This window comes from Equus przewalskii, chromosome 6, assembly GCF_037783145.1.
Source record: "Equus przewalskii isolate Varuska chromosome 6, EquPr2, whole genome shotgun sequence".
In the NCBI taxonomy this organism is placed as follows: Eukaryota; Metazoa; Chordata; class Mammalia; order Perissodactyla; family Equidae; genus Equus; species Equus przewalskii.
In genome coordinates this window covers 82,511,511-82,785,045 of record NC_091836.1, presented here as the reverse complement: position 1 = coordinate 82,785,045, position 273,535 = coordinate 82,511,511, and the positions used below count along the sequence as shown (strand labels likewise).

Sequence of the window (273,535 nt, the reverse complement as noted above, 5' to 3'; positions counted from 1 at the left end):
AGTGAGTAACACACATAAATACACACACACATACACACACACATGTGCACATGGGACTTGGAAGTGAGTGAGTCTTTGGAGGTTAAAATACAGATTCCCGTATGGTTGGTCATAACCATCATCAGCTCACAGAGCCAGAATGACTCCCAGATCTGGACAAGAGTGGAAAAAATTATAGTCACACCTAAATTATGTATACATGAGCCAAAGGATTGGCCAGCTGTTGAAGCACAGAGAGAAGCACCATCCAAACAGTGCCCAGAGCAGAGTGCCTGGCCAGGCCGGGGACGTGCCCGAGACCAGACAGGCCTGTGCTGACAGAGGGAATGGGAGCACCAGCTTTTCAGGACCCAATGACATTCAATTTTCAACGTCCATAACTTGCTTGTTCCACTCCCCTACTCACTAAGCCCCTGTCTGCTAGTCTGGCTCTGGCAGAGCTGGCTGATCAGGCCCGCACAACGACAGATTTGCCTGTCAAGTGTATTGCTCATTCTAGATGAATAAATAAATTAATTATAAATTAATTTAATTAATTTAAATTAATAATAAATGAATTGCTCGTTACAAATTAAAGATAAATGAGACAGTGTTCTGCTTTTATTCACACTTCTTAGAGATCTCCTTAGCGTGAGTGGGCATTCCTGCATGATCCGCTCTAGAAAGCTGATGGTGGAGGTTTCCAGCTCTGCAGGGTAGAGGTTCCCATGCCAGGCTGCATGGACTCACAGGACGATATCCAGCAGAGAACTCCCCCAAACCCAGCCGTGAAAAGCTTTCTTCTTTTGTGAAACTGGAATAATGACATTCTCAAAAGTCTGCCATTTATCAAGGGAAAGAGGGAGGCATATTGAGTTGTGTGCAACCAGAAATGGTTTTGATTTTTCATTTTTCCTTTGATTTCTCCAGACCAAAATCATCTTTTGAGCCAGGATACACAGCAGCAGAGAAATTCATGATAACCGGTTTTTGACCTTGTCTCCTGGGAGGCTGCGGTGATGGTGCCTGAGGGAGGCAGCACGCGTGCTGGAATAGAGGGGGGAGCTGAGAGGGGCATTCCCCGGGGCCCTTGAGGCCATACAGTGCATACGGAGAATAAAGTCATTATTGATAGGAGTTCCAAGGTCACAGTGTGCGTCAAATCTGAGGGGCAAGGAGAAAACTCAGGAGGAATTAAAAGTCAGAGGCCAGGGAAGTTGGGAGTGAGACAGGTGGGGGTGTGAGGAGTGACATCTGAGCAGCTCGAATGGACACTTCAGCGCTATCGTCTCCCACTGCAATTCCATCTTCATAAAAACATAAAGGCTAAACGCAATGTGGTATCCTGGATTGGATCCTGGAATAGTCAAAAACATTAGTGAAAAAGCTGGTGGAATCTGCATAAAGTCTGTAGTTTGGTTGATTGTCATGCACCAAGGCTGATTACTTAGCTTTGACAAATGCGCCATGGTTACGGAAGAGGCTAACATTAGAGGAAACTGGGTAAGGGGCCTACAGAAAATCTGTGTTTGCAACTTTTCCATAAATGTAAAATTATTCAAAATCAAAAGTTTATTTAAAAAATATAAAGTTCTCAGGAAAGTTTTCTTCAAGGTGTCTTTGACTATTGTCTCCATTCTAAGTTTGTTTTTGTGGGTTTTTTTTTTTTTGAGGAAGATTATCCCTGAGCTAACATCTGCTGCCAATCTTCCTCCTTTTGCTGAGGAAGATTGGCCCTGAGCTAACATCTGTGCCTATCTTCCTCTACTTCGTGTGTAGGATGCCTGCCACGGCATGGCTTGCCTAGCTGTGCCATGTCGCCAGGATCCGAACCAGCGAACCCGAGGTCACTGAAGCAGAGCGCACAAACTCAACCACTACACCACCAGGCTGGCCCCTCTAAATTGTTTTTAACCAAAACTGTAATTCTTAGATTGGATCTTTTTTCTCTACTTTTGTTTGTATCTCTTTGGGTTTTTTTCTGAATTCTGGGCGACCTCCTGCTATTCATTCTCCACTTCACTGATCTGATTTTCTGCAATGCTGCTTCGACTTGTAAGCCCTCCCGGTGTAGATGTGAATTCTGCCACTGAATTTTTAGTTTCTTTGTAATTTATTTTGGTCTCGGTCCTCTTTATTTACACCTGCTCCAGCTGTATTTCAATCACAGACTATCTTCTGCTGCCATTTTATGCTATTGTTTCACAGAAGCCATGGCTACCTGTGTTCTAGCGTGACATTGCCAGACGTAAGCAGATACTCTCTCCTATTACCCTTAATGACAGCCCCTTTGCTATCTGAGCTTATGGAGCACGTGAAAACACATTCCTGGTACGAACAAATAACTCCTCTTGCCTCCAGAGCTGCCTGTGATGTTTGCCTGTGGAGATGGCACTACTGAGAGTGTGGAATTCTTGATCAAAATCCCAGAGAACTTATCTTCTGAGGAATGTATAAATCACAAATAAAGAACCACCCCCTCTCGCCCGCCTAGCTAATGGCTGACACTCTATAATGTAACGGGGCCCATTGGCAATGGGACCTTATTATTATCAGGTACTTTATAAGGAATGAGAGTGTGATTATACACCACCAGGAACTGAATCAGCAAAAAAGAGAATCTTTGCCATGCTCATGATACCTCTATCAAAAAAAATGATATTTCTGTAACTCTGTGTCTAGTAGAGTGGTTATTGTTTAGTGTTTGAGATCTTCCATTAGGATCTAAATGGAAAAAGCTTACCTTTGTGATTAGAAACAAGATTCTCATCTGAGGAGTAAGTTTCTCCTGTGTGTGTGTCAACCATCAGAGGCCTCTCATTAGCAGGAAGGCCATGCCCTCAGACCAGAGACTAGATTAAAGGGAGTGCTGGAGAGGAAGTAGGTCATCTTCCCTGAAGTGTCAAGGATGTCTAGGAGACAGGTTTGGGTATGGCATATGCAAAGGAACGAAGACATGCAGGACATGTGACATGAAGCAACCCTTTGGAACCAGAAGACACTTACAATGGAACAAAAGGAACAAATATAAAACATCATTTTGAAGATGTATCTTCATGTCGCTTGCACTTTCTATAATTTTTCCCTTTCTGTTCTCGTTATTTAGTAAAGTTTCTTTGGGAAGTCAGACTGTCTTAAAAGAAATTTCCATTTCTGCAAGGCCCGTCTTCAAAGACCGTGAGAAGCGTCCCCAGGAGGTTCGTGGTGACAGTTGGAGCCAAATGGGAGCCCGTCTAAAGGAAAGAGAATTCAGGAGTGATGGGAGAGACCCTCGCTGCCCCCCACCCCCCCAGGAGGGTCGGTGCTTTGCTGTAACATGGTGCCAAGCCTGAGATGGTTCTTACATAGACTTCTCACTTCCTGCCACATTTCAGACTCGCTCTCACCTGCTCTTTCTGCCCTTTGTGGAGCCTCAGAGGAGCCCACATGCCTGCCTCTCGCTTCCTGAGCCACCAAGAGCGGAAATCACTCAGATCATCTGAAACTCGTGAACATTCACGTCCTTTGCTGGATAAAGGATTTTCTTAATTAAGAAAAGAGTTCAATAAGTTCTGGAACCCACTTTGCATTTTTAAAGCACTTAACCCATCATATACATTCTGTTTTAGCAAAGCTGAATCTCAATCTTTTGTTTTCTATAAATGGACTTAACAGAATGTTACATCCTCAGAATAAGGATTTCAGCCATAGACTGGGGAATTTTCTTCACCCAGTCACAACTTCTAAGCTTCTATATTTTTCTCCAACAAAAAGTTGAGTTACTGCAATTCAGGATTTGGCGCCCAAGTAGTAAAACCTGGGAGGAATTGCTAATATTTACAGAGCATTTGCTCTTTGCCAGGTATTATTATAAGTGTTTTAAGTGCAACAGTGAACGAGAGAGGGGGGTGTTACAATGAAGAGAAAGACAAGAGAGAAACTTTGGAGCTGGATAAACCTTGCCCAAATCCCCACTCGGCCGCTATACTATCTATGTAATTTTGGTCAAATTTCTTAACCATTTTACATCTCAGTTTCCTTCTCTGTAAAAAGGAGCTATTAGTGATACCTATTCTGCAGAGTGTTTTGTGAAAATTAAGAGAACATATGGAAAGAATGCCTGGCACCTACCGGGGTCCTTTCGCTCGCTCCTCCCAGACGGAAGCCTAAGTGTAGCAGAATGTGTCGTTGGACGCACAACACTACAAAACATCTTCATTCGCTTTCTACTTTCCAATAAATGGTCTCATTAGTTTTCTGACAAAGAGGGAAGAGAAGGGCTGGCATCTTGCCAGGGCTAATGGAGTCATTCGTAGGACTCTGTGGCCTGCTGTTGATGAATGAGACTCTTACCCACCATTATTCTGCAGGGTGGCACAATCCTCATTCGATGCAATCATGAGAGTCCAACACCCAAGGGTGTGGGGAAGTGTTGATCCTAGAGCAGTCGTCCTCAAACCAGGCTGAGTCTTAGAATCCCCTGGGAAGATTTGAAACGAACAGGTGCACGGGCTGCACCCCTAGACATTCTGATTGAACTGGTTTGGAGTGAGACCCGGGCATTGGTGTTTTTCATACTGGTGCTGGCAATCGGACACTAGCCCTGTGAGGTCAGAGGTCTGGTTCTGCAAACACTGCCTCCAGATGTGGATGTCAGCTGCTGTAGGAGCAGCCTTTCTGCTCTGTTACTGCTGTTACCACTAACTATGTAATGTTTCTGCTCCATCCCACCTGCCTCCGCATGGCCAGAGATGGGTCACAGCTGCCACCAAAATTTCTACAGCCCTCCCTCAGTGTCTGGGCTCAGCTGCACCTCACTGGTACAGTGTGAGAGGGAAGGGAGATGTTCCTCCCGCCACTACTCCAGAGACCCACCTCATGGACATTTCCCAAGGATGCTTGGCTATTGGGATATTGACCCTCTCCAGAGAAAAATCCCATTCCATCCACCAGACTGTAGTCTGTTTTTACGGTCCCCGCAAGACAATCACAGGAAAGCCCTAAGTTGCGCATTTTTCGGAACCGTGTTCGATCTCTTCCAGGATCACCTTGAGCCCACACCCTGAAATGAGAGCCTCGTGCACCTCACTCAGATTACACGCACCCGTCTCTGAGGACTCACAGCCTCCAGTTCACGTTCCCCGCTGAGCTAGCATTTAGGATTCGGAATAGTGGGAATAGTGCCTAAGGGAATAATTCTGGTCTACCTGGGGTCCCCCTCTGTGGGTTCCGTGCTCTTGTGCTATGTTCTTCTGCCAAGCTGGGACGTTACAGTCTCCCTTATTTAATCTTAGTCTCTGTTTATGCACTTGCTTAAAACTAAGTGTTTAGTGCTGCTTTTTACAGAAGGCTTGTCTTTTCCTTAGGGCATTGTCATTTTACCATTTCATGCCTCATGCAGTCTATCTTAAAAAATGATTTAAAAACATTTTTACAATAAGTTCAGATATTCAAGTAAGACAAAGCAAATACAGTTCTTTCTCTCCCCTCCCTTCATAAATACCACCCCCTACGATTAACTAACTTAAATTTGGTGTATACACTTCTAGACATTTCCTAAAGGCTGTATTTTAATACTCATAACTCAAAAGTACACACACTTCATTGCATAAAATATTCCATAATAATTTCCGGTCTCCTCCATTGTTTTAAACATTTGTATAATATTCTAAGATGTGAAAGTACCATAATTGGCCATTTACCAAGTGTCAGTGAATTGGTTTTTTCCAGTTTTTCATGATTATAAACAATTCTGTGATCAACATCTTGACGCATATTTTTTTCATTTAAGATAATTTACTTTGAATCAATTCCCATAAATGGCATTATTTAGTGAAAGAGCATGAACAAGCTAAAAAAGCAATTTACAGTTTAATGATAGGAAAATAAGAAAGACATACAGCCAAGCAATGTATTTGGTTAAATAAATGATAGTTTGTCTATATAATTGAATACAATGAAGTCATTAAAAATAATGCTATAGAAGAATGTTTAATATCATGGAAAGATTTCCACTATATATTAAGTAATTATAAAACAAGTTACAAAACCTTCTGTGTAATTTGTGTAAAAATATTTTTATAATCAAAGTATGTCTGGGGTTGGCCTGGTGGCATTGTGGTTGTTTGCGTGCTCTGCTTTGGCAGCCCGGGGTTCATGGGTTTGGATCCTGGGCCAGACCTGCACACCGCTCATCAAGCCATGCTGTGGCGGCATCCCACATACAAAACAGAGGAAGACCTGCACAGATGTTACCTCAGCAAAACAAAAAGAGATAGAGTAAGGCTTTGGAAGGCTTACTCTATCAAAAATCAAGATTGATTGTAAAGGGACAGTAATTAAGACAGTACAGTATTTGTGCAAGAATAAGAAAAAAAAAGGAACAGAATGCAGGGGTCATATACACTTTTTTCTGAAAAGGGCAGATACTGAATACTTCAGGCTTTGCAAGTCACATGGTGGTCACAACAACTCAACTCTGCTGTTGTAGCAGGAAAGCAGCCACGACAATGCACAAATGAATGAGCACGGTTGTGTTACAACACAAGTTCACTTACAAAAACAGGCAACTGGCTTTAGTTTGCCTATCCCTGGGACAGAGAATTCAGAAACAGAGCAGTATTTGTACACATATATATGAGTATGTGTGAGAAACTTGTGAGAAAGGTGGTACTGAAATGCAATGGGGAAAGGATGGTTTTTTTAAATAAATGAGATGGGTCCAATTGGCTAGTTATATTAAAAATAATGAAATTGATTTCTACCTCACATCACACATAAAAATAAATTGCAGCTCAGTTAGAGACATAAAAGTAAAGAAGCAAATGCCCAAGCTTCTAGAAAATAACACATGAGAATGTGTGTAATCATGACCTTATGGTAGAGAAAGACTTCTTAGATAAGACACGAAAAGCACTAACCTAATAGGAGAAGACTGGTGTGTTGGGCTATATTAAAATTATGAACTTTTTCTTCCTCAAAAGGTATTGGCAAGCTACGGTCTGAGAGAAGATACAGTCAACCCATATAAGTGAAAGGGGGCTCACATCTATAAAATATTAAAAATGACTACAAGTCAATTTTTTAAAAGAAGACAGAAAATACAGTGGTAAAATAGGCAAAGACTCAGACACTTAACAAGAAGAGAATATCCAAACAGTCAGTAGATATCAAAAAGATGTTAAACTTCATTAGTTATCCGAGAAATGCAAATTTAAAACATAACGATATAATTGTTACAGTATTCAGAGTTAGTGTGGATGTGGAGCAACGGTGGACGCTCTCAAACACTGCTGGGGGTACACGGGGACAGCCCCTTTAGGAAGAGCTACCAAAGCTGATGACCTATGACCCAGCAATTCCATCCTCCGTTTATACCCAACAGAAAGGCGTACGCACACATGTCCAAAGATACGTCCAAGAATGTTCACATCTGCATCATTCATAACAGCCTCTAACTGGAAACAGTTCAAATGTCTCTAATAGTAGAACAGATCATTCTACTATTCATATTATATTTGTATGATGCAAACTATGCAGGGAAACTGTTCCAGTGAATGAATTCTCCTTCACACAATATGGGTGAATCCCACATTCATAGTTTGCATGAAAGAAGCCATATACTAACGATTGCAAACAGGCAAAACCAACTTTTGGCGGTAGAAGTTGAGATATTGAGACAGGAGTTAGTAACCAGGGGCAAGCAGAAGACGGAGTTTGGGTTCCTCATACGATTCTATTTATCGCTCTGGGGGGCAGTAACATGAATTACTTTGTGATAAGTCATTAAGATTTAGGTTTCTGACAGATATGCTTTTCTGTATGTGTTTTAATTTGTCTAAAAGTGTATAAAATAAATCTGAATAGAATCAGAATTAAGGCCGTTGATACTATCTAAAATTGATAAACCAAGAGATAAAGGTAAAATCATATTTTTATCTGGAATGCACTGTTCAATAAAAGTTTCTGGGATGATGGAAATGATCTCTATCTGCTCTGTCCATTACAGCAGCTTCTAAACACGTGTGCCATTGAGCACTTGAGTGTAGTTAGTGAGACCGAGAACTGAATTTTTATTTTTATTTCATTTTAATTGATTTTAATTTAAAGAGCTGCATATGGCCAGTGGCCAGCATATTGGACAGCACAGATCATGAGTTATGGAGGCAACCACCACAGGAAGCAGAATCCACTAAAATGTGTTCTCTCTGGGAAGTGGGACAGTATGAGGATGTTGAGATGGAGCCAAGTTGCTTTTTATCATAAACTTTTCTGTAAATGTGTGGATGTGTAAATTTCTGTGTGTATTACTTAGAAATTAAAATTTAATTTTAAAAAAGAAAGAATGCTTGAAGGATGTACTCTTTGGATGGTAAGATTTATGGTGATTTTTCTTCTCCTCTTTTTCAAAAAAATTATCGATATTTTCTATAATGTTTACCATAAGCACACATGAAAAAAGAAAAAGTTAATAAATCAAAAGATAAAACTAAATACTGACGACAAATCAGAAAATTCTTTATGGGCCTATCTGTACTTGTATTATTAAGGCAATAGCGTGTATAACGAGAATTTATGGCAGGTCATATTTTTCTTTCAACATTTAATATCTAAACGTGCTGTCTAAGCAGAGATTTCACATACAGCGTGCCAGATTTCTGCTGCTCTCTACTTCCTCATAAGGTATACAGATGGTTGAATTTGGGCTGAATCAACAATGGAGAATTTGGTGTGGCGCCCCCTGTAGGATGGTTTGAGCAGGTATTTTTGGAGCAATGGCTTCACTTTCCTGCTGCCACTGTCTTACAGCTCAGCATCAAGGTCTTCCAAGGGCTAGATTTTGGGTGAGCTTTATAACAAGTATGTCGTGACGATTATTATAGGTTCCTAACGGCGTATCCAACCAACTGCGGGACTTTCCCCCCTCGATGTTCTACAGGCCCCTCATGCTCAGCCTGCCCACACCAGCCCCGTCCGTTTTCCCTCCCAAGCTTACGCTTCTCGTAGAAGCGAGATCTCAATGTACTTCCGATGTGCACCCACCCAAGCAGGTGGATAAGCAAGATTGTGATGCCCATTTTTTTATGAGGAGACAAGGCCCAGAGCTGGGACCAAGCCCAGGTCTCTTGTCACTAAAGCCTATGTACTCCTAAATGCATGCGTGTGACTCTCCAGCTTGCATTGTTTTGGGAACGTGCCCCCTGGACTAGGAGAAAAGATCACTGCCTGGTGAAAATGGAAAGGATGCTGATGAGGTCACTTAAAAACGCTCCTTGAAGATACCTCTAGGCCCGGAAAGACTCCTGGGAGGGGTACATATGTAGACGCATGCTTACCTCTTCGAGAAGGATTTCTCCCTCAGTCTAAGACCACCACAGATTGTCCACTTGTTCACTTGGTTTTTTTCCAGCTTTGTAAATATTCAGAACAGGTGGACCTAAATAAGGACAAATGCCATTTAATTTGAACCTGAACTCCTGCCTCATAGACCAAGGCTTCAGTCAGTCCATGAGGAAAAACAATTATTACACTCCAGCTAGCACAGGCACTGGCTTATGAAGAGCATCAGTGGCACAATAGTTTATTGGCAAAGAGGATGGGAGGTTTGAAAAAAATCAATTTTGTTAAAAATAAACAAACTATAATTCTACCTTCTTGACAAGAGAACATTTCCAAGGCAAATGAATAATGACATGGCATTTTAGCTCCCAGAGACGATTCCAGAATCATCTTCACAACATTACCTAATACCAAATGTCTTGGCATGGCATTCAAGGCCTCCTGTAATGTGCCCTGCCAACCTTTCCTCCCTTGCTCCAGCAGAGTTGAACCATCTCCAGTTCTCTGAACACGCTGTACGCTTTCCTGATGAGTCTTCAAGACTCGGTCCAGCCACAACCACCTCCACGAGCTCATCCAGACACTCCTTCCACGCCCTCACAGAATCTGGTACATCATTCCATCAATCCTGCGTGTACCACATTGATCAAATGGCTTTACCTTTCTCTACTGTCTTAGTCCATTCAGGCTGCTATAACAAAACTACCATAAACAGGGCAGCTTATCACAACAAACACTTATTTCTCACCGTTCTGGAGGCTGAGACGTCCAAGACCGTGGCCCTGGCAGATTTGACGTCTGATGAAGGTCTCCTCCCTCGTAGTCGGCTGCTTTTTGTTAGAACCTTACACAGCAGAAGGAGTAGGGAGCTTCCCTGGGCCTCTTTTATAAGGACACTCATTCCATTCATGATGGCTCTGCCCTCACCACCCAAACACCTCCCAAACGCCCCACCTCCTAATCTCATCGCTGGGGCATTAGGTTTTCAACAGAGGAATTTTGAGGAGACACAAACCTTCAGACCATAGAATATACTGACATTTGTGGAGCATTTACAGCGTTCCAGGAACGATTCGAAGAGCTTTTACATGAATCATAACGGTCTTTACAATAGTCTCATGAAGTAGATACAACTTTTATATTCCCATTTTACAGTCAAGGCAGAAAGAAAGGAGACAAAATTTTCAAGGTCAACAGCTTGTAAGTGGTGAAGCCTGGACTTAAACCCCAGCAACCTGACTCCTGCGTCTACACATCTAACACTATCCTATATTTTTCCGTTTCTTTTAGAAACAATGGGACCCAAGGCCAAGGGCATAGAAAGTGCTTAATGAAGGCAAACTGGGCTGAAGGAATGAGTGAAAGGCTGCTGTTGTGGAACATCTGCTGTTTTCACACTGCCACCACCCTCCCAAGCCCTGGGGCTGGAAGCAGAGAGGGGAGTCAGCCGGCTTCCATGCTCCGTCCATACCGTGAATGTGCCTGGACACGTGGGCAGTTCCCTGCCCGGCCCAGACGGCCCCTGATCTTTAAAGGAGCGTCCGCTTCCACTGAAACAGGTAAATTGCTTCAGGGAATGACAGGTTACTCCTCTCGCTCTGAAGATAGAAACTGTTCCTTCAGCCCAGAGTGAGTTAGTTGGAAAAAACTGATTTCACGCTTTGCTGAGTCTGATTGTCCTTGAACACCGGTGCGCATTATCTGCCTGCCTGCGCTGGCTAAGTGCAGGCTGCTGTGACTGCAGTTCAGGGGGTGCAGCGGGCCCTCTTGGGGGGAGATCTTAGATCTGAGCCTTCGCTGGTCCCCCAGGAGCTCAGGAAGAGCCAAGCCATCAGGCTTTTCTGGCGATAACACTGCTTTCTTGCCCTCTCCTCCCCCTCCCCCGTTTTTCCGTTTTCTCCAGGGGCTGCAGACCTGCTCTCCCAGCTGCCTCCCCTAAGGCCTCTTGCCCTCGGCTGTTCCACAGGCTCCTCAGCCTTACCATGCCTAAAATGGACCCTTCCTCCCCAAATCTGCTCGGCTTGTGTTCCCATGAGTGTCACCTTCAGGCAGCCAGTCTCTAGGCCAAGAGTCACCTAGATTCCACCCTCCTGTTATTGATTTCCTGGTCCTCCCTGTGTCCCTTTGATGGTGATGTTCCCCTTATATGATGGCCCCACGTTCTCTGCATCCAGCCCCCAAGCATGGGATGACGTGGGACTCCTCACTGAACAAATGGCCTTGCTGCCTGGAGCCTTCCAAAGAAGAGTCCGTGCCCCCTCCAGAGAGTGCGGATGTGACACAGGGCCAGCTGGAGTGTGGTGCCCGGCCTGCACTGCGATGTGTGCGGTCAACGGCAGTGAGGCAAGAAAATGGAATCGAATCCAGACAGCCTAATGGTCAACCCGGGGTGAAATGCAGTGGAGGTCTCCAGCGAAGGTGGAGAGGAGGAAGCTGGGACAGCAGGTGGAGAAGGAAAAACACACAAATTAAAACTCCAACACCCCTTGGGGGGCTGTCCTCTGACAAGGAGGCAGCTCTTTCTGATGAATTTGACATGTTAAGAGGGAAAACCGTTACTTCAGACCTTCTTTGGGTGCCTTTGGGTGAAGTTCGGGAAAAGATGGCACAGGTCAGCAGAGCCCCTTAGTGAGTTTTGGAAATGCAAAGGGATCCAGGGTTTGTGGGCAGAGGGTGGCCGGCTGAAGTGTTCTGAGTATGAAGTTAATATGAATTTGGTGGTTTGGGTGGGGAGCCGGCAGCACGGGAGGGGAACAGAAGGTTCTCAAGGCTGGGAGCAGAGAAGATGACAGCAAGGCCTAGAGAGAGACTGGCCAGCGAGTGATTTCCCGGGGCAGGAAACACCCATTAGTGATCCAGACGAGAGGTAAGACATGATTGTAGGTGTGATCTCTACTGTGGTGGGCTGAAATCCACCTGTTACCCCAAAACCTCCAGGAAAGTCTACTCTGTAAGGGGCCTCTGCCAATAGGAACCTAGGGAGAAGTGGAGAAAATTGGGGTGATGCCTGAAATGGAGCAAGGAGGTGTTCGAGGAAGTAAGTTACAGAGTAGGATCAAGAAGTCAGGCTCAGTGGCTGACAGTAAGAAAGCTTTATTTCAAGTTTAAGGTGTAGGCGGTCAGGGGACTCTGCTTCCTGCTTCTTCACCCAGATTCAGGTTGATGGAACAGCCCCTGTCTAAAAAATGGCCAGTCTCACAGCAAAGAGGAAAGAGAGCATGGCAAACCATTATTCAGCTCTGAAAGCCTCTGCTTGGAAATGGCACTTATCATGAAAAAAATAAAATCCAGGAAAGGTAGGAAACTGGAGCTACCAGGAGGATGCTGTGCTCCGTCCGCCCCACATTTGGGATGGGGTTGGAGTCGGTTGTCTCTATGCATTAAAGGATGGAAATGGCCCAGCAGGTTGGAGGACTGGGGACACCAAGGTGACAGACATCTGTATTAGATTACTGCCCAGAACGGGAAGGTTCGAAGCAGAGAGTACTAGAGGGAAGTTAAGCTTGGAGGAAACTTCTTTTGTTAGGTGTCTGTGGCTACAGGCAGGCTGGGAAGGAGCTGTTACTTGCACTGGCCGGAAGGGACCTTAGGCAAAATAGAGAAGAAAAGAGGTTCCCACAGCGACCCAGCCAGAGAAGGGAGCCAACCCAGTGAGGTCACAAATGTGGATCTGATAAGTGAAGGAGGACAGCTCTGTGTCTAGGTTAAGAAAGTGGGACAAAGAGGGTCCATCTGGGATGAATGTGCCCGAGGTGCTGCAGGAGGAGGGGTGGAGAGCGACGTGCGGGGAATGTACGACCAGTTTCTCAGCTCATGTTCTTGGGGCTGAGCCAGCTTGCATTTCACCTTGTTCTCATCCAGCTGATGGAGCAAACCCCCGGTGAACTCTCCCTGGCTGTGGTCCACATCGCTGAAACCCCCAGGCCCTTCAGCAGAGCCCAGTTCCTGGCAGAACTGCTGCCGGCGGACGCCCAGGCAACGATGCCCCTCACGGCCTACACCCTATTAGCTGCTGAGTTCTGCAATTTGTACTACCCAGAATAGCTCATTTTCTCCTTTTCCTCCAAATACTCTCTGCTTTGCCTGCTCCTCGTGTGCCTGTTGTCACGCTGTCCTTTCCATGGGTTAGGGCTCAGACTTCTCTTTGAGGTTGGGCACGTGCCAGCAGGAGCTCCATAGATGCTTATTAAGTTAAGAGCTTCCGGTGAAAAGCCAAACCCTCGTACTCCATGCCCCCTGCTACACACACACACACAGTCTCTCATTCCTGGGGTAGTTCCTTTTCCTTAAAAGAGCATGTCCCCTGCAGTTTCACACTTACATTTAAATGTAAGTGTACCTCCCATCCCCCCGCACCTGGAGAACTGAGAGATCTTACAATGTGTTGCTGAGACCTCACAAGGGCATGGATTTGGGGACCAGAAAGCCGTCCTGCTCCACCGCAGTGGAGAACACAGCTGTCTTTAAGCCGTAAGCTGTCCCTTCCAGGGGGCTGCTAACAAGCAATCTGCCTTTTCACCTCTTCTCCATCCTCCTCCTCTCTTCCTACCCCTCTTCCTCCTCCATCAATTCATCATTTATTCACGTTTGCCTCAACGTCAGGCTGTAGTCAGCTCTGTAAAACCTTATCTCGATTAATCCTCACCATCACCCTCTGACGTGGGTACCAGGAGCCCCACTTTACACAAGTTAAGAGACTTGTTCAAGGCCCCAGAGCTAGGGAGCAGCAGTCTCTTTGATTCCAAAGCCCCTGCTCTTTCTGCTCTCCTGCACTGCCTCTCCCTTGAGCCAGGCTCACATGGTCAGTCTCATCTTTATTGCCGACAGTCTCTCCATAAAGCCCCACTAGCCAGCTGCCTCTATTGGTCCCCCACACATACACCCCTTAATTCAGAATCTGTTCCATCAAGTTTCTTTCATATTCCTCGTGTTGCTTATGGAAAACCCTGATCACTTTCTACCAGAAGATGTATTTTGGTCCTTAACAAATTTATTATTTAAATTTAAAGTAATTTAAATGTATTATGGTCCTTAACAAATTGCACTTTGGTTCTCCATGGGCCTCCGCTGCTGCACTGTTACTAGGAGAACAGGGACCAAGTCTGATTCATCTCTGTGAGCTTTGGAATGCTCCATCCAGACACTAGGGCCCTAGGGACATTCCACTGATGTTTCTGTGTAGAGGGCGACAGCAGAGTATAGAGGATGGGCTCCACAGTCAAACAGACCCAGATCTGATTCCACTCCGTCACATCCAGCCCCGTGACCTTGAAAAAGAAGCTCACCTTTCTGAACCTTAGCTTTCAAAATGAGAAGCATAAGAGTAGCCCCTCAGTATTACATGAAAATGCACATAAAGGGATTAGCATACTGCCATAACAGAGTGAATGCTAAATAGATGTCGGCCATTATTATTGTCGGTGTTGGTGGTGTCCCTGACCGGTTAAGACCACCCAGACCTCCCAGGCCTGTCAGTGCCGGTTCCTCTGGACCCTTCTGATTGCTCTCACCCTGACCCCGTTCGCCACCTGTAATCTCTGCTTTCTGTGTCCAGCCTTCTGATTCCTGCCTTGCCCTTGGCACATGGATTTTGTGCTTGCCTTCCGGGGTTTCACTTGTGGATGCTCCTTCACTGTCTTGGGCTTGGATGGGTCCTTTCAGTTCTTCCCAAAGCCTGGGGTCTGACCCTGCTCCAGCTCTGGCCAAAGGCCACCCAACCTGCCTTAACTCTTCCCACTTCCTATTCACCTTTCTCCTACCAAGAAAGGGAAAGAAGGGAGGAATAAGGGCAGGTGGGAGTGGAGGAGGAAGCAGGGAGAAAGCAAGGAAGAAGGGAGAGCTCCAGTTAGGCTCTCCTAACTCTTCTCCTGGCTTTTTCACTGATGCCTGAATTGGTGTTGATGCTTCTAAACTTATTTTCACCCAATTCACCACCCATGTGGTCACTGGAAGAATAATAACAACAACGATAGCATGCATTAATCATTCATTACATACGTGACAAATACAATTCAAAGCACTTGCATACATTAACTCACTTAACCCTCGCTACCAACATATAAACTAAGCAATAATAGTAACTTCCTTTTAAAGATGAAGAAGCCGACACGCACTTGCTCACTTGCTTGAGGGGCTTGCCTGGTCGCACAGCTAGTAAAGTAGCAGAGCTGAGATTCCCATCAGGATCGTCACTCCAGATGAACCTGGCTGCTGTCTTCGCAGGAGAGTGTCAGCACACCCTTCAAGAGAGGTGTAGGCAGCTTTGGGGGCGACCTCTGCACATTTGGCTGCTGCCTGGGACGGGGTTTTGGGATAGGGTCAATGTTTGTATAAAGGTGTCCCCTACTCGCCTGCACAAATTTTCCGCTAAATGGCAGCCAAAATTTGAGAGGCTCTTGAGCAGGAGAGACTCAAAAGGCCCTGCTGTCTTCCATCCACATCCTGAGACACACACAGAACAGTGGGCTCCTGCGGGTGAGGGACTCCCGTCCATCTTTATGGCTTCCTAACGCTCTTGCCAGCACAGAGCCCGGCCCAATACACACTTTGCTCGCGTGGTGTTACTCACACTGATCTCTCCAGGTTGCACTGAGAATTTCATGAAATAATATTTGCAAAGTGTCTCGTAAGATGTTAGGTGCTTTTCAAATAAAGTTCATCATCATTATTATTGTTGTTGTCTCAAAAAATATTCCAACTATTTCAGAGGCTACTGAAGAATTTTCGCGCCATTGGAAAAGGTCAGCAGGCATAGCCACGCAGAGTGTTTTTTGAAGGCGTCGAATTGTGGTTTGAAGCCCTCTGTATAGTCTAAATTCTGCTTTTCTTGCTCAGACTATGTAGAGAAAGCGCAGCCTGGGGTGGGGGAGTCCCACCTTTGCCCCTCCCCCACCTGTTTGAGGCAGAGCTGTCAGGAGCCCACTACCCTCTGGAGGGGCGATTGTTCCTTGACTTTGGTTGATAAACAAACCCGGGAGACTGAGTAGCCAGTATGGGTGTTTGTATAGAGCAGTTGAGGAAACATTCCCAGCCCAGAGGACACAGCTGGGGAGGCTGTCAGAACAATCCAGGTCTCTGGGAAAAGGCAAAGCTTAGCCCGGCAAACACGGCCCCAGCCTGGGCTTGACCTCTAGATGCCACGTGTCACCTTCGGTGGGAAAATAAATAGTCCCCTTGTCTGGAATGTGTACCCCTTCTCTTGTGGAACATGGGAAACAGCTAGCAATTGTGTGAGAGGAAAAGCCTGTCTGCAAGCTGTCCTCGGAGCATGGGGACAGGCCTGGCTCTGCCGGCAGGTCAATACTGCTATTGTCTCCCTTTGCGGGCGACGCTCCTCACTCAGCCTCCCAAGATTCAGACTCGGACGGGCCAGGGCCGCTGTCCAGGCAGTTTTGTAAAGGTGGTGCGGGGGTGGGGCAAAGGGACACACTTCACTTTGGTTAGGGGAAGCTTGGTGCTGCCTGGCCTGTTTGAAGACTGTGGACAGGGAAGGAGCCCAGGCCAGGGTGGTGCAATGCTCACCTCTGGATCGTGGCTGCTGAGCCCTGTTGCCCAGAGCCCTCACAGGTGCAGAGAAAAGGCAGGGTTTTGAAGTGAGAGTGAAGAAGCTGGCCTGGGTGGCAGTGAGTTTGCTAGGCAGGCACTGAGCAAGGGCCACAGCTTTCTCACCCATAAGCTGCGCTCCTAAACCTCTAGGACTAAAGAGGAAGCAAACAGCTTTCATCCGCAGAACTAAATTTAATTAACTGATAATGACTTCCAGGAGCCGTTATATTGCACAGTGTTCTGACACTGGGTTCAAGCTCCGTGAGGAAGATTGGCACACTTGATTAGCAGTATCTGCCATTAGGTCCAATTGGGAAGGGTTGGGGCTGGGAGAATGTATGCCCCTCTCTGCCATCCCTGCCTGAGCTCCTCTTCCACATACATCCCAATGGCTGTCAGGTTCTTTCCCCCCCGGATCCCCCCCAGGGCTGACTGCCCATCTTCATCCACCTCTATCCGCAACAGTGAAAATGCATTCCATGGCTCAAGCCAGAAACCTAGATCTTCTCCCTTTTGATTTCCCTCCAGATACGTGTAATTTACAAATCCTTCCAGCTCTACTTTCTCAAGATCTTTTTAATCCTCCTCTCTTCCCCATCCACATAGCCTTCATCTTAGTTCCACTCTCACCTTGACGAGTATCTTGCCCTTCCAACAGCTCATCTGACTCTGACCTCTTCCCATCTAATTCATCATCCACCATCACACCCATCACAAGAGGGGTCCCAGGAAAGCTTCTGTCAAGAATTAGAGGCTACAAGATTTAAACACAGAGAAGAGGGACTCTTCAAATGGTGAAAGAGCTATCTGAGATTGTTCCAGCAGATCATAACGCCTTAGACTCCCAGTGACTAAAATTCAAGATAGTTCTCTAGTTTCCTTGGTCCCTGTATTGTTTTCTCCATTCTCTCTCTCTCTCTGTTTACCTTGTTAACTGCTCTCCTAAATGCCTTCCAACGCATCCCTATTCAAGCATGTGGAGTAACCAGATCAAAGATCTTTACTCTTCAAGCTCTGAAGTCTAGGAAAGCTAATCATTTTCTCTTGTTCTTCCAATAGCCTCATTATCTGTTCTGATCATTTTGCTTCTGTCTCCAGAGGAGTGAAGAGCCCAGAGGAAAGCTTGAGGCAAAATATGGATGACTACTGGTCAATGAGTGGGAAGCAAGACATGGCAGCTCAGGAAATTCTTTTCTTGGAGAACCAGCCCTCAGCAGACGGTCTGTCCTGACTAGGAGAGAATGGTTGTAATTTGTTTCAGTCGGCTACAAGGGGCTGATTTATTCCCTGGAGCAGTAGGATGGGCTTTATAGGCATGGAAGAGGAACACAGCATTTTGTAATAAACCCAGCAGATGCCCTTGCCCAGGAGGAAGGAAAGCTCAGTGACTCAGACATTAAGTTGTCAGAATATGGCTGAACAGGTCCAAGGAAGCCAGGTTCCCAGATGCTGGGGAAGGCTTGAGCCACCTTCTGGCGAAGAATAAATAAGACAGCTTCCAGAGAGCTTTGTGGAGAGACAACCAGTGAGCCAGCCAATACACTGCTTTTAATAGCAAAATCCAAGGTGTTGCTTTTTATTTTAATTAGCAAACATGGGACATTGTGCCTGTGTGTTGTACATGGGAGAAAAGATAATTATTTTCAGGGTTTCCAAAAGACTTATTACCTATTTAGAACATTTTACTAGTATCTCCAGAAGCATCCTAAGGCAGAAGAGAGAGAAATTACAGACAACAGGGGATGCCTAGGAAGGGTCGTATACCCCGGAGGGTGTGAGAAAAGAGTGGAAATATTGAGATCCATTAGAAGGCAATTGTCAGTACTTTTTCCAGGTAAAAGTTGAGTGGATTTTTGAGATAATTAAAAAATTAACATTTAAACTGCAGAAATATTTTCCTATTCTTTAAAAAGGACTGTCTTTTAATATTCTTTAGGGAAGCCTTCCCTGTCCCCAGAGACTGGACTAGGTGATCCTATTATGCAAACTCATTGCCTCCTGTACTTTCCCTTCCAAGCACTTCTCATAATTTTAAATCATACATCTGTATGTTTCCTTGCATGTTTAACGTCTGTTCTCCTGCTAGACTATAAGTTCCAGGAGTGCAAGACTGTTCTGTCGCCAGCACTAGCATTTGCCTGGGACGTAATCTGAACTCAAGGGTTCTGATGATAATGATGGACTGTACGGTGGATAGGGAGGAAGCTGAGGACATGTGGGAGTAGTAAAGAGTGAAAAATAGTAAAGTCTATAGATGGAAAGTCCAAATGAGGATGAGGAATTATTGCACTATGGGTTCTGGAAGAATGGCAGGAGGTTATGGGAGGCATAGAATTGATATTTTTAAGAGCAGGTGTAGCTACTGGTGTTGACAAGACCTAGACTAGGGTATCACATAAGAGTTGGCAGCTGAAGTGGGTGAAGAAATTCATCATGAAAGCTGAGGAGCTGAATGTCTGAGGCCAGCTGTTGGCTGTGTCTTCTCCATAGATGTTGACATTAACAAAATGGTTGTTAATGTCAGGAATCATCTGAAGAGCTGAAGCCTACAGGGAACTATGGGGAGGCAAGGAAATTGGTGGATGACAACAACAAGGAGAGGTAGCAGGTAGCATAGTCTGAGGGCATATATTTCCTCCATCCATTTATTTACTAAGTTCATACAATCTATGAAGCCCAATTTATGCAATGAGTGATACAAATAAGAGTAAAATATTGTCCCTCCTTCAAGGAGCTTATAACTTACTGCCTATAGATGTAAGTAACATTGAAAAGCACTTATTGACTCAAGCATGACTGATGATGTTAGTCTGTGCCAAGCATGATACTAGACCTTTAAGGATACAAAGACTCATGGATCTTGCCTTCAAGGTGTTTATTGTATGGGAGAGAGAAAAACAGAAACATAGATAGTTATAACCCAAATGGATAAATGTTAATATTGAGGTTTACACATAATATCAAGAGGGCATGAGGAGGTTTCCTAATCTAAACTAAGGAAAGGGAATCAGAGAAAATTTCCTGAAAGAGAAGATCTCTGATTTCAATTTTGAAGAAACGATAAGAGGAAGTGATGAGAGGTAGACTAGAGATTGTTCTAGAGAGAGGAAATTGTGTGTGCAATGCATGATGATGAATGGAAGGATAACAAATTCTGAAACCTACAAGAAGTTCCAAGTGATGGGAGCCTAAGGGGAGATGTGGGGAGTGGCAGAAGATGAAGCTGGAAAGGTAAGAAGCTACTAGATCACACAGATTTTCATGACAGGCCAGGGGCTTTGAACTTCATCCTGAAGAATATTGGGAAACCAGGAAGTAGAGGAATGGCATGAGTGTGAATTATTAGTAGCAAATGATGAAAATAAATAAACAAAAATCTCAACTCAAAGGAGCTTAAGCAAAAACATGAATTTATTGGTTACATAACTAAAAAGTGCAAGGGTAAAGGTGGCTTCAGTCAAATGTTGATATAGGACTAATTTATGTTACCAGGATGGCCCTTCTCCATCTTTTGGTCCTGTTCTCTTAAATACTGGTTTCATTCCCTAGCTGGTTGAGGTGGTAGGTCTGGGTCTACGTCTGTCCGGAGTTCAATCTGGTAGAAAGAGAACTTTTCTGTCTGGCAGTCCTCACTCAAGTCCCAGGACTCATTCTGATTAGACCAATTTGGTCACATGCCCTCTCTGAACCAATCACTGTGGCAGGGGCTCAGTGTGCTGAATGGCCAGGCTGCTCTCATGCTCCACCCCTTGAACCAGAATCAGTACCTCCATTCAGACTCCCTAGAGGGAATAGGGGGAAGGTGGTTTCTCCACACAAGGATACTGTTACCAGAATAAGGATGAATAGATATTGAGCAGGTAAGAACAAGAAGTGTGTGCTCCAGTTTTAAGGAAGATCACTCTTGGTAACTGTGTAGAAAAAGGATGTGATAGGGAAGCGTAAAGGCAAGGATACTTGTTACTCAGTTAGTACTAGTCATTTAAGAGGAGATGAGGACCTGAAGTAAGGCAATGGAAATAGGAGAAATTTTTAGGTAAAAGCAATAGGACTTGGAGGATGGCTGGGCGTCAAGGGGAAGTGGGGAGTTGAGGTGACTCACAGGTTTCTAGCTTAGACAATACTGCCTGCCGTTCAACAGAGATGGAAACTATTGGAAGAGGAGCAGTTTGGGTGGTGATTGAGATTAATTAGTTTAGTTTTGACATTTTAAGTTTAGAGTGCCTGTGGAACTCTCAAGCGGAGGGTCCCAGGAGGCAGCCAGATTTAAGAAGCTGGAACTCAAGAAAGAAGTCTGAACTGGAAATGTGGATTCGACAATCTTCAGGTTATAGATAAAGATTGAGTCTATGGGGGAGAAATGAGATAACCTAGGAGAAGTATGTTAGAAGGAAAGGGAGTCCAGGAAAGAGTTCCAAGCACCCCAAAACTTAAGGAGTAGGCAGAGAAAGTGGACCAACAGATGACTCGGAAGAAACTACCAGAGAGATACGTTGTGAACCAGAATAGGGCATCATCAAGGAAGATGAGCGAGATAGCAGTGCGTGGAAGCAGCTGTGTAGAGGAAAGAGGATGCCCACCTTCCACCTCATGCCCTTAGGAGAACAAGCTGGTAACACCCAGGGGGGATGCAGTGAAACAGCACCTTTTCAAGGACTGGCTTGTCTTTCGGTTAAGACAAGAAGGTGGTGGGACCAGCCTGGTGGTGCAGCGGTTAAGTGCGCACATTCCACTTCAGCGGCCCGGGGTTTGCCGGTTCAGATACGAGGTGTGGACATGGCACTGCTTGGCAAGCCATGCTGTGGCAGGCGTCCCACTTATAAAGTAGAGGAAGATGGGTATGGATATTAGCTCAGGGCCAGTCTTCCTCAGCAAAAAGAGGAGGATTGCCACAGATGTTAGCTCAGGACTAATCTTCCTGAAAAAAAAAAAGACAAGAAGGTGAAAGAAGTAAATAGGATGTTGAGAAGAAAGGAGGATTTTTTTCTTCTGGAGTGGGATTTCTAGGGACAGAAGAGAAACATTTTGTGGGAAAAGAGTGGGATATGGGGAGATAAAGCCCCAGAGGAGGATTGGTGACTGCAGGGCCTTGAACTCGGGGGCTCAACCAAGGTTGGTAGGGATGGGGGTGTGGTGGGGATAGGTGATCTCAAGGGTCTAAAGAAAATGCTGCCAAAAGTTGTTTCAGGGCTGGCGTAGACTGGTCATCTATAAATCAGGTAATATCACTCCCCGGATGCAACCTTCCAATGGCCTCCCATTGTCCCTCTCATAAAACACAGTACCTTACCGGAGCCTTCAAGACCGCACCTGGTCTGGTCCCTGACCACCTCTCCAACTTCATACCCAGGCGCTCCCTCCCTTGTTCCAAGCACGAGCACACAAGCTTGCTTTCTGCACCTGGAAACCCCCAAGCTTGCTCCCATCTCTGGGCTTTTGCACCTGTCTGTCTGCAACCTTCTTCCCTTACTCAAGTCTGGCTCCTTCAATTCATTCAGGTTTCAGTTCAAGCATCACCTCCTCAGAGGGGCCTCCCTTCTCCTGCCTCACAAGTCACTTTGTTTTTCTTTACCTTACTTCCTTCAGGACACTTATTACTCTCTGAGATGCTTGCATTGATTTATTTCCTGTTCCTTTCTACCAGGGTGTAGAATCCAAGAGCTCATGGGCCTTTTCCATCCTTATTTCCTGGTTATCTCCAGCATCAGGCACGAGGAGATGCTCCATAAATATTGACTAGCTAACTGACTGAATAAATGCACATTTAAAGTTGCAGCCTCCTCTGCAGGCTCTGGAGAGAGCCACGCTCAGATTCCGCTGAACTTGTAGGAATAGACAGGCTGGCATATTTTGAAATGAGAAGTCACTCAAGGTCCTTCAAACGAGACATTTTTCTCTGAAGTAAATTTTTCTGAATATCTATAGCAAAGTTTGAATATCAAGACCAAAGTTTGCAGACGAAAGAAAGTATATTAAGAGGTAGCTTCCCAAACAACAATTGCGTTTACATAAGATGTGGCGAACAATGGTCCGCCTAGAAAGAGCTTTCCATGAGGAACTATTGCACAAAACAAAAAGCCCTCTACTCTTACCTAAAATGTTTTTGGAGTTTTCACTTTAAGTGGGAGTTTTAGAGTGCCACCTTCTCAGGCACTATCGAGGCGTAAGGAGATGCCTCAACCTCGCAGAGACTGTCGGAGTCCATATCCTGACTGTATTTTTGTTGTAAAGCTGTATTTCTTAAAATAGAACTTCTTTAGGAGAGGAGAGTGGGGTGAGATCTCCCAAGTCTTCGCAGAAAATTTAGAAGGTGAGAAGGGCCAGAGACGTGAACCAGAAGGGACATCAACATTTTCCAAACTGTGTTCCCAAGAAGGCCAATTCCTTTAGCCAGAACAAGAGCAAAAAAAGCTGGGTGGGTGTGGCGGAGGGTGGTATTCTATCAAAATAAGTCTGGTCATGTAGGCATTAGTATAGGTTTCCCTGCTACAGGACTCCCATGCATTTGGAAATGTCCCTAAGCTTTGAGGTGACCTATTATATCCATTTTTTTTTTTTTCTTTTGATGAGGAAGACTGGCCCTAAGCTGACATCTGTTACCAATCTTCCTCTTTTTGGTTGAGGAAGATTGTCTCTGAACTAACATCTGTGCCAGTCTTTCTCTATTTTGTATGTGGGATGCTGCCTCAGCATGGCTTGATGAGCAATATGTAGGTCCACACCCAGGAACTAAACCCACGAACCCTGGGCAGCTGAAGCGGAGTGCCACTACACCACCAGGCCAGCCCCCTCATATCCACTATTTTGACCTCAACACTTTCTAAGAAACAGCGACTAACGTGGGTCATGGTATCAAGGGTGGTTGTATGCTTCTTTTATAATAAAACTTGGCTTTGACATATTGGAGCATCAGGACTCAGTAGTGGGTGGTGGAAGTGACAAAAGGTGGGTCAGTATGCGCAGTTGAGGGAGGTGAACAGCAAGGACATGGCTTTGATGATCTGTTGCCTTGAAGGGCACAGGCTGCCGTGCTGGAGGTGGAAATGTGAGAAGGGTCGGGATTTTAAGCAGATTTCATGACAGGTAAGCCACCCTACCTGACAGAGGCTTTAAAGCTTTCCTCTGCTCCCTTTAATTCGTTTGGCTAGAGGCCATCTCTGACACAGAATTTCCTTCTCTAAGGTCTGGAGTCATTTTTTTGCATTCTATTTTGGTTTGAGGCTTATTACTGTTTCTCTTTTGATTAGCATAAATTTAGGTAGAAAAGATCCTTTCCCTTTCCCTTCATGTAATTCTAGAACAAAGATGTTCAGAGAGGCAGGGTGAAGCACCATCTTGGTGTTACAAAATGTAAGTTACAAGTATAAGTTATGTATATATAAGTTACAATGCATATATGGAATATACCTGGTATTGTTTTTCTTACATTGAAGGATTTCCTAAAATTCTTTTGAATGGCACATAGTTCTTCTGGGCATTGACTGGCAGTGGTGGGCTGGAAGTACACAGACTAATAAGCCATAGCATCTTGGGAAGGAGGTGTTGTGGGTGGACTAGGTAGCCAGTCGCTCATGTAACTTGAACGTTGCTGTGTCTGGGAAGACAGACCAGTCATGCTGCTGGTACTTCTGAGGCCCTCTTTGACAGACCATGGGCTCTGGCCTGTTGGAATGCTGGTCTCATGACCTCCCAATAACTATGGGGAGAAAAATGAGACAATTATATAATGCAAAATAGAATACAGGTGCATAAGAGAGGATCAAAAATGTTTGTGGTTATAAACAAGAAACAAATAAGAAATGATTGGGGGAAGGGTGCAATCAGGAAAGACTTCAAGGGCCTTAAAGGATGGAAAATCCACCTCTGAGGTCAAAGAAAGGTATAGGGACAAGGCATTGGGTCAGACGATTCCTGTGTCAGGGCACCAGGTGGGGTGAACCGATCAAGACAGATGGGGCCCCAGAGCACAGCACGACTGTCAATGGCATGGTTCTAATTGGGAGAGTTTCCGGTTCCCATTCTTCACATGATTGCAGAGGAAGATACCCACAACTGAAGATGTCTTCTTTGACTTCACGAACTTCAGAATCAGTCAAATCCATGTTTGAACTCTGTGTGACTTCAAACAGATTATATAACTTCTTGACTCTCCATTTTCCCAAATATAGAAAAGGTGTAGTAATACCTTTCAGGAACATTGTAAAGAATAAATGAAATTGATGGTCAAAAGGTGTCAGCCCAATGCCTGGCACACAGTAGGCGCACAATAGTTCCCTTCTGCTCTAGAAGGAAGGGCACAGTAGAGTGGCTCATAGAAATTAGAGATCAAGATCCTGCTTTGTCTTGAATAAAGAAAAATGCATATTTAAGCTTCTCTTGGTGTTATACCACATGCACGCCCAGAAAATGATTTTTCAGTCACTGCTCAGCCACGAGGCTGCTTATTTAATCTGTGCATCTTGGGTACCAGGAAAAAAGCCCTTTGGTGCGCTTGGTTTAAGTCTCTCTACTCAAAAATACCGATTTAATTTCTAGTAATTCAGTGTGCAGTGGAGGAGATTACAGTAGCCAAATAGGAAATGCTGACAAGGTTTTCTTTCATATGACTCAAAATTATATTGCCAATCCTAAAGCTAATAAAGATGCCAAAGAAGTCAAAAGCCCTATATAAAAAGTCAATATGTCATGTGATGGTAAGCATAGCTGCTCTGGGCCAAAAATAATTCAGAAAAAAACCTGAATTCATTGTTTGAAAAAAGCTAAGACTCAAGACTTGATTATATTACTGAAAGAAGGAAGGTATAGATAAAGATAAGTAGAAATAAAAAAAATTGTGTACTTTAACATAATGTTTGTTTTCCCTGAGCTGTTTGTAAATTAATGGTATTTTATAATTGAAGATTTCTTACAATCCAGGAAATCTGATATTTTCTGGTGAGGGTCCGGATCCCCTTTCTTTGTCATTCCTGCCTCTGCCATGTTCACCCATGCCATGCTGATCCACACCCTCGTCCCAGAGTCAGTCTACTCTCTCTCTCTGCAATTGCTCAAAGCTCAGCCTTCAAAGAAACAAAGTTGCCATCAACTGCAGCTTAATTCTCACTTTTGAGGTATGTCTTCATTATTTTACTCACCTGCGTGTGCTATGTGAATAGCCTGTATAAAAATTCTTACTATAAAATGCCTTTTCCCCCTGTAGCACTGTGGCTATTGGCTTCACTATTGGATTGAGAGGCAAAAATAATAATTTCTGTGTTAATTATAACTAGGATGAGTTTCTCCCCATTATTAGAAGAACTTTGTTGTTTATATTTACTTTCTATGTCCAGCTTTCAAAGGTCTCTCTGTAGAACACAGGGTTAAAAATTCTTCATATTTACTCCACAAAGAAACAAAAAATGATTTGCTTCATACGTTTTCTCGGAAGTTCTCTGTACATAGGAGTTTCCTGTTTTCATTAGAAAAAAATAAAAGAGTTTGTTTTTAAGGCTTGTACCTTCATCTATGGCCATGTGATTTTCTTGGTATTTATATGCAACTGTTTTTGATTTGATATAAATACTGTGTATATAGAAATATACATTGTATGTGAATCTGTAGCTGCCTGACTTACAAACTCAACACCTTTTTAAAAAAGAGCTATGTCTTATTCATTCTGCATCTCCAGCACCTGGGAGAATATCTATGCAATGAGGCACTCAGTAAGTATTTGCTTATTATGCCTGGAAAAAATCTAATTGATTTCCAAATCTGTATTTCAGGTTTTTGGGTTAAAGGATTATACTCAGCCTAAGTCTGAATTTGTAACAGGAAGCTTTCTTCAAGATGCCAGTTTAGGAGCTCCAGTCGTTCCTGAGAAGTCCTATTCTTACATCGGTTCAAGTCACACGAGAACATTGGAAACACATCTTACGAGGGAGCACGCTCTGCTCTGCTTCAGGAGTCAGGGGAGAATCACTTCCTTTTACACAGGGCAACTGAGAGATTGAAAAGTCAGAGTTCCTCCTACTTCCGGAAGCATCTCAATTCAACATCACAGTTTCCATTTTCGTTCTTGCCATGTAGGGAAAACAACCAGGAAAGTGTAGAAAGGAAAATTCACACGTTCCATTGACTAGGTCTGAGACTGCCTGTTGACTAATTCAATCAATTTCAGGAAAAAAAAAAGACAAAGACCCTCAGGGTTTTGGTGCAGCGATGTCAGATGCCAGACAATGTGGCGAAAGAAGGTGCTTAGAGAGTATCTAAGAGTTTATTTTGTTTTAAAAGCTGACGCAATACAAGTAACATATAGAGATAGTGCTTGTTTCTATAAAATAGCTGGAAAATTATGTTGGCAATCAAAATATGAGCTAAAGCACATGGCTTGCAGTTCAAGTCTAAGAAACCTGTTACCAGCCAGGGGTCAGAGGTCCAAATTGCAGGAAAAGTTCTCAAAGCAAAAGAGGAGGAGGAAGAGCAAAGGACAGTCTTTATAATATTTAATTTGCAAAGTCACTGAAAGCACCAAAATGTCAATTGACATTTTTCCACGAGGCATAAGCCAAGGTCCTAGGAGTAACTTCATTTTAAATGCCCCACAAAATTAAGTCCACAGCATCGTTCCTGCTGATTTACTTTCACCCCCTCCCCACCGCCATCCCCTGGAGGTCCACGATGTCCTTTTCTGCAGGTAAACCGCACATCTTTTCCGGCCCGGCAGGAGCGGCTCTCCTGTTTTCTCATAGCACTTTATGTACACCCCTGTAATGATAGCTAACACGCGGGGATGTGTCTGCCTCTCCTCAGATCACAAACTCCTCCAGGGCCGGCACTGTTTCTCCTCCGTCCCTGGCACAGCACAGCTGCTCAATTAACACTTGCTGACTTGGAGCGCATTCTGGCAAAGACTGAGCAAGAATGAAACACCAAAGAAAAAGAAAAACTCCTCAAAACCACATCTCCGGAGCTACATGACAGTAGGAAGAAAGACCAATACATCCTTTCTTTAATAAGTATTTATGGAGTGCCCCCCAGGTGAAAAACTTTGTTCCAGCAAGACATCAATGAGCAAAACCAACAAAAATCTTCACCTTCGAGGAGCTTATAAACGAGACAGACAATAAACAATAAATAAGTAAATTGTGTAATATTTTGAAGGTGATAAGTGATTTGGAAAAAAAAAGATAGGAACTGGGAAAGCCAACCAGGTACAGTTTGAAGGCTGAAATTTTAAATAGAGAGGCCAGAAGATGACATTGAGAAACGACTGGAAGGAGGTGGGAAATCAGCCACAAGGACATCTGAGGGAAGAGTGTTCTGAGCAGAAGGAACAGCCGATGCACAGGCCCTAAAGGAGAAATGTGCCTGGTGTGTTCAGGGAACCACCAAGAGGCTCACGTGGCTGGAGCAGGGGGAAGGAGGGGAGAGTGGGAGGAGACGATGCTGGAGAGCCGGGGGTCTGATCCCGCAGGGGTTTTAGGCTGTTGTGATGGCCTTGCCTTCACACTGGTGCCTGGGGAGCTCCTGTGTCCTTCAGAAGCAGCGAGGGGGCTAGCGGCGGAAATGCCCCATGGCAGCGCAGAAAGGTTGTGTTGAAAGCCGTGGTGTGGCCATGCTCTGTCTGCCTCCTATAAAGCAGGCTCTTTCTGCCTCCAACCCCTGCTCTTCCCGGGTCCCTAACTATTCCCATCTGTGCCACCCTCAGCTTTGTGCCCGCTTCTCTCATTTCTTCATTTAAATTTTGACTTGACATTTAATTGTTATACAAGTCCCAGACTTGTGTCATGTGACCCGACCCTGTATTTTGTTGACCTGCCCTGTGTTTTAAAACTGAGCTCTTTCAAATAAAAATCAAGATTTCATGCTTTTCTCTAAAAATGGGAAGACCTGGTAATACTGGGCCTACATTCCTTCATGCCTACAATCCACTGGATCTGAGGAGAGTTAAGTCCTTCAGACAAAGGCACTTGGCTTCCAGTTTGGCACAGTCCCCACCACTCCCTACTGTATTACACCCTACTGTCAGCCCTCATTTCGGCTACCAGCTGGACCTTTATAGGCATTGAACTGTATGATCTTGCACTATAGGCCTACCAGTGCCCAACCCCACCTTTCCGACACCTTCCTGACTTCCATTCTTTCCTTGGATAGTGTATTTCTGCCATTAGCCGGGGTATGCCTTAGCCCTGCCTACCTTAATCTGGGACAGCTCTTGGCTTCCAACCATCCTAGGCTTTGCCTAGGACTCAATCTTGCTGGCTCAGGCCTGTGGAGACTCTGTATTCAAGTACCTGGGCTGGAAGGTCTCTGGGAAGTCTGCCAGCTTAGGGAACTCCAGATCTCCTGTTTGAGCACAAAACACAAAAGTGGAGAAGACAGGTGTTCAGCTTCCTTCCATCAGATGCACTTTTCGTTCCCTTGCCTTTTAAACCCGCATCAGGATGAAAGGCTGCCACGTTCTGTTCTTGTTTAAACCTCCCAGAGTTCCACATGGGGCTTCTTTCGTTCCAAAAGGAAACGTTGCAGAAAAGACAGGTTTTCTGTTTCTTTTCTTCATAATTAAAGTGTCCTTTTGTGGATAGTGAATCCACGGGAACTGAACAACTGTGATCAAAACGAGGTTGTTTCTGAAGTCATGTGGAGGACCCAGCTGGCTCCTTCATTTTACTCTCACCTAATTAGACTTTTAAAAGTAAGTGGAAGGAAGGAAGGGAGGTAGGAAGGAAGAAAGGAAGGAGGCAAGGAGGAAGGGCGGGTGGGAGGGAGGGAGGGAGAGAGGGAGCAGATGGTTGGCCCTCCTCTGCCCTCTGCACACCCCCTGTGCTAGACTCATCCTCTGTGACCCCCCAGGTCCGTCATAGACAAGCCCCAGGGCAGGCGTGAGGACCTGGTAGTGGTCTCCCCGACCCCCTTGCCACCTGCCCTCCTCCTCAGCCTTTATGGTGCATTGTCATACTTGGGGGGCCTCATGCCTGGGAGGTCCCTTTGGCTCCGGAGAGATGACGGAGCTCCAGCAGGGCCCAAGGAGGAGGGGCAGGAGCTGGTGCCTTGGATTTAAAGCTGCCCTCAGCCTCGGTGGAGGTTGGGGGTACGAGGGGGACTCGCAGCACAGCCCGTTACAAGGGCGGAAAGCAGGGCAGCAGTTGGCGTGGGGGCACATTTGAGGCTGACCCCAAGTCAGGAATAAAGAGTGAGAATTTGGTTCTGTGCCGCCTCTACTGGACTTAGGTACCTAAGAGGGTGAAGAGGTGGCTGGAGGGGAGGACGTCCTAACGTTAGGATATCCTAATGATTTCCAGTTCCTGGCTGGGTGTTGAGCAAATAATGGACTAATCCTCTAGTGGCCTATCCAGTAGCTAAAAGACAACCCAGGAGGCTGCATCTGTGATGCTCTTTTAAAAATCGCTTTAATCGCAAGCCATCCTAAGGCCCACAATGCTCGTTGGGTACCCCCAATTGGAGAGAATCGGCCTTTAAAAAAGCAAAGACAAAGGCAAAACGCTTTCTCTTTTGATTTGTGAGCCCCTGGGTTGCTCCAATGCTTCTCTTCAAAGATTATTTTTCTCATTTCATGCCTGTCGTTTTATTTTCTGATACCTGCTTAGAAATAACCTTGTCTTTCTGGTGCTTAGTTATACCACATAAATCCTTTTGCCATTTCTAAGAAACCACAGAACTCTGCTCTGACAGCCTTCCTCGAGAGCTGAGCCGCGCGGCCCAGCCCAGCACTGCCACCTAGTCTGCCTTAGTGTGAAAACATTTAATGAGCTTTCTCCTGTTGAGGAGTCGGATGGAATTTGTAAATTGGGATTTAATTGGGGCTGAATAAACGCCACTTTAAAATTCCTCACACATCAGCCTCTGCTCATGGGTGACAACAGTCTGCATTTGCTCTGATTTGTAACAGAGTCCTAGTCCGGCAGCCCCGTGCCCCAGAAAGAGACAGCGATGGGAGGAACCCTGCGACGCCTTCCGGAGCTGTCAGTCATGGGCTGCTCGGCTTCGTGCCCCCAGGAGGAGCTCCAAGTGGTGAGCCCTCGCTGCTCTCTGCTGACAAAGGAAACCGGAACTACCGGGGAGCCCAGATGAAACTTCTGGGCAGAATTATAAGCTTTCATTGAGTGAAGAGCTGTTCTGGTTAACGGCTGCATAATGCCCGTTGACTTCCTGCTGCCTTTATGAAACTTTAGAAAACGGGGCACCACCATTTGCTATTGATGGGAGAAGCAAAATTAGACCCCTGATTGAAAGTGAAAGCCTGAGAGAGCTGAGCAGGAAAGCCTGTCTCCAACCCAGAGGTTTGCCATTGCACAGGGCCCCTGAGGAAGGCTCAGATGCTGTTGTTCTTAGAGTGGGTGACGGTTTGTCCTTTGGGTAAGACTAGGGGATGGGAGGGGGTGAGATGCATGACTAACCCCGGAGGGTTGTTATATATAGATCCCTGGAGCAAGGAAGGAAAGAGAGGAGAAGGATTGATTGGGGTCACCTGAATGACAAGATCCTTCTCTCTCCACTTATGGAAGTGGCGGGCATGCCTGGTATCAGGATGGCAAATAGATTTCATCTCATGTGCCAAGCCCGTCCATTGGCAGTGGCTGTCTGGGAGACTGTCTTGAGAATTTCAGCTCTCCGTCTAGGCCCTGGGCAGGAAAAGGTACTGCGATTCATTAGTAGTCACGTAGGATGATTCAGATTGGAGAAGCTTTGCCCTCATCTCATAGTTGGTGAGTTAGGAAATTTGGGGGTGATACCCTATGAGTTAGCTGCCTTCAGAGACAGTAGACTAACATAACACGATACATACAATTCCTCATGATATGGTCCTAGGAGCTTCCCCAGCACTGTGTTCCACGCCCACCGCCCCCCCCCCCCGACCCCCCGTCTCCCACATTACGAACCATCGTGCTTCCCTGAACACAGTCCTGGAAAGACAGCAAATCCATGGCAGAGACCCTCGGAGCTCCACCCCTTCAGAGACCAGGGCAGAGGCGCCAGCGCACACTGCAGATGCTGGAGGCCCCTGCGATTGGAGCTGCAGATCCCACAGCGGGAAGCAGCGGTGGTGGGGAGACCGCCAGTGATAGTAGCTGGTGGCACTGTGAGCCATGTTCAGTCAGGGCCCAGCAAAGCCTTCAGACCAGAAAGAACATCAGTAGAGAAAGGCTACTGGGCAATGAGGAGGCCCAGCTCTAACTGTCATTTGAGAAAAGCCACTGGCCAGGAAGGGATGGGGCTAAATTGAGTTCACCTGGTGAAGGAATCGAAGAAAACAGCCATTTCCCTGAGCAAGGCCACCTGATAGAGGGGAATGGGATCTGGATGGTACAGAAGAGGGCGTGGAGGCTGGGCCCTCAGCCCGCCCATCGTGATATTCAGCCAAAGATGAAGGTGGGCAAGCCTCTGCAGTCCACATCTTAGCTGTGCGATCCACAGGCCCATCGTTTAAACTCTGAGTTTGTTTTCACGTTTATAAAATGGGAACAGTAAGACCAGTGCCACAGGGTTACTGCCCACTTGCTTCCTCACTCATTGCACAGTTATTACGTGCCTGCCAAGCACCAAGCACTGAGAGAGTTGCCGGATGAACGAGACACAGTACTGCCCTCTAGCCAGCGATTTAGGTACAAAAGCAGAAAGTCATCAAGCAAAGAGGAGCTGCATGGCTGCTTTTGCCGTTTTACAGTGTGTTTTCTAACAGCCGGTTGCACGTGGATAACGACTATAAAGGAGCCTGTGTCAGAGTAGGCATTCGAGAAATAGCGGGTGAATCTGAATCTGACAAGGGCAGCCTGAGGGAGGCAGGGAAGTCAGTGGGGAGAGGGGAGAATGGGAAGGAAGACTTGCCCAGGCTGCCTCAGGGGAAAGGCTTTTGGAGCGCAGGCTTGTCCATGAGCCCGGACCACAGTGACATTAGCTTGGCAGCAGTCTCCCCCATCTCTGACTGTCTCTTCGAGACCCTGGAAGCTCAGAACTCGGGGCCACCCTTCTGGCTCACCCACAAAAGGACCAGCTCAGGTCTTGCCCGCAACCCCCAAATTTGCCAATCTGCACCCGTTTTGCTCTTCCCTCTCCTTTGACAATATTCACCAGCTGGATTACTACAAGGTGTTAGCTCAGGTGTCCTGGGTCTGAGGCTGAGCCAAACCTACAAATGGTTGACTCCTCTTCCAACCACCACTCTGCTACTGTCACTATTGACCCAAGACGCAAAATAACCGAAGGACCTGGAAACAGCAGGGAAAGCACTGAGATTAACAAGCCAGATGGGATTGATAATTCAACTCTTTCACCAGCAGAAAGAACAATAGTTAGTGTCTCTAACGCCTACTAAATGCATATGAAACAGCTTTGCCAATAGGTGAATAATCAAATTGTTCTGAATAATCCACTCCAGTGTTTTCCTGCCTCTTCTTCATGCTAATTTATTCTGACATGGCTTTTCAATAATGAAAATCTGTTCTTGCAGAATCCATTTCATCGAGATTTTCCATATTAAAATGGAGATGGAAGTGTCGTGGAGAATTAGATTACCTGTCCTCATTCCTGTGCTTGGTGCTCCTCGGGAGGGGCCTCTGTCTCACAGCGGCTAACCAGATGGCGCTGATTTGAGAGGAGCAAGTGTCCCTTCCTCGGCAGATCGGGCGATTGTTTTTAAAATGCTGTTTCCATCTACTCGAAGCCTCTTGCCTGCACAGACTTAATTTGTTCCTTTCCTCATGAAATTTATTAATTTTCAAAGGGTTTTCAGCCCTAATCATTACCACTAGGGTGGAAAACTAGTTTAAACAAACACCTCAGTGACTAGAATGTGTGTTGGTGTCTTATTCTGGAAAACTACTTTCTGGGCAAACCAAATTCTTAGCATCAGAAATGAAAGGATGGACTGAAAAATACACGTTTGGGGAACCCCTTCTGGACGCAGGTCCTGTGCTGGGCTGCGGTGGGGGTACAGGAGAGCACAAGGAACAGCTCCATCTGCCGGGAACCAAGGTCTAAAGCGGGCTTCTCAGACTTCAGTTCACGGAATAATCACTTGGGGAATGTGTTAAAAGTGCGGGTTTCTGGGATCCACTCTCAGAGATTCTGAATCAGTTGGGACTTAATAGACGTTAGCTACCAAAGGTAAAATGTATATGGCTCCTTATTCATAAATTTCCTTGGGTGGTTTGCTTTGTGTAATAGGGTTGGGCTGGCAACAGCCCCTTTTCTATAGTGCCCTTGGGAAGACCTTAAATATGGGACAGGCACTCTTTCCAAAAGTTATGTGAACCATGTTTAATTCACATGAAATAATATTTGCTTGGTTATTACTATAGAGAGTAGGGATCTCCGTGGCCCCCACATTCTGAGCTTGCTCATTTTATCTAGAGTAACATTAGTTTTCACTGATTCTTCAGCACCATTTTCTAAACTCTCCTAAGGATTATATGAACTTGCCTCTTCGAGGATATGTTTCTAAATAATTTATTAATAATAACAATAACAACAATGGCGATAATAAATATTTACTGACAGCTTACTACATGGCAGGAAGCACTTTGCATGTTCTGTCTCACTGAATTCTCACAACCACCCTATGTGACACACACTGTGGTTACCCCTCGTCTTCCAGAGGAGATGCTGGATCATTGCGGGCTTCCCCAGCTTCGGGCGTGTGAGGGTGGTGTTTCAGCCTGGCCATCTGAGTCTTCTGGTGATCACTCCTACCTGGGTAACCAACCATCCTGGTTTGTCCAGGACTGAAGGGTTTTCTGGGAATCAGGAGTTTCCGTTTTCAAACTGGGCCAACTAGGATATTGGTAACCCTCTTCCTATGTGAGGTTTTGGGGGCACACCAAAATCCAAGGAAAAACTGAGTTCAAATTCTGAGTGGAAAGCTGAGTCCTATCAGCCAAAGAGGGAGTCCAAGTGGTTTATCTAAAGAGACAAGAAGCAGCCAAAAGCTCTGGCACACAGGTCAGGAAAATGACTGTGAGAACGCCGGGTTTGAAACTTGGCTGTGGTCTGGGACGGTTACAAGTGAACTTGACTTGGCAGCCACAGTGTGGTACGTGATGCATCAGCCATATTTAGGGGCCAGATATGAGACAGACATCTCCGTTCTCCTCCTGTCCTCTTCCCTTAGGTCGGAGGTCATGAGACTTCTCCAGAAATGCCTGTGGTACATTGTGTTCCAGAGCATTCTGGTGCCATCCCCAGGCCCACTTCTTAATCTCAGCTCTCGGAATCTCTTAGGAAAAGCAGTGGTAGAGTGGCAGTTTAATTCATGTTGCCTAGGAGCACGTGGAAAACAGCTTCCTTAACATCTTTCCAATGGAATTGGAGAAAGTTGTCACAGAGCCTTTTGGTTTGTACCACTGCAGTGCACTCACCAAGTGTCAGGTGTAGAGTCCCTACCCCCACCACCACCCAGGGTGACAGGAGGCCTCGGGTATCACGGGTTCCAAAAAAAAATGTCTGACGTATCTACTTTCAGAGGATTTCCTCTAGAGACTGACTAAAGCTGCTGCGAATGCAGAACCAAGGAGCAAGCAGAGTTTAGAATAGACTGCTGAGTCTAAAAAGCTAAGGAAGAGACTCCAAGAAGTTTCCAGAACCAAAGGGACCAGTGGCAGCAAAAAGCAAAGTATAACTATGAAATCTGAGGGCCAAGCAATCATAAGCTAGAGTTTGAGGTCAAAGCAGCCAGCAGTCTAGGACAGTTGTCTGGAGCATTTCTCACTGTCTGCAGCTTGCTTGTACGGCCCAGTACTGCCTAGGTGCGTATTTGTGGGCAGGTGTGTCTAAAGAGTCAGATGAATGGTGTAGAAGACACAGGATTTCATAAGGTGGAGGAGAAGGGTTTTCCATCGTGGGTGGTTGCCGTTGTCTCTCCTCCCTCCCTCTGGCTCCCATGCTTCCATCAGCAGGACTCATTCTTTACTTCCAGCCTTCAGAGCAGGCTTGCCTACATTCACTCTATACTTATCGACTGCCTACTGCTCCAGCCATCCATTGCTGTAAAACTTAGCGTTTAAAACAACCACTATTTTATTTGCTTACAATTCAGTGAGTCAGCTGGGCAATTCTTCTGGTCTGGTCTTTTTGGGGGGATCTCTGCAGTCAGCCGGTGGCACAGCTGGCACTGTGTGGCCTAGCATGGCCTCATTCACGTGTCCAGCAGTTGACAGACTGGTTGAGGTCTGGGGGACCTTCACTGGGACAGCTCATCTGTGCTCCGTTGGGTCTGTCATCCTCTGGGAGACTAACTTGGGGTTTTTCACATGACGATGGAAAGATTTCCAGCAGCAGGTGAGGGTAAGACTCAATCCTCCAGCACTTTGAAAGCCCCACTTGCATCACATTTGCTACTGTGTCTTTGGCCAAATCATGTGGCCAAGCTCAGATCAGTGGAGGAGAAAGAAACTCCACCTCTTAATGGGATGAGCTACAAAGAATTCATGCCCATTTTCTGCAATTTACCACGCCTACCATATGCCAGGCACTGTTCTAGGCACTGGGGATACCACCATGTAGAGAATAGACACAAGTCCCTGCCTTTTCTATGCATCATAACTATAGCAATATGTGGTAACTGTATGGACATTCTATTAGTAACACAGTAACTACAGTTAGAGTAAATACAGGGAAAGGCACTATGTAGTGCAGTTTCTTTTTATTCTATGTTGTAATGTTACCGTTTTCTGGATTTTTTCCCCTCTAAATCTTGTTTTAAACCACTTTATTGAGATGTAGTTCACATCCCATACAATTCACCCATTTAAAGTGTACAATTCACTGCTTTTCAGCCTATCCACAGAGTTGTGCAGTCATCACCACAATCTAATTATAGAACGTTCTCTTCCCCTCTAAAAGAAACCCTGCACCCATTAGCAGTCTCCCCACCCTCCCCCCGCCCCCGCCCAACTCTTGATTGAAGGTTGAGGAAGGAAAAGTCTGTCAGAAATCACCGGAGAACAGCGGCAAACGGAGCTAGAATTTAAAACTACGTGGAAAGACATACAAACAGAAACTTCACCCCAGATCTGTTCTTACTGCCCCCCTTCCCCCTCAGCAGCGAACTTGGCCGGTGTAGACGTGAGGAGGAACAGCAACTTGTACTCCTTCATCTGTTCAGAGAGTGATCAGTGGGCCAGGCCCTGGGAATATAGATGACCGTGTAGACCTTACTCTGAAGGAGCCTGGACAGAGACGGGAGATTGGGGGCGGCACAAGGGGCTACAACACGGTGTCAGGAGGACACTGTAGCCTCGAGATGTAGAGGAGGCCACCATGTAGATAGCTGTCTTATGATAAAGCCAACACCCAGGGGAGCAAAACCTAGACAGAGAAAGGAGAAGGGCAACACGCTGGTGACGTGGTTGGAGCTCCATAACCAAACGTTCCACAAAAAAACATGCCTCTGATTTCCTAGGTACTTGATGCAACAATTTCCTTTTTTCTCTCTATTTTAAGCTGGGTGTCTGTCGCTTGTGGTCTAAATCAAACATGTTCAAATTAATACATGGGCTCAGCCCCTTCCTGCCTCCTTTGCCATGGACGATCAGAGAGTGTTACAGTTTGGGGGACCTACCCTCCTTGCTGTCTGCAGAGGCCAACTCAAACGCTGCCTCCTCCTGAGGAGCTCCCACTGACGCCACTGCTCGTAAACGTCCTTGGTCATCAGAGAATTTGAAGAGAGCAATGATGGAAGAGCAGACGGGAAGTCAGATGGCAAAAACATGGAAAAGGGTGTGAGCTGTGGAGGTAAATGAATCTGGACCATGAACTTTTCTGTGCGTGCAAAATGGAAATAATTATATCTAGCTCACAGACGGGTGAGGACTACATGAGATCATATATGTGAAAGTGCTGATCGCAGGGTTTAAAAAAGGGTTTAGCACTCAGTTTAAATTAGTCTCCCTCCCTTCTCCTTGATTAGGATTCACAGGAGAAAGGACTGAATTTGTAGGGACCCAGGTTAAACAATTTACTCAGTTCGCTTACTTCAATCATTTATTCAACACATTGTTGCCATAACGTGAGCAAAGCCTGGCTCCTGCCTTTGAGGAGCTCGGAGCCATTAACTCAGAAGTCTGCTGCAGGAATTGGAGTCAGGGAGGGAAACGAGGAGTGACCGTGATCCCAGCAACAGTGGAAGAGCTCAGGTCGGTCCTCAGGGGTATGAATGTGACAGAGAATTACCCAGAGGAGACTGTTTATGGCTAAGCTGGGTGAGAGCCTGGCTAAAGCTTGAGATGTGACAGTTTGAAATGTGGCACTGTTTGTAGCGGTTGTGTGATTTTTCTCCAGCAAGGCTTAGCTGCTGATAGGTGGAGCCAGACAAGCTGACTGGCGAGGTGGGTACAGTGGATCCACAAGAGGCTGAGGAACTAGGGGGTGTCCAGGAGGCTACAGAGTGGACACTGTGAGTCCAGCAGAGGATGCTGGACGTGGACAGAAGTAAGAATGTCATTCACCATATCACACTTTGTATAGAAGCTGTCACAGGGTGTCACCTGGCGGAGCCCTGCTGTTCCGTGGGGGCAGTGGTGACCAGACACCCTGGGCCAGCAAGATAGTTATAATTTTGGTTGTTTCAAAGACGGGATCTTGATTGTGGAAAAGGCCCAAGATTTTTCTCTGCCATCAAACACAGACGCCAACTGAGGCCGCTGCTTCACCAGCCTTGAACTCAGGACAGCAGGGAGAAGGAATCACTCTCTAGTTTCTTCTCACAAACACCAACCAGTGTTGAAGGTCCAAGCAGAGAAAAAGCTAGCAGTGCCCCTTGATGGAGACTGCAACTTGACCTCCTGCAAAGGGTAGAGAGAGTGGGTTTCTGCTTGAAAGACATTTATTCTGACTTTGATAACTATTTGGAGATGCGGGGTCGGGGACCTATGGCCAGACACCTAGGGAACAAGGATGCCATCTAGACAGGAATGAATTATTCAGAACAAGCTGAGGTGGGAGCTTTCCATCCCTCCTGAGGGCTGTGTGGGGGCACAGGGCATGAGTCACTCACGGCAGCTTCCCACTCTCAATTCAGACGATCACACACAGGGAGTGAACAGTTCGCGGTGACTTCTAGGCAAACTGTGAGTGGAGCGAAGGAGCAATCTATAGGAACCGGTGACAGGCAAAGTGCCCCATTCTCCACTCTGTGGACCCTTGAAGGGCTCCAGTTGCTTGAGGCATCATTTCCTTATTCCTTTGATTGCTTTTAGAGGGGTGTCATGGAGGAATCCAAGAAGTGTTTGAAGTTAGACTGAGCTGGATTCAGACCTGGCTCTTACTCATTGGCTGTGTCAGCTTGCCAGTTTCATAGGCTCCCTGAGCTTTATTTTCCTCCATTGGAAATTCAAAACCCTTTTGGAATTGTTAGGATGATTGAGCATGGCCCAAGTCGGCTCCTAATGAGTGCTGATTCCCTGCCTCTTTGGGGCGTTTCCCGAGCGCCTACCCCTTTAAGCAGGAAAGAGGACTACTTCCCACACCCCAGTCACAGACAAGAGCAGCGTTAATCAACACGGTAAACAGGAGGAGGGGGTTGATTCTCCCCTTCTCACACAAAGCTGAGCACGCGACAGGTTATGGTTTTGAATATTAATGCATTTGAAGGGAGAAGAACCACTTATAACACAAACTGTCTTGCTTGCGAAGATTTATTCCCCATGTAGTTTTTCATGGCTCATAAAAGGTGATGGATGAATGTAATTTTTTGTTTAATTTCTTGCCGTGCAGTTCAGTAATTTTTGAGATAAACTCAAATTACTAAGGATCTGGAACTGTTCAAAGCGATGAGGAGTTGTGTACTTGCGGGTGTACACAGGACACGGCCTGTTTCATTTTTCAAGCCAGCCAAGGAAGGTGAACAGAAATCCCAGCGCACACGTAAACCAGCTTATCTTTAAGGTTCACCTCTGCTGTCTCCAATGCAAACCAAAGGCAATTAACATCATGACAAAGGGTAATGATTTTTTAGTAAAGATTTACATTTATGTTTTTTTAAAAAACGAATCTTGTTCTATGTTGTATCTTGCCTTAAATGTGTTCCTATTTATTAAACAGTGTTAGGTTAAATAAAATATGCCACCATCCTAATGAAGATCTTCTGGTTCTTATAGTCTTCCTGAAAATGAAGAGAAAAAGATGTGTTCAAACACGCACAGGCTTCACCCTCCATCACTGACAGCGACCTAGACAGAATTCTTCCATATCAGCAACTTAACCATGATGACACTGCACACACCCAGAATTATAATTTTAGTCCGCATAACTATATGATATTTGTAGCATGCCACGCGCAGCCGAAGTGTTGAAAAGGGGAAAAAATTCTCAATGCTGTGATAATTCTGGTTCTACGGCTGGAAAAGACTTCAGAGGTCAGAAAATTATGCCTGCAAGTAAAATTAAAGAGATAGAAGGGAATGATTTAAGAGAAACGATTGTGACTGTTTATAGTGTCTGTGGATCTCAAGTACGGTCATCACTCTGCGCATGCTGGATGATCTCTAAAAGTTCTGTTGACAGGAAGCGAGCCACAGCCTGTAAACTCGCCAAAGGGTAGTATAAACGGGAGGGTCAGACATAAAATAAAATGAGCTACAGTCTTACAATCTCCATTTACTTATTCATCATTTGCATACTACTGGTTTAGGAAAAGGATTTGAAGTGGCTTTTAATGAAAGATTCAAAAGCATTGTCATCCTGAAATAAAATTAAAAAGCCACGTAACAAACAGGGAAGATACTTGGTCCTCCTGGGTACTTTAATCTCTCAGGTTTGCCCTCCCACTGAGCAGTAGGAACACCTAAAAACAGGTCTTCAACACCTTCAAGGGCTTTGCCCCAAGCCCCAGCACCGACCAATTCTCCAGGCTTCCAACCTCGCTGACCTCACGTTCAGTCCTGTTCACCTTGCGCTCGTCTCACCTCAGGCCCTCTGCTCAGCCCACTCCTGCGGTTTGACCTTCACTTGCTCTCTCAGAGCATCCCTCTGGCTTATTATGCAGGAGGAAATAGATCCAAGATCAAGGGGAGAGATTTAACACAAATTGCTACTGACATGGTATGCCAATTTAGACGTTTATTGACTCTAACAAACTATGTTCTGCCATGCCAGTGCTGCACACTCACTGAAACCCCTTCCTCTGGTCTGATGCTTGGGAAGGCCCAGTTCACTTAAAAGTCAGTGGTATTACCACTACCACTGGTGTTAGTTTCCTGTTCTTGCCTCGACAATGTCTGGTTGTCACCCATCTTTTGGTATCACCCACTTTTGGTCTCTCAATGTTACCAGTCTGAGTTCTCATAGAGTAAATTCAGGCTCCCTATAGGCTCTAGATGGTTGGCTTTTTCAAATGGTTTTGACCCAGAATCCACAGTAAGAAACACATTCTTGACCACATCCCAGGACACACACACACACAGAGGCTGAAACAAAGTGTCATTAAAAAAAAACAAAAAACTTTACTAGAGAGGATGCGTGCTGATGTTTTCTGTTCCATTTTTTTTTATTTTTAAAAATTTTAGTCAAGATGCTCTAAATCAATTTCACAATCCACTAAAAGCATGTGACCCACAGTTTAAAAAACTCTGATCTTGTGTGGTAGACAGTTCTGGTCTTACCTGTTGGGAGCCACACACTTATCAACATTGTTTTCTACCTTGAGAGTGTGCAGCCATAGCTGAATGATTCTCAAGATGTTGCTGGATTTTGCTGGTTTGTGACTACTGGTTTAAGGGTCATTCTCAGTAAAATAGATACACACACACACACACGTAGAAACTCCCGTCTTCTGTTCTTTGGTCCCATAGCATTACTTTTTCTTGTTTTTTTTTAAGTTTTTTGCTATTTTATTTCATTTTATTTTTGTTGCAGTAACATTGGTTTATATTATATAAGTTTCAGATGTACATCATAGTATATTTTGAAGTCTGTGTAGATTACATCATGTTCCCTACCCAGAGACTAATTACCATCCATCACCACACACATATGTAATCAGCCCTTTTGCCCTCCTCCCTTTCCCTTTCTCCTCTGGTAACCACCAATCCAGTCTCCGTTTCCATGTGTGTGTTTGTCATTGTTTGTATCTTCTACTTATGAGTGAGATCATAAGGTATTTGACTTTCTCCCTCTGACTTATTTCACTCAGCATAATACCCTCAGGGTCCATTCATGTTGTCACAAAAGGCCGGATTTCATCATTTCCTATGGCTGAGTCCCACAGCATTTCTGATGGGTCTTTTCCAGTTATAAAATATCCCAAGTTGTCTTGGCTGCAATCAGTAACAGAACCTTTGCTGCCCTCAGCCACCCTGAGTTGTCTAATTCCTCCAGACCTTCCGACATGACCCCATGCCTGATGCTCCCCTGCTCCATGAGCTAGACCCTAAGAGGAGAGCGCTGTACCAAACCATCCAGGTAAAGGATAATTTTGTAACCGTCTGGTAGTCAAGACGAACAGAGAACAGGGAACAAGAGTTTTGTAGGGATGTTGACATAATTCTCCTTAACAAATAAAAGGAAATGTATTTCATCAGGAGAAACAAAATTTTTCCTAGAAGTAAACATAATGGAATTTATTTTGTGATATTCTTGTATTTTCAGTACGCATTGAGATGCATAAAAGCTGCTGGAATCTTTATATATAAAGAATTCTACAGTGTATGTCTTGGTTTTGTCGTTATTTATGCAGTTAATGTTTCTAGCTTTCTTTTAAAAGTGTTCTAGAATTATTTCCATATTTCCCCCAAAGGGCATTTATTTAACTAATTGGCAGAACTGGGTTCTAATAGCCCCTAAGCAACCTTGAAAGAAATTCAACACTTGCTACTTACACGTCCTTACTACACACCCACTTGTTAACCCCCTGAGCTATCATCCAATTACCTTTTACTCCCCTGAGATGTGATTTCAGCATCTCTCAATTGAATTTCTTTCCTAGGTGACTGTATCAGTCAGGATGGGCTAAGTTATGCTATAGTAACAAACAACCTTAAAGCCTTAGTGGCTTAAAACAACAAGGTTTATATCTCACTTATGCTATGTGTGTCCATCCCACATTGGCTGGGAGGTAAGGGGGCTCTGCCACATGTCATCCTCACTCAGGGACTCTGGTTTGTAGCCTCCATATCTGGAATGTCACCAATCACTGTGATGGAGAGAAAGAGACGTGGAAAATTGAGCACCAACTCTCAAAGTCTCTTACCTCATAGTGACACATGTCACTTCTGCGCTCATTTCATTCACTAGAACAAGTCACATGGCCATGCCTAGCATCAAAGGAATGGATGTACCACTTACCTTGTGCCCAGGAGAGGTATATAAGAAATTTTGTGAACAGCCCTCCTCCCCATCAATAAAAGAAGCTCTTCCCCTTTGTGTCTCTGCAGCATTTAACTCCTCCAACCACCTCTCTTTCTTCAAATTCTCTCCTCCTTTGGCCTTGATCAGTTCTTCTCTGATTCCTTCTATTACCCTTCTTTTCTCCCTCAAAATGTATGTGTTCCTAGTCTTCTGACCTAAAATTTCATCCAGAATGGACCACAATGGGGCCTGGAAGAAGTCAGCTTCAAACTTTTATCTTTGGTCCTGCAAAGAATGAGCATCTCAGAAAACAAGGACAAAAGTAAACATGCACGAATTTACAAAAGCTCACTTTTTTCCTCCAAGTTCTTTCTTTCTTAACAGACAATACAACCAACTGTCCATAAATCCCACTTTGGAAATAGAAATAAAATCTCCAATGCATAAGGATATATGTACCAGGATATTTACCAAATTGTGGTTCATAGAAGCAAAAACCTAGGAAGAACCTAAATGTCCAGGAATAAGGGATGTTCTTGATTCAGTTGTGATATATCCACACTATGAACTATTATGCAACTGTTAAAAATATTGAAATGGATCTCTCTCTCACTGTCCCTGGTGTATTGTTAAATGAGAAAAGCAATTTGCAGAGTTACATTTATAATACAATTCCATTTCTATGAAAACAAACAGTAACACCAACCAAAAATGTCCTAAATATGTGAGTTCATGTTTGTTTGAGCATAAAGGAAATTGTGAAAAGATATACAAAGGCTGTTAATGTTGATAATCTCAGGGGGATTAGAATAGAGGACAGTGGGAAGAGATTTTTTAACCTTCTAAAAATACATCTTAGGTTGGTTTCATAGATTATCATCACTGATACTATAATTTTTACTTTAATGAAGGAAAAGGTAAAACAAGACTAAAAAATTTAATTAAGAAAAACAGCAACAAAAATAAATCCTGTAATTTCAACACCAGCCTGCCACATGGCCCTCCATCTGTCCAGATTTATTTCATAACTGCAATGTACAAAGCATATAGCTTTTTACTTTACTTCACGTCTTCAATGCTTTTTCTCATCACCCCTCAGCCCTCACAAAGATTATTTCCTTTATCTTCACCACCTTCCAAAGGGCCAATAAACTATAATTTATCAAACCACTATTTCAAAGTGGATAGCATGATGATTGTTGCAATACTAGGTCTGCCTACCTAGTTTATGCTTTTAAACATTATTTTTCCTTAAGGTCCCTTTTCTATTATGGATTTTTGATATATGAGCAACATTAGTTTCTTTTTTATTCTAGTATGATTTAGAGCGTAAATAGTCTGTTTTAACATTACTCATCATTAAATTCAGACCTTCCATAAACATTCAGAGTACCGTAACCATCAATTTATATCTATCCATTCCAGCACAACTTCAGACTTTCTTTTATGGTAGATAAGGAGTTAGGTCCTTTTTGGATTTTCTTACTTCCTTCATGCTTTTTCGTTAATCATTAGCTTAATCTGAGAGCTTATATACCTCTTTTTGTGTCTTCTGCACCCTGCTTTCACTCCAACCAAATTAAAATAATTATCTTTACTCCTTCCCCTCCTACCTGTTTTGTAAAGGGGGGAACTAAGAATATAAATTTATGTTTCCTTGTTGGTGCATAAGAAGCTTCTTCTAGTAGTTATTTCTCTGAGCTAGAGACAGTCATAGTCATTACCTGTGGTGAGGTGGGGGTGGGAAATGGGTGGATGAGAAATAGGATTGGGGGACATAGATATTTCACAATATCTATCCACCATCTCTCGGCTATGCATTTATCTCTTGAAGATGTATTACCCATACAAAAAATTCCAATGGGCCCGAATTAGGATAATTTCACATTCCTCTACTACAACTTACAGTGTCAGAAGCCAGTGAATTCTATTTGCAAAATCCTTAAAGAAAAAGAGAGTGACACAAAGTGGCTATGTCCCGTCAACCTATTATTTTTTCATGAAAGACATTCTAAGGCCTGAAAATTTTCAGAAATATACAACTCAAATAGTTCTTCTGTTGAAATCATTGGAGGGCTTCATCTAGATTGACGAGTATTAAAAGGAGAAATTCTGACTACAGAAATGCATAAATAATGCACAGTGAAACCAATTATTTCATTTGAAATATAACTGTTCTTTCAAACACCTATTTTGAAGATGTGTAAAAATAACGTAAGTGGAAAAGGGTGGTTTCTATGAGAACCTAGAGTAAATAAAAAAGGAGTGGAGGGCGGTGAATTGGTCCCTCTTGCGACTCAACACCGCTGATGTTTATTTTTCATTTACATCAAGTGCGGGAGGCAGCGGTGGAAGGCAGGAAGCATCCTTGTCCACTTCGCTTTTGGACTCCATGTATATTTGGATTGTATCTACCTTGTCTTTCACAGTTATCATCTTCCATAGTACCTGTTTTACTTTTTTTTTTTTTTTTTACAGTTTTCCATGATTCTAACCATTGTAGAGCAGAGTTGTAAGCTGTTCTGTTTGTATTCATCACTGCCAACTCCTTGAGACCGACTTGCGGATCGTGTTGTTTTCATTTTCATGCAGGTCATGGGATACCCAGAGACACAGGAAAGTAGTCTGAGAAAAGAAAATCATCTCTGTCACTAAAGGCTTCGCAATCTAGAAAAAGAGACGGGCATATAAACAAATAGCTGCAGGCAAATAAAAAGCAGCAACTAGAAAGAAGGGTTTAAAATTATGAGGGAATGAAAAAGAGGGACCAATTCACTCTGCCTGGGTTGAGAAAGATGATGTTTGACCTTTGCTGAAGATGACCTTGTCCCCCTTGAGTACAGGGATGCGAAGTGTGCTAGCAGAGGGAGCAACATCTGCAAAGATATGGTGGCTTGCCTAGGGAGGGCCTGCTGGGAATTTGGCAAGAATAACATATGTAAGGAAGAGACTGTGGGTTTTCCTGACACAGCTCAAAATGGTCTCTAGCTGATTGTTCAGTCCTTCCAGAAACATGTCATTTTGTAAGTAAATCAATTTGAAATAAGTATGCTTCAAATTCTAAAAAGATTTTGAAAATCCTTAGTTCTCTAAGTGCAGCTCAGGATGCTCCCAGAACACACCAACATTACATCAACAGCCCAGCGGGATGAGATGGGTTTTTAACTGTCAGAATTGTGATGCGACTGTCATAGTACATGAAATCAGCTACATAAATATCACAGGCCCACCTACTCAGTGACAGCACAAAACCTCAAAGTTTTTAACAAGTTAAGAAATAAAAATAAAGATTCTGTATGTGTCTTCTAGTGGAGGGTCCAGCCACTCCCAATCCAGATTTTCTATATGCAACTCCTTTCCCCAAACATTTTCTTTTAATGCCAAGTGTATGTCTTCTTATAATAAATAGTTTCTCTCTCCCGGATCTAGCACTTAGTGCTAGAGTTTCCCTTTTTTGAAATATTAAAAATGTAAAAAGAACAGATAATATATTTGAGCTGGACTTGCACTGAATGGCCAATATTCCTGCCAGAGCTTCTACAAGAGAAAACTACAAGAACTTTGGTTCGGTGATTGGCAATGCTGAGCTAACCCCACTGGGGCTAGAACAGGCTGATGGGGAGACAGACCAGATCTTCTGAAAAGCAAATGTGTCCAGCCCACACCACTGTTCTCCCTTCTTCTCTGATGGCGGACCAAGAAACCACAGCATTAAGGGTAACTTTTGCATGAATAATGCATGATACCCTAGGACAATTACGGCTCTTAAGACTGATATTTCTCAGAATGACAATGGGATCAGGTTGTTATGGATATTTCAATTAAACTCACCAAATGTTTATTAAATACTTTGAGCATGGCTGTACGTCACTGCACCAGTTCTTCTGCAGAGGCTGCGAAGACAAAGACTATTCAGGTTTTGCCTTCAAGAGCTTAAAATCTAAAGAGGGAGATGGAAAAAGTGCACAGACATTCTTAATAAAATACAGAAAATGCAAATGCCATAGAGAAGTACCAACAAATATCTGTCGGGGTCTCAGGGAAATGAGACCACATGTGGTTGAGGGGTGCCTGAAGGAGATGTCAACTGAGATGGGTTTCAAGAATGGGACAGCAACAGTTTTGAGCACCAACTATGTGCCAGATACTAGGATGCAACATCACACTTCATCCTGCCAATAGCCCTACCAAACAAGTATTGCCATCCCCGTTTAACTAATGAGTAAAGTAAGGCTCTGGGAGGTTGAACAGCATACCCCAAAACCACAATTACTAGAAGATAGAACCAAAGTTGAATCCCAGATATGTCTTTCCCTACAGCACTGAGCTGACTTTTCCAGGAGTCAAAATGGGGAAAACCTTCAAGAGTACAGAAATAGCCAAATCAAAGGCATGACAGCAGAAAAGGACAATGTATATTATGGGAACAGAGGGATCTGATTAAACTGGCAAGACAGAGTGGAGATGGGTTGGGCTTTGAATGCCAGAGTAAGAAGTTTCTACTTTTGTTAGCAATAGGGAGCCATGGAAAGTTTAGCAAAAATGACATGATTGGGTCAGCGCTCTAGCAAATGGACCTAGATAAATTATGCAGGTGGGATGAGAGTGGGCAGAAATTAAAGTTTATTTTAATAGTCCAGAGTTGAAAAGGTATCAAACTTTAGTGTAGGATGAATCTTCCTGGCTTTCTCCTTCACATCAAACACACTTGTTCCATAGTTGAAAACACTTGATGCGTATCAGTAAACTTAGAGACTCATCTTGTTCTTACGAGAGTTAATGACTCACGGGACCACTTCTTGTATGAAGGCTGCTATGCTATTTGTGTGACAACCACCCTCCCTCCATCTGATTCTATTCTTTTTCCCTATGTAAGTGTGTGTGAGCATGCATACATCCATACACACAGAAAGACATACATGGTCTAGTTTGAGTCCCAAGCCTCGAGTCCTCCAGACATCTGCCTCCCTTCCAATATCTCATTGGTCCCAACAACTGCCAGAACACCCACCTGTTCCTTCTTGTATAGCAGCACATGGCCACATTACCTGTCTGGACCATGAGCTCCAGGCACTGGATTCCATCTTCCCACGTGGTACTTCGTGCCCCCTCTCACCTGAGGTGGGGCTTATCACCAGGACCTGCTCCCCCCTGGTATGCTTGTCTGCTCACCAGGGTCTGATCCATTTCATTATCTTCTGCACCTCCTTTAGATAGAGCGGTAGGCATGGATAAGAAGAGGTGAGTGTTAGAAACGAACAAAGGAAGAACCTACTGCGACTTAGAGATAAGCTGAAAAAGGAAATGAAAGGGAACAAGCCAGAGATGGTTCATTCATTCATTCAACAAATACCATGTAGCTCTCTGTGTACCAGGTTCAAGGTTAGATCCTGGCTATTTAGTAATTAAAAAAAAAAAGCATACACATACATACCTTTATTGAGTTTATAGACTAGTTGCAGAGATGGGTATAAAAATAAATAAACAAATAAAAATTAGGACCGCCTTGGATCTTCAATTTAGAGAAGATAGTATCCAGATTGTAATGAGGGAAGAGAGTGCTGAAAGGGGTGTAGTTGGAAAGGTGGCGGTGGCCAGATGGAGTGAACCATTCCCAGAGACCAGACAAGGATTTCAGTGCTAAGTATAATGGGAGGCAATACAGTTAATTTCTGCGTTAACAGCAACCCAACCTGTTCTCTGTCCCTGAATCCTTCAGGCCTCTTGGTTGTCTTGTCTCTAAATCCTGCCTTCACCATGAATCACCCCGGGTGTAGCACTCAGCATGTTTTTTCATCTTCTCTCCCCTCTTTCTCCCCTGTGACCTTAGTGAGCAATGTAGACTCGAATGAGGATCCCCCAAAATGAAGGAAGGAGTCCTCACACCCCACATCTCCGCTGTCCAATCTAGCCAGCAGCTTTGTCTTCTGTTTATTTGTCTCTTTGGTTTGGTTTAGTTTGGTTGTTTTCTTTCTCTCGCTGTCCCACCAGTACTCAGTTCCTGAATCCTTTCACCTTAAATTTCCCTTTGAGGATCTCAATTTCCTATCTCTTCTATTAAGTAGCTCTGCCACATTCCTATTCTCACGTTGGCAAACTGACTCCATTACTCTGTTCTGAAAACAAAGGGTCCTCAGGTTAACCAGCTCCACCCTACTTAGAGCACACTGTAGTGACCACCTTTTTTTACTTTAAAATGCCTTGAGTCTCACTTCTCTACCCAACCCCCACTCACGTTCCACACCTCCCTCCAAAACCCTCCTCCCGCCACACACCTTATTGCCTTCTTTCTTCCAGACAAATGCAGCTCTCTTCCCATGAAGAACTCCCGCAATAAACATGTCTCCATTTTATGATGTTATTTATACATGTACTCAGAACAAACCACTTCTGTATTTTAAAGCTATCAAGAGTTTCCTGTTTCTTAAGTAGTGAAGGAGAACTCACCTGTGATAGACTGATGAACGCTCCCCCCACCGTCCACCTCCCACATCCTAATCCCCAGCACCTGTGAGAATGTTCCCTTACATGGCAAAGCAAATTGGCAGATGTGCTCAAGAACCTTGAGATGGGAGATCGTCCTGGATCATCTGGGTGGGAGGCGGGAGAGTGAGCTTCAGAGGAGGGAGAGATTCAAGTGGCCATTGCTGGCTTTGACGATGGCAGGAGACATAAGCCAAGGAATGAACGCTGGTGGCCTGTAGAAGCTGGAAAAGGCAAGAAAATAGATTCTGTCCTAAAGCGTCCAAAAGGAAGGCAGCCCTGCCGACACCTTAATTTTAGCCCAGTGAGACCCCTTTCAGACTTCTGATTTCTAGAACTGTAGAAAATCAATTTATGTTGTTTGAAGCCACCATGTTTGTGGCAATGTGTTAGAGCAGCCATGAGCCACGAACACGTCATTTTTAGGGCAAGACTAATATTTTTGGGGGAGGGGGAAACACTTCAAGGCAGCAGTTTGGTTTGACAACGATAAAGCCTTTTCTACTATTTCTGAATGTAGACACACGGAGGAGTTAAACCACTCTATGGTTAGTAATGGCTGTCTCTATGGGGGAAGGGACATTGATGAGGACAGGGAGGACTCTGGAAGTGAGGCAAGTCCAGGCTTTCCCACTCACCTCCTGGTGGGCCCCAAAGGATGTTGGAGGCCTGAATTTGGACAGAGAGGATGACTCCTGTCTGCTAACATGGGATCATAGCGAGCTAGGCCCTCAACAGTTGGCAGCAGGAAGCCAGGGAGAGGGCTGACCCCTGGCAGGAGCTATGTCTTATGATGGCTAGGGGTGGAGATGCCCAGGACTCTGTTAAGATTTGTTTTTTATATATTAAAGTTGTTTCCACCAAACCTTAGTTTTGTTGAAATTTATGACTTGAGCTTAGCAGTGTCCTAGAGAAAGAGGAAAGGACTTGAGACCAGACAGAAAAGAGAGAATCTGGAGAACCTAGAAAAACGTTATAAGGTGGCAAGGATGACCCAGAGGCCAGAGGTGATAAACAGTGGACCCATGTCTGGCTCACACAATGTTGGAGAAATCTCAAAAATACTTCTTGAGAAAAACCCCATGGAAGACCAGAATTCCTGCAATCACCAAGGAGGGAATCTTGGCAATTTTGGTTTGATATTTAAAGAAAGGGGGACTCTGTAGGGCAGAGAGCTTGGGGAAACCCGGGAGATATAGATATGTGTGTACAAAGTCTTGTCTTTAAAAACAAGCACGGGTGAGCAGAATTTTCATTTGGATATCTCTGTATCGCATGTAAATGTATTAAGGTAGCTCCTAGGCCAGACATGCATTTATTTATTCATTCGCTCAGCACGTTGACTTCATATTATAAGAGAATTAAAGCAGATGTGATAGAGGATCCCAGGTTTCATTGCTTCAACCCTTATCCCCTTTCCTCTTTTTACCACCTGCCTCTTTTTTCTGCTCCCTCCCTCCTTCCCTGACCCTTGACTAGCAGACAAGCTGCAAAGTTTTAAAAAACCAGCTCTTGAGAAAACTGTTCTGGGGTTGCAAACGATCCTGAACAAGAGGCACGGTTCCGAACGCAGGTTTCACAGCAGTTAGTGACAGAAATGACTCCTGAGCCGAACCACAGGGACGTGTAGCCCTCTGCTCTTCACCCCATAAAATGACAATCCTGCTTGGGCTCGGAGACACCTGGTTGTCAGGTCCACTGAATAAAGCCTTTAGCCTCTATTGAGCCGCTTGAACTGTTTTTTCCCTGACCATATCTCATGTGAGTTAGATACGGCGTTATGCACTTTATGTATACTGTCTCATTTAACCTTCACAAATAACCCTAAAGTAGAAAGACTATCCCAGTTTACAGATGTCAAGCCCGAGATTTAGGTAGATTGGATAAGCTGACTAACGTCAGCACATGCTACAACCGTGATTCAAACCCCCATCTACCTGACTCCAATCACAGGTGCAGACAGAGTTGTGGAAACTAGGCGACAGTGGACAATGGTGTCAGAGAGCTGAGAGAGAAGGGCGAAAGGGAGCAGTGGCTGCCTCTGATGTACCAGGTTCTATGCTATCTGCTTTCCACACTCCATCTCATTTAATCCTTGCAAGCCAGTGGAGTGGGCACTGTGATGTCCGGTTTACAAACGAAGGCATGGAGGTTCAAGAGGGTAAGTCACTTGTCTGAGTTCACACAACCAGACGGGGCTCCTGGCTCCTTCCCCACCACTTCCTGGGGACGATGCACCAACAACTGCCCTTCCCACACATACTTTCAGTGACTCCTGCTCAACTTGTGGGCAGCTTCCTCTCTGCTCCCAAACTCACAAATTCTCAAAGGAAATGCTTCCTAAATCTTATACCCTGCCCTCCCCTCAAGCTACCTCCTTACATCTGTTCTAGAAAAAATAAGTTTATATTTACCGTCTTTACTTCCTCACCTCCTGTCAACTCATTGCAATCTGATTTCTGCCCCCGCCACTCCTCTGAAACGGATCTAAGACCATGTATTAATCAAGGTTCTCTGGGGCAACAAAATCAATAGGATGTAGATAGAGAGAAAGAAATTTATGTAAGAATTGACTCACGTGACTATGGAGGCTGAGGAGTCCCAAAATCTTCCAGGAAAGCCAATCCTGCAGTTCCTGTCTGAATCCAAAGGCCTGAGGACCAGGGGAGCCAATGGTGAGAGTCCCAGTTGGAGGGCCAAAAACTGAGGGCTCAGCTTAACAACGACAAGGCAGAGAGTGAACTCTTCCTTCCTCCTCCTGTTCATTCTATTCAGGCCCTCACCGGATTGGGTGATGCCCCCCTACACTGGGGAGGGCAATATGCTTTTCTCAGTCTACCAATTCGAGTGCTAATCTCATCCAAAAACACCCTCACAGATACATCCAGAATAACGTTTAACCCAATATCTGGGTACCCTATGGCCCCGTTAACCCATAAAATTAACCACATAGTGGGGCTGGCCCCGTGGCCAAGCGGTTAAGTTCGCGCGCTCCGCTGCAGGCAGCCCAGTGTTTCGTTGGTTCGAATCCTGGGCACGGACATGGCACTGCTCATCAAACCACACTGAGGCAGCGTCCCGCATGGCACAACTAGAAGGACCCACAACGAAGAATATACAACTATGTACCAGGGAACTTTGGGGAGAAAAAGGAAAAAAATAAAATCTTTAAAAAAAAAATTTAACCACATAGGCCACACAGACCTAATGGTCAAATCCAATGGTTGCTTCTTAGGCTCCATCCTTGCAGAGCCTTATATGGATTTGCCAGTGTTTATGTAGAGATGGACACAGGCTACGCTGATGGTGGCAGGGGAGAGGGCCTGAGCCGACCTGCTCAGCCTTCCGTCTTTCTCCTCCCCCGCTGCAGTCCACCCTGAAGCACCTCAGAGAGGCCCTGGCGTTCTGAGGGGCAGGGACTGAGGGCCACTCTGGGGAGAAAAGAGCTCAGGACTTGACGATAGTCTGACAAAGGTTAGATCCTTGACAGCCCCAAATCTACCCCTGTACCTATGAGGAGTAAAGGAAGCCAACAGCTGGATCGATCCAGGGTGGGGCTCTGGCTGGAAGGGAAGGTGGGTAGTTCAAGGGAGTCAACTGATGGACAAGGAAAAAGAGACTTGAGGGGCTGACACCACCATGTTACCAGGCACGGGGGTAAGCAAAACCTTTAGGCAGAATGAACAAAGCACATTAGGATTTATCCTTGACTCCAAACCCTTAAAAGAAAGCCCTTACATCAGAGTAACTCACGTCCCTTTCAGGCTGTGAGCTCTTTGATGGCAGAGACCAGGTCACAGACTCTTCTGTGTCCCCACCAAACCCAGCCTTGAGGTGGACTCTTAGGGGGAGTTCCATAAACGTTGACGGGTGGCATGAAATTGAGATCCACCCACATGGCACGTGAATTTTCCATCCTCAGCAAAATCACCCTCAGTCTGAGCCCACAGCTCTCCATGGGTCCAGGGAGCAGCTAGTGCTAATATTTCTATGTTTGTATTAGCCATTTCCAGCCAGTTGTCATGGATATCTAGAAGGTAAGCAAGGTACCAACATGAAGTGAAATTCAACTTTGAAAAATCTGACACTACTTTAGGAAAGTTGGCTTGTTTGTTGAATAGTTGTTAAACCATTAAAGTTTTTCACAGCAGATACTCCGTTTTGCTGTCAGAAGAATGACTAAACGAGAAGAACTTGTGCTTGGTGTGGGACTTCAGAAAAGACGGCCATGTCATTTTCTTTTCTTTACCTTTTACATATCTCAGCACCTGTCAACTTAACTCATACAAATTCAGAGTGAGGCAGTTTCTCTCCATTTTACAAATTTTATGACAATGCTATCTATTTTCTGTCAAATTAGTACAATGCCCCTTTTTACTAGCCTTTTGTTATGTAGATCTATAGATAATTTTAATTCTATTGTCCTTGTCTTTATTAAACGGATACCCTCTACTGGATTAAATTGGGTCATAAAAATTGTATCACATTATTTTATGTAGCATAAATATAATGTCGTGTGTTCAGTGTACTGTCAAGTCTTGGTGGTAATGAATAACCGACTTTCATTGCCCGCTGAGAATGCTGTCTCCCTCCCACTCTACAGCTGTGGCTGATACTAGGCTATTTTCAATATACACCATCTCTGCTTTCCCCCAAGAAGCACCTGGTGAGACAATCACCTATTCTATTCCAACCTAATTGTATCATCTCCCCACTGAGAGAAAGAAAGAACAAAGAATATAAATCCACAGCAGTCTCCCTCTTTGTTCATGACTCAGATTCCCTTGTGAGCCTTTTCCTAGACAATAAAAAATTGAATGCTTTAGATTTTGAGAAAATCTGTGACCTCTTGGTGAGTGACCTGGCTGATGGGACTGACTTCCTCAATCTTCAGTGGCCTGTGGTCCCTCCTGAGATCAGTGTCCTACTCAGCCAGGGACAACTGCCCATTCATTAGCCAGGGTCCTCGTGGCCTCAAAGGATTGGGGCCCAACCATAATGAGACAGCACCCCCAGAGGACAAGTTGGGAATGGCAGAAGCCAGGAAATTGAGTGATTCCCATCCTGGAAGGCTCCGGAGAGACAAACTGCTCAGGTGAGGCGGGAAATCTCCAGTGCTCAGCTGGGCTGGAGTCTTTTGACTGGAAAGCAGCTTCCTAGAAAGAAGGGGAAAAAGCATCCCCATTTTCACCCATAAGCTGGGACATAGTGGGAAGAGAGGGGAGATAGAGCACTCCACTTTCTAAAATAAAAATGGACGTTTGATGGTCACCATGACTTTCCTTATCCATTTCACTAGGGGTCAGGGACTCTGGACCCAAGACTAGGACTGTAAAGACTGCCAAGCTCCTATTTCTGTCACTCTCTGAGTCCCTGTAGAGACCTACGGTGAAATCCTTAAAACACAAAAGGTGTAGGTGGCTTATCTTCGAGAGCAGGGGGGAAGAAGGGAATTGGATAGACTGCAGCCCACTGCGCATCTGAGACTAGGGGAGAAGACCAGGTGGAGGGAGTGATGGAAGACCCCTAGGAGAGAAAGCAGGCCAAGTCAGCGGAGTTTGCACCAGGGAAAGGAAAAGGAGAGAGTCGGGAGCTGGCCAGGCCTGGGACAGCATCCTGGGACAGAGCAGCAGAAGGGCCCTGCCAAGAGCTCCTGATGGCTCATGCATGCTAGTGGGCTCCTAATCAGGGAGGGGGACCAGCTAGGGCCAAAGAGTCCCGGGTTGAAATCTCTGCCACTGTAGGCTATATAAAAGTGGACCAGCCTTCATGTCCCCATGCCGTTGTAAAATGGGCACGATAGTAATTTTGGCCTCTTAAAGTTATAGTGATTCTTTTCTTCCGTTTTTCTCCCTGCCTCGTTATCAAAATTTCTCAGAAATTTTTAGTTCTCAAAACACTTGGATAAAAAACAAAAACAAAAAACCATTTGGACCCCCTAGATATGGAGAGTCAGCTTGGTCCTGTCTTCTCTCTGAACAGCCTATTCCAAGAGCCACAGTGACATGCTGCCCAGCTTGGACCTCCAACAGGGAGGCGTCCTTTGGGGCTCGTAGTTCATGCTGTTAATTTCCAATTCCTCTGTTTCATTAAGGGCAACGAACTGTGCCATCCCATTTGTCTTTAGACTGGATACAGTGGCATCTGGATTCTGAAGTTGCAATCGATTCCTCGAGATGCCCCGTCTGACTTAGAAGGGACTATTTAAATGGTGCTAAGAAAGAAGGCAGCTCCCAGGCAGAGGGCTGCTCCCAGACACAGCTGTCAGTGCCCTGAAAAAGTGCAGGGGTCCGGCAGGATGGGAAAACGAGCTGCTGGGCAAACAAAGCAGAAAGTTTGAGCTGCCTTCGCCCAGGCAGGAGGTCCAAGTGTGTGCGTGCGAGGTGGAGGGTGGACGTGCACAGAGATGCCTGGCAATTCCTCTCCAATGCACTAGCTTAGTTCACACCCTCCATCTCCACCTGGACTTTAGCAACAGTCTCCTGTAAAGAAATGAAAGTACAATGCAGAAACTCCCAGTTTGAGAAGAGGTTAGGGGGAGACTCTGGCAAGTAGACATGGCCAAAGGGCCCCCCAAAGCCTCTCATCTCCCTGTTGAGCACTCCCCCCTGCTTTTCCTGCCCCTGCCGCCATACAGACCCTGAAAGTTGGGGGGAGGGTATAGCACAGCTCCCAGTCTATGATTCTGGCCCTACCCTTAGCCCCATTTAGCACAGCTGAGAAAGATGGAAATTCCGAGGAAACGTCACTAAACCCAGAGAGAGAACAACAAAGAAATAGTTCCCCCAAATAGAAGTAACATGATTTCCAGAGTTTTTAAGGCTACAGAAATGAGCTCCTAGTCCCACAGGAATAGAAATAGCCAAGTTTCCAGAGTCCGTGTTTCCATAAAGGCAGCAGGAAATTCCTGGCTCCAGAGAGCTGGCAGGCCTCATCAGGGATGGCCACATTGCTTCCCACCCAACTCCCAGTCTGGTTCCTTCTACGGGCACCATTTTGTTTTCTCGCCTATAAATTGGGCTCCTAGTATACCTTGTGTTCTCTCCAGTTTCCTCTCCAGGTGGGACCAAAAGAGGCCAAGTGTTCATCACTCTCCCTGAGCCCACTGCAACGCTTCTCTCAGCCCTACTTTCCTGTCTACAAGACATACTTCTTCTTCAGGTCATTGACAAATTTAGTATTGACTAGAGTATGTCACAGGGGAAAAAAAGAAATTCTAGCAACATGGAGAGAAAAACTGTGGGTCAAGCTAATCAAGAAGGGCCTAGCATGGACAATAGACTCTTTCATATCTCAAATATCTATGGTCCATGTCTTATCTTTATGCAGATGTGAACCATGCTTGGTTCTCTGAGCAACGGGGTGGGAGTGGTAAGAGTCGATGGAGATGGGAAGCCCTTATTCATAGAGGCCAGAAGAATAAGTCAGTTTATGCTTGGACAATTTTTCCTTGGCCAATTCAGTCACTTTTTTTTTTCCTGTGAGGAAGATTAGCCCTGAGCTAACATCTGCCCCCAATCCTCCTCTTTTTGCTGAGGAAGACTGGCCCTGAGCTAACATCTGTGCCCATCTTCCTCTACTTTATATGTGGGATGCCTGCCACAGCATGGCTTGACGAGTGGTGCCATGTCCACAACCGGGATCCAAACCGGCAAAACCCAGGCCACTGAAGCAGAACGTGAAAACCTAACTGCTGCACCACCAGGCCGGCCCCTCAATCACTTCTTTACAATGCTTTCCCTGACCTTTCCTCCTTGGCAATTACCAAATATGGCTGCCATAAATGCTTTCCCTCCATGTACATGCATAGCACTTCACTCAAGAAATGAGATCTGTGTCTCCTCCCCTTGAATCTGGTCTGGACTTGTAACCTATTTCACAATAGAATGTGGTGAAAGTGACATTCTAACACTTTCCAAATCCAGGCTTTAAGAGAAATAGCAGCTTCTGCATCCTCCCTCTTAGAGGCTATCTGCTGAAAGAAGGCTGACTATCTTCAAAAAGCCACGCTATGAAGAAATCCAGGAAAGCCAGGTGGAGATCCCACATGGAAGGTGAGAGATGCCTGGCCAGCAGTGAGCTCTTCTAGTCATCCCAGATGAATAAACAGACATGCAAGTGAAGAACCATCATGGACTTTCTGCCCCAGGAGGCAACACATAAAGCAGGATAGTTTCCCAGCTACTCCAAGCTCAGATTACAGACTCATGAAAAATCATAAATCATTGTTGTTTTAAGCCACTAAATTTTGGGATGAATTGTTACATAGCACTAGAAAACTGAAACACCACCCTATGCCACAGTAAATTATCATTACCTCTCTGCTATCTAGGTATTTTTGTACACACTTTTGTAATTTTTGGTTTGCTAATAAACCTAGTCTTCCTTTCAATTCCTTAAGACAAGGACAGTGTCTTAAGCATCTTTGGTTCCCAAAAATAGTAGGTGCTCACTAATTAGTTTTGGATGGCTGGCCAGATGGATGGATGATGAACGAGAGATGCATGAGAGGTGATGGATATCGAAGTCCTTTTTCCTCAAGGGGCTGAAAGGAATGGTTTAGCTTAAGGGAACAATACCTTCACTCAACCCCTTTCTCTGACATTTGAAGAAAAGTGAAAGAATTTAACACAGAGACCCAGAGAATTTGGAACCTGAGGGTGGACAAAGGAACTCCTTCAGCTTCCATCTCATCAGTGAGGAAGGTCCTACAGTCATTTACTGAGGACAATGATAGGACAGCTTGAAGATAGGGACTTGATAGAGAAAGGGCCTGGGACAGGCACTCCAAGGAATGTGTTAGAATGAATACGAAGAAAAAAACCTATTTTGGAACATCAGTCTTAAGCAAAGTTTGTTGAAAGACGCTTTTAAGAAGGAAGATCACTGTCTTATCCAGAAGAAATAAATAGATCCAAATAAAAAAATTAAAGCCCTTCACCCACTAGATAGAGATGGTTGAGATTCAGATTTTAGATAAATCAGTAGGTTTCCAGAAAGGTCAAACTGAAATGCTAAATGAAGTGAACTCACGATTAAATTTACAAAAATAATTGTACAATATTTTTAAAGTAAGGAGACTCAACATGTTTGGCAAATTTTGTAGATGAGGTGAGGCGTGCACCATCTGTGTAGCAAAAATTGTTGCCAAATGCTTTCACATATCCCAGTGTTTATATGTGTCATGAGGTCAAAAGGGGAAGATGGGAGGGGCTAGAGATTTTTAAAAATAAATCTTTGCAAATTACTTTGAAAATTAAAACCAACAAATGAATTCTAATCACTGCTTATTAGAATTATCCTAGATTTTTCAAAAAACAAATTTATATGTAATAGATATTAAATTTTAATCACCACAATTTTCTTAACATGTTCTTAAAATTATATTAAATCTGACTCTACCTCCACTAGCCAGCTCCTGCCCCCCACTTTCCCCTAGGGCCTTACATAGTCCAGATCATTCAGAAAGGGACAATACTGATCATAGCCAATATACCCTTTGGCAACATCCACATGGTCCCTTGGAGGTGGGAAGTTCCATGGATTGTGTGCCTGATTTAAAACAGAGTGTATTAATGGAAAATTTGAGATTTAGTAAGGCCAGCAGATCAGGGGACAATTGTCATTGAAAAGATAGTTTGTTACTCATAGTTTCCAAGAACAAGGAGCATGCCATGCCATACCTGCAGGGGCCACAGAGGGAGGCAACTAGGTTGGTCAGGAGGCAGAGTGAGATGGCGGAACTGAGTATAGGAGCCTTTTATTATAGTTTCTTCAGGAGGGAACAGGGAAGACATGGTAAGGAGGCTTATGATTGCCTAGTTTGAAGAATTTCAGTAAGCTCTGAAATTATAGAGGTTGTCCATAGTTGTCTAGGACCTGGCCCTATGGTGATTAGGGCAGGTGGATAGTGATCCAAAGTGTGACAGCCCAATAAAGGAGGTGGTTAGGGTGTGGGCCCTGCATTGGTTGGTTTGTACTTGAAAAGCACTCTCGTGGGTGAATTGTTGACTGTCTCTAGGAATTGGCTAACCATGGGAGGAGCAGTCCCTCCAAAGTGAGAACAAGGCCCCAGATGTCCCTGCATCAGAATAAAGCAAATAAGAGACATGATTAGTACAGTGCCAGGGTTGGGCCCATGGATCTTCCTGGAGTCGGGGAGCCCCACTGGAGAAGGTCCAGTCTCCCTAGGAGCTATCATTTCCCCTTCTCTCTTGGAAACCCTATCACCTCCCAAAAAACCCATATCCTTCCCAGCTTTAGGGACTTTTATCCTCTTCCAGATCAGCTACTTCAACTAATACTCTCCTGCATCAATTAGAACGCTTTCAGCTACAGTAAATTTTAAAAACTTAACCCAAATTGGCTTCAAAAATGTAAGAAAATTATTGATTTACTTACTGGTAAGAAAGTCTTCATGTATGAAGAGATCTAGCACCACATGTGGTGGTCTTAAAATATGTCTAGAATTTCTTTGATGCTTCTCTTTTCGAAAAGTGAAGCCTAATTCCATTGAGTGAGGGCTGGACTTACTGGCTTGCTTGTAATGAATAGAACGTGGCAGAAGTTATAGTGCGTGACTTTTGAGACTAGAACATAAAAGGCGTTGAAGTTTCCTTCCTGCTCTCTCTCAGGTCTCTTACTCTTGGGGAAGTCAGCTACCTTGTGGTGAGGACACTTAGGTAGCCTCATAGAGAGGGTCGTACTCGCAACCATCACAAGCCTGCCATCTATGTGAAAGGGCCATCTTAGAATCCTCTCCTCCAGCCCCAGACAAGCCTTCAGATGAGTGCAGCCCCATTTGACATCTTGACTGCAACTTCGCGAAAGACCCTGAGTACAAGAACCACCCAGCTTAGCCATTCCCAAATTCATCATCCAAAGAGACTGAATGAAATAATAACTGGTGTTTTAAACTACTTAGTTTCAGGATAATTTGTCAACACAGCAATAGATAATTAATATGCCTCATTTCTGCTATCTTCTTCTGTTATCCCCTCCTCTTCATGGCAGCCTAATCCTTAAGCTTACTTTTCTCATGGGGGCAAAATGGCTGTGTCAGTTCCAGGTTCCACAAACACACACCACACTGTCCAAGAGGAGAGGCTGTATGGATATCTTAGAACCCTCAGCAAATGTCTTAAGCTTCTGACAAACTGGGCCACCCCTGAACCAAGTCCTGAGGTTAGGGGAAAGTCATGTGCTGACTGATGAATCCTTGACTGACTTAAACAGTGACAAGGAGAATGAACTTTACCCAAACAAGCTGCCTGCTACATACACCTCCCTGGGAGGCCCTTTTCAGAAACTCTAAGCCTTTGAAGACACAAGCAATGAAAGGGGGTTGCCTTCACCCAACAGATACTTTGCATGGCAAAGCTCCCCCTCAGACAGAAGGAAACAAAAGCCTCACTCTCTTTATTGTCATGGAGTAGAGATGTGGAAGGAAAAATATAATGGCAACAAAATACCAATTACTCTCAATAAATTACTTTCTACATATTTTCTTGGGTCTCTAATAACTCTCAAAGTTATATCTCGATCTCACACTGCCTTCTCAAACTGCAGAGTCATATCCAGCTGCCTCTTGACATTTCTACTTTGGTGTGTAACAAACATCTCAAATTAAACACAGCCAAGCTGAGATCCTGATTCTCCTCACAAACATGCTCACGCTCTGTATCCCATCCCTGGAAATCAGGCTAAGCCCTGCCTCCAGAATTTGTCTAGAGCCTCGCCACTTCCTGTTATTTCTGGGTCACTATCACCTCTCACCTCTAGTGCTACCTCTTAGCCTCTTGCTCCCTAAAAGTCTATTTTCAACACAGTAGCCAGGAAATCCTCCTATGCTCAAAACTAATGTTCAAAATCCTGCACTGCTTCCCTGTTTTGCTCAGAGTAAAAGCCTAAATCCTCAGAACAACCTACAAGGCCTTACACAACTCTCTGAGACCCCGGACTCCCACTTCCCTCAGCTCCTTTTTTACTCTGTTCTAGATACACTGGCCTCCTTTACCCTCAAACATGCCAGGAAACTTCCCACCTCAGGGCCTTTGCACTGGCTGTTGCTTCTGCCTGAGAGAGTCTTCTCCTAACCACTCCCCTTGGTAATGCCCTTACGTTTTTCAAGTCCTGGCTCAAATCTCACCTTCTCAACAAGGCCTACCTACACCACCCTGTTTAACAGTGGGACCTGCACAGCCCCATCCTGCCCAACCAGATCCCCCAGGCCCTATCATATTTTCTTTTTTTCTGACATTCGTCATTTTCTGTACAAGCTACTTGTTAATTCCACGTATTGTTTACCATCATCCTTTGTGCCATGTACATTCCACGAGAACAGGGATCTTTGTGCATCTTTTCACTGGTGTATCCCAAGCATCTAGAAAGTCCTGAGGATTTGGAGCCTCAGAGTGGGTGCTCAGTAAAGATTTCTTGAGTGAATGAATGGCTGGCTGAGGCGCACACCAATCCCATGACATGGAGACTCTTTTCACCCACATTTGTGGAGTGGCTCAGGAACTTGCTGGAGATCACGTGACACGAGGGTGAGAAGCTCAGATTAAAACCTAGCCACGTCCTTCCCCACAGGAGATCTCTATAATTAGACCCCTCCTCTTCCCTCAGCCATAACTTGGAACATACTTACAGGGACCTTGTTTTTTCAATTAGAGTAGATTTCATTAAGTTAAAGAAAATGTAAAAATTATGAAAATGGCCTGAGGCTAGGAATGCTATCGGTGAAAGGAAGCTCTTAACTTATGTAATTTGACATCTGGGAAATAAATTTAGTGATCACTTTTTTCTCGAAATATGTAACAGTGTCCTAAGAAAACATCTTCCTCCTGATGGCTTCCACCTTCACCTAGGCTTACTGGATCTGTGAACAACAACAACAAAATTAGGAAACTGACTAAACCCTGTATATGTATATTTTGAAATATTTGTGCTTTATGTTTCTGACCTTGCTCCTTCATTGAATAATCAATGGACAAAAAGTGCTTCTGTTGTATCAGCAGAGGCCCAGGAACTTACATCGCTCTGAGAAGTAACATTTCCCACTAGAGAAAGACCCATGAGTCTGGAATTTGATAGCAGTAAAAAGTACCCAGGGTCAGGGCCCTCCTCCCTACCCATCCACCCCCATCAGCCATTTATTTCCTCCTTCTGTGACTGCTTGACACTGAGTATGCCTTATGCATGTGCTTCACCACTGGGGATGGTCTGTAAATGAAAGATTGATGAAACGTGGACCTACACAAATTTATCCAAGGTGAGTGGAGTTTACATTTGCATCTAGCGTGGACCTTAAAAAATCAGCAACTTGATTTCTGGTATTATAATTCAAATAAGGTGAGGCGGCCCAGCCATGAACTCCAGTGTACTCTAATAACTCCCATAACAGAGCATTTGACTCGCTTTGGAATTACAGCCTCTTTCCTTGGCTCTATCTCCCTCTAGCCAATAAGGTCCTCGGGAGTAAGACCTTACAGGACTCATTTAACAATGTGACCATAACACTTGTGCCCAACACATAGTAGGTTCCATAATTTATTTAATGCTTGATGGACTGGATAAAAGAAAGAAAGAATTAATTAATAATGCGATAGAGGAACATTTATAAATAATGTGTATAGAAGAAGAAATTGATTAGTAAGACTGCACCAGGCTTGAATCAGCTGTTTTCATAAGAGAGACTCTGAATGCTGGTCACCAGAGAAACATCCTATGGCATATAACTGGTGGCCACTGATGTTAGTAAACTGATGACAAAATCGTGGCAGGAATGCTGCTAAGGAAGCTATGGGGGTTTCAGTTCAATGAGCCTGAACATTCTATTCATTGAAAAGGGCCAAAATGGAATAGGCTGCTTTTGGGGTGGTAAATGCTGTGTCATTTCAAAGTAGAATGCCATTTTCTGAAGGGCCTCTGCATCAGGTAGGGAATTAGACTAAAAATGCTGTAAGGTCCCTTTAATGTGTCACTTTAATGAGTGTGGCCTTAGAGGGTCTACGCTTTAACTGGGAGGTAGAATATGGATTCTTCTGGAAGCTGTTGCAGAGCTGTGCACCTGGAGCAAGGCTGGAACAAGAAGCTGAGAGCCACTGGACGGCTCTCCCAGGGCAGTCACTCATGTCCGAGGCAGTTGCTCCTGGTTGCCCTTGCAAGGAGAGACCTAGGCAATGCCAGGTGACCCCACAGAGTGGCCAGTGAAGAAAAGTGAAATAACTAATTTAAAAAATTTTTTGGTATTTGGCTGCCAGTACCCCAACTTTGCCCCAGGCTGGTATGACTTAGAGGAAATACCTGGTACACTGGCCCCCATCCCAAGTGCTGGCTCTTACATCAGATTGATGTTGAGGAGTAACGTCAGCATGATGGTAGAATGAGCTCTCCCCTTTAGACTCCCATCTAAGATACAATGAAAAAGACACTCATAAACCAACAGGGGACAGTCATACAACCCAACAGACATCTGAGAAAACCATGCAGCCATATGTCTGAAGGTGGAGGTGCTGGACCCTCTGGGAGGCAGTGGAAGGAGATAAGAGGATCTCCTCTCTCCCCTCTACTGGCAGCGACCTGGGGTGCTGGACCACATGCAGCTCTGAGAAGAGAGGGAGGAGGTGCAGTCCTCTGCGGGAATACCTTCACTCTCTAAGTGGCCTCCCAGCCCATGGGAAAGATCCACATTGAGGAGGCTAAGCAATCATGGAGGCGTATTTACCAAGCAGAGCAGCCCAATAGCAAATTCACCTGAGATCACACACATGAAAGAAAGTGCCTCTCCCCCTGCCTGGTGGACCAGCTCAGCAGGTGAGCCAGAGCAAGGGACCCCCACCAGAGTGCCTGCACACAGCATTTGTAAAACAGAGGTGGCCAGTGGGCAAATGCGGACAGACTCTGTAAGTATAGCTTCCAAAGGACAGGCACAGCTGCCAGAGATCATGGCTGGTTCAGAATACTCAGAATACACAGGTCCTGCCCCCTTCCCAGTGGCAGCAGGTGGAATCTGCTACCAGATACTACCACTATGCTCTGCTTTGGTGGCCCAGGGTTCTCAGGTTTAGATCCCAGGTGTGGACCTACACACTGCTCATCAATGTGGTGGCGACCCACATACAAAATAGAATATCGGCACAGATGTTAGCTCAGCAACAATCTTCCTCAAGCAAAAAGAGGAAGATTAGCAACAGATGTTAGCTCAGCGCCAATCTTCCCCACACAAAACAACCCAAAAAACCAAGACCCAACAATATGCTGGCTCCAGGAAATACATCTCAGCTCCAAAGACAAACACAGGCTCAGAGTGAAGGGATGGAAGGTGAAACTCCAAGCTAACAGCAAACAAAAGAAAGCAGATGTTGCTGTATATACATCAGACAAAGTAGACTTCAAGATAAAAAAAGGCAATGAGAGATAAAGGGGGGCAGTATATAGCGACAAAAGTGGCACTCCTCCAAGAGGACGTAACACTTATAAATATATATGCAGCTAACACAGGAGCACCAAAGTATTTAAAGCAACTATTAACAGACCTAAAAGGAGATATTAACAACAACATAATAATAGTAGGGGACCTTAACACCCCACTTACATCAATGGGTAGATCATCCAGAAAGGAAGTCAACAAGGAAATGGTGGAATTAAATGAAAAACTAGACCAGATGGACTTAATAGATATATATAGAACACTCCATCCAAAAACAGCAGAAGACACATTCTTCTCAAGTGCACATGGCATATTCTCAAAGATAGACCATATGTTGGGACAAGGCAGGCCTCAACAAATTTAAGAAGATTGAAATCATGTCAAGCATTGTTTCCAACCATACTGCTATGAAACTCAAATTAACTACAAGAAAAAAGCTGGAATATGGGGCCAGCCTGATGGCATAGTGGTTAAATTCACGTGTTCCACTTCAGCAGCCTGGGGTTTGCTGGTTCAGATGCCAGGCATGGACCTACACACTGTTCATCAAGCCATGCTGTGGCGGCATCCCACATACAACATAGAGGAAGATTGGCACAGATGTTAGCTCAGAGCCGATCTTCCTCACCAAAAAAAACAGAAAGAAAGAAAAGGAAAAACCTGGGATAGTAACAAATATGTGGAGACTAAACAACATGCTACTGAACAACCAATGGATCACTGAAGAAATTAAAGGAGAAATAAAAAAATATCTGGAGACAAATGAAAATGAAGAGACACCATTCCAACTCACATGGGATGCAGCAAAAGCAGTCCTAAAATGATAAAAACTCTCAATAAAATGGGTATAGAAGGAAAGTACCTCAACATAACAAAGGCCATATATGACAAACCCACAGCCAACATCATACTCAATGGTGAAAAACTGAAAGCCATCCCTCTGAGAACAGGAACAAGGCAAGGGTGCCCACTCTCGCCACTCTTACTCAACACATTACTGGGGGGTTTGGCCAGAGAAATTAGGCAAAAAAAAAAGAAAGAAAGAAAAGGAGTCCAAAGAAGCAATGAATAAATGAAACTCTCACTGATTGCAGACCACATGATTTTATATATAGAAAACCCTAAGGAATCCACCAGAAGACTATTAGAAATAATCAATAACTACAGCAAATTTGCAGGGTACAAAATCAACGTACAAAAATCAGTTCATTTCTATACTCTAATAACGAACTAACAGAAAGAGAACTCAAGAATACAATCCCATTTACAATCACAAGAAAAAGGATAAAACATCTAGAATAAATTTAACCAAGGAGGTGAAATACCTATATAATGAAAACTATAAGACATTATTGAAAGAAATCGATGATGACATAAAGAAATGGAAAGATATTCCATGCACATGGATTGGAAGAATAAACATAGTTAAAACGTCCATACTACCTAAAGCAATCTGCAGATTCCATGCAACCCCAATCCAAATTGCAAGGACATTCTTCACAGAAATAGAACAAAGAATCCTAAAATTCATATAAGGCAATGAAAGACCCTGAATAGCCAAAGCAATCCTGAGAAAAAAAGAAGAAAGCTAGAGGCATCACAATCCCTGACTTCAAAATATGCTACAAAGCTATAGTAATCAAAACAGCATGGTACTGGCACAAAAACAGACACCCAGATCAATGGAACAGAATTGAAATCCCAGAAATAAAACCACACATGTACAGACAGCTAATCTTTGACAAAAGAGCTAAAGACATACAATGGAGAAAGGAAATTCTCTTCAACAAATGGTGTTGGGAAAACTGGACAGTCACAGGCAAAAGAATGAAAGTAGACCATTATCTTTCACCACACACAAAAATTAACTCAAAATGATTAAAGACTGGAAGGTAAGATGTGAAACCATAAAACTCCTAGAAGAAAATATAGGCAGTACACACCTTGACATCAGTCTTAGAAGGATCTTTTCAAATACGATGACTACTCGGGCAAAGGAAACAAAAGAAAAAATAAACAAATGGGACTTCATTAGACTAAAGAGCTTCTGCAATGCAAAGGAAACCAAGAACAAAAGGAAAAGACAACCCATCAACTGGGAAAAAATATTTGTAAATCATATATCTGACAAAGGGTTAATCTCCAAAATATATAAAGAACACACATAACTCGACAACAAAGAAACAAACAACCCAATCAAAAAACAAGCAGAGGATATGAACAGACATTTTTCCAAAGAAGATATACAGATGGAAAATAGGCACAAGAAAAGATGTTCAACATCACTAATTATCAGGGAAATGCAAATCAAAACTACACTGAGATACCACCTCACATCCATTAGAATGGCTGCAATCACCAGGACAAAAAATAACAAATGTTGGAGAGGATGTGGAGAAAAGGGAACCTTCATACACTGCTGGTGGGAATGCAAACTGGTGCAGCCACTATGGAAAACAGAATGGAGATTTCTCAAAAAATTAAAAATAGAAATACCATACAAACCAGTTGTCCCACTACTGGGTATCTATCCAAAGAACTTGAAAGCAACAATGCAAACAGACTTACACATCCCTATGTTCGTTGCAGCATTATTCACAATAGCCAAGACGTGGAGCCAACACAAGTGCCCATCGACTGATGACTGGGTAAAGAAGATGTGGTGTATATATACAATGGAACACTACTCAGCCATAAAAAAGACAAAATCGTCCCATTTGCAACAACATGGATGGACCTTGAGGGTATGATGTTAAGCAAAATAAGCCAGACGGAGAAGGACATATGCAAACCTGAATATGTTAAAAGAAAATTTTCCACAGACGATTTACTGATCTAGTTGGCTTTTCTTCAGTGATTCATGAATTGGGCAGCACCTAATCCAACAGATAGAAAGGATTCTGAAGAGCTGTGCAAGTGAAAAGATTTTTGTAGGCCAAAGTGAGCAGGAGCAAGGAAGTTATACTGGCATTTGCTGGTGACTTTCCTTCTGTGGAGCAAAGGGAAGTCTTGAAGCCGGGTCAGGTAGCTTACGCTGAGCAGGCAAGCACTGACTGGTTGGCCTAGGCCTTCCTTATTAAAGTTTTGGTTTGCTGACATGGAACTTAGCATGAATGACTCCATTTTGGGCCTAATCTAGTTACTTTAACAATTATGCAATACTTCCGGGGGCCCATGAAAATATCTTAATTTATTTTAAAGTTAGAAGAAAAAAATGAATATGATAATAATAGATTCAGCCTAGGTTGCAATCATCTTGATATATGCAGTTACTATATATATCTATTTTAATGGAGGAAGGGGCCCACATAGGCAAAATTGCCTAGGGCCTACAAAAGTCATAATGTGGCCCTTGTGGCTTTAAATGCCATCTAGATATGTGTCATACTGTGATTTATATTAAAAAACATATATATTTGGTCTTTGTCCAGTTTCTGGCACAGAGCTCCTAAAGCCCTTGGAATTTCCTACATGACGAGAGCTATAAAGGTGTCATTCGTTATGTTAACAAAGCCGCTTTTCGAAAACATCTGAGGAAGAGGGGCTGGTTGCCAGGGGAACCAACCAAGTGATTAGAGGGTTGGAACTTTTCAGTTCTACCCTCTCAACCTCCAGGAAGAAGAGTGGCCATAGAGGTTGAATTGATTGCCAGTGGCCCAAAATTTAATCAATCATGGCCATGTAATGAAGCCTCCATAACAACCCCTGTGTTTGAAGGCTTCCAGGTCGTGAACCAGAACACATTCCCGTGCCAGGGTCCAAGCGCCACTGGGACAGAAGCTCCTGCGTTCGGGACCTTACCTTATTTATCTCTTCATCTGGCTGTTCATTTGTATCCTTTAATATGGTTTGTAATAAACCAGTAATCTAGTCAGTAAACTGATTTCCTGAGTTCTGTGAGCCGCTTCAGCTAATCAATCAAACCCAAGGAGGGGTTGAGGGGACCTCTGATTTACAGCCAGTGGGTCAGAAGCACAGGTAACAACCTGGACCTGTGATTGTGTTATGAACGGTTAATAATGGATTGTCCACTCACCTTTGTGTTTTTCCACAAGGCCAGAATTTATTAGGGTAAATTCAAAGGATCTCCTCACAAATGACTGAGGTCCAGGAATAACAACCTGGCATCTCTTAATAAAGACTCAATGAAACATCACACATTGAATCACACAAGTATCACAAGAACGTATCAATTAACACCAAATACAGCACTCAATATGCAAGGAGTTACCAACCAGAGTCCACAAAGTCCTTGGTATGATCCAATGAGTCAGAACAGGACATCAGTCCAGCTGAAGGGGACAGGGAGCGGCACAGAAATCAGCAAGGTAACGAACAGTGTGTCCTCCTCTCTCAGGTATGGCTCGCTGGCCTTGGTGTGCCATCATCCCTTCCTTTCATGCTGCTTCCAAATCTTATCCAGGTCTGCAGTCACACCATCTGGTTATCTCTGCGTGTCTCTGTGGTTTTGGGCATTGCCAGTTATGCCCATAACTCCATTTTCCTGTGCCAAGTCCTTAGCATGAGTTCTTCCATTTTGTATGCTCTTTACAGATTGGCATCTGAAGTGGGAGGGGGTCAGTCTTGTGGGACTGAGCCCTTAAACTGTGGAATCGGACGCTATCTCCAGGTAGTGTCAGAACTGAGTTAAATTTGTGGGACACCCGGACAGTGTTTGTGGAGAATCAAGTTAATCGCTTGGTGGTGTGGAAAAACCATACACAGGAATATGGACAGCACACTGCTCACAAATGTATTTCTCCAACTTGAACCTCTACCCTGAACTCTAAATTTGTATAACTGTCTCTCCTTATCACTATGGACATCCAATTGTTTTCTCAATCTTATAACACACAGAAATCAACCTGTTGATCGGGGTGAATCTAGATTTTGGGGAACTGAAGCTCATACAATTTGGGAGTCCCTCTTTTTTTTAAAAAAAAAAAGTGCAGTAAGAAGTACGCATAAGGTAAATATTTATTTAGAATATTAAAGGATAAACTGAAGCGTATTAAAAATTTTGAGTTAATTTCAGCAAAAATCAATTCAAATCAGGCCACGCCAAACTGGGAGTGATTAGAAGCATTCTGCTGTCAGGAGCTAGAGGAGAGACACGGAGAAGGGGCCGGCAGCAAAGGAAAGAAATGATTTGATTGGCTCTAGCTTAAAGCCTAGTTGGCTGTTTCTGATTGGTTGTCAAGTTTTCGATTTTGTAAACTTGAGGCATTAGATATCGGTTTGCTATGCAGGCCACCACCTCATTAGAACCATCTCAGTATAACTGCCTCCTTGTTTAATTAATTTAACAAAAATGAGAAAAAAATCACAACTGGATCCAAATTTTAAAAAGGCAACAAAAGCCAGGAACATCACAAAATCCAGAAACGTAATATAATACTTTGATTAATTAACTACTTGACTGCTTTTTCCTACCATTTTTTGGGTACAAACCCATTGACCAACTCTTCATTTTCTACACCAAAAATAAAAAGACAATTGAGTCTTTCCTCCGGCATGGCTGGTGAAAAGTAGATTTTTAATATTGATATTTCAGAAAAGTTTCTTTCAGTTTCACAACTTGTTGTTGGTAATGTCATGTAAATTTTTAGAATTGCTTTCAAATTTGGGGAAACTTCCCTCAAGTTTCTTTCATGTATGAACTGTAAGATTTCAGAACATTTCAAGCTTTTCTGTTCTATGATTGAACCTAAATACTTTTTGAATTGGTAACACTCTTTAGGCCAGTTTTTGTTGGCATCTTGTTGTGTTAGTATATTTTGAGTTTTATATTACCTTCATTAATGTCAATATTTTTGCTAAATTAGCAATATGTTTAATCACTTCTCTTCATTAATTGGATTATCAAAGTTAACTGAATTATCAAGTTTATAACTTCCATTTTAAATTTCTCTCTTTCTCTTCATGAATTACTGCTTTAGGTACAATCTGAAAAATCTGTTACAATTCACTTCTCAGTATCAAAATAATTTCTATTGATTTCATTGTTCATTTTTATTGTCTCTGTTTCATATTCCATTGATTTTTATCCAAATCTTCTCTCAGTTCTTTAAAAAATACATTTAAAGATGACAAATGGTATCCTTCAAAAACATTCAAAACAGTATTCTATAATTTCTCCCTCATTTTAAACATTCCAAAACATCTTTCCAAATTTCAGTTACAGTAGTATATTCATGCATTGCTAATACATATTTTCATCAAAAAAGAAATATTGTGTAATTATAGTTGTATCTACTCTATCGTCGAATATAGTCCTGAAAGGAGAGAACCACTATTTTGACTTGGCCTCAGTGAAAACCGAATCCTCTGCTTACAATTGTATGTATCTGATGTAGAATTTTCCATAGGCTAGCTCTGGTGCCATATGTTCCTGCTCTTGATCCTCACGTCTATTCCCAATAAAGCCATCAAAGTGATCCTCTTAAAAAGCAAGTTAGATCTTGTCAATCTTTTGCTCAGAATCAAAAACCAATGGCTTATGAGGCCCTGCACGGTCTGGATCAGTTACCTCTCTGACCTCACCTCCTACCATTCTCCTCTTTTCACTTTGCTGCAGCTACACTGAGCTCTTTGCTTTTTCTTGAATTCTCCCAGGATTCTCTGCCTCGGGGCCATTGCACGTGTTATTCTCTTTGCCTAAAACGCTATTCTGCCAGATATAGCACATGCCTCACTCCCTCACCTCCTTCAGATCTTTACTCAAATATCACCTCAGTGAGCCCTTCCTTGATCACTCTATTTAAAATTACCCCCAACACTTCTATTACTTTTCTTTATTTTCCTCTAGCTCTTATCATCCAAAGTACTATATATTCCTAAGGTCTACATAGGTGTTCAATAAAAATTCGTTGATTGCATGAATGAAAGTCCAAAAGTCAGGGCCTTTTCCTTTTTTTTTTTTTTTTTGGTTTAAATACAAGTTAAATGGAACCACTCTGAAATATCATTGCCTATTCTAGGAAAACATGTTTTGTCAAGTATTTGTGCCTTCCTTTTCTCAGTCAACAACTCAACAAGTATTCAGTGTGTACTGCCTGCCTAACACTGTGCTGGGTAATGAGTATGCATTGGTGAGAGAAGGAAACATGGTCTCCACCTCCAGAAGCTCATGGCTTCTCAAAAGAGAGAGAGGCTTTGAAGACAAGCTGATTGGAGTCTTGGCGCATCACTACCTGAACATGGATTTACTTAAGGTTGGGCAAACCAGACTCCTGGAAATTTACTTGTGGCATATTCTACAGATGCATTAGTCCCAAACACACAATTAAATAAGACAGCAACATCATATGTAATGAATTTCCAGCCAGGCATGGAAGATAATTAAAAGAAAAGTTTAAGAAACAGTAAATGTCTTCCTAAGTTTCCTTTTAGTCTCACGTGCTTTGTAGCTGTCATTGTTGAGATTTGATGACCTGGATTCTTAAAGAAAGCAGGGGCCAGTGGGGCTGGCACTTTGGGTTTTGGGATAGTTTTCAAGCAGTAAGATTTAGAATCTTTATCTAAACTTAAATATTGAGAGAACATGCACATCAACTCCTCAACTCAGGCTGCCGCCGATTTTCAATAGCCTTTCTCACCCTGATCTCAGCTGGCTATGATATTTTTTGGATATGTGCTTCCTATCTGCTTTAATACAGAGTATTTCGCAAGTTTTAATCATTCCAACTCGAGCGCAGGTAAAGGTGGGGATGGCGGAAGGGAAAGAGATTCTTTCTGTGCAGAAATTTGAGATTAGTAGCTATTCAAACCAAAATCGTCTATATTTCCTCCAAACTCCATAAAAACACAACACAGAGGAAAGGCACATCACAGTGTCCAGCACATTGCGGGGTCTCAAAAACGTAGTATTGAATAAATTAACATTTTTGAAACTGTGTTCAGGAGACATTGGAGGCAGGGCCACATCCATCCAGGTTAGTAGACAGAATTGAGAACAATATGTAGTTTCTACTAAACTTAATTATACTTGCTTTGGTTTGGCTTGTTTGATTATAACTGTAACCCAGATGGCCTCAAACCCACTAACCTTCTAGACTCACTCTTTTCTTTCTTTTTTTAAAAAAATGTTTGTGTTACCATTCACAATTGCAACAAAAAGAATAAGATATCTTGGGGTGAATTTAACTAAGGAAGTGAAAGACCTATACAACGAAAACTACAAGACTTTCCTGAAAGAAATTGATGACAACATAAAGAAATGGAAAGACATTCCATGTACATGGATTGGAAGAATAAACATAGTTAAAATGTCCATACTACCTAAAGCAATCTACAGATTCAACGCAATCCCAATCAGAATCCCAATGACATTCTTTACAGAAATAGAACAAAGGATCCTAAAATTCCTATGGGACAACAAAAGACCCCGAATTGCTAAAGCAATCCTGAGAAAAAAGAACAAAGCTGGAAGCATCACAATCCCTGACTTCAAAGCATACTCCAAAGCTACAGTGATCAAAACAGCATGGTACTGGTACAAAAACAGGTGCACAGATCAATGGAACAGAATTGGAAGCCTAGAAATAAAACCACACATCTATGGACAGCTAATCTTCGACAAAGGAGCTGAGGGCCTACAATGGAGAAAAGAAAGTCTTTTCAACAAATGGTGCTGGGAAAACTGGAAAGCCACTTATAAAAGAATGAAAAGTGACCATTCTTTTTCACCACCCACAAAAATAAACTCAAAATGGATCAAAGACCAAAAGATAAGACCCGAAACCATAAGGCTTCTGGAAGAAAATATAGGCAGTACACTCTTTGACATCAGTATTAAAAGGATCTTTGCAGACACCATGTCTTCTCAGACAAGGGAAACAATAGAAAGAATAAACAAATGGGACTTCATCAGACTAAAGAGCTTCTTCAAGGCAAGAGAAAACGGGATTGAAACAAAAAAACAACCCACAATTGCGAAAAAATATTTGCAAGTCATATATCTGACAAAGGGTTAATCTCCATAATACGAAGAATTCACACAACTCAACAACAAAAAATCAAACAACCCAATCAAAAAATGGGCAGGAGACATGAACAGACATTCCTCCAAAGAAGATATACGGATGGCCAATAGGCACATGAAAAGATGCTCATCATCGCTGATCATCAGGGAAACACAAATCAAAACTACACTAAGATATCACCTTACACCTGTCAGAATGGCAAAAATAACCAAAACAAAAAGTAATAAATGTTGGAGAGGCTGTGGAGAAAAAGGAACCCTCATACACTGCTGGTGGGAATGCAAACTGGTGCAGCCACTATGGAAAACAGTACAGAGATTTCTCAAAAAAATTAAAAATAGAACTACCATATGACCCAGCCATCCCACTACTGGGTATCTATCCAAAGAACTTGAAATCAGCAATTCCCAAAGTCCCATGCACCCCTATGTTCATTGCAGCATTATTTACAATAGCCAAGATGTGGAAGCAACCTAAGTCCTCATCAACTGATGATTGGATAAAGAGGAAATGGTATATATAGACAATGGAATACTACTCAGCCATAAAAAAGAATACAATCGTCCCATTCACAACAACATGGTTGGACCTTGAGGGAATTATGTTAAGTGAAATAAGACAGATAGAGAAAGACAATCTCTGTATCACTCCACTCACATGTGGAAGTTAAACATATAGACAAAGAGAACAGATTAGTGGTTACCAGGGGAAAGGCGGGGTGGGGGGAGGGCACAAAGGGTGAAGGGTTGCACCTACAACACGACTGACAAACAATAACGTACAACTGAAATTTCACAATGTTGTAAACTATCATAAACTCAATAAATTTTTTTTAAATGTGTGTACATGTACATGTGAGAAATAAAACACAAATACAGAAAAGTAAACAAAATAAAGGTATATGACCCAGTGATTTATCACAAAGTAAACACTTTGTAACCAGCAAACAGATCCAGAAATAGAAAACGCCAACACCCAGGAGCCCCTCTCATGCCCCTCCCCCACTGCAACCCTTTCCCTTCCTCCAAGGGTAACCACCATCCTGACTTTCACGGAAATTATTTTCTTGAACTTCTTTTTAGTCTAACCATCTACGTATGTATCCCCAAATAGTAAAATATAGCTAGGCTTTTTTTTTTTAACTTTTAATGAATGGATTAATACAGTCTGTATTCTTCCATGTCTAGCTTCTTAACAAGATTATGTTTGTGAGACACATGTTGTTGTGCATAGCTATAATTTATTCATTTCAGATATCATATAGTATTTTATTGTATGACTATACCACCACAATTTACTAATAATATAAGAAATGTTTCCAGTTTGGGGTTATGACGAATAACGCTGTTATGTATATCCTTGCACATGTCTCAAAGTACACATGTGCATGTATTTCTGTTGGGTATCATTGTGGGTTGAATTTGTCCCCTGAAAAGATTTGCTGAAAACCTAACCCCTGCTACTGGGAACGTGACCTTAATTGGAAATAGGGTCTTTGCAGATGTAGTGAGTTAAAATGTGGTCATACTGGATTAGGGTGAGCCCGGGATCAAATACGACAGATGTCATTACAAGCAGGACCGCTGGACACAGACACGCACAGAGGGAAGACGGCCATGTGAAGAGGGAGGCAGAAATTGGAGTCCTGCTGCCACACGCCGAGGAATGCTTGAAACCAGACCCTGGAAGAGGCAAGGAGGTGCCTCTCCTAGAGCTTCCCTGCCAGCACCTTGGTTTCCGACTTCTAGGCTCCAGTGTGAGAGAATCAATTTCTGTTGTTTTAAGTCACCGAGTTTGTGGAACTCTGATGTGGCAACCCTAGGAAACGAATCCAGGCAGATCCGAGGAGTGAAACTGCCGGTTCTTAGGTATACATATCTCTGTATTTAATTGCTAATGCCAAACAGTTTTTCAAAATGGTTCTATCAATTTCTGCTCCTACAAACAATGCATACAAATTCCTATTGATCCACATCTTTGGCAAAATTTGCTATCATTCATCTTTTTAATTTTAGCCATTGTGACAGACAGTGGCATCCGATTGTGGCTTGATTTTGCACTTTCCTGATTACTACTGAGATTATGCACATGTTCATGTATTTATTGGTCATTTAGGATATGCTCTTGTGAAGTACCTGTTCAACTCTCTTGCTCATTTTTCTGTTGGATTGTTTGTCTCTTTCTTATTGATTTACAGAGAGAGAGGAAGAGAGAGAGAAGAATTGGTTTAGAACACACAGAATGCACAAAAAGCTCATATTCAGAATATACATCAGCTTTCTTTGATGAGTATCTGCATGACATGTCTTTTTTCAATCCTTTCTTTTTGTTCTGTTTCCTTATGTTTTATGTCTGCCTCATCTAAAGCATGGATTGAGTTTTTAATCGTCTAGTAATCTTTGATTTTTAATCAGAATATTTAGTCCATTTGCTTTATTATAATTACCCATACATGGGGGTTTTAATTTACCACTTTACTATTTGTTTTCTCTTTATGCCCCACATTCTATCTTCCTTTTTTCTCTTTTCCTACTTTTTCTTGAAATTTTTTAATTGTTCAATTTTTCCTTTCCATTAACTGCAAAGCCAAATGCTGCTTTATAATTCTTTTAGTAGTACCCTAGAGATTACACGATGGTTTATCAACTTATCAAATCTAATATTCTTTTAATTTTATTTATTTTTTATTAAAATAACATTGGTTTATAACACTTTATAAATTTCAGGTGTACATCATCGTATTTTGATTTCTGTGTAGTTTACATCATGGTCACCACCCAAAGACTGATTACCATCCATCACCACACACGTACCTAACTAACCCTTTCACCCTCCTCCCTCCCTCCTTCCCCTCTGGTAACCACCAGTCTAATCTCTGTCTCTATGTGTTTGTTTGCTGTTGTTTTTATCTTCTATTTGTGAGTGACATCATACAGTATTTGACTTTCTCCCTCCAACTTATTTCACTTAGCATAATACCCTCAAGGTTCATCCATGTTGTCACAAATTGGCATCTTTTTTACGGGTGAGTAGTAGTCCATTATGTATGTATACCACATCTTCTTTATCCATTAGTCCCTTGAAGGGCACTTAGGTTGTTTCCAAGTCTTGGCTGTTGTGAATAATGCCACAAAGAACAGAGGGGTGCATATATCTTTACTCATTTATGTTTTCATGTTCCTTGGATAAGTACTCAGCAGTGGAATAGCTGGATCATGTGGTAGTTCTATTAAGTTTTTGATGAATCTCCATATTCTTCCCACAGTGGCTGCACCAGGTTGCACTCCCACCGTCAGTGTACGAGAGTTCCCTTTTCTCCACATCCTCTCTAACACTTGTTATTTCTTGTCTTGTTAATTATAGCCATTCTGATGGGCATGAGGTGATATCTCCTAGTTTTGATTTGCATTTCCCTAATAATTAGTGATGCTGAACACCTTTTCACATGCCTTTTCTTTGGAGAAATGTCTGTGAAGATCTTTTGCCCATTTCTTAACTGGGTTGTTAGTTTTTTTGTTGTTGAGCTGTATGAGTTCTTTATATATTTTGGATATTAACCCGTTATCAGATAAATGATTTGAAAATATCTTTTCCCAATTGTTAAGTTGTCTTTTCACTTTGTTGATGATTTCCTTTGCTGTGCAGAAGCTTTTTAGTTTGATGTAGTCTGATTTGTTTATTTTTTTACTACTGTTTCCCTAGTCAGACATGGTAGTTGAAAATATGCTGCTAAGACCCATGTCAAAGAGCGTACTTGCCTGTGTTTTCTTCTAGAAGTTGTATGGCTTCAAGTCTTACATTCAAGTCTTTAAGCCATTTTGAGTTGATTTTTGTGCATGGTATAAGGTCATGGTCTACTTTCATTCTTTTGCTTGTGGCTGTCCAATTTTCCCAACACCATTTATTGAAGAGCCTCTCCTTTCTCCATTGTATCTTCTTGGCTCCCTTGTCAAAAATTAGCTGTCCATAGACATGTGGGTTTATTTCTGGGCTCTCGATTCTGTTCCGTTGATCTGTGTGTCTGTTTTTGTGCCAGTACCATGCTGTGCTGATTACAGTAGCTTTGTGGTATATTTTGAAATCAGGGAGTGTGATACCTCCAGCTTTGTTCTTTTTTCTCAGGATTCCTTTGGTTCTTCAGGGTCTTTTGTTGTTCCATATAAATTTTAGGACTCTTTATTCTATTTCTGTGAAAAATGTCATTGGAACTTTGATAGGGATTGCACTGAATCTGTAGATTGCTTTAGGAAATATGGACATTTTAACGATGTTAATTCTTCCAGTCCAAGAGCATGGAATATCTTTCCATTTCTTTGTGTCTTCTTCAATTTCTTTCTACAATGTTTTATAGTTTTCAGTGTACAGGTCTTTCACTTCTTTGTTAAATTTATTCCTAGGTATTTTATTCTTTTTGTTGCAACTGTAAATGGGATTATATTCTTAATTTCTCTTTCTGCCACTTCATTGTTAGTGTGTAGAAATGCAGCTGATTTTTGTATACTGATCAAATCTAATATTAATTGGTATTCTTACCTTCCTTTTGGACAATGTAAGAATCTTACAACATTTCGACTCTATTTACCTCCTTCTGACTTACATGCTTTTCATCATATAATTTATTTATAAATCTAATTTAAACAATGCTATACAGTAAATATTTTAAATAGTTTTACACAGTAAATATTTTAAAGTTTTGTACAGTAAATATTTGTATTTACTTTATTTATTTAATAAATAAATGTTTACTCATTTTTATTGCTCTGTATTTCTCCTTACTTAATTTAAGTTACATAATTTAATATTTTTTCTAGTTCAGGTCTACTAGTTATGAATTTTCTCCATTTATATCAGTCCAAAAATGTGTTTATTTCATATTTGTTCTTGAAGGATGTGTTTGATGGTTATAAAATTTTAAGTTTCAGTTATTTTCTTTTAGCCCTTTGAAGTTCTTATTCCACTAATTGTTGTGTCTTGAAAGTAACATATCTTTGTTCTGGTCCTGATTTTAAGATTATCTCTTTGTCTTCGGTTTTCAGCATCTTTATATGATGTGCTTAGATGTGGAATTCTATTTATTGATCTTGCCAGACATTTATAGAGAATCTTAAAACACTGGAGTCATATCTCTCATCAGTTTTGAAATTTCTCAGCCACTGTCTCTTCAAATATTGTTTCTTTCCTATTCTCCCTGTCTCTCTGTCTCTCTCTCCTTCCCTTCCTCCCTCGCTCTTCTGCCTACTGGAATGTCAATCACATAAACATTACAACTATAGGGTTATTCCTATATCCTTTTGTCTCTTATCTTCTACTCTGTGTTTTTCCTACTTCTGCCTCTCTGTGTTTCGGTCTGGATGCTTTCTCTCAATCTGTCTTCTCAAGTATTAATTCTCTCATTAGCTGTTAAACCCATTCATTGAATCTTTAACTTTGGTTTTGATATCTAAGATATTCATTTGGTATTTTTTAGTAGGCTTTATTTCTCTGCTAAAGTTCTAGACTTTGTATTTTATCCCCATGCACATTGTAATCACCACTATTTTAAAGTCTATATCTGATCATTCTAATATATGAAGCCCTATTGGTTCTGCCTCTGACGGTTTTTGTTCTCATTGTTTTGTCTCCTTGTGTTCCTGGTTAGTTTTGAGCCAGTCCAGGATGCTGTCTTTACAAAATTGCTTGTAGGAATAATGTGTGGCATACACGACCATGTCTTCTTCCTGAGAGGACTGACATTGTTACTGCTGGGTGCTTGGCACTGTGGGTTCACCTTAATTTTCAAGGCTCGGGATAACAAAATTGAGTCATGGTCCCTGTGGTAGGTCTTCAAACTCCATTGCATGCATACTCCTAAAGTACAAAATCTGAGGACTTTCACTTAAAGCAAGTAGGGCTCGCCGTTTCCCCCACGCCCAGCAAGTGAGCTGGTCACGAAGCTGTTGTTATTCAGCTTAAACTCACCCTTCTCTACTCTGCTTTGTGATGCTAGAGCTAGCATTCTGCAAACTACATTGCAAATTAAATAAAACTGTTATTCTGTGATTTTGACCTTATTATTTTTGTCTGTTCAAATATCCTAAATCTGGTTTCATCACTGTGCTAATAAAAAGGTGTATCTGTATATTTAATAGCCTTACTTGACAAAATAAAAATTGGCCACCTTATGTTTTTCCCTACTGAATTCTTTTGGGGGCTGTGAAACGAAAATCTTGGATCAAAAATGTAGTAGACATGGTAGGTCTGGGTTTCTCTTGGGTGTTGGGCAAGCTCTTCATGATGTGCTCAGGGCCCACATGGAGCCAGGACTGGATGCAGAGCTGAGGAGGCAGGGTGCCCTGATGGCAATGTTTCCTAACATGCCACCCTGACAACCAAGCCTCCCACATTCCATGCTGCTTGTCATAACACTCCCAGCCCCTCCCCCGTGGTGCCCACCCCTCCCCTCCACCTGACATCCCATCCTCCTTTTGACCCTTGGCTTCATTTCCTATTTACACTCCTGCACCTGCTCTTTCCTTGGTATTTGCATTTGAAAATTTGGACATAAAAAGCCAAGCATTCAATTTAAAAGATTAGAACAAAACAAAATAAACTCAAAGAAATATGACAGAATTAATAAAGATAAAATGCTGAAAATAATGAATCACAAACAGAATTCCAGCAGAAGTGATAGATAAGCCCAATACGCTGGCAAGTTTGACTAAGAAAAAATGCAGGACAAATACATACATCAGGAATGAGAAAGAATATATAACGATAGTTGTGAAAATAGTAAGAATAATTATAAAATATAATGTAAAATGTTGTCAAGAAATTTTCAAAGCTAGATGAAATAGATGATTTTTCCAGTACGATATAAATTACCAAAATTGATTTAAGAAAAATCTGAACACACTAACAACCACACAATACACTGGCAAGCTTTTTCATAGGTCTACCACTCTACACAGTAAAAATAAAAAAGAATGTTAGACCTTGGTTGCTTACAGGCAAGATCTAACTAACCTAACCATCAAGGAACATATAATCCTACCTAAATTATCCAAACTGTTCCAGAATATTTAAGTGGAAAGTTTTGCAAATTATTTTATAAATCAAGCATAAGCTTAATACCAAAACCTAATAAGTAGTATCCAAAAGAAAATAAGTCAATCTTACTTACAAATATCTACACAAAAATTCTAAAGAACAGATTTGCAGCTGGCATATTAGGATAATGCACATGACCAAGGAGGATTTATACCTCAGTGAAGCACTGTTAGCATTATATGTATATATCCTCCTTTGCTGGCTATGCACTTCCCCACAGGTTGAAATGTTTATAGGGCCAAGGAGCTATGTCTACTTGGAGTCTTACCCCTACCCCTTCTAGACAACAAACCTGGGTGTCTAGGACCCTGGAATTCCCTGCCCAAATGTCCCTGAAACCACCTTCCTGGCCTGCACAGGCCTCTTCCCCTTTCCTTTCTTCCAAAGATGGACTGTGCTATGAAAATGCTTATGCCTAGGCCCAAAGTGTGGCCAAGGGTGGCTCTTTGCAGAGGTTATAAATGATGCTTGAATGCATGAGCTAGCATGTGCACTAGCCAGGGGTGGAAAGATAAAAACAGGCCAAAGGCTAGGGGCTAGTTTTTTCCATACCACCACTTTTGGTACAGAATTCTGAGGGATGTGAGAGTTCTAAATTTGAACCTCGCCTTCCAGGTTATTGTGAAGATATAACTGTCAAGGTAGGAGGATAGGACATATTTTGTTTAACAGTTTACTGCCTGGATTTATAGCTTTTAAATATTTAGTCGTGTGGTAAGTAAGCCTTCATGTTTACTCTTGCCTCAGGCCCCACAAAGTTGAGAGTGAGCCAGACTACCTCTTCCAGATTTCACACAGGTGAAAAACGATAGCAGACTAATAAATAGGGCATGAATAAATATAAGTGGGATGTATATACGTGGCATATATGTGCTTACATACTTGTGTATGCATACGTACATCTATATGCATGTGTGTATATACTTCGATCTATCTATCAAGAGGCATGGAGAAAGAGTATGTATGTATACTTGTGTGTGCATAGACACACGAATATTTACACATGGCACGCACACACACACAAACAGACATCATCATAAACTCGGAAAAAGTTGGAGCTTGCAGTGCCAGGCTAGGTGGAAAACTAAAAGGGGTTGCTGTCCCCCTTCCTGCCTACCAAAATGGAAATGCCAGAAAAGATGTAGGGACACTGATTGAATGCAGAGTCAGTCCCAGAAGCCTCATCCTTGGCAGATTGGAGGTAGTCAAGTTTGAACATTGGAAGGGAATAAGCTCCTGAAGTTAGTGGTGTCCCAAAGCCTGAGTGAATGTTGGGGGACAATATAAGGTGTTGCATGCTAGCAGAGGTTTCTAACTGTACACTCTACATAGCCCTGGGCAATCCTCACAGAGAACTGAGACTGGTCAGATTCTGCCCCACAGTCCCAGTTGTGCTACCCCTTCTCCAACACTTGTGCGCTCTCTGGCCAGATGTGGCACCCAGGATGCTTGAGCTTTTTCAATAGGGCTTGTGTCAGGACAACTCCATGAACACTCTCATCAAGTGGATGCCCTAATTGATATCCATTTTCAATATTCTAAGAGAAGTAAAGTAATGGCAGCAGCTGGAAGGGAGGTGACAGAGACCAGGCAGTGCTTCAGCCCAAAAGAGCAGGGAAGCCTACTGGAATGAGTACAGACCAGCAGCTCACCCTTGAGCATCCATTCAAACTCCCGTCATCGAGAGTGGCTGTATCAGTTTGCTCTTGTTGTACAACAAACTGTTCAAAACTCTCAGTGGCTTAAAACAGCAATTATTTATTTTTGATCATATATCTGGAGATCAACTAGACTTTGGCTGATTAAGGCTACACCTACTCCTTGTGTTTCTCATCCTCCCCCAAGCCAGCAGGCTAGCCCTGGCATGCTCTTTCCACGGGGTTGGCAAAATCTCCAGAAACCAATAGGAAATATACAAGGCCTCTTGTACCTAGGCTTGAAACTAGCATACCATCACTTCCACCTCATTCTATCGGCTGAAGCAAGTCACATAGTCAACTCGAAAATCAAGGGTGGCAAAATATATTCCATCTTTTTTGCAGAACAAATGGCAAAGTCACATAGCAAGACCAAAAAATGATTCACAATAAATTTGAAAAGAGTGAAATTTTGTAGAATACAATCTATGGTCACAAGTGAATAGAAATCAGCAACAATAAACTATCTATAAAATCTCCCCAAATATCTGGAAATTAAATAACATACTACTAAACAATCCATGGGTCACAGAAGAAATCACAAGAGAAATTGGGCTATGTTTCAAATGAGTGATAATGAAAACACAACGTATTAAAATGTGTGGGAAGCAGCAACAACAGTGCTTAGAGTGAAATTTATAGCTTTAATGACTAAAGTAGAAAAAAAACCCGCTTCAAATAAAAAATCAGAATTTTCACCTAAGAAGCTAAGGGAAAAAAAATACAAAGTAAACACAAAAGAAGAGGAAGGAAAGAAATAAGAAAGGTAAACGCAGAAATAAATGAAATAGAAAACCAACATCAGGAAAAATTAACAAAGCCAAAAGTTGATTCTTTGAAATATTATCAAAACTGATAAATCTCTGCTAAGAAGGAAAGGGAAAGAGACAGAAAGAAAATTCAATTGCTAATATAAAAAATGAAAGTAGGGACATCAGTAGAGATCATACGGACATTCAGAACATAATAAGAAAATATTATGAACACATTTACACCAATAAATTTGATAGCTTAGATGAAATGGACAAATTACTTGAAAACACACATATTAAAACCGACTCAAGAAGAAATAAATCTGAATGCCCATATATCTATTAAGGAAATAGAATTTTTAATTAAAAACCTTCTAACAAAGAAAATCTCAAGTACAGAAGCTTCACTGGTAAATTCTATCAAACGTTTAAGGAAGACATGATATCAATCTTACAAATTCTTTCAGAAAATAGAAGAGAACATTTCTCAACTTATTTTATGAGGAAAGCATTGCTCTGATAAGAAAACCAACAAAGATATTGTAAGAAAATATAATAACAATATAACTCATAAACATAGACACAAAATCCTCAACTAAATATTAGCAAATTATATCCAGGAATATGTAAAAAGGATAATACATTATGACTAAGTGGGGTTTACCTCAGGAATTCAAGGTTGATTTAATATTTGAAAATCAATTAACATAATCCACCACATTAACAAAACATGTGGGAGAAATTATGATGATCTCAAAAGATGCAGAAAAAATATTGAAAAAATCCAACACACGTTGCTAGTATGTATGTTTGATCTGTGTGATGAGCACTTTATCTCTATGATCTTCTTCTCCAAAACCCATAACCCTAGTCTAATCGTGAGAAAAACATCAGACACATCCCAATAAAGGTACATCCCCCAAAATATCTGCCCAGTACCCCTCAAAACTGTCAAACTCATGAAAAACAAGGTAAGTCTGAGAAACTGTCAAAGCCAAGAAGAGACTAAGGAGATGTGACAACTTCATGTATATGGCGTCCTGGATGGGATGGTGGAACAGTAAAAGGACACTAGGTGAAAATGAAGGAAATCTGAATAAAGCGTGAACTGTAGTTGATAATAATGTGTCAATATTGGTTCATTAATTGTGACAAATGCATGATACTAATGTAAGAAGTTAACAATAGGGGAAACTGGTTGTGGGATATATAGGAACTCTCGGTATTATCCGTGCAATTTTTCTGTAAATCTGAAACTATTCCAAAATTAGAAAGTTTATTTGAAAAAGAGCTGTACATGAATATTCGTATCAGCTTTCTTCGTAATAGCAAAAACTGGAAACAACCCAAAGGTCCACCCACAAGTGAATGGATAAAGAAATTAGAGCATATTCATACCATAGCATGTTATTCAACAGTAAAAATGACCAACTACTTGACACACAAAACATGGAGAATAGAAAGTGATATTTGAAAAGACACATAAGATATCCCCAGAAACTTCTCATAGTGGAGAACACACCCAATACCAAGCAGGACTATTATCTCAGTTTCGATTGTTTCCCTCTCCCCTCCTCTCCTAGGGTCTCAGCCCATGGATGGGGGAACAAAACAAGACCCTTTCTCAGAGCCCCACCAGCGGAGAACTTTGTCTCCTGAGCTGTCACTTCATTGAATTCTGTCAACGGTCCAGCCCAGACGCTTTTAGCTCCCCTGTGTGGAGAGCAAGCAAACTTATCCTATTATGTATTTTTCCAAACTTATTGTTAAAGTCCTGGTTCAGTTTTAAAGCTCCAAAGCCAAAAAATAAAAAAAAAAAGATTTATTTTGATTCTCTTTGCATTTCTGCCACAACAACCCGACAATGAGAGCTGGGAATGCTGAGGTTTAGTTTGAAATAAGTTAGGAAATGAAAAGAGGTGGGACTGCAGAGGGAAAACATGTCAGTTTTTATTTTAAAATATTAATTCACCCCCATTTACCTCTTGGATTAAAACGTTTCTTTTAACCAGAATTTACAAAATAAATGGTCTATGTTAGAGAGGAAAAATGAATCTGCCTTAAGGCTTTCCATTTTATGGGAAAACAACGTCAGTGGGAGATCCCTGATTAGCACTCTTTGGGTCCCTTTATGAAGTTGTCAGCACTTTTCATACCTACATTTGCTTCTCTTTCCCCCAAGAATGCTACGGCTCTGGAAACATCCTCAATGGGCAGCCTCTTGGTACCAGAAAGAGACAACAATAAGCTGTTGTTAATTGCTTCCTGGAAACAACCCGTTGACCCCCAATATGCCAGACTTCTTAGGCATCCTGAGCTGTAAGCCCCTGATGGGAAAGTAAGGTGATGATATTGCAAATATTCCTCATTAAAAATATAGAAATAATTTTAGCGCCAAAACAATCCAACACCTGAAACTAATTTTCTCGACATATTCATGAGCTTTAATGACAGCTTCATTAATTGAATGGAGTCACATGGGGGCAAAAATCATGTTTTCCTTAATGACCTGCCAGATGATAGATCGTTTGGTTTCTTATTTTACTATGAAGAATTTCAGAGGAAGGAAAGAGGAAGAAGGACGTGCTCTGAGTGTCGTATCACAACTGAGCTTGACCAAGAGGCCCCTGGGGTGTCGGTGCTGACCCAACGTGAAGACGACCAAGTGGGCTTGGAGGCTAGGGAGGCAGTGTGATGTCATCAGGAGGAGGCTTGCTGCTCAAAGTGAGCTTCAGGGACGAGCAGCAGCAGCAGCACTGGGCATGTACTAGAAATGCAGCATCTAGGGGCCGGCCCCGTGGCCGAGTGGATAAGTTTGCACCCTCCCCTTCAGCGGCCCAGGGTTTCGCAGGTTCGGATCCTGGACTCGGACATGGCATCGCTCATTAGGCCACAGTGAGGCAGTGTCCCACATGCCAAAACTAGAAGGACCCACAACTAAAATATACAACTATGTACTTGGGGGATTTGGGGAGAAAAAGCAGGAAAAGAAAAAAAAGAAGATTGGCAACAGTTGTTAGCTCAGGTGCCAATCTTTAAAAAAGAAAAGAAAGAAAGAAAGAAACGCAGCATCTCAAGCCCCACCCCAGATCTACTGAGCATAAATCTGCATGTAACAGGATCCCTGGGTGATTCTCAGGCATGCTGGAGTTTGAGAAGCGCTGGGTGAAGGCACAGGATTTGGAGCCCAATAGAGTCAGGCGGGGATTCCAGCTCCACTTCCTGCTGGCTGTGAATGAGGCATTTAGCCTGTCTCAGCCTCAGTTTTTCATCTGTAAAATAGGTGTAATGGTAGCTGCCTCATGAAATTGTGAGGATTAAACAAAATAATCAATTAGCATATTTCCAGGTATGTAATAAATTGTGACCTCGCTCTCCATTCTCTTTTGGAGAGGAAGTATTTTTGGAATCAGAACAGAGTTCACATCCAAGATGAACAACTTGTTAGCTACATCACGTGACCTATCCTTTCTCAGCTTCAACTTCTCTGTCTGTAAAATCGTTATGATCGAAACATCAAATAGAGCCTCCAAAGTCTGAAGATAGAGACCAATTGCACAGCCTAGAGAAGTCATGAAACTTCCGAAGATTTCTGCTGCCAAAGGCTTTACCCTCTCTTACTCTTGTGCTGCATCTCCAGATGCTGTCCTTGTTCCTCTCCAAGTCTGTTTAACAGTTTCCATAAGAAATCCGTTTACTCCAGATGTTTGTGAGTCGGGTAGAATTTTTTAAAGATTTGGGCATGGGTTACAGGGAAGAATTGTATTACATGTGGCGTAGCCTTATGCCATTTCCGTGGCTCTTTCCTTTCTTCCCTCTTATCTTCCCTCATCGCAGCCCCCCTCAGAAATAAGAAAGCCACCCCCCTTGTCATCCAGAAGAAAGCTCAACTTCAGCAGACGTAGTGGAAGAAGCAGTGAACATGAACAGAGAAATATGTTTTCATTCTAGCGCCACTGTTATTACATACTCTCTCTGGGCCTCCACTTCCTCATCCATGAACTAGGGCAAGAGTTCCTTAATTGCAGGGGTGACATGAGGACCAGAGGAAATCTCATATTTGAGAATACTTACGGAGCTCCTGGCACATGCTGGGGTGCTAGTTGTTAAACCATTGTTTCTCGGCTCAATTTTCCCCTCCTCCCTGCTCTGCTTTCTGATGCTGGGGCTGAGCCTCTGCAAATGACATTTTTCCTTTGCCAGCTGGCTCCTTTTAGGCCCTGCCTATCAGGATGCCACAGGGAGCTGAAGGGTTGGAGGAAGGATAGAGACTTTCTCTTTTGTTTGCTTCCCGTTCCTATGAGCGTTGCCCCAGCAACATTCTCCACCCTGGCAGCAGCCGCTGGTTCCAGCAGGGCAGGTGCTTCCGGTTTGCTGTCCTTCCAACCTCTTAGAACCAACCTCCTGGAGCCTGCTCAGGAATGCAGCACCAGCCACCGGCACCTTCTCCTCGGGGTCAGAATCCCAACTCCTAGGTGCCTCTTCTCCAGACTCCAAACTCGGAGCACCATTTGCTTACGCCCGCCTCCTCCCTCAAGAGCTGAGTGCCAGCTCTGCAGGTCCCTTCTGCAAGCTTCTAAGACCCTGACGTCTTCCTTCTGTTCCCCCATCTCCAGGGGAGGTGACTGCTTCTGCAGCTACTCTCTTTGTGATACCTCAGTATCGCCTTTTTGCCTGCTCAGTTTGCTTCTATCGGGGAAATAATTCTCTTTCTATGAAATTCTCTCCATTGAAAGAATGGTGTAGTTTCTGGCTTCTGACAAGGTCCTGTCTGATATGCAAAGTATGTAAAGATACTAGTTTCCTTCCCCAAAAATAAAATAAAACTACCTTCTAAATGCCAAGCTTTGCCACCAATAAGAAGATTCAAAAGAACATGCCAATGGCTTTCAAAACAATTTCCAAAGAACATTTTCCAAACTATTTTGGGCTCTGACAGCATTGTTGGAAAGAACAGTAATCCTGAGCATTTGGAACAGAGTCAAACATGTTTCTAGGGGAAAGAAATGCAGAGTTAGACATAACTTGCATGGCAGAGCTGATGCACAATCTAGAGAGATGCTGCCTGGGGACACCAGTGTAGGCAAGGACAGGAGAGAGTAGAGGGGAGCCAGGAAAGGGCCCCCTTGAACCAGATGCAGGATGTCATGTTTTCAGAGGTCAAAGAAGTCTCAAACCAAAGTGGAAATGAATGGGATTTAAAAGAACTTGGGAACAGCAGTTTAGTTAGTGGTGCTTACAAAGTCTGAGTTGACCGTGCCTTAATAAGAAGTTGTACTTTGAAGGGGCTGACCATGACTTAAATAGAAATTTAAATGGAACCGAAAATAGTATTTTATATTTATTTAATTAATAAAATAAATTGAAAGCGTAGCCCTCAGTGTGGGAGATCTTGCTCTCATAAAGGTGCCTACACATAGTTGGTGCCGTATATAAAAGGCAAGATGATGATAGCTTGAAGGAGTCATGGTGATACTCCTGTCCTTTGACCCAGTCCATTCCATTACTGAAAATGAATCCTAAGGAAGTCAGTCAAAAGAATTTTTAAAAATCTGTATTTGTGAAGATTTTCACTGAAGTGTTATATATGAGTGAAAAACATCATATAATTAGTAAATAAAGGAGAATATTTGAAAATCTATTTATATTCACTTGATGAATATTGTTATAACAATTGTGAAGATCATGTGAAAAAACATGCAAGATTTTTGTAGTGTGATAGTAAATAGAATAAAATCAAGATATAAAATGTAGAGTAGAAAATAGGAAAGAGTTCCAGAAAGCAAGTTCAACAATGTTACTCTCTGTTACACAGGGATTAGCATATGGACACTGAGAGTCTTACACCAAGGTCTCATGCCAACAAAAGATGGCTGGGGCAGGTCAGACGGGATAGAGAAGCCATGCATGAACCTTCACCACCCTGTGGATTCTGCACAGGCTGGAATAGATATCTTTCTCCTAAAATGGAGAAGCATTTTAATAATTTTCAGGATTGTATGTGTGTTTGACTAAAGTTAAGACAATTTTGTTATAGACTGCAATTCCTCCCTTCTATAATAAAACAGGAGAGTTTTAAGGTTCCCTGAGTTCTTTCTCTCCTTGGGTCAGCACTGAGGGTGGTTTTGCTCCAGGAGAAGGAGGAAAGAGAGAGGATAAACGGTAGACTCTGAGGCGGGCAGAGAAGTCATCTGTGGAAGATTCAGCGTATCTCAAGTAGAGAAGGAAGCGATAGACCACTGAGTTAGACAGCTGGTCAGTGAGAAAAAGCCGGAACAGTCGGCCAACCAATTAGTTCAGGAGACAGTTGGCTGCAGGTGGTAAGTTAAGAGCCAAGTCTGGCTTCTGACCAAAGGGATATTGTCTAGGGCTTGGTGTTTGACCTTCCAGGTCAAACCTAGACCTTCCAAGTGCCTTGGCTGGCTGTAGGAAAGCTTGAAGTACTGACTTCCAGTGAGACCCCCAGAGTTCTACAAGCTATATGGAGTTGGGCTGCCAGAAGGTATAGAAAGAGTTATTCCAAATAAAGGAGGGAATAAAGTAATGGTTACCAAGCATAGAGAGAAATCCAGTTTTCCTAGTGATATTTGCTAACACTGCAGACAATCTATGAGGGACAGATTTTTTCACTGAGATTATCCATCAGCCTTTAGAGATGGAGAAAAACCAGGTAGGATATCCCCAGACCAATAGGTTGGCTTCCTTGGTTGCTGAGGGATGAAGAAGATGAAGAGACCCAGCTGAGGGAGGGACCAGCCACCAAAAACGCTCGTTTGCTTAGCAGGTATTTGCTGAGCCCTATTCCACATGAGGCCCACATTCCATTAGGGGGGGTAAAAACGGGGACAATTCCACTAGGGGATAACTGCTTTTTATAATCAGTTATCACGGCTTCAGAAAGAAAAGAGTGGCTAAAATTTTTGGGAGGGATTTCTAGGGAAGATTCCTAGAAGAGATGCCATCTGAGCTGAGTTTTGAATTAATGATAGACATTTTCTCAAACAGTGTATTGGAGAGAACAAAAGGGAGTTTTGTGTGGCCAGAATGTTCAATACAAGGAGAGAAGGCAGGAGACGATGTCAGACCTGTGGTCCTGGCCAGGGTCGTGAAGGCTCTTAAATGCAGAGTTGAGGAATTAGACTTTATCCAGATGTTAAGAAACACTGAATAGCTTTAAGCACAATAAAGAGGTGATTAGACTTGCATTTTAGAAAAAGGATACTTGTCTGTCTGAGGATGGAATAGAGTGGGACAAGGCTAGAGGCAGCGAAAATAAACAGCGGACTGACCCAATAGTCGAGGCCAGAAGTAATGAGCACCTGAATTAAGGCAACGGCCATAGCCAGGGAAACCTTGCCTTGCCCGCCCTTCCTCCCCCTGATGCAGATGATGCCTACCTGCCTCCAAACCCTAGCAGTCACGCCACGGTCAGAGGGCTGCCTGCCTGGCCTAGGCTTGCTGCCAGTGGTCTGGCCCTGGTTTAGGGGATGGATGCCAGCTTGTGGAGGGGTCACGTAATGGGACCAATAAAGACAGGCTTGAGAATCAGAGGAGAGGAATTCAAATCCCAGTCCCACTATGTTATGGACTGAGTTGTGTCCCCCCAGAATTCATATGATGAAGCCCTAAGCCCCAGTGAGACTCTTTTTGAAGATAGGACTTTGGGGAGGTAATTACGGTGAAATGACATCTTAAAGGTGGGGACCTCATCTGATAGGATTGGTGAGCTTATAAGAAAAGGAAGAGACACCAGAGATCTTTTTCTCTCCGCAAACACGCATAAAAGAAAGGGCATGTGAGGACCCAGCGAGAAGGCAGCCATCTGTTAGCTAGGAAGCGAGTCTTCACCAGACACCCGTTCTGATGGCACCTTGCTCTGGCACTTCTGGCCTCCAGAACTCAGAAAATAAATTTCTGTTGTTTAAGCCACTGTAGGGCAGCAGAATATGCCACCCCAAAGTATGCCACTTTGGCATAAGGATTATTTTGAGCTGAAGGCAACTGAGAAGAAGCAGATACAAGAAAAGGTCTCTGTGCTTCTCCTATTTGCCTAAAAATAGGACAGAAGTTTCCTCCCCTCTCCACCAGGAGGGACGTTAATCACTGGAGAGAACTTTAGATTCTCATCAACCTGGAGACAGCCAGAGGAATCTACATAACAAACCTTACTAACCAGGCTTTGTCTACCATAGTTTGCTGCCCATAGACTCAAGGGCCTTTTCCTTTATTGTGTCACTTCTCTGAAAATAGATGGCTCCTTTGCTAAAACGCTATATAAGCCCAGTGCTAACCAATTCTTTGAGTCACTCATCTCTTATGCTCCCACGCGTAAGCGCAAGGCACATGCTAATAAACTTCAGCTTTCCTCTTGCTAATCTGTCTTTCGTCAGCCCAGTTTACAGTCCCCAGGCAGAGAACCTAAGAAGATGGTAGAAAAAGAATTTTGCCCCCTACGCCACCTAGTCTGCGGTATTTTGTTCTGGCGGCCTGAGCTGACTAAGACACACCAGTTCCAGCTAAGTCTCTCGAACAAACCATTTAAAGTGACTGAGCCTCAGTTTCCTTAGCTCTAAAATGAAAACAGTAAAATATAATAATCCCAACCTCACAGTGCCCTAGTAAGGATCCAATGAGCTACATAATTAGCAAGTGGAGCTTGTTTGAAAGATCTTTGTAAATTGTGCATATACAATAAAATATTACATATTCCTTCCATGAATGCCCTGGACTGATGAAAGATTAAGATACTTTCAATCATAATATTAGTTTAATTATTCTACTTAACCGTAAATATCTGCCTCTTGAGTATATTTTAAATGTGCATAATTAGCCAATAATCAAAAGCTAATTGATCACAGGTGTCTAAAGGGCTTTCCATTCACATTCAATGATGGTAACCAGTGCCAATAAAACCATAGAGGAATTTCTATGTTTTCAGAAAAAAGAACAGAGATACAAATATATGAAATACCTCAAATATAGTATATATAAGAGACTTCCTTGAAACAATTAACATCTGCAGACACACCCTGAAACAGGAGTCTTCAACATTCATTTTATTTTACTAATATTTCCGTTACATGGAAATCTTCTATGAATAGACATGGAGAAAGGCAATCACTTAGAAAATATATTTGTAATTGATATAAATATTCCTTTTATCTTAGGATCTTAAGGGTATTTCTCAACTTTTTTTCATTACTGTCCCCTAAGTAGACTTTTAGGCAATTTTTTTCCCTAATTCTGTCCCTGACATTTTATGGCCACACATACACTGTCTGTTTATATGTATGTCTGTGCTTTACACATAAAGCACATGACCAGGAACCAATTTTCGCCCCCTTGGGGTGACATTGCCCCTGCTGAGAATGTATGGCCTCAAGATGATTTATACAATAAAGCATCTGACTGGTCTTCACAATAAAGCTGATGGAAAATGCATCAATGTGAGAAATGAACCCTTTTCTCAGAGGGCATACCCCGACAAAAAGAAAAACCTGGCTGGAGGAACCCGGCTTGACGCCAAGCTGTGGTGCACTAGGAGCTAGATACGGTGATACTTAGAGAGGACTGTCTACCGAGACCCTATGTGCATCAGGAATCTTCTGGGAAGATCCATCCTCAAGAGCAAGAGCACAAGTTTGGTTCAGAGCCAGTGAGCCCGTGGGAGAGGCGAGCAGAAGTCTGAGCACAGCATGGGGTCTGTTCCGTAAATTGTCCTTGTCCCACTGGACTCATGCTGAATCCTAAGGCAACAGGGCTGCAAGATAAGCTGAGATCTCCTCCATGCCCTCCCACTCATTGTTCCCAGGACTTCCTGAGAACAAATCCCCCACAGCGAGCAAGGACTTTGCATAAGCGACTGATGGGAGGGCTCTGGTGGCTCCTGCAGGTCACAAGTGTGACTCACACCTCTTGTCTTCATGCCTGTCTCGACTCCCTCAGCTGCACGGCCCGGGAGCCATGGGTCATCCCCACAGTACAGTGGAGTGCCTGCACAAGATCATCCAAACGTCAGAGCCCATCAGTCAGGGCTCTTCATGAACGAGCATCTTTTGAGATCTGGAGTGGGAGTCAGATCCAGCTTTGACGCCTGTTTCTTCCATCGTCTCGTTGTATGATCGCAGGCACATTATATAACCTTTCCAAGTTTCAGTTTCACCTCTGTAAATTGGGGGTAACAATATCACTGAGGGGATTAAATTAGATAATGCACGCAATGTGCACTTGGCACAATGCCAGCATAAGGTAAGTGCTGGATAAATGTTAGCTGTTTTCAGCCCTTGACTACGATCGCTCCACTCAATATTCCAGCCACATGAAATTGAGGGAAAGCTCTCAAACATGCCTCCGTGCCTTTATATGTGTTTCCTCTGCCTGAAACGCTTTTTAACAACACATCTCTGTCTGGAAAACACCTAGGGACCCGTTAAGCCTCAACTCAAGCGTCATTTCCTCTAAGAAGGAGATTCCAGAAAAATCAGTGAAGCTCTTGCAACTCTTTACTAACCCCCTGTTACAGCCCTAATGACACTAGGTTAATTCTCTTTCTCCCCTCTCTCTCCCCACACTGAACTGTGAGCCTCTTAAGGGAGAGAGTCTGCCTAATCCACTTCCGCACCTCTAGGGGCCCAACACAAACCTGGACCCAGAGGTGCTGCACAGATGCATGACCTGGTAATTATATTTCTAGAGCAATACCTGCCTCCAGCGTCCCCACCTTGCACAGCCCACTTTTGGCTTCTCTCTGAAGCCTCATAAAGCCTAAGTCACTGGATTTTCTACTGACTAGAAGTCCTCCAGCCCAACCAAGAAGTTTCTCTTCTTTCAGACCAGGATGACATGCAGACGAATGCAGACATTTCTGTGAAGGTGAGACAGTGCCTTAGGATAAACAGGCTGTAACCGCTGTATTTGATTTCTCCAACACTTATTAGGTGCCTAATATAGGCAAGACACCATGCCCTTTCAGGATCCAGTTCAGAGCACTGAGGCTCAGAGAAATTAAGCAACTTCCCCGAGATCACTCAGCAGCAAAGGTGGATTCAAATCCTAGTTCCTTGCTCTGCTATTGTATCCCGTCGTCTGGCTTGGGTACTGCAGTAGACTTGAGGGCTGAGGAACAGTTGAGTCTACCTGTTTGGGGAAGGCCTTTGAGGGGAGGATGGAGATGTCTTCGGCTCATAGGATGGGTGTTAGGGAGTGAGGAGGGGGTAGTAGGGAGCTGCCTTCCACACACCTACAGGGCTGCCATCCCTTCCATAGGCGAGGGGCTGGAGGCGTCCTCTGACCTCTGCTCACCTGCATTCTCGTCCTTCCCAATCCCAGTTCAACACACACACACACAAATATACAACTCAGGTAAAAACCAAGGAAAGGATGCACCTTCAAGCAAACACCAGCAGTCACCTAGAATAAGGCTGAACCCATTTCCTAGCACAGGTCTTAAGGGTCCTGCTTCAACGAAAAGATCAGGTTTGGGATGAGTGAGGAACTCGTGCATGTCAGGGGTGTCCTGAGACCAAGGGAAGCTGCTGGGAAACAGGGGGCTCTCGAGAGCAGATCAGAGACCCTCCCACTCAGCTCTCCTACCGCAGTTAATCAACACAGCAGTATCTTCATTTAGAAGAGATGCTGGTGGAAGGCCTGCCCAGCCCTGGGCAGAGGGGCTGCCAGTGAGGCCTCAGGGCAGGGTCCAAAGGTGCCTCTCTCAGTGACTCTGAAAGAGTCATTGCGCTATGAAATGTGAGTCAGAGAGGACTTCTCGCAGACTGACTCTCAGAGCAAGGTGTCCCCACCCCAGGTCCCCATCGGGTAGCCTAGCTCAGCATGCCTCTGGGAACTGCAACCTTCTCTGTGGGCTTCCGGTGGGCTGCTGAGAAGAGGCAGAATGGAGGAGAACAGGCAGACTTGGGCCCAGATCCTGACTCTGCTACTTGCTAGCTATGGGATATTAACAGCACCAACTTCTTGTAGTTATTAGGAGGACGGCATGAGGTTTTATATGTAAAATTGCATAGCTTGGCACATGGCAGGGGCACCAAATAACATCAAAGCCAGTACACTGACACTTGGAACCCCGCCTGGCCCACTCACCTGGGCCTCCAAGGGAAGAAGGCCTGAGCCTCTCTGCTCTGCCCGTGATCTTCCCCACACTAACCCTGATGCCCTCACTTCGCAGACTCTGCGGCAAGCTACACGAGCAGCCGATTTCTCTTCTGCTGCGCTTCAGGAGGGCTTGGCTTCCCCCGAGGCCTCCTCTTCTGCTCTGAGGAGTCACCAGCAGACTCCTTTGAGGCGGAGAGAACTGAAGAGGAAGAATATGAGCCACCACCCAGGGGGCCACAAGGGGAAGCCGGCGTCCCTTCAGAGGCGGCAGCAGCTGAGAGCGCAGCCTGCCCGCTGCCCACCACCTTCCAAGAAGTTCTGATTCTCAGACCACCTTGTTGTTGGTAGAATACCTTAGGATGTGTGTCTGAATAGCCTTCTCACCTTATGACACACGTCTTCAGTAAGGCAGCTACCCTGTGACCCACCCCTGGGTGGATGTTACTTTTTTAAAAATTGTAGTAAAATACATATAACATAAAATTTACTATTTTAACCTTTTTTAATTATGCAATCCAGTGGCATTAACTACATTCACATTATTGTGCAACCATCACCACCGTCCATCTCCAGAAGTCTTCATCTTGTAAAATTGAGGCTCTGTCCCCTTTAACAATAACTCCCCATTCCCTCTGCTCCCAGCCCCTGACAACCACCATTCTCCTTTCTGTCTCCATGAATTTGACTGCTCCAGGTACCTTATGAAAGTGGAATCTTCAGTATTTGTCCTTTTGTGACTGGCGTATTTCACTTAGCATGATGTCCTCAAGGCTCATCCATGTTGTAGCATGTGTCAGAATTTCCTTCCTTTCTCAGACTGGATAGTATTCCATTGCATGTATAGACCACATTTTGTTTGCCCGGTCCTCCGTCAACTGACATTTGAGTTGCTTCCTCCTTTTAGCTATCGTGATTAGTGCTGCTGAAGGCATTGGTGCACAATTATCTATCTAAATTCCTGCCTTCAATTCTATGGGGTAGATACCTAGAAATGGAATTGCTAGATCAAACGGTAATTCTGTTTATTTTTTTTGAAGAACCACCATACTGTTTTCTGATGTTACTTTTTTTCTTATTTTGGAAATCGTACCCTTTTATGTTGCTGCTCTCTGTGCCTCCCCCTAATCCCAACTGGGCTCCTGGGCAGTATCCATCAGTTCATACAGGGTCATCCTTGATGCTTGGACCCCTCCCTTCCATTTCAAGGACCCTAATCTCTAATGCTCTCTTTCTGTCTTGCCCTTGGGGCACACCATCCACTTCACGCAGGTGAGCCCCAGAACCCAACCTCAGATTTTCTTTGGAAGCTAACACCCCAGCACCTTTAGGTTATTGAGGAGACAGATTGGTGGAACTGGTGCTTAAATCTCTTATACAAAGTGAGGGCCCAATAAGTGTGGCCCCAGGAAAGCAGCCATTCTGTTTTTCTCATTTTGAGAATGATGGACAATAACTTTTAAACTTCACGAAAATAAGAAAAACTCAATTTAAAGTAAGCTTAATCTGCATTTTTTGGTAAAATAACTAAGTTCATTTATATTTGCTCTTTGTTGTGATGACCTTTTAACGCATCTCAGATTTTCACATTCCTTGTCCTTTTCCCGCTGGGAACATCTCCACGACCAGAATCTGCCTCCACTCAGGAGCAGCGACAAATTGAAAATTGACCTGAGCTCACTGTCCAGTGAACTCAGCCTCAGTCCCACCAAGACAGACCGGAGCGAAGCAAGGAGGGAAGCACTCTTGGGGGAAGCAGTTTCTGACCGTGGAAAAGAAAGCGTACATCTTAACAAATGTCTCAAAATAATGAGCCAGGCACAGAGCACTTGTGCAAAGCGTGTGTTTGGGGGACTTGGTAAGAAATGCTGACACCGCTGTAATGCGGCTGTAGGACTCAAAGCCCAGTGATATTTCCTCCTGGAGCAATTATCTACTTTCTTTGGATTTTTAGGAGACAATTAAGCAAGAGCAGCAGAAGATGCTTTCCCCAGGACCATCAAAGGGTAAGGGGTGTAAACAAACCTTCCAAGATGGGAGAAATGCTGAGGTCAAGGAAAATTCCATCTGGAGTTCATGTCAAAGGGGACCTGACCCCCACTAGGCACGGACCAGTTTAGACCCCCCCTCCTAAGAGAGTAGGTGTTTCTGTTTGCCCCTTCTGGGTGCCAGGATCGTGACTCTACAGAGAGACTGGGTTCCTCTCCTGAAGGATAGTTCTGTCTGTCATTGATTCAACCAGCATTGCTGAACGTCTCCTCTGTGCCAGGTCCTGAGATAATAAGAGCCCAGCTAACACGCTTATTAAGCGCAAGGCCCTGTGACTACCGACTGCCTTACATGCAGCACCCAACAAATCCTCAGGACAATGCTGACTGGAGACCGTGTTCCCCCACTTTACAGATGAGGTCCCTGAAGCTTGGTGAGTCTAAGCAATTTGCTCACGGTCACATTGATAGCAGCAGATAGAGGATTCCAACCCAGACACCAGATGGGAGAGTCCATGTCCTTAACCACTTTGCTAGAACGGGGGTAAGCACTAGGGGCTCTTAAAGATACGAATTTAACAAAGTGTGATCATTCTCTAGCCCCCTCACCCCTCCCAGGAGCTCGGAGTCCCATCAGGAAGAGTCAAGGCAACACAATGTCAAGAAAAGGATGGCCTGCTTATTCAGCACAAGCATGCCAGCCCCAGCGCTTCTCCGGGCCTGAGCTCTTCTAAGTATTGACAAGAGAGGATCTCTGTCTCAGAGCAGAGAGCCAGGTGCAGCCGACCTCACCTTGGGCTAGTGATTTCCAAAATATGCACGGGCTGTGCTCAGCAAGGTATGAACAAGACCTTCCACTGGAGTGCAGGAAGGAAATATTAGACATTATCTAGAATTTCTTCAAAATTAGAAGTAAATTAAGGTTTAATAATATTTAATGCATGAATTGACAAGAAAATCTGTAAATAATTTATGAATTAATACTCACGTTGTGGGTGCGTGCTTCAAAGCAATTTCAGTGACAGGAGTCGGTGGTCACTGCCTTAGACACGGCCTTAGGTAAAATCACTGCCATTTCTCTAACCTGCTCTTGCTTGAAACTGATCCCTAAAAGATCTTGAGTGTCAGGCTAAGGGATGTGGCTTCTGTCCTGTGGGCTGTGAAAGACCTCAGAAGGTTTTAAGTAGAAAAGAGACAGCAGCAGCTCTTGGGGGATGTGAACAACATAGAAATTAGTGTGGGTTCTGGAACCAGCTGAATAATTTACTAGCTGGAATATTGGTACCTTCTTAACCTTGGGCAAGTTGTTCAGCCTCGTTAAGTCTCTGTTTGCTCATCTGTCAAGTGAGGATAATAGGAGTAACCACCTCTTGATGTCTTAGTAACCAGTGAGAGAGAAACCCCATTCAGAGCACCTCACACGGGACCCTGGGCACACGGCAAGCCATCAGCAGCATTGTGATGGTTCTGCTTTAGGATGTCACTCTCTTGGACCCACATCTTAATGTAAGATTCAGACCTCAAACCGCACATTCTAGAACTAGCTCTTCAAATACACATGGAAGCTGCCTAAAAAGCAGTATTTGAAGATACATAAATTCTTTGGCTCCAAAATCTCCTGGCTTATTTAGTCCTGGGCATAATGGCTTTGAAGGCCTCTGACAACACGCAAAGTCATATCTGGAAGGTGTAGCCATGACATGTAGCAGTTGTGTACAAGATTTAAGTCCAGGTCGACCACACTCTGGTCTGCCCAGCTGCCTTTGTTCTAATATGGTAAGCTCTAAAACCAGTTCCTCCTCAAATGCTGTATTTTTTTTTACTTCAGAATATTATTACTTCCTGGTTTAACATCACAGCACTGGGGCTGTACCTGCCCCTACCGCTAATCGGCATTAACTGGATCTTGAAACCAAATGAAAAAATGACAGGTGGTGTTATGATGTTCTCAGCCACTCGGCCTCTAGCTGGTTTTAAAATTGCATTCCTCTCCCCCTCGGAAAATCCAAGTCATTTTCTTAGTTTAAGAAGGAAGTATTTGCAGGTGCTCAATTTCTTCTTGTAGCCCCGACTCTGCGGGGTCCTCCACCAATTTACGTTCAAGAGCGCCATCTCCTGGCCAAAGTTTAAAATAAACAGACCATAGAAGAAGCAGGTGTTTTAAATGGTCTTGTGCCTTTAATCAGCGGCTTAACTACCTAACCATGAAGACGAGCTTCCCAGGGCTAATGCGTGTTGCCCAATTTGCAGAAACCGGGTGTTTATTTTTGTAGCACAATTTTCCAGCTGCCTGCATCCTGTGTCATTTACAGTGTGTAGCATCTGCTTATGCTGCGTTGTTGGTGTGTATGGTTTTGCTTGAAGGCTCCTCCTGGATGCTGACGGGCACAGCATGAGCAAGGTCTCTCAGGTTTGAAAACTGGATTCAGGGATCCAGAAAAGCTTCTGGGTTCAGCTTATTAGGACCCAAGAATCAGGTACAAGTCTTTTTATATTTCAACACTAAACAAAAAGATGATAAGAAGATAAGTTGAACTTTGATGATACTGTATAAAAGCAAGAAAATGAATGAGAGCTGAAGCAGCATGGTCCAGGGTCAGCACATCTGTGGCTATCTATCATTCCGCTTTTTTTTTTTAAAAAAAAGCAAGCATTTCTGCAATAACAAGATATACACATTCCTGAGGGAGAGGGGAAAAGCACACTTTCTGCAAAATTGCAAGCTAAAAATAATAAGACTTATGGGGGAAATAGGAGTGAGGCAGGCAGTTCAAAACATGCCATTTTGCAACCAGAGCGCTAACAAAAGCAATAACGATCTTAATAAAAATGCCAGCAGAGTTTAAAAAGAATGTTCAGCTCCCCAATAAATAAAAAATTCTGCAAAAAACAAAAGACTTTGCCTTAAAAAGAAAAAAGAATGAGAAAGTAATTTAGTGGAAGGCGATGTAAGAGAAACTATAGACTTCTGAGTCACGGAGATAAGGAAACGCCGGAAACACAGGATATGGGAGCACTGAGCAGAAGCATTCCTAAACCGGAGATTACGGCTCAGCTCAGGCGACAGGGAGACAGGAGGCCGGTAAGAGCTGTGGACCACACTGCTTCCCTCCGCAGCTTGCTGTGGTCAGCTGTGCTCCTGCACTTTGCCTTCATCTTTTGACAGTCTGGGAGCATCACATATGAACGAATTCTAACTTCCACATTTCACTAACATCGTTCCTACCATTTATCAACCAAATTTGAGCTAATTTATGTCAAAATCACTCACAAACACACAAGTGTTATAGCAAAACAGACTGAACGTGGGATGCTTCCCCAGCACACATTTGACACCAACCCTGCTGAAAGGATGGATCTGCCAGCCCTGCTTCTTCCTCTGGTCTGTCTCCCTACAGCCTCACCGTTGGATTCACAGATGTCCCCACCTCCCAGCCCAGCAAAGCTCTGGGCTCCCAGGCTTCAGTTCTGTCCAAGGTGCTATCAGGTATTTAGTAACAGTGTATATTTGATGAGCTTATCTTGGTTACTAGTGAGAGAATCCAAACTAAAATTGTCTTAAGAAAAGGAGAACATTTGCTAACCTAATCAAAAGTTCAGATGTGGATGTGGCTTGGGGCTTAGCTGGAGTCAGGGGCTCAAATTCCGTCCCTGTCTTTCTCTCTTTCCCACCTCACCCTCCCCATTTTCTGCTTTCCTTGCTGATAGCATAGTTCTTTTCCAGGCCCTCTCCCGTTGATGGCAACTGAGCCCTCCAGATTCATAATCCTTGTAGCTAGCGATCCCAGAGGAAAGAGAGCTTCTCTTTCCCTATAATTTTTGGAAAAAAAAATCCAGAAGTTATTCCACTGGCATGGTTTAATGTGCATGCTCCCCAACTTTGCCCCAGTCCACCGTGGTTGAAGGATGAAGTCTCGGGCTAGGCCAGGGTTCTGGGCTGACCCTTGGATTCCAGGGTGGAGTCAGTCCCAGCCAAAGCGCATGTCTGTGAAGAGGGAGAATTCCCCAAAGGAGAGAGAGGTCCAGCACCTGGAAAGGGGGAACAGAGCAATCCAGACACCCATCACCTACGGTGGTCCAAGCCAGGCACCAGTCTAGTAGCTTGTGAGGTTTGGGGAATCTTTGGGGTTTCTGATGAACATGATATCTGAGAGGGACTGTTTATCTTCGACTTAAGCAAGGGAACAGAAAAAGATGGCTCTGGCCTGCCTGTGTGTTTTGTTTGGCTCAATAGCACTATTTTGCGGGGTTTTTGCTGTTGTTGTTCTTTTAATTAACTGCCAACATTCAGAACTTGCAAAATTTAGGGTTTCTCTTAAACGGGAGCCACACTGTGCCATTCTCCCACACGGAGACAATGGGCTGAGCCGAGCGGCACTGCGCCTTCATTGAGCCATCCTCTCCCGGTCCCAGGAGTGCCCACCACTCCCTGTGCTCCTTCATCCTCCCCGAGTTCACTCCTTTTTTCCCCTTCCTGGCCCCTGGAGGCATTTGAATCTGTAATCTGCCCCGACAGCCTCTCTAGTGGCAGCTGGCAAGAGTTCTCTGGTCAGGAAGGGCTGGGTCAGGGGACCTCCATCTTGCTCTGCGGTCCTGTCCTCACGGTGTTTCACACAGGTCCAAAAGTGAGTCGCTGGTCAGGTGCTCTATCACTACGACTTGGCTGCCTGAGCATTAAAATTCCCTCGTAGTTCATTTATTGAGAGAGTTATTCTCGTTTATTCCCCTAGCTGTAGGTGAATGAAAAGGTACATTTTCCCTCCCCCATCTCAGGAAGAACAGCCAGGCATTTGGGTCCAAGAGATCTAAGCAGCTCTGACCTTGTGGGAGAATTAACAACAGGCTTTCGTTTTCAAGGGCCTAGTCATATAGAACCGAGCACTGGGTTATTCCAGAGTGGAAGGTGTTCAAAGGGCTGAAAAGAGGGAAAACACCCAAACCAGAAAAGAGTTATATTCTTTGAGATTTGGAAGATAGAGACGAGATGCTAGATTCATAAATGGCCATGATCTTTGCCTCACTTAAAGTCCCCCAGGAGGAGCAGGACTCATTATCTGCTAGGATTCCTTCTATTGCAAATGACAGAAAACACAGCCAAACAGGCTTAAGGAGGAGGGGGGGAGGAATGAAGGAAGTTGGGTAATTCATTGGTTTGTTATTAAAAACTGCCTCGGTAACTAACTTCAGGTATGGCTTGATCCAGTGATCTAAGATATACCACAAGGACTATTTCTATCCATCTCTCAACGTTGCATTTCCCTTTCTCTGTTGATTTCATTGTCAGGTTCCATGTAATGTTCCCCCAGCAGTTGTCTGGGGAAAAAAATCTCATTGGCTTTCCAATAGAGTACTTGCCAATTACTGAGCCACAAGACATAGTACTCTAACTGGCCAGTAATATATTTCTTCCCTGAATCTGACAGAATTGGGTGCTGTAACCAGAATAAGAGGGGAATGGATGCTGAGTAGCAAAAAACTACTAGAGGCTTCAAACAGAGATGGCTAAGGACACTGGACACCAAGAAACAGGGCTTAGGAATCTTAGCAAAGATCTCTATGTCTGAGCTTATTAGAACATGCTTGGTGCCCACTGCTTCTGAATGGATCTGACAGGACATGGGCAAGGGGTACCAAGAGCTGCACTCATCTGCAAAGAGCCTTCTTTGGGGATACCCATAAGTCCCCAGGGCTCTTGCACAATCACTACAGGAAGAGTGCATATAGGCATGCACACGAGCACACACATGCACACACACACAGGCACATGCAATGTGCCTTTGCTTTTTTCATAAATTCTGGCAGATAAAAGATTAAGCCAAATCTGTTTGTTTTGGAGTGTGATGTTTCTAACACCCAAATAACCATAGTAGATTTATTTTCATCATATAAACTTTTTATCTCTGATCTGCTATCTCTTTCCTGCAGTTTCTGAGCGACTACAACTGTATTCCACTCTACTCTCCTATTTCTTTCATCTGCTCTGTGTCAGCTCTCTCCAGGGCTCCTTTATCACTGGGTGCCACTTTTCCCCGGCCACACCTGTCTTTATCCTGCTGGTATTAAAGCCGTGTACTCCATGCAGTCCTGGCTCATCTACAACCTAACCCTAATCTCCACCGTTGAAGGAGACAGTTACATCTCTTCAAAAAGCTTCTTTACTTGTGTTAGAAAGAATTGACCCGGGGCCAGCCCCGCGACCGAGTTGTTAAGTTCGTGCTCCGCTGCAGCGGCCAGGGTTTCACTGGTTCAGATCCTGAGCGCAAGACATGGCACCGCTCATCAGGCCATGCTGAGGCGGCATCCCACATGTCACAACTAGAAGGCCCCACAACTAAAATATACAACTATCTACCAGGATTTGGGGAGAAAAAGCAGAAAGACAAAAAAAAAAGATTGGCAACAGTTGTTAGCTCAGGTGCCAATCTTTAAAAAAGAAAGAATTGACCCCCTAACCAACACCATGTATCTCCAATCAGATTTTTTAAATGATGATAAAAATATACATGACAAGCTCTTTGTTGTGGTACTTGGTTTTCTCACTTAAGAATGGTATTTTCCTACCGCTTTTAACCTCTCTCCTCTTTTGCTAAGCACAAAAACCCCATACCCTCTTTTTCTAAGGTAGTTTGAAATGTTAAACCAAATATTTTGATGAAAAATTAAATCAAAGCGATGATACATTTAGATCACACACACTGCCCAGAAAGATTCTGAACCAGTGGGTTGGAACACATGCCCACCCTCAGGGAAAATCAGTGCTTTGAAGCATCTCCCAGCCGGGATAAAAGAAGCAAGGATCTCTTACCACGGCACACAGAGGTTTAGGGGTTTTATCACCTTTTTAAGCCCTTTCTGTACTTCAGTAAAATTCTACCAGTTAATGTTATATTTGAATAAGTGTGGACACTGACCAACTGAAGCCTCAACCTTGTGTATATCAACATATGCATATATTTATGTATGTGTGTGTATACATGTTGCATGTATGTTTGTAAATATACACACCCACATACACATATTCATATAATTTGTTCCTTCCTTCACTCAACAGGTACGGATCAAGCACCTACCATGTGTCTGACACTGCTGAGTCAAACAGCAAAAACAAGTCCTGGGGCTGGCCCCATGGCCGAGTGGTTAAAGTTCTGCACACCCCACTTAGACAGCCCAGGTTCAAGGGTTTGGATCCTGGGTGTGGACCTGCTCCACTCATCAGCCATGCTGTGGAGGCAGCCCACACACAAAATAGAGAAGGACTGGCACAGATGTTAGCTCAAGGCTAATCTTCCTCAAGCAAAAAATAGAGAAGCATTGGCAACAGATATTAGCTCAGGGCAAATCTTCCTCACCAAAACCAAAACAAAGCAAAACAAAAAACCAGTCCTGTCTTGTCCTCACAGAGCTTACAGTCTAGTTAGGGAGAAAGACGTTAATCAAACAACCTCACAAATGTGTTTCACAGCTGTCCCAGCTCAGTGGGAATTACAAGTTGGTTCCATCGAGCCCTCCCTTGCACAGGGCAAGGTTCTTCTTCTTGTCCCCCGCACCCCTTAAGACACCAAGATCCCCCACCTCGCATTCTGGGAGTTACTGAGGGTGCTGGGCCATAGAAAGGGACATGTCCACAGGGCATGACAAGTTTTTCCATCTGTACCTGCCCCTCATCTTCTCCCCAGGGCAGGACTTGACCTATTTTCATCTCTTGAAAAGAAGAAAAAAATCACTCACTCTGAAAGTTTGCACTGGAATATTCAGTCTTATGCTTAGAGCAGCAACATTTTCTTCTTTGCTTGCAGTTGAATATCTGCAGGCTTTTGTGCCCAGTTCCACAGTCGGGGACTTGGGTCTGGTTGTCCAGATCCAGAAAGAAAGAGGCCCTCAGGCTCCAGTAGAAGAACAGTGAGTGCAGGGTGGGTCCGGGAGAAACATGCATGTATTTTGAAATACGATCAACAAACACAAGAGAGGCCAGCATGGTGTAGGAGACCCAATAATGGGGGATTTGTTTACAGAGAATTAAGTAGGCTGAGCCTGGAAGTGCGACCAGCTAGGAGGTCATTAGCGGTAGGCCAGGAGAGGGGTAGCAGTGGTTTGGACCAGCGTGAGGGAGTAGCAGTGTGGTGGCTGGATGGGTCTGAGCCACATTTTTGTTTTTTGACGATTGGCACCTGAGCTAACATCAGTTTCCAATCTTTTTTCCCCCCCCCTTTTTGTCCTCCCCAAAGCCCCCCAGTACATAGTTGTATATTCCAGTTGTAGGTCCTGCTGCTTGTGCCATGTGGGACGCCACCTCAGCACGGCCTGATGAGTGGTGCCATGTCCGCGCCCAGGATCAGAACCGGCGAAACCCTGGACCACTGAAAAGGAGCACGCGAACTTAACCACTTGGCCATGGGGCCAGCCCCCCGGAGCCACATTTTTAAGCAGCACTGACAGGACTTGCTGAGCAGGATGGAGAATGATCCTGATTTCCGCATGAGCATGCTGAGTGGGTGGTGGCACCATTTACCGAGATAAGGAATGCACAGAGAATAACAAATTTGGGGTGAGAAAGGGAACTAAAGAATTTTGACTTGAAACAGCTAATTTCTGCATTTGATTTTCATCTTAACAGGGTCGCAGTGCGTGCTGTTAGGGGAAAGAGAACGCAAAGGCAGGCAAGGATTTAAATCCTGCCTTTACCATTCACTACTTGTTTGACCTTGGGCAAGGTTAGTGACCTCTTGGCATAATGACTGCTTAATTTGCAGAGTTAAATGAAATATTGAAAGTGAATAGGATTTCTTGGCTGGGTCCACAGTTCGTACTTAGCAAGTGAAATTAGCTAACACTCTACCCAAGCATCATCTGCTGGAGTTGACAATCCTGAGAGGATGAGAGAGTGTGGGTGGGGTACAGAGGCCCCTGGCCAGGGAAAGGGAAAGATGGGGACGAAGGTGGGAGAAGAAAATGCTGACAGACCCTTGGTCTGGTTTGAGTGACCAGTTTTGAGCCATCACCAACTAGGGGTGCACGATGGAAGGTAGGATGTGGTAGGGGTGGCAGATGGGAGAATAGCATCAGCTTAGAGGTGAGGAGTAGGGTGGGGGTGGGGAGTGGGGAGGATAGAGTCAGAAGCTGAGGATACTCTGTCCTTGAAGGTCCTTGAAGGCCTGTATGCTGCTTCAGGAGCCAGGTGACCCAACATAACTCAGAGCTGGGGAGGGGGGGTGTTCATACCACACCTGACTCCCCACTGAGCACTTAGGGGACCACCAACAGAGGACAGATAGCTGCACCTGACAGAGCTGTGTATTAAACCAAGGGCGCTATTAGCAGGGACAAGATGGTTTGTGGACACCAACCTGCATCAAGGAGTAGAAAAGCGTGAATGGACTCAGCCTGAGCACAGGCAAGCAGAAATACCTTTGGGTGACTTTGAGACCACCTGGAAAGCCTTCATGAGCAGACGGGACTCACAGCAATCAAAATGTGAAATTCAGTGTTCATTCAATTGTATTTTCTACTCTCAGGCTGGTGAAGCCTGGGAGATTTGAGGTTTCATAGGTGAGGTCAGCAGTGGCCAGCAAATGGTAGGTATGGCCTATGTGGTCTCCCACCCACTCTTTTGCCCTCTTTACCGTTAAAGTCTTTCTCCCTCAGATTCTACTGTTTTTGTGCTTCAATAAGAATCCTCAGTATTTCACTTTATTGGCATTATCTTGCATGTAGTTCAGTTGCTCCATGTTATACTATGTGTAAGTGAACAGATGCTCTCTGTTGCCTGGCAACATGAGGAAAAGCTGATATACGAGGCTAAGTGAATAAGCCAGATGATGATACTCATTCATTCAACAAATATTTAGCCTAATATGGGCCAGGCATTGTGCTGGTTCCAAACCACATTGTGTATTTACTTCTAAATAAACCTAATCGTAGAACTGATACATCTAGAAGATGCATTTTTCCTTCTATATTATGCTTTTTACCTTTTGTATGAGATTTTACTACTGGAAGAACTAGTATTTACCATTGACATTAAAACACACACACAGACACACACACTAAAATCTTAGCAACTGCTGGTGAAGCCTAACCCCCAGCACACCTCCCTGCTTTCAAATGTCATTCACTATGAAAATCGTGGTGGCACAAGCTGCCCCCCAAGTGGGTAATTACTGAGCATGATCTGAGTCCAGATATACTCTAGAAAGAAGAGGTGCAAAATCACTTTATCCCAAGAGAGCTCACACCCTAGTTAGAAACAAAAGAGGCACCTCCCAGGCACTCAGTAGACTGCCTTCCTGGGCTCCTTGTGGAGGGATGGGACATTGTGACAAGTGTGGTGTCACTTTCAGGCCTAACATTTAATTGTCCATGCAGGACCCTGCAGAACTCTCTTTCCCTTTGGCACAATGACCGGCACCATGTGAGTTGTGGCAGCTCCATCATTTTGGGTCCCCGAGTGTTTGCTGCGAGCAGCGCCCTCCGCCAAGCCACGATGGAGATGTAGCAGGAATGTGAAATAGACTTGTTTTATCTTAAGCCATTGAAGGTTGGAGGTTGTTTGTTACCGCAGCATAACTGGGTTATTCTGACTGAAATACTGAAAGGATGAAATGGCCAAACCTCTAGAGTACTTTAGAGGACAGTGGAGGATATTAAAGAACTGAGACTAGCAAATGTGGTGATGTTTTTTTAACAGGGTGTTCCAAAAGATACAGGCTGCCAAGCTTGACAATGTCTCTCTACAAGAGTCTAGAAGGAACAAGGAAAGAGAATGGTCTGTGACCACTTAGAAAAGAAAGCAGAGGCCACAGGAGTCAATGCAGTTCAATGACAATCACAGCCAACTCATTTTCATCTGCTTTGCAGACAGGTTTTATGTTACTTGGGGTCTTGGCAGGTAACAAACAGTGTACTCAAATTAAGATGAGTTTAAAAGAAAGTTTTATGTAAGAAGATGAGCAGGACATAGGAAAATCACAAGGAATAGTACAGTGCCTCAGGCTAGTACAGCGGGGATGTTACCTGCCCTGAGCCTGAAGAGAGGGAGTGAGAGTACAAACCTGTACAGCAGGTGACTGTGTGCAGAGCCACACCACCTTCAGTGGAGGGACAAGGACAGCCTGAGTAATCTTGCATTAAGGGAACTTGGAGAGTAAATACCCCAACTCATCCTTCTCTTTCCCTCCAACTTCTTGTCTCTATTGGCCAACCCCAATTGGAAACCCAACTGGAGGGCAAAGGGACCAATGATGTAGTCCGTATAAGTCAGCCTCCTGGGGCACAGAACAGGATGGAGAAGGGTGGAGAGCAGATCTGGAGGGACAAATAGAAGACATCTAACTTACGATTATTACGTAAACTAAATATACATAATGTATCTGGACTTGAGTGAGGTATTTAACAAAGATTGCTGAGAATTCCTTAAGGAAGCAATGTTGGTCACACCCTCTTCTGTGCTCCTGTAGCACTTTGCACTTACGCCCTGGAGTGGACAGTGGTAAGTCTAGTTTTATCTTCTCAGCATGCTTCTCCATCTCACTTCTGACAATGGCATCCTCATATTCTCCAAAGAACTTGCCCCCTGTCCTTGTGTTTTGGATGTGGTCAATTGTCAAACTTTGTCTCCCCCTAATCCCCACCTCCAAGGATGGGCACTGGAGTCGGTCAGACCAGAGTCCTAGGAACGTTCACCGAAACCAGTGAGAAAGGTGCTACCTTGCCTTTGGGTTACAATGCTGGAAAGATGCAAGTCTGGAGCAATGGACAGCCATCTTTCCTTACTCAGCAGAAGAAGCCATTTTCACTAAGAGAATTTGTGGTCCTCACACAAAGAGAAGCAGACAAAAAAGAAATCTAAAACATGAAGACCTAATAATATTGTCTGAGTTTCTGGATTAAACTGTCTCTGAGGTCAATCACCTGCAAATTTCTCACTTGCATGATCCACCCCATTACTTTCTCCACTTTTGCTAGTTTGGTCTGGGGTTATTGTACTTAAAACAGAGATCTCTGCTTAATCCGTCAGTATTATAAAGCTCCCAACGTTACCTCATACTTAATCATAGCTGATAGTGTTATCAATACTTATTTATTATAATAAATTTTAATCCAAAAATAAAGGCAGGTATAGTGATAATAACAACAACTATCGTTGAATGTTCAGCAAACATTCATGGGATGAACGATTGTCACCAAAGTAAACGAAAGCCTTGTCAAAAGGTAAGGCACGGCCCAGCTGAGGCTACATAGTCCTGTGTCCTTCTCTAAAAAATTCAGGTCCTGCCTGCCCCAGCCCCCACATAGTGTCTGCCACTACTAGAAAAGTCAGAGAAGGAAAAGAAGGTCACGGTCAGTTTCCTCCCTCTTCCTTGCTCCATTGCCTTCTACTAGTTCAAGATGCCATTTGAGACCTTCTCCCAGGTCACATGCAGGAGGAGCAGGAGATTTGAGGAAAAGGGCAAGGAAGGCCCTCCATAGATAACATAATACAGCTTCAGGACCCTCTGGGTGGCAGGTGCCAAAGTACCGGCTCTTTCTCTCATGGAGTACTTTTATGGGTTTCTCAAAAAAACCCTTCCCTTGGGCTCTGCCACTGCATCCTGTGCTGCGAGTGAAGCAAACTCGGGCTGACTGCTGCCCACTGGCCCCTCAGCTCTGGCTCCTTTGGTGCATTCCATGGAGCCTCTCGGTACTGGCATGAGGTCCTCTGGGCTGGCTCCTTTGAGGCAACTAAAGTCCCAGGGAGAACATGCCCCTTGCCCTGCCACAAGCACAACCCACCTTATTCACTCTGCAGCTCTCTCTCTGACATCAGGGTCAACTCCAGCCAGGCTCATTCCTTGGCTTCTCCAGGCGCTAGTGAGGCATCAGCTTCTGTACTGTACAGAAGCTTCCCTTATTTGGCTCAAATTGGAGGAAGGGGACTACCCTCCTCTCCTCCATAGGTAGGGGAAGGAAGTCATACAGCACTCCAATGACTCTTTCCAAAGAAAGTCCCACTCCCCAGTTCTCTGCCTCTTATTCCCTGCCTCCTTTTGCAAATGGCCTAGACATTGATGGTAGGCTAAGGCTCACAAGCTGGTCAGAGACTTCCAGTTAGCATGGCCTTCTTCAACTGCCAAATTCCTTTCTTTAGAACCACACCATCCAATATGGCAGCCACTGAGCTGGTGAGCACTTGAAGTATGGCTGGTTCAAACTGAGATGTGCTGTAAGTGTAACCAACACACCAATTTTCAAAGACTCAGTACGAAAAAAAGAATGTAAAATATCTCATTAATAATTTTTATATTCATTAGGTGTTGAAATAATATTTTTGACATATTGGGTGAATTAAATATCTCATTAAAATTGATTTCACCTCTTTCTCCTTTCCTTTTTAACGTGACTACTAGAAAATCTTAATTACATATGCAGCTCACATTATATTTCTATTGGACAGCGCTGCTTTAAAATGCATGGGCACATGGCTTTAGGGCTGTGCCCAAACTCTGAGAAAGGAAAAGTTCCATTCAAGAGTGTGTTATGTCTGCTGGGTGACGTTTGTAAATCCCTTAGGCACATATTAAGTACTCAATAATTCGGATAAGGGAGAGACTGGAGGTGAAAAAAGAGGTGGTGTTATTTTTGTAGCGGTAGCTGATGTCATGTCGTTGTTACTGATATTATTCACCTCCCTTTACTCATCTGTAAAGTGAGAACAATCGTTGCTGCTCTGCCAGCTTCACAAGGTTGTAATGCAGTTTGAGTGAAATAGCGCATATGAAATAAAAGCTCTTTAAACTGTAAATAGCTGCATAAACAGTGGTTGTCACGGTGATCATGCTCATGATGGCTGCTGTAACACCCTGGCTCATGCCAGGAGCGGCACCATAACCGGGCCTCAGGAGCCCAGGGCTGGCGCTGGCCGTGGCCCCAGCCTCTCTTTCCATTGCATCAAAGCCAAGCGCTGGGTCGCCGCCAGGTGGCAGTGGAAGCCAAGCTGCCGTCCCCGCCAGGTCCCCTGAAGCGCAGCCCCGCCCTGCGGAGGAAGACGCGTCACTTGCCTGAGGACCTCTGGGTGAAGCACATTTTGCATCTCAAGCTTGATGCTACGGGCTGCGAGGAATTCAAAATGCTACTAAGACATGGTCCAGCCTATCAGGAGGGGCAGTGCAAGGAAGTAAACCGACCCCAAAACATCCTGTCCAGTTGTGGAGCTCCCTGCCGGGTCAGAGGGAGGGGCAGCGTCTGTGACTTGAGCTGCAGGGAATTAGAAGGAGCTCCCCCAATAAGTGACGTTGGAGCTGGGTTTTCACGAAGGAGAGGTTCACTTTCTGGAGAAGTGGGGGTGGGGAGGGGCATTCCAGGAAGGGGAACAAGCAGGTGCAAAAAGCACACCCGATACCTTTGGAAAAGGGGGAGGGCATTTGGAAATGAGTGGTAATTCAGGCATTGATTGAGCGGAGGCCAGTGAAGTAGAATGTCCAGAAATGTGCAGGACAGTCGTGTATAATGAAGAATTGTCCTGCCTGAAATGGCAGTGGCCACCCCCTTCAGGAGCTGGTAGTCTGGGTGGGGAAGGGGAAGCGTGGGTATGAGGTGTCAGTGGAAAGATAAAGTAGGGCCAAGGTGAGAAGGGCCTCAGGGCTGGACTATGAGACTTCAGCGGCTCTTGCAGGTGACCCAGAGCCACTGAATTCCTTGCCATCTGCAGGGAAATGGCTCCCACGGTTTCTGAAACCCAGCTGGTGTCCCTGCAGGGCTCTGAAGGGACAAGCTGTGTTGGATATGCCCACACAGCGCCCAGCTGCGCTCCGGCGGCCCGCCCCTCTCCCTGGGGCTCCTGCTCCCGTTCCCAGTCTTCCTGTCCCTGGCCGCAGAATGACGCCATCCTCCCTTTGAAACTCCAGACTAGGTGTGGACATAAATGGCACTTAAAAAACATTTGCCAAATTAAATTCCCTTCCAAGACCTGGTGCTCCAGCTCGGTGAAAGCAGCCCCTAGTTCCACGTTGCTCGTGTAAGTCTAGGTTAAGTAAAGGTGGCGCCACTAGATCGTCAGAATGTTTGCTCTGAGCCTGTACCAGGGTCTTCATTCTAGGAAGGGACCAAAGAACTTGCTCTGCCAGGCTTGCCTGTTAATGACTATAAGAGCTAGCATTTTTTTAAGCAAGCTACTTTGAATCAGGCACTGTCCTGGTAGGTTACATACATGATCACATTTCATCTTCACAGTGACTCACTTTGCAGGTGAGAAACTGAGGCTCAGAGAGGGTAAATGAGTTGCCTAAGGTGCCCAAGTGGCAGAGTCCGGCCTTGAACCTACATCTGGCTGACCGTAAAGGCCTTTGCTCTCTCCCCTACACCAGCCTGCTCCTCTCGGTCACAAGGAAGTGGTTTCATGAAAGGGACCCAAGGGCAGGTAACCCCCAGGTAATAAAGACAGGTATCTTCTTTCAGCAACCTGGCAGGACAAGGTCTGCAGAGGGCTGCAGCGGGCTCACTGTGAGAGGATGCGAGGGCTCCGAGCCCACGCCCCTCCTGGCCCTCGCTCAATTCGGATAGGGGCCCAGGAGAGCTGCGGAATGGAAGCGGGAAGGGGGACAGAGTTTGGGCTGGGTATTATCTTTCAGGGTCGCCCAAAGCTGCCTCTGCCAATTCCTCGCTTTGGGCTGGCGCCTTGGCTGCACAAGAATGGACTGATTTAGTGGCCCTTCTGTGGGGGAGAGAAGCCTGTGCCTTTGGCGGCAGCACCTCATGAAGCCACTTCTCTCTCCCCAGGGCACCATAAAGGCCCTTATCTCACAGGCACCAGAGCCACTGCACAAGCCAGATCCACCACTGGTTGTTTTTCTTTCATCTTCCTGGGTGAGAGCCAAGTCTCTCACTGTCAGAGGGCTATTATCCTGCATGAAGAAACAAGAGAGATTAATTGCTGTTGGGACTGGCCTGTGCAGGGCTGCTGTGGCTTCTCCAGATCCCTTGGACTCCGAGCGAGGAATCAACAGAATAGTCTTTTCTTTCATTCCTCCATCGGTTCACCCATCTATTTATTACCTGCTGTGTCCAGGCACTGTGTTTAACCCCAGGGAGCAAAAAAGGAAGAAGAATAGTCCCGGTCCTCAGATTTTGAGGTCTATTTGTGGGGAGACTGAAAATATAAACTCAATGTCCCCAGTCCTCAGCAGCTTGCGATACAAATGGGAGCCCATTAATTCAAATCACTCACTCAGAGCCTTGAACTCCCAGCAAAGTGTCCCTCAACTATTTCTTGAAGTTCCCAAGGAGAGTTTGTCATGTAATCATGGACTAATCCATCAGTTTAACCAACATTTGACCCCCTCCCTACAGCTTGTCCTGGTTCTTCCTTGTCAAAGTCCTCTGTTCTCACAGCTGCATGAGGGAGCTTCCAGACACCCAGAAATGACAGTGCCCTTCCTGAAAAAGTCATGGCTGTTCCAATAGTTGCCACAAGACCATAAAGCTTCTGTGCAAAGTAGGGAAAGCTCTTCCTTGCTTTGAGTGGACTTGAGCCCCACTCCCGACCCTTTGTCTGTTTGCCCATGTGCAGCTGTACGTGGTAGGGTTGGGTGTCAAGGATGCCCCCCAACCTCTAGGCCTCAGGGTGCCAGAGTGATACTGGGTGCCAGGTTCTTCGCAAAGGAGGAGAAAATGGCCTCTCCTTACATTTGTGTTGGACTTTGTCACCTAGAGACCCTGAAGTAGTATTGCTTGAGCCCAGAGTCTCACAAGGTCCGTGACTCCCCTCTCCACCAGGACTCATAAACATTTCAGGGGGCATGGCAGAGAATTAATGCCTCTTATGAACAGCCCCACTGCCTTCCCATCTCCCATCTCTCTCTCTCTCTCTCTCTGTCTTCCAATCCCACACTCAATGCTTCCCTCAGAACTACCCTCATGCATATCAGCTCATACAAACAGATTCCAAGAGGGTGCCCAGTCCAATGCTGACTCCCATTCTAGGCTCAGCTAGAACACTCTTTTGCATAAGTAACTACAGTGCTGTGGTGATGAAAGCTATCACAGTTGCAAGCACAAAGAAGGGGCATGTAACTCAGACCAGTGTGTCTTGGAGAAGGAACATCTGAATGGAGACTTAAACAATGAGTAGGGAAACAAAGCACAGGAATGACATTCCAGATGGAAGGAACAGCATGAGCAAAGTTGCAGAAGCATCAGCTTGGTGCTGCTGGAGTGTAAAGTGCAAGGCAGAGAGGGAGAGGGAAAGCTGGAGGAGTCAACAGGAGCCAGATCAAGGATGGTTTTATAGACTATATTGAGGAGGTTGTGTTTTATTTTAAGGCAATGGTGAGCCTTTGAAGGTGTATAGCACAGGAGAGAGATGATCAGCTGTGTGCTTTGGAAAGATTGTTCTGATTACACAGAGTGAATTTGAGGAGTGCCAGAAAGGAGGAAGTGGAGCTACCAGGGAGGATATTAGAGTGATAGGGGTAAGAGGTGATGAGCACCAGAGTTGAGTAGTGGTAAAGGAGAAGGTTAGGGGGAATGGGGAGGGTTGAAAGAGGGGAGAATTGAGACAAGTTCATAAGTAGAGGGGCAAGGACAATTCCCAGGTTTCTAGCTTGGGCCATTGACTGATACCAGATTTGAAAATTGACAATGACATTGACAATACCAGATTTCTAGTATTGAGGCCATTGACTAAGACAGATTAATACAGGAGAAGGGAGAATTGGAGGTTGGGAAGATGACCAGTTCCTTTTTGAAAGTGTCTATGCACATCCTTGAGGGGTGACAGGTAGACTCTGGAAAATTGGATCTGAAGCTCAGGAGAGGTGTCTGAGCTGAGAATATAGATCTGGGTTCATCAGAGGGGAACTCATGCTTGCGGATGGGTCACTGCCAGAGAGCCTCTAGGAGAGAAGAGTGCTGAGGACAGAGCTTATGTACAGAGAAGGCAAAAAAAAAAGCAACGTCAATACAGGAGATTTGGAAAACCCAGGGTACGCTTGTGTTAGGGAAAGCCAAGGGAGAGAAGAGAGTTGGGGAGAATGGAGTGGTTAACAGTGCCAGCTGGTACACGGAGGTCAAATGAGATAAGGACTTGCTGACAAGTATCCGTTGGATGCGACTAGCCAGAGCGCAATGTGCTGAAGTGTGGGTGGCAAGTGAGGGAGTTGAGATAGTAAAGTAGGCTGTTCTTTCAAGATTGGAGGTGACGGGAGGGAAATAAGAAGGCTGGTGTGAGAAGGAGCCAGTGGAGGGAGTGCCTGTCTCTCAATGGAATACATTTGAGCAGGTGGCTAGGGAAAAAGGAAGGAAGCAGAGAGAGCAAGAGGTTAGAAAGAATCATTGATACACAGGCATTCCGGAACAGTCAAGGGCAGAAGGGCATTTGAGAATGAGGGGTGGGCCTGGCCTTGAACTAGGAGGATGCAGCTCCTGAGGCCCAGGAAAGGGTAGCAGCACTGAGAGGTGAGTCTGTAGGTGGACGAGGTCGTGCCGGAGGGTCTCTGTTATCTAGGGGAAGGAATCCAGACTGATGTAGGAACTTGTGGAGAGTGGAGAAGTCACTAAATGACCACACCAGGGAGTGGGCAAAGCAGCCCTCAAGGGATGCTCAGAAGAGTTGTGCTTTGTTTTGGTTTTATTTTTCCCTGCAGCCTAGGTGCGAGAGAACTGGCTCCAGCAGAAAAACAACAGCCTGAGCAGTCATGCTAATCCTCTCTTTTTCCTTTCACTTTCCTCCAAGAAGTAATTATGTTGTGAAACCTTAAACTGCTTTTTTTTACGCCTTATATTCAGCAAGTGCCAGGGCTTTGATGAATGGCCTACAATTGCCCAGAAATATTATTACTGCTAAAGTTTCCAAAACGGTTCCTCAGGCCTCCTTAGGCCACTGTCATGCAATTCCTGTTGGCATATAGCCTGGAGGGCGCCAGACCTTCTGAAGGCCTCTTTCCTCACAGCCTGACGGGATCTGCCTGGAAGAGAAGGTGGCATAAGCGGGTATGTTTCAGATATGGGAGCTGTGTCTCTGTAGCAAGCAGAGAAGATATTTCTAGGTTGGAGAGAACCGTGGAAAAGTTTGGGGCCTGCGTCAAGCTCCCAAAACAGCAGGTTCTTGAGAAACAATGGCTGCAGCAAGACGGCAGGTCTGAGGCCTCTCCCTTCATTGGCAGGGCCAGTCGTTGCTCCATTAGCCTACCCTCTGTTGGCCGGAGCCCTCAGCTGATGGTCACAGTCAGCCAAATGAGAGCGTCCAAGGCAGGTGCCCATTTCAGGGCTGATCTTCCTCTTTCTTATTCACTGTGACTTTCACTCTTTGAAGATCCTGATGGGCAAGCCCCCCAGTCAACTCATTAATCCACCCTCTTCCTAGGTCAGCCCTGGGTCGGGAGGAAGGCAACAAGGGCACAAGGGAGAGACTAAGGAACCACCAAGGAAGCCCATCTTTGGAAGAAAATTTAGAAACAGTACCCTCCCACCCCAGGAGGAAGTTGACCCTCTCTCTCCACTGCCAGTATCTGTGCGCCTCCCCCGCCCCGCCCCCGTCACAGATGTCCCTCACTGCATTCCACTCCCACTTCCGCCCAGCCTCTGCTTCCTCGCCCCTCATTTCTCAAGTCACTGCACCTTCCCCAGTCCCTCAAAGCTCAGCTGCATCCTGTGCCCAGGGCTTTGGACAACCAAGACTCCCATAGAGCCCATGGTCTAGCTCTCCTGTGTCCACCCCACATATCTGGGCCCAGGCCTGAACTATTCCTTGGTAGCTCTGATCATCCCTAGTCCTGCTCATGGTTTCATGGCCTCAGGGCCAGCACTTTCCCCATGGTCTGACTTCTTAATGCCTCTGACATTGGCTTTTGGGCCCAAAGCAGTGGGAACAACTGACTAAGACCCTCTTGCTGTGGGTCCAACCATCTGCCTGAGTCACACTGAGAGATGCCATGTTCCCTGTGATGTCACCCACACTGACTCTGAGTTCCTTGAGGACAGAGAAGGTGATAGAGTCACAGTTATCTTCCCAGCACCTGCCCAAGAGCCTGGCACAGGAACATTCACAGGTAAACACGTGGAGAAATGGTCAAGATGGACGGATATATGGATCAATGCCCTTCCTGCCTGCTAGAGTCTTCCAGGTGACCCCTGCCGCATCTTCACCCCAGTGAGGCTCCACGACAGTCTAGACCTCATTACTTCCTGGTATTTCAAAAGATGAGTCCAGTTGGCTCCAGAATTTCTAACCAGATTCTGGAAATATGGGTCTGAAGTTCAGGAGGGGTGTCTGAGCTGAGAATATAGATTTGGGATCATCAGAGGGGAACTCAAGCTTATCACAGCCAGATAGCCTCTCCAGACTTCTTCTATAAGAAAACTTAGCTGCAACCTGGGTTTGTGGATGAAACTGGTTTTGCAGTTGAAAGCATTCCTCATACAGGCTTGATGCCTAAACTGAAATGTGAAAGATGGGTGAGAGCTGACAGAATTTTGCAGGCAGAAGAACATCATGATCATGGCAAGAGAGAGATGATAAATGTGGTAGAACAGCAAGTGGTTGAGACATGAGGAGTAGGGAAGATGAGAGATGAGTCGGTGTTGTCCAGATCACAATGAGCCTTAGAAGTTGTGTTAGTACATATGGACTCGATACTGGGGGCAGTATACAAATGGAGTTTTAAGTATGGGGGCTAACACAATCAGTTGTGACTTAGAAAGATCATTCTGGCTGCTGAAAACAGCATGCATTGGAGATTAACCAGGCTAGAAGCACAGAAATCAGTTAGAAAGATGTCATCATAATCCAGGCAAGAGAAGTGTTGGTCTATGGACCACAGTGGGAGTAATGAAGATGGAAGGAAGTTAACATATCTCTAACATTGAGGGAATAGAATGGAAAAGTTTTGGTGACTGATGCAATATTTGGTATAAGGAGAGGGAAGAGTCGAGAATGATTCCCGTTTCTACCTTACCTAGGTAGATGAGGGGGTCTTTACTGACGGGGTACAACAAGAGAAGCTGGGAGGGAATGAGAAGAGAGGTGCAAGTATAAGAGAGAATTTCCATTTTGAACAGCCTTGAACATTCTCTTCCAGAGCTGAGTTGATCTTCGGGAATGGATGAAGGGCACTATATTGACGTACAACAACTTTACTCCACTGTCTGGCATACAACAGAACCATGTGTGTGTGTGTGTTGTGGGTGGGATGTAAAGACAGAGGAAGAGACTCGGCAGACTGGGTGCAAAGAGTGGAAGGAGTCTTTTCAGGCAAAGAACTTGCCTTCTGGATGTTGGCGGGTTGACAAAATCTGTGACTTTAGCAATCTGCTCTATAGGGATATTTGTGGAAGAGCAAGGATGATTCCGTGTAATGATGGTGTGCCCATGTCAGGTACTGACAAGGAAAGTAGGGGCCAACTTGAAAGAGAGGCAGTGAACATTTTTTCAGGACCAGTCAGTAGGCTTTACTCTGCTACATCTGAGGTCCTGAACCCTACCAGCGGAAGGTACCAGCACTGCCAAGATGTAGACAAGAACCTGCATCCAAGTCCAGACAGGAAATAGACGGCATACCGAGGAAAGGAAGAGAGTTTAAGGAAGGGATTATCTACAAAAGCATGAGCAGGGTTAAGGCAGCCAGTAAGGGACGGTGAAGCACAGGCACCAACAACAGTGGAGAGCTGCAGGCGAGGGGAGGAGGCGATTATTGGAACTCAGAAATGTGGAGCTGTGAGAGGGAGGCCACCTACAAAAAATGGCATTTGACAGAAGAATGCAACCACTGCCATTCCAGAGCCCAGAAGCAGTGACTGAGAAATAAATACCTCTGTCCTCTCCTCCCTGCCAGTGCCTCTTCCTGGCTGAATCCAACTGGAAGCTAGAGGGCAAGGGAATCCAATGTGTCACCCACAAAGGTCAGCTTGCTGTGGCAAAGAGCAGTGTGGAGGAGAGGAGAGTTGGTCTGCAGGGGCAAAGGGAGAACATTCAGCACAAGAACCCTCCTCTTAAGCGGAAGGGGGGACCTCCAAAGTGAGGGCTGTGAATCAAAATTAGAAACTCAACTCAAATGAAACAACTAGAAAGTTCTAGTCAAGGAAAGACGTAAAAGGTAACTAGATTTATTTTGTGAATGTACTGGCTTAAACTGCAATGGAAAAAAATAATTTAAGCCTAGTTAAGAAAAACTGGCAACTCAATGTGGAAACATTGTATGTTCTCCTTTGAAAATGAGAAAGGGTAAGAAAGCTGTGTGGAATGCCTGCAGCAAAGACCTGAATCTAAAGCTAAGAACTTGTGATTCAACCATTTCCAAACACGTGTACTCTGCAATTTCTAGTTGTAATGAAACTTTTCTGAAGATTTCTGATTCTGAGGAAAGAGCTTTGACCTGACAGGAAGATTTTAAATGTATCTGTGTGAGGGTGCGACGATTTCCCTTCTGTTCCAGTTAAGCAGGAGTTTGTTTCTAGAGAATTCAAGGCTCTTCCTAATTACAGGCCACTGATCATCTTGTGCCTTTAATTTCTCAGTGTTGAGGACTACAAGGCTAATGGAATGTGAAATGCTCTAGGAGCCAAGTTATATAAACAATTAACAAAAACTGACAGTTTTGCATTTTAGGTTTCTTTCTTTTAAATACAAGCAAGAGGAAGGAAACTCCTGAAATGTTCTGGGAACACAAATGGGTCCCAGGTCACATGTTATAAATCTTTTAACTCCAGAAAGAAGACAAATTATTGTTTGCTTGACAACTAGCTGCCTACAGACCACCGGGGTAGAGAAAAAGGGTGAGTTGACTCAAGGTGTGGCTGACACAAAATCTGTGGAGATGGAAGATTTGGGAACTGGCCATTTTAAAAGAATTCTTCTGCCCACGGGTGAAATGAATAAGTGGGAATTTTGTTCTTGGGTGGGGATGTTTTGAAGAATCCCCGTTCTATCCTCGTGGGCAAGAGCTGTTGGTTGTAGAAAAGCCACAGTGGAGAAGGTGCTCCATTAAAGCGATAATATTAACATCGCCAGGGGAAAAGAGAACTGATGTTTTATATTTTTATTCAAAGTGTTCAGACTTTGTATTCCTTAATGATAAAAAGACGAGAAAATGTTATAGAAATATCAGAAATGGGAAAATCATAGTGTAAAATGGGAGAATACAAATTGGGTCACGTTAATATAATTCTAACATAATTCATTCCATGGTTTGGGGTTTTGGTGATTTTGAGGGACTAGTTACTGCACAATTACTATATCCACACACTTTATATTCATTGCATCATTTAATCCTTACAACCACCCTCTCAGGTAGGTATTTTACAGGTGTGGAAACTGAGGCTGAGGTTAAATGACTCATTCATGGTCACACAGCTGGTGGCAGTCGATTCATTACCTAGTCTCTAGCAAAACTAATGCTCTTTCCGCTACACAGTTCTACTTCTCTGCTTTGTCCTTATGGAAGAGTTTTGTAATAGCATTTTTTGAGTTTTAGAAATGACCAGGTACTTGAACTCTAGTTACCATACAATGGAATGTTAGAGATGCAGATATGGAGTGTTCATTTACAAATACAATCAGAATGTTTGTACTGAAATGGCAGTGGAATTTACTGAAAAATGCTAAAGAATTGCAATTTTGCATGCATCTGTCATCTGCTTTTGTCTCATTTGGAAAGATTCTGGAATTTTTCCCCAAGAGTGGCAAGAAACTTCTTGAAAAGGTTTGGGCTGTTCTTGGGTGTATCAATCACCCACAAGGCTTGTTATAAATACATATGCCAGGTCCCCACCCCAGATCTTTGATTAAAAAGCCCCTGAGTGGTGCCCAGGCATTTCTATGCTGATGGAGCTTCTCAGACAATCCTGCTGCACACCACTGGTTTAGAGGGAAAAGCAAAGCTGGAGCACCATTAGAATCAGCTGGGAGAGAATTTTAAAAATTCAGGTCCCTAGGCTTCTTCCTAAACCTAACTAATCAAAAACTCTGGGGGTGGGTCCTGGGAACCTCTGTGTTTAAAAAGTTACCCTCATAATTTTGATCCCTGGCCTGGTATGGCAGCCCCCGGTTTGGGAGTTAACTGAAATGAACTCTGGGCTTGTGGTGGTTCGTAGGCTGCAAAGGGATCTGCATCCTCCAGGGACAGATGGGATCTTCAGTTTGGGCTTTACTTATCATGGCCTGATTCTTCAAAGATGCTAGCAACACTGCAAAGAAAATAAAACACTGCAAAGCGACACTGCTTATCCAAGAAATCATCCAACTTAAGAATGAAACAAGCACAATGCTTGATAAATCCTTCCTACTTTTTTACTATTATTTATATTTCAGGGAAAGCTTTGTTCCCTGATATTCTTTAAGGGACATTTTTTCTGTAATAGCAATGTTTATTTGCTGCATTATCTGGCAAATAAAAGAATCTGTATATACACAAGGGTCATAAAATTGGAGTGGGGTTGGCAAGTTAGCAATGGATAGTCAATGCCTGCAAGAATCCCTTTTGACAGCGTCTCATCCTTAACTGCTTAGTTATTTACAAAGCAGCAAATCCTTCATGTGCCTGGACCTTACAGGAATCCCGTCTTCTAGAAGAGAAATGAGTCCAATTCCCTGGAAGAAGGTGAGATGACCCTGGAAGGCCCCCTGCAGCTGGAAACGGGCAAGAGCTGACAGAGGATCAATCAAGGGACTACATGACCAAGGCCCAGTAGTGATGGGGCCAGGGTGGGCAAACAAGCAACAGTGACTCTGAGAGGAGGCGAGATTTATGCCACATACCTGGGCTTTGTGGAAAAGTTCCAGAGCCGGAGATTTTTTTTTTAAAAAAGCTGCAGTACATGGTGGTGCATCCTAGTTGTTAGTTTCCTAGTTCTCTATGTGAACCGCCGCCACAGCATGACAACTAACACACAGGTGGTGTGGTTCCACGACTGGGAAATGAACCCAGGCAGTTTGGCGGTGAGAGCGCCGAACGTTAACCACTGGACCACAAGGGCTGGCTCAGAGCTGGAGTTTTAAAATCCCTCAAAGTCAACATGTCCCCTTTGCATATATTTTTCTACATTTAGAGAAAACAAAAAAAGGTTTCCTTTAGGACATAAGGGGCCTCCATTTTCCTCCTAGGGCACAGTTTTATGTGTGTCTTTTTGAGATTACGCTAATGTCTGCCTAATACCAAGATCCCTAGATATTCCAGAACCCCAGTACTGACATTCCTTCAAGATGCTGTCCATTTGCTGTGATAACCTACAATTTGATGGTCTGCTATACTAACAAGAGTATGGATGTATATAACGTACTTGGAGGTAAAGTGTATCTGACAATACATGAGAGGTGGGAGAGTACTCATAACATAGTCTGAGTTAGAGCAATACTGAAATTATACAGCGAGGGAATTGAGAGTGGAAGTGGTTGTCAGAGCAGGTTGGGCAGTTCTTACAAGGCACTGAGTGCTGCCTCTTATATTAGAGGAAAAAAACCTCAAAAATTGGCCCAAGCCTACAAGATGTATTCTGGAATGCTGGGGGAGAAGGCAGATGACGTAGCCAGTAAAAATGTTCCACTAGGCCATTCTACTGTGCTGTCAGAAGTTACACGCATAGCCCACCCACTCTGGCATGACTGAGCTAAGCAGATTCATAAAGCTTACCCAGAGTTTTTCTAATCTAAAGCACACACCAGGAATCAAGTTGCCTTTCAATCTAGACAACTACATTTCTTGGATAAATGTCTTCATAAAGAAAAACTCTACAGGTAGAACAAGCATCAGTTAGTACTTTGACTATAATCTGCTAAGAATTTAGGAGAAAGCATTTGGTGTGATTTTACATTAGTGGATAACAAACAGCTAGTCAGTGCTTGTTGAATAAAAGACTTGGTAAAGTTTGTCAAATGTGGAGTTTCTAACTTGTGGCATTTGCGGGGTCTGTTTTGCTAGCATCTCTAAGTGAGGGAAAAAATAAAAGGTGATTTGTATAAATAACTTTTCCATTCCTTTTGGCAAAGTGTTCTTGACTGCAAAATCTTGTACATCTTGTATCCGAGCAGGAAGCTTAGCAACCCTGTAACTGATCGAAGGAAGGACAAACCTCACGTCATCAGTTCAGATGAAACATTCATTGAGTAACTCCTATGTACCAGGTACCTTAAAAAATAGGTCCTGCCCTTTGGGAGAGCTCACAGTTGAACAGAGGAAATAAAGTAATCAGGTATTTTCACTCCAATGGGGCAGGTCCTGTTTCCATAGAGGTTAAGGCAAAAGAACCCTGATCATTTCAGACTTCCTCAAAAAGACATTCTAAACTCAGCAATACTGCCAGCTGCCCGCACCACGCTCTGACAGTCAGGAGAGAGTCCCACAGCACGGGCTCTAGAACTCAGCTTTAAGGACAGAATAGACTGAGAACACCTTCTCAGTTTACCAAGAGTTGAGCAGCCTCTGTGGCAGCTGATTCTTTATAAACTCACAATTAATTGATCTATAAACTGAGCATTATAATGGGAACTACAAAGGGAAACTAAGCTAGATGCAGGACTGTGACTACCTGGCTGCATAGACAGGATGGACACTTGCAGCTGAGAAAGCCACCAGGGAAAGACTGAGTAAGAAACTAGTAAGCACAGAAAGAAATATATTTACCAAGTACACCAAAAACATAACAAAGACCTGGACAATCTCAAGGGCTATCACAGCTGAGTAAACTGTCGTTCCCTAAGCATAAGACAAAAATGCCATTTCAAGATCTGGAGTTAAAAATCCAGAATGAATGGACCTTGACTCTTTATTGGAGAAAAGACATTTCTATGCTGTTATTTTTCCAGATTTCATGCACCCTCAGCTGTTAAGTTACTTTAAAACAAAAACTTTGCTTTGGTTTAAAAAAAACTTAGGCTCATTGCATAAAAATTAGAAAATTTGAAATAAGGGACAAAAGGTTAGATCACTCATAACTCTACCACATAAGGCTAACTTCTAGAGCACCAGGCCAGACCTTTTTCTATATATTACTTTGTGTTTTCTATCATGTTTTCTGTATTAATTCTTAGTTTCAAGGAGGACTTTCCAGACCTTGTCTCAGATCCCAGGAATGCGCCCTGCTTGGACCCTGCTGTATCTCATGAAGACTGACTATAGAGGCCAGTGGCTCTCCAACGTCGGCGTGCATCACTCTCTCCTGGAGGGCCGGTCAGAACACACTGCCGCGCCTCACCTCAGTTTCTGACTCAGTAGGTCGGGGATGGGTTCTAAAAGTTGCATCTCTATTGAGATCCCAGGTGACGCAGCTGCTGATGCTGTTGGTCTAGGAATCACACTTTAAGAATTACAGAAAACTGAAAAACAAACCAGTTGTTTAGACACTGGTGTGGTTTGTATTCTCAAACAGACTTAGTAACACTATACCAGTAGACTTATTTCTCTGAATTTCATTTGGAAAAGAAACGTAATAGGTCAGTTCATTTAAAGTCCAAAATCTATTCATATTTACTAAGAATTGGGTGGGCTTTGGCTAGGAAAACCTTGTGGGTACTTGAGTTTTTGAACAGTCATTCCAGAGCCTACAGTGCACTCTGAGCAAGCAAAGGCCCTCCGTTGGCCCCTAACTGCCTCCCCAGCCTCATCCTTCCTGAGTCATCTTAACATTTCTTCACTGTTCCCCACACTTCCCGGCCTTTACACAAGCTCTTCTCTATGCCTGGAATGCCTCCCAATCTGAGCATTTCTTTCAACCTGATGTAAAATCACAACTCAAACATCATGTTTGTGCGAGCTTGTCCCTAAAACACTACGTAGTAAATCACTCCTCTCTGCTTTTACTATTTTGTGCTTTTCTTCTTTATGTTATATTAAAATTATGTTTACTTACCTATATTAAGTCATAAAATCCTAAAGGGTAGGCAGTGTGTCATATTCAGTCCTGGACCAATGAAAATCTTAGAGTGTGGTGAGTGATACAGACAAACAGATCGTTACAATATAAAACACAGCACCTAACCCATATTTGTTGAATGGATGAATGCTGAGTTTTAGAAATAAAGGAGCCAATTAATGACATTTTAGTAAAACAACATGTCAGGGAACCTCTCTCAACAGTCCAGATACATCTGTGTTCCCACAGTGAAGACAGTACAGCGTGGTGGGCAAGTGTAGTCGGCTTCGGAGCTTGACTACCTGAGTTCAAACCTTGGCTCTGCCACTAACAGTGGACCATGGGGTAAGTCATCATCATCATCATATGCTCCAGTTACCAACCAATAAAACACAGGAAACAGAAGTGCCCCCTTCACAGGGCTGCTGTCAGGGTTAACACATGCATAAATATGCATAATACATGCATAAATGGGTTAATACATGTAAAATGCTTAGGGTAGTGCCTGGCACACGGTAAGTGCTCAAGAAATGTTTGCTATGCTATTTCTACAATGTAAAAGGAAAGGCAGGTTTTCCTATCAAGAAACCAACAGTCAAGTTGGGAGAAATGTCAGGAACCTGTGAAAGATGTAACATAAATCAGAAAATTAGGTATTAAATGTCAAACAATTAAGTACTGATGAAATAAATACACAATCTCCCAGGACAACTATTTTAAATAAAACTACATTCAACTGTATGTTTAGGTTCAGGTGTTTGCTGAAAAACAAAACCAAAAAAAACCAGCTCTAATATTAGGTTGAGTCATATGAAAGTATCTTTATAGGTCAAAGACTCAAATATTAGCAATTTTATGCGGTTCAAACCTAACACTTTTTAGTTACACCTTGCTCACAAAATCGAAGGGAGGCTCTCCACAGATTCACGTAAGATAGAGAATTAGGTTTTCTGAATAACAGCAGAAAATAAAGGAAATTTGCCTCCAAATCATCTTTGGAGAACATCTAATTCAACCCCATAAAGCTGTGACATGAAAACTAAAATGTCTAGGAGAGAATCTTTGGGTAAATATTTTGAAGAAAATAACTAGGAATGTTTGTATATTTTAATGAATTCAGAAAAATCTCTACTGCCTCTCTTCTTCTTGTATAAAATTATAGGTATCGTCTGTAATCTGTGACCAAAGAAAAGAAAAAAGACAATTATAGCCTTATTCCTCTGAGCTCAGGTCTAACAGTAAAGATATAAACTCATACTTAATCACTATACATTGTTCTATGTAAATTATTTCACAGCCACAAACTTGCAAATGAGCACGTCAAACAATGTTACTCAAATGTTTCTTTAATAAAGAAAAATCAAAGGAATTATTTAACAATTTTGCACAGCTATGCTCAACTGACAAAGAGGGTTTGTTTAGGAATCTTAAGGGTAGCAGAGATGTATGCTAAGGGGGTACCACCATAAAAACAAGACATTTATTCTACGACTAGAAAATGCTTTAAGATAAAAATATTATTTCAATAGGAAAATATTTCGTATTTCTTTTATCAGAGACTGTTAACTCATTTCTATATCAAGTTATGCAGCACACATTTCCTTCTCTAGTTTCACATGCAAAAGCTTAGAGAGCTTTTCTCACAACAGAGCAAGTCAGCGATAACGGTGTCAAGGCAGGGCTGGAGATCGCCTAGAAGAGCAGGCTGGGAAGGCCACTCGCACTCTCCTGCACCGTAGCCTCATCCGCCTCCGTTTTCACAGTCAACCTCTGTTACTAATGAATGATCCTTTACACTTAACAGATAAACGACTACAAATGTACCTATAAATTAATATGATATCATTTAATGTGGAAGAGAGTAGCTGGAGCCTAATGACACCCTGGCAGTCTGCTGGTACTGTTTTTAGAAAACAGAAAAACCACCTCATTCCAGCGAATAAATAAAAATGATATTTTTAACAAAAAGTGCTCGTCCTGCCTATATGCCTCCCCCAAGACAATGTGTAAGAAACTTAGAATTAAATACAGTTAGGATACAAGAAGGAGCACACCTAAAAAGAGGTAAGAAGTATAACTGAGGACTGCTTCCATAATCCTAACCACATTATCTCATTGGTGACTTCCAGTATGATGTGCAGTATCATTATTGTAAAAATACAATAAATACTATAATGGAAATATAGGGATTCATTTATTACTTTTTGGTTTACAAAAAAGGCACTCAATAATGCTTCTACTTACTTCTTATAAAAGATTATCAATTTACATTTAAAACAAAAATCAAAAAACCCTGAACCAGTTCCTACAGACAAACACAAAAAACGGGGGAGAAATAAGATTTTTTCCTCCCTGCTTCAAACCTTTATTACATAGATTCAAAGAGTGTTTATTTTATACCATTCTTAAGTCAAAGAAAGTATTGCCATGCTTCTTTGTGTTGAGTGTTAGGACATAGTAATGTTGCCACATAAAATTTAAATACAATCACAACAATGTCACAATCGACAAATGCATATGCCAGAATTATAAGAATCAGGAGTGAGTGGGGGGAAAAAACCAAATGTTTTACAATATAGCTTTATCAAAAGAGTTAAATGAAATATTAAATTTATTTAATAGGCTACCCTGTTAAAAATTAAGTTTGTGTAGAAAACTAATCAAACAGAACTAAAAACCATGTCTAGCAAATGACATAAATAGAATGATTTCCAAAATCTTTTAACTTTGAGTTAAGCTTAAAGTCTAGTTGGTGGGAATTAACAATCTGTATACTCTTTACACTAATTTTAGAACTCTAAATTCCAGAATGATGTATTAATTTATTCATTAGCTTTCTTTTGACAACAGAATTCTAAATAAACACACAAAATTATGCAGTGACCTCAGCACCATCCCAGTTAGCATTTAAGTTAGATTACAAGAACAATGACACAGTTCAGAAGACATATACCCCCATGTACGTCACATGCCTGCCGATGTTATACCTGATTCTTCCGTAAGACACAAAGACAATTCATCTGATTCTAAGTATATTCGGCAGATGTGTAAAAATCATACAAATGTTAGCATGTTTTCAACACATTATGAAAATGTATTTGGAGAGATGGAGCACTCAGTGTATAGAGCATGTATAAAGTTAATTACGTGGGCCACTTTAAATCAAAGGCATCATCGTTTATTCCATTTTTAGACACTGTCCTGGTCTCTCACGCCTTATACCCAGGTATGATCCTAGACCACAGTATCTTCCAAAGAATATATATATATATTTAGATAGATATTTCTTTTAAAATAATGTTTAAAAGTTTTACTACAGAAAGTCTAGCTTCAACATGGAAGCACTTTTCCTTTTCAAGATTACACACCTGCACGGAAGAAGGTGATTTTCTTTACATTTAGTTTCTTCATAATAACAAAATAAACTTCTTATACATTGCATTTAAATTGACAAAGGAAATTAAGGTGTAAAATTCTATTAACTTTTTTGTATTGTGACTGACCTCATTAAACATATTCCAGATATACTGTTAACAATTTAAATATAGTACAACTTGGATCAGCTAAATCAGAACATGTTATTGTTGATCAATCTGTTAAACTAAATGTATGTTAAAAGAGTAAGGAGAGTTAATCACTATTAAGGTTTAAAGGGAATTATAACGTATCCTTAAAATATACACTAATTTTCTTGCTATTACTTGTTTCTATAATGCAGTTCTTTCTAAAGCTAAAAACACATGCAGAAAAAATAAACGTTATCTTCAAACTCATTCAACAGTTTGCTACTTTATGTGGTATGTAAATAAAGTCCTTTATTTAATTTTATACACATTATTTTATGCATTATTTTATTTTTCTTGAAGGAATTCAGCTCTCAAGGTCAAAAGTTACTATGTGTTTACACACACGTGAGAACATTTTCTTAATGTCATGACTACCTGCAAATACATTCTTCCATAATAATGCACTTTCAGTTTCATTGGAAAGACACTATAAGCCTTTTAAAAGTCTTATTATTAAATTTATAAAGGGAGGAGAGTACAAGTATGGCGAATCCCCCCCCAACACACACACTTGCCAAAGTCTCAAAAAGTCCTCCAGCTTCAAAACATGAACAAAATCTCACAGGATTGATTTTTATTTGGTCATAATGTGGACAAGAAAAATGTATTGTCATTCTTTTTGATACTAATAGTCTTACTGAATTCACTTTAATTTTCCTTCAAAAAGCACACAGTGTATGTTGATATGGATTCTTAAACCCATTTAGATTTAGTAGGGTCCTTAGAATAACAGATAGCCTTCTGATTATAGAAGCAACTGATGGTTTATAGAAAAACTATATGGATGAGACCTCTAATCAGAGAAAGAAAAATGAGAACATGTCTTTCATGTGTGAGACCACTCAATAACTTAACAGGATGATGTGAAAATAGTTTGGCTATAATTGTAACAAAACTAAAACTCACTCTGACCGATAGAAAAAAATCAAACACTGAAGAATCAAATATGTACCAACTTAGCTAGTATTCCTGTCCAAATAAATGCTTCCCAGTGCACTAAACATTAGAATTAGAAATTCACTATATGTTAAGGCATATTTTAATTAATAAGTTCCAGAATTGCACAGTTATATTGGTCAGTTTTCCTATTTCCCCACTCCTACTTTCACTCCTCCCCTTTTCCCGAGGGATCAAAATGTTAAGTCATGGTTTTGGTGGCTATTGTAGATTTGAGCTGGCATACCACAGTGTGTTCACTAGGTTTTTATGAGAATAAACATTAAAATGTTACATAAAATGTACCATAATTTACTCCACACTCCGATCTAAGATGGTTTAATGTCTTGACAAAAGGTGAGATGACTCAAGTACATTTTACATTTTGTGCATTTAGACCACCGTATGCATAGATGTTCTAATGCTAAATTCTTGTCTTCAGTATCTCATAGTGCTGGATGCTCGGAAGTAGGACAGAAACTTGTAACACAGACTAACCACAAAGTACCAGATGTTTCTTGCCATTTGTGATCTTGCAATAAAAATGCGCCAGATCAGGATCACAAGGATAGTATTGAAACCATAACGTATGTTCCTCAACCTGGAAAGCAAATTAAGGGAAGTATGAGACAATATTTTCAAGAATAAAATATTGCTGGATGGCAGATAATTAATGCTCAGTTTTTAATCTAATAAAGTTCAAATCCATATTAGTTTGAAACTTGTTTAAAAACTAACTAGAAGTCCTTAAGTTAGAAATTAGCAAAAGTCAAGCCTGACTATGATACTCTAGTCAGCAGCCCATCAAACAATGTCTTACCTCTATTGACAATGAATAGCAGTTTTTTTAAAACGGTATGTTAGGGACAAAAGTTTATTCACTCAGCAAGTATTACTGAGCATCTTTCTGGGTGCCCAGGACTGTGCTAGGCACCAAGTATATTGTAGGCAAAAGAGACACACACCTTGCACTTCTGGAGCTTCCTCTCTAATCTAAAAAGGTTTGTTTATTATATACAGCATCCTACAGACAAAAATAAAGATTTTTTTGGACATCTTTAGCTATCAAGACAAGTTGTGAGACAAGTGAACTTACCCCTTCAGTTATAGCTGACAATCACACGATCCAAGGCCAACTGGTCAAGCCTCACTCATGAATGAAACATGACATTAGCTCTATACAGGAGGACCCTCTCATTCTCAAAGAGCAACATGCACACGATCTTGCTCATGTTTCAACATTTTTGATACTTTTTAATAGTCTTAGAAAACAATATAAATCTTTAGATATGCAATAATGTTACATAAATTACATTAACTTCAACAGGCAGTGCAAGATAGGACCGCAACATATGAACAATGGATGTAGACAAAAGAGTTATGAATTAGGAGTCAAAAGATCAGTGTTCTAGTTTGTTTGCCACTTAATACAATATCATCAAGGCAAACACAACTTCCCTAAGCCTCAATTCCTCATCTATACAACTAGCTGCCTGGCAAAGCCTCTTAGAGTTGGAGGCATGAGAAGAATATTATGAAAGTCTTGAAAACTGTTATAAAAATTGTATAAGAAACTACAATAAAGGAGATTACTATTAAAATTAACTGCATCTCTGAATGACGGATTAACAGTGATTTTTCCTTCTCTATTTTCTGAGGTTTTTTTTTAAACAATCAGTTATGTATTACTTTTATAAAGAGACTAACAGAATAATTGTAACTCTATCTTATAAACAAAGAAAATTCCATGCCGAATGACGTATTATTATATCTCTTTTCCTCTTCCAAAGATGTATTTGAGTAGGGTAAAAAAAACTTTAAATAAATAAATTACCTCCAGTTTCAAATACATTTTTACTTTCTCCTAATCTTTACTTCTTCTGTAGCAATATAAGGGAAGATAATAGTGATTTTTAAAACTAAATTCCACCTGAACATAGTGCTAAGGAACAGTACAAACTGATGAAGACAGTAAATTTCAGCAATCTCAGGCTAAACCAATACTACCTCAGTTCCAGTCCAAAGGTAAGTACTTTTCCTAAATACAATAGATCATTAGCATAGTATCTTTCATTCAATATACCCGCTTACCAAAAACAACCGATGTGTAATATTTCAAAAGGAAGAGAAAATGAAATTAAACCCATGTAAAACTTACTTGTTCAGATGTTTTCTAGCTGCAGGGAGGCCAGACATTTCTTCATTCAATACATATTTCTTAGTTCCCATACAGTAGTTCTCTATATATTCTGCCCAATGTAACTGCCGTACATCAATATTAAAGGTCTACATAAACAAAAAAGTTACTGGCCACTTTCTTAATTTTCTTCACAACTAGTCAGAAATTCATACTTTTTCTAAAGGCTAATTCCAAACGACATGATTACAAAATGTTTACAGTATTAACTTTTAAAGTCTTACTGCTTTCACAAAAAAGTTCCTTCCTATTCCCTACTTTCCATTAAACACAGAAACATTGGAGAAGATAATCCGAAAACTCATGTCAGCACCTAACAAAGATTATATGAAGTGTAAGGAGAAAGAAGCCTGCACCATTAAAAAAAAAAAAGGCAAAATCCTATTGTCCAAATGGGTCTATGTATTCCTCATTTATACATGTATTGATACATTATTTCCAGTTTCTTCTACCTACAGTTTCTCCTCTCTTCTTAAACATCCTGCATACCACATGGATTAATTTTCCTAGCAAATAGTAGGGACATCAAGAGAAAGAATACATTATGAAAGCTGGCTTACGAGTTTAGACAACAGTAACAACCATTTGATGCAAAGAGTAGATAAATGCAGAAAAGAAAACCTTACAAAAATGCTATTTCATGACAAAATAAGAGGGCTATGCACTGCTCAGTGCTCCTCCACACACAATCAGATAATTTTTGTCATTGTGATAGATTATTTACTATATACCATCACTTATCTGAAAAAAGCAAGTTCTAAACAAAAAAGAAGCTACCATAAATAAAACATTAAAGTAAGTGAAATAAAATGGAGACTTGACTTAAGATATAAGATATGAGAAGGTCTCAAGTATGTGCAATTGGGTTCCCACAGGAAGAGTGAAAAAGAATGGAACAGAAGCAATATCTTAAAAGACAATGGCCAGAAATTTTCCACAAATGATGAGACATCAAGCCACAGATTCAAAACATACATACACCACATGCACACACATATTGGGCATATCAGAGAAAAACTGTTGAAAGTCAAAGAGCAAAATTTTCAAGATGTCAGAAAAAGGCCATACAGATTACCTCCAAAGGACAACTGCTAGACTGACAGCTGACTTTTCAAAACAGGCACTGGGAGCCAAAAGACTAAGAGAAGACGCCTCCCCAGTGCTCAAAGAAAACCGCTAAAGTGGCATTCTATACCAGCATAAATATCTTTGAAAAAGAAAGATGTTTCCAGAAAAATAAAAACTGAGACAATCTGCTACCAGCAGCAGACCCACACTAGAGGAAGTACACTAAAGGGTATTCTTTACACAGAATGAAAATGACTCCAGATCGAAGTCTGGAGATGAGGAAAAAATGAAGAGCTTTATAATAAAAGGACAATTATGCTAGTAAATCTATATGAATACTTACTGAACAGATTGTAATAAGAATAATGGTTTTGAGCCACATACACAGTATTAAAATAGGTAGTAATAATAGCAGATAGATGTTAATCCTTGCATTGTCCAAGAAAAGGTGCAAGTATCAATATTGTTAGACCTTGATAAATTAAGGAAGGAGGTTGTCACCTCTAGAGTAAGCTACCCAAACAAGTGAAAAAGAATCTATTTCTATGTAACTAACACAGATGGGAAAATAAGGAATTGTAAAAGATAACCTCAAAAAAGGCCAAAAAGAAAAGAAAAAGGAGCTTAAAACAGGTCGGACAAATAGGAAAGTACTAAGAGTCAGATTTAAATCCAAAATTATCAGGAATTACATTATGGATTAAATCTTCCAATTAAGGGTCAAAAACTGTCAGACTGAAAAAAAATCCTATATGCTGCTTATAAGAGAAATATCTGAAAGATAAGAATACAGAAAAGTTGAAAATAAAAGGATGAAGAAAGAGATTTCTACCAGCAATGTATGGGAACGTCCATTTGCCCAAGGCCTCACCACAGTATGCTGGCAAAGTTTACATTTTTGCAAATCTGACAAATAGTAAATATCTCAATATAGTTTTAATTTGCATTTCCATTGGTATGAGCGGGGTTAAATATCTTTTCAAATGGTTAAGAAATCATTTGCAGTTACTTTTCTATAAAATGTTCATCTCTTTAGCTCATTTTTCAATAGGATTATTGACTTTTGCCTTTTCTACATAAGCTTTTTATGTAATACGAAATGCAACTAAAATCACATTGAGACACCACTACACACCCACCAAAGTGGCTAAAATAAAAAATTAAAATGCCAAATATTGGGCAGGATGTGGATTAACAGGAACTCTCATATACTGCCACTTGGAATGTAAACTGATACAACCACTTTAGAAAACTATTTGGTATTATCTACTAAACGTATGAAGACCCTTTGACTCAGCTATTCTATTTTTAAATATACGTTCTACACAAATGTGTACACATGGTTCACAGAATTATTCCCAAGAGCCAACAACTGGAAATAAATGTTTATCAACAGAAGAATAAAAAATACCATACAATACCATTTGTGTAAAGTCAAAAATTGGATAAAACTAACATTTAGTGTGACAGTTCAAGATGGAGTTATTTTTGGGAAAAGAGAGGAGGTCGGGATGGGAAGGGGGCATGACGGGATCTTCTGGGGGTAACAACGTTCTATGTCTTCACCCAGGCACCCACTTGCTAACAATCCATTGAGCAGTATGTGTTGTGCACTGGGATACATGTGTTGAGGGTGGGGGTGGAGAAAGTTAGATTTAGCAGAAGCCATAAATCTTTCAACCTGAGGTTATCTGCAGGACCCTGGTAACTCAGATACCAGGCTGCAGGTAGAGAGGAAGACTGGTTATATAAAGCCTATGGCCCCATAAGTTGAGTCTTACAGAATACTCCTGCAAAAAGATAAGAACCCAAAAAGTTGTATCCTTAGAGCAAGGGTAAAAAAGAAGTAAATCTACCACACACAGAAGTGGGCAGAGAAACAGCACACTTGAGGAGGTCTGTCATGCAGAACTAGTAGAATGGACTAGATCTCACTGCCCAATATGGTAGGCACAAGCCACACGCAGCTCTTGGGCACCTGAAATGTGGCTAGTTTGAACTGAGATGTGTTGTGGAGTATAAAATGCACACTGGGTTTCAAAGGGTCAGTATGAAAAATACAAAGTAAAATATCTCTTAAATAAATTTTTTTGTTTTTTTAAAGAATGGCACTTGGGCTAACAACTGTTGCCAATGTTTTTTTGTTTTTCTGCTTTATCTCCCCAAACCCACCCTGTACATAGTTGTATATCTTAGCTGCAGGTCTTTCTAGTTGTGGGATGTGAGACGCCACCTCGATGTGGCCTGACGAGCAGTGCAATGTCCACGCCCAGGATCTGAACCCTGGGCCGCCGCAGCGGAGCGCACGAACTTAACCACTCGGCCACAGAGCCGGCGCCTTAAATAATTTTTTAAATTTTAAATGATTCTTAAAATGTTGTTCAAATTATATATTATTTTGGATATACCGGGTTAAATAAAACATTATTAAAAAACTTTTTGGAGGCCAGCCCGGTGGCCCAGTGGTTAAGTTCGCGTGCTCTGCTTTGGCAGCCCAGGGTTTTGCCGGTTCGGATTCTGGCGCAGACATGGCACCGCTCATCAGGCCATGCTGAGGTGGCATCCCACATGGCACAACTAGAAGGTACTGGGGGGCTTTGGGGAGAAGAAGAAAAAATAAAAAATAAAATCTTTAAAAAAAAAAAACTTTTTTAAAGATGTGAGAAGAGAAAGGAAGCTGGTACTGGGAAGATGAGGGAAAAAAAAAACTCCTTTGAGAAACTATAATCATGAACCAGCCCTACACTCTATTTAAGGTCTATATTTACCTGAGTTATGCTAAAAATCCAATCAGATATGTTAAAGTGGTCCTGATTTGTTAATGCCACCTGGCTAGTTAATGCTAATAGTGACCAGGCTATTGGTGGAAGCAAAGGCAAATCCTCACTGGAAAACTGCAATTTCAATCTAGGCTTCAAAAAATTCCCACAGAAATCCTCAAGGAATATGAATTCACAGTCAAACAAACAACAACAAAAAACAAAGAAACAAGGGGTCATGAGTGAGGCCCAGCTTCAACCACAGAGGACAGACCAGATGGTGCACAGCCCTTCGAAGTCTGAATGATAAGAAAGAGAATTTAAAACAATTATGTTTAACATGTTTCAAGAAAAAAATTCTAAAGATTAAGAAATGTCTGTAAGATTTGAAAAATAAATTGAACTTCTAAAAATAAAAATATAGTAACTGAAACCTAAAATTCAGTTGATGGTTTAGACACAGTTGTACACTGCCATAGCACTTTAACGAATTATCTAGATTTCAGGCCAGAAACAGATACAAAACACGGAATTAAAGTTAAAAGACCTGGAGGAGAGAATGATCTAACGTATACTAAAATTTCACAACAAGATAAGAGAATGGTGATGAGGCAATATTTGAAGAAACAATAGTTATTTCCCTGAAGTGCTAAAAAACATCAAACTTCAGATCCAGGAAGTCCAACTGAAACAGAATAAATTTTTCTAAATTACTGCCACATTCATAGTGAAACCGTGGAACATCAAACATACAGAAAACTCTGAACAGGAGCCAGGAATAACAGATCATTCAGAAAGCAGCAGCAAATTAGACTGACTTCTCAACAGCAACAGCACAAGACAGAATAGAAAATGAAAGCTATCTTCAATGTGCTGAAACCATGTTAGAGAAACAAGAGTGAAAGAAAGACATGTTAGACAAACAAAGACCAAGAGTTCACTACTAACAAACCCCTACTAAACATATTCTGCTATTCTGGATATATTTCAAGGAGAAAGAAAATGATCTCAAAGATCTGATAGCAAAGACATTGGTAAATACATAGATAAATCTAAATAAAACTGAACAAAATAATCATTTCTACTTATGAGGCTTAACTAGAGAACTAAAGTAATGTGTAACTATGTAAGTTAGTGGTAGCAGAGGTGGTACTCACAGCTACAATATTTTCAGGTCCTAAACATCACCAAGGAAGAGGCTAGCGAAATTGCTTAATTTAGACTTTGTTAGGTATACACATTAAAATATCTAAGGTAACCTCAAAAAGAACACACACACAGAGTTTAAGTTTCAAACTAACAACAGACAGCAGAATGTCAAATGATGAAAAGTAAAACAGTATATTGAAAAACAACTTCTGAGAGAATGTTTTCCTCAAAACTCAAAGAAAACAAAGTGTTTTGGGGAAAAAAATGCATAAAGAAGTCAAAGTTCTCTTTGAACCTGACATTAAAAGGAAAAAGAGAATCAACGTTTCGATCATACTTTGAAAATACCTCAGCCACTCTCAAATACTTACCTTATAAATTCTAAGGCAAGGCAATTTAATTTCACCACCAACAACTATGATTGAGGCTTTAATGAGAGACTATAAATAGATCAACGACTTTCTTGTTGCATAATGGCTGTGGAAAATACCCAATTATTTCTCAGGTTGGTAATGGTTCTCTAATTAGCATGCTACTTATTATCTAATATAAAACAGAAAATACTTGCCTTCTTATCTTCAGGGTTTAGTTGATTCATTAGCATATTGACATTGTCAGTATTCCAAACCCAAGAATGACTTGTGAAATATTCAAGAAATACCATAGCTCTGTGAAGACGAGTTATTGTTTTCATCATCCTGTATTATAAGAAAAATTGACAGATTCATATTTTGCACAGATTAGGAAAAGTATCACCACCACCCAGGGTACCAGTTTCTATATTGAGACATTAATGGTAAAACTGTAATACATAATTCAGTAAGTGTACCAAACCAGCAGGCAATAAGAATATTTCTGCATCCTGGAAGAACATTTCATAAATCCAAAATGGAAAAGAAATTTTTTTAAGCAGCAGCAAATGAATTTAATACTACCTACACAGAGTTCTGCTTATATACGAAATTAATTTTCAAAGGAAATATAATATTTTAAGGTCAAATTTTCTATAGACAATACTAAGCAAGTAAATGGATTCAATTAGAATGCCCTTGCCTTTTGTTCCTTTGACCACATTTTAGTTCAGCTGCATTTACTAAGATTTCCTGTGAATTCACAATATAATGTATTATATTAGTTCAACTCTTCAGCATCACAGAAGCAAAGTATACAGAAATATTCCTTTGCCATTTAATCAACTCTCTTCTATACATTTTAAATAACTTTCTCTTTAATACTGATAGGTACCACTCTTGATCATCTGAATGTGCCATGAAATCAATGACTCATGTTGAAAACTTTCTGAAATAGATATTCAAGATATTCACTCATCTCTCCAAATCCCCAATATCCATCCTTATAGACATAAGGGAGTTCAATATTTTTTGTTTCTTTTTAAAGAGGTGAGGGGCCTTAATCTTGAAATCATGTCATTTTAGCATGGCTCATTGTAAGTCATTGATATCATAACCCCAATCCCAGCAGTAACAGCTATACAATAATGATCACCTAGAATCAGTAGGAAAAGGGAAGGAAAAACTTTTTGAAAGAAAACACACACCAAAACCTCCTAACCTCTGAGAAACAGAAAAATAATTTGTGGAGAGATACTTAAAAAGAATTCCATTTATATTCCCACAATAAGGATTAGCATTACATGTAGTTTAGTAAGTCCCAGAATTAAGGTCTTTAGAAATGAGGGAAATAGCAGAAATTCATAACATTGCGGGGGTGGGGGGGGGGGGCGTCTAAAGAGTAACATTAGCTAAGCAATCCTGATGATACAGTCAATACTTTTAGAAAGAAATCATGAAACCAGATTATTGAGAGAAAATGAGGCAACATGGACTATCAAAAGAAAAACTATAGTTCAAAAACATAATTCCAAAATAAAATCTCCATTACACACAAAAAGAATTATTAAGCCTCAGAGGCTATATCTGGACAGAAATCGTTTCTATAGATAGAAAACACTTGGGGGGAAAAAAGCAAGACATGCCTCTTTTAGAAAAGAGATTAGACATTTTTTTTTCTAAAAATAAACAACAAGATATAACAGATTTAATTAAATCAATATCCACTGTCACAGCCAGTAGACTTGAATCACATACATACACATAGTTGGTTAACGTGGTTTTCTAACATGCATCTTATTAAAAAGATTTTCTTCCTTACTCCTTTTCCACTGACAATTCTCACCTAGTTTTATCTTCAGATTCATTCAAATGATGAAATTACTTCATTCAAGTGATGAAATTACTCTAAAGCCAATCACTGATTCAGCCATTCCAAAATAATTACAACAAAAAATTGGAGGGGAGGAAGGAACTTTGAATGGCCACATATGTGTGAACTTCATAGAACTTTTTTTTTAAGTAGATGAGGGAGTTTTTTGAGCTAACATCTGTTGCCAATCTTCCTTTTTTTTCCTTCTCCCCAAAGCCCCAATACATGGTTTGCATATCCTAGTTGTCAGTCATTCTAGTTCTACATGGGCTGCTGCCACAGTATGCGGCTTGATGAGCGATGCACAGGTCCACACCCAGGATCCAAATCAGCAAACTCCGGGTCACTGAAGTGGAGTATGGGAACTTAACCACTCAGCCATGGGGCCAACCCCAAGTTCACAGAATATTTATCAAGAAATAGGGGCCGGCCCGGTGGTACAGCGGTTAAGTTTGCACGTTCCGCTTCTCAGCAGCCCGGGATTCGTGGGTTCGGATCCCGGGTGCGGACACAGGACCGCGTGGCAAGCCATGCTGTAGTAGGCGTCCCACATATAAAGTAGAGGAAGATGGGCATGGATGTTAGCTCAGGGCCAGTTTTCCTCAGCAAAAAGAGGAGGACTGGCAGTAGTTAGCTCAGGGCTAATCTTCCTAAAAAAACAAAAGAAAGAAAAGTACTAGATTGAATACTGTGGAGGATAAAAGGAAACTTAAAATTTTGCACCATCATTCTTTGGTTCAATATGTCATAAGAGCAGATGCCTGGGGCTACACTGCCATGTATGTTCTGAGTATTTATTACTTATTATGGAAACCCGCAAAAAGTAATCAATCACAATTCTTTAGAGTGTAGGGCAAGATCTTAATGGTCATCTAGTCTAGGGTTTCTCAACTTCAGCACTACATAATTCTTTGTGGTGGGGGCTGTCTTGTGCACTGTAGGATGCTTGGCAGCACCCCTGGCCTCTACATAACAGATAAAAGCAGCAGCCCTCCCCCAGCTGTGATAACTAAAAACATCTCCAAGTACTGTCAAATAAAAGTCTCGTGAGGGGGCCAAAATTGTCCTTCGCTGAGAATCACCCAGATAAAAAAAAATGTCAGCTTCAGAGAAATTAAGCTAGAGAGAGTTAAGCTAAATAAAATACAAGACCATGGAACCATTTTATTTAAATGTCATTTTTAAGTCACGAAATATCTACTGTAGTTCAAGAGCTAGAGTGAATAATTTATACTCCTTCTACATGCAATAATATCATGCATCCTTGATCCCAATGACTATTAACCAGGAATCCATATGATGTATATCTGAGTTGTACTTTTCATAATTATGTCAAGATAGATATAACAAGTCAGATTTTTATCTGCTGACACTCAGAATAATGTAAATGAGTAAAATAGACATCATGAATGACATGATTAACATTAGTTCAATGTGGAAATAGGCATTATATTAAGGCCCCAATATAAGGTATAAAGCCTGTAGCCTGCTCGGTAAGTATCTGAACAAATTAAATAATATAAATTATAAGATTGTGTATTTGACATTTGTAAAATTACTTAAACAAAAAACCTTTACATCTCTTGCTGCCTTTAGACTACGAGCTCCCAGAGGTCAAGGATCATTCCTGCTTTGATACTTAGAAAGGCTCACACAGGACAAACCTCAGGTAAGAAGATTCTTTGTTTCACGTTTCCTATTTGGAGCAGACTTTAATTTCCAAAAGTGGCTGCAATATTATCTTCCATCCTACATGCTCACCTTGACTATCTTTCTGTCAAGAGCTGAAGGTAATTTACAACCAACAGAATGAGGCGGAAACGATACTGTGTGACTTCCAAGGGCAGGTAAGAAAAGGTGAAGAGCTGTCTGCCTTGCTCCGTGGAATACTCACCCTTGAAGCTTCAGTCGCCATGTGTGCTGTCCAGCACCCCCTGAGGCTGCCATGCTGTGAGGAAGCCCAAACTAGTCCATGTGGAAAGACCACACAGAGAGGCTCTGAGACTACATGAAGAGAGAAAGATGCCCAGCCCCGCCAGCTGCTTTGCACGCTTTCTCTCCCTTACCACTCCTCCACAGAGTACTTGCTCCTGGCCCTATCTCACTGCAACCACTTAAAAGACCAGGAACCAGAACTACCTAGCCAAAGTCTTCTAGAATTCCTGATGCATAGAAGTCATGAGAGATAAAGAAAATGATTGTTTTAAGATACTAAGTTTGAGATGATATGCCAAGCAGGACAGATAACAGGCACAGATCTCAGCACGGGGAGCAAGGGGCTGCTATAATGAAACCTAAGGCATGTAGTATTGGCTTTAGGATCAGGTGGCAGACAGAATCTGGAAGGCCCTTGAGGAGACTATTGGTGAAACCTGGAAGGACCAAGAAAAGAACGCTAAAAGAAGCCTTAAAGGGCTTTAAGGAAGCTATTGGTGAGGGCTTAAAGAACAGTGAGGAAAATATTGCTGGAAGTTGGAAGAACAGAAGTGTCACCTGCGTTAACACGGGAAAGAGAAACTGTACCTAATCAACTCAGTGATCCAGCCAGGACGATCTGCTCAAAGAGGACAGAGACGGTCTTAAAAAATGAACCATTTCGAGTGGAATGTGGAGGAAATGTAAAATGCCAGCCGGGAATTAAGAAATGGCTTCTGAGCATAGATCAAATCCAGAATACGGATGCAAGAGTCTTCGTTAAGACCTCGGAAAGATTTAAGGTAGTACCTCAGAATCTTTCAGACAAAAAAAGGCTCGTTCCAGATCTTAAAGAAACGTCTTACAGAAACCTACTGTTTAAGAGGCAAGGATCTAAGATCTAAGGGTACTGTCCCATAGCAACCTCATAAGGAACCCAAGATAGACAAGGGCATGTCTCAAAGAGATCTGTGGGTATGGCTTTGGTCTAATGAAGCTGATTGTTTTAAAACAGATACACAGGAAACCCACAGTTTTAAAAGGAACGCTACCAGCTTACACTTAAAGGGACAGAGACAGTATAAAATGAAGAGGCCTCTGGATCAAGGGTCAGCAAACCTGAGCCTAGGGTCCAAATCCACCTATTTTTGTAAATAAAGTTTAACTGGAACACAATCATGCTTATTCATTTACATATTGTCTATCACTGCACAACTGAGTAGTTGCAAGGTGACAGCTACATTTAGCAGCAGAGTTAAGTATGTACAACAGAAACCATATGGCCCTTTACAGAAAAAGTTTGCCAGTCCCTGCCTTGGGGCCTCCCAACATTTTATGAGCAGGAAATCCAGTAAGAAGGTTATCCAGTTGCAAACACAGGCCAATTTTTTTTTCTGGAAAAAGAAAATGACTCAGAGAGCAGAGCTAAGAGCCATGGAGAAAATTCCAAGAGAGTAGGACTGAGCCCTAATTAAGGAGCCATCAAAATATATCTGGCTAAAAACATATATATATATCTGGCTGGAAGATAGAACTGTTATGGACCAGTGATTGCTGTGTGCCTCCCATTTTCTCTCTTTTTGAACAAGATTGTCTAAAGTCATTTTAGACAATTTTGTCTCACCCGTTACATAGTGGGTATATGGCAAGCTGGAAATTGGTTGCTTTAATTCACAGGCTTTCAGACCAATACTCAGGAACTATACTTGTAAAACCACTCCTAAAGAGCCTCATCCACAGTTGCACCAGATACAGTTGACCAAACACTGGCGTCAGGCTGATGCCAGAGGGGTCTTGAGGGGAAGCAGCAAGTGTATTTTCCATGTGGGAGGAGTATGAATTATTCTGTCCAGAAGGCTGACTGCAGCAGATTGCACTTTCCAAAAACGGCCACAACGATTTCTTTCATCTCACTTGCTTATTTACAACATGATCTTGACCATTCTCACACCCCCTTTCCTTGAATCTCGGAGGACTTATGACTCGCCTGCAACTAAAAGAATGAGATGGAAGTGGGTGCTGCATGATTTCCATAGTTAGGTCAGAAAATGAATGTAACTTCCACCTTGCCTGCTAAAATATTCTCCTTGAAGCCTTCAGTCACCATGTAAGCCAGCAGTCCAGTTCTCCTAAGGCTGCCGCTAAGTGCTTGTACAGAGACTCTATGAAGAGATCCTGACACCGTATTAAGAGAGTGATACTAGTTGTTCCACTGCACCAACCCTGCTTCAGCTCCTTCTGACCGCAACCACATGAAACATCCCCAAGCCGAAAATGCCCAGCTGATTCCCTCCCGAATTCCTGATCCCGAGAGAAATAATAATTAAAAGAAATAATAAAATGACTGCTGCTGTTTTCAAGCCTCTAAGTTTGAGATGGCTTGTTACATTGCAACACCTACTATAAATTATTTAATAATTTTGGCTATTCACTCCTTTTTTTAAGTTTACTAAGCTCCTTTTTTCTGTGTAAGGCATTGTGATTTAGTTAACCTCTTGTAATTTTTTGACCTAATTTTGACTTTTCTGCTCTAACTTGTGAGAACTTTATTAATATCAAGAAAACATGCATTTGCCATCACTCATAAATTTTACATTTGCTTTTTAGCCATGAAAGAATGCTGCCAATGACAAATACCACACTTGCAGATCATTCCAGAAACCCTTGAAAATAACTTTGATGTATTCTGTGTCTTTCTTCTGTTAAGTATTTCTTTACCCATTCTAAAGTTGTTCAATTCAACCCTCTCACATATTTCAATATTTAACATATAGAGTTTGAAACATAATGGACAACTGAATCCACAGAAAATTCCTACAAGTAACTCAGATCCTGATACACTATAACTGGCAGATACCTCACTTTTATTTTTTGAGCAGTTGATGGAAGTTCTGGAATCAGCATCTTCTTTATACATAAATACTCAAATCCTGAACTCTCCAATCAAAGGCTCCACTGTAATGCCAATGTAGTTAAAAAAAATAAATATTTTTATAGTACATTTCACTATAATTTTGGTAAGACAGTAGGAGGATTTTATTTAAGTTTGTGAGATTTCAATAAAAAAGAAAAAAGAGAAGAAAGGCTATTATAACAACTATAAGAAAATAGAAAGTTTTCCATTTGTTATTAACTTTTTAATAAAACTATGACATTTTCAACCTGGAAAATTAGTCAAAAACCGTAATTACCATATTATAAGCTGAATGGGCAGCTGAGATATTTTCAAACAATTAATTTTCTAGAAACATTTTATGTTTTTTCATATACAACTGCACAACCTACTTAAAGCAAAGGAACATTTTACCCTTAATCCCCCTATAAAATCACCCCATCCCTAAATTTTGAAGGGGGAGAGGAGAAGGGCTCAATTTCAGCTTATAATAACAATGACAACCTTGATGTTGGACATTTCTTATATTATGGGATTTGGGCAGATCAATGGCACTATTAGACAAGATCCACATCTTAGCCTCCCCAAATATCCCAATTTCTAAGAAATGTCCTAGCATTGATTGTGATTGTGATTAATCAGGTTAGTAATGCTAAAGGTAAAGCTCATGCTAGCGACTGTTCGTCTTTCCAGCAAGCTTCCACCACCTTACCAATACATAGTGTATTTACTCCTATTCTTCTTACCACGGCTTCTGACCTGTCAACCTGAGTGCAAGATCGAGCAATAATGCAGGTACTGTATGTCTGACACCCTTCCAATAATGAAGCAATAAGTTGTTGGAATAGAACTTAATATTGGGGCGCCTGAACACTTGGTTTAAAGGATTCATCTTGAAGGAATGATTTAGATAATATCCTGTAGGAAAAATAAGCGTCAAAGCATTTTGAATGTTATTTGTTATTCAGAAACAATATCTAAAGTTAGTCCTAGAATTCAGCACATGACAGTAATTTATCAACCAAACTTTAGAATAAAATAGAGTGAATTACAACACTACCTTCGCTTTTCTGACAAAGTCTTAAATTCAAGAGTCTTCTCATTCACGAAAGGCCATTAAGCCTTATCATAGGCATAAACAAATACAGAGTTAATAGCATTTTAGTGTAAGCATGGGCTGTTTAACAGTCAGAGGAACAGATAAGACAGAGCTAGTCACCATTACCTTGGGCTTCTTCCAGTCATCCTGAGGTAGATATCATACAGGAATGCTGGGGCCTTATGGCTTACAGCAATCCAGTAGTGATATAAAAGGTGATTGGAGGTTAGATTTACATTGGGCCGTCTGAAGGCCTGTTCGAGAGGATTCCTCTTGAAAGTGGAAATTACATGGTATTCTGAGGAAGAAAAGTTGTGTAACAGCTTTGATAATAACCATGTAATGAAGTTTTGAAAAACAAAAAATCATGTTTTCACAAAGCAAAATATTTTACCAAAGATGTCAGAGATCACTCATTTAAAAACACTTTTTTTCTACTCTCTACAGTAGCTCAGAGAATACGGGTGGTAGACTGTTGAACTCCAGTGGTGTTACAACTGCCACTATTTATGAATTTTAATTAGATGAATGAATTTTTGCTAAAATTCACTCTTAAAAATCCTTTTAATGTTTTACCTATGTCAGTTTACAATGTTACTTTCTATATTTCACCTCTCACGATAGCTTCTTTCTTTCTGTTCCTCTTTTCCGATTCTTATTACTGTACTTACTTAAAAAAGAAAAGGAAAATCATCATCCTTTGCGTATGAATAATTAAGTTGCTCAAATTAACATATGTCAACAAGCTTAAAACAACCCGAAATTAACTTCTGTTGTAATTTATTTAGGTTATGAAATGTCAAGACAATCAAATCTATTATCATCTATGTTAACACTTTAATAGAAATGTATACTGAGATAGTCACTAAAAAAACAATGCTTGACTTGATTTTTACTAAACTGTACAACACAATGAAAGGTTACAAAAAACCTAACTCATTTAAAGTTTTAAAATTCTTAAAACACTTTATTATTAAAACTTTATTTTATATAAATATAATTAAATATTATTTAAATAATTAAACTTAAAATCATCCTAGATTTTTTCTTATATGCTCTTAACAATCTTTAATTTGAAATAAAAAATGCCATTAAAAAACCCTAAGACAAATAACATAAAAGATTTACTTTAAAATCAAAATTGTTCTGCAAGGGTAACAAAAATTGTTCAATGAGAGTTAAAGTAAGACCTATTACTAAATCAATTCCATAAATATATTTTACTTTAAATTTGAAAACATAAATCCACAAGTTAAAAATGATTCAATTTCAGTAGGCTTTAAGTTATACTATTCCTATTTTAGAACAAGTAACATAGCATACACACTACTTGCTGTGAATTTAAATACATTAATAAATGTAATAGAAAATATTCTGGCAATATGTCTCCTACTTGCTAACTCCTTCATTTATTACTCTTGGGACCATTAGCTATCTCCTGCGATAAACCAACTCTTGTAGTCGGAAGGGATACTGCCTCTGGATAGGCAATAGCAGGATTCAGTGCCATGAGGGGAAAAAAAAGTACTGTTTCCATGCCACGGCATCTATGAGGGCTGCTGCAGATGGCAGCAGAAAACAGTATAGGTCAGACAACAGTGGGACAGGGAGGAAATAGAACGATATTTTCAAATTTGTGAAACATTAATAAGGACCACAAGGCAGTATTGCTAGACATTAAGATGGCAATTAAAATAAGAATTGGTAACTCAGTGGCCTTAATGCCTCGTGGGTTACTCTAACAAAAAAACTCAGTAAATATTTTAAGTTCTTTAAGATTTATTCTAAGATTCAAAAACACAGGTAAGATCATACCAACTTCACCCCAGTGGAAAGGATTGGTGCTGCCTGTCGTGCAGTTATACACCATGATGTTCCTTGGTCTGCAAAACAAAGATCAAAGCAATGAAAAGTGGAAAGGGGCCCAACCTAGCTAATCTAAATCTTATGACGTTTAAGCAGAAAGAAATGAGGATGATGGGTACCTTTTCTACATTGATTATTTTTAAAATTATCCTTAAAAGATGAATTTTCCTATCTGAAGGAATATTTACAATCACCCTTTTTCCCTCCTCTACCAAAAAAATAACATTAAAAAATACAGATTTTTTTTCTTTTCCTATTTTTCCTCCTTGTATTAGCAGGATTGTTTGTTTTTAAATGCAAGGAAAATAACAGTCTCAGCTCTTCCAATCTCCTTCCCATTTTCAGAGGCTCCAGTTGAAAAAAATTACAGACTGAGTTCTCTTTTATTAGAAACAATATATTCATATAATCATATCCTTCTTTTTAGCATCTAATAAATTCTGACTTCAAAAATAAGGGCAGTTTATGAATTAGGAAAAAAAACTATTGAGAAAGTTAAAGTTTAGGTGCTCTTTGTAAATGCTACTATTCCCTTTTAAAACGAGGCCCATGAGTTGATTAAAGCTGTTCTAGTGTGCCATGTTTGATATAGGGAAGTCATTTTCTGTGAATTTCAGGTTTTTATATATGCCTAGTTTATACCACCTTTTAGTTTGGATTAAGGAAAAAATCATCCAGGGGGAACAGGTTTTATTATTTTCATTTTTAATCTTTAATGAACTTGTCCATCCTATAGGTACAGTACATGACAATTAACCTTAATGCTTAATTATTGCTGATGAAACCACTTGCTATATCATATGTGATAAACCAACTCTTGCAGTTGGAAGTGATAATGCCCATATATACTGGTATGGGAATATAAGGACCGACAGATTAATGAACATTAGTCAGTAGCTCTGTTTTTTCTTCTCAGTTACCATATTTTTAACAAGTGACACTGTCACTTCATATACCTATTAACTCCGGAATACCAGGCTGCCGCGAGACTCGTGTTGACAACTACATCTACAGGAACAAGATCTGCAAGGGCATTGTTGGAGGCACGCATTGTTCGAAGAATTCCTTTCCCTGCCTTTGTTGAAATTAAAAACAACACCTTAAGACATACAAGCCAGAGTGCATATTTACATATAAAGATATTCAAAAAACAGAAAAAAAATATATAGAATATTAAATAAATCAAAAGGTTTACTTACCGCAATAAAGAGACCACTTGGTCCATTAAAGTTATCAATCCATCCCTAATACCAAAAATTTAAAAAAAGGGAGCTTAGAAATATTATGAAACTAGAGATTTATTTTGAAATCTACAACTCCACATATATACGGTAATTTTCTTCCCAAAACTAAAAAATAGACTAGATTCAGGCCAGAATCTCTCTCCCTGTCCCAAGTGGAAGCAGTCTTCCAGGAACTCGGATCGCAAATGGCTAAGTCAAGTCACTTTCAAGGGGTCACCTACTCTTCCATTAACTCTCCACAAGGAGAACTTTATGAAAATGAGTTTATACCTATCACACATTTTTGCTAAATTAAGCCTGTCCAAGTTTGGTCTTGTGCTATTTACTGATGCACTATCCTGAGATTAGGGAGAAATGACACATCCTCCTCAAAATTACTGAATAAAACAGGAAAATAGAACAATTGTCAAAGCAACTAAAGAGATGCTATCACCTACTTCCATTCTAGAAACCGATGTTTCTCCTAAATCAATTTTGCTGTTAGTTTCTATCGATGTTTTGTCTTCTTCCAGGGAGTCAGAAATACCATAATGCCCAGCTTTTCTACAGCAAATTATCATAGAAATCTCGGATATCTTTCTTAGCTTGTGATCTATACAGGGTGGAGTCTATCTCTCGGAAGGCCTGCCTCTTTTCGGTACTAAAAAGCAAATGAAATAAAATAAGATCCTGAATATTCTCATCCTTATTCCCTTCACCTCTGCAGGGAAGCTAACCAGCAAATAATTTTCAAAGCTAACAAACGTTGATGCGTCCGAGTCCAGTCTCTTGTCAGTCACAAAGAAAAGTCAGAAGGTATGGTCTCCTTTGACTTGAGACAACGTCATAGCCTTTTAAATTTCAATTATGATTTTGTAAACGGTGATTTGCATTTTTATACATGCAGGATTACATCAGAAATAAAAGTACCAATAGAAGTGTCTCTGCGAATAAAAAACAGCATTGCTATAGTAACACATGCTCTTAAACAACTGCCAACTCTTTTTATACCGAGTTACAACTTAAAATTTTCAACTCCAATTATTTACAAAGATTTCTAACAACTTACTGGAAAAGGTTCTTTCCAACTGGCACCCACAATCGAGGGCCTTACAATCGCCACATTTAGCTTTGCTCCTTCTTGTTGTACAACATATTCTGCCAATGCTTTTGTGTAAATGTATGTATTAGGTCTGTCTCCTATCAATTTCGGTGTGATATCATTTACTAGGCCATCATCCATCCACCTGGTAAACAAAGAAATTGCATGGAAAAAAGATTTTCAGATGTTTTACTATAAAATGAAAAACCACTTAACTTTGCACATTCAAACATATCTGCTGCTCTGACTCAAATGATTTGATAACTTTTACTAAAAATATGGAAGTTGGTCTCACTTTCAGGAAATATCAACTACAAGTCCACATCTCTTTTATCCAATTTCTATACCCAAAAAGGTCTGAAAACCTAGAGTTCTCTGATAAATCATACAGCAGATACCAAAAGCTAATTTGAACTGATTTATGGTCTTTTTAAAATACTGCTTAGTGTAATATTCATATACTTCACATGCGTTTGATCAGCTGTGCTACCAGAGATCTACCTGAAGTTATTTCATATTATACATAACATAGATTATACTCCTTTCTCAAGTTCAAATAAATTCCAAAATACATCTGGCCCCAAGGGTTTCAGATTAGGAACTATAGATCTGTATATGACCATCTAACAGTGTAACATGTTAATTATATGCATTTGCAGTGAACATCCACTTACAATTAATATAAAGCGTCCAGCAATCTAAATATTTAAGGTGAAGCACTGAAAACTGTATGCTGTCACTAGCAAGATTAACAAATACTAGGATAAACGATAAAAATAAATTGAACCATGCTATAAAAATTCAATTAGCAACCTACTATGGAGTGATAAAATTCCTCGAATTTTCTCAGTGTCTCTGAAAAAAAGGTCTACTCTGATAATCTGTAAAAGGAGGGTGACACACTAGATGATATCTATGTTCTTTTTCAGTCTAAATTTCTGACTCCAGTATGTTATGTACTTGTTTTCAGATACTTTTCTTTATTGTCTATAATGGTATGCATACTTGTATACTCAGTATACTGTCACATTCTAATGATACCCATACTAACCTATGAGGAAGCACAAAATGGAGATTATCAAGATAAATTTTCTTCTGTATGTAGAAGCTTTTGTGTGTGGAAGGAAAAGAATATTAACGAAATTGAAGGAAGGTTGCTATTCAACTTAGGAAAAATTCCATAGTGGAGAATAGTTTTGAAAAATGGAAGAGATAGTTACTACACTTAAAAAGAAAAAAATGGGGCTGGCCCGGTGGCACAGTGGTCAAGTGCGCATGTTCTGCTTCAGCGGCCCAGGGTTCACCGGTTCGGATCCCAGGTGCGGACATGGCACCACTTGGTGAGCCCTGCTGTGGTAGGCATGCCACATATAAAGTAGAGGAAGATGGGCACGGATGTGAGCTCAGGGCCAGTCTTCCTCAGCAAAAAGAAGACTGTAAGCAGCTGTTAGCTCAGGGCTAATTTTCCTTAAAAAAAAGGAAAGGCTAAACCAAGGACAGGCTTTAGCCAGTAAGCCTTATCACTGGAGTGGGTTTATAGAGCCAATCTATGAGTTAACTTAAAATTACCTGTTAGTTAAATCACTTTGTAAGCAAAGAAAGGAAATCAAGAATTAGAAGGTTACTGGCTCTTTCTCAGCAACCTAGATGTTTAGAAATACCAACTGCTAATAAGAGAAAAAGTAAAAAGCTTCATTAACTCCCATATTCAACTTTTCCTAGAGATGTTAAACACTTCTGCCTACTGATCTAAGAGGAAGATGAGGTAGATACTTGGGACCAGCTAAGAAAGGGAGTCAGAAAACAGAAACTAGGGAATTACCATAAGAATTTCTTGGTAAGCTACCATATTTACTAACTTTCTTACAATCTATCTGCTTCCTCATAGTGCTTAGCAGAAAAATCTTAAAGAAAAGGACTTGTGGGCTTATTTTAGGAGAAAACTTGGAGAAGGAGCTGTGAACAGCTACGGACACTCTGTACACCCTTGGGAAGAAAAGAATGCAACTGAGAAAACACAGGATGGTAACTAACAAGCTGAGAGTGGACAGGATCTCTGGGAAGAAAGGAGATCTAAGGGGAAACAGAGAAGCATAAAGGAAGAAAAAGCTCTACAGGGACATTACATGAAGATTAACAAATATATGAAGACATGATGAATACTAGAATGTTTCTATAATTATAATCTATAAAAGAAAACAACGAGCCTTCCTCTTTTGTTTTTGCTCTGATCTTGTCTGTTTCACTTGATGAGAAGCAAATGAAATCTTCGCCATTGTATAAGCATACTTCACTTACTCCCTATCCATCAAATACTCACAAATACTTCTTTTTTTTTTAATGATTTTTTATTTTTTTCCTTTTTCTCCCTAAAGCCCCCCAGTACATAGTTGTATATTCTTCGTTGTGGGTCCTTCTACTTGTGGCATGTGGGAGGCTGCCTCAGCGTGGTTTGATGAGCAGTGCCATGTCCACGCCCAGGATTCGAACCAACGAAACAGCGGGCAGCCTGCAGCGGAACGCACAAACTTAACCACTTGGCCACGGGGCCAGCCCCCTACAAATATTTCTCATGCAATAACTGCTAATAGGATCTTAGTCCTCAGAAAGACGATAAACAGTAACACTAGGAGTACCAATGAAAGGATCCTGTCTCCTCAGATTTCCTAATAATTAAAGGCCCCTCTATAGATATACTCCATTGGGCAAAATAAAAAGGATAATATTTAATAAATTAGAACTTTGCTAATGAAGGCAGTCATCAGTCTCCATAGGTATCAGGTACTACTTAGTCACTAGGATTGATTTTCTGGAAAACAGTGGTCCTAGTATCATGGATGAGTTGTTCACAGGCCTTCTTCCAACCATCATACTTGGACAAAAGTGGAAGCTCCACAACTGACTTCACCAACAGTCATTTAGACCTAAATCTATACAATAAAAAGAACATACCATAGTAAAGTAATAACTTGTTGAAAAATAAAGAGATAAATGTATGTACATATGTGTGGGTAGAAAGAGGTGAGGGGAGAGAGATGAAATAGACCAAGAGATATATATAAATAGATAAACTTGGATCCAAAGTTTTGGGATCAAAGCAAATGTATACAAATTTCAAACAAACATACTCTAAAGAATCAATCAGCTTCTTGGGATCCACAGGGGGTGGATAGACTACTTCATCAATATGCTTTCGATTGCAGTAGGCATATGCTGTTGATACATGCATGAACACTTCCAGATTCTTCATTTGTTGTGCAAGGAGAATAAGCTGTTGTGTAGCGATCACGTTTAATTGAACAGCATCTCTGTAAAAGAAAAGACGACAATGAAAAGTTTGGAAGCTATGTCATTTATTTCACCTGATAAAAAAAATCTTATTTCCATTAGAGAGAAAGACAGACAGAGACAGAGAGATTTTTGTTTCTTTACAACTGATCCTTTAGCTCTGATTTTGTGTATTTTATTTCAGTATGAAGTACATCCATTCTCAGTTGTGCTTAAAAAGAAAGATTTTCTGATTATAAAATAAACTTCATATTAGAATTGTAAAAAGTAAAAAGTAAAAATTTTAAATTACCCAGAAATAAACACAAATAATTGCTGTCTTTGGCTTTTATGTATATATTTTGAAGTCATGTGAGCTTTCTCTTGCATCTTGATTTTTAAAAGTACGCAGTTTCATGATATGGATGTACCACAAGAAGAAACCAGAATGGTTATCTGAATTGAATGTTTTACCTAAGCTTACCAGGGGCAATGACCTGGACGGGAATCTGGCTTCCCCAGGTCTTTTGGAGAACAGTCATAAAATCTTTTCTTCCTGTCCCTTCTTTTTGTGAATACAGAAATGCAATTACTTACAGAAATGAAGCAATTATTATAAAAAGAAGAATTTATTAACAATATGGTTTGAAAATGAAGTGAACTAAATTTTTTCGTCTTCATATGAATTGGGCTATTTTTCCATAAACATATTTAATCAGAAATATGCAGTGAAAGCAAGATCACGCTAATAAACTTGATTGTCATGCCCTCAAAAGAAAGAAAGAAACTAGAATGGTTAAACAATTCTAAAATGCTAAGGCTGAGTCACCAACAATGGTAAAACAGTCAAAGAAAACCTGGAAACATTAAATTATATTAACATATAATCAAGTTAGAACATACTTTTTCCCTCTTTGTAGCAATTAATTCAAACACCTTTATAAGATTATCTTACAAAATTCAAAAGGGTATTCTCATAAAACTGGTACATTTGGTACAAGAGGCACACGCAAGATCCCAAGATGATTTATATATTTCCTTCTTGAAATTTATTTGAAGCAAATAATTTCACAAATGCAAAAGTATATATGGAAAAAAATAATCAGTGAAGCATCATCTAGTAATAGCAAAAGCCTAGAGAGCCCAAATATTCACTATGAATGAGAAGGTTTAACACAGTAGGCATTTTATCACAATGAAAGAATATAGCCATTAAAATAATTATATGACAACTATAAAAACATGGAAAATCTGTATGAATATTTAAAAATACATAGATTATGAAGTAAATCAAGATTAAGAACAAGATGGAATAAGACCTGAGTTCAAATCCTGACTTGGCCTACCTATCAGCTAGGATTAGGTGACCTTGTAAAGTCACTCAAGCTACTCGGGTCTCAGTTTCCTCACCTGTAAAAGGGAACAATAATGGAGTCTACCTACTAGGACTTGCATAATTTTTAATGAAATAAATAGCTTGCAAGTATTTAGCATTATTCTCAACATAGTCTCAAAAACAGATATTCAATAAATACTAAGATAATGAGATGGTGAGTAGTTTTTTGCTTCCTATTAAACTTTTGTTTATAGTTTGTTATTTGAGAAAAAAAGATGAAATACTCAAACTAGTAATACTACGGTAAAACCAGCAAAGTAATATACTGTTGGTGACACTATAAATTGCTACAACTGATCTGAAAGAGACCGGACAGAGTACCAGGAATTACAGAAGTGATGCCGTTATTAATCTAGTCCATCTAGTGAAATTGTAACTCAGAAGAAAAATTAACTTTTCAAACAAAAAGAAATGAAAATTCCCTAAATTTGCTATACTAAGTGAACCTTATATCAACATGATGAAATAGCATCACATCATGAAAACTGCAACTATGACAATAATTAGAAACAGAGAAATTGTTTCTATAAATAAAATTAAAATTCTGTTTACATTTCATATAAAACAATATATGTTCAAAGATGGACAAGGAAATTTTTTTAGAAATAAAAATAGTGAGTACTTTCCAAAATTCTAACATTTTCAGTATTTAAGAAGAAAAAATCCAACTATTCTTTTAAAAAGGACATGTCACAGATGGAATCTGGGCCACTTGACTGCAGAGCAGGACTGTGAAGCTATCACATCTGTAAAACAATGGGGATGGGAGGGCACAGACTTGGAAGAGGCACACAGAGAATATTCTGTTACAGGTTCCTAAGGACAGGACAACCAGTCTGGGTCACCAGAAACAAGCATAATTCATGAGAGGAAAAACTCCTGGGCCTTATTTTTAATTCTAATTTAATAGTATCTGAGAAGCTATGAACACACAGTAGAAGGAACTTTTTTTAATGAAATAATTGGGTTGGGGGGGGTCTTACAATCATGAACGTATTTTCTTTCTTCCTTATCTCAACTGAGAGGGTAAAATCTGTTCAAATGGAAATCCAGCAAAGACATTTCACAGAGAGGACACTGTCCACGAGACTGTAAGGCAACGTGTTATTTTCTTTCGCACTTGCAAAACAATGGGGGTAGGGAGAGTACTGTTTTCACAGCAGTACACAAAGGATATTCTGTTACAGGCTCCTGAGGATGGTGACAGAGCTTCTGGGTCACCGAAAATAAGAAATAACTTGAGAGAGGAAACACTCCTGGGCCTTGCCTACCCCCACCCCCTACCCACCCATTTGTACCTGAGAGCCCAAACCTGAAGGCATTCTGTACCCGCAGAAGTAACTCTTAGTATCTCCGCCAGGCTAGTAACCTCACTCTATTCTACCACCATCCAATCTCTACTCCATTAAACTTCAGGCTGAGACCATGACATGTCAGATCAGAAAGCATTTAGTATTAAACAAAAATAACGTTCTCATTATGTTTGGTTATATAGTCATAAATGCATCTTAAATAGCATGGCTTTTGGAAGGAAGCGCAAAATGAACAAATCTTTGTAATTATAGTCCACCATTAATACAGACATAGAAACCACTTTAAATAAAAAGAAAACAACTTGAAATGCCAATAAATTTTCTTGTTCGCTTGTCTTCTGCAGACATCCTGGATTGTTCAAAATCTATGTTGACAATATTTCTAAGACCTTAAACTAGAGATATCACACTTGGCATGACAGACAGCTGGGGGCTTACTGAAAATGTAGATTGCTTGACCTCATCCTCAGACACTTTCTAATATCTGAATGGAGGCCTGGGAAACTACATTTGAAATAAATTGCCCAGGCCATTCTGATTTCTCTTTCCCCTTCCCCACCTCTGAGAAAATATTACCTGGATAAGATCTTCTCACTACTGCTGTTGATTTTTTCTTCTTCTTCTTCTCCCCAAAGCCCCACCCCCCAGTACATAGTTGTATATTGTAGTTGTAGGTCCTTCTGGTTGTTTGGGACACCGCCTCAGCATGGCTTGATGAGTGGTGCCATGTCTTTGCCCAGGATCCGAACTGGTGAAACCCTGGGCCGCTGAAGGGGAGCATGCGAACTTAACCACTTAGCCACAGGGCCAGCACCTGATTTTTTTTTAAATTTAATGACAACATAGACACAGATGTCTAGGGACCAATTAATCAATCTTAGGATAGGAGACTCAAATTTCCATAATTTAAATCACACCCAAGGCTCTTGCTAAACATGAGGATTCCTGGGTATCCCAAAACTAGAAGATCTCAATTTGGCAAGTACAGGTCCAAAATTCTGCATTTTTAACACATTTTCCAGGAATGGTTCATATACATTCTAAAGTTTGAGAATCAATGTTCTTAGACTCAACAGTTTCTCGATCTTTTCTAATCATAAATCTTTACTTCCACTCCTTTCTGAACACCTACTCTCATATTCATATCCTGAGACTTAACCCCCCAAATTGCTCCATCTCTGAAATCTCACACTAAGAATTTTCCCTAGACCACACCATCTCTCTGTCCTTCCACTTCTCCCCTTTAGCCTGTTTTCTGTCCTCACCATGGTCTCTAGTTTCTTGATACTTCTTTACTCTCAATTCCACTGGCCCTGTCCTATCTTCACTTTCCTTACTACGTAGGGTATACCACACCCCAGGATCAACTATTTAAGTAACTCCCTTTATTATCCTCAGTATTTCTTTATAATTCCTAATCTAAATATCCATTTTTTTCCTACCTGAAGGCTTACAAACCACCATATGTGAAAAAAAATGACCTCTATACATCTCAACTCAACTTGACGTGTGCTCTTCAGTAACTCCTTATTTTCTATCCTATATTAAGCTTATTTAAGCATAACCTATCTCCTCTATTTGACTATATGGACTTTGCAAATAGGATCTGTGTGCAGTTTATCTTGGTTTCTCCCAAAATATTGGATATCATGTTGGGAGTAAAATCTGGACTTTTTTGCCCTGGCAGTAAAGGTTTTGTGTCATTTTTTATTTGTGGGTTAATTTAAAAAATGGTTATAAAGAGTAATTGTTTTGTAAGTAGTTATTATACGTCAACCTATAGTATTTTAGAATGTCTGGTCCAAATCTAATGTTGCAATATACCGCTGAGACATCAATATCCATTAAAATTGCTTCACAGAAAACAATAATTTCAATGTAATGACTAGGGTTAGGTCATTAAACATACAAGCCTTGACAAGGAAGAAACAAGCAATAAATTTTCTTGTTCACTTCTCTGCCCTTCCACAATGGTATCTCCAGTAAAAGAAGAAAGGGTAATAAAGAAGAGATTTCCCTTTCATTAATAGCGGCCTTGCTTACCCTGCGGGGAACAGAAAGAGAGAAAAGTATCCTCCTTTGGTCTTCCTCATAAAGGTAACTTTGATGAGTCTCACCCTAAGGAATGTTGCTTATTTGCAAATCAATTTCGCCTTTAAAAGCACCTAATTTCCCCTTTAAGCCAATGAGGACTATACCACAATTATCCAGTATGTGCATACTTTTTTTTTTGAAAACAGTTTCATAGGGCTGTGTGAACTCTTTCCTTTAGTTATGAAAAAAAATAATGAAAGCCAGAACTATGGGGGGAAAAAATCTGTTAGACTATTTCATACAAAAAACCTACCTGTAATCACACTACCCAAAGATAATAACTAGCACATAATGAAAGACACGTACCTAAGTACAGATATATGCATATACATATTTTATGAAAATGAGATAATACTATAGGTCTAATAAGATTCTTTTATCACTTTTGAATCATGAACACATAATGGCTGCACGGAAAGAACTAAAAAGTAAATAAATTATCACCACCAGATAATAAACAATAAAGTCAAGATCAGAATTAAGGTACATAATTCCAAAGTTCATGCCCTTTCCAGTACACAGTGCTGCCTCAGCACTCAAGCATAAAATGGATTTGCCGATAAGATTATAATGGGTAACATTACCATGGTATAAAATAATGAATGAGAAAACGCCCTGAAAACTATAAAGCACTACTACAGAAATGTAAGGAACTATTACAGCACCCTCCCCTGGGATACAGCAAAACACATTATGAGGCATTGGCACTGAACTGTCATATTGTACTATGTCAATTAAGGTTTATACTTCTATATTAAAGACAATATGGGAGATAATCTAAAAGCCTTTTATAATCAGATTTTAATTTAAAAACATTTTAAGAAAAAGGCCTTCGAGTAATTGTGAAACTGAAAGAAGCTTGCACCATTGTAACCGGCATAAAACCATACAATTAGATTAACATTATAAAACTGTAATTTTGGACATACTATCAAAAAGAGTGTTCTGAATAAAGCACAATTATTTGAAATACATGTTTGTTAGATTTTTAAAAAAACAGTGAACATTAAGAACATAATTTTCTTCCTGAAACAGGCACCTTGAAGGAATGCCAAATGCTTTTTAAATTAAACTTACGCCTACTGTACCCTGCCCCAACACTGCTACCAAAGTTTTAAAACAAAAACAAGGTATGACTTAAATTTATAAGCCATTTTATCTTAGTCTACAAAACCTGAGCCTAATTTGTTAAAATTTTCAGATGGATATGTATGGAGGAGAAAAATAAAGCTGCTGGGATCCAGGCCTCTGAAAGAAGGGAGGGAAGAGGAAGCAAACACTATCAGTTGTAAGATAACACTCTAGCCAAGGTCAACTTCTCTTTCTTCTTCTCCACACTTTCCAGTTCTTGCCTTCTCCCTTTCACTATTTCAATTCGCGGCAACTCCGTCCAATAAACACGCTAGCTATCCAGTGTTTCTAAACCGCTACAAAGAAGGAAATTCTTTTAGCATTTTGTAGGACACTGAAAGCTGCAATTCACATAGGGCAAACAGCTTCAAATCACTTTCAAAACAACTCGACTATAAAGTAGAATTCAAATTAGATTTTTTAACTATGCTGAAGTTCAAATACATAAATAGCTTTACTTACCTTAAGTTTTCATTAAACCTTACTGTAGCTGCACAGTGGAATATAATATTGGTAGAATCTATGATGATGTCTTTATCTTCTTCACTAAGTGCCAGTTTAGGTTGGGTGAGTTCACTGTTGATTGCTATAATTTTCTCCCTAAAATCTGGATTTTCATCTCTCAATCTGTCAAAGAGCTATCAAAGGGGAAAAACTTTTAGGGCAGTATTTTTCAACTTTCTAAAACCCATTGTCATCCCCTTTTCCCCACCAAGAATCACTATTTTAAAAACTTCAACTATGCAAATCCTAAGGTTGCTCTTCTTAATTGCTATCATTCTGCATAGAAAACACTCTATGAAGCCCACTTTAGTATCCCCAGTTTAGAGACAAGCAATCTGAGACACAGAAACGGTAAACAACTTGCTGAGGACACAGAGACGGTAGTTTGCAGAGTTAAATTTGAACTGTTCATGCTTTTGTTGATTAGATTATATTACCCAGTGGGATAGGCCTGAAGCAGTACCGACATCGGGACAATGTCCACCATGATCATTCAGGTTTCTAAAATCCAGACCTTAATTTATCACTTCCTTTTATTTTGGTTGTATTCCCTTTCAGTAGATTAGAGTTAAATATCATGATTCCTATTCTACCTAAAATCTTAGAACAAATTTTTTAAAAGGGAAAAAAAAGTAAACATGTTAAAGGAAAAAAAGTTGGTAAGCAAATATGCAGATTAAAATCTGAACGAACTTGAGAAATATCACATGTGCATACACAGGATTCTAAACTGAAAATTGAATACTTCTTAAGTATACTCAAAGGAATAAATTTAACTAGAGAATCAGATCCCAAGGTGATTATAGTGTAGAGGTATATTCAATTGCAAGTCAAATTTTTTATTCTAGATTTTACAGACAAACATTGATGCTACCTCTAGCTTACTGCTCTATTACAGTTTGACTCTCCACTTCATCTAAAGGCCATATTTGCAGTTTAAGCAAGGATTCTCGATCTGGGAAGAAAGTCCATACGTGTTGTATACTCACTTTTACTTTCCTAAATGACTTCTAGTAGGTAACAGTCTTTCCCTCCACCACTCTTAGCTAGTGACTTCAATACTAACGTGTTCTTACATTAATTCATAAAATATTTTCTAAGCATTTCAGATGAGTCAGAGACCTTCTAGACACTGAGAAAACACGGAAACGACCTTTGCCTCACGCTATTTAGATTGTAACAGGACAAACTAGACAAGTAAACTAACAATTAAAACAGAGTTATAACTAATCAAATAGGGGTAATATTACAGTGCTTTGGGACTATACAGGAGAAAACAACTAACCCAAGCTTGGAAAGGACCTGAGATTATAAAGTAGAATAGTGTTCTAGGCAGAGAAAGTAGCATGTATAACCACCTGAAGTGAGAGAACATTAATTTGTTTGGGAATTAAAAATAATTCAGTAAGGGTTTGGCCCAGTGGCGCAGCGGTTAAGTGCGCATGTTCCGCTTCGGCAGCCCGGGGTTCATGGGTTCGGATCCCGGGTGTGGACATGGCACTACTCGGCAAGCCATGCTACGGCAGGCGTCCCACATACAAAGTAGAGGAAGATGGGCACGGAGATTAGCTCAGGACCAGTATTCCTCAGCAAAAAGAGGAGGATTGGCAGCAGATGTTAGCTCAGGGCTAATCTTCCTCAAAAAAAAAAAAAATTCAGTAAGACTTGGCCAATGACGATATGAGGGATAAGGAAGGTACACTTCATGAGGACACGAATCACATTTGTTTTGCTCAGCATACAAGCCCTAGATAGCAGAATGCCTGGCAAGATACAGACATAATAAACATTTGTTAAGTGAATAAATTCATTAGGTGGAAACCAGTGGAAGAGAAAGAAGTACAGTTATGGAGATATGAGTTCAGTTCTGTGAATGCCGAGTGTAAAGTGCCTATGTGACACCTCAGATGATAGGTCTAGCAGAGGTTAACTGGCTCTGTGGGTCTGGAGTTGTGGGGAGAGCCAGACTACTGACAGCGATTTTACTAACCACACACAGGTAGCCTGTGGTAGAAGATCATCCAAGTAGCAGCACTGATGAGCAGCTGAGGTCTGAGGTCCAGACTACAGGAAGCTTTTTCCAAATCTAATTTAAAATACAACCATTCATCTCACATTAAACAGAGGATGCTGAGTAATCACCTATCTGGACCTAGTAAGAAAAGATCAAGGCCTAGGGAAAAACTCTGAAGAATACCAATATTCAAGGGGCAAGCAGAGAAAAAGGAAGCTGAAGAATGACCAGAAAAGAACTTGTAACACCTTGAATTGACACTTTTTTGTTCTGTCAGATTGCCAACGACCTTTAATTCCCCCTCATATCAGATATCTCTACCACTACTACCAAGACATGACCGTGCTGCTTCACAAGTTACATCTCAAACTTGATACTCCTCCCCTCTCTAGCCACCATCTCTTTATTCAGTACCATCTTTTCCAGTGAATTTAACCTACCGGTACCCCAATTAGTTCCTACTTTATTAAGTTCACTAATGCCCTCTGTAATATACTTTACTCCCTGTCCAGCATTTATTTTGTAGTCAGCTATTTTAATTCAATCCTCACCATCCAAAGGAATTTCTTTTCCCAGAGACGTTCCCATAAACCAGTGGTTCTCAACTAGGGGCATTTCAGCCCCTGGGAACACTTGGTGATGTCTGGAGACACCTTTAGTTGTCACAACTGGGGGTGGGGAGGCGGGGTGGCGGTAAGGAGCAGGAGCTGCTGGCACCTACTGGGTAGAGGTCAGGAATGCTGCTGATCCCTGCAATGCACAAGACAGCTCCCATAACAAGGAGTTATCCAGCCCAAAACGTCAACATTGCTGAGGTTGAGAAACTGCTCTAAGACAATGTTCCACTATAGTGTATGCTCTGTGCCTATGCTCTTTACTGTTTTAAAACCATAATAGGCTTTACCTCTAAGTTTCTTACCAACTTCAAGTGTACATTCCCTGCTACTTGACACAAAAAGGACTCATTTTACTCATTCACCAGCAATGCTATACGTAACGGGGAATGAGCGGCCCTAGGATTAAGTGGCAGGATGTGCTAGGACGGAATTAAAGGCATAAAATAAAATGACAAAATTTTATGGAGTGTTTGAGTCCGATACTTATTTAGACAAATATTTGGGGACAAAGTATTTTATATTGAAAATAATGGCCATGTCTTTACGCTATCCCACAGAAGTTCAATGAAATTTCAGGCTTTAAATAGAAGATATTCATTTTCTTTACAAATTAGACTTAATGGAGAGGAAAAATTCTAGAAGCACTGCCCTACAGATCCCAGAGGGGATGCCCAAATCTTTTATATTTTATTCAGGCCCTCAATTCCAACCAAGACATCAACTTCAACAACTGCTCCTATCCAATCTCTGCATACCTCTGCACTCTCTCTTCTTTCCCTCCTCCCTCTTAAAAACTCTCCAGAATGTAGTCTCCAGTAAGGCTGGGACTCTATCTTATTTATCTCTGAATTCAACACCCCACATCAAGTCGAGTGCCCAGCACTGAGTAGGCACAATAAATGTTTTCTGAACAATAAAAACTGACTAAGAATAAACAGCCTCTCACTAGGGGAAGAGAGACTGTTAGGAGGGAGATTAATGAACACCAATTACAAATCGTTCACGATAAGATGCCAAGATGAGTAAACAAAGGGCAGAGATGGCGACAAAACACACATGCAGGTATTTTTACTTAAAAAAAGCCTTGTGGCCTTACAGCCCCTCAATGACTCCCTTTCTCATAGGTTTCCAGGGAAGCAAAAGATTCCAAAAGGACTCAGGAGAGAATCAGAAAGAGAAAAAATGGTGAATGTAGACTAATTTGAGTAGTTGAGAACTATAGAGATAATTTCTAAATTTCTGAGAAGGAATCCCACATCTCACAGTTACAGATAAAAGCAACATGTTGAAGAGTATCTGCTGTATGATGTCAAAGACAAGCTAATGTGATATGACAATTAGTTCCAATCCAAAGAACTATCACAAAGGTACACTTATGTGCCACATAACGATGTTTTGGTCAACAATGGACTGCATATACGATGGTGGTCCCATAAGACAGTACCATATAGCCTAGGTGTGTGGTAGGCTACACCAACTAGGTTTGCGTAAGTACACTGTGACGTTTGCACGACAATGACATCACCTAAAGACACATTTCTCAGAATGTATCCCCATCAATAAGTGACGCATGACTGTACATGAAGTTCACTCGAAGTGAAAAGTCTAGTTGGTTGCTCTGTAGAAGCATCTGCTACTATTTAGGTTTTTTTGAACAGAGCTGTAAGAACTTAGATATTCAAATAAGCATTATTCTCAATCCAAAATAAATGCTATAATCGAAATTCCTTTTTGGGGTATGCCTTCAGAGTCAGATTCCTCACGTGTACTAAAATTGAGCTCATAGCTTTCTAATCACTTTTGTTTCTGACTCCAACTTCATTCTCTGAATCTTTAGTGCTAAGCTCGGGTTCAAATTAATTTTGGATGTCTGTGCAAGTCAACTCTTTCCTTAAAGCATGAACATTTCCCTTATTAGGTACATCCATAAGAATGTGCTGGAAGTCTGTCTAAGTAACACTGCATACTCTTAAACAGCAGCAGTTCTCAAAGTGTGGTCTAAGGATCCTACTAGTCTCCCAGACTATTTTAGGTAGTTCACAAGGTCAAAACTATTACCATACTAAAACTAAGACATTATTTGCATTTTTTTATTTTCGTTCTCTTAAAAGTGTAGAGAGGAGTTTCTCAAAGGTCATGTGTGTGATGACATCATTGCTCTGATGCTAACGGAATGTGTGCTTGTATATTCTTTTACTTTAGAAGGTTCTCAGTTTTAATTTCTATCACAATAAATATCAATAAGATATTTGAAACAAAATTTCACAAAAACAAAACCTCACAAAAACAAAACCTCTTAAATTTCAATAATTTTTAAGAGAGCAAAGGGGTCCAGAGACCAAAAGTTTGAGAATCACTGCCTTAAATAAACAGAATCTTCCAACCTATTTGGCAGACATGAAAAAGTATAGCCACAAGGTAATGGTATCAGTCTGCAATACACTGCAGTCAATCTACCATTTCAAATAATTTTCTCAAGAGTTATAATTAAAAGTCACTTGGAAAAAATGTGTAAATTATATCATGTGTTTTAAAAATGTCCTTATACTAGTCTACAAAACAGTTTCATTTTAAAATGATATGGAACACAGCTCAGTCCCTCTCCTCAGTTCTCGGGAAAAATCTGAAAATGAACTCTGTACCTCCCACACTTTAAGATGGCAAGTTCTTCAAGTGCAGTTAATATGTAGTTACCTTTTCTGTTGGTAAATATTGAAATATTAACTTACATCTTACTTTTAAAAATAAATACCTGGAAAGTTCCTGTGGTAAATCTTTAATCTAAGAGTTTAAAGTTAATACTATTTACACTCTTCTCATTTTAATTGTATTTCAGGAGGCAGAAACCTTACTTGGGGAAAGCAGGAATGTTGGTAGAGAACACCCCGGCACTTAATACCTACGTTACATGCCTTATACAGCTCCCAGTAAGGCAAAAACCACAGCTTGCCCTGGATCTTTCAGCCCATCAAACAGCACCCAGGGCAGGGCCTCTGCGCCTGCTGCCTCCTCTGCCTTGAACACTCTTCCTCCACGTACCCACAAGGATTCCCTCACTTCATTCAGGTCTCTGCCCCAAACGTCACCTGAGAGAGAACCTGTCTTCCATCGTATCTAAAGGAGCACCTCCATCACTTTCAATCCCCTTTACCTGCTTTCCTTGTCTTCACAGCAAGTATCACTATTCAACACCTTATAGATTTGTTAACTTATCTCCCTGACTAGAATGTAAATTCTCCGAATGCTAGGACTTTGTTTTGTTCTCTGTTACATCTTTAGTCACCTGAACAGGCCCTAGTGCACCAGCAGGACTCAACATATCTTTGTGGCAGGGAGGGTAGGAGAGGAACGCAAGCACATGAGAGTTTGGGGCAATGGGAAGAACATCACTAAGGTATAACTAGCTACGTGAATTATACTGCCATTGAGCAGCTCTCAAAGAAGATTTTTTTTTAAGTAATTCAGAGAAAAGAAGTTTTTCTAGTTGAAGTAAGAATTATTTAAAGTTTTCAAGCGAGGACAAACTAAATTAATAAAGTAAACAGTGGAGACAAACATAAATTTTTTTTATTCTTTAACTCCCTATTAATGGTATCAAATAATTTTTTTTTTGAGGAAGATTAGCCCTGAGCTAACATCTGCTGCCAATCCTCTTTTTGCTGAGGAAGACTGGCCCTAAGCTAATATCCGTGCCCATCTTCCTCTACTTTATATTTGGGACGCCTGCCACAGCATGGCTTGCCAAACGATGCCATGTCTGCGCCCGGGATCCAAACTGGCGAACCCCGGGCCCCCAAAGCGGAACGTGTGCACTTAACCACTGCACCACCAGGCCAGCCTCAAATAATTTATTTTTAAAAGAAAAAACTAATATTAATTTACACTTCACTGCTAAAACCCTCTGTGTATAAAATTACCTCTTTATAAGGGGGAACAAAATACAAACAAGGAAAACATGGATGCTTCACACAGAAGTGAAGTTTATCTTTCTGAACCAAAATTATATTTGAAAGGCAATCATTCTCAAACAACACGATATCTCAGTAAAGAAAATATTCTACATATAGCTTAATGTCTTCTTAACTCATCATGTCATCATAGTGAATATTGGCTATTGTATTTTATCATAATACTGTGATATTAAGACAATTAAAAAGTTATATTTTAACACCCCCAAACTTCTATACATGTCTTAGTGTGTATGTTTCCCGTTTTTTCTCATAATTGTTCTTCTGCTATCGTACTTGTCACTCCTGGAAGATATGCTCCCCATTACTGCCCTAACCCATAACCTGACTCTTCTTGCTGTGTTACATGTTATTCTTATTCTCTACCCTTCACCCTCGTTTTTCTGCTCTCTGTCGTCTTCTCTCTTAATTTTTGTCAACTTGGGCACCAACTGCCATTAGCTCTGGGAAATTAAGCTACTTTTACTCAGCATGTATCAGCTAGAAATCTTACAACTAGTAAGCTATCCAACTCTAAAGACTACTTTACCCACTTACCACAAAGCCTTCCATCATCTTTTCTTTACTTTCTTATCTATTGGGGAAGTAATGTTACAAAGTAGAAAGATAACAGGGGTTTGTTAGCAAGTCATCTGTATTATCTCCAAGGTCTATCAGCTACAGAACCTCAGATAAAATTACAACCTCTGAGACTCACTGTCCATATTTGTAAAATGAGATCTATCAACATCTGCCCATACCAGAGGATGAGCTCTGGGTTGGACTGACAGACTGCAGAGACATTAGCTCTAACATTCATTAACGATATGACCTTGTGAAATGGGAATACCCGTACCTACCTTAAAGAGTTGTTGTGATAATTAAACACATATAAGGTGCTTTGCACACAGTGCCCAGCACAAGGTAAGTACTCAATAAATGTTAATCACTATTAACTACTTTACGGATTTCTACTGAAAGATCCAAACAGACTGGAAAACAAATCATGTCTAACAAATTATTTATTTATTAACTCTAGTGACTTAATCTATAATTAATCATCGTATCTTTTGACACTTTTCAGCAATTCTTTGACTGCTCAGTGACTCAGAGGTTTCTGGGTTTTTTTTTCAAACATCAGTCATAGCTGCTCTAGAGGGTTAAAACGTACCAGATGCCTATCTAGAAACTAAAAAATGACAGAGCTACTATACTAAACATACTATCAATTCATGTCAGACAAATTCATTCATTTTGAGAGAATCCAAAAGCTTATGATTGTAAAATAATTTTAATCCAGCTCATTTCTACTTTTTCTTAGCACTATTTTTCTAAAGGGTCAAAATGTACGACATTTCTTATATTTTATGACCCCTCTGTCATTATGGTCATATTTGTCAAATGGGAATACGTAACTTTGTGACCTCCTAATATAGTTGTGGAGAGCAATCAGTGCTTACAAACTTTTAAGTGTTATCAAAGTATAGTGTCTTAGCATAGTAGGTAGTTAGAAATTACCTCAATTACTATTATTCTGAAGAGTATTTAAAATAGCTAATTACAAATAACCTGACTCAAGTATTCTAAATATTAAAGGCAATTTAGAACTTAATATAGAATTTTGCCTATCATAGAGGAAAGCTTTTTTTTCTCCTACTGATCACAAGTCATATCCAGTTTATTGCCATCCTTTAAGATTTTTTTTACTAATTTTTTTTCAGGATACTGAGGAAATATACCAAGATGTTAATGATTACAATAATTATACACCCAAACACACACTTTTTCTCTCCTCCAAATGATCATTTTCCACACTTACCTTGCCACTAATGATTTCTTCTACTCGCTCTTGGGGCGTCTGTCCAGCTTTCTGTCTGACCAAAACGTACACTGAATTCACCTTAGGACAAGACCTCAGCAGCTTTTCCAAAAGCACCTTCCCCAGGAAGCCAGTGGCTCCAGTGAGGAGGACGTTCTTGCCTTCGTAGTATTCGGGGATTGAAACCATCCTGATCCTAGGGAAACAGAGCAAACAAGCACTAGTTCAAAGACGTACTTTCATCCTTGTATACTAAAAATCTCTTGGTATTCAAATAAGTATTTTAAAGGACAGGCAAAAATCAAAGTTGAATGTTAACAAAAGGGACTTCAACATTGGGTTCACTGTAGAAAGGTAGAAAGAACAACGAATTAAAGCTATGGCTTCTCATACCTGTGTTCTCCCGCTGGATCACCTCTGACAACTCACTCCCCTTCTCTGGGCCTGGGTTTCTTTAGTACAGTTTACACTAAATGACCTCTAAAAATTCCTTCCAGCAATAAGAACCCAAATCTTCATTTAAACCTCTGTTAAACCCTAAACACAAATGAATAGTGTTTCTCTGTCTCCAGAAAGATTTATAACACCAAATAGAGGCCAGCAGCAAGACTAAATTGCCTAGGTTGTATAACATGGCAAGGTGTCATATTCATGTATCATCGCCAGTTGAAACAAGAAGAGGTAACACCAAGTCCTTTCTCCCGCATGTCTGTAGTGACAATATATCCAAAAAGTGCTTAAATTAAATTTCTCTTTTAAAAAAGCCATAATAAGATATATATGGGCTGATTTCTCCTCCTACCCAAATTCCACTGAAAAAGCAGAAAAGATAGTATACTAAGAGAAGGAACAAACAAAAGAACCATGATGAATGGAAAAAAACAAGATACAAAAGGAATCATGCAGTGTCATTATTCAAAGCTCAAACACACTCAAAACAATGCTCTTTAATGTTTGGAAATGTATATACACAATAATATTAATAGATGCATGAGAGGGAGTGCAATACAATCAGAGAATAAGAAGCTTCAATTATATTTATGTTTTATTTAAGCTGGGGAGTAGATACATGTGTCTTATGTCCAAATTTTTCATAATTATAAAAAACATCAACAATTTGAAAATAAGAAATAGACCCACTAACAAGCAAAAATGAAGTAAAGAATTTCTAGAAGAACCAGATGAGACTAAATTGATAGAGAAGCCGTAGCAGAAGAAATAACAACTCAAGCAACAAGTATAGGAAAGGACTATAAGGAGACAAGAGCTGTCCCAACCCCCTAAATAGAAAACACCAAACTCAGGATCAAGAAGCTGCATTAAAGCACAGGGAAATCAAGGTTATTAAAGATTTGCTCACAGAACAACAGAGCTAGTCATGACAAGTCTTACTTCCTGCATAAACTTTGGCTCCCAAGCTGAGTATCTAGATCTGCTGAGAAGAGCATTCAGCATGGGTGCTAGGGACAAAAGAGAAGTAGGGCTGAGACTGAGGTTGTACCAAACATCCACAAATCGAGGTGGAGGAGGTGGGGGAGAGAGGAAACAAAAACAACCCAAAGAAAAACGTTGGGGCCAGCCCGTGGTCAGTGGTTAAGTTTGCGCGTTCCACTTAAGCGGCCCAGGGTTTCACCGGTTTGGATCCTGGGCATGACATGGCACTGCTCATCAAGCCATGCTGAGGCGGCATCCCACATGCCACAACTAGAAGGACTCACAACTAAAAATATACAACTATGTACCAGGGGGCTTTGGGGAGAAAAAGGAAAAGGTTTAATAAGACTATTTCAAGATTTCAATGACCAAAAAGTCTAATTAAAACTATAGAGCATTAAACTTAAAACATTAATAACCTCATAGGGGAGAAATGAAGAATAGTTCTGTATGAATACACCTAACACATCTTGTAGGTATTAATGACAATTACATACCAAATATATGTTAAACACAGTGTCCTTAGAACACAACCCAGAACAAATTATCTAATTCTCTGAGTTTCATTTTCTTCATATGTAAAAGTTTCATCTGCATTTTATTTTATTTTTTTCTGCTTTTTCCTCCCAAATCCCCTCAGTAACAGTTGTATATCTTACTTGTGGGTCCTTCTAGTTGTGACATGTGCGATGCCACCTCAACATGGCCTAACGAGCGGTGCCATGTCTGTGCAGGATCCAAACTGGCGATACCCTGGGCTGCCAAAGCAGAGCGCAGGAACTTAACCACTGGGCTGGGCCCCATCATATGTAAAAATTTACTCAACAAATTAAGCATCTATATATAACGATATACACCTGAAATTCATATAATGTTATAAGGCAATGTTACCTCAATAAAAAATAAAGAAACTAGGGATAATATTAATAAATTAAAAAAAAAAAACCAGCATCAACTAGATACCAGGCACCAAAAAGTTTTCCTTGGGTATATATATGCATTTAAGACAGAAAAAGATACTAAGCAGTTTTCCCTCTAATAATTGAGGATTTTTTCTCTTTTTTTTAATTGAGTTAATGATAGGTTACAATCTTGTGAAATTTCAGTTGTACGTTAACGTTTGTCAGTCATGTTGTAGGTGCACCACTTCACCCTTTGTGCCCACCCCCCACCCCACCTTTCCCCTGGTAGCCACTAATCTGTTCTCTTTGCCCACATTTTTAAATTCCTCATATGAGTGGAGTCATACAGAGATTAGCCTTCTCTAACTGGCTTATTTCACTTAACATAATTCCCTCAAGCTCCATCCATGTTATTGCAAATGGAATGATTTTGTTCTGTTTTGCAGCTGAGTAGTAGTCCACTGTATATATATACCACATCTTCTTTATCCATTTATCTGTTGATGGGCACTTAGCTTGCTTCCATGTCTTGGCTATTGTAAACAGTGCTGCAATGAACATTGGGGTGCATAGGACTTTTGGAATTGCTGACTTGAAGCTCTTTGGATAAATACCCAGCAGTGGAATGGCTGGATCGTATGGTAGTTCTATTTTTAATTTTTTGAGGAATCTCCATACTGTTTTCCATAGTGGCTACACCACTTTGCACTCCCAACAGCAGTGTATCAGGGTTCCTTTTTCTCCACAACCTCTCCAACATTTGTTGCTATTAGTTTTAGATATTTTTGTCATTCTAATGGGTGTAAGGTGATATCTTAGTGTAGTTTTGATTTGCATTTCCCTGATGATCAGCGACGATGAGCATCTTTTGATCTGCCTATTGGCCATCCGTATATCTTCTTTGGAGAAAAATGTCTGTTCATGTCTCCAGCCCATTTTTTGATCAGGTTGTTTGATTTTTTGTTGTTGAGTTGTGAGAGTTCTTTATATATTATGGATATTAAACCTTTGTCAGATATATGACTTGCAAATATGTTTTCCCAGTTAGTGGGTTGTTTTTTTGTTTCAATCCTGTTTTCATTTGCCTTGAAGAAGCTCTTTAGTCTGATGAAGTCCCATTTGTTTCTTCTTTCTATTGTTTCCCTTCTCTGAGAAGACATGGTGTCTGAAAAGATCCTTTTAATACCGATGTCAAAGAGTGTACTGCCTAGGTTTTCTTCTAGAAGCCTTATGGTTTCAGGTCTCACCTTTAGGTCTTTGATCCATTTTGAGTTTATTTTGGTGAATGGTGAGAAAGAATGGTCAATTTTCATTCTTTCACGTATGGCTTTCCAGTTTTCCCAGCACCACTTGTTGAAAAGAGTTCTTTCCTCCTTTGTAGGCCCTCAGCTCCTTTGTCTAAGATTAGCTGTCCATAGATGTGTGGTTTTATTTCCGGGCTTTCAATTCTGTTCCATTATCTGTGCACCTGTTTTTGTACCAGTACCATGCTGTTTTGATTATGGTAGCTTTGTAGTATGTTTTGAAGTCAGGGATTGTGATGCCTCCCATTTTGTTCTTTTTTCTCAGGATTGCTTTAGCAATTCGGGGTCTTTTGTTGCCCCATATAAATTTTAGGATTCTTTGTTCTAATTCTGTAAAGAATGTCATTAGGATTCTGATTGGGATAGCATTGAATCTGTAGATTGCTTTAGGTAGAATGGACATTTTAACAATGTTTATGCTTCCAATCCATGTACATAGAATGTCTTTCCATCTCCTTATGTCGTCATCCAATTCTCTCAAAAAGGCCTTGTAATTTTCATTATATAGGTCCTTCACTTCCCTAGTTAAATTTATCCCGAGGTATTTTATTCTTTTTGTTGCGATTGTGAATGGTATTGTGTTCTTGAGTTCTTTTTCTGTTAGTTCGTTATTAGAATATAGAAATGCTACTGATTTATACAAATTGATTTTATACCCTGCAACTTTGCTGTAGCTGTTGATTACTTCTAAGAGTTTCCCAATGGATTCTTTGGGGTTTTCTATATATAAGATCATGTCGTCTGCAAACAGCAAGAGTTTCACTTCTTCCCTCCCTATTTGGATTCCATTTTCTTGCCTGATTGCTCTGGCCAGGACCTCCAGTACCATGTTGAATAAGAGTGGTGAGAGAGGGCATCCTTGTCTCGGTCCTGTTTTCAGGGAAATGGCGCTCAGTTTTTGCCCATTGAGTATGATTCTGGCTGTGGGTTTGTCATATATGCCCTTTATTATGTTGAGTTAGTTCCCTTCTATGCCCATTTTGTTCAGTTTTAATCATAAATGGCTGTTGGATCTTGTCAAATGCTTTCTCTGCATCTATTGAGATGATCATGTGGTTTTTTCCTCAGTTTGTTGATGTGGTGTATCACGTTGATTGATTTGCGGATGTTGAACCATCCCTGTGTCCCTGGTATGAATTCCACCTGATCATGATGTATGATCCTTTTGATGAATTGGTGAATTCTTGTTGCCAAAATTTTGTTTAGAATTTTTGCATCTATGTTCATCAGCAACATTACCCTGTTGTTCTCTTTTTTCGTGGTGTCCTTGTCAGGCTTTGGTATCAGCATGATGTTGGCCTCATAGAATGTGTTAGAAGTGTTCCATCCTCCCTAATTTTTTGGAATAGCTTGAAAAGGATAGGTATTAAATACTGTCTGAACGTTTGGTAGAATTCCCCAGGGAAGCCATCTGGTCCTGGGGTTTTATTCTTTGGGATGTTTTTGATTGCTGTTTCAATCTCTTTCCTTGTGACTGGTCTGTTCAAATTGTCTGCTTCTTCTTGAGTGAGCTTTGGGAGATTGTAGGAGTCCAAGAATTTATCCATTTCCTCTAGGTTATCCATTCTGTTAGCATAGAGTTTTTCATAGAATTCTCTTATAAACCGTTATATTTCTGCAGAGTCTGTTGTTATTTCTCCTCTTTCATTTCTGATTTTGTTTATTTAGGCTTTCTCTCTTTTTTTCTTTGTAAGTCTGGCTAGGGGTTTGTCAATTTTATTTATCTTCTCAAAGAACCAGCTCTTTGTTTCATTGATCCTTTCTACTGCCTTTTTCATTTCAATAGTATTTATTTCTGCTCTGATTTTTATTATTTCTCTCCTTCTGCTGACTTTGGGCTTTGTTTGTTATTCTTTCTCTAGTTCAGTTAGGTGTAATTTAAGACTGCTTATTTGGGATTTTTCTTGTTTGTTAAGATGTGCCTGTATTGCGATGAATTTTCCTCTTAATACAGCTTTTGCTGTATCCCATATGAGTTGGTATGGCATGTTATCATTTTCATTTGTTTCCAGGTATTTTTTGATTTCTTCTTTAATTTCTTCAATGATTCATTGCTTGTTCAGTAGTGTATTATTTAGTCTCCAAATCTTTGTGCCTTTCTCAGCTTTTCTCTTGTAATTAATTTTTATCCTTACAGCATTATGATCGGAGAAGATGCTTGTTATTATTTCAATTTTTTAAATTTGTAGAGGCTTGCCTTGTTTCCCAACATATGGCCTATCCTTGAGAGTGTTCCATGTGCACTTGAGAAGAATGTGTATTCTGCGGTTTTAGGATGAAGTGATCTATATATGTCTATTAAGTCCAATTGTTTTAGTTTTTCGTTTAGCTCCACTATTTCCTTGTTGATGATCTGTCCATTGATGTGAGTGGGGTGTTGAGGTCCCCTACTATTATTGCGTTGTTTTTAATATCTTCCTTTAAGTCTGTTAATAGTTGCTTTATGAACCTTGGTGCTCCTATGTTGGGTGCATAAATATTTATAAGCATTATTTCTTCTTGATGTAGTGTCCCTTTGATCATTATATATTGTCCCTCTGTGTCTCTCTGTAGCTGTCTTATTTTGAAATCCGCTTTGTCTGATATAAGAATTGCAGCACCTGCTTTTTTTTGCTTCCTATTAGCTTGAAGTATTGTTCTCCACCCCTTCACTCTGAGCCTGTGTTTGTCCTTGGAGCTGAGGTGTGTTTCCTGGAGGCAACAAATTGTTGGATCTTGTTCTTTAATCCATTTTGCCACTCTGTGTCTTTTTATTGGAGAGTTCAATCCGTTTACATTGAGAGTGATTATTGATGCATGTGGACTTAATGCTGTCAATCTGTCACTCGTTATCTGAATTTCCTGCGTTTCTCTTCCTGCGTGCTTTAGCCTACCCATTTAATACTGCAATTTCTTATGCTGGGTTTCTTGGATTTTTCCTTATTTATGTTTTATGGCTCTGTTCTGTTTTTTAGTTTAGTGGCTACCCTGAAGTTTGTATTTAGAATCTCGTGTATAATATAGTCTATTCTCTGGTGGTCTCTTAACTTACTTGGCCTAGACTGATTTAGTCCCCTTGCTCTTCCCCTCCTAAATTATTTTTTTCATTTCTTATTCCAACTCATGTTATGAGTTTGTAGTTAGAGTGATAAGATTGTCTTTGCTTTGGTCGTTTCCTTACCTTTATCCTAATGCTATAGTTGAATATTTGCTATCCTATTGTGGTTCTATTTATCTGTCTCCCTACTCTGTGGTTTGTGACCCCTGTCTCCCTTTTTTCTTTTTTCAGGTATGAGAGCCTTCTTGAGGATTTCTTGTAGTGGAGGACTTTTGGTTACAAATTCCCTTAACTTTTGTTTGTCTGGAAAAGATTTAATTTCTCCCTCATATCTGAAGGATATTCTTGCTGGATAGAGTATTCTGAGCTGAAGATTTTTATCTTTTAAAGTTTTGAATATGTCACTCCATTCTCTCCTAGCTTGTAAGGTTTCTGTAGAGAAATCCGCTGAAAGTCTGATAGGAGTTCCTTTGCAGGTTATTTTCTTCTGTCTTGCTGCCCTGAGTATTCTTTCTTTGTCTTTCATTTCTGCCATCTGTACTACTATATGTCTTGCAGTAGGTCTTTTTGCATTGACAAATCTAGTAGATCTGAAAGCTTCCTCTACACACATTTCTCCCTCAATCCCTAGATTTGGGAAGTTCTCTTCTATAACTTCATTAAGCACACTTTCTGCTCCATTTTCCTTTTCCACGTTCTCCAGAATTCCTCTGATCCTTAAATTCTTTCTCCTCAGTGAATCTGCTATCTCTCTGAGATTCTACTCATTTTTTTTAACTCTTAGTTCTCTTTCTTCCTCTGCCTGGAGCCATTCAGCCTGTCTATCTTCAATTTATCCTAATTTGCTCCTCTGTGGTGTCTACATGGGCATTCAGGGAATCCATATTCTGTTTTATCTGATCCATTGCATTTTTCATATCTAGTAATTCTGTTTGATTCTTCTTTATAATTTCAATCTCTTTTGTGAACTAAGTCCAGAACTCGTTGGCTTGTTTCTCTGTCTTTCTCTCTACCTTCACTGAGTTTTTTGATTATAGCTACTCTGAACTCATTTTCACTTAGTTTACCTATTTCCAAGTCCTCAGGACTGAATTCTGTGTTTTTATTGTTTTCCTTCTGGTCTGGGGCTTTTATAAATTGCCGGGTGGTAGAGGAGCAGTTTTTCGCATGGTAGTAGAATTCGGTTGCAGTTACAGCCTGTCGCCACGAGATGGGGGTTGAGAGCCGCACGTTCTGAGCTCTCCGCCTTTGGGCAAGACGGTGGCACCCAGTGCGGTTTGCCAGGGGGAGGGGCTATTTTTCTCACACAACGATCTGAATTCGGATCTGTTCTGTTCTCTGGTCTCCTGAGGCCCCGGGTTTATGGGGTCCCCGCGCATAGAAGCTTTCCCCTGCCAGCAGGTTTCCACTGTACCGGCGGCAGGAGTCCTGGACGATCCCCTGGTCGTGCGGCCCCTCCCCCGCTCCTTCTCGTACCCGCGGCAGCGATCCCAGACTCTAGGGGAGGGAGCAAAGTCCTCTCCTACCCTGTTCCACCTCCTCCGAGGCTGGCAGCAGGGTCTCCATCCTCCATCTTTTTGATACTGTAGGTCTCTGACGTCCTGGCATTAGGTTTATTAGCTGAAATTCAGGTTTTTTTCCAGTCCTTTGTTGTAATTTGGAGGGGAGAGAGTCCCAGGTCAGCTCACCCTGCCATTTTGCTCTGCCCTCTTTGGATCTTTCCAATAATGGAGGATTTATATCTTGAATATGTGATTGGCTCAACCCTAAAAAAGCACAACTACATACTTTCTTCCCTCATCTACCAGGACATCTTCCCTATAAAGCCTTAATAACAAATCTGTTAACACCACATAGCAGAAAATTTTTACCTAACCTAATTCTCTCTCCTCAAGCTTAACTATATACAGATTGTTTAGGAAGTTGCAGAAAAACTGCTTCTTATCAGTTTCAGTAAGTAGCTCAAAGCTATTAATATGTGGTTTTATCCTACTACAATGACTTACATGGTCTTCTTCATGAAGAAAGTACAGAATTCCTACAATTTCCCCACCTTATCACAATGCCACCAAAAACTTTACAAGCACTAAGTACTTTTAAACTCTATCTCTAGGTATTCTTGATTCCCCCATCCACCAATACACTCCACCCTACTAACTTAGTGGCAAAGCCAGTACAAATGAGAATTCTTTTAAAGGAAGTTCAGACTTGTCACATCTTCCACACAGTCGTGCCAGTGTGCCCAGAAGATAGCGGAAAAGCAGAAACCAGGAAAGAGATGCTGCCAATCCTTCCAGGGCATGTTGTTTAGATTTCTACTGTGTGATTCTCCTACACAGCAAGATATCTAAAGCTCCCATTGCCTGCTGAAAAGTCACTGCAGCACTGCAGTACTGAGCACAGCGGGAGCACTGCCACTCCCCTGGGCTGGCGGGGAGGGGCCAGGACACGTCATTCCTATTTATTTTCACCGTTCTTGAGCAGCCTCAGGAAATACCACCTACCAGTGGCAACTGGGTATTTTCCTCAAAAAATACCTTATCCTAAGATATACAGATGGCCAATAGACACATGAAAAGATGCTCATCATCACTAATCATCAGGGAAATGCAAATCAAAACTACACTAAGATATCACCTTACACCTGTTAGAATGGCAAAAATATTCAAAACCAAGAGTGACAAATGTTGGAGAGGCTGTGGAGAAAAGGGAACCCTCATACACTGTTGGTGGGAATGCAAACTGGTGCAACCACTATGGAAAACAGTATGGAGATTCCTCAAAAAGTTAAGAATAGAAGTACCTTATGACCCAGCCATCCCACTACTGGGTATCTATCCTAAGAACCTGAAATCAGCAATTCCAAAAGGCCCATGCACCCCTATGTTCATCGCAGCATTATTCACAATAGCCAAGTCATGGAACCAACCTAAGTGCCCAGCAACTGATGATTGGATAAAGAAGATATGGTATATATATACAATGGAATACTACTCAGCCATAAAAAAGGACAAAGTCATCCCATTCACAACATGGATAGACCTTGAGAGTACTATGTTGAGTGAAATAAGCCAGACAGAGAAAGACGAACTATGTATGACTCCACTCATAGGTGGTAGTTAACATATGGACAAAGAGAACTGATCTGTGGTTCCCAGGGCAAAGGGGGGTGGGGGAAGGGCACTAGGGGTGAAGTGGTGTACCTACAACATGACTAATAAAGACATACAACTGTAATTTCACAAGGATGTTAACTTTCATAACCTTAATAAAAAAAAAAATACCTTATCCTAAGGTTCAAAAGTTAAAGAGGCAGAAATCTTTCGGAAGACCAGCAAAATGCTGGGTACCAGATACGACAATTATTCTCAAGCCTTTCTTGCTAGAGTGGGTTTTCCCAGTGGGTTTTAATTATACATTTATATTTACATTAAGAGAAATATTACAAAGCTACTTAAATTAAAATACATTCACTTACTAGGATTTCAAGTCCAGACTCTGCCACTTTGAAGCCAGGAGATCCTAAGATCTACTCTGAAGCTGTTTCCTTATCTGTAAAAGGAGAACATGAGGGTCTCATGGGCAGAAAGAGCCTGAAATGGTCGCAAATGGAGGAACCACAGAGAGCTTCTAAGACAGCACTCACGCAATCAATAGCAACTGTACCCTTGTGACATAGTCGTACTCTCGTAACAAAGGTTCTAATATTAAGAGAAGGATAATCTTGTTGTCTCATTAGTTTTAGAAACTTAGTTAAGATAAATGATTACAGGCAAGATCCTCTCTCATTTTCTACTTTTTTTTAAGAGTTCTTTAAATAGACAAAGCAATTAAAGTGAGAGACTGGGATATTATAATAACCAGAAAACCACAAAAATCTACCAAAAGACAAAAAAAAAAAGGCAGCTCTTCAGTGCCAAGAAATGGGAATTCCTTTGCCTGTATTAGAGCCAAAAACAACTCAATTAATTAAAATTTTTAATGTACTGTCAACTAATTGTGTCAGACACTTGCTAAGCAGAAAGACAAATGTGAACAAGCATAGGGCAAGTAGGGTATGGTGGGAAGAAGGAATGAGAGGCAATTCCATGGTCTTGAAGCCCAGTGTTACAAAAGACTCACCAATAATGAGAAAAATAAACAGTAAAGGGAAAATTTATTAAGCACAGAAAACTATCTCTGATGATTTCAGGTACAGTTTCCCACAGGGCTCCTTAATAATTTTTCTTGCCCAAGATCACTCAGCACACATATATGGGCAGAGCCAAGTTTGAACCAATATCTTCACACTAAATCCCACATTTACAGAGGACGTAAAAAGTTCCTACTGGGACCGGCCCGTGGCTAAGCGGTTAAGTTAGCAGCTCCGCTTCCGTGGGGTTCACTGGTTCGGATCCTGAGCATGGACCCACACACCGCTCATCAAGCCATGATGTGGTGGCATCCCACATAGAAGAACTAGAAGGACCTATAACTAGAATATACAACGATGTACTGGGGCTTTGGGGAGAAAAAAAAAAAAAGGGAGGAAGATTGGCAACAGATGTTAGCTTAGCAATCTTCCTCACCAAAAAGCATACCTTTAAAAAAAGAATTTCTGCTGGTCCTACAGTAAGGTAAAGGCACCAATTCATGGATAAGGACTGAGTGCATAGCACTGGAAAAAAGTTCAGAGAAAGTGAGGAGGTTGGAACAGATGATCTGGAGGGCCCTTGCCACTTCTACAGCAGTACGATTTACCAAGAGGAAATGAACAGCACTCTTCACTACAGGGCCTTCTTGGCATATCCGAAACAGACAAGAATGTCCTCCATAGAAAATTTTAACACACAAAATAAGGCAAATTCTAGCTCCAGAAACCTTAAAATTCCACATCATTCCATAACAAAAGTTGTTGGGCCAAACCAGCAAAGCTTTATGGAAATGTGACTATTAATTGGCTCACGCAGACTCTTCAACAATTAAAATTCAAAGGCAATTAGACTTTACCAGCATTTCCCTGAGGGCCAGTTCCAGAGGCAGCCAACAAAGGGAAAGAATGTAAGAGGTTTACTGTCAAACTCAGAATGGGACTCCCAAAACCATCAAGGTGGACTTAATTATTGCCATGATCAGTTTGAATAAAAAGACATCATTCTCAGGTTAAGAAATAAGCATTTATCAAAGGTTAGTGGATTTATTTCCAACTCTCCTCTATCCCACCCACTGACAGACTTTACCTAGGTAGAATCATTATTGGAATACTGGGAACAAAACACCTAGGGCAGCAGAGATAGTAAGATAAGGTAGAAGAAAAGAAGTTCTGGGGTCTTGATTAAGATTAATAACAAAATTCAAACACGTTTCTGCAAATATCTACACCAAAATAATCCTACGGATCATTGAACTTTGAAAATATGTATTGGACTTAACTGCCTTTGAAAACCGTAAGTTTTGTGTGAGGGAGCACGGGGATCAGAAAGTGCATCCCCAAAATATGTCACTCTGGCAAATGGATTACTTTGAGCTGAAGGCAACTGAGATTCAACAGATGCAGAAAGAAGTCTTCTTGGAGCTTCCATTATCTGATTCAAAGCAGAAACTTCTGAAAAATGAGGACCACCATAATGAGGACCCCCTGGGGGAATTTTACGGCCATGAAGAAGATGGAAAGTTGGCACCAAGATGAGTCTGCACAAACAAACCTTACTAAAATAATCTTTATCTACTACTAGTTTTCCCGTATATTTATCTTCCCACAATTTACTGCCCCTAGAAGCCCAAACCCATTTTCCTTTGTCTTGTCATTTCTCCATAATTTGTCACCCTTTTGTTAATATGGTATATAACCTTTCAAGTCTAACCACATTTTGGGGTTTTCATTTCTTTTCTGTGAAGCCCCCATGGATATTAGAAAAAATATATATATATATATATGTATATATAGACAGACATGTGTTTTCTCCTGTTAACCTGTTTTTGTCAGTTTAATTAGCAGGCACCAGCCACTGAACCTAAGAGGGTAGAAGAAAAGTCTTTCCTCCCCTACATGAGTTATTAGGAAACTAAATCTCTAGTGAAGCCATTTTCAGTACTGTATGAAACCAGGCCCTACTATAAACTGCTTCCTGCTAAATAAGGTTGTCCCTTTGTGGAAACAAGCCTTTCAGATAACTGGATGTCAGAATGTAGTGGGAACCCTTGGGCTCTGAGTCTAGCAGGGCTGGGCTGGAATCCAGGCTCATCCATTTATCTTGGGGGTGAGCTTACTTACCTGTTTGGTTCTGTAGATTCCTCATCTCTAAAATACAGACAGCATACCCACCCCCTCCCTTCACATCACAGCATTTGTGTGAGGATTAAATGTAATACACAAAAGGCTGGGCACACAATTACATTTCCTTATTCACCTTCCCCTAACATCTTTGGCAGTAATTCTTGGTACTATCCCTTGGTGGTCAGTCCAATCTGTAAAATTTCCGTTTAAAAAATTTTAATGGTCCTGTGGCCGGCCCTGTGGCCGAGTGGTTGTGTTCGCACACTCTGCTTCGGCAGCCCAGGGTTTCGCCAGTTCAAATCCTGGGTGCGGACATGGCACCACTCGTCAGGCCATGCTGAGGTGGTGTCCCACATGCCACAACTAGAAGGACCCACAACTAAAAATACACAACCATGTCCTGGGGAGCTTTGGGAGAAAAAGGAAAAATAAAATTAAAAAAAAAAATCTAATGGTCCTTTTCTATGGAAAGAATCTTTTAGACAAGGAGGAAAATTTTATTACCAAAGCAAAACTTATAGCTATTTTCTCTCTGCACTATACACGGCTATATTCACATGTACATAAACTCATTTTTTAATTTTGGGAAAGAAATTAATGATCTGAGCAGAAGCAGGCTTAAACCAAACCTTTGAGGGCTTGACAAAACAACTGACAAGCCATACCTCCTTACTGGCTGAAAGAAGGATTAACAAGCCTTCAAATGCTTCCTAAGGTAGGAAATCGGGCTACAGTCTCAGGGCAGCTTTATTAGGAGCTATACCCAGGTAACGTCTCCACCCTGCGGCTTCTCCGACTTGTAGATGATGGTGTAGAACTGGTGCCCTCCTAACACTACCAGCGCAGCAGAAATAGGTACAATCACTTTGGGAAACTATTTGGCAATATTTACTAAAGAACACCAAAAGACTTGAAAAACAAGAAGATTCAAATAAGTATTATTTGCAACATCCTAAGCAGAAAAAATTCAAATACCCATCAACAGTAAAACAGATAAATAATGGCATATTCCAACATACAAATTCTATACAGCAATGAAACTGGAAGAGTTCTCAAATCTTAGCCAAAGAACCTAGATGCAATAAGAATACATCTACTGTGATTCCATTTGTATAAAATTCAAACAAAAGCCAACTCATCTAGGCATGTGAAGTCCAGACAGTGGTTACCTCTGGGGAGGAAGGAAGGGGCATAAGCGAGTCTTCTGGGGCTCTAATATTTTCTATTTTTTGATCTAAGCCCACCGAGCCTTAAACTCTGACTTGAACACTATTTCTCTTGGCTGAACTCATCACAGTCGGCCTAGCTTTCACCAATTCCCTCTCCCCAGACCCTGTCCTAAACATAAAACCTCTACTTGGAAATTTTATTTCAATCCTAATAAATTCTGGACCCTGGGGAACCCTACGGAAATGAAACATTCCAGTGCTAAATAAAGCCATATCCAAAGACCCCTGCTCCAGTTCCTCCAGGCACAAAACCCCACATCTCAAATCTTTTTACTTGTCCAATTTAGAGCCAAGTTCATGAGACCCCAACCCCCTCAGAAATGGTCATCTGGATACCTCTCCGGGAGGTTACAGCCTTTCAGGCCAGATGAATCCCTCTACTAGTGCTCCCATAACTTTAATTTGCACACAAGTGACCCAGAGACAGTGCTAAAACAGATTCTGATTCAATAAGTCTGGCATGGGTCTGAGATTCTTCATTTCTAAAAGCTCCTAAGTGATGCTGGGAACCACACTCTGAATAGTAAGACTCTACTACAGACACTCCCACTGCTAGCTCACCACTGAGACTGTGTGTTCCCGATAGTGCCAAGACTATTTAATAATCTGTTTTACTTAAGACAAATGAAAAGGAACAAAGAAAATACCAAGAATATTTCCCCACATTCAAGCGCACACAGACACACACACACACATATCTTTATGCTACATACCCATGATCTCTAATATAAAATGCAATGCTTCCAAATGCTACAATTAGCCAGAATGGAAGTATATCATATCAAAGAGAAAGGGCCTATTCCTGTCAACAAAGAAAGAGCATTTGCAATCTAATAAAAATCAAAAGACCATTGCAAGACCCAGACAGAAAGCAGCTTCCAGTGTCGGTGCCAGCAGAAAATACTAAGTGTTAGTCATCCACAATAAATTAAAAATACAATAAAGGAAAATTAAACTAAAAAACAAAAAGACCAACAATTAATTAGATGGGCCAAAGATATAAATGGAAAGTAAACAGAAAAAAAAATACAAACGGCTCTTAACCATCCGTAACGATACTCAACCTTACTCATTCAGAAAACTGCAAATTAAAGCTACAAGATTCATTTTTTCACTTATGAGACTTACAAAGACCACCAAAAACTTATAATTGAAATACACACAAAGAACAGAGACGCTTATATTGCTGGTCGGGCTATAAACTAGTACAACCTCTATGGGGACGGAGGAGAATATCTATCAAATTTTAAATGCCCGTTACCTTTGACCCTGCAATTCTATTTCTAATAATTTATCCTGCAGCTACTCTTGCATGTGTGTGAAATGATGTATTCACTGCAACACTGATATCAAAAGACCGAAAACCTAAATATCCACCAATAGCACACTGAGCAGACAAACTGGTATATTCCTATAATGGTATACTTTGCAACTAAAAAAAGAACGAGTGGTTCAACATACACTGACACGAAATAGCATTCCTGATACTTTCTGAAGGCCAAGATGTAATATACTGGATGATATACCACCTTTTAGGGAAAAGGAATGAAAAAAGTATGCATATGCTTATAAGTATATAGATTATTTCTGACAAAAAAGCCAAAAAATTGGTAATGATGGTTGCCTCTGGGAGAACTGAATAACTGGGCAAGAAAGATGAGGGGTATTTACTTTTCACTACATATCCTTTTGTACATTTTTAAATTATGTACTATGTGCATGTATTATATATTTTTAAAAACCACTCTTGTAAAATAGAAAAAAATCAGAAAGCACCAAAATAAATATTTGAAAGCACAAATTTTCCCCTCAATTAGCCAGTCTCCAATACCTTTTGTCTTCCGACAATTTATAAATTCATTTTCATGTTATTAGGAAAAGTTTGACAAATCTTTCTTAAAGAGATAATAAAAGACTACCATATTGTTAAGAAAAAAGGGCATTTTCTTTCTTCAGCTAACCTTTATTACTTAAATTTTCATTCCATTTCTTTATTGGATGGAAAATCTATTAGATTAAAAATGAGATGATTACTTAACTATGAAACTCTTGATGAACAGGACTCTAACAGGCTGGATTTCCTGATGGAACGTGAGAAATTCGTCCCCCTCAGGCTAATGTTGGTCTTGAGATCAGATGGCTCTCTCCTCCATCTCCTGGGAGATCCTCTATGTTCACCAAGCAGTCAAGTACACAATACTAACAAATACAGTTCTGCAGTGAAGTCTAGACTCGCTCTACCTGTGTGGCTTTTTTTTTAATGATTGGCACCTGTGCTAACATCTGTTGCCAATCTCCTTTTTTTCTTTCTTCTCCCAAAAGCCCCCAAGTACATAGTTGTATATTCTAGTTGTGAGTGCCTCTGGTTGTGCTATGTGGGATGCCACCTCGGCATGGCCTGATCAGTGGTGCCATGTCCCCGCCCAGGATCCAAACAAGCGACCCTGGGGCGCCGAAGCGGAGTGCACAAACTTAACCACTTGGCCACAGGGCGGGCCCCTACCTGTATGTTTCTTTCTGCATCAGTATGTATTGAACACACACAGTAAAAACTGACAATATTTGTAAGGACTCTTAGTTCCATGTTTTAGCTGCTACAAATTTATTTAGGGAAACTAAGCACTGAATATGAAAGTCTCAAGTTAATGTCTAACATTCAATCCAGCTTCCTATAAATTTCCACTGCCTGCAGCTAACCCTTAAAGTAGGGACCATTTAATTGTGTTCCTATTAAAAACTGGCTCCTGTGTGCCTTCAGCATATAAACAAATTCAAAGTCAAAACTTACCAACCGAGACAGTGAGAAGAGCAAATGGACAAAGAATAAGATATTTCATCTATCTTTCCATTGGGAGTCAGTGACTGACTCCCAATCAGGGGCAACTGTGTGGAACACAGCCACATCCAATGCTGTTTGGTCTCAGTCCTACTACGCCCCTGAGCTGGAGCACCACTTGGCAGGAACACTGAAGGAAATTCAACCAGCAGACAGAAAGTGGAGCTAACTAGTCTTTCAATCTCCCCTAGATTCCATTACTGAAAAAGTAAGAAAAAAAAAGAACTTCATATATTCTTAAAAGGGGGGAATTAATTCCAAAATATTCTAAACCAAGAGTTGGCAGAGGTTTCCGTAAAGGGTCAGGAAGTAAACGTTTTCAGCTTTGTGGGCCATACAATCTTAGTAGCAACTACTCAATTCTGCCATTTTGGGCACAAAATCAGCCACGGACAATAAGTAAACAAATGGGCATGACTGTGTTCCAATAAAACTTTATTCACAAAAACAGGAAAACAGGTTTTGCAGGCCACAGTTTGCCAACTCCTGTTCTAAATGATGATTTCCAATATTACACATTCAGAAAAATGAACTACAAATGCGAAAGGCATTAACAGGAAACCAGTATGGTCTAAAAGTTCATTGCCTATGACTTCGCTACCACTAGAGATACTATCCATACCACCATAATATGGACAGTAAATACCTGTTTGATATAATATCTTCAAAATCAAACTAACAAATTAACACCAAGCTTCAGAAATATAAATATGCCAAAGGCTAAATGCAAAACGAAGACATGATCTACAGGCTTTTTCAAGGTGTGTAAAAAAATCTGTATTTTTAAAACGAAAGCCCATTAAGATGTTCAGGAGTGAGGCTTGGACAATATTATTTCAGAGAAAAGACTACAATGGAAGAAAAGCACAGAATATAATCTTGTCACAGACTCAGAAACCCTAGAACACTACTCTGTTCAAAAAAAATCTTGATATCGGGGCTAGCTCCATAGCCGAGTGGTTAAGTTTGCGCACTCCGCTGCGGCGGCCCAGGGTTCGGATCCTGGGGGCGGACATGGCACCGCTCATCAGGCCACATTGAGGCAGCATCCCACATTCTACAACTAGAAGGACCTGCAACTGAGATATACAACCATGTACTGGGGGTTTGGGAAGATAAAGCAGAAAAAAAAAAGATTGGCAACAGTTAGCAGCTCAGGTGCCAATCTTTAAAAAAAAAAAAAAATCTTGATATAATAATAAAAAAAAAATAACAGGATTTAAAGAGGTGAAGAGTTAACCCAATGCTGTGGCAAAACAGAAAGGGCTGTTTATTTACTGTGTACAGGTCTAAAAGAACCTAGATTATTCTTCTCTACAGAAAAGCATGACATTATTTACAATTTTACTTAGCCAAAGTTATATGTGGGGGATAGGGGTGGGAAAAGAGTCTAACGACATGGTAAATATCACATAAATATGAAGATTTCCCAGAAAGCTGCATTGAGCTACAATGACCACAAGGGAATCCTACACATGCACATACATCCACTTCCTCCTTTTTTCCCTTTTATTTTTTCACTAAAAGGGAAATGGAGATTAGGTATTTCTAATCCATGGGAATTAATAACAATCTAATCCAAAAGTTCATGAACAGGTTTCGGGGTGGGGGTAGGGGGTACAAGAACATAGTTTCACATAAAATATTGCTGTGAATGTGTCTGTATATATATGTGTGCAAGTGTGCACTCCCATGCATACATTTGTACATTTTTCTAGGGGAAGAATACACTCCTTTTATCAGATTCTCAAAGGGGGTCAATGAGCCTAAACAGTTAAAAACTACTATCAAATTTTATGTACATTACGTGTGTATGCTGGAGGGAAGGGGGACTTAACATGCAGAGAACAGAACTTCATGGGCACTGGGGGCCAGCCCAGTGGCACAGTGGTCAAGTTCAAGTGCTCTGCTTCGGCAGCCCAGGGTTCACCGGTTCAGATCCTGAGCACAGACCTACACGCTACTTATCAAGCCATGCTGTGGCAGGCATCCCATGTATAAAATAGAGGAAGACTGGCACAGATGTTAGCTCAGGGCCAATCTTCCTCAGCAAAAAAGAGGAGGATTGGAGGCAGAGGTTAGCTCAGGGCTGATCTTCCTCAAAAAAAAAGAAAAAAGAATTTCATGGGTACTGATTAAAAACCCCATTCAGATTTAAAGTGAAGTAAAAATATGCAAATGGTTAAAACATAATTATACCACTCTCCCTTGAGGCCTGTTACGGATTGAACTGTGTTCCCCCTAAAAAGATATGCTGAAATCCTAACTTCCAGAACCTCAGAGTTGGAACTTATTTGGAAATAAGGTCATTGAAGATGTAATTAGTTAAGGTAATTGATGTCACACTGTAACAGAGTGGGTCTCTAATCCAATTATCACTGGTGTCCTTATAAGAAGAGGCCCATGTGAAGACACAGAGACACACAGGGAGAACTCCATGTGACAACAAAAGCAGAGACTGGAGTTGGAGTTACACAGCTACAAGCCAAGGAATGCCAAAATTACCAACAAAAAAGCTAGGGAGAGGGACCAGCCCCATGGCAGAATGGTTAAGTTCAAAGTGCTCCATTTCAGCAGCCAGGGTTCGTGGGTTCAGATCTTGGGCGTGGACCTACACCACTTGTCACCATGCTGTGGCAGTGACCCACATATAAAAAGTGGATGCAGGAAGACTAGCACAGATGTTAGCTCAGGGCTAATCTTCCTCAAGCAAAAAAAAAAAAAAAAAGACAAGCAACAGATGTGAGGGGCTAATCTTCCTTAGGAAAAACAAACCTAGGAAGAGGCAAGGAAGGATTCCCTTACAGGTTTCACAGGGAGGATGGGTTTCAGACTTCTAGCCTCCCCAGCTGTGAGACAATAAATTTCCATTGTTTAAGCCATCCAGTTTGTGGTAATTTGTTACAGCAACCCTAGGAAGCTAACAGAAGGACAAATATCATAGTAACTAAAATGAAGGTAGAGAGCAGAAGGCCTTCTAAAGATGATGCATATCCTCTCATGCCATAATAAACATATCATGGACACTTTCCAACACACACAACAGTCTCAGTTATCAAAATACACTCTACCAAATTCTTAAGGAAGGAATGGCTTTTCCAAATGATTGTAGGAAGGGATGGTAGAAAAAAGTTTTATATATCAAAGGTAAAAGATCAAAATAAGGCTAATCTTCGGATCCCAGAACAAATCATTGGGAGTGTATTCCTGACTGTACATCTGCACATTGTCAAATCTCAGTATACGGTAGCAGATTCAGGCAAAGAAGTGTTGTAATTATCTATTGCTATGTAAGAAAATAACTCTAAAACTTAGTGTCTTAAAACAACCATAATCCTTTTATCCTCTCTCACAATATCTGTGAGTTAGGAATTTGGGAAGGGCTTGAGTAAACATCTCTAGCTGAACAGTTCTAGCTCCTCATCTTAGATCCTCTTCCCATGGTCTCGCCACATGAGGTAGTTGGAGCTTCCTTGCAGCACGGCAATCTCAGGCTGGAGTGCTTACAAAGCTGCTAAAGGCTCCAAGAGCAGTATCCCAGTGAGCTAGGCAGAAGCTCTCCCACCTTTTCTGACCTCGCCTTGAAAGTCACACAGTATAACTTCTGTCGCATTTTATTGGTTACAAGCGATTCACAAGACCACCCAAATTCAAGGAGAGGGGACACGAACCCCACCTCGGGATGAGAGAAGAGTCAAGGTCACCCTGAAAGAATACGTGAGATGGGAGATATCATTACTACTATCTTTAGAAAACACAATCTGCCACAAAGATCACAATGAAGTAACTGCTTATTACTCCTGAGACTGTCAACCATTTAAACCATGTGGGACCTATTTCATGAGGCTAGGGGACAACAAAGAGTTGTTCCTCACTACACTTTTCTTTACCCACCTCAAACTTTAAAAAATACGGCCCCACGAGCCTCCTACTTTGAAATACTTTGTCTACCAAATAACCTCATTTACTGAATAAAAAATTTCATTTTCCCATGTTCACTTAACTGTGAACTTCTAACCAGTAAGTTACCACTTGGAGTTGACACAGTTCTAGCCAAAAGCAAGCCAACTTACTTTAGTCAGGCTATGAAGAGGCCTCACCTTATAGATGCCATCTGGAGACAGATGGGAACCACTGGTCTAATGTCTTTCCTACTATATTTTAGTAACTGTGGAACCTTTATTTAGTGTTTTGATTAAGACAACATAAAATAAAACCTCCTCTGAAAGAAAGCTGTAAGCAACAATTAAAGGGTCAAAACGCAAACTCAAAATGTACAAACTATTTACTGTAGCCGTGCTGGTAAGAATAGTGGGTTCCTTTTTCCTTTTTCAAAAAGTAAGGCTTATTAAGGCATTTTTCCACAAACAAAAGAATGGCTGTAGCATCTTGGTTAACATTTCTTTTTTCAATAAAAGATGCCAGTGTCCAACCCTATTGTAAGCACTCATTGAAGTAGATATAATGGCCACTCTGTTTGCCCACACAGACACTGATATACCAATATTTAACTCTCTGTATCCTACTTTCCTCAATGTCCAAGGTACTTCCTGGTGGTAAGGAATCTCAACAGGTTCATTAGTTCTTAGGGCAATATACAACTATTTTGTACACTGATGGTGCTCTGTGAGCATGGCACTTTGGCAAGAGTTAAAATGCCTTAGGGCCTCACTATCCTGGAAAACATTAGATAACAAGAAAAATCAGTCATATGTAAAAGTCAAACACAAAGACATATTAAAAAGTCAAGTTCTACTCAGTCAGAGAGAAAATGTCAATTCTACAGCATTACAATTACAATCTGCTGGCAAGGAAACTTGTATTTTTCAGCAATATCCATTTCCCTTTGTTTCTGTTTCCATCCTTAAGGCCTGCACGAGTTGGGTGACTTCTCTACCGTAAAGCCTACAGAAGGGCTGTGCTCTCATTACACACAGTTTGGTAATAAACCATTCCACTGTTGAGAAAACAAGTATTCGATTCCATTCTGAGGGAAAACAATTTAAAAAAGTAATTTCCACAAGTCACACATGATTCTTTTTTAGATAAACTATTGTGCTATAGTCTCTCCTTACATTAACAAAAATGTTTTCATGTTAAGACATGGAATTTTTATCCTAATACTTTCAGACTCAGAAAAGTGAAATAAAATATTCCAATACACAAAGTCAAACTAGTATTTTAAGTGTACTAAATCCCATTTTGCTTAAAAATTCATGAAAGTTTTGTGTTTTACACCATAATATATCTAAGGATTAATATAAAAATGTTTCAGGGGCTGCCCCCGTGGCCGAGTGGTTAAGTTCGCACGCTCCACTTTGGCAGCCCAGGGTTTTGTGGGTTTGGATCCTGGGTGAGGACCTAGCACGGTTTCTCAAGCCATGCTGAGGTGGCGTCCCACACAGCAGAACTGGAAGGACCTGCAATTAGAATTTACAACTATGTACCAGCAGGCTTGTAGAAGAAGAAAAAAACAAAAGACTGGCAACAGATGTTAGCTCAGCTGCCAATCTTTAAAAAAAAAAAAATTTCAAACTACTCAGTAAAATTGATGTTAACAGGAAAAGGTACCATATTTACCCTGAATACTACGTGTAGACTACCCACAAGTTTACCCAAAAAGTGACTCATGCAGATTACTAATTATGTATCTTGTACAGTCCAATTTAAAACTACCAAATCCTACTCATGAAGATTCGTTACCTTTCAAAACAAGCTGGGAGAACAAGGTATCCCAGTGGTCACAGAAGTAGTTCAAACTCTGCTTAGAAGCAGTTTAGACTCATCTGATCACTACAGCAAACGACTTGCAATACTTAGCAGCAGGAAAGTGCTCTGAAGTTCCTGCTGTATTTCCTGTTTCTCGTGTCACTTTCTTACGCACCTTCTGAATCTGTTCTCAAGGCGCAACCTAAAAACAGGTTCCAGCCCTCCCAGTCAGCATTTTCCGAATCCTGGTAAATGGGGTTGCAAAACTACTTCATCCCCAACCAGGATCAATACAGTATATTAGCATATCAAAAACCACAAACTGGCCTGAGGTAAAGAGGCTCATTGAACTCCATTCAAGCCCAGCCCTCCACAAATTTCCCAAAACAGCTAGGGAAACAATGCTCCTGAAAAGCCCCTTACCTTCTAACTGTCCAAAAATGGGCCAAACTTCCCATGGACCACAAATGATTGAGAAAGCATGACGTTCCTTTGATCCATAAGGCTACTTATGAATAAACTACTAAGCCAGTTATTAATATTGCAAAAATGAGCATGTTATTATTAGAATGTACCAAAGACTTCAATTTGTATATAATTAATAACTAGTTGCTGCAACTCGCTATGCTGCGAAGCTCCTACCATATGTGCAGACTCAAAAGCTGGAATTCTGTAATTTTCAAGAGGGACACTCCCCGTCAGTGAATTTGTGTTGTCTTTAGCTGGTCACGGTTTTCAATTATCATTATTCTTACTTTTAATTAAAAATTACCATTAGATGAGCTTCATTATTCTCATTTTAGTTTTAGTTGTTTTATTGAACCTGCAGAATGTATTACACAATTGCATCACTAGGATTTGAGGCCTAGTTTTTTAACTAGTCTAGACTTTATTTTCTGTGATTCAATTAGGAACCATGCATATCCCTAACTGGGAAACCAGGGGCCAACTTGCTTTAACTATATTCAGGTAGCTGTTTGCAAAAGTACTTAGATAATGCATTACTGGAGCCCACCCCTTAGAGAGCATCTCTGTGGCCTGGGTCACCACGGTAACGGGTGCTTAAGCGTTTCAGGAACTGAGAGTTGGACTCCTTTTCCAGTTCTGACCAGTTAATACCACTGACTCATCAACTGGGCCGTGCAGATGACCAAAAGGTGACCCTTTGATATCGGGGGGCTGAAAACTCCACCCTCAGATATTGCTAACACCACCATTTTGTGAACACGTGGCCTATGAAGAGCCGTGAAGCCTGACTACACTTGGACAGATCATCAATTACCTCACTTCCTTACCTTCGATCATTCATCCCCACACTTCAGACCACCCTGCCCCATTTATTCCATAAATAGCCCTAATCCCCATTCTCGGGGGTGGGCCAGGGGTACAGATTTGAGATTTGGTCTCCTATCTCCCCGCTTGGCTGGCTTGTAAAGAAATCCTTTCTCTGCTGCAAATTTGTCTGTCTTGGTGATTGGCATTTCGCGCGGTAGGCAAAATGTAACTGGTTCAGTAACAATTGCTGTAGAAAGTCCCTCTCCCTAAAAAATGCTTGTACCTGAACAACGAGTTGTTCTTATTCCACAAGAAAGTGGAAATTATTGAACCAAAGAATGACCTAGGGGCTGGCCCCAAGGCTGAGTGGCTAAGTTCGCGTGCTCTGCTTCGGCGGCCCAGGGTTTCGCTAGTTAGAATCCTGGGCACGGACATGCCACCGCTCATCAGGCCATGCTGAGGCTGCGTCCCACATGCCACAATTAGAAGGACTCACAACTAGAATATGCAACTATGAACTGGGGGGATTCGAGGAGAAACAGCAGGAGAAAAAAAAGAAAGGAAGAAGAATAAGATTGGCAACAGTTGTTAGCTCAGGAGCCAATCTTTAAAAAAATTAAAGAAAAAATAATGACCTAGCTAAAGGGCCGTGATTAAAACAGCTTGAGAGTCACTGTTCTAAGTCACTGTTCTAACCAACATCTGCTTAACAAATCACTAAGGGGCAGGTCTTCTTCCTGGCCACCAGGACTACACCAACCAAATGCGGCCTAAGGACTTGGAATAAGGGCCCTCATGGAAGTAATAACTTATCTGAAGTTGGCCATCAATGATCCTTCCAGACTCTAGCTTTGAGTCGGAAGCCTTCAGGAATGTCTTAAATCCACTAAATCTCATAATAATACCCCCCCCCCCCAAAAGAATCTTTTCCCAGTTTATCTTTAAAACTTTGCAAAGGGGGCTGGCCCCATGGCGGAGTGGTTAAGTTCACGTACCCCACTTTGGCGGCCCAGGGTTTCACCGGTTCAGATCCTGGGTGCAGACATGGCACCGCTCATCAGAGCACGCTGAGGTGGCGTCCCACATGCCACAACTAGAAGGACACACAACTAAAATATACAACTAGGTACTGGGGGGTTTTGGGGAGAAAAAGGAAAGATAAAAAATAATTAAAAAAAAAAAACCTTTGCCAGGTTCAAAGACAGCTTGCAACTAAATGCTGACAGGCAGGGATCAGCCCAGAAAGGTATGGAAAACATGAGGGAAGTGTTTGATGACTTTTTCAATTCTTAGCATCTGTTTCCAGGTGTGAAACTGCCTAACCTCCTAAGAAGCCTACTCCAAAGAGCTTTGTAATCATGGGTTATTGTGCTAAAGATGGGGTGAGAACATGAATAGCAAAGTAAAAACATTAGAGTATAAAAATTCAGGTAACTTTTAGCCAATTTATCACTTGAGAATCAAAGTCACAATGCTAAATAAAAACTCTAGTGTTGAGCTACTTTCTTCTCCAGAAACTGAGATCCAGAAAGAAAAGACAGCCAAAATAAATAAGCCCAAGAGACTTAGCAAAAATCAGGCAGAGTAATGAATAACTACACCGTCAGGACTGCCACTAACCACCTGACCTTGGGCAAGTCAAGTAACTGTTGTGATCTTCCGTAAAATTCACTGAAGGGGCGGCAAGATGACTGATGTTTAAATCCTCTCCTCGCTCTCAAAGTCTGTGTATCTATTTCTACATATTAGAATGAGTTGTTTCCTAGTAGTACATTAGGTACTCAGAAAATTATTAACTCCAACAGGTCAGAGGGTTATCACTTTAAAGCAATATAACTAATATTAAGTGATCTTCAAACAGCCTACACACTGCTCCACAGAGTCAAATATCCCATAAGCAGCTAATTCACGTGTTCCCATCTCCTAAGGACTCTGCTAATGATAACAACCATTATCATGATTACATTTTAGGTGCAATCCACAGGTTTTTTAAACCACATATTTATAAGAAACTTATTAAGACCATCCTTCGAACTAGATGGATGATAAACACATGACAGGGTTCCACTGAGAATCAATCGTTTGTGAGTCCAATACACGTTTGCAAGCCCCTGTATCACTAAGCCCCTGTATCACAGTTATTTTAACACAAATGTGAACCTCAAAATACATATTTTTTTGAGAAAGATTAGCCCTGAGTTAACATCCATTGCCAATCGTCCTCTTTCCACTGACAAAGATTGGCCCTGATCAAACATCTGTGCCTTCCTCTACTTATATGTGGGACGCCTGCCAAAGGACGGCTTGATAAACAGTGCTAGGTCTGCGCCCAGGATCCGAACCAACGAACCCCGGGCTGCTGAAGCAGAGCACGTGAACTTAACCACTACGCCACGGGTCCAGCCCCACTCAAATACTTTAACAGATCCTTTCCTCCTGTGAGAGATGAGATGAATGGAGCCATATTAAAACAGAGCTGGAGCCGCCATTTCAGAGGAACTGCCTTGCACATCTTGTTTTCTTTATCTTCCAAACTGGACCAAATCACCAAAATTTCAAGAACTCAGTAAAGACAAGAATACTGTTTATACGGACTGATGAAACTGGACTTTGCTGATGATCAAATTACTAACCAATCAAAGAAGTACAAATCTAGCCTTACCTCATCTGGCACCAATGAACTCTTCTTTAATGCAACTTACTTCATCTTCCTCCTTTTTTCCCATAAAAACCTTGAGCCCCTCTCCTGTAATCAGACAGTATTTGGGTTTCTACCTGAATCAATGCTCCCCAAATTGCCAAATTTTTGACCTCCAAAAAACGCCTTTCTCCCTCTCATTTTGGCTATTTTTAGGTTAACACTCCACGGATCTTAACTACGTAGGGGCAAGATGGCTCAAAGAAGTTTTTTCCTTTACCTCTGAAAAAAATAGTATTTACAAATTTATTCATTCGTAAGTCATATATTCTACTTCCTGTTAATTCAGGATGGACAGCAGCCATTATACAAAGTACCACACATTTATTCCAAAATCTTTGGTAAAATCCATTCCTACATACTTATTAAACTCGCTACAGCTTGTTTTTCCCCAATAAACCAAATAAGAATTGGCCTATTTTTTTAATTAGGTATTTGCATAATGAGTTTTATAATTTTGTCACTCAATAATGAAAATGAGGGGCTGGCCCAGTGGCACGGTGGTTAAGTTTGCAAGTTCTGCTCCGGCAGCCCAGCGTCCGCTGGGTCGGATCCCAGGTATGGACACGGCACTGCTCATCAAAGCCATGCTGTGGCAGGTATCCCACATATAAAGTAAAGGAAGACGGGCACAGATGTTAGCTCAGGGCCAGTCTTCCTCAGCAAAAAGAGGAGGATTGTCAATAGATGTTAGCTCAGGGCTGATCTTCCTCAAAAGAAAAAAAAAAAGCCATTTGTTTGTAAAAGGTGAACAAATAAATTTGAGTTCAATTTTAGTAGTATGCTTTCTGCCAATACATTAAAGAATGGATTATTAAACCAGAATCCATAGAACCCCAAGGATATATGAATGGGTCCTGAGAGTCTTATTACCCCCCAGAAATTACATGAAAAACTAAGTGTGATGAACATTTTTCTGAGGAGATAGCACAAAGCTCTGAGGAGATGCTAAGAGGTTCACGACCTCTGAGTAAGAATCTCTGCGTTATGGAATATATTTTAAGATTTATTTCTCAGTTAATACTTCAAAGTATTTAATACTCCAAAACAATAAGGTATAATGGTAAGAATTCTGTAAATTCAAGAAGGATTTCTCACGTGACTGTCATGCCAACATTTCTGGCAAAAATTCCAAAGACAAGAATGAGGTAAACTAGATATTTCAAAGTAGTCTTAAAATTGTCAAATGGTTATCAAACACACACACACACACACACACACACACACACACACACACACGACATGCCACCATTTAAAATCTCAAAATGATTATACTTGAAAGCTGATGGCACACACAAACATTCTAGACAAAACGGATCTATTAATACATGTGGAACTAAGATATTCAGAAGCCTTTTTAAAGGAATGTGTCAAATAATTCACCATGGACACAAAGTGTCCTACTACAAAGTAGTGTGTCCCAATTTGAATACAGGAACTGCCTTTTTTCAAGTACTGATGTAAGAGCTACACTATGTCAATAACATCTTGTAGAGGTCTAAAAGATATAGAGAGATACAGATTTAGACAAAACTTTTTCTTTGAAGCTAAAGTTAGACTTTTCTAACTGCATGTTTTCTCCATGTGATCATCCTCATCTTACCCCCTAAATGTTTTCTCTCCTTGCCTAAATCCTACTTTCATTCAGAAATAATGTCATTTTCCACTTAGAATCTCTGTCGCCAATTCTGGCATAGGATCTCGCATTGCTACATTCTGTTTTATACATGTATATTCAATCTCCCCAGTTACATTATCCCCACCCTACCGATTATTATCCTAATTTCTCTCGCCCAGCACAGTATAAAAATACAAGTCTCAAAATATACTTATACGAACAAATTTCCATTTCACTTAGATTAGCATGTCTATTGTGACACTAACGCTGTATAGTGTTAAAAACAAAAATCCAAGCAGTAAATTCGAAGATCTAATTGACTTTACTCAACTATTCATGAATCAGGCAGCATCTTACCTAGCAAGCAGAGGCACTCCCAGAGGACTTACACAAAATGGAAGGTTTTTATAGGAGGGAGGGTGAGGCAAAGAAGCTATGAGAAAAGAAAAGGTTATTGTGAGCCAGACCTGCTGTTTGGGGGGAAGGGCCCAGAAAGGGTTTTATCATGCAGATTGCCTCTTCCTCCTCTGGAGAGGAAGCAGAGGGCCCAGAGGACCCACGTGACAGATTATCTCATTGGTACTGACCAGAAAATTCCAGACTGGTTGATTAAGATTACATTTCTGGGTAACTGCAATTAGGTTAGGTATGAAATCTAGGTTTGGTATCATGGGCTTCAGCACCAGTGACGCCATTTTGGGCCTGTGGTTTTCTCTTTAACAATGGTAATAATTGCTAAAAATGTCTAGGGATTTGCTTCAAAATAAAAAAAAAGGGGGGGGGGGGAGCAGAAGTGGGTGGAGGTACAGATCAAACAAGATTGACCACAAGTTGATAACTGTTAAAGTTGGTTATACATATGTTATTGTATTTTTAAAGTTGGTGATATGTATATTATTGTATTTTTTATATTGGCAATTTCCTATAATACAGTTTAAAGAACTTTGCCTTTCCTTCTAGAACAGAGAGCTTCTTAAAGACAGACCCAGTAGTTTCCTTCTTTGTACATGTTCCCAGTAAAGAGCAGACAAATTTACTCAACACATTTCAATCTTTACACAGAACTACCTTTCAATGAAACTTCAACAGTTTTTTGATGGTATTTTATTTAAATGATTTATTAACTCAGATAAAGCATATATTTATTCATTCATTAACTATTTACTAGGTACCCACATTCTCAGATATTCTGTCTTGGTAAATGAGGATATCAAAAATAATTCATCTTCAGGGCCAGCCCAGTGGCACAGCAGTTAAGTTCGCACGTTCTGCTTCTCGGCAACCTGGGGTTCGCTGGTTCAGATCCTGGATGCAGACACGGCACTGCTTGGCAAAAGCCATGCTGTGGTAGGCGTCCCACATATAAAGTAGAGGAAGATGGACATGGATGTTAGCTCAGGGCCAGTCTTCCTCAGCAAAAAGAGGATTGGCAGCAGTTAGCTCAGGGCTAATCTTCCTCAAAAAAAAAAAATCTTATCTAATTAATTAAGAATCTGACAGTACCCTCAAGAATTCATGAAAAAAAGGGTAGGAAGAGAAGACAGGGAGACAAGAAAAAAATAGTAAAAAGCAATAAATACAGTTATTGATTTTTCTTCTTCTTCTTCTCCCCAAAGCCCCCCCAGTATATAGTTGTATATTCTAGTTGTGAATGCCTCTGGTTGTGCTATGTGGGACGCCACCTCAGCATGGGCTGATGAGCAGTGCCATGTCTGTACCCAGGATCTGAACCAGCAAAACCCTGGGCCACCGAAGCAGAGCACGCAAACTTAACAACTCAACCATGGGGCCAGCCCCTTAGCAAAGGAATCTAAGACATCCACGTTTTTAATTAGAAACAGGGCATATAGTTTGTTCAAGCTAGACAGGCCTAAAGGTCCCCTCCCTACTTCATTCTACAGATGAGGAAACTAAAGCTCAGAGAGAAGTGACTTGCCTCCAGCCACACATCAAGTTGAAGCAAAACCAAAATTAAAACTCAGATCTGATGATTAACAGTGCCCTGCAAATTTTCTACAGCAAACTATTTTCTTCTACACCATAATATTCACTAGCTAAAGTGAATGGCTATTTTGTTATCAATATATACTTCAATTCTGTATTATACTATACTAAAAAAAGGAAGTAACAGGCTAAGTAAACGGGGGAGATGGAAGAAAATGCACACAGCAAACTGCTCAGTTACACGTGAAGACTACATGCACATACCACACTTTCTCAGTTCTAAGACACGTGACTGTAAGACAGTACCATTTCATAAACATTTTAAAATAGACCGTAAAATACATCTTCATTTCAAAAATTACTAAAATGGAAAACAGACACCTCTAAACGTAATATAGTGTATCCTATAAGACCCACAAAAACCCTATCATTTAAGAGCCAGAGTCACAAGGCACCACACACACAGTCAGAGTCTTATCTTCTATGGTAACAAAGAGTTACTAAATATCTAAGGTTAGGTGGCATTTTTTTTTTTAAAGACTTTATTGTTCCTTTTTCTCCCCAAGCCCCCCAGGTACATAGTTGTATATTTTTAGTTGTGGGTCCTTCTAGTTATGGCATGTGGGACCCTGCCTCAGCATGGCTTGACGAGTGGTGCCATGTCCACACCCAGGATCCAAACTGGCGAAACCCTGGGCTGCCAAAGCGGAGCACTCGAACTTAATCACTCGGCCACAGGGCCAGCCCGGGCATTTTTTTCAATTGTAGGTAATAATAAAAACAAGTCCTTCTTGCCATTTGTCTCACATGCATGAGTTTTGGAGTTAGACAAAGCAAGGGCTGAATCTCAGTTCCGCCACTTAGCTCCCTCAGCTCTGGAAAGTTACTAAGCTTCATTGTCTGAGCCTCAGTCTCTTCATCTGTAAAATGGGATATCTACCTTAGAGAACTGTATGGAAATTTTTATTTTTTCATTTTTTATTTTTTTTTGGTGAGGAAGATTGGCCCTGAGCTAACATCTGTTGCCAATCTTCCTCTATTTTATATGTGGGATACTGGCACAGCATGGCTTGATGAGCAGTATGCAGGTCTGCACCTAGGATCCAAATGCATGAAACCCTGGGCCAGCGAGCGCACGAGCTTAACTACCACGGCACGGGGCCAGCCCCTATATAGAAATTAAACGTGATCATTTATTTAAGGAACATAGTACAGTGCCTAGATGAAACATTAAGTTTCTTCTCACAATCCCTATGGACCAAATGAAATTAAACTAAACACTAAGTCCCACTCTTGACCCACAAGATTCCTCTGTCTCCATTTTAGAGATTGGAATAAATCTAAAATGCTTCTAGGGCAAATCCTACTAGTTTGCTTTGAAATAATTATTTGATAAGAAAAGCTTCTTGAAATTTGTCTCTTTTCTTCTTCAAATTGGGAACAGAAAACAATGAGGAATGTTAAGTGTTTAAGTTAAGTATTAGTTACATGTAAATTCAGGACTTTCATATCATCTTAACCCTTTACAAACCTAACGAAGAGAGGAACTATAGAACTAATGTGTGGGAAGAGGAAAGGATGGAAGGCCAAAAGACAGTTAAAATGACTCAATTGTATGAGTGGGCTTTTTTTTTTTTATTGAATTCATTTATTACACTCTAAGAAAATAACGTTCAGGAGAGCCAAAACCATATCTCCTCGATTCAGGGTGCTTTAGTAGCCTGACCCCTCAGATTAAGCAAATACCATTTTTCAGGATATACAGTCACGATGCTTCCGCCAGTAACAACCCAGTCATTTCCAAGATGGGTATGTGCCCTTCAAAGTGGCTGATCTACAGTAGGTACTGAAATAAGACTGCCTTTTCTCCTACCTCAAACATAGTACAGACTAGCCCACCCACACTATAAACTCATTTCAGTTGAGTGATTTTTCTCCACTAACTATAAAAATAATGTTTGTGTTTTTAAACTTGGGAAAATACAAAAAGTACAAGCATTTTTAAACCAACCATGATCTTATCAGCCCAAAATCAAAATATTACAAGGGGACATTCCTACATCTTTCCTAAGAATTTGACCATAACTGTGATCATACCAAAATTTAAATTTATATAGAGCACTTGCCACTAAACATGATTAAATACCAGCCTATATCTTAATATCTTCATTCTGGCTTTCTTGAGACTAAATTTACATTACTTTTTTCCTTACTCAACTCAGGAGTTCTTCTCAATCTTTGTTCTCTCAGCTACATATTTTGCTGCTGACCACTTCCTCTTTCTTAAAACTCTATCTGAAGTTTCCCTAAACAGTATATTTCTCAGTGTCTACAAAAGTCTCTCCAATTAATCTTTTTCTCTTTCTTCACTGGCTCTCTTCTGTTAACTCTTGATAATCTAAAAAAATGACTCAATACTTGAATAAAACAAAAAAATAATAAAATAAAACAACAGGATACTATAAAATAGGAACATTCAAATAACAAAAAAGAACTCTTGAAAACTAAAAATGTGCACCAGAAATTTAAAAAAAAAAAAAAAGGCTCAGGCCTAATCTTTGGACTGGCTTGTCAACTTTAAATCTCTAGCACTCAACAAAAGTGCCAGGCATGAAGCAGATGCTCAATTAACATTTACTAATTGGCTTTGCCAATTTTGACCTGCTACTCACTAGATGGGTGACCCTGGGCAAATTAAATCTTTCTGAATCTCAGTTCCCTATCTATAAAATAGGGACAATGAAAAAGGAAGATGATGCTTAGAAAGCTCAAAACAGTGTCTCACACTAAGTTGCACCCAATAAATTTTGCTATTATTAACAACATAATCTAATGCAGAACTCAAAAAATGTTGATGATTATCATATATGGTTGAACACCAAATCTACCTCTCAATAACCCAACTTAAAAACTTTCACCATATTCTCTTATCATAACTATCAAAAAATATTTTTGTGCTTCCCTTTACTACCTATCTCCTATCCATCACCAACTATTCTAATTCTTCTCTCCTAGCCACCATGTGGAACCATCGTTTATCAACTAAGCTACAGTAACAGGTTTAGTTGATTTCTACACCGTTAAATCTTGATTTGAATCTTCAATCCTCCCTAAAAACCATTTTTAATTTGTCACTCTTGCCCACAGTTGCCAATAGCATGTCCAAACTACTGGAACCTCATCCTCATGTTTTCCAGTAACCCATATCCTAACTCCTAGCTCAAAAAATGGCTCAAAACTCACCTCTTCCAGGAAACCTTCCCTGATTAACTCCACACCACTCAGATTACTTCTCTGTTCCCAGTCGCCTCAGCATCTCAGCACTGAGGTATTCTGTTATACTAAGGGTAAAATGTGATCAGTGAATAGCATTACCAAGAAATTACTTCCACAAAATCATTTCTATGTCCTAAAGAATGAGCCATTCGATACAATGCTTTATTGATCTAGTTAATAAGCAAACATCCTATACAATAAATGCCCTCTTTGGTTTCTGTCCTTGACACTATACTGTCTTATGTTTGTCGAGAAGTGTTTAACTCTTCACAACCCATTCACCCTACCTTCAAGCAGAAAGTACACCTCACTGTCTATACTTCCTCCCATTTAAAGCCACTGGAAATGCAGCAGGCGGTCACTTTTTCCTTCTTTCCTTCACTATTCCTTCTTCTCTGGCCCCAACCTCTACCCACACCCCATAAATAAAAATTCCAAAAAGGCAACAGCAGTGATACACACATACTATGTCTTTGTCTAAGTGAAAAGAATTTTGAACCTATTTAGCTACAAAACTCTTCCTAAGGCTGAAAAATTTCTCAACAAGCATGATACACAATCAAACTCTACCACATCAAAATAGTTGATCCTATAAGATTGTACTTATATGCTAATTCTCACTTGTGTTACTATAAGAAATCTCGCGTCATTTTTAAGCTACACTACACATGCCCAACAAGATAGCTGAGAAACTTCCCCGTAGGGCACATTTTCTGTATCTTCCAACGTTATCTTTAAGCCAACGCATTCCACTTTGTTTAATATAAAACATTAAGTGATTCCTCACTGCCATCCAATCCAAATCAAACAATCCTTGTGTCATTACTTCTGAGAGGGTGAGTTTGCTGCTGAGGCAAAACAATGAGACGAACTATGGGGGCGGGGGTGGGGCGGGGAGACACACGACCATCAGTCTCAGCAGTGAGAGTTAACCAGTCTGAGTGTTTGGGCCCTGGATCAGGAGCGAATGAGCCAATGAACCTGCCTGACTAGCTCCTACCTGAGACATTCGGCTCTCCCGTGCCTGCCCAAACGAACAGCTGTTCTTGCTCAATTACTCATAAAAGGTCCATACCCTTGAGCTATCATAGCTCAACCTACGCCGTTTGTTCTCCGTAGACTTTATCCTAACTGGCCACCTAACGCCTTCTAATCAGCCTCCATCCAGACGGCACCTAAAAACCTTCCCCTCTCACCTGCCGTTTGCAGTAGGTGCCCCTCACTTCGGATCCACGTGTCCCCATTTGCGCAGAGATCATAACCTTCAAAACCCAAGCCTGTCCTCCCTCCACTCCCACTGACCCCCACCCCGCCAATGCCTACTTCCAAGAAGCCAACCCCACTCCCGGACTCCGCACTTTCTCTCCGGGCACGCTTTTCTGAGCATCATCCTTTTCCCATCAGTGATTTCCTACCCCAGACCCAGAATCCTGCAATCGCAGGCCCCCTTGGCGGCCACCCTCGGGCACACGAGCCTGCTCCTCCGTTACCTACCCCGCCCAACCTTCGCCACCTCGAAGCGGCCTCGCCACCCCAGGCGGCGCCCCCGGGCTCCGCGGCTGCAAACCAGGCTCCTCCCTGCAGCCCCACTCGCGGTGCCGGCCCTGCCGAGGGCGGCGGCCCGGCCAGGGGCGCAGAGACCAACCGGGCTGAGGTGGGCGCCCCGGCTCGGGCGGCCGAGGGTGGGGGCGGGGAAGGGGCGCCCGAGGTCGCCCCCGCCTGGGCCTGCCCCGCCGCCCGGGCTCCCGCGCTGGCCCCCGGGCCAGGCGAGGAGGGGCCTGCGGTCCGGCCTCTCTACCCGGCGTCCCCGCCTCTCACCTAGACGCAGAGGCTCGGGCCTCGCTTTCCCCCTGGCCGTCCACGATGGCTCCGCCGCCGCCGCGCTCTCCTCACTCGCTCTTCCACCGCCCCCGACCGGCTAATGAAGAGCGGACGAACAGTGGCACGCCCATTGGCTGCCACCCGCACTCGCGTCAGCCGGCCCCGACCCGGACCTCGCGATGTCACTGGCTGGCGCGGCGCTTCTTTTCCACGTCCGGCCCTGATTGGCTGTCTCGTGCCCCCTCACCGGGAGGACCGCTCACCCTCCTCCCGGCTTCAGCACCCCCGCCCCCAACCCGGTCTCCAGCCGGGCCGGAGGGGGGCGGGAGCAGGCGCGGGTGGGATGCGAACCGCCAATGGGAGCCCCGAGAGACGCCCGGGAGGTGGGCGCTGCGGCCGGCCGGCCGGCCCGCCGAGGGAAGTGCAGCCAATGGGCGCGCGCCCCACATCCCGGGTTCAGGAGCGCCCCCACCCTGGCTGCTGACGTTCGGGCGGGTGGCGCCCAGGGCCACGCCCGGCTGTCGGTCGCGCCGGAGGGGCACCCGCTCGAAAGGTGGGAAGGATACGGCCAGGCCAGCGCGGGAGAGCCCGGGGCAGCCATTGTGGCGTGCTCCGTACCGCCTACGTGGGGCCCGGAGCGCCTTTTGGTGGGGCTGGTTCAGGTCAGTGAGCGCGGAGCCGCCGCTCCCTGGACCCCTGGAACCTCCGCGGGGTGCCCATTAGGGAGGGAACCGAGCCTGCGTGTGGTCTAGCCCCGCAGGACTGTTGGTCAAATCATTTCACTTTCTCCAGAAAAATTTCATGCGAAACTTACCAATGATGAGAGAACTTAGAATGATGGTTACCTCTGGGGGATGGAGGGACACAAGGGAACCTAATGGGAGCTGGAAAGGCTCTGTCTCTTGGTCCGGGTGGTAATTACAGAGGTGTGTACATACGTAAAAATTCATCGAGCTGTACACTTCATATTAGTGCACTCAACACACTTTGTATAATATCTCAATTTTTGAAATAATGAAAGGATTGTGAGAATAACTGTAATATTACCATAACCTTAGGCTCCCTGTGACTCCCACGGTATAAACAATCTCACTAGGATTTAACTATCATTCAAAAACTACAAACCATAGGAAGAAAAAAAAGATTGTGAGGGTTAAAAATGAGTGAAAGCTCCTGGCACAGTGAATAACACGGGCAGGTTGATGCTTGAAAGGTGACCTGAGATGGTGCAGAGTGCTTTTTCTTTGAGCATTTGGAGTTTGTTTCGGTGCCTGTCCCTCTTAGGAGCACAAAAGCACCCATGGCACTGCACCCAGTTGAAAACTACAAAGTTTGCTGAGCTGCGTACCTTGTGGCTAACCTAAATTCTGAGCCCAAGGGACTTTTAATTCGAATACCGTGGCTTCTTCCCTGGAGGAGCTCCTAATGCAGCAGTAAGTACAGTTGTTCCTGGAGAAGGGCGCAGTACACAAAGCCAACAGCTACTTACCCTCAGGGATGAGGCGTTCTACTGGATTAGGCAAAGTGTGTGGGCCTAGAACTTAGTACAGTAGGAGACTTATGAAATGCCAGGCTTAGGTGAAACACTCTTAAGAATGAGTCGGGGCGGGCCCATTGGTGCAGAGGTTAAGCGCACATGTTCCGCTTAGTCTGCCTGGGGTTTGCCGGTTCGGATCCCGGGTGCAGACATGGCACTGCTTGGCAAAAGGCATGCTGTGGTAGGCGTCCCATATATAAAGTAGAGGAAGATGGGCATGGATGTTAGCTCAGGGCCAGTCTTCCTCAGCAAAAAGAGGAGGATTGGCAGTAGTTAGCTCAGGGCTAATCTTCCTCAAAAAAGAAAAATGAGTCAGTAATATTCTCCCCAAAAGAAACATAGGAACTCTGGGCCAAATTCCAGCCTGTGAAATGGCAGCAGCAAAACAGTTAAAGATTACAGGATTCATATTCACTCATTTATCCGTTAAGTTGTTCAGTTCAGATAAATGTCTTTGTTTAAAGTACTGGTCTCTGAAGTAGGCACACAAAGTTAGATAAGACAGTATCTTCCACAGAGCATAGGGTGTAACAGGGAGACAGACATAGACAGATAATTCCACTATAATGCAGGATGAGGATATACATATAAAGAGGATCTAACCCAGCCGGGGGTATTTAAGGCCATCTTCTGAGAAGACACAAACTAAGTTAACCACTGCTGAGGTTTATGAGCAAACCATATGCAATTAGGCACTATTTCTGGAGAATACTTTCATGACAAATTTTTAAATTTTCGTGCAAATATCTTGATTTTCTTAAATAGCTATATATAAATACAAAAACATAAATTAATACTTAGTTCTGAGGAAAACACATGAGGAAATTAAGTAATTGCTTAATGAGTACATTATGATTTTCAAAAATAACTTGAGGATTAAGAGCATAAAGTCATCTCATTTGATTCAAGTCAATGAGTATGCAGCATGTGTCTCCAGCAGAGAACCCACACTGTGCTTTCCGGAGGAGAACTTAAAACAACAGTTCACTCTCCGAGATGGTACTCTCCAAGATAAGGAGGACAGGTTGGGCATGCTGTATGGCTCAGAGTGCACTATCATTCTTAAGTGAATTCAAAGAATTCATATATCTACAAACAGTTAGTAATTAATAGTCTTCACAAAAGGCGTTGAAGGATTTTGCTGGGGGTCTAACCTATAAACTGTAGTAATACGGGAAAAGGTAATCATGCATTCAAGTGCTTTTCCTATCTTTCTTCCACAATAGCTCTGAAAATTCGGCTACCATATATTGGAATCAACTGCATTGTAATTTTATTCAAATATGAAACACCTGTATGTGTTTTTATCCTTGCTATAGAAACATAGTTCTGTAAATGAAGGCAAGTTACACCAAGCCCAAAATGTGATATTATAGTTTACAACCTAAAGAGAGATACCATACATTACTAAGAAAATAGATAGGAATAAACACCAAAAATACATATGCTACACATAATGTAGTTATAGATATTTATGAATCCCTCAGAATTTCATAACTTCTTTAAAAACAGAAAACAAGGTTAAGCTTTAATTTTTTTATGCAAATAATACCTCTTCCTGCTCTGAGTAAACACTTTTCTTATAGCATGTATCAATTTCTAACTCATCTTACATATTTTTCTGTCAATGTCTTATTAAACACAGTTCTGGCGAGGTTCTTCACAGCAGTCTTATGTAAATATTCATCTATGTGTCTGAATTTCACAGAAGAGAAAATTGAGGCTTAATGAGCCAACTAACTGGCCCAAAGTCACATAGCTGTTGGGTGGCAGAAGTGGGATTGAAATCTATGTCAATTTGATGGCAAACTCCCTAATCATTCTGCTATGCCACATTTGCCTCTTCCAAAACAAGATCACGTCATTTTGCCTTGTCCTTATACACTCATGCACCTCATAATGATGTTTTGGTCAACAACAGACCACATATTCAACAGTGGTCCCATAAGATTGGTACCATATGGCCTAGGTGTGTGGTAGTATTGGTACCATATAGCCTAGGTGTGTGGTAGTATTGGTACCATATAGCCTAGGTGTGTGGTAGTACCATGTAGGTTTGTGTAAGTATTGTAGGAGAGGAAGAAATTTTCCTCTACTAAGTTCTTCTGGCTGGCCCAAGAATTAAATTGGCGTGAGACAGATTAACAGGAGAAAGACAAACAAAAGCTTAATAACATGTATACATGGGAGAAAACCAGGAAAACCAAGTAACTCACCGAAATGGCCAAAGCCATCACCTTAAATACTGTCCTCAGCTAAAAACAAAAGAAGATGTTGGGGGTGGGGAGAGTCAGGGACTTCAAAGAGAAGGAAGGCAACTCACAGGTAGGTGAAAAGAAGCAAACATTGGAAAGCAAGTGTTTGGCCACACAGACATGGAAAAACACAGAGGGGAGCTCAACATACAGGCTTTTCTAGGTTCTTCCCTATCTGCCACCTAGTTCATGTGATGCTAAGGTGATAGCTCGCTCCCTGAGACAGGGTTTTTATCTGAATTCTTTTAGGCAGTTAAGGGGGAGGTAACAAGAAAAATTTTCTGAGTCTTTTGTTTCTTAAAAATAATCAGCCTAAAATTATCCTCATGTTAAAGAGACATTTTTTTGAGTGGCAGATTTTGTTCCCCTTCAGTACACTCCATGATGTTTGCACAATGATGAAATTGGCTAATGACACATTTCTCAGAACCTAATCCCATCATTAAGCAACACATGACTGTACATCTTTATATTCACTGCAATGAGTAGCTCAGAATCTTCCATATGTCCCTCATGGAACTCATGGAAATTAAAAATTGCTTGCATCATGCTTTATCTTTACACATTTCATGACAAGCGAGAGTGTGAATATTTAAAAGTAACTGTTTCAGGGGGGCTGGCCCAGTGGCACAGCGGTTACCTTCGCACATTCCGCTTTGGCAGCCTGGGGTTCGCTGGTTCGGATCCCGGGTGTGCACATGGCACTGCTTGGCAAGCCATGCTGTGGTAGGCATCCCACATATAAAGTAGAGGAAGATGGGCACAATGTTAGCTCAGGGCCAGTCTTCCTCAGCAAAAAGAGGATTGGCAGCAGTTAGCTCAGGGCTAATCTTCCTCAAAAGAAAAAAAGTAACTATTTCACATTAAAAATATTTATGTTGATGAAACTAAAGGGAGCATAACTTTCTTTGTAGAAGTTGTGATGGAGAACCCATCACAACTATGTAGAAGGCAACAGTAGTGCTCATTTTCATAGCGTAGAAAAGAGTTTCAGACAACTTTTCTCAAGAGAGCCAAATTTTAGAGAAGGCAGTTATTCTCTGCAATTCAGTTGGTAATCTCTGCTTTGCCCTATACTCAATTACGACATCCAGAATTGGTCTGCTTTAAACATATTTTTAAAGCCTTTTATTAAATAAACAAAATAAAGGGGCCAGCCCCGTGGCATAGTGATTAAGTTCGTGTGCTCTGCTTTGGCAGCCTAGGGTTCACAGGTTCACATCCTGGTTGTGGAACTAGCACACTGGTCAAGCCATGCTGTGGACGCATCCCACATAAAATAGAAGAAGATTGGCCCAGATGTTAGCTCAGGGCCAATCTTCCTCACCATAAAAAAAATCTGCCCAGTTTCTAACATTTCCACTGATACATCAGTTGCCAGTCTGAGCAAGTATGGACACACAGGTCCATGTGCCTTCATTTCCTCATCTCTAAAAGGAGGGTGAAGCTTAATGCCCAGCATCTGTTCTGAGTGTTTCAGAGATCTGTGAAACAAGTTCAGTTTTTGTCTGGAGGTGAATCATCTCACCCTGAGTTATTAAACAGCCTTAATCGAGGTGGGACAAAGATGGAGCTGCTATGTCCTTGGCTCTTCTAAATCATTCCCTGTGTCCTGACTCTTGACTTTCCCATTCTTGAAGGGTGACAGAATATGCCACCCCAAAATATGCCACTTTGGTATAAGGACTATTTTGAGCTAAAGGCACTTTAAAAACGGTAGATGCAAGAGGGCATTCTGACCTCTTCTTCCTGAAAACCGGAGGTAAGAGCTCCGGTGTGAAAGATGCTCTCCCTATACGAGAAGAAAAGAAACCTTCTTCACTGGGGAATCAAAGCCAAGAAAATCCTGTATAAATAGGATTGTTAAAATAATTCTTATCTTCCCTTAGCTTCCCCATATGGTTTAGTTACTTTCCCACAATTGCCTGTCTTTGTTCAACCTATTGTAAAGGCCTATAGGCTTTGCCATTTCTTTGAGTCTTTTGTTATGAGAGCTCCTGTATCATGTAAAACATGTAAATTTGTATACTTTCCTCCGGTTCATCTGTCTTATATCAGTTTAATTCTCAGGCCCAGCTGAAAAACCCTGAGAAGATGGAGGTAAAATTTTGCCTCCACATTTTCAACTGTCTCTGGTGTTACCTAGCTCACAGGTGTTGGGAGGAAGAGGAACAGTATTTGTAGCATTTCTGTAAATATCTTCTGTTGTCTATTTTCTAAGCATCATTCTGAAAAGAAGAAACCACCTTGCTAGCCAGTTTCTTTCCACATCTGCTGAGAAGGTCGTTTGGCCGTTCTCTGGTGGATGGCATTGTCAGTGTTTGAACCGCATTTCTTGGTGGTAATAACTCAGTAGAACCCTTAGACCTGGAGATTATTCTTTTCTTTTTCCTGCCTCCTTTTCTTCTTTTTCTTTTTTCGGGATTTACTCCTTTTGTACATGAGTCAGAACAGAGCTGCTGCAGATGCCCAGAAATGAGAATCACTTGTTCCTCCTCTGGGTTCCAACATCACAGCATGTCCCAGGTGCGAGCCACAGACTCTGACTCTCCTATTTCTGGCTCTTTGGATGGTGCTTTTTGAGAACTGTGACTGAAGTCTCTAAGATCAGTACCAGCACACCCTTGAGCTTCTAGGGAAACACCTCCTCCCAGAAATATTTGCAAACAAACGCCCGGGACTGGAGAACCTCAGGCAGCGAACCATACCTCCATGTAAAAACATTGCCAGTATGTACAAAGGTGCGACTGTAAGAAAATAAAACTTTGACTCAGTCCCTAGTCACTTATTCTCCAGAGCAGAGAACATGCATGGATTACAGTTTCTCCACAAAAAAAAAGCGCCATTTAATCACTCTATTATGATTATGGATTAGAGCAGCCAATTGCAGGTTTTTCCTAATGAATTCGGCAGTGGTTGGCTTGAGAAGAATGGAGCATAGTGATGAGAGTCCGGACTCTAGAACTGAAATCCTGCCTGTGGAATCCCAGCACCACGACTTATTCTCTGTGTGACTCTGGACAAGTTATTTACCTTCCGTGCCTCAGTTTCTCAGGGGGTAAAAGGAAATAACAATAGCAGCACCTACCTCCTAGGGGTGCTATGAAGCTGAATGAGTTATTATTTTAAAGCACTTACCACAGTTTCTGGCACATTGTAAGCCCTATCTAAAGGCTTACCTTTAAGATTATTAATTCTTAAGGAAAAGAAAATAGAGTGAAAGACTTCCCAGAACCTATAATACTGCCTATCTTCTACTTTTTAAAGATATACTAATACGCCAAACACTATAGATATTATTTCCAAACCGCACAACAAGGTAGGTATTACTGTCTTCGTTTTACAGACAAGGAAGTGGAAGATTAGAGAATCTAATTAAATTGCCTAAGAGCACATAACTGAGTAGTGGAGTTGTGAATTCTAACCTGGATGTGTCTAATTCCAAAGTATGTGCCCTTCCACTGCACAACATTGTTCCCTAAAACTTATTCTTCCTCTACATTTATTTATATCCACACTATTTTATTTTTTTTACTTATTTATTTATTTATTTTCTTTTTTGAGGAAGATTAGCCCTGAGCTAACTGCTGCCAAGCCTCCTCTTTTTGCTGAGGAAGACTGGCCCTGAGCTAACATCCATGCCCGTCTTCCTCTGCTTTATATATGGGATGCCTACCACAGCATGGCTTGCCAAGCGGTGCCATGTCTGCACCCGGGATCCGAACCGGCGAACCCAGGGCCGCCAAAAAGCAGTAAGTGCGAACCTAACCACTGCACCACCAGGCTGGCCTCTATCCACACTATTTTAAAACTGGTTTTAGGAGTCACTGTGCCCATCCCCTCTCTCCTTTCACAAAGAGATCATAAGAAGTTAAGTGGCTTTCCCAAGACTACCTAAGTACTTAATGACTGTTAAGTAGCCTTTGAATGCCAACCAACCATTTGGTGATAAGGAAAAGAATACACAGTTATATATATGACTTATCACAGTGCCTTTCACATGGTAAGCAATCAACACTAGCTATTCGTTCATTTAACATTCATTTATTACAAATCAGGCACCTGGGAATACAAAAATGAGCAAGATATGATTCCTTTTGCAGCTCACACTAGCTGTCCAGTATGGTAGCCGCTAACCACATGTGGCTGTTAAGCACTTGAAATGTGACCAGTCCAGATTCGCATGTACTATAAGTACAAAAACCACACAGGATTTTGAAGACTTAGTACAAAAAAAAAAGATAAAATACCGTATTAACAAGTTTTCTGTTAGTTACATGTTGAAATGACAATACTTGGGATATCTTGGGTTAAATAAAAATATTATTGAAATTCTTTCCCTCTGTTTCTTTTTAGTTTTTTTAGTGTAGCTACTAGAAAAGTTAAAATTACATGTGGTTTGTATTTCTGTTGCACAGTATTGGTCAAGATGGCAAAAAAGATGAACACAATAAAATATAAGTGCTATGAGAAGAGTCAAAAGAATGTTCTGTGGGAACACTGAGGATCAGCTGCCTAGAGGAGTCAAGAAAAGTTTCACAGACGAGGTAATAGTTGAATCCCAAAGGATGAGCAAGGTATTGTCAGATGACTGTTTTCCAGCTAGAAGATGAGCATGTAGAATGTCACATAAACAGGAGAGAGTAACCAACAAGTTGAAATGTGATAAAGAGCTTGACTTTCCTCGAGTTTGGGATAGAGGGCAGGAGTGCTTGATGAGACATAGTAAGAGATGAAGTTGGAAAAAGAGGTTAAAGAAAGATTATGAAAAGCCTCGCATGACATGTACTATTGAAGTTTTTTATGAAAGAAGACTCATGTTAATTTAATTGAGCTTTAGAAAGATAACTCTAGGGGCTGGTCCTATGGCATAGTGGTTAAGTTCAACATGCTCTGCTTCACCAGCCCACATTCACAGGTCAGATCCCGGGCGGGGACCTATGCCACTTGTCAGCCATGCTGTGGTGGCATCCCACATACAAAACAGGAAGATCGGCACAGATGTTAGCTCAGGGACAATCTTCCTCAAGAAAAACAAAAAAGGAAGATTGGCAACAGATGTAGCTCAAGGCGAATCTTCTTCAGCAACAACAACAACGAAAAGATAACTCTGGTGGCCATATGGAGATTGGATGGGAGGTAGGAAAAAAACTTGGGACAGGAGAATGGGGAACAAAAATAGGAGATTTAGATGGCCATAATTTGGGCAATGGTATTGGGAAGTCAGAGGAGGACAGGGCCATAAAAGATAGTAGGACTGACAAGACTTGATACCTTATGTCTGGGAAGCAAAGAAAAGAGAGGGATCAAGAGAGACACCAGTTGTAATTGTACATGATTATGTAGTGACAGTTCCTTCTGTTTATTCAACAAATATTTATTGAAGGCCTACTTTTGTGCCAGGTAAAAGGTAATAGTGCTTAATGGACCCCTGTGACAATGTCTTAACATTATGACATATTATGATTATGTTTAAAACATTTACTAGGGATCAGAAAAGAATAAATAGTTAAATCCATATTTAATTATTGACCCACTAATGAAACTTTTATTTTACTTCTGTGGAATTATATCTTATTTTCTGGGAGCTTAAAGCTCAGTGCTAAGGTGAGAGGAGGAGTTCCTCATCAAATGAGAGAGCCACTTAGAGCAGGAATCCGATCCCTGAGGGGAGAGGTCAGCCCACAACTGACAGGTATAAAGTCTGATAATATGAAGTTTAGGAAAGGATATGAAGAAACAGGAACTCCTTCATCAACTGCTTGTAAATTAGTAAATTGCATCTTGAAAAGCAATTTGGTAGTTTGTATTAACATTCAAAATGTGCACTTCATAGAACTCAGCGACTGGATTTCTGTATCCCTGAAAGTGCTCCACAAAGCGAGCGTCCAGTGCCCCAGGCGTGTGTGGAAAGAAAATAGAAGAGCTTCCGATTACATGTATTTTTAAAAATATATATTTATACAGAAATGAAAAGGAAATTGAGCTTTACTAAAATTTAGTCTAAGGATTGAAGCAGGCACCTTCCTCCAGTCTGTGTATCAAATATCACATGCATGCTGACAACTCCCAAATTTAAACATCCAGGCTTACCTTCTCCCCTGAACTTTGCCCACCAAGTATCTTCGCTCGGAAATATATGATTACGTTGAAAATACGGAAAGACTGGGAAGTTAGTAGGTAATTTATTAATAAAACAGATGAACCAAGAGAGCAGTATATCAATATTATTAAAGTTTATTGAGGTAAATGACAGAATTCCATCTTGAAGTGCTAGAAGCAAATCCTCCCTCATTACCATCCCCCTCGAGGTGCCATTCTCTTCCCTCTGACAGCCTTTCCCCTGGGCACTGGCACTGGTGCAAGAACAGCCTGGAGTGTGGGATTGCTGGGGAGCAAGGAAGACAGGCCTTAGGGCTAACGAACTGGCCAAAGTCTAAACTATGAGGCAAGAGATTAGTGTAACAAAGAACCGAACAGAAAGTTCTATGGAAAAGGGAGAGGCAGTATATCAGGAAGTGCCAGAATTATGGTCACAAGATGTATTGGGATGGAGTCTGCCCTTTCTCGCTCCTTCTCCTCTTCATAAAATCTCAGCTTTGGAAATTCCCAGTCCAGTCACCCTTTCTTGACCAAAGGGAAGTATAAAAGTTAGGAGGGGATGAAGGACATGGTGTGGAATAATACCATGGCAACAGCAGACGGGGCTTTTTCTTCCCTTTCTTGCTTGCTATCCCTCTCACCTTTCCCACCATGGGCACAGTACAGAAATAGGGACCAGAATGGAAGGGGAAACTGAGTCGAGGCCCTGAGACTGACAAGGATCAGCTCCCAGAGAGGAGAACAAGGTGGGGTTAACTGCTCATCCACAGTGTAGAGGGAAGGAAATTTCCTGCTCTACCCAATCCTGGGGGAGGAATACACAGAAGTCACGCATTTCTAAGTCCAGGCTTGTCTGTAGTAACAGGACAAAAATTCTGTCAGTCAAAAATTACCCCATCCGTTTCTTTAAAGTCAAGTGTTTATTTACTGTAGTAATCAGAAAAAAAATTATGTGTAATAAAATTTGAAAAATGAAGAGGTAAGAAATATTGAGCACCCTGAGTTCTCATTCTGGCTTCACGTACAAAGATGCTCTGCCTGCCTTTGCTCGACTCGCCAACACGTTGTAGTTTTCAAGGGTTTGGTGAAATCTGAGTGGGAAGGAAACTCTCAGGTACCACAGTTAAACTAAAAATTATTGGTAACCAGCTAGAGCCATAGTGGCCAGAAGAACTTGAAGTTCAAGGCAAAGTTTTAGAAACAGTAAAAAGTGAGAAGGGGGAAGGACCTAATGCTTGATATACAGGTGATACGAATATTTCTTCATCTCTGAAAAGAAAAGTGGCAATTCAGGTTACACAGGCCTTCAGCTGTAGAATGATAAGGAAAAGCACAAGGAAAGAACACAGATTAAAGAAAAATTAGTTATATAGGAGAGAGAAAATCAACTTATTTTCTTTCAACATGGTAGGAAGCTGGTAAAGGCTGGATTCCAGTCATTTTTTATCGGTGTAGTGCCCTAATTTTTCCAGAATACAGCCACAACTTCTACTTAAAAACATCAAGGGGGCTGAAGGAATCTCACTTTTGAAACTGGTACTGATGTTACTCAGGAAAGTGGAAGGGATGCCAAGGTATCCAAAATAGCAAGTATGGTGTTACTGGCAGTGTTGCTGGGAGAGCTGGCTGCCAGGAGGCCTAAGGGACTGCAGCAACAACATAGATAAAGGGCTGGGTGTGGGAGTGTGCAGGAGTTAGGAAGGGAACCCATCAGATTGCAGGGCCTGAATTTGAGACTTGCTAGACAAGAAAGCAGACTTTGGACCCTAGAATGAGCAGGTTCTCAGTGAGAGATTAATAACAAAATTTTCTGAGGTTGGTGCAATTGGCCCGAGTACCAGTTGATTGATTTATAATCAGGAGATATATTTCTATAGTGACAGGATGCTCATGTGCCCTCTTCAACGCAGGCCTCCCAGGACCACAGCCTCCTGTAGGCCGCATCAGCAGTCCAAAAGTTGTTGGGTAATCAGGGAATTCCAGCCAAAGGAGACAGACCTGAGGCATATTTCAGCCAGCTAAGGCCTGAGGAAATATTCCTGACCCGCAGAAGAACACTTTTCTTGTACTAGACACTCTGTCAGAATTTGCTTTTCCTGAGCCTGCTTCTTTTGGAATAATGTTAAAGATTTTATTTTTCCTTTTTCTCCCCAAAGCCTCCCAGTATATAGTTGTGTATTTTTAGTTGTGGGTCCTTCTAGTTGTGGCATGTGGGATGCCGCCTCAGCATGGCTTGATGAGCAGTGCCATGTCCGTGCCCAGGATTTGAACTGGCGAAACCCTGGGCTGCCGAAGCAGAGTGCGCGATCTTAATCACTCGGCCAAGGGGCCGGCCCCTGGAATAAGTTTAGATTTACTAAAAAGTTGCAGAGGTAGTATCGAGAGTTCCTATACACCCTTCACCCAGCTTCCCCTAATGTTAACATCTTACACAAGCATGGTACAGTTGTCAAAAGTAAGAAATTAACATTGGTATTATACCATTAACTGTGGCCTTTTATTCAGATTTTACCAGTTTTCCGCTAATGTCCTTTGTCTATGCAAGTATTTGACCCAGTATCCCACATTGCATTTAGTCATCACAATTCCTTAATCCCCTCCAGTCTTTGACAGTTTCTCAGTCTTTCCTTGGTTTTCATGACTTTGACAGTTTTGAGGAGTACTGGTCAGATATTTTGTAGAATGTCCTTCAGTTTGGGCTTTTCTCACGATTACACCAGAGTTACGAGTTTTGGGGGAAATTACCACAAAGGTGAAGTGCCTTTTCCTCACATATTATCAGGGGGCATATGGTATTAACACGATTTATCAGTGATGATGTTGACCTTACCCACTTGGTTAAGGTAGGGCCTGCCAGTATTCTCCACCGTAACGTTACTATTTTTCTTTCCCATACTCTGTTCTTTGGAAGCAAATCACTAAGTCCAGCCTACACTCAAGGAGAAGGGAATTAAGCTCTATTTCGCGGAGGGGGAAGTGTCCACAAATATTGTTCTGAATTCTGTAAGGGAAATTTGTTTTTTCTCCCTCACTTACCTATTTACTTATATATTCAATTGTTTATTTATATCAGTATGGGCTTGTGGATATTTACTTTATTCTTTGGGTTATAATTGAATACTATCGTTATTTTGTTGCTCAAATTGTTTCAGCTTTGGCCAGATTTTTCTGGCTTTGAGAACTCTTCCAGGTTACCTCCTGTGTCCTTTTATTGGAGAACTGTATTTAGAAACCAAGATTTGAGTCTTGGATGTGCTCATCGCTACTGAGGTACCACTCCTAGGCCCACTCAGTGAACAGAGCTAGCCGATCTGTTTGTGTGTGCACATAGATATTTACATTAACATGTAAACGCATGTGTTTATATTCATCTCTGTGTCTATCTGCATATATATCAAAATACACTTTAGTTCATCCAGAGATCCCCAACTATAGCACAGCACTGCAGGATTCAGTCAAGCCTTCTCTCCTTGATTAATTTTTAACTTTATTCTCTGCCAGTGAGAAATCTGGCTCATATCATCTACAGCTTATTTATTTATTCTACCCTGGTATACATGTAAAGCAGTTTCAGAAATGCTAACTCATGCCAATTAGAATCTAGTGCTTATATATGATTCTTTTTGTCTTTAGCCTTAAAGTATCCAGTCAAAACATAGTTCTCCAAAGTTACTTAGGTTAGCACCTGTTTTCCCCACTTCCTTCAGTGAAATTATATCATACATTTGTAATACAATTAGATTCATTCGTCACTGTCCACACACCATCCTGGGATCCTTGCACATCCTGGTTGATATTTTTAAAATTTTCATGCAGAAAAGTTCACTATTTGTGATGCATAATTCTATGGGGTTTGACAAATGCATGTGTCATCTATATACAACTGTAATGTCCTTAACAGAAATTCCCCTGTGCAGCCCTTTATAGTCTGAACTGTTTTAAAATACTAGTTTCCTCTATTAATTGATTCATTCGCTTTAACCACACAGCTGTTCTGAGGGCCTAGGAGACACTTTGCTGGCTTCTCATGTGTGCTGAGTTGGTAAGTTTAGGATTCAGAGGGCAGCATTCTTTCTCATTTCTAAGATTTTGAAAGCCTTCTCACTGTTGCTTACTCCACTGCCATGTATTAACTAAATAGCTTGCCCATAAAATTATAATAAGCAAAAACTTGCTTCTGAAAACTCATTTTGGACTGAACTGTGGGACTGTTCCATCTTCCTTGTAATATCATATCAGAGTAAGATGTGAAAAACCTTGTTGGAAAGCAGAGATGCATATTTAATCTGTTATTTACAGTTGGTGAGGACTTTCTATTTGTGTGATGAGCAGTCTGTAAGGGTGCTGCTTTTTTAGACATCAGAATTAGGCCTTCAAGTGTCAAAAATGGTTCACTCAGTTTCGATGTCTATCTGTAGTGGCTCCTTGACCTTTCTTGGCCAGTCTCAGACCCTTCTAGATTCTGAGAACATGGTGAAAGCTGTGGACCTTTCCTCCAGAAAAATGCATCCACTCAAAATGCTGTATATAATCAGAGAAGTTTCATGAACCCTCTCCCCAGACCTGAAGATGGGTGACCCTCCAGAGGTCCATGGATACCAGGTTATGAATCTTGATCTAAACACTAAGACAAGTTGATGAACATAACAAAGGATTTGTCGATAATTAATGAATGTATTGTACTATAGAGTTAAATGTACATACGTGCATTGTGATGGTTAATTTTATGTGTCGACTTAGCTAGGCTATTGGTGCCCAGTTGTTTGGTGAACCACCAGTCTAGGTATTCTGTTTAAGGGTGTTTTTCACATGTGATTAGCATTTAAATCAGTAGACTTTGAGTAAAGCAGGTTACCCTCCATAATGTGTGTGGGCCTCGTTCAATCAGTTCAAGCCTTAAGAGCAAAAACTGAAGTTTCCTGAAGAAGAAGGAATTCTCCTCAAGGCTGCAGCATAGAAACCCTACCTGAGTTTCTAGCCTGCTGCTCTACAGGACTCTCAAGACTGCAACGTCGACTCTTACCTGAATTGCCAGCCTACCCTACAGATTTCAGACTTATCAGCCCCCCTCAATTGCATAAGACAATTGCTAAAAAAATATATACACACTAACACACACTCACATATGTAAAATCTTCTGTTGGTTCTGTTTTTCTGGAGAACGCTGAGTAATACATATTTCAAACTGTAGCAAATACACAGTGGATTCCTGTAGAAATGTCCAGTTCCCTTCTCCCTATGAAAGATGATGACAGCTCTTACTTAGTGTTTAGCCAGGTATAGCCTGCGTTTTGATTCACATTTGATTCCCCTTATCTTTGCATTTTCCAAGTCCTCTAGATGGGCTGTTGCTGTGTCTCATGCTGTTCTTGTTCTCTGTCTGTCTGCACTTGGATATTCTATTGCTGCTGTAACAATTACCGCAAACTTAGCGGCTTAAAACAGCACAAGTTTATCTTACACTTCTGGAGGTCAAGTCTAAGATGAGTGTCAGCAGGGTTATAGATTCCTTCTGGAGGCTCCAGGAGAGAATCCATTTCCTTGCCTTTTCTGGTTTCGAGAGGCCACTGGCATTCCTTGGCTAATGGTCCCTTCTTCACACCACTTCAAGTTTTTCTTCTATTGTCACATTTCTTATTCTGACTCTGACCTTCCTGCCTCCCTTTTATAAGAACCTTTGTGATTACACTGGGCCTACCAGGATAATCCAAAAATAATCTCCCCATCTCATGACAACTTAACTTAATCATATCGTTAAAAGCCTTTTGGGCCAGCCCAGTGGCGCAGCAGTTAAGTTCACACGTTCTGCTTTTTGGCGCCCCGGGTTCGCCAGTTCGGATCCCAGGTGCGGAAGTGGCACTGCTTGGCAAAAGCCATGCTGTGGCAGGCGTCCCACATATAAAGTAGAGGAAGATGTGCACGGATGTTAGCTCAGGGCCAGTCTTCCTCAGCAAAAAGAGGAGGATTGGCAGATGTTAGCTCAGGGCTAATCTTCCTCCAAACAACAACAACAACAAAAAAAACCCTTTTGCATATAAGGTAAACTTCACAGACTCCAGGGATCAGGACGTAGGTATCTTTGAGGACTCCTTGTTCTATATACCACAGATGTCCTTTTTTCTAACGTATCCTCTGTTTTACTTAGCCCTTATTTTTATTCATAGAGTTATTTACAAAGTTCACTTTTAGGACTGTTTTGATTATTTTATCCTCCATAGGTTTATTCTTCAAATACTCTGCACAAGTATTTTTCACTTGTTAAACCCCAAATGCTTTTCTCTTTTTCTGATTGCATGATTCTGAAGCATTTCTCTCTATATACCTGAGAGCTCTACATCTCTCTGAGTTCTGTTTTGTCCTTTCTATGGCAAAGGAAAGACTTTTTAACAATCCTTTTGGTAAGATAAATAAATTGTTGATTAGTATTCTAGCCGAAACTAGGTTTCCTCCCACTAGATGATGGTGTATAGATAGGGAGTGCATATGCTCAACTGCTGTTCCCCACTTCACCCTTGCCAGATGGAACTCCAATTTTGGTTTGTAGTTGGACTACTAAAAATGCTTCCAGATATTCTCAAATGTCCCCTGGAGGATAAAATCACCTTCAGTTGAGAATCGCTGTCTTAGACCAATCAGAACAACCCAATTCTCCTTTATCACTGACTTATTTAGGAAAGGACATATGATGCAATTCTGGCAAATGAAAGGAGAAGTCTGTTTAGGAGTTGAGGGTCGAAGGAAGAGGGTTCTGAGGAAGAATTTCCTTTCTGAAGAAAAGAGCTAAAGAATGATGAGGCCCTTTTAGTTCCTTCCCCTTTCTTGCTACCTGGGATGCTGGTGTGTATGGACTTGAATCTTGGCGCCGTGGCAGCCATCTTGTGATTTTGAGGTATGGCATAGCAGAAAGATGGGGAGAGCCTAGATCCTTCATGGTATAGTTAAACTGAGAAACCAACCTTGGAACTGACTACCTCTAGATACTAGATATGTGAGATAATAGAATGTGTTTATTGTTGAAAACATTGTTAGCTAGAGATTCTGTTATTTGTGGCCAGAAGCATCATAACTGATAGGATTAAAACAGGATAGAAATAGGGACCCACATTAAACATTCTCCCCCTTCCTTAAAAATACTCAAATGCTGAAAACTTAGAGCAGTGTGGGATGTTTAAGAAGAAACATCTGTAACTATTTAAATACTATGCATAGTCACTACTAAGCAACAGAATAAAAATGTTCGTGAGTACTTTTCACCTAAGGAAAATTTAATAAGAATATTCATTCAATAAAGCAAGAGCTTGAAGATAGATAAAACAACAACAGGAGATGAAAAAGGAAATTACAGAGTTAAGAAAACAATTTAAGGACTTAAATAACACCAACTGTCATCTAACAAATTACTATGAAATAGCAAGAAACAGAACGGACACAACTGAAATGCAATTTCTGACACAAAAGAAAGCCTGTCTAATCATTGCAATGGCAGAGGAGAAGAAAATAAAAGTCAAGGCAATTAATGAGAAGTTAGTCATTGCAGAGGACAAACATTATCCAACATAAAATTAATTATTATCCCTAAAAGAGTGAGCCTAAAAAATGCAGCAGAAAAAAAATACATTAAACTGAATCTGCAAATGAAAGGGCCCATCTTGTTCCAGAAGAAAGTGATATGAAATGATTGACCTGAGATGAAACACGTCAAATTAAATTGAATTTCAAGGATTAAAGAATATTATTCAGGCATCCACACAGAAAAAGAAGGTTATCCGTAAGAGAGGAAATTGGATTATCCTCCACTCTTCCACAGCAATATCCAATGCCAGAAGATAACAGCAATATCTAGAAAGTTAAAATGTGAGACAGGAATATTACACAGCCAAGTAGTGTGCATATAAGGAAGCATATTTACATTCCTAAGCTGAAAGGAGCTCAGGAATCACATTACGCAGGAGTCCTAGAATAAAACTGCTATCAATAAAATCCATACATCCATGAGATTTAAGTATAGAGAAGGTAAAGTAAAAGGATTAGTGGTAAACAAGGAAAACATTTAAATATGGAATTAAATAGCTGTGATAGAGAGCACACCGTCTGAAATGGTGTTCACCAAATATTTCTGATGATTATTTCTGAGTGATAGGATTTTGATTATTTTTTTACTTTCTTATTAATATGTTGCAGTGTTGCTTGAATGCTTTTCAAAGAATATGCTGTATTTCTCTTTTCACAAACACAATGATCATTAGTCTAAAAATAAATTTGTGATATAGCTTAAATAAATAGCTTATCTCTAGAAATTTTAGAAGAGTTTAAACTTTATCTGGGAGAAAACTTCTTGGCTTGATTTTTGTCTTTTAAATATTTAGTATCTTGTTCGTAAGAGTCTATCTTTGCATATAATATTTTGTATTCTTATAACCCAGAAGGATAGAATTATCCAGCACAAAGCAGTCTTTCATTTTCTTGACCTTAGTTGCGTTACTAAAGGCCTTCCCAAATTCTTCAAAAAAGTAGAAGAGGAGGGAACATTTCCCAACTCATTCTATGAGGCCAGTATTACCCTAATACCAAAACCAAAGACATCACAAGGCAAAAAACAAAACAAAACTACAAACCAACATCCCTCATGAATATAGTCACAAAAATCCTCAGCAAAATAATAGCTACATATTTGTGTATTTGCAAACCAAATCCAGCAGCAAATAAAAAGGATTTTACACTGTAACCAAGTGGAACTTATGCCAAGAATGCAAGGTTGGTTAAACATACAAAAATCAATGTAATATACCACATTAATAGGATAAAGTTTAAAAACCATATGATCATCTCAATATTTCTGATAAAAACATTCAACGGACTAAGAATAGAAGGAAACTTCCTCAACTGATAAAGGGCATCTCTGAAAAACCACAGCTAACATCATATTTAGTGGTGAAAGATTTAAAGCTTTCCCTTAAGATCAAAACAAGGATGTTTGTTCTTGCCACTTCTATTCAACATTGTGCTGCAGACTATAGTTAGGGTATTTAGGCAAAAAAATAGAAATAAAAGGCATCCACATTATCTAATTAAAAAAAAAAAGACATCCAGATTGGAAAGGAAGAAGTAAAAGCCACTTCTACTTGTATATGACATAATCTTATATATTGAAAATCCTAAGGACTCCACTAAAACCACACAACTAAGAAAAGAATTAATTTACCAAAGTTGCAGAATACTATATCAAAACAAAATATCAATTGTACTTCTGTACACCAGCAAAGAACAGTCAAAAGAAAATTGAGAACAATTCCATTTTCAAAAGCATCAAAGAAATAAAATACTTATAAATAATTTTTTTTTGGAAAGAATCCAAATTTTTTTCTTCTCCCCAAAGCCTGATTGCATGGTTGTATATCCTAGTCGTAAGTTCTTCTATGTGAGCTGCCCCCACGGCATGGCAACTGACAGACAGGTGGTGTGGTTCCACAACCAGGAAGCGAACCCAGGGCACCAAAGTAGTGAGAGTGCCAAACCTTAACCACTAGACCATCAGGGCTGGCTCAAGAAATAAATTTTTTTAATTATTAAAAATTTCGAAAGAAATTAAAGAAGACCTAAATAAATGCAAAGACGTGTTCGTAGATTGGAAAACTTAATATTGTTAAGATGGCAATACTCTCCAAGTTGACCTACAGATTCAGTGCAATCCCTATAAAAACTCCAGCAGCTTTTCTTTTGCAGAAATTGACAAGTTGATCCTAAAATTCACCTGGAATAGCAAAGGACCCAGAATAGCAAAAACAGCCTTGAAAAGTTGGAGGACACAGAATTCTTGATTTCAAAACTAACTACAAAGCTACAGCAACCCAGAGAGTGTGGCACCAACATAAAGATAGCAACATGGATGAATGGAATCAAATTGAGAGTCCAGAAATAAACCCTTGCATTTACAGCCATTTGATTGTCAACAAGGGCACCAAAACAATTCAATGGGGAAAAGAATAATCTTTTCAACAAATGATGCTGGGACAACTAGATATCCATATGCAAAGGAGTGAATTTGGAGCCCCTACCTCACATCATATACAAAATTTAACTCAAAATAAATCAAAGACCTAAATGTAGGAGCTTGAACTATAAAACTCTTAGAAGAAAACATAGGGGTGAGGTTTTGTTACCTTGGATTAGCTAATGATCAGACATGCCACCAAAAGCACAAGCAACCAAATAAAAAGTAGATTGGACTTCATGAAAATTAAAAATGTTTGTGCGGGGACTGGCCCCATGGGCAAGTGATTAAGTTTGAGCACTTCTCTTCAGCAGTCCAGAGTTTCGCTTGTTCGGATCCTGGGCACCGACATGGCACCGCTCATCAAGCCATGCTGGAGTGGTGTCCCACATAGCACAGCCAGAAGGACCTGCAACTAGAATATACAACTATGTACTGGGAGGCTTTGAGGAGAAAAAGAAGAAAGAAAAGATTGGCAATAGATATTAGCGCAGGTGCCGATATTTAAAAAAAACAAATGTTTGTGCTTCAATGTCAAGAAAGTGAAATAACAAACCACAGAATGGGAGAAAATATTTGCAAATCATAGATAAGAGACTGATATCTAGAATACATAGGGACACTTTCAACTAAACGATAAAAAGACAATCCGTTTAAAATATGGGCAAAGGATTTGACTAGACATTTCTCCAGAGAATTTACACAAATGGCCCATAGAACTGAAAAGGGGCTTCAGGGGCTGGCCTGGTGCTGCAGTGGTTAGGTTCGCACGCTCCACTTCAGCAGCCTGGTGTTCACAGGTTCAGATTCTGGGTGCAGACCTGGCATCACTACACAAGCCACCCTGCGGTGGCATCCCACATAAAATAGAAGAAGATGGGCATAGATGCTAGCTCAGCAACAATCTTCCTCCAGCAAAAAGAGGAAGATTGGCAACAGATGTTAACTCAGGGTCAATCTTCCTCACACAAAAAAATAGATGCTTAACATCATCCGCCATTAAGGAAATGCAAATCTAAACCACAATGAGATACCATTTCACACCCACTAGAATGGTTAAAATAAAAATGATCGAAAGTGTTGAGGATGTGGAATGGAACCCTCATACCTGCAGATGGTGCAGCCACTCTGGAAAACCGTTTGTCAGTTTCTCATAATGTTATACATAGAATTACCATATGACCCAGTAATTATACTCCTAGGTATATACCCTATAGAATTGAAAACATATGCTGACACAAAAACTTATACATGATGTTCATAGCAGCATTATTAATAATAGCCAAAAAGTGGAAACAACCCAAATCTCTTTCAATTATGAATGGATAAACTGTGATGTATTCATACAATGGCATATTATTTAGCCATAAAAAGAAATAAAAGTTCTGATACACATTTCACCATGGATGAACTTCAAAAACATTATACTAAGGGAATGAAGCCAGACACAAAATGCCGCATATTATATGATTCCATTTGTATGAAATGTCCAGAATAAGCAAATTTATAGAGAGAGAAAATAGATTAGTAGTTGTTGGGGGTTGAGGGGAGGAGACAATGGGCAGTAACTGATAGAAACGTTCTGGAATTATATGGTGGTGATAGTTGTACAAGCTTGTGAATATACAACCACTACCAAATTGCATGCCTTAAAAGGGCAAATTTTATGGCATGTGAATTATAAGGCAATAAAAAAAAAAAAGAGAGAGTGTGAGGGCCCATGTATTGCCCCTGTTTGAGCTGATCTCTGAGCCACACCAGGTTAAAGCATTAACTGAAAAAGGAAATGCTATACCATTATGACCTCTTCCCTTCCTAGGTGGACAATGTCCCCAGAGAAAGCTGGCAGAAGACACAAGTTAAGAGAATCCAGTAGAGCCAAACACTGCCTGAAGAAGCAAGTTGGGGCCTTTTTGAGAGGGTTTAATAATTTCTGTAGGAGACAAACAAAGAAAACAGAACAGCGCCTTTTCCTCAGCAATCTGTCTCAGCTGTTTTGGTTGCAAGAGACTGAGAAACATTCAGGTAACAGCTCCGGTAGTCACAGAAATAAAAAGACCGGAATTTCAGGCACATGGGAAGGCCCATGGGAACTCAGGAAAGGACAAAAAGCCATTTGCTGGGCAGTGACAGTTCCTCGTTTGGCTTCCCAATATTCATCTTTTCCCCTTCTTAACACCCCAATTTCCTTTTTTTCCCCCATTGCCTCTTCTACTCTGATTAATGCAGTAATTATTTGGGACTTGGCTTATGACCCAAGCTAGGGCACTGTGTATTCCCTCCCTGGAATTTGAATCTTTAGCCCAGGGACAAGGAAACTGAAGCTATCAATGGTCGGGTTTTCCCTTCTGCTTGTGTAGCAGCATCCTGATCAGACCATTCTTGCCACAGAGACTGCTATTGTCTCCAGGGCTGTCTTGGTTCCCTCCCGTTCTCAAACCTGACTCTCCCACCTCCTGTCAATTTGATTATATCCCTAACGCCTTTTTAATAAATTTCCTTCTGCTTAAGTTAGAGACATTTTCTGCAGGCCGCTCCAGAAAGATGCACTCGTGAATGGCGGGAACCGTGGTAGGGCTGGGTCCCGTGGACTGGGTGGTAATGCAGAATCCAAAACAGCTCTCGGGCCCTCAGCAGGAGCAATTCAAGAACTCTCTCTCTAATGTGACACAATCCACTATCTGCATCTGTTTCTCTCCCTATTACCAACTGACTTCCTCACCCTTTATCTTTTCTCCAGCTCACAGTTTCTGTATATTCAAACTTCCAATCATTCTCTTCAATATACTTATGGCCCATGTTGGGGAGGAAAAACCTTTCCTCTATCCTCTTAGGTTCTGTGACCAGGACTGAGAATTAAACTAACACAAGACAGATTAACAGAAGAAAAGTATACAAATTTCGTTTAATATTTTTACATGCACTTGGAGCCTTCATAGGAAAACTGAAGACCTGAAGAAGCATTTAGAACCGACAGCTTAAATACTTTTTGTAAAACAAAGAATGATAAATTTGTAGAGGAGTGACAAGACAAAAGAAAAGAAGTTAAACTTCTAGAAATGGTAAATTGTGAGGAAGTGACCAAGAAATACACGAGAGAAACTAATGGGAGATAAGGATTGTTTAGCAGGTTGGTTTGTACAGCTCCATTTTGGCACTGACTCCTGGTCTCTGGTGATAAGAATGTTCTTCTCTTCCTGGTACAGAGAGGGCACCTTTCTCATGGGAAGTTTTATGGTCTGCTTTTAGGCAGAAACAGAGAGGTCACTGAGCCCTTCCCGCCTCTGCTGTTTCTCAAGCACCTTCAGCTCAAAGTAATCAATACGCCAAAGCAGCATATTGCATGCAGCAGCCCCTCGGAGAGCAGACTTCTGGCCTCCGCTCTCGTCTTTAGCTGACTGAACCTTTCAGGATTCTGCAATCAAACTGGTGTGAATGAGACTCTGTTTGCCACAGCTCATTCCCCAGTAATTCAGAGTGCCACGCAGGGCCAGGACTAGGGGGAAGGCAAGCAAGGTGCCCAGGACATAAAATTTCCGAAGGTACTCACTCTGGGATGCCAGCTGTGCACTTGCACACCCTGAGAGGGAGCGGCTCCGGAAATGCTGCACGCTGGGTGCCTCGCTCCCCTCACACTAATGCTGGCCCCCATCTGTCTCAGCAGAGTGGAAACTGTGCCTTATCTTACCCTCATGTGAGGGCCAGCCTAATTCTTTTGTTTGTTTGTCGCTGTGGTTTTAAAAGGTTTTATTTTTTTTAGAGTAGTTTTAGGTTCACAGCAAAATTGAGAGGAAGGTACAGAGATTTCCCATACACCCCTGTCCCCACACATGCATAGCCTCCCCATTACCAATGTCCCCCACCAGAATAGTACATTTGTTACAAGTGATGAACCTACACTGACACATCGTAATCCCCCAGAGTCCATAGTTTACCTTAGGGTTCATTCTTGGTCTTGTACATTCTATGGGGTTTGGTAAGTATATAATGACATATATCCACCATTATAGTAATCATATAAGGTATTTTCTCTAGGGCCAGCCTAATTCTTGCTAGGGTACCCTTGAGCAAAGTTCTCCTCCCTTAGGTCCGTTCCTCAAATTCCCAAGGCTCCAGGAGGGAAAATTGCTTTTGTCTTTCCCACAGAGTCCTCATTTTATGCTCCAGAATTTTTTTCCCCAGGGTGAGTGAAGGTGGAAACACGCATTCTTTTTATCCCCCACCCTTGAGGCTATCCTTTCTCACCTTAGGCTCTCACCAGAAAATTCTTTTGAAAATAATGAGGAGTACGTTTGCCAAAATATGAAACATTTAATTTTTAACAATATCACAAAATAGGCTTACAACCAAACCGTCAAGTTCATTTTGGATAATTGTGGTTTGTCTCTGGCTCTAATTTCCTATTTTTTAATTTTTTTTAAATTTTTCTTTTTTAAAGATTAGCACCTGAGCTAACAACTGTTGCCAATCTTCTTTTTTTTTTTCATTCTTCTCCCCAAAGGCCCCCAGTACATAGTTGTACATTCTAGTTGTAGGTCCTTCTGGTTGTGCTATGTGAGACGCCACCTCAGCATGGCCTGATGAGTGGTACCATGTCTGCGCTCAGGATCCAAACTGGCGAAACCCTGGGCCGCTGAAGCGGAGTTCACAAACTTAACCACTCAGCTACGGGGCCGGCCCTAATTTCCTATTTTTAATTACTTGGACAGAAACACATCCATTTCTTCAAAACAGTGATTTTTAGGTATAGGCTATTCTAATTACAGATTAGGGGAAAATGTCTTTAATATCATTTTCAGGGACATGGTTCTTCTAAAAAACATACCTATTCTAAATAGGACACAGTTTTTCAATATAAATCCTCTGTTTTTGGTATTTTCATTGAATTTCCCAAGAAAAGTTGATACTTGATTTATATCAATATAACTAAAAAGTCATGGAAAAATAGTACTTCCCAGAATGCAGAGAGGGTCTGCTCCCAAAAGCTAGCTGTTTTTTCTACCCTGGATGACAGAAAGTGCTTGCAATACATAAACTGAAAATTTTCACACATCCACATTTTTTGTAAGGTTCAGTCTTTAGTAAGCAAACCCCTACCTCAGTTAAGACAAAGCATTTCATGCCATCCCACTGTACAGGATGTGGGCCAGCCTATGTATTGGTTGTTCTTCACTCAATTCACTCAATTATCTGTAGCCATGGGATATGGAGTGAAGTGATGACATGATACAAACCAAGGTTACTCGGTCAGCAGGGGCCAGTGATGGGTCTGGTGACATTGCAAATATCTCCATAGTTCTCTCTGGTATTCAACATCATCCCCAAAAAAGTCACAACCTCAACAAGGAGCTTGGTGGAGCAGACACAGAGAATAACACAGTGTCTGAAGAGTTGATGTAGGGCCTCTCCCTGATCCTCCGTAAACAGTGATGCAAGAAGAAATCCAAGTTCCTCACCAGGGTTTCTGCTTCTACTGAGTATTACTGTGTATTTGCCACAGGCTTCCCTGGAGGAAGACCAAGTGTCCAAAGACCAGAAGAGAGCAAGTGAAAGAAGCGTTCACTAAACGCTGAGGGGGCTTTAGAGGTGTTTGGTCATTTGGTAGGAATGAGGTGACTTGGTTTTCTAGCACTAGAAATGTAGTCCTTTAGTTGCTCCTTTGAATTTCTTTATTGCAGGCAGAGAGGAAAGAAGCAAGCAGGACCAATTGCTACGTGGATGCCTCTGGCTTAGCACCTCATTCAAGAGGACATTATTTTGCATTTCATTTGTTTTGTTTTGTTTTTAAGCTTGAACAGATGAGAAGTTAATAGACGAGAACCAGAGCGTGGAAAAGACTTTGCAGTTCCTTTCCTTTCACCTCCACCTTCAGGAAGACTTTCGGTTTTGTGGAGGTTTTTGTTTATTTTGCTTTCTTTTTCAGTCTTTGTCTAATTATTATTATATGTCTGAAGTACCTTTCTCTGAAATAGTGCCTTCCTTACCTGACTCCAACTCTGCTTTGAGAACCATTTTCACTTTTTGAAAGAGCTTTAGAAATTTCCCAATTGGGTAACTGAAACCGTGGAAAGCGAAACCGCAAATAAGGGAGGGGAACTGTACGAGACGACCTTGTTTCCCTTTCCCATGGGGATGTATGCATGCGCGTACAGAAATGCCGAGAAAAAAGTTTGGAAAGTCAAAAATGAAAGTGTTATCAGTGGTTACCTAAGTGGCAGGGGACAGATCCGGATTGTTAAAGGCCGTAAAAGGGGATTTTAGCCTGATCCAAAATATTTTTTTACATGGAGGGATGATACTAATAATAAAAGAAGAAAAAAGTAGATTCAAAGTTAAGATTTAAATAGTGAATATATTTTAATTCTGAATAAATATATTCTGAACTGGTCAATGTGACTTGGTTGAAAGAAAGGTTTGATTTGTATTCTTGTCTTCCTAAGGATGGGAGAATAGGGAAAAAGTATTAGACTATGTTTTATTTTACTCTGCCCAGATGAAAGCCGCGTGAATCTCAGGTAATACTTTTTAAGTGCCTTGAATTAATTATTCAGTCATACAAAGAATTCATTAGAAAAGTTTTTTCAAACATCTAAAACATTTGAATTCATCAGTAAGGAGCTATGTTTCCAAATAATGTTTAAAAAACACTTGAATGGGGTCATCAAGATCTCTTGATAAGGTAGACATGGATACTAAGGAAAACCTGTTGTTGCTGCGTGTAATTATTTAGTACAATAGACTTTAGGGAAAAAGGAAGGGACAAATTAAAAAGCAAAAAAAGAAACCGCAAAGAAAAGGAGGCAGGTGATATTTTAGAATGTCGATTGTGACAGAACGTAGAGAGCACAGAATCTGGAGACAATAACCTTGGATAATTTTGACTCTGTCGCTTTCTAGTGTGACCTTAGGGAAACCACTTAACGGACTTACAAAACGAGAATGAGAATGTCTGCCTTGCTTACCTCCCTGGGTTGCTGAGAAAGGCACTGTGGAAGGAAAAGGACTGACAAAGTCAAAAGCGTTCCAAAGAATTAGAAAGGAGTGAACAAGATCAACTCAGTCATGTAAAATCCTCAGGGAGATAAGAGCTGCCAAAAGACGGACAGACTGTCCAGAGACCAAGTACAGCTTTATTCTTTTTTTCCTTTCTTTTTATTTTTTGATCCCCTTCACCCATTTCTCCCACGCCCTCCCCCTGCCTCTGGCAACCACCAATCTGTTCTCTGTTCTCCATTATCTATGAGCTTATTTTTAGGTTCCACATATAAAAGAGATCATATGATATTTGTCTTTGTCTTATTTCACTTAGCATGATATTCTAAGCGAACGGACAGACCTTTAGGTCCATCTATGTTGTCGCAAATGGTAAGATTTCACTCTTTTTCGTGACTAAACAATATTCCATTGTGTGTGTGTGTGTGCGTGTGTGTGTGTATCACGATTTTTTTATCCGTTCATCTATCAATGGACACTCAGGTTGTTTCCATATCTTACCTATTATAAATAATGCTGCAGCAAACACGAGGGTGCATATATCTTTTTGGGTTAGTATTTTCATTTCCTTCAGATAAATACCCAGAAGTGGAATTGCTGGATCATATGGTAATTCTATTTTTAATTTTTTGACAAACCCCGCCATACTGTTTTCTATAGTGGCTGCACTAATTTGCATTCCCACCAACAGTGCGCAAGGGTTCCCTTTTCTCCACATCCTTGCCAAAACTTCTCTCTTGTCTTTTCGATAACAGCCATTCTAACAAGTGTGAGGTGCCCTCACTGAGGTTTTGATTTGTATTTCCCTGATGATTAATCATATTGGCCATCTTTTCATATACTTGTTGGCCATCCGTATATCATCTCTGGAAAATGTCTATTCAGATCTTATGCCCATTTTTAATCAGAATGTTTGCTTTTTTTTCCTGTTGAGTTGTATGAATTCTTTATGTACTTTGGATATTAATCTCTTATCAGATTTATGGTTGGCAAATATTTTCTCCCATTTGGTAGGTCGCCCTTTGATTTTGTTGATGGTTTCCTTTGTCATGTAGAAGCTTTTTAGTTTGATGTAGTCTACTTGTTTATTTTTTCTTTTGTTGCTTTTGCTTTTGGTGTCAGGTTAAAAAAATTATCACAAAGATCTATATCAAAGAGATTATTGCCTATATTTTCTTCTAGGAGTTTTATGGTTTCAGTCTTAAATTCAAGTCTTTAATCCATTTTGAGTTAATTTTTGTGTATGGTATAAGATAGTGGTTGAGTTTCGTTCTTTTGCATATGGCTGTCCAGTTTTCCCAACACTATTTATTGAAGAGACTGTCCTTTTCCCGTTGTATTTTCTTGGCTCCTGTGTCATAAATTAGTTCACCATATATGCGTAAGTTTATTTCTGGGCTCTCTATTCTGTTCCATTGATCTATGTGTCTGTTTTTATGCCAATACCATACTGTTTTGATTACGATAGTTTTATAATATAGTTTGAAATCAGGGAGCATTATGCCTCGAGATTTTTTCTTCTTTCTCAAGATTGCTTTGGCTATTCAGTCTTTTGAGGTTCCATACAAATTTTAGGATTATTTGTTCTATTTCTGTGAAAAATGCCATTGGAGTTTTGATAGGGATGGCATTGAATCCATAGATTGCTTTGGGTAGTATGGACATTTTAACAATATCGATTCCACCAATCCATGGGCATGGAATATCTTTCCATTTATTTGTGTCTTCAATTTCTTTCTTTAGTGTCTTATAGTTTTCAATATACAGATCTTTCACCTCCTTGGTTAAATTTATTCCCAGGTACTTTATTCTTTTTGATGCAATGTAAATGGGATTGTTTTCTTAATTTCTCTTTCTGACAGTTCATTATTAGTGTATAGAAACACAGTCAATTTTTATGTATTGATTTTGTATCCTGCAACTTTACTGAATTCACTTGTTAGTTCTAACAATTTTTTAATGGAGTCTTTAGAGTTTCTCTATGTAAAGTCATGTTGTCTGCAAATAGTGACAGTTTTACTTCTTTCTTTCCAATTTGGATGACTTTTCTTTCTTTCTTTCTTTTTTCTTTTTTTGATTTTTTAAAGATTTTATTTTTTTCCTTTTTCTCCCCAAAGCCCCCCAGTACATAGTTGTATATTCTTCATTGTGGGTCCGTCTAGTTGTGGCATGTGGGACGCTGCCTCAGCATGGTTTGATGAGCAGTGCCATGTCCGCACCCAGGATTCGAACCAACGAAACACTGGGCCGCCTGCAGCAGAGCGCGTGAACTTAACCACTTGGCCACGGGACCAGCCCCTCTTTCTTTCTTTTTCCTTTTTTTTTGTCTAATTTCTCTGGCTAGGACTTCCGATACTATGTTGAACAAAAGTGGTGAGAATGGGGCCGGCCTGGTGGCACAGTGGTTAAGTGCGCACATTCCACTTCGTTGGCTGGGGCTCCTGGTTTGGATCCCAGGTGCAGACATGGCACCACTTGGAAAGCCATGCTGTGGTAGGCGTCCCACATATAAGGTAGAGGAAGATGGGCACGGATGTGAGCTCAGAGCCAGTCTTCCTCAGCAATAAAGAGGAGGGTTGGCAGCAGTTAGCTCAGGGCTAGTCTTCCTCAAAAAAAAAAGTGGTGAGAATGAGCATTCTTGTTTGTTTTTTGTTTTTTTTTTAAGATTTTACTTTTTCCTTTTTCTCCCCAAAGTCCCCTGGTACATAGTTGTGTATTTTTAGTTGTAGGTCCTTCTAGTTGTGGCATATGGAATGCTACCTCAGCATGACCTGATGAGCCATGCCATGTCCACGCCCAGGATGCAGACCAGCAAAACCCTGGGCCGCCACAGCGGAGGACGCAAACTTAACCACTCAGCCACGGGGCTTGGCCCCAGCATTCTTGTTTTGTTCCTGATCTTAGAGGAAAAGCTTTCAACTTTTCACCACTGAGTATGATGGTAGCTGTGAGCTTGTCATATATGGCCTTTATTATGTTGAGGTACATTCCCTCTTCAGCCACTTTGTTGAGTTTTTGTCATGAATGGATGTTGAATTTTGTCAAATGCTTTTTCTGCATCTATTGAGAAGGTCATATGATTTTTTTCCTTCATTTTGTTAGTATGGTGTATCATGTTGACTGGTTTGCTGATGTTGAACCATCCTTACATCCCTGGAATAAACCCCATTTGATAAAGTGTATGATCCTTTTATTATATTGTTGAATTTGGTTTGCTAACATTTTGTTGAGGATTTTTGCATCTTTGTTGATCTGGGATTTTGACCTGTAATTTTCTTTCTTTTTTTTTCAAACATTCTGCTAAGTTTTTTTTTTTTAAGATTTTATTTTTCCTTTCTCCCCTCAAAGCCCCGTGGTACACAGTTGTATATTTTTAGCTGTGGGTCCTTCTGGTTGTGGCATGTGGGATGCTGCCTCAGCATGGCTTGATGAGCGGTGCCATGTCCGTGCCCAGGATCCAAACCAGTGAAACCCTGGGCCACCGAAATGGAGTGTGCGAACTTAACCACTTGGCCATGGGGCCGGCCCATGTAATTTTCTTTTCTTGTGGTGTCCTTGTCTGGTTTGGGTATCAGGGTTATGCTGGCCTCATAAAATGAGTTTGGGAGAGTTCCCTCCTCTTCTGTTTTTTGAAAGAGTATGAGAAGGATAGGTATTAATTCTTATTTGGATGTTTGGTAGAATTCACAGTGAAGCCATCTGGTCCTGGACTTTTGTTTGTTGGGGGGTTTTTGATTACTGGTTCAATCTCATTACTATTTATCAATGTGTTCAGATTTTCTATTTCGTCATGATTCAGTGTTGTTAGGCTGTATGTTTCTAGGAATTTATCCAATTTTTCTGGGTTGTCCAATTTGTTGGTGTATAATTGTTCATAGTAGTCTCTTATGATCCACTGCATTTCTGTGGTATCAGTTGTAACATTTCCTGCTTCATTTCTGATTTTATTTGAATCCTCTTTCTTTTTTTCTTCGTGAGTTGAGCTAAAGGTTTGTCAATTTTTTTTTTAATCTTTTAAAAGAATCAGCTCTTAGTTTCATTGATCTTCTCTATTGTCTTTTTAGTCTCTATTTCATTTATTTCTGCTCTAATCTTTGATATTTCCTTCCTTCTGCTAACTTTGGACATTGATTGATCTTCTTTTTCTAGTTCCTTGAGATGTAAAGTTAGGTTGTTTACTTGAGATTTTTCTTGTTTCTTGAGATAGGCATTTATTGCTATGAACTTCTCTCTTAGAGCTGCTTTTGCTGCATCCCACAATTTTGGTATGTTATATTTCCATTTTCATTTGTCTCAAGGTGTTTTTTTTACTGTTCTTTTGATTTCTTCTTTGATCCATTGGTTGTTCAGTAGCATGTTGTTTAATCTCCACATACTTGTGAATTTTCCAGTTTTATTCATGTAATTAACTCCTAGTTTCATACCATTGTGGTCAGAAAAGATGCTTGACATGATTTTAATCCTCTTAAATTTATTGAGACTTGTTTTGTGGCCTAACATATCATCTTTCCTTGAAAACATTCCATTTGCACTTGAGAAGAATGTGTATTCTGCTGCTTTTGAATGGAATGTTCTGTATATGTCTGTTGTGTCCACCTGGCCTAACATGTCATTTAAGGCTGATGTTTCCTTATTGATTTTTCTGTCTGGATGGTCTATCCATTGATGTAAATGGGGGTATTAAAGTTCCCTACTATTATTGTATTGCTGTCTATTTCTCCCTTTAGGTCTGTTAATATTTGCTTTTTATATATATTGCTTTATATATTTATATATATATATATATATAATATTTGCTATATGTATATTTATATATATATAAAGGATATATATATCCTTTAACATTGACCCCTTTAACATTATGTAATGCCCACTTTTGTCTCTTATTACAGTCTTGTTTTAGAGTATATTTTTTTCTGATATAAATATAGCTACTCCAGCTTTCTTTTGGTTTCCATTTGCATGGAATATCTTTTTCCATCCCTTCACTTTCAGTCTGTGTGTGTCCTTACATCTAAAGTGAGTTTGTTATAGGCAACATATAGATAGGTCTTGTTTCTCCATCCCTTCAGGCACTCTTTGTCTTTTGATTGGAGAATTTAGTCCATTTACACTTAAAGTAATTATTGATAAGGATGTACTTATTGCCACTTTGTTAATTATTTTCTGCCCATTTTGTAATTCTTCTGTTCCTTTCTTTTTCTCTTACTCTCTTCCTTTGTGGCTTCATGACCTTCTTTAGTGGTATGCTTATACACCTTTCTCTTATCTTTGTGTATCTGCTATAGGGTTTTGGTTGTGGTTACCATGAGACTTACATATAACAACATATATCTACAACAGTCTATTTTAAGTTGATAACTTAAGTTCGATCCCATTCTAAAGCTCAACATTTTTACTCTCCCCCACCCCCATGTTTTCGTTTTGTTTTGTTTTGTCTATTGAGGTCATGATAGTTTATAACATTATGAAATTTCAGTTGGATGTTATTATTTGTCAGTCACCATATAAATGTGTCCCTTCTCCCCTTGTGCCCCCCCAACTCCCTTCCCCTCTAGTAACTACTAAACTTTTCTCTTTGTCTATGTGTTAGTTTATTTTCCACATATGAGTGAAATCATACAATGTTTGTCTTTCTCTGTCTGGCTTATTTCACTTAACATGATACACTCAAGGTCCGTCCATGTTGTTGTGAATGGGACAGTTTTTGTTTTTTTTTTATGGCTGAGGAGTATTCCATTGTATATATATATATACACCAAATCTTCTTTATCCACTCATCAGTCAATGGGCACTTGGTTTGCTTCCACTCTTGGCCATAGTGAATAATACTGCAATGAACATAGGAGTGCATAAGTCTCTTTGAATTATTGATTTCAAGTTCTTTGGATAAGTACCCAGTAGTGAGATAGCTGGCTCGTACAGTATTTCCATTTTTAATTTTTTGAGAAATCTCCATACTGTTTACCATAGCGTGCACCAGTTTGCATTCCTACCAGCAGTGTATGAGGATTCCCTTTTCTCCACATCCTCTCCTACATTTGTTATTTTTTGTCTTGGTGATTATACCCATTCTAATGGGTGTAAGGTGATATCTTGATTTGCATTTCCCTAATGACCATTGATGCTGAACATCTCTTCATGTGCCTATTGGCCATCTGTATATCTTTTTTGGAAAAATGTCTGTTCAGATCATCTGCCCTTTTTTTTTTTTGAGGAAGATTAGCCCTGAGCTAACATTGACTACTAATCTTCCTCTTTTTGCTGAGGAAGATTGGCCCTGAACTAATATCTGTGCCCATCCTCCTGTACTTTTTATGTGGGACGCCTACCACAGCATGGCTTGAGAAGTAGTGCATAGGTCCACGCCCAGGATCTGAACCAGAGAACCCCAGGCCACCAAAGCAGAGTGTGCAAACTTAATTACTATGCCACTGGGCCAGCCCCCTCTGCCCATTTTTTGATCAGGTTGTTTGTGTTTTTGTTGTTGAGTAATGTGAGTTCTTTATATATTTTGGAGATTAACCCCTTGTCAGATATATGATTGGCAAGTATTTTCTCCCAGTTGATGGGTTGTCTTTTTGTTTTGTTCCTGGTTTCCTTTGCCTTTCAGAAGCTCTTTAGTCTGATGAAGTCCCACTTGTTTATTTTTTCTTTTGTTTCCCTTGTCTGAGTAGACACGGTATTTGAAAAGATCCTTCTAAGACTGATTTCAAAGAGTATACTGCCTATATTTTGTTCTAGGAGTTTTATAGCTTGAGGTCTTACCTTCAAGTCTTTGATCCATTTTGAGTTCATTTGTGTCTGGCAAAAGGTAGTGGTCTACTTTCATTCTTTTGCATGTGGCTGTCCAGTTTTCCCAACATCATTTATTGAAGAGACTTTCCTTTCTCCATTGAATGTTCTTGGCTCCTTTGTCAAAGATTAACTGTCCATAAATATGTGGTTTTATTTCTAGGTTTTCAATTGTGTTCCATTGATCTGTGTGTCTGTTTTTGTACCAGCACAATGCTGTTTTGATTACTATAGTTTTGTACTATATTTTGAAGTCAGGGATTGTGATATCTCTAGCTTTGTTCATTTTTCTCAGGATACCTTTAGCTGTTCAGGGTCTTTTGTTGCCCCATATGAATTTTAGGATTCTTTGTTCTATTTCTGTGAAGAATGTCATTGAGAGTCTGATTGGGATTGCATTGAATCTGTAGATTGCTTTAGGTGGTATGGACATTTTAACTATGTTCATTCTTCCAATCCACGTGCATGGAGTATCTTTTCATTTCCTTATGTCATCAACAATTTCTTTCAATAATATCTTGTAGTTTTCATTGTACAGGTCTTTCACCTCCTTGGTTAAATTTATTCCTAGATATTTTATTCTTTTGGTTGTCATTGTAAATAGGATTATATTCTTGAGCTCTCTTTCTCTTGGTTTGTTATTAGTGCATAGAAATGCAACTGATTTTTGTAAGTTGATTTTGTACCCTGCAACTTTGCTGTAGTTGTTGATTATGTCTAATAGTTTTCCAATGGATTCTTTAGAGTTTTCTATATATAAAATCATGTCGACTGCAAACAGCAAGAGTTTCACTTCTTGATGGCCAATTTGGATACCTGTTTCTTGCCTGTTTTCTCTGGTCAAAACCTCCAGTACTGTAAGAGTGGTGAGAGAGGACACCCTTGTCTTGTTCCTGTTCTCAGAGGGATGGCTTTCAGGTTTTCCCCATTAAGTATGATGTTGGATGTGGGTTTGTCATATATGGCCTTTATTACGTTAAGGTACTTTCCTTCTACACCCATTTTATTGAGACTTTTTATCATAAATGGATGTTGGATCCTGTCAAATGCTTTCTCTGGGTCTCTTGAGATGATCATGTGGTTTTTATTTCTCATTTTGTTAATCTGGTGTATCACACTGATTGAACCATCCCTGTGCCCCTGGTAAAAACCCCACTTTATCATGGTGTATGGTCCTTTTAATGTATTGCTGTATTCGGTTTGCTAATATTTTGTTGAAGTTTTTTGCGTCTATATTCATCAGCCATATTGGCCTGTAATTTTCCTTCTTTGTGTTGTCCTTGTCTGGCTTTGGGATCAGGGGAATGTTGGCCTTGTAGAATGTTTTAGGAAGTGTTCCATCTTCTTCAACTTTTTGGGATAGTTTGAGAAGGATAGGTATTAAATCTTCTTTGAATGTTTGGTAGGATTCTCCAGAGAAGCCATCTGGTCCTGGACTTTTATTTTTTGGGAGGTTTTGATTACTATTTCAATCTCTTTATTTGTGTTTGATGTATTCAGGATCTCTATTTCTTCTTGATTCCATTTTGGGAAGTTGTATGAGTCTAAGAATTTATCCATTTTTTCTGGATTGTCCAATTTGTTGGCATATAATTTTTCATAGTATTCTCTTATAATCCTTTGTGTTTCTGTGGTATCCATTGTATTTCTCCTCTTTCATTTCCAATTTCATTTATTTGAGCTCTCTTTTTTTCTTAGTGAATCTGGCTAAGGGTTTGTCAATTTTCTTCACATTTTATGTTTTTGATGTCACATTTTACATCTTTTTATCTTGTGTATCCCTTAACTAATTATTATAATCAATTGTTGTGGGGGTTTTTTTGAGGAAGATTGTCACTGAGCTGACATCTGTGCCAATCTTCCCCATTTTATGTGGGATGCCACTACAGCATGGGTTGATGAGCAGTGCCAAGTCCAGACCCAGGGTCCAAATCTGTAAACCCCGGGCCACCAAAGCAGAGTATGTGAACTCAACCACTACACCACTAGGCCAGCCCTGAGTAATCATAGTTATTTTTACTGCTTTGCTCTTTTAACCTTCATATTAGCTTTATAAGTGATTAATTATATTTATTTATGTATACTAATTATTATATATTACCTCTCCAGTGAGATTTATTCTTTCATATGTTTTCTTGTTACTAATTAGTGTCCTTTCTTTTCAGCCTAGAGAAGTTCCTTTAATATTTCCTGTGAGGCCCGTTTAGTGGTGATGAACTCCTTTAGCCTTTGCTTATCTGGAAAGCTCTTTATTTCTCCTTCAACTCTGAATGGTAATGATGCTTGGTAGATATTCTTGGTTGGAAGTTCTTTCTTTCAGCACTTTGAATGTATTGTAACACTTCCTTCTGACCTGCAACGCTTCTGCTGAAAAATCTGCTGACAGTCTTACGGGAGTTCCCTTGTGTGTAACAAGTTGTTTTTCTCTTGCTCCTTTTAAGGTTCTCTCCTTGTCTCCTTGTTGACATCATAATTATAATGTGTCTTGGTGTTGGTCTCTTTGGGTTCATCTTATTTGGAACTTTCTGGGCTTCCTGGATCTAGATGTCTGTTTCCTTCCCCAGATTAGGGGAATTTTCAGCCATTATTTCTTCAAATAAGATTTCTGTCCCTTTCTCTATCTCTTCTCCATCTGGAACCCCTATAATGCAAATGTTAGTCCATTTGATGTTGTCCCATAAGTCTCTCAAGCTATCTTCACTTTTTTCATTCCTTTTCCTTTTTGCTGCTTCTGATTAGGTGAGTTTCACTTCCCTGTCTTTGAGTTGACTGATCCTTTCTTTTACTTCATCTAGTCTGCTGTTGAATCCCTCTAGTGTATTTGTCAGTTCACTTATTGTATTCTTCAGCTCCATGACTTCTATTTGGTACTTTCTTATATTTTCCACCTCTTAAAATTCTCACTGTGTTCATTCCTTCTTCTCCCCAGTTCAGTGAGCATCTTTATGACCATTACTATGAACTTTTTATCAGGTAAATTGTTTGTTTCTGTTTAATTAAGTGTTTTTTTCTTCTGAGGTTTTTATCTTGTTCTTTCATTTGGAACATATTCCTGTGTTTCTTTATTTTGCTTGATTCTCTGTATTGGTTTCTATACAGTAGATGAAGCAACCACCTTTCCCAGTCTTGAAAGAGTGGCCTCGTGTAGGAGATAAATCTTGTTGTTGAACCCTGCCCCAGCTCTTTGCTGTCTCTCACATCCTTGTACTTGTCCAAGCAGCCTGTGATATCTTTGATAGCTCCCACTAGTTGAAGATGTGCTGAGACCTGTCAGTGTCCCTAAAGGGAAGATCTCAGCACCTAGATTCTAGCTGATTGGAAGGTAGGCCCTAAGGCTGCAGCTTATAAAAGTATGAAAATGTATACAGTCCTGTGGGACCACAAGTGTAAGCCTTGCTGGCCACCAAATCCATGTGATCTGGTGGTGTCCCCTGGGTGACAGCCACAAAAACCAGGTCACCAGACATAAAACTGGGGCACCAGACTCATGTAAAGCTCTCCTCCATCTAGAGATGGAGCATGGCAGAGGGAGAGCTCTCTCTAGAGTGTTCCAGCAGGCTCCTAGATGTGTGTGTTGAGTTAGATACCTGCCCCTCAGGCCATGCTTTAGTATAAGCAGGTGAGCCTCCTTCACTTTTAGTCTGGGCATGACTGGCTGCTTCTGAGGTGGGCCCTGGGGTGCATGGGTCCAAGCACATGGGCCCTTTAAGAGTTGGTCCTCGGATCACTTTATTCTTTATCCTCTGCACAGTAATACACAAGTGCTTCGGGTTATGCCCCTCCTCATTTCAGGGAAAGTGCTCTTGAATCACTAGCTAAATCATTTCTATCATTTCTATCCCACAGGTTCATTGACTTAACTAAAATATATATCAGTCTCTCCAATCTACTCAAACTGTGTGTTTTTGAAAATCATATATTCAAGGGAGGCAGTATCAGGGAGTAATTAAGATGGGGGGCTCTTGGGTCAGATTGCCTTGGCTTAAAGCTAAGCTCAATACCTTAACAAATGTGTAGGGTTGGAAAAGTTACTCAACTTCTCCATGCCTCAGTAAAATGAGCTAAGAAAAATATCCAATAGGTAGAGTTGTTATGCAGTGAAATGAAAAAAAAGGGTAAGTTTCTTTGAACAGTATATAGCACATATTAAACACTCAATAAATGTTAGCTCTTTATTAGTCTATTTGTCTTGCATCTTCCTGAGTCATGAGGAACTGAGTCAGGTGAGTCTTTTATGGTTCAGGATTGAGGAAATTCCTCATTCGAAACGGATGAAAAACACCATCTGGGCTTTCATTTTGTTTAAATAAAAGAAAAAACTCTGACTCTCCACCCCCACCACAAGGAGGTCTGATATTTCAATTTCTATATTCTATATTCTTAGACTTCCCCTCCCCCCACTGCCCCCACCAAAAGCAAGGTGAAGCCTAAATAGAGTACTCATTTCATCAGCATAGCTGCAATCCCAGTGCTGATCACAGCATTTCTTGGCTGTAACTCCATATTTCCATAAAAATGGACAGTGACCATGATGACAGCCAATATTTATTAAGCACAATTATGTACAGCATCTACTATGTACTGGGCACAGTTCTAGTGCTTTACATGTATGATTTCACATCGTCATAAAAACAATCCCACGAAAAAACTAAGGTTACCTACTTTGTCCAAGACCGCCCTGCTGCTAAATGGTGGAACCTAGACTGCTACACTTCTACTCTCTCCAAAAATCTGCTACCTCTGCCATAGTGTGGAGTGTTTTACAAATCAAATAAAAATCAGAAAGTACCAGCTCCTTTAACTAGAGCTCTCCATTGCTGATGGGAGTGTAAATTGATATCACAACTTTGGAAAACAACCTGGCATTATATACTAAAGTTGAATGTAATACGCACTCTATGTCTCAGCAATTCCATTCTATTTCTAGATATGATCCCTGGAGCAGCAGTTCTCAAACTTTTTGGTCTCAGGTCCCTATTACACTCTTAAAGGTTGTTAAGAACCCCAAAGAGTTTTTGTTTATAAAGGCTATGTCTATCAATATTTCTTATATTAGAAATTATAACTGAGACATTTTAAGAACTTTTACTTGTTTTTTTTTTTTTAAAGATTGGCACCTGAACTAACAACTATTGCCAATCTTCTTTTTTTTCCTGGTTTTTCTCCCCAAATCCCCCCAGTACATAGTTGTATATTTTAGTTATGGGTCCTTCTAGTTGTGGTGTGTGGGACACTGCCTCAACATGGACTAATGAGCAGTGCCATGTCCCCGCCCAGGACCCGAACCAGCGAAACCCTGGGCCGCTGAAGCAGAGTGTGCGAACTTAACCACTTGGCCACAGGGCCGGCCCCAGAACTTTTACTTTTAATTCACTTAAAATAACAATAATGGGGCTGGCCCCGTGGCCGAGTGGTTAAGTTCGCGCGCTCCGCTGCAGGCGGCCCAGTGTTTCGTTGGTTCGAATCCTGGACGCAGACATGGCACTGCTCGTCAAACCACGCTGAGGCAGCGTCCCACATGCCACAACTAGAAGGACCCACAACAAAGAATATACAACCATGTATGGGGGGGCTTTGGGGAGAAAAAGGAAAAAAATAAAATCTTAAAAAAAAATAACAATAATAATCACATTACATGTTAGCAGATATAACATATTTTTATGAAGAATAGCTATATTTTCCAATACAAAATAATGAGATGAGTGGTATTGTTTTACATTTTTACAAATCTCTTTTATACTTGGCTTGAAGAAAAACAGCTGGTTTCTCATCTGCTTTTGCACTCAGTTGATTGTGATATAGGGTTTTCGTTGAAGTATTTGAAGAAGAACTGGTCTCACACAGATATATACAGATCTTCCTCAGCTTGCAATGGGGTTCATCTGGATAAACACATCGTAAGTTGAAAATATCTTAAGTCAAAAGCGCATTTAATACATCTAAGCTACTGAACATCACAGCTTAGCCTAGCCTAGCTTAAACATGCTTAGAACACTTACATTAGCCTATAGTTGGGCAAAATCATCGAACACAAAGCCTATTCTATAAAAATGTTGAATGTCTTTCATGTAATTTATTTAATACTATACTGAAAGTGAAAAACAGAATGGTTGTACAGGTACAGAATGCTTGTAAGTGTATCCGTTGTTTATACTAATGATCACACTGCTGACGGGGAGATGCAGCTCACTGCCACTGTCCATCAGAGAGGAAGGGTTGTACTGCATATCACCAACCTGGGAAAAGATCAAAATTTAAAATTTGACGTACAGTTTCTACTGAATGCATATCACTTTTGCACCATGGTAAAGTCAAAAAATCATAAGTTGAACCATCATAATTCAGTGACCATCTGTAGTTGGGAAATGGAGCATTTTGTGGACCTCCTGAAAGGGCCTCAGGGACCCCCTCAGGGAGTCTTCACACCATACTTTAAAAATTGCTGCCCTTTTGGGGCCAGCCCCATGGTCAAGTGGTTAAGTTTGCATGTTCTGCTTCAGCGGCCTGGGGTTTGCCAATTCAGATCCTGGGCATGGACCTACACACAGCTCATCAAGTGATGCTGTGGCAGCATCCCACATAGAAGAACTATAATGACTTACAACTAGGTTACACCACTGTGTACTGGGGCTTTGGGGAGGAAAAAAAAGGAAGACGATTGGCAACAGATGTTAGCTCATGGCCAATCTTCCTCACCAAGAAAAGCAGCAACAAATATCTTTTTAAAAAATATTTGAGGAGAGTTCATTATAATAAAACTGACAAGAAAATTTGGTTATTTCTGTGACATACATTTTAAATTTATGACTGATACGTTATACCAGGACATATCAGATTTTTAGAAATTTTATACAAATATACCATAAGGAAAGTTTAGCATCACTTCTTGTTTGAAAATGCTTTCCATGCAATTTAACATACCAAATAAGCTTAATTAGTTTAATATCTTCCTTTCATAAGGAGAGAGGACATATCTTTTGAGATGTTCCGAGGACCATCTAGAAAATCCCAAAGTTAGTTTGAGGTCAACAAGACTTCATTTAGAATTTGATTTGGGAGAAGCTTGTTAAAAATACCAAAAGATTTAAAACACTTGGTTAAATAGGATTATAGGTCACTGTGAAACAATAGTTAGTTATTAATTTAACCAAAGTGACAAACACTTCAAAGGTAAATACAGAAAAGTTACATAGTTGCAAAAAACTTAGCTCTTTTAGTAGAGAAGATTCAGTTTATTAAATAATCAAAGACTTGATAAAGACAACATGGAGCACAGGAAATTATTTTGATAAAACACAGAATCTTTGTTTTCTAGGCAGGTTACTCAAAAGGTAAAGAAAAATTCCTCACATTCCCATCAAGAATAGACCAAGGGCCAGCCCGGTGGTACAGTGGTTAAGTTTGCATGTTCCACTTCGGCAGCCCAGGGTTTGCTAGTTTGGATCCTGGGTGCAGACCTATACACCGCTTGTCAAGCCATGCTGTGGCAGGCACCCCACATATAAAGTAGGGAAAGATGGGCACGGATGTTAGCTCAGGGCCAGTCTTCCTCAGCAAAAAGAGGAGGATTGGCAGCAGATGTTAGTTCAGGGCTAATCTTCCTCAAAAAAGAAGAATAGACCAATAGTCCAAGAAAACTTTGTGCTTTTATCAGATAAAAGGAAATTGTTTCAGTTTTACATAAATATATTATTGATGTTAAAATTTATTTTTCTTTAAGCCAATTAAATAGAACTCTTTTAGAAAATAATTTTGGCAATGCCCTCTGGAGCTAGAAAAGCATCACATAGACATAATATACATCCATATACACACTTAAACATACAGACTGGAAACAAATAGAGAGCCCATAGCTTTCATTCCAAAACACGTGAACACTCCAAATTCCACAAGAGGCAATACAGTGTAGTTGTGAAATCACAGACTAACACCAGACTGCCTAGATGCAAATCAGCTCCCCTACTAACTCATAGGATTTTGAGCAAGTTACTTACCTTCTCTGTACCTCAATGTCCTCCTTATTGGAATGGGGATAATATAAGATATACATCATAGAGTTGTTATGAAGATTAAACAAGTTTATCTATACAAAGTACTAGAAGGGTTCCTAGCTATTTGAGTTGTACTCATGGGATTTTAATTTCTGGAGGTGACTGAATGATGACATGGAGAGGCTAATGCCATTGAAAGAAGTCTTTATGACTTACATTTTCTGAGAGGAGGAGGCACACCAGATAACGCGGGGCCACAGGGGAAGCACCATTGTTGATCAGGAGGCAGAAAAGAGTGAGGGGGGAAACCTGACCCAGAGCTTTTTATGTTTTCCATGGGAAAGGCAAGGCAGGGCAGGGGAACTGCTTAGAGATTTGCTAGTTTGAATAATTCTGGTGGGCTCTGGGCTATAGGGGTGGTCTCTAGTTGTCTGGTACCTGGCCCTGGGTGATTTATGGCAGGGGAAATATTGGCTTGGTGTGGGAAAGTTTCATAAAGGAGGTGGTTGGGGGTATGGACTTGAGATTGGTTAGTTTGTGTATGAAAAGCATGCTTTCAGGCAAGTTGGGAATTAGATAGCTCTGAGAGGGGCAGTCTCTCCTCAGCCAGTTAGGCCCCTCAAGATGTCAAAACATCGTAAAATATTAAAAATATGGTTAATACACTAGCCCATGGAAAGTGCTGCCTAGGTGTTAGCTACTCTTCTGCCGCAGATACTGAGCCTTGTAAGAAGTTAAATACGAGAAGATCTCAGATGAAGCTCAGTGTGAAAGTTTGAGTTGCTTTTGCTTTACAGGTGGCAGAAAGCTAGGAAGCTTAGAAAAACTCCTGCCCAGAATTTTTCTGTTGGTTTGTGTCTCCCCTGGTTCTGGCAAGCTCTACTCCAACTCTAGTTCCTGACACCGTCCTGTTGATTTAGTGAACAACTTCTTGAGCTAAAGATGATACCTCCTTGTGTCTGCTCACCTTCTGGTTTTCATGGAAACCAACGTGGGGATATGCTAGACTACATTCTTGCTTTGACAATGGTACTAAAGCCTTTATGACGTAAATCAGCAAGCTTTAAATAAGATAATACTAAACTAGTGCCACCAACCCAGACTAACCAAAGACTGAAAAGTGTAGAGGTGGGTGTGAACAAAACATGTTAATAGTGTACAGTATCCGGGAGATGTGGTGGAGAGCTGTAGAAATACAATCCTGAGGTAATGGTTATATCAGTTCTTCTGACACCTTCTGAAAAGCCTTCAACCTCGATCAACAGCTCATTTTATTTGGCCCAGCTTTTAGGGCCTAACTTGCTTTGTAGGTTGGTGCATGCCTTGCAAATTAAAGCTCTCACTAGGTCGTCCTTGACCTCATGAACAAGAAGTTTTTGTTTTGTTTTGTTTTGTTTTGTTTTTTAAGGTAGAAATGCAGATATTTTCTTTATTGTAAAGACAGCAGTTACAAAAGAGAAGTAATAAATATGATGTTAGGAATTACTTTTCAAAATACAACCAACCCCTGCATTCGTGAGCAATCCCAGGAACTCACAACATACAAAAATTTGCGCTGGGAGTGGGAACACCTTCACCCCAACGCCTGGGAGCAGACGTTGGAAACTGGCTAGATGATGAGGGTGGTCATGACTCGGGGGATTCTGAAAGGCTCTGGATTTGTCCCTTGGGAGTGTCAGGGATCTACTGTAATATAATTTGCATAGAATCATGTAGAACAGAAATTCTTCCATTCATTAATATTACTTCTAAGTATTCTTTCATTCTTACAGTTAAGTAGCACAGTGTTTAAGAGTAGAAAAAAAGGCTGAAAAGGGAAGATATGAATGGAGGGGGATGAAGAGGGTAGAGGATATGGGGGTTGCTAAGAGGACAGGAGAAAGGTGATGGGAAGAAACAGAACTTCCCATCTTTTCTCTATTGTGTGTCATCTCGGTGGCATGCCACGCCCCCTGTTGGAGAGAGGGCAGTGGTCCAGCCTGGCTCCCCTTAAACCTCACCGTCATCAAAGGACAGAAGAAGATGCAAAAGCAATTGACAGAATCAGGCTAAGCATGAGAATAAGGAAACTGAATGAGAAACAAAGAGGAGGCGGATGTGCCAGAGAGAGGTGCAGAGAATAATTACCCAAGGACACAGGCAGCATTTAGCATCATAGCCCTCCAGGGACTATCTTCTCTGAGGACCACCAAAGAAGGAAGTATCTGTACAAATTAACCCAGCAGGCCACTCTTCAACGTGGAATGGTAAAGGGCCAAGGCACAAGTAGAGGGTGCCAAGTAGAGGCACGTTCTGGCTACAGAGAAGGACAGAGGCAGGTGGGCAGGAGAGAGAGGCGAGGGGGCTGTTGGCTCATCCTAGGACCGTCAGGGAGGGGCTCCCACTCTGGGATGAGAGCCATCTCCTGTCACCCCTATGAGGCTAAGGAGTTTGCATTGGGCAGTGGGTGCGGAGGCTGGTTAGGGTGACGGGTCAGCAGGAGTGAGGATGCCTGGAAAGCTCTCGCAGCTGGGGCATCCGTGGGGCACAGCTGTGGACGGAGGTCAAGGTTGCCTGACTATGCACTGAAAGCGGCCTTGAGTTCTCAGAAGGCCGCCTGGCGGAGCCTCCTCTTCTCTTCCTCCTGCTTCCTCTCATCTTGTTTGGCTTTTAGCTCAGCTTCAAACTTACTGGCAGAGGACAAGGCTTGGACCTTGGCTTCAAAGACTTCCTTGGCACCTTTGACGCCCTCCAGGGCAACATTGATTTCAGAGAGCTTCGCCAGCGCCATCAGCCCGCTATCCTCCTGGAGCTCCCCTGCTGCGGCCTTGTGGAATATGAGCAAGAACTCACGGAAGCTGAGTTTGCCATCAAAGTCCTCGTCCACCTCCTTGATCATGCTCTTCAGGCCCAGGTGGGTCTGGGGAGCCTCCAGCTTCTCCATCATCAGCTTCAGTTCCATCAGGTCGATGAAGCTGTCCCGTCCAGCATCGTACAGTTTGAACATGTTCTCCAGGTCCTTGATGAGGCGGTGGCTGAACTCTGGGAACTCGGTGTCGGGGTTGAAGACCTTGCAGTGGCGGGGCCATGCCGCGCCCTTGTTGATGTCCAGCCGTCGGCTCAGCTTTGCGCTCAGCTTGGCATCGGTGCTGGCCAGGTGTACACAGGCAGCCAGTTTGGGCTCTGGCTCCAGGGCCACCACGGCGCGGGGCGCAGGCTGGGGGCCGCCCTCCCAGAAGTTTTATAAGCAGTTGAACAAGTGGTCAAAGTGGAATGGAGATGAATAGATTAATTTGAGAATTTTTTCAAAAGGTACCTGTCGGGGGTGGCCCCATGACGTAGTGGTTAAGTCCAGCATGCTCCACTTCGGCGGTCTGGGTTCATGGGTTCTGATCTCAGGCCCAGACCTATACCACTCGTCAAGCCATGCTGTGGCAGCAACTTGCATACAAAATAGAGCTAATAGGGCTAATCTTCCTCAAGGAAAAAAAAAAGAGGAAGATTGGCAACAGACGTTGGCTCAGAGTGAATCTTCCTCACCAAAAAAAAAACCCAACAAAATACCTACAGGACTTTATGGCAAGTGATTAGATGTAAAAAATGAAGGGGTGGGAGACTGAAATCTAATGACCATGGGAAATAGTTGTTACCACTAAGAAATGGAGTTGAAGGGAAGTTAACCTAGAGAGCTAAGCGAGTCCATACCCAGACATACTGTACTGGAGGTGATGTGATATACAAATAAATGTACTCTCTATGCAGGAGGAAGCATGAGCCTAGATGAGAAGATAACGGGATAGGAATGGTTGTGAAACCAGTGAGCAAAAACTAGGGTAGCATAGGGTATGGCCCTGGGGTGCGGTGGGAAGAAAGAGGAGAGTAGTGGAGAAACGGAGACGAGGTGTTCAAAAGTAGGAGATCCAGCATGGTATAATACCTGGACAGAGCTCACAGCACAAAGTTCACAAAGCAGAGAGCAGGCAATTGTGTCTAACGCAGTGTAGAAGTTACATGAGACAAAGGAAAACGGACCATTGGATGTGGCAACACAGGAAGCCGTGGTGAGAACAGTATGAGTGGTGAGGTAAGGAAGCCACATCTTAACAACTAAAGAAACACTTTATCTGGGTCGGATACAGTGATTATATAGCTCACTTAAGGAGCTACACAATGAAGAGATGGGCTGAACCCACAGAAGCTACCCTGTGTATCCTTTCTGCTTTAAGAGCATTAAATTTGATTTGATTTGATTCACAGATAAGTCTCTTTTGGAAAAGAAATTCCATACTAATGTGCGAATTTTTCAATTGAACTTCAAGATTAACACCAAAGTCCAGGGCTGGCCCCGTGGCCGAGTGGTTAAGTTCGCATGCTCTGCTGCAGGCGCCCCAGTATTTCATTGGTTCGAATCCTGGGCGAGGACATGGCACTGCTCATCAAACCACACTGAGGCAGCATCTCACATGCCACAACGAGAAGGACCCACAACAAAGAATATACAGCTATCTAATGGGGGGCTTTGGGAAGAAAAAGGAAAAAGATAAAGTCTTTAAAAAAAAACACACACCAAAGTCATTGAGAAATGTAAGGAAGTTATTTTAGAGAATATTTTTATTGAACATACTTGTTCAGCACTCTGTTATTAAGCAAAAAAAGAAGAATCTGTCTGCCATCTTAATAACATTTATCCTCTACAGCAAAAATATCACTTGTGCATCTGAAAAGGATAAAAAGAATCTTATGTTGTATTACTCTTATATGTATAATATTATTTGTCATGAGGATAATATGAAAAAAATAGACTTTCACAAAGTTAAAAGTTTCTGCTATGATTTTCAACTACTGCTCTCTAAACAGCAACTTCATAGAATTTCATAATGCAAGTGAACAATAACAATAAATGTGTGTATAATTCTCAATATTCATGTTGAAATGCTGTGTTATGATCAGTTATGAGGTATCTTACAGGTAATCTATTATTAAGAAAAGTTAGTGCCAATCTTTCATCACAGCTGACTAATTTGCAGAAATTGACAAACTGATCCTAAAATTCATATGGAAATTCAAGGGACACAGGCTAGCCAAACAATCTAAAACAGTCTTGAAAAAGAAGAATAAATTTGGAGGACTCAAGTTCCCCAATTTCAAAACTTACTACAAAGCTATACTAATCAAGACAGCGTGGTAGTGGCATGAGGATAGATCAATGGAATAGAATTAAGATCCAGAAATAACCCCTCACATTTTATGCTCAGTTGATTTGCATCAAAGGTGCCAAGACAATTCAATTGGAAAAGAATACTTTTTCAACAAATGGTGCTGGGACAACTGGATATCCATATGCAAAAGAGTGGATTTGGACCCTTATCTGACACCATTTGAAAATCAACTAAAAATGAATCAAATACCTAAATCTAAACATTAAAATTATAAAAGTCTAAGAAGAAAATATAGGTGTAAATCATGACCTTGGATTAAGTTATTGTTTCTTAAATATGAGACCAAAAGCAGAAGCAGGCAAGGAAAAAATAGATTAATCAGACTTCATCACAATTAAAAATGTTTGTGCTTCAAAGGACACCGCTGAGAAAATGAAAGACAATGCACATAATGAAAGAAAATATTTGAAAATCATATGTTGGATAACAGACTAGAATCCAGAATATACACAGAACACTTTCAACTCAATCATAGAAAGACAAATAACTCAACTAAAATATGGGCAAAGGATAGACATTTCTCCATCAGAAGATGAAAAATTTTTTACAAAATTCTAGAAGATGGAAGATAAACAAGGATGTGTTACTAGATGAGATAACAAAGGAATCTGCAGCCTAAACTAAGGGGGCTGCTATATAGCCAGGAGGGAGATGGGCCTGGCAAACTCGGACGGTCCTTAGAGTCTGAGTCAGCAGAGACAACTGAGAGCAGGAAGGAGAACTGCTGCTGAAAACAGGGAAGTCATCTGAGGTTGAAACACATGTGCAAAGGTAGCAGGTCGCATGATACCCTCCCTCCTCCCCAACAACCCGGGATGGGGGTTGGAGGAGAGAAAGACTCTTCTCTAAAAGATGAAACATCTTCCATTCACTCTCCTGGTAGAGGTTTATGTAGCATGTGCTCTTTGTGCCCAAAGCCACAGCCCCTCAGCCCAGCTTGGGTTTTGGTAGCAGTTATGGTGGACAGTCCCATGCACAAGTTCTCCCACGTCTGGCTCTCCCTGTGGCTTGGTGTCCAGCCTCAGAGGTTTTCCTGAAGCCAAGGAAGATTTATCATCCATCCATAGGGTAGTCCAGAAACATTCCTGGGAGCAAGCCTCAATGAGGGATGGGAATCAGTGAAAAGATGCTCTAGCCTCCCATCCTTCAGAGGGACGATTCGGAGGCCCATTTTGTGTGGTTCTTCTTTTTTTTTTTTTTTCCTGCTTTTTTCTCTCCAAATCCCCCCAGTATATAGTTGTATATTTTAGTTGTGGCTCTTTCTAGTTGTGGCATGTGGGACGCCACCTCAACATGGCCTAATGAGTGGTGCCATGTCCGCGCCCAGGATCCGAACCCTGGGCTGCCGAAGCGGAGCGCACGAACTTAACTGCTCGGCCACAGGGCAGGCCCCTGTGTGGTTCTTTAGGGGGTGCTAAGGGGGATTGAACTCCAATTGTTCACACAGTTACTAGCTTAACAACACATCCTTTATCGGCAATTTCTCACTATCTGTCTCATTCTCTTTATTCCCTCACTCCTGCTTCCTGATATTACCTGCTACACCCAAGTCCTTGTTGCAGACTTTGTTTTGTGAGAAATTTAAACTAAAATAGTTGTCAACCAAATTAACTTTCACACATGTTATGTGTGATATAATGTAAAAATCTTTGGGGACTCTGATAATGAAACTGGCAAATAGTTAGCCATTGATGATTAAGTAGCTAGGAACTAAAGTATTTTTTCCTTTTTGCAATTACTGATTATATCTTTTAGCTGTTTAACACACCCATTGTTTACTGTTTAGGCAATATGCTATCTGACTCCCGCTAGGTTCCTATAGATAAGATCTCCCTGGAGCCTGGGTTGCTATAGTAGTGAGCATTTGAGCTGTTCTTCAGGAATTAGAACACCTTTGTCCACTCCAGGCCGGTTAAGACCACGAACCCATCAACCCATTGTCCATGCAGATGTCCAATAGGCAACCTTTTGACGTCAAGTGGCTAAAAACTCCACCTCCAGATCGTGTTAACACCGCCATTTTGTGAGCATGTGTCCTATGAAGAGGCATGGAGTCTTACCATGCTTCTGTGGATCATCAATTACCTCACCTCTCCTCACCTCCACTCACCTATCTCCACATTTCAGACCACCTTGCCCCCCATCCCATAAATATCCCTGAGTCCCTATTTTCAATGAAGTGGATTTGAGATTCATGCTCTTGCTTCCTCACATGGCTGCCTTGTGATTAAACTCTCTCTCTGCTGCAATCTTGTTGTCTCGGTGTTTGGCTTTCCGGGTGACGGGCAAAAACAAACCTGGTGTGGCAACAATAAGAGGACTTGTGTTAGAAGGCTGACTGTCTTTAAGCACTAACATGGGGATTTATCCAGTTTGCTTTGAGGAAACTGACTCCTCCAGGCTTTCCCAGTACCACAGCAGTACCAGGAATGTGATACTGTTTTTAATTTTCTTTGTCAAATTAAATCTTATGCCAAGGTGAGTGATAAGCTCAATATCAGTCATTCTTCACGGCTCCCTTCTCTTTCTTCGGGTTTTATCAAGATTCCGGAGCTTATTCAGCTCTGGGATAAACAGGGGAGAGACCTCTGGCCTTCTGTCTGTTGTGATCATTACTGAAGACATGCTCAAGGCTCAGTCTCTTTTAGTCCATGAGTTTTGCCACAGGACCATCTCTCATTAGACTGTCCTAGACCACCATTCAGTTGTGCCCACTCGGCCACAGGGAACTTTGCCACAGGCACTCAGGGTGCTGCCCTGTCTTAATGCAGCCACCTGTATCTTCCCAGTGCACTACATTTGAGTAGTTTTAATTTCTACCACTAAAAGAAATCCACTACTTTCCTACTTCTCCACTGATTCTCTCCCACTTTTTCTTAATCTACCTCTCCAGGGACCAGATTTTTCACTCCTCTGATACTTGAAAAAACATCCAGGCTTCCTTTTCCCACTACTTTCTTTAATAATGGGCTTAACGGCTTATTAAGAAGCTTTAGATATTTGAAACAGTGAAAACCCAACCTTAACATCATGAAAGGGTATTTTCTGGGGATAAGATGCTTTCAGTCTTTAGAAAAGTAGTAGTCTCTCAGGGATACACAGCGTGCTGCTTCTAAGCAACAGAAAATAAATAATAATGTTGAGTGTTTACATCTAGTCTTGCTCCATTTAATTCTCAATAAATCACTCTGTTGCACACTTGTCTTGGTTTAAGTGGCATTGTTAGTGTTTCTGGTTAATCAAAAGGCTAATTGGTCCTTCTTAGCAGAACAAAAATGGTATGAAGCAGTAATGACTAAATGATATGAGCGTATTGGCATTTGGTGCCCCTAGAAGCTTGGTAAGAGAAGCTTTCTGAAACAATTAGGAGAAGCCTGGTGAAACAATCTAGAGACATTCTCTTACACATATGATGTTAAGTGTTTTGGCAGGATAAAAGGGCTCCGATTTAGTAGAATACCTAAGGAAAGATATCATGAGTCTGGGCCACACCTTGAGGTCACTTCGTAAGTCAAGGACAGGGAAAGGTTGAGTACATCTGGCATATGGATGTTGCTAGTTTGGTTACTCCGGTCAAGCCTCAGCAGGGAAGGTTAAGGTAAAACTACAGCTTTTCCCCAGGACCGTACCTCATCAAATAGTCCCTCTTAACAGAGAAACTACTGGGAAGTTGCTGCACCTCTTTGAAGTAAGCTTCAGGGGCATCACTTTCTTGAGAAGGTCTTCCTTCTTTGCCCTCGTCCACTCCTAACAGGAAGAAGGAGAGAGAGTATTAAACTTGTCAGTGGCATTTATTAATTTAGTAGCTCAGAGGGGCCAGGGATGACTGAAAAAGGGCAGAGGAGAAATAAGAGAATTGCAGTGTTAGGGAGTGCTAGCAGCTGCAAGTGGGACTGAGTCTGGGAGAGTGCACAACTTTATCAGCTCTGCCAGCACAGCACCGAGGGAGGGGGCAGCGCGCTCAGGTGCTCAGCAGCAGGTGATGGTGGTGGGCATGGAAAACTATGCCCGGGCCTCCTGGCTGCCTGACAGCGCAGATCTGAAGCTTCCAAGATGGGAATGAATCAGAGAATATCAGATAAAGTCAAACCAAGGATACTGAGAACTGATGTGGCCCTGCTGTGATTGGTCATTATGGGGAAAGCACACATATGAAGAGTGGAGAGGTGGCATTCTTCCAACTTTATCCTCTGGGACACAGTCCTGGGAGAAGCTTGATGAGAGAAGGGATTCTCAAAGGGAGAGTTTTCAGGAAGACCCTTTCTATTTTCTTGACTTCATTCTGCTGAATGGTTTCATGGCCCACTATTAATGTTTTCATAATTAACTATTTTATTTTTTTATTTCATAAGTTTCATGTTCATTGACAAAAAAGGAGAAAATTATAGATGAGTAAAATGTGTATATAAATACTTACAATAGCTCCTTGGAGTTAAGCACTTTGGTTATATATGCCATCTAAAGTTTTTTGCATACAGATACAGACATTTTTCTAGGGGAGAAAATGATGGTCTCAAACAGCACAAACTATTTTGTGACTTGCTATCCTGAACAACTAGCTAAAAAAAACCAAACAAATAAACAAACAAACAAAAATGTTTATTGTGATTATAGAAAAGACTCTGCAGCTGTTTGAAAAGTATCAGAGACCTGCTTGGGCTGGGTTCCTCACAAGACCCCAAAGAATCGAGTGGATCTGGAGGTTTGGAAGGTCAGTTCTGAGACTGAAACAGGAGGTGGAGAGGCATCTCCTCTGTCTTCCCCACCGTCTCCCTCCCCTAGATTTCAAGAGCTGAGTCGTGAAGCTCAGCTCACAGCATTACTCCAGAATGACCTTACCTCTCTCAAAGTCCTAGAGCGCCGGGTCAGGAGAATGGCTGAGAACAGAGGAGCCATCAGACAGGCCGCTCCACTCTTTCATTTCATCTGTAAAACTCTTCCTACCTTATTGAACACAGCTCCCTTGAGCCTATTTCGTTTTTTGTCATGTAAACAGTCTGATTCTATTGTCTCTCCCTCCCGCAGTTTAATTCTTTGCATAGTCCGGAACTAATTTCTTTGAGATTTTCCTTGAGGGATAATGGGAAGGCTCCAGAGCAGCAGCCCAGAAAAATCTGTGTCATGTTTAAGGATTCCCGAGGCTGTCTCTGCATGCTGTTGGCTGGAAGCAGCAGAGTTAGGGTAGTTAAGAGTGTGGCCTTGGGGGCCGAGACTGCCTCAGCTCCCATCCTGGCTCTGCTGTTTACTGGTTGTGTGACATAACTAGGACAAGCTATTTTACCTCTCTACCTCAGTCTCCCCATTTTAAAAATGTGAGTGACTGTACTAGAACTTACCTCATTAGTCTATTTGTGAGGTTTAAATGAGTTTTTACACATGAAGTGCTCAGAACAGGGCCTGACGGGTGGTGATCTCTCAGTAATAAGTGTTAGCTACTAATATTACCTGAGGTGCCCTCGTCTCCCATTTTCCCTCACTCATGAGGACCCCTCCTTCAAACATCCATCTCCTTATCCTCTCCTCCTCTGTCATGTTCAAACTACTCCCTGGAAAGGGGTCATGCATGTTTGTGCTCCGGTTTGAATTCTGAGGGGCATTCGCAGTCTCGCAAGACTCGACCTGAAATGACGGACATAGAGCTGCATGTGGTGCTGACATTTGGAACATTCCTCGCCAAGATCACTCTCAAAGCTGGCTGTCCTCAGCCAGGAGAGAGAATGGCCTTCATGTATGTAAGCGCTGATGCGTTTCTGATGGCTCCACACTATTAAAATCTTAAAATCCATAAAGGATATTCCCTGAGGATCAGATACCACAACAGCCTGCTCACGTGAAGGCTGCTCATTCATTCACAACCCTGTAGATTTCTGGATATTCAGGATCCAGAGGCAGAGTCAGAAGCCTCTTTTCTCTGTTCCTTAACACCGCTTTTTTACCCTTACTCTTCCAACTGTTTGTAAAAATCTCTGTTTTTCATAGTTCATGCCATTTGGCTGTATCACCTTCTAGTCTTCCTTGTTCTGTCATTTCTTGACATCGTAGACACTGCCTCTTGTTCACTGAAGACTCAGGCATAAGCTCATCAGCTGTCCTGTCCACCTTTACTCCTGCCATCAATAGGGGTAACTTTAGAATCTAGAGAGTACCGATTATCCAACACCCTGGCTTTCAGTTTCTTGGTCTCTTTATTTTCAGTGACCTCGCCTCAGCCAGACACTCCCAATGTTATACCCTGGACCTGTCTCAGAATGGAACGACTCATTCTCAGCCACCATCTTCCATTGTTTCTGCTTCTTTGCTTTTCTCCCCATATACTTGCTTTTCAGACTAACTTCTGATTTATTGACACATGTACTTTCTTAGTACCCTCTTGCCTCCTTTTGCCTCAATCCAACTCGCAACCAGTCATTTCTGTTATTCTCTTGACCGTGATCTATATTCCTTTGCCCCTTTGTCCTTTTGGCTCATTTTGGGGAAATACTTGAGTTCCGGGTAAATGAGTTCCAGAATGAAAACTTCAGTCCTGTCTGCCTTTACCATGCCTTCCCATGGGCCTCTGAGCATAGCTGGAGAAAGATCACATAGCCAGGCCTACACCTGTCATTCTAAATTCCCGGTCACCAAGTTCAGCTGAGCCTTCAGGGCTTCCCAAGACTTACGGCATCTCTCGAGTCTTACTGTTCCTCTACTCTTTCTGGTGACTATATCTAACTTCCCTCTCCATTTCCAACCTCTCTCTTCCCACCCCTGCTGCCTCATCAGTTCTCAGCAGATGAACCTGCCTCTTATATCATTGTGAAAACAGAAACCAACAAACTGATACTCCTGAAACTCTCTACCACAACATCCTCATACCCATCTGCACGTGCACGCAATTGTTCTGTTTCTTTTGTTATAAGGTAGCAGGTATCCTTCTTCTTACTTAAGGAAGAAGTAAGAAGGCTAATATTTGCTTAAAGGCTAATATTTACTTAAGGCTAATATTTGCATTTTTGCCTTTGACCTCATTCCCCATCTCTTCTGGGTACGCTTGCTTTATTATCCCTCTTTCACTTATATGATCAATAGCTCCCTCTCCCCTAATATATAAAGAGCTCCTTGAAATTGAGAAGAAGAAGGCCAACAACCCAAAGGAGAAATGGATGAAGACGTAAACCATAAGACTGTGAGAAGCACGGTTCACTGTAAAAGAAATACAAATTACGTTTAAACGTATGAAAACATGTTCAACCTCTTTTATAATAAGATAAATGCAAAAATAAAAGTGTATCAAAATACCGATGATCACTCATCAGATTACCAAAAATTCAAATGTGTGGTCGCATTTTCTGTTGCTGGAGGTAGGGGCACAGGCACTTTCACAGACTGCCTGGGAGAACAAAATGGGACAAACCCTACGGAAGGCATTTTGACGATAACCATCAAAATGAAAATGCATTAATCTCCAATACAGAAACTATACTTCTAGAATTTTAGCCTAAAAATACACCTACAGATGTGAATTTTCTTCTGTACGAGGTCATTCAGTGCAGCATTGTTTATAGTAGCAAAAGGTTGGGAACAACCTGTGTCCCTCTATCGGTACTAATCTGGAAAGATATATAGGTCTATTGTGAAGTGAAAAAAATCAAACTGGTATGCTGCTTTTGTGTAAGGAAGGGGGGAGGGATATTAATTTACACTAGTATTTGCTCTTATCTGCCTAAAGAAATAGTGGAGGGGCTGGCCCAGTTAAGTGCGAACATTCTGCTTCAGCGCCCTGGGGTTCGCAGGTTCAGATCCTGGGTGTGGACACGGCGCCACTTGGCAAGCCATGCTGTGGTTGGCATCCCACATGTAAAGTAGAGGAAGATGGGCACGGATATTAGCTCAGGGCCAGTCTTCCTGAGCAAAAAGAGGAGGATTGGCAGAAGATGTTAGCTCAGGGCTAATCTTCCTCAAAAAAAAAAAAAAAAAAGAAGAGAAATAGTGGAAAGATTCCAAAAAACTAATAGATTGTGGTTACATATAGAAGATAGGGTAGGGAATATAGATTAAGGAAAATAGAAGGACATCTGTGAAAGTAAGACTTCTCAATGTATAATTCTTTAAACCTTTGAACCAAATGAATATATTACTTATTAAAAAATAATTAAACTGAATTTTTAAGTATTTTGATGTCCAATCCAGGTAGCTGCTCCAGATCCTAACCTAATTCTTCTTCTCTTTCTCATTTGCAAATTTTTCTGAGTTGCTTCACTTGCTGTGTCTATTTCTTTTTTTTTTTTCGAGGAAGATTAGCCCTGAGCTAACATCTGCCAATCCCCCTCTTTTTGCTGAGGAAGACTGGCCCTGAGCTTACATCCATGCCCATCTTCCTCCACTTCATATGTGGGACGCCTCCCACAGCATGGTTGCCATGCAGTGCCACGTCTGCACCCCGGATGGGAACCAGCAAACCCTGGGCCGCCAAAGTGGAACGTGCACACTTAACCGCTGCGCCACCAGGCTGGCCCCCTGTGTCTGTTTCTTTACCTCCTACTCATTAATGCTTTTCATTCTGGTTTCTGGCCCCATTACACAACCAAATTCTTCTTACTTGTTGTCTCCAGTAACCTTCGTGTTGCTAAATCTGATATCTCTTGCTCATTTTTTCCCTTACATAATCTCTCAGCAGCATTTTACAGACTACTTCCTTTTAGGTGCCTCCTCTTCCCTTGACTTCCACGTCTCCATGCAATCCTAATATTCCTCCCATCTCTCCGGATGCTCTTATCTTTTTTCTATTCCTCTCTTCTCTTCTCCCTCCTTCACCCAAGCACTAAACATTGATTTCCTCAAACCTCTATTGTAAGCCTCTTCTCTCTCCACACTCTTGTCCCGAGGACATTTCAACACAGAACAACAGATTCAGTTGATAACAGGGACCTCCACATTCCTGTTCCCAAATCGCTTCAGGACAGAGGCAGTCTGTTCCTGACAGCTCCTTCTGGCCAAGGACCATGTCTCAAGTGAGACTCAACCGCTGAGTTTCCAGCAGCCGAAAGCTTCTGGCAGTCGGGGAAGCATCCACTGCAGATATATGTATTGTGAATATTGTGAATATGTGATTTGCTTTTCCCTTTCTTTTCAGTGTCTTGATGAATGGCTAGTTTTAATTTTTATGAAGTCCAATTACTCAATTTTTTCTTTTATGTTAAGTGCTTTTTTTTTCTGCAAAGATTTAAAGAATTTTATTGTAAAAAAACACATAACATAAAATTTACCATCTTACCCATTTTTAAGTGAGCAGTTTAGTAGTGCTAAGTAATTCACATTGTTGTGAAACAGGTCTTCAGAACTTTTTCATCTTGCAAGTCTCAAACCCTATACCCATTAAACAGCAACTCCTCACTTCCGCCTCCCTCTAGCCTCTGGTACCCACCGTTCTACTTTGTGTCTTTATGAGTTTGACTACTCTGTGTACGTTGTCGACCTTCAACAGATAGACATCCAGTTATTTCTCCAGCAAAAACGGGTTTACTCAGGATTATTGAAGAATTGCAATTTGGAGTCTGTAACCACAGCAAACCATGTGCCAGCCCCCCAGAAGCAAGGGAGGAGAAGCACTTTTACAGAGGGGAAGAGGAAATGGAGAGGGCTATCATAAACAAAGAGCTCGAGGTGTAGTAGCTTTTTTATTGGCTTAGTTGTGACAGTCTCTCATTGTCTGAGCTTCTTGCTGCTCAAGAAGAGGAAGTCTTTCTTCTCCCTTTTGGGCTCTGCTGTTGACATAAGGCGTAAGAGCTTCCCCTTTTGGCCTCCTGGCTCCAATTTAATGAGATTTCTGTTTATTAATTTGATGTCATATAAGTGGAATCATAGAGTATTTGTCTTTTTATGACTGGCTTATTTCACTTAGCATAAGGTCCTGAAGATTCATCCATGATGAAGCATGTGCAAAGATTTCCTTCCTTTTTAAGGCTGAATAATATTCCATTGTATGTATATACATTTTGTTTACACATTCACCTGTCAATGGACCTTTGGTTTGTTTTCACTTCTTGTCTATTGTGAATAGTATCTCTTTGAGACTCTGCTTTAAATTTTTACAGATATATACCCAAAAGTGGGATTGCTGGATCCTATGCTAGTTCTATTTTTAATTTTTGAGAAACTTCCATACTGCTTTCCATAACAGTTGCACCATTTTACAATCCCACCAACTGTGTACCAGCATTCCAATTTCTCCATATCCTCGCCAACTCTTGTTATTTGCTGTTTTGTTTTGTTTTGTTTTGATGGTAGACATCCTAATGGCCCTGAGGTTGTTTAGTGCTTTCTGTGGCTTTTTAAAGAAATATTTACCCCTCCCATGGTTGCAAATATATTCTTCCACATTTCATAGTTTTTGCTTTTACATTTAAGTCTATGATACATCTCAAATTAGTTTTTGTGTGTGGTGTGAGGTATAGATCAAGATTCATTTTTTTCAGTTTGATATCCAGTTTTTCTGGCACTATTTGTTGAAAAAACTTTCCGTCTACATTGAATTTTCTTAGCACCTCGGCAAGTTTCCTTTGACATTGGTTTTAAGAGGCATCCTAACTTCAGAAACATTAAGCTGTGGGGGAAAAAAAATGTGCATCTTAGAATTGAGGAAATTGGTACTGCTTTTGGATTTCTACAGCACCTGGCACAATATATGTGGGTCATACACAGGGAGCGATATAGGGAGCTTTAGAATCAGACAAACCTGGATTCAGAGACAAGTCTGCATGGCCTTTGAACAATTTATCTAACATCTTCTTCCTCACTTTCCTTATATATACAGTAAGGATTCAATGATGTGATGAGAAACTAAACTATGTAAAATGCCTATAAAATATTTTTCCCTTCATGGTTTCATTTTTTTCGATAAATATTTTATTATCTTCGTTTGACTCAGTGGTTTGAGGTATGGATGAAGTTTCTCTGTCTAAATTCTTTGCTAGTTTTTTAAAAAGGCTTTCAAGTTGATTTCAGGTCTCTTTGGCTTTAGCAAGATATACTGTCTAGTATTAATCTTATTTTTCTCCAAAAGGCTCTTCTTTTGTGACTTCTTGAGACGGTGGTTTGGACATAATTATGTGGAAATTTCATCACGTCAGGGAGAAATTTGGTAACGATGCTGTCTGATCTCCAGAAGTCAGGAATCCTTCATCTTCAGTCAGGCTGGAGCGCAGCTCCTTCACTTTAAGACGCACATGACCCGCCTGAGGAGCCCGTTCACCTCCAGACTCCAATTCGGGGAGTGTGGAGTGGAGCCTGATAGTCTGCATTTCTAGCAAGCTCCAAGGAGATGCCAACGCTCTTGGTGTGAAGACCACACTTTCCGTAGCTAGAGACTAGAGGCTCCAGTTCCCTAGGAGAATTTTCTTAAAAACTCTGAAGTTCGTGAATAAATAATGTTTCGCTTTTCTCAGTGTGATTGATTGAAGGGAGAGAGGGAACTGTTCATTGAATCTTTCCCATGCTCATGCAAGTATGCATCTGGGAGGAAGGAGGAAGTGTAGGTAGACTGAGCACAAACATTTTCTCTTCTAAGAACTCTGGATTTGGACTCAGATGTTGTAGTTTCACATCCCAACTTCTCCACTTAGAATCCATTATAACCTTTGGCAAGTCACTAAACCTCTCCAGACCTCTCACACGGTAGTTGTAAAGATGAAATGAGATAATATAAATGCATTTGGCTCAGCTCCTGACCTGTCCATAGCATTTACTAAGTATTACCTAAATATGATTTCCTTAGCAATTCTTGCCAGATTAACTCATTGAATAAAAATAAAGAGCACTGGCTAGAGTGTCCACACCTGGGTTTAAGTCCTTACTCTACTCACTAAGTAGCTGTGTGATCACTAGACACTGAGGAGCCCCGTCTCTTAAATATCAAATAAGGAGATTGGGTTGGATGTTATCTGAGTCCTCACAGCCCTAAGGGTCCTCACACCTAATGGTCCGTGTGATTCTTGGGCACCTCTTTTCTGTAAGGCAGAGGTAGGCAAGCATTAAAAGAAACTGTCTCTTGAGTCAGAATTAGCTGAATTGATAGAGCAAACCAGGAGTCAGGCGAAGAAAGAAAAAGAGAGAGAGAAAAAAGGAAGGATCCTAAAGCTGTGCTGGTCCATGTCCTTGGTTCTTCCAGCTCAGGACAGCTTTCAAAGTGAGGCTGAGCTCAGGAGAAGCAGCCTCTGGGGACGCCTCATCTGTGTGAATAATGTTTTCATCCCCTTAGTCACCGCTCTCCTTTAGGCCTTAGGAGTGGGGAAGGGAGGGGTAAAGTCTGCTCAGTCAGTCACTGACCCTTTGTTCTGAATTCAGTCCTTTCTCTTTCCAGGCATGTGAGCCACTTCAAAAATAGACTCAGAAGTCTCAAACACAAAATTAGAAACTTTAAGAGAAAGAACTCAAAATGATACTTGATAATAGTAAAGGGTGAGAAAAATAAGACAGCCACATTTCAAGTTCAGTATATTTTGCAGAATTTCACAGAAACCTGTACAGGAAAACTTTAGATGCTAAGTAACAGAGATTAAAGATATACCAACAAATCATTATACTACTGTGACCAAGTAATAATAGCATTGTTTTTTTTACTGTCAACTATGTCAAAGGGTTAAAAGCTTAATGTAGATCACCACATTTGGATGTAAAAACAACCTTCTGAAGTAGGTACTATTATCTATAACATATAGCTGGGAACACTGGACCTTGGAGAAGTTAAGCCATTTACCCAAGAGCACAATAATTCGAACTGGGGCGGTCTGATTTCTGACCCCACTTTCCTAACCATTCTACCACATTGCCGTACAGCTCTGTGGAGCTGACTGAGATTTACCTGGTTTTAAAGTCTGCAGTCCAGATTGCATGCTACTGAATTCCTTAGAGAATATGAAATAGAGTCCAAACGACCTGAGCAGCTCACTGCGGAGCCAGCTTATGAAGAGGGCAAAGAAGTATTATCTTTACTCTAGTAACGATAGCCTCATGAGGACGTACATGACAAAGCTCATTTAAACTTCAAAATACAGGAATGTAGGGATTGTTTTGGATGAAGAAACTGAGGCTCAAAAATGCTAAGTAATTTATCCACATGAAAGATTCATAGCATTTTGGGTTTCAAGTAACAGGAAATTTCCCTTAAACAGTCTTAAACTGTAAGCAACTATACTTTCCCACTTACTAAGTCTAGAGGTAAGGTAGCCTTTCGGGTCAGTGTGCCCGGATTCCTGCCTACCTCTGGGTACTTCCCTTGGCTCTTTCCTCCAGAGTGGATTGGCTTGAGGCTGAAGTGCTTCCAGGCATCTCATTTAAACATCACAATGTCCAAAGGAAGAGGGGCCATCTCTCTCTGTGTCTCTATTTTAGGAATAAGGAAGTCTTCTTCATTGGCTCCCTCAGCAGCCTTCCCCTTGTGTTTCATTGCCAGGATTCAGCTGCTCCTATACTAAGGGGAATGGAGTTACCACGCTTGGGCTGGAAGCAGACAGGGAGCGAAGAGCGCATCACCATGACTACTGCACCAACACACCACGCTGCATCTCCAGACAATGTCAGTTTTGGTCCTGAAGACTTGCTCTGGTTCCTGACCAGACGCTCTTGTTTAGTATTCTTGGCCAGGACTCCTTGGACTGAGAGAGGGCGATACCAGGCCAACAAGGCATTACATCTAAAGAATGAGCTCAGCTATAATCCAGGTATGGGGTTTTAAAAGGGAAACTTTTGAGGGCCCCATCGGTGAGGCCACAGCCACCAGGCAGTGAACAGGGACCAAGTCCCTAGGAGGAGGGCACTGGCAAGAGTAAGGCAGTTTAGCAATTTAAGTTGAAATTCACAGAGAAGTAAACATCATGACTCAGGCAGCATCGATACTAATCACTGGGTTCCCTATCATCTTCTGAGAACCTGAGAGCAGCCTAAGGGCATGATAACACATTGAACTCCTGGGCTGGGAAGATAAATGTTACCAAACTTCATCAGATATTTGGATTGAAAATTATTTCATAATCCTATAATCTTATAAAGTTTGAGAACCACAATAGGGCAGACTTAGATGCAAGAGCCATCAGTGGAAAGACAGGGGAGGACAAAGACAGAGAGAACCAACAAGATCTCCCTACTGGGAAGTGGAAGACAAATGACCTTCCTTTTATATTATGTAAGGCCCTAGAATTTTGGATAATCAAGGAAAATAGGAAGCCTAAGAGGGAGATAAGGAATCTTCTATTGCTCTAGTGGATGGGGGCACTAGTAATTTATTGAAAAAAGGAATGAGCTGTCACAGTATTTATATCCTGATTTTGCGGAGTGGAATATACTGGTTGTGCGTATAATGGAGTACCGTGCAGCTGATAAAAATGATACAAATACACATTTATACATTTACTTCATGGAAAGATGTCCACAACATATTGTTGAGGGAAAAAAGCAAGTTATAAAATGTCATGTATGTATGATCTCATGTATGTAAAATATTTCACAAAGATCAATAACAAGTATGCCCTGTTCATTTACTATAAAATAAAGTTATACTTCTTCTATTGTTCAAATGATAATAGCTTCAATTCTGTTCTTCTCATTTTAGCAGCAAATTGTTTTCTTTCTTGGGTCTCCTGCCCCAAGATTCCTCAATGACATTCCTCAATGTCACTTTTCACAGAACCAACTTTTACTTTTGCTGATTTTTTTCCTACTGTGTTTCATTCTGTATTTTGTTTATCTCTGCTTTGGTCTTTATTATTTTCTTCTTTCTAGCTTTGGGTTCAGCTTGCTTGAAGGTGCAAAGGTAGATTATTCCTTAAATGACAAGACTCTCACATGTGTAGGGGAGGAAGACATTTCCTCTACCCACTCTGGGTTCCTCTGGCCAGAGAATGAATTAAATTCACATGAGACAGAATAACAGGAGAAAATTAAACAAAGCTTTATAACATGTATACATGGGAGAGGCTCAGGCAACCTGAGCAACTCGCCAAAATGGCAGAAGCCACCACCTTAAATATCATCTTCAGCTAAAGACAAAAGAGGATATTGGGGGTAGGGGGAGTCAATCATGGGAGATTACCACACAAGTACAGTAAACAGGAGTCAGGTTATTATGTAGACTTGAGTCCCTGCCTTCCACATTGATAAGAGTTTCTAGACATAAGATCATCCCCCTTCCTCCTGTACAGAGAGGGAGACACCTTTAAAGATGGAGATTTCCTTAACAATGTAAGTGTCTCTTAACAAAGGGTAAGTAAACTCTGCTTTTCAGAGTTTCTTTCCTGTCTGCAGTTTTTAAAAGTAACCAGCCCCAAATTATCCCCATGCCAAACAGACATATCTTGGGGTGGCCAATTCCAGTCCCCCACACATGGGTCTTCTGAATTAATGCTGCTTGTCACTGTTAAGAAAGCTTGAGGATCAAATGCATCACTGCTTTCCAAAGTAGATCTTGACTTCCAACTTAGATCTTGATGGACAGGCTTTTCTATTGTTTACACACTCACCGCATGCTAGGATCACAAGCCTCCTCTCATACATACTGAAACAGAGACTGGTGTCTGCTGGCCCACAGACCCTAAACTTTCCTCACTTGAGTTGCAGGGCAGAAGCCAGTCCACCACCTTCTCTGTTTTTGATGGTTACAGGCATTTTTTGTCTTAGGGACCAGTTGCTTGCCACTCCAAATTGTTTAAGACCACTGCTTCAATAACAGTGAATATCAAAGAAGGATCTGGAACTTGTCTCTTGGAGATACCAGTGCTCCTTATATAAATTTTCTTCCCCCTCCGGGGTAAATTTCAGATTCTGCACATCACACATTCACATAAAAATATGACTGGAAGGATTTTCACCAAGATGCTAGCAACGGTCATAGAATCATTTGAGTGGTTTCTACTTTTTTTTTTTTTTTTACTTTTATATATTGCTGAATTTTTGGAATGATGAGTGTATATATTTTTATAATCAGAAGAGTAATAAACAGCTACCACTTATTAATCAGCCAGCCCTGGTGGTCTAGTGGTTAAGATTTGGTGCTTTCACCACTGTGGCCTGGGTTCGTTTTCCATTCAGGGAACCACACCACCCACCCATCAGTTGTGATCTGTGGTGGCTGTGTGTTGCTGTGATGCTGAAAGCTATGCCACCAGTACTTCTCAGACCAACAGAGTCACCCATGGTAGACAGGTTCAGCAGAGCTTCCAGGCTAAGATAGACTAGGAAGAGGGACGTGGCCACTCACTTCTGAAAAAATTGGCCATGAAAACCTTGTGAATAGCAGTGGAGCATTGTCTGATATAGTGCTGGAAGATGAGAGGACGGTGCAAAAAGACTGGACCAGGTCCGGTTCTGTTGTACATAGGGTCTCCAGGAGTCGGAATCAACTGGACAGCCCTAATAACAAACTTCTTAATCACCTAACAATATGCAAACTCTTTACATCTAATCCTTCACAAGACGTCTATGAGGTGGGTACTATTACAGTCCTCTTTTTTTTCTTCTTCTTCTGAGGAACATTTGCCCTGAGCTAACACCCATTGCCAATCTTCCTCTTTTTGTATGTGAGCTGCTGCGACAGCATGGCCAGTGACAGGTGAGTGGTACAGGTCCACGCCCAGGAACTGAACGTGGGCTGCCAAAGTGGAGTGTGTAAAACTTAACCACTAGGCCTTCAGGGCTGGCCCACAATCCTCATTTTACCAGTGGAGAAACAGAGAGAGAGAGGTTAAGTAACTTGCCTGGGTCACACAGCTGAAAGTGGCAGAGTCGGGATACAAACCTAGGCAGTCTGTTCTGTTCTTCCACGCATACTGTATAAAGAATTTTTATTGCAGTGGGAGAAGTAAAGTAGTAAGAACCTACGGGGGCTGGCCTGTGGCACAGCAGCTAGGTTCCCACGTTCTGCTTCAGTGGCCTGGGGTTCACCGGTTTGGATCTGGGGTGTGCCACTGGGCCGGTCCCACAAGTGGCAGTTTTATTGAGATGCACCAGCCAGAGAGACAGATTTTAGAAATTATTTTTCAAGTTAAGAAAACATGTATGATTATATAGTGAATCAAATTTTAAAGTAAATGTAGATGACTGGGAAGGTGAGGTGAAAAAGGTTAGGTTCTGGGGCGGCCCAGTGGTGCAGCAGTTAAGTGCGCATGTTCAGCTTCTCAGCAGCCTGGTGTTCACCTGTTCAGATCCCGGGTGCAGACATGGCACCGGTTGGCACGCCATGCTGTGGTAGGCGTCCCACATATAAAGCAGAGGAAGCTGGGCACGGATGTGAGCTCAGGGCCAGTCTTCCTCAGCAAAAAGAGGAGGACTAGCAGCAGTTAGCTCAGGGCTAATCTTCCTAAAAAAAGAGGTTAGGTTCCTGGATACGGTGAAGATAACAAGGAGATTAAGAGACTTCCAGATTCCTCACTTGAGTAATCACGTTTATACTGATTCCATCAACTAGGATAGGAAACAGAGGAGTGGTAGATTGTGGAAAAAATAGTGAACTTGATGTTAGGCATTTTGTTATGAGGCATGTGAAGGATGTCTGGGTGGGGCTGGCTGGCAGAGTGTTGGAGATCACGGTCTGGGATTTGCAGTGTTTCAACTGGAAGTGCAGGTGTGGGAATAGTTGCACATAAACTTCAAGCTGTGGGACTGTCAACAAGTCACTCAGACTCTCTGGGTCTTCCAGCCCTTAATAGTTTCCTCAGGAGAATTTAATCAGCTACCGTATGCAGAGTGCCTGGTGTAGGGGCCAGCACGGTGCAGTGACTGAAAAAGTGACACCCAGAGGTGGATCACTGACAGATAGTGACAGGTCTAGGTGGCTAGGGGGCTTACAGTATCGTCAGGCAGAGTGAGCACCTCTGAACCAGAGCAAGTTGACTTCTGTGCCATTACATTAATATAACTCGGACTAGATAGCATATATCCAAGTTTTCTATATAAATAACTTCTCTGGAAGTAGATCAAGACCTAGCAGGGAATTAGTGACAGAGAGGAAGTGACATAAGTATATTAGGACTTTAAAGGAATATATTCTTTTTATTTATTTATTTATTTATTTATTTATTTATTTATTTATTTATTTATTTGAGGAAGATTAGCCCTGAGCTAACTGCTGCCAATCCTCCTCTTTTTGCTGAGGAAGACTGGCCCTGAGCTAACATCCGTGCCCATCTTCCTCTACTTTATATGCAGGACGCCTACCACAGCATGGCGTGCCAAGCGGTGCCATGTCCGCACCCGGAATCCGAACTGGCGAACCCCGGGCCACCAAGAAGCAGAACGTGCGAACTTAACTTCTGTGCCACCAGGCTGGCCCCTAAAGGGATATATTCTTGAGAAGTTATTACTCAAAGAAGAGGCTATGATAATATAATAATTTAGTTATATTGCGGAATTTGTTTCTGTAGGAATTTTGAATTACTTTCATTAATATTTTTCTACCACAATTGGCATTGCTAGCCTGTAAAACACAGTATGTTAGAGTACAGTGAGCAGAAGGCTTGGAGTCAGTTGGCCTGAGATTGAGTTCTGGATCCCTCCTTTACTGGCTCCCAATCCCATGCCCTATGTGTAAATAATGGCAGTGTTCACATCCACCCAGGAAGTCAAACTTGAAGTCGTCGTCTGCCTCTCCCTTTCTCCCAGCCCCCCAAATCCAACTGAATACCTGCTTCTGACAAGTGTGATTCCTAGTATCTCTTACTTCTGCCTGTTTGTCCTCATCCTCATCGTGTCAGCCTTGGTTGACACTGTCATCATCTCATGCCTGACTATTCCAACAGCCCCCAGCTTCCTCCAGGGTACCTTCCACATTGGCTCCAGAGTTATCTTCTTAAAACATTACTCAGCTGATTTTGTAAGCAGTAGAAACACACAAGAGATTTGAGAATCCAAACTCTTTAGAGTGGCATAGCAGCCCTTTACAATCTGGTTGCTACTTTGACTCCCAGGCTCAGCCTCAGGACGTCTCCTCATGTACGTGATGCTCTCTCCAGTCAATGGAAATTTCACCCTTCTCTCATGCCTCGCTTTCTGTACTCCCACATCTTTGTATATGACATTTTTTTTTCTGCCTGGAAACCTCTTCCCCCTCTCCTCTACATAGCAAATTCATTTACACTCTTTGAGATTCAACTCATTACCCTTAGGAAATATTTCCCAACTCTCCCTATCACAGTTGGGGGCTTTCTTCTCTGTGTTATAATCAGATATTTACAATGAACCGTGAGATTCTTTTTTTTTTTCCTTTGGCAAGGAACATTGGCCCTGAGCTAACATCTGTTGCCAATCTTCCTCTTTGTACATGGGGTCCTGCCACAGCACGGCTTGTTGAGCAGTGTATAGGTCTGCACCAGGGATCTAGGCCTGCAAACCCCAGGCCACTGAAGCGCTCGAACTTAACCACTACACCACCCGGCTGGTCCCAAGATTCTTGAACTTATCTCCCCTCGTATGCCTGGGACTTGGCCAAGGGGGAGGTACATAATAGAAGGCATTTAATTTTAAAGTGCTTTCTGAAAAAAACTAATCTTGGGCGAATCTCTGCTTTTCTGAGCTTTGGTTTCCTCATCTGTAAAGTTAGAATAATAATACCTACCCAGTAGAGCTGTTAATAAATCAAACCCAATAATTTGCATAAAAGCACTTTGTAAGCCATACGTTTTTGTAACATTTAACTTTTGATTCTAAAGTGATCTGTCTCCAAGTATCCATTCTTCACGCGTCGGTCTAACACCTGCAAAATAATAGACTCTTAATAATTCTTGTTGAATTACATCCAATTCAAACACATTCCGCATTAGCCTGGCTGGTCACTGTTATGAACACAAAGGATCAGGAGCATATGAAGCAGCAAAATGTCAAATTAGTCCTTTTATTTGTTTGGTCCCCGCGCGGTTCTCTTCTCGCCGCTTGATGGCAGTCTCACTCACGTGCAGTAACAAGAAGCTGCACCAGGGGGCTCCCCTGCGTTTTCCAAACGAAGTCTGCAAAAAATCCTTCACCAACCTGAGTTCTCAGGTATTCACTTGCTCTTGGAGAAGGCAATAGAGAAGCACAAAACAAGTCACAAGTCTGGAAATAACACCTTTCGTTTCTATCAAACCGCTGTCTGAGACTTTCTCAGTTTTTCTTAGCCTGTTTAAAAGTGAACAGGGGAATTCTTAGTCCCCTTTTCCTGAAGGGATTTAGAAACTCTAAGACAATCTATCATTCAACTGACGACTCCAATGTATTATTTATTATCAAGAGGTTTGATCCTAGGTTGAGCTAAATAGAAGACAAACCTGATAATATAAACCTTTAATTACCACGTTCCCGAGAAGATCTAGCAAAATGGGGGGCCCGGGACACACATAAATAAATAAAAGTACATTTGATGCTTTCCTTTCTGAAAAAACCTACAAGTTATAATGCAAATAAGCCCAGATGAGGAGTCAAGGACTGTCCTAATGCTGGTGAACTTCGAACTTCTGCTACCTGTGTGACCACTCACTTTTAGCTCTCAACTTTTCATCCTTAACTGAGGTTTTTGGGTGATGCTCTTTTTAAAAATCAGCTTTAATGAGATATTATTGGTATATACAATTCACCATTTTTAAGTGTAATTTGATGTGTTCCGAAAATGTACATAGTCCTGTAACCACCACCATCATCGTGATATAGAACATTTCATTTCCATCACCATACGAGATGCCTCCTGCCCCTTTGTAAACAATCTCCTTTCCTATCCTTGGCCCTTGGAAAACCCAGACCTGATATTTATCACCACAAAATTTGAAAATTTTGCCTTTTCAAAATTTTCGTGTCTGGCTTGTTTCATTTAGCATAATGTTTTTGAAATTCATCAACATTGTGCATATCAGTAGTTTTTTAATTTTTTGCTAAATCGTATGCCATTGCATGAGTATATCACAATTTTTATCTCTTTGCCAGTTGTTGAACATTTGGGTCATTCCTAGGATTTTTTTTAACTTTTATTAATAAGTCTGCTATGAAGGTTTATATACAAGTCTTTGAGTAAACATATGTTTTCATTTATCTTGGATAAATACCTAGAAGTGGGACTGCTGGGATAGAAAGTAAGTGCATGTTTAATTTTATAAGGAACTACAAACTGTTTTCTAAAGTGGCTGTACTAGTTCCCATCCCCACTGGCAACATGGGGAGCTCCAGTTGTTCCATATACCTTTTAACGCTTGGTGTTGTCAGTCGTTTTCATTTTAGCGATTCTAGTAGGTGTGAAGAAGTATCTAATAGTGGCTTGAATTTGCATTTCCCTAATCAATAATGATGCTGAGCATCTTTCCTTGTATTTATTTGCCTTCTTTATATCTTTTTTTGGTCAAAGAAGATATCGTTAAATCTTTTACTCTTTTTTTTTTTTTTTTTAAATTGAGTTGTTTTGTCTTCTTATCACCGAGTACTTTGTATATTCTGGATAATTGTCTTTATCAGATATATTTTTCCAAATATTTTCTCCCAGCCTGTGGCTTGCCTTTATACTTTCATAATACTATCATTTGAAGAGAAAACCACTGGTATATATGTAAACACTCAAATCTTCAGGTCTCAGTTTCTTCACATTTAAAATGAGGTCTTTGGATAAATGTTCTTTTCTTTTCATAATGGCTTGATTGAGATATATTTCACATACCACAAAATTCACCCTTTTAAAGTATACAATTCAGTGGGTTTTTGTATATTCACAGAGTTGTGCAACTATCACCACTATGTGATTTCAGAATATTTTTATCACCCCAAAAAGAAACCCCATGCCCATTAGCAGTCATAGCTAATGAGGCTATACCCATTATTCCCCCTTTTCCAGCACCTGGCCACCATTAATCTGCCTCAATGGATTTACCCCTCTGGATATTTCATATAAAAAGAACCATACAATACTTGGTATTTTGTGTCTAGCTTCTTTCACTTAGCGTAATGTTTTCAAGGTTCATCTGTGCTGTGGTATATATCAGTACTTCATTCCTTTTTATTGCTGAATAATATTTTATTGTAAGAATATACCACATGATGTTTATCCATTCATCACTTGATGGTTATTTGGGTTATTTCCACTTTTTAGTTTTTATGAATACATTTGTGTGCAAATTTTTGTGTGGATGTATTTTCAGTTCTTTTAGATACGTATCTAGGAGTGGAATTGCTGGGTTATATGGCAACTCTATATTCAACATTTTGAGGAAATACAGAGTTGTTTTCCAAAATGGCTGCACCATTTTACATTTCTACTAGCAAGTTATCAAAGTCCAATTTCTCTACATCCTCACTAACCCTTTTTCTTTTGCATCACGTTTCTTTCTTTAAATGATTTTCTGCATTATTTGTTGCAGTCTCTTTTTTTTTCCACTAACTCTTATTGATCCTTTTTTTTTTTTTTTTTTTGAGAAAGATTAGCCCTGAGCTAACATCTGCTGCCAATCCTCCTCTTTCTGTTGAGGAAGACTGGCCCTGAGCTAACATCCATGCCCATCTTCCTCTACTTTATATGTGGGACGCCTGCCACAGCATGGCTTGCCAAGCGGTGCCGTGTCCACACCCGGGATCCAAGCCGGTGAACCCTGGGCCGCCAAAGCGAAATGTGCAAACTTAAAGACTGTGCCACTGGGCTGGCTCCCAGGATCTTGTATCTTTTTAATAGCCATCCTAACGGGTATAAAGCGGTATCTCATTGTGGTTTTCATTTGCATTTCCCTAATGACTAATGACATTAAGCGTATTTTCATGTGCTTACTGGCCATTTGTATATCTTCCTTGGAGAAATGTCACTAAAAACCCTTTGGCGTTTTAAAATGGGGTTGTTTGTCTTTTTGTTGTTGAGTTGTAAGAGTTCTTTATGTATTCTGGATATAACTCTCTTCTCTAATAGATGATGTTTAAATATTTTCTCCAATTCTTTGGGTTTTCTTTTCGCTTTCTTGATGGTGTCCTTTGACACAAAAGGTTTTAGTTTTGATGAAGCCCAATTTATCTTTTTTTCCTTTGGTTGCTTGTGCTTTTGGTGTCGTAATTAAGAAACCATCGCCTAATATATGGTCACAAAGATTTACACCTATGTTGTCTTCTAAGAGCTTTGTGGTTTTAGTTGTTACATTTAGGTCTTTGATCCATTTGAGTTAAATTTGGTATATAATGTGAGTAGAAATCCAATTTCATTCTTTTGTATGTGGATATCCAGTTGTCCCAACGTCATTTGTTGAAAATGCCATTCTTTCTCCATTGAATCGTCTTGGCACTCTTCTCAAAAATCAACTGTCCATAAACAGTGTGATAATAGAATAAAGACAGACATATAGACCAATGGAATAGCATAGAGAGCTCAGAAATAAACTCTTGTATATGTCAGCAGATGATTTTGGACAGGGATGCCAAGACCATTCAATGGGTAAAGGACAGTCTTTTCAACAAACGGTGCTGGCAAAACTGAATATCCACATGCAAAATAATGAACGGACTTTTATCTAACATCATATACAAAAATTAACTCAAAATAGATCAAAGACTTAAATGTAAGACCTAAAACTACAACACCATTAGAAGAAAACATAGGACAGAAGCTGCACAACATTGTGTTTGGCGACAATTTCCTGGATATGACACCAAAGGCACAGGCAACAAAACGAAAAATAGACAAATCGGACTTAATGAAAAAATTTTTAATTTTGTGGAACAAAAGACACTATCAACAGAGTAAAAACGCAACCCACAGAAAGGAATAAAATATTTGCAAATCATATGTATGATAAGGGATTAATATCCAGAATATATAGAGAACTCCT

The 273,535-nt window shown here is 41.3% G+C and overlaps 2 protein-coding genes and 2 long non-coding RNA genes across 10 annotated transcripts; 1 reads left to right on the top strand and 3 right to left on the bottom strand.

Moving 5' to 3' along the window:
* Positions 1-45,385: 45,385 nt before the first annotated feature.
* On the bottom strand, positions 45,386-87,840 carry LOC139084220 (uncharacterized). 2 transcript variants are annotated; one of them, XR_011541630.1, is made up of 6 exons: positions 87,629-87,832; positions 52,181-52,255; positions 49,648-49,826; positions 48,168-48,326; positions 46,951-47,059; positions 45,386-45,744 (listed from the first exon to the last, which is right to left on the bottom strand). It is a non-coding gene; the product is annotated as an uncharacterized lncRNA (long non-coding RNA). The 2 variants fall into 2 exon arrangements; XR_011541629.1 differs by lacking the exon at positions 52,181-52,255 and having other exon boundaries at positions 45,577-45,744; positions 87,629-87,840.
* A 38,947-nt stretch (positions 87,841-126,787) lies between these two features.
* FAR1 (fatty acyl-CoA reductase 1) lies at positions 126,788-203,483 on the bottom strand. Of its 6 annotated transcripts, none has more exons than XM_070626405.1 (13): positions 202,891-203,450; positions 177,710-177,783; positions 167,555-167,750; positions 159,116-159,291; positions 152,581-152,760; positions 149,420-149,597; positions 148,327-148,371; positions 148,084-148,202; positions 147,077-147,144; positions 144,909-145,080; positions 137,701-137,830; positions 132,118-132,245; positions 126,788-130,560 (listed from the first exon to the last, which is right to left on the bottom strand). In XM_070626405.1, exons 3-13 carry the CDS (start codon positions 167,741-167,743, stop codon positions 130,398-130,400), a joined length of 1,548 nt encoding a protein of 515 aa, XP_070482506.1. In that variant the 5' UTR covers positions 167,744-167,750; positions 177,710-177,783; positions 202,891-203,450; the 3' UTR covers positions 126,788-130,397. The 6 variants fall into 6 exon arrangements, 4 of the variants coding, with proteins under 4 accessions (XP_070482506.1, XP_070482504.1, XP_070482505.1 ...); XM_070626403.1 differs by lacking the exon at positions 144,909-145,080 and adding an exon at positions 145,388-145,559 and having other exon boundaries at positions 202,891-203,448; XR_011541627.1 differs by lacking the exons at positions 144,909-145,080; positions 177,710-177,783 and adding exons at positions 131,056-131,221; positions 145,388-145,559 and having other exon boundaries at positions 127,633-130,560; positions 202,891-203,468.
* On the top strand, positions 203,369-264,304 carry LOC139084222 (uncharacterized). The gene is made up of 3 exons (XR_011541633.1): positions 203,369-203,555; positions 211,104-211,232; positions 263,185-264,304. It is a non-coding gene; the product is annotated as an uncharacterized lncRNA (long non-coding RNA).
* On the bottom strand, positions 246,528-247,662 carry LOC103542929 (EF-hand domain-containing protein D1). Its single transcript, XM_070626738.1, has one exon. The coding sequence runs from the start codon at positions 247,541-247,543 to the stop codon at positions 247,142-247,144; it is 402 nt and encodes a 133-aa protein (XP_070482839.1). The 5' UTR covers positions 247,544-247,662; the 3' UTR covers positions 246,528-247,141.
* Positions 264,305-273,535: the final 9,231 nt, after the last annotated feature.

Coding starts and splice junctions, on each gene's coding strand:
- FAR1 (XM_070626404.1), bottom strand. CDS start 167,743: ATGGTTTCAATCCCCGAATACTACGAAGGCAAGAACGTCCTCCTCACT. Junction 159,292..167,554: donor AAGAAATCATTAGTGGCAAG/GTAAGTGTGGAA, acceptor CCCCTTTGATAG/CTCTTTGACAGATTGAGAGA. Junction 148,203..148,326: donor CAAGTGGTCTCTTTATTGCG/GTAAGTAAACCT, acceptor ATTTCAACAAAG/GCAGGGAAAGGAATTCTTCG.
- LOC103542929 (XM_070626738.1), bottom strand. CDS start 247,543: ATGTTCAAACTGTACGATGCTGGACGGGACAGCTTCATCGACCTGATG.